At 32.1% G+C, this 288,358-nt stretch overlaps 3 protein-coding genes across 9 annotated transcripts; 1 reads left to right on the top strand and 2 right to left on the bottom strand.

Annotated features, from left to right (window-relative positions):
* Window positions 1-76,397: 76,397 nt before the first annotated feature.
* vg (transcription factor vestigial) lies at window positions 76,398-190,623 on the bottom strand. 7 transcript variants are annotated; one of them, XM_085952006.1, is made up of 8 exons: window positions 190,265-190,623; window positions 182,055-182,666; window positions 139,176-139,371; window positions 137,708-137,905; window positions 108,446-108,641; window positions 105,422-105,550; window positions 105,069-105,154; window positions 76,398-77,756 (listed from the first exon to the last, which is right to left on the bottom strand). In XM_085952006.1, the coding sequence occupies exons 2-8, from the start codon at window positions 182,181-182,183 to the stop codon at window positions 77,707-77,709; spliced, it is 984 nt and encodes a 327-aa protein (XP_085808132.1). In that variant the 5' UTR covers window positions 182,184-182,666; window positions 190,265-190,623; the 3' UTR covers window positions 76,398-77,706. The 7 variants fall into 7 exon arrangements, with proteins under 7 accessions (XP_085808132.1, XP_085808130.1, XP_085808134.1 ...); XM_085952004.1 differs by having other exon boundaries at window positions 76,399-77,756; window positions 182,055-182,472; XM_085952008.1 differs by having other exon boundaries at window positions 76,730-77,756; window positions 182,055-182,472; window positions 190,236-190,623.
* A 60,068-nt stretch (window positions 190,624-250,691) lies between these two features.
* Window positions 250,692-272,689, top strand: LOC147068206 (uncharacterized). The gene is made up of 5 exons (XM_085952599.1): window positions 250,692-250,971; window positions 267,373-268,443; window positions 268,827-268,920; window positions 269,862-270,060; window positions 271,586-272,689. The coding sequence occupies exons 1-5, from the start codon at window positions 250,951-250,953 to the stop codon at window positions 271,740-271,742; spliced, it is 1,542 nt and encodes a 513-aa protein (XP_085808725.1). The 5' UTR covers window positions 250,692-250,950; the 3' UTR covers window positions 271,743-272,689.
* Dera (deoxyribose-phosphate aldolase) lies at window positions 272,687-281,066 on the bottom strand. The gene is made up of 6 exons (XM_085952600.1): window positions 280,783-281,066; window positions 277,205-277,395; window positions 275,653-275,824; window positions 274,562-274,791; window positions 273,841-273,987; window positions 272,687-273,064 (listed from the first exon to the last, which is right to left on the bottom strand). The coding sequence occupies exons 1-6, from the start codon at window positions 280,793-280,795 to the stop codon at window positions 272,858-272,860; spliced, it is 960 nt and encodes a 319-aa protein (XP_085808726.1). The 5' UTR covers window positions 280,796-281,066; the 3' UTR covers window positions 272,687-272,857.
* Between the last annotated feature and the right edge of the window lie 7,292 nt (window positions 281,067-288,358).

Below are 288,358 nucleotides of genomic sequence, written 5' to 3'. Positions count from 1 at the left end.
CAATACTTATATCACGAGATGTCGAGGAGAGTTGAAGCTTTCAAGATATGACTGTATAGAATTCCTTGGACTGGCCGGGTGACAAATATTGACGTTCCCAATCGAATGAGAAAGGTCTGAGAAATTCAGTGTAGTAGGTATCAAAACCAGAAAACTCTTGTAGGTATCTCAGTCACATTATGAGAGAACGGAGGTACCGCATTCCCCAACTTGTTATCCAAGGAAAAATCAATGATAAGCGTAGGAGAAGACGATGCCGCATTTCGCTCCGTGATTGGTAGGAGTGTAGCTCCACTGAATTGTTCCGGGTAGTGGATGATAAAGCAAATTTCGTCCTGATGGTGGCCGACTTCCGTTAGGGGATGATACGATAAGAAGAAGACTTTTGGTAAAAACTTGTATACACGAATATCTACTTCACATAAAGAGATTTATTTTATTCATGGGTGGTTTATAACTTGTCAATGCCAACGTCCGTCTTCGTCGGTATATACTAGTATATACTTATCCCGCTTCAGTGTCACAGCGCAGGGAAAGCTCATGGTCGCGCCATTTTCTTCGGTACATCGCCACATAACGCCTCCTGACATGTACTTAACGATAATTAATATTTTTGAATATTTTTGTAAACATATTTTTGAAACAGTACTTAACAGGTATCTACATTGTATGTAGGTACACATAATATAAAATATAAAAAAGACTATTACAACAACAAAAAAATACTTATAATTATTTTAAGATCCAATAAAACAAAACATGTTATTAAATGGTTCAAGGGTAATAAAAAATAATAAAATATTGCACGTATTTTCAAACGAAATCAAAATAAATAAGTTAGACGGAAAACGTTTTAAAAACACGTGTAATAATCAATTATCGTCAGTGCATTTTATTTCTTTCAAAATGAAAGACAATTTATGAACACGTAAAACAGTGCAGCGGGAAAAAAATGCGTAAAAAGTGCACATAAAGATGTCAACCTAGCCGATTATTCATTCTCATCTTTATTATGTGCACACAGGGAAAATTTACCAATGGTTTTCGTACTAGCTTACTAAATTTGATTAATTATATTCCTACATGTCATCATCATCAGCCATGGTCGATCCACTGCTAAATCAAGGCCTCTCTTCTACCACTCTTTACATATATACTATATTCACCGAACCTAATGAATTCATCGATCAAGCGGATTTTAGGGAGTCCTTTTAGTCGTTTAGTGCCTCTTGGGTTTCCATTTGTCCAGCGGCTTGAACTAGCCGAGTAACATATCCAAACGATTGCTCTTTCATCATCTTAGTCACCTCTATTAAGCCGGGTACTCATTAGCGAGCTGTAACTATAACCGTCCCAGATAGTGTAACTAACTCTAGATGCAAAACAATTATTTATTAGGCTCGCGAACTAATTATTTGGCGTCCATACTGATTACTACTCGTATATCTGCAGCGATCACAGTTACGGCTCGCTAATATTATGAGTACCCGGCATTAGGTACATCGCGTACTCTTCACTCGTCCACTCCGGTCTAACTCTAAAAAAACATTTTCTGCGACCATTTTTAGTTCTAAATGAAAAAGAAGGATCTAAAAGAAGTAATTTTCAGAAAATTGTTGGAGGTTGTTGAGATGAAATTTTGTCAATCTTAAATTTTACCCAAAAAATATCTATTAGAGTTTCCCTTATTTATTTTATCCAGTTATGATAAAAGTTTACCATTATAAGTAAATATCAAATAATATTATAATATTTAATTAGGCCAAAAGATTATCTATCTTTTAATGTGGAAGAAAAGTCTGTAGATCACCCTCTGAGCTGCTTCTTGGATGATTTGTGAATGTTTTCCGAAGAGACTGTGTGACGCGCATGAAAAAAACAACATCCCATAACATGCTCAGGGAGATGACAGATGCGAACGCAGCGGTAGGCGGTCGCTGGCTACAACCAAACGTAAATAAATATATTACCTTATTCTATTTTATTTGTCACAAAGCGCCGGTGAATTACGATTTTACGGTCAAAATAATATACATAGGTGGACATTATTAACATGGCCCTAAATGATTTGTAGGTGTCTACTTCTCAATTCTGTTACAAAATTTTCATTATCTTCTATCTATGGACGTGTAGCTTTTAATGAATTTATTTATTATACTCGTAGGTGCCCAACAGTGGCGGAACTACACCGGTGTCGTTCAAAATCCTTTAAATAAAATTACTTAAAGTCAATGTGTATTATCATATTCATGCTTGTTTAAACATGCATTAAAGGTAATACAGACACTTTTTTTATAATTGTATTGTTACATGTGTAGGTATACATGACAAACAACCCTTATTTCAAAAACCAAGAAAGATACTTCTCTTAGATACATAGGTATTGCAATAAACATGGCCAAAACCAAATTTGGTATAAAACGGACCTTCTAAATCTGTGTGCGAAAGATTTAAAATCGCTACTTTTCAGGACAGCCAAAAAAAGATTAATTTTCAGACCATTTGTATGGGAACTCCAATGTTTCTGTATGGAATTAAGTAATTCAGAGGTATTGATTTGACTTATCCTTTTTCTCATTTGTACATTTATGTATATTATAACTCCTTTGCCATATTTAACTCATTTTTAGATTTTTAAGACTTATCGCCCTATTCCTTTCGCCCAAAAAAATATTTCTTTGTATTTCTCTGGGTATTAGTATTTTGTTAAAAAACTCAATTTCTTATAATTTTTATAATATAAATCTACTTAACAATTTAAAGCAGTTTTCTTTTTCAGGTATGTAAGCTTAAAATAATGGAGATAGGTAATTGAGTTTGAGCAATAACAGATACATATATTCAACCTATAGGCTGTTAAAAAATATTTCATAAATTGTAATTAAACCTATTCTATTTTGAGCTGGCACCCAGGCTGTAGTTATCTTTGGTGCGACTCTGACTCTAATGGGCTCAAAATCTGTCAGTAAATCGGGCCTCCGCGCCCCTAAGCCCGCCACTGTTGGTACTTACCTATATAAACTATACGCAATTCGAAAAAATCTTGCCTTTAAAAGAACAATACTGCACATTAAACTTGTAGTGGTAATTTAATAACAAAAATATCAATTTCTCTATACCTAGTTCAAAATTGTTGTCAACATTGAGAATATGAACTGTGAAGTTATCAATAATTCAACCAGAGAAATTCGTAAGTCCAAACTCTTTGTGTTAAACTCAACGTTCCAGCATAATATTTTTTAGCGAACGTATCAAAAATAGTGTTCCTATAATTTGATTATCTAAATCATTTCGATTATAAATAATAAAATTAGTGAATTGAAATACATAATAGGTGGTGTCGAAATTGCTATGGAATGATAGCGACGTTATTAACCTGCTGGACTCCGCAGGGAGCCGAGGCAGCTGGCGCCCTCTGACAAAAACTTATCGAAGGATCATCGTACAAACTTTTTTTTTATCAGCAGTGTAAGAAATGGAATAAAGTAGAAACATATCTAAGAGACAATATTAAGGTTTCCTTCATTAGATTAAATCTCTGACTATACTTTTCATAACTATATTACTCCATTTACATTTCGACAAAGTAGACTGCAACATATTTCTTTTGACGGATTTTTAACCACATGTTTTTACATAATATGTACAATATCTCATATAGATTTAGAGCACATATTTTCATACTATGAAACTCAGTAAAACGATTGAATATTAATTATCATAATATGATAATATGGTACCTACCTATCATACTATAAAACTATAATTTTATATCTTCAAATTATATTCTACTAGTGTACGTATATGTCTTGCCAATGCATGGATATTTGAGTCGCTTAGAATCATAACTCACATATTGCAATTTTGTCGTTTTTTAGTTAAATATGCCAAGTGATTCTAAATGAATTAATCTGTATACCGAAAAATAGTTGAGTATTAAAAGTCAATTTAAACCATGTGAAAATCTTTGACAAAGTTCATTGTTGGTGTAATATGTCGTATATTTCAAAGAATAGAATTTTGTCACCAACGCCTTCCTTACCAATCGGGGAGCTCTATTTCTCATATTATGCTGTATGTCTGCAACTTTAGGAGTATTAGGTATATATATTTTTTTAAAAAAAAGTTGTTCGACTCTCTCACTCATTAATATTCTAGGGAGCTCAATACTGTTCTTCTAATTACAAAAAATAGTGCTCTGTTGGTTTTCAGCGATTATCTCAAAACTTGATTTTTGGAATATGTGAGTTATGATTCTAAGCGACTCGTTTAGTGTTCTAAACTATAATTATTAGTAGTCATGAAAAGAGTGTAAACTTATGTTATATTCAAATCTGTATAAGTAAAAGATTTATATAGCATTTTAATTAAAAAATTGTATTTAGAAAACTTAAAAAACAGAACAGCCGGGGGAAAATAAAACATTCATTTTTGTCGTATCTATTTATTAATTAAATGCTTATAAAACTTACGTTCATAAACGAAATATATATAAATATTTAATACCTATATAATAATCACTGTATGTTGTCAATCTCAATCTCAGTTTTGTATTTTGAACATATTAGATTGATTAAGACGAGATATAGGTACCTACCTAGCTTGCCAGCAACAGCTAGTTGAGTTCTGTTTAAATGAGGCGTAGGAATGCAGAAATTATTATAAAATTTGATTTTTTTTACGCCGCATTGAAAACCTGTGTTATTAAAAATCTATATAATATAATATAGAGATACGACAAAACATTAAATGTTATATTTTTCCTGAAAGGTCATAGTTCTATTTATCGGTGTTCTGTTTTTTCATGTTCTGTTTGTTCATGTTCTGTTTGTTCATGTTCTGTTTATTTTTGGAACCGTTCAAATACCACTAGGGCAAAGACTTTGTTCTAAGTTTTTCTAGTAGGGATTTTTCTGGAGCTTTCCATATTATACTTATTTATTTATCTAATTATTAGTAAAAATACAAATATGAATTCTCAATAATAATTCTCTTTCAGTGAAACAAGCTTTCCAGTACAGGTAGAGTGCAATTATTTAGTTGTGACATATCGTTCAGAAATTTTTGGCATTGGCTGGAGGGCCGTCTAAGCGAGGTACGAAGGGGCAACAGGACAAACCCTTCCTATAGTCTAAACTCTAAATAGTCTAAATGTCTGATATAATATTATGTGACAGAAAATAGTTCGTTAAATAAACTCATATCATTTTATGTTAGATATATAACATTTAAAATTAATGTTGTATATATATCACTTTAATTATTGTGTTCACTGTCGATTTTTGACGGAAAAACATTGTTAGATAGGTATATAGGTAGTACGATTAATTTATCTACATTGTTTGTATATCAGACCCATTTCAATTGTGCTAAAAACCGCTAAATAATAAATTTATTTTAGGTAAAAATCACATATAAATATTGTGTTAGTTTTAGTAACTAGAAGGTTTATCATACTATGTACCTATATATTTTATCGTCTTTTATTTTGAATTAATAAAGATGAATATATTTATATATTGTGCAAGTGTGGTTTTTAATGATTCTTATTTTATGTATTTTTGTGTGGGAATATTTCTTGTACCTTACTATCCTCTGTTCATCAGCCAAAGACGAAGTTTACTGAACATAGATAGTCTATTGGCAAACACATCCGTTGATTAAAGATTATTCGTAATAGCTGTATCGTAATATTATGCCAATAGTTGAATACGTTTGTAAATCTCTATTTTGTATGTAAACAGAGAATAAAAATATAATGTAGGTAATTTTTTAGATAAACCAGTATATCGTAAAATAATTCACATGTCTATTATTAACACGTATGATTCTGATCACTTCAACCTCTGGGTGTTTGTTACTTAGAGATTATTCCCTGCCACACTCCATGATTCAACTTTTTATCATCGGTAAACTTACTTTCGGACATCAGACTGCGTGACAATAAATTAACATTTAAATTAATTTAAACCAATAAAACAGCACGATCCTGGCAACAGCTTTAATCGTTTTGACAAAATGTGTCATCGGTAATATCTAACAGCAAAAAATATAATTTGTTAATTAATTTGAAGAATATACATACATATGTATGATAGTTTTGGGGTAAATAAGTAAATTTGTGAGTGTTTCATATACACCTCAATTTAAATAAATTATTTTTATTATGAGTAGGTTACTTATTTTTTTTTATAAAATGAGATTGCCGTTTGGATATAAAGGCTGTTCAAAATAATATTTAAGTTATTATAATTTATAGGGAAATATAATCAATATTTTGTCATTAGTTATAACTATTTTTCTAATTTATTGATTTTTTTGTAAATATGTAGGTAGATAATATTAATAGATAAGGAGCAACTTAAATTATAAAAGGTAGATATGCAAGAGTTTTAGAATAAATACAATATTTAATATAAAATTATGATAATACACTTAATTTGCTATAATATTATGACACACAAATAATTCTTTTAGTAGAGCGACGTCATATGGGGGTAGGTTGGCCATGCACTGCCTATGAACAACTCGTTTTTTAGGGGTGGTAAATAAAGGGGGGAAAATTATATCTATAACTTTTGAGAGTATGTTTCGTTGAAAAGAGACGTGTGAGAATGGTTCGGCTACGGCGCTGATAAATCTATACATAAGAAGATATTATGTAGGTATATCAGGAAATTTTTATTGTATTTGTTCGTTTAATATGTAAATAACAAAATATATAGGTAGTTATTTTCAATTTTATAACAAATGCACTTTGTCTATACTCTATGGCGGTGGTAGCAAGCCTAGGGCACGCGCGTATACTCTGCTGTCGCGAAATATGAAATCTAAACAAAATCTCTTGGTTCTGGAAGTTATATCTCGGAAAGAAAGGGGGAAATTCGTTTGAGCTTAAAAAGGTTTTTGGGAAAGAGATCTACAAAAAATCTCGCGTTTTGACGGAACATATAAGTAAAGAAAAAGCTCACGACTTTTTTTAGGAAAGTGATAAAAAAGTTAGGTCTGTGCTTTGAATGTGGACGCATATTTTTTGGGATAAAAGTGCGTCTAATTTACAAAATACCACGTATTATAATAAATATTTTTAATTTTTTTTGGCATCTAATCATAAAAAAGTTCGACATTTAGGGATTTCAATACACTGTTTTAGAAAAAGGTTTAGAAAATGTACAAGTTTACCAAAACTATGGTTGGATTCGCATTGCAGAATAAAGACAGATCACTGTTCGAAAAATGAAAACAGACAAAATGGTTTGGCTATATTTTCATATTATTAAGCATTTCTACAGAATCTGTAATATTATTTAATAAACAAACACCCACACGATGGCTTTGTTTTTTATTTATCAAGTCTGTTTACTATATTTTATTTTCTATATTTCTTACGAATAACTGACAATAATATTATTCATATATACAATATATGGCTATTGCATAAGTATTATGTTTAATTAAATATTTTTAAGCAGGTGCGTTTACTTAGTCCGTTAAGGAAATTCCTTTTGAAAAGGATATGGCGTTATTTAGGTAGGTATCGTTATCATGTGACATAATTTCATAAATAGAAGCGGCTAATACAATTCAAGACATCTATACTGATGGTATGCAGGTAGAAGTTATCGCTTTTAATATTCAATTACCCGCCTATAAACAGGATTAACTGTTTGACAATCTAATTGCAAAATATCGTCTGGAATTTTTTCGCATTCCTCCGATTATGACATGCTGGTTAGCTGATCATATTTATGCACTATAAACACATCATAATAGTATTACCATCTTTTATATAACACTATGCCAGCCATCTGAGATACACATTATTACGAACCACGATCGTCAATCGGTACATATGAACAGTGGCGGCTCTAGCATCTTTTAGTAAGTGGGGTCAGATGGCGTGAAATATCTAATAAGTACTTACCTAATCAATATTAATCAAAGCGTAAAAAACATATATTTTGTAGCTATTACTTCATCTTCATATGCCTCCTGCGTTCGAAAGAATCTTATTGCTACAAGAAAAACAAAATAGTCTTTTCAAGGATACACTCGCCGTCAACCATGTTTTTTGGTAAACTGTTCGGAGTTAAATGCTTTTTTTGTTTTGATTAGTTCATACACAATAACTAAATCTGTTGGTGACTGGTTGGTGAGGTCCTAATCGTTTCACTTCTAGTTTGTCTTCAAATGTCAATGTACTGAACTTGTATTTCAATAAATGAACCACCTCATTCATCATAATACTCGTACCTAATATTATTTATCAAAATTATTTTACTAACGTGAAATTCAACTATCCACAACTAGTAAATTACAATAATTAATATTTAGGTAATACAAATTAATATTGATTTAATTGACTGAAATAGCACATACATACCCTTTGTTATTATCATTCAAGATATTATAAATTATTATAGTATGTATTAACAAATATATTTTAAAACTTAAGGAGATAGATAACATATTTGATCACTTACTGACAAACTAACTAATAAACTAAACCGGTGGGTCATGGGATATGAATTTACAGCCGACCGACAAGATAACTTCATAATATATTATGATAATAATACGCCCAGTTTTACCTACTCACACTTATGCAAGACCAAGTTTTTACTACGGTGTCCCCGGGCCAGCATCGGTACATGTGGGTAAAATGTGCATAGCACGTGCAAAGCGGCCTACAGACGTATGCATTGTTCAGCTTCCTTATGAATTTTGAGAATCATAACTGGCAATCGCATATAGCATCTCATAATATAAACATTGCTTTGATTTTAAAGGGGCCACCGACTTTGGACCCCAGAAGAATCGTTGTATTGTACTATGTAGGTAGAGCCAAAACTCACATAGAGCATTAGAGATGGGCTAAGAAACAAGAATCAAGGATGGACAAACAGTACACATAAAATATTTACTTAATTAATTTATGCAAAATCAATGTATTATGGTAGGAACGTATAACATTAATATTCAATTAAATATTGACTAGAAAATGATGAGGGGACCGGGGTCTGTCCCCTAGGTACCTTAAGGAAGAGCCGCCCCTGCCTATGAATATTGCCTACCAAAGCTTATTTACTCTATGATGTAAATCACAATTTGGTTTGAGACATTGTGTCATTTTTCAGTACGCATGCGCAAATCCAGAACAATTTGCTACTTTTGTTTGAAATTAGCAGTTAGTACATATCATCAATGAATGCCTTGCGTTTCAGAAAAAGCAATATAAAATGCAAACAGGGACCACCTAAATAACGGAATTAAATTACCTTCTGAGTGTGGCTGGAAGAAGGTGTGGGATAGTATCATTATGGGATAAACTTAAGCAAATATATTTTTCAATATTTACGTCTGTATAACAATATTGATTAAAATTTGTCACGTAAACGAAACGCGCATTCGATGTTGGTACTTAATATTTGAGGAAACTCACTGACTGGACTTTGTATTTCTTGAGTTTTATTGTCTGACCCTTATTCAGTCATAAACCAATATTGACTTCATGGGTTTCATTTATAGCGTAATAATCAGTTTTTTAGATGCAACAATATCAAACATCATCAGATGGATTTTTTTAACATTCATATTAGATACCTATGTTACCATGACCGCTGGTTGGCAACATTTGTCTCATCTAAAACCTGTTTTAATCTCCGAGAATTTTTTTAAACTGAATATTTTCAGAAATTGCATTGAAATTTCATTTATATAGGGCGGTCACATAAAGGCTCCATCTAGATTTTTGTGCGAATCTTTATTTTCCACCATGAACATAGTAAAAAGCCAGATCTCGACATACCAATACCAACCTTAATGATTGTTTACGATTCGGATTATCATTTTATACTCTACTACCTACTACCTACTTTTGTCAAAGATCGCACTAATTTGCTTTGTTATTTGGAATACTTATATTTTTTTTTACTTTTTATTGTGTTTTATCTCTCTTTATTTTAAATTATGTTATCTTTTATATTAAGTATATAATTGTAAGGATTTTTTATGCTTCTTTTGTAAATGCCGTCACTGGCGTATAAATAATGTATAATCTACCAATTTATAATATAATAAATGTTTTAGAAATCTTGCGTTCTCCCGCTACCATTACCCTAAATTTCAAATGCACCCGCGACCACAATACTGTTAAGAACTCCTGATCTAGAAAAACATTCTTCGGCATCCCTCTTTTAACCAACATCTAAATGTGTGACAGAAACCAGTAAAGCTATTCTATATACAAGGCGACTGTCGGCGGCTATCGACGGTAGTTTATCATAAATATGTATTGAGAGGTTAATTGTTACAATAAGTTGACCGTCTAAACTGTCAAAAAGTGCTGTTTTGACAGCCCTTCTCTTTGCTGTGTTAAATTTTAGAGCGAGATAGACAGTTTTAATAGTTTAGACTGTTAACTTATTGTAACAATAATTATTATACCACAATACATAAATATGATAAACAACCGTCGATACCCGTCGATACCCGTCGATAGCCGCAGTGTATAGAATAGACCCCATGGAACGGATTTTTTTCTGACGTTAAAAAAATGCAAAAATTTAAAATAAATAGTAGATATGAATACCAGCTTTTATAATATTCAGTGGCGGTTTTAGGTACATGGAAGTCAAAGGTACTGGTATATGTGGAGGACCCCTTGCGAACATTTTTTCTATGCGATAAACCACCATTGCTTGTTATAAATACAGCATCAGTCATGTTTTCAGAGTTTAACTGCGTTTTTGAAATATGAATTTCGCTATCCGATAAAAATACATGTTATTATTGTATATGTAGGTACATACCTATTAAGAAGACTTTAATACATAATTATTATTATTAAATAGTATGTACTTACTAAGTAGGTAAATGGGAGATCCAGAAACTTAGTAGCACAGCGTGGTATGGAAAGGTGCATGCTGGGCATAACGCGAAAGGACAAAAAGCAGAATGATTGGATAAGAAAACATTTTCGATGTAATAGAGTTGCTAAAAACCTCAAATGGAAATTGGCTGGATACATAGCTCGAAGAACGGATAATCGCTGGACAAATCTAGTCATCCAGTGGTACCCAAGAGGTACAAAACGTCCGCAAGGTAGAGACAGAAGTACGCGACAACGCAACTCACAAGACTGAGAGAAGTGTAACCAGCTTGGAGAGGCTTTCATCCAGCAATGTATAGATTCAGACTAATGACAATGATGATGTATTTACTTGTACGATATAATCATCGAAATCACCCTTAACGGCCCACGTGCTCGTCGTAGGTCAAAATTGAGTTTTTATTGTATTTTCAAACCATGATCCTGGACACTCCTTAAACGTTGTAGATAATCTATTTATATAATTTTGAAGCCTTATTATCCTTTATAGTTATTTTAAACATTTGATGACTGCATAAAGTATTTTTGTTACATAAAATAGTATTCTTTTAAACCTCTCGCTCTAATGTTTTAGAATATAGTCATATTTCGGTACATAACTGTGCAGTGGTGTTAAGATTTTTTTCATTTATTAATTTTTAAACGCATTTATAAAACCATTAGTATAATTTATTACGAAATAATTTTTGTAAAATATTCACGATAAAAAATTATATTGATAATCTCTGTGATCCCAAATTTGACAAGAATTAGGCATTTTATTATTCAAAAAATCGGCAAGATTAACACATTTGAAGATGATTCTAAAGATACTTATTATAAGCTATGTTTTTGACCATTCAAGTGTGATCAACATCTTATGAATAATGATTACTTTATAATAATTATTGACCTAATAATAAGGTAGTGTTTTTTTAAAATACGCCATTTCTTTTGTCATTCCCCAGTAGTTAAGCTACAACATACGGCCGTAGCCATAAATTTACAAACTATAATTAAAGTAGAGAGTAAAATGATAGTAACGCGCGTGTTTGAACATGTACCGTTTAAAAAAAAATAAAAAAAAATTCGGTTAGATACATGTTCAAACACGCGCGTTAACATTATTTTACTTCCTACTTTAATTATAGTTTGTCAATTTATGGCTACGGCCGTATGTTGTAGCTTAATCACTGGGGAATGACAAAAGAAATGGCGTATTTCAAAAAAACACTACCTTATTCTTAGGTCAATAATTATTATAAAGCAATCATTATTCATAAGATGTTTATCACACTTGAATTCTCAAAGACATAGCTTATAATAAATATATTTAGAATCATCTTAAAATGTGTTAATCTTGCTGATTTTTTGAATAATAAAATGCCTAATTCTTGTCAAATTTGGGATCACAGAGATTATCAATATAATTTTTTATCGTGAATATTTTACAAAAATTATCTCGTAATAAATTATACTAATGGTTTTATAAATGCGTTTAAAAATTAATAACTATAAAGGATAATAAGGCTTCAAAATTATATAAATAGATTATCTACAACGTTTAAGAAGTGTCCAGGATCATGGTTTGAAAATACAATAAAAACTCAATTTTGACCTTCGACGAGCATGTCCCCCCGTACAAAAAGGGCAGCTCAATTTCATCAGATGGTACAAAACATGCTGTCGTCTAATAAACGCAACAACAAAAAAAATGATAATCGCCTCCGTTTGCGTGAGACATATTATTAAAAATATTGTTTAATAACGTTTAACAAACAGCATTAAAAAATATCCAGCTTGCGACGTCGCGATAAACTATTCCAACATTAACATAACGCGGGTAGTGATATCCTTCGGGATGTGGGCTGACCGTTTAGTCGCGTTAGAATAATTACTATCATATACAAAAAGCGTAAAAAATGCCTCGGGCCGTATTCGGATTCACCGAGTTGTATATGGACACAAGGTGTTGGGCAAACGTGTCCCGTGCAAAACTGTCAACGATATTATGTGGGCGATTATCGCGAGCCTTACTTAATTATAACACGTTGCATTACATTCAATTATGACCCATTTAATTGGTACACTTCAGTGAGGAATAATTTTAACGATAGTGATTAATTGTGTTCAGCAATGATGATTGTTTACATTGTTATTTTCCTACAATGCGTATTATATTTTGCAAATATTTAAGGTATTCTTCGAGCACAATGTTTGCAAGATACTTGAATACTTTGATATTGATACTGCACCTCTGATAGAATATCGTCTAGTATTGATATTTTTATATAGGTATCTTTAAATTTCAAGAATATTCTTCTTTAACCATATTCGTTCCACACAACACCCATCATACGGTGCGTCCAATAAAATATGTCTCTATTGACTAGTCAGTCTTCTTGTTTCTTCCCAGGTCAACATTTTGTAGCTCTACCATATAATATACACTCTGTGTATGGTATTTAGCGGCATTCTAAGCAGTTTTTTTTTTATGCAAATGACGCAACCAATTCATCGAAAAATTCAAAAAGGGACCTTCAAAGACTTAAAATCAGTCACAAAATCATTAAAACTATATTTTGATTATAAATAATTACAAGATAAAAAGAACTTTTTATATACTTTGAATTTTCTGTTGAAACATATAAACTTGACTTGACTAGCTTAAACGATCAAAAAAATTGTACTTGATAGAAATACTGAATAATGAAATGTCATTCCATATTGATTTCCATAGTAACGCACGTATATAATATATTATTATTAATAATTTAGTTGCTAGGACCCCCTAGTAAACTATAATAGTATCGAAATAACTTTTCATACAAAAAAGAATTAACTAAAAATGAATTCAATTCTACTTAAAGATGTCAAAAAGTATTAAAAAAATGCATTGGCATCGTGTTCTGATGTATTCTAAAAGTTTCAAATGTCTAGCTAGTCGGGAAGTTAGTTAACAATCGATTGCAAGATTTGTACCGGACAAACAACCACCGGAAAAATAAGAATACGACCTAAGAAAAACGTTGTAAAATGACGCCCATTTCAAAAAAGCATGAGTAACAAAATTCCTGCATTTATTATTTGAAGAATTTAAAATACATTGTTATTTTTTATCGTATGGGGTCTCTACGCTACTAAATGCACCACTGCCTCTAAGCTTTAAGAACAGGTAATTCAGCCTGAAGTTCTCTTGAAGGATCCATAGCACGTGGATAATTCAAGTCCATCGTCGCGTTTTCACTCGCAGTCTGATAAGAGGGTGTATGGTCTGCTCTCTAATCTCCTCGTATCTTCTAAAGTTATGTACCTACCTACACTGTATCTGCCGCAAACATTTATTCTCGACGATCAGTATACACTTGCTCCGAGTCTTCAAAATGAGCCATGACGTGCTGTCGTAAAGCAGCACCGTCAGATTTCAAGCGACAAATAGACGGCATTTGGTTTTAACCGAGTACGATCGTGAGTCTCAGACATTCTACATCGATTGTAATGTTACCCCAGTCATTCCAATTCGAATAGCGAGCTTTCATTGAAAAGTGCTAGGTGTCTCCCGTGATTGTCACCCTCAGGTATTTAAAACTCTTGACACTCTCAATATTTTACCCGTCACTTCTTAAGGGAAAGTTCCGATGGATTAGTATTAATCAGAAATGATACCAATTGATTCAAAATGATACCGGCATCAATATTTGAAGAATTTTCTAGACTAGATTCTAGTGGGTAGGTAAATAAAACCAGTACCCAGCCTACGATAAAATTACATCAGGATTTGAACCCCAAACACATGACTTCATAATCGGAATAGTTTCCACTCGTCCATCACGAGCGCATCAAAATTCATTTCAATCTTCTCTAAAATAAAAATTAAATATTTTATTGATATAAAATTTACATGCAGTTAATTAGCAATAATATATAAATGTCGGTACCTGTTTTATATCGTATGACAGGTTTGGAGGCCCCTTGAGATAAACTTACACTCAGTGTAAATTAAATCTATTTGAGTTTTTGTAACTTGGATACGAGGTAAGCGCGTCCAGACCTACAATCAGCATGGCGTATCCGGTATCGGATTGAAGGCATTAGTGTTAGTAATGTTATCATTATATCTAAATGGGGTTGAGTGATTGGATAGTTATTTCTATACTTATCTAAAGATAGCTTGATACTGACACCTTAAACGCTATACATAAAAACAATGATTAATTTCACAATAAAACGCATCTAATTAAACCTAGCGCTGTTTGAAACAGTACCAAGTACCAACATGACTCGGGTGTAATGGATCCAGTTTATAAATAATAAAGTATTAGGCGCGCAAACAAGTTGAAGGGTAAGTACGTGACTGTGAATACTGCAACTGTTGTGCTGTGGAGTTGCCGCGCACATGGTGACGTCCGCCACTCGCCGATAAATCAACCCGCAGGAAGTTGCGCCGACACTTCCTTTTCCAAGAGAGAGATGTACCCAAGTCTCAACATCTCGCCAAGTCAGATTCTGACGTCTTGGCGCACGCTGACAAACTGCCTGATCTGCTTCTTTTATTTATATCTCCCGTCATTCATTCGGCAGCGGGATCCCCCTAATAATGATGTCGTAGCCGAGGCTTAGCCGTGAGGTGGGAGACCGTCATTGTTTGACAGGAGGAGTTAAAACATAACTAAGTGCCAAATGAAGTGAACTTAAAATACGCGCCTTTTTCTTCAAGATATGCGACCACAAAAAAATGATAAGGAGGCACTTGTTTTTTTTTTAACTCATAATCTATACAAAGCTAGTCTACCTACTTGCAAAATCATAAATCATAAGCCATTTATGATAATGCGAAAAAATACCATTGGTACATCTCGTAGATAATATGATTTAAATAATATAATACAATTTCTATGGATTAGTTCGAATTAGACTCGAAGATCAAACACAAAGTTGCACAATCTCCCCAGTTACAACGCCATGTCCTGTCCGCGTTAACCCCGCACCGCATTAATGACTATTTTAACATAAGCCATAACTATTATTTCAATCAAATATACCTACACCTATATAATATTTAATGTACATCTACCTACTGATGGCCTGGAACGGGACCCTGATCTAACGTATCGTCGCTGTAGGATTGGTTTCCCGAATAGACCAAATGTTCAGGAGACGAAAAACAAATTTCATAATCCTATATTTAATACATGGAGATATTTAAATTGTTATTTTTACAGCATATGAATGATGTATTCATTACCATTACAAAGTAATTTAAAGAAAGGAATGGTTCTAGTCCAATTAGATACAAAAAAACATTCTGCATTAAAAGGTCGATTTCGACAAAAACGGATATTCGGGAAACCAATCCTATAGCGACGGTATGTCAATTATCAGGATGCAGTGTAGGGCGGGTTCTATAATAATATGTCTAGCGAAGCAGGGTATGTATTGAAGAAAAAACGATCAAGGAACAGCACCGGAACAGTCCAACTGACGATGTGTTTTTGGAACGTATTTTTCGAACACAGCCTCGCTCTAGCTAGGCAATAAACGTTTGTTAAAATTATTAAAGGTAATTTGAACAAACAATGTAAAACTTACTATTGGAATTGTTGCAGCTAACTCTTATTACTTATTTGGCCGCCAAATGAAGGTTCTAGCTTATTTTTACAGGGAGCCCACAATATAGGTACCACACTCTACCACTGAATAAAGTCCAGATTATCTAACTATTACGTACCTACGATAGTATTGCATAAATACAGTCATACAGTAGTAGGTATCCAAAAGGGGCACATGATCATCCTGAAATCAACAGAAACTACAAATAAATCAAGTTTACTAGAAGTCCGTGGCAGCGAATAGCTAGGGGCCAAGAAAAGTGGAAGCAGCTAAGGGAGAACATCATCTAGTGGTGTATCGACCCCGGCTAATGATGACATTATTATTATCATACAAAACTATGTTACCTTTATTAAAATACTTATTATTATGTAGGGATACCTAATGAATAATATTATCTATGTAGGTATGTTTGGAGCTTTGGTTAGATAGCAATGTATTTTGTTACTATCTCCATACGTTATAATTTATCTGACATAAATATAAATGAGACGCAAACGCGTATCTTAATATGACATATTTTATAAACACTTTTTTTCATCTGACAGTAAGTTATTACCGAACGTGTGCTTTGAAAAATAAGAAAATTATAAATACGAATGTACCTACCTACCTATCTACGTACCGATACACGAAGCTCACTATGTCGCGAGAATATTATTATTCGTAATCATACCAGTGTTCGTGTTCTGGAATATGGCTGGATCCAGAAGGCTTTTGGATTTAGAAACTGTTCATCATTTTTTAAACTGAAATCTATAATTTTTTTAAGCTTACAAAATTCACATTTGTTGTCAGAGAAAAGTCGTGGAAAGCTCATTATAAATCGTGATTCGCGGCGCTCCTTTTTAATACTTAGCCATGCCGGTCGACAAAGGGACAAACATACATCCGGGGACATGAGTTTCAATAGCTAAACCACCTACCCTCAGCATTTTCCTGGGTTTCTCTAAATATTTCTTATTTCAGTTTTTTTTAAATCTTCAAAGACAACGCTTTTCATTCAACAACAAAGAAACAAGTAAGCGGCAAGAGCCTGATTTTTAGAAAAAGAGTTAACGTCACTGCAGATATAGTGGACAAAGTGCATCGAGTGTGAGAGGATTATTAAAAATGTAATTGTGTTGATCTGTCATCGCTTTCATGCTGAGGTGAAAACGTAATGAGCGTAATGAAGGCCCTAAATACATATAATAAAAGTGTAAAAAAATATGACTTTCTATGAAAATTTAAAAGATTTGATGAAATTTTAATGGAATTCTAAAATCGAACGATATTCTAAACGACCGGAAGACGAAGATGAAGAATTCGGTGGGTTAAGTTCTAATCAATTGATCACGGGTTTCAAAACATGGACCCAATGGGTTAAGTTTTCAAGTCCATCGTCATTAATTAATAGGAATCTAATTACCTACATTCAGTTAAAAATATTTTTCCTATGGGGGGGGGGGGGATTTATGATGCTTTATGCGAGTAAACTTGACTGGTAAAATCCGCCCCTCTAGCATACAAATATGTAGCATCATCTTTACTAATTTTTTAAATATCGTTAATATCGTATCACTAGATGTTGGCACATATTGACTTCTATAGTATTCTCTTCGTGGGTGCGACGACAATTTCACGGTAGCTGAAGCATTGTGACACTATAGTATGCTTTATTTCTCCTGCAATAATGAAAAAATATTTCAATTATAATCAAAGATTTAGAACACAAGATAGGGTATAAATGCATAGTCTTGAATGGGAATGTTAATAATAACTACAATCTTTCTGGAATTGAAACATTGTGATAAAAGTGGAAGTTTTTTATAGTGTTCACATGAAAAAAGATCTTTGTCATCTCATAGTATTTACAGCCAAGAAAATAACAATAATAATACAGACCTAAGTAGAATGCATTCTCAATTTGTAAATCCTGGGAATCATGACGAGTTTTAAGTTATACCTACCTGTCTATCAATCTAAAAACAATGGAATATAATATAATAGTCTGATAGATGATTGGTAGATTACATAACTACTTTACTAGTGATTGATTTTAATGTACAAATAGGTACCTACTTAACTGAATATCACCCATTTTTATGATGAGTTATATGTACGCGAATGAAGATAATAATTACATAATGCCACATTATTAACAGGAATATTATTGGCAAAATCGTGTCCGGAAAATTGTACGTGTAGGTACAGTTCGTCGTATGACATTTCACCGTAAGCTTTTGTACTTGAAATAGATGGCCGTAGGTATAACATTCAGATCACGTTGTCTGCAGAAGTTGTAGATACATAATATGTTACAAAAACTCTAAACAAAATATTTTGTAGATGTAATTGGTGATTTTTATATGTAATATGGCGTACACTTTAATGGTATTAATTATTGTCAAATATTGTGGGAAAACACTGTGTTATTTAAAATTAAACACAATTAAATATACATAGTGTTCATCCCATACCATATTATGATCACAATCATGATCGGTATAGTTTAGTTAGTATTTTTTTTTACCTTTTTAAAACTTAAAATAAAACCAATAATTATTGTAATATGTAATTTTTTTAGTAAAAATAACAACACAATCTCAATTTTATACGACCATTGACCATTTGTTATAACTGTGATACGGTAAACTATATACGTACAATTTACATGTCACCATATTCTGCGTATCTTAAGTTCAACGTTCAATCTCATAATATCGATAATGGACTTCAACGACAGCGAAAAACGTAGTGTTCTCAAAAAATGCGCTTGGATAGTCCGCATGTATTTTTCTATGTTGCTACATACCAATTCATATTTTTTTGCATCTAACATAAGCCAAATACCTATGGTAAAATTTTACCAAAGTCATAATCAAATAACATGACCTCAATGCTTTGCGACCAATTGTGTTCACGGTACAAGAGCTCACATTGAACTGTGATACGGCAAAGTTCATACGTACAATTGACATATTAAGTATGCCCTGTTAAAATACACTGTTAAAATAAAATCAATACGTAATAAAATTTTCCAAATCACCTGTTTATTGATATACAAAATAATAATTATTGTAAAATACAAACTTATGTAGGCCTTGGCCTCCTTTTATGATCGCGTCTTGAAGTTCAATACCGTTTCCCTTAATTAAATGTTGGGTATCTTTATGGTTGACCAAATCTTCGTTCGCCATCTGGGTTCATCATGCCAATCATTCATAGTCAGCATTATGCACTTGTGAAAATATTAAATTAAATCCCTCTGAATAATTGCTAAATAATTTTATTAAAAAAGTAAAAGTTAGTTTTAGAAATGGGTTTGTGTTCTATTTTAATAGTTTTGCAAAAATGTTCATTTAGGTACTTAAACTATTCGAAACTTCGTCTGCACACACTCAAATAAGTAAGTTACCCTTTAAAAATATTGGAGCTAATTGTAAATGAATATTTCACGGGCGGAGAGAGTCGTTAATGACAGGTGACTGTCGGCGCCTCTTTCCGAAGCGTTAATGACGTCGGAAAATGAAAAATCACTATTTGAAAGGCGTCGCGATCGCTACATTGGAAATGCTTTTACCAAATGAAGGCAAACTTTTAAAAGAAACGTCATGTTATAGTGTATTCGTATCTATACGACGATTTTGGAGTTTATTATAACTATATATACAAGATTGCAAAAAAAAATATTATGTGTAAGTTTTTAATGTTAAAAAACCTCAAAATTAAGTATTTAGATAAGTTTAAAAAAATATCAATAATTATAACAGTTGAAATTATACTAACTAATATACTAACAATATTATAATGTAACCTTTATTTTTAATATTATTATAATAGTTAGGTACTTATTTCATAGTACGGTGTTGATAAAGTTATTCACAAAAAGTACCCAATTTTCACATCTACTTTTAAAATAAAATATATCATTTATATACCAGGTAAAGGCATTTTAATATATTCATTAGACTTTTTATAATATCGCTATATATAACTATAAAATGTGACGCTTAGATTCAATAAACCTAGGAATTTTAAGCGAGTATGTAATTATAAAGTTTAAAACATAAAATTCAACTAATTAGATTATATAGATGCTGCTAATTAACGGTTAGTATCTTCTTACGGCATGCCTATAATAAATATGTTGATGAATTTTATGAACTATTCCAAAATTCGTAGATACCTAGTTAGGTACTTAAAATCAAAAATGTGTAGTAGTTATATATACCTACTTTACTAATACCATTATATTAAGTTACATGGAATTCCAATAGATTTGACATGGCGAGGTTAATTGATATTTATTATAAGAATTTTCGTCATGGTTTAATGGTTAAATTAATTAAGAAACCATTGAAAATTCATTTATTATTAGTGTTGTCAAAAATTGGTAAAAAATAAATAATTCAATTATAATTAGGTAGGTAAGTATGTATTTTTTATTAATTGAATTTGATAAAGTTACCAAAAATGTAAACCGTACAACTTTGCAATAAAAATAAATACATTAGATATTAATTGAAATACCATTTAGGTACGTGGTGGAATTTCATTTTACAATAGGTATTAATTAATAATCTCTTGGTCATTTCCTAATGGACGAGGATCGTGACCGACGCTCTTCCTCTGATTCTACCAGTCTCTCCAGGTTATCCGGTCCGCACTAAATAATATGTTCAAAAACCTGCAGGATGCGTTAGTTGAGAGCCGTTCCTTTATTTAGAGTTTCTAGATGATTGACTGGGCCGTCATGTTCTCTGTTCAAGAAAAAATATGATGAATTCGGCGGCAACACTACATTTCGAAGACATCAATTGGCTTCCACGCCATTGCCGGCAGGTTACATGACTGACACCGTACAGACATATGGTAAATTTCTTGGTGATTGAAATTTCTTGATCCTCCTATATAAATGGTAAGACGTCTGCGTGCGCCTTCTTGTTTCTGTTATTCATTCGACTTTCTCACTAATGGTCGATCACAGATACACAAACTCACTGTTTCTACTTGCTGGTTGCTGCGTGTGTAAGGTTAGTTCAATCGATTAACATAACAAGATGTGAAGACACGATGATGGTGCTGCAACAGAAATGGCTAAGTATCTATTTTTTTGTAAAATTTAATGCATATTCTGACCATACAATCCGTTTAGGATTTGAGTTGCTTACCGAGGAGGTTTCTTAAGGATTTTTTTTTGTCGAGAAATGGTTGTTTGCCATTTTCTCAACTTCATTAATACATGCTCTGCGAACCATTCGAAACCAAATATTTAGAAGCAGATACTCTTCCAATATTATAATATTTATATAAAATATATTATTCTAAAAATGTTGCAAACCACTGACGGAAAACTGAAAATTTTCATTGTTGAATAATTTAATATAATTTAGTGTTGTACTAAAAAAATATATCTTTCTTCGTGAGACATAAATTGATATGTAAATGAATGCTGAAAAATTGCGTATAATAGAAAAGCAATGTCATTGTATTTTTACTGTTTGTTTTTCTTTCTCACATGAAATTAATCTTTTCTCCTCGTTGTCAGGTGTGCCGTGTCATTTCTCTTCGGTTCACCTTCCGCGTGGAAAGCATCATTAACGTTATAACGCTGAGGAGTGACGTCTGTTCCACGTTAATGTGCCGCGCGAAAGAGTTGCCAGTCTGTCAAAATAATTCCATACATCATAAAAGAGTAATGATTCGGAACGACGTAGAATGAATTACCATTAGTCCGGATTCCGTGACATGACGCCTCGGCTGAACTGGGACCACGACGTTTCATATCGTTCGTTTTGTCCAAAGCCATTTCAGAAACACCAAAGTATTCTGTTATAATACTGTGTCTTGATGTTTATGAATTTCATGACAGTGAATGGCTTCAGTGTCACCGGTTCAGTTCAGTTCATTCCGATTTCAATATTAAGAGATTAGTAGCCGGAAGTCATCACATAATCGGTGTTATAGCTTGTATATTCTTAACTCTGCTACATCAAACCAACAGAATATTTCTAGTAGGTAAATCATACATAAAAAAGCATAGTATAATTATTATTCACATAATATATTTATGTACCTACCTGACTAACTAAATGATGCAGGAGCCGGAATAAGAAACTTCTCATCAATATTATCACATTATTTTTACGGCTAATTATAGTTTTTTTAGAACGACACACAATTTTAAAAAGTATCTATTGAAACCAAAGTATTGAAGCATGCTTAAAATATTTATTTTGAAAGTAGATACCTAATACTAGTACCTATCTGTCCTGTCTATAATTGTTTTGAAATGATTAAAATGATATTGGCAAGAACTTGGTGTTTTCCTTGTACAATAAATTAATGTGCATGTTATATTAGTATAGTATTATACAAAAATATATGTACATACCTATTAAGTTAAACTGTGCTTGGATACTTAGATTAGCAGAGTTAGATAATGCATGTTGATTTTTTAAAACTGTAATACAACATAATAATATAGTACATTCACCTAGGTACAAATAATTTCATCTTCAACTATAATTACTATATTATAGTTACCGTATTGAACTATCTACCTACGAACTTACCGTATACCTATACTTAGTTCACAATTCCCTTAACGAGCTTTTAAATTAAAAAATATTGAAATACTCCATTGATAATCTAAGGTAATTTTTAATTAATTTTATTTTGCTACAACTGCGTCCCGTTAAAACTAGTACTGAAACTGTTTCGTAAACCAGTGGCTCTGAACACTACCTTTTTGCTAGTTCTCGATACAAGAAAAATCTTAATTAAAGTTATTTTGGCATTGAACGTATGTAGCTCCATTTCTGCGCATGGAGCATATTATTCCCCTCTCACCCACCATTTGTTTTACTGGTCTATTCTACGTAATATGTATCTAATACAACCTAAATTATTTATACTGATATAACAAAGTTTTGTTTGTTTCGTTGACAGTAAAATTGTGTTCATTTTCTCCTACGGTATATTGTTAATCAAATTATCAACGGATTGTTTTTAAAGTCATAAAATTATTTCAACCTCATCATATGGTTCATTATTACCTAAAACTTTTACCTATTCTTAATATTGGGGTGGAAAGGAAGTAGAAAAATTAATAGAAGAACATTAATATTTAAAATAATTGTTTTTGAATAGTTAAATAATTAATGGAAGCCATGAGATTTTTACATTGGCCCTGAGTATTAGATGTAAGTCAATGGGTTTTAATAAATTGATTTATTTTATTATCCTCTGGTATTATATTGCTTATTGGATATATTTATATAAAAAATATGAAATATGTACCAAATTTTATTAAAAACCTCGAAATAAACATCCGTGTTCTGGCCGATGATCAATGGTGACCGTTTGACAGATTCTTGCACGTCATCGTGTAGTATGATAGATTTTATTTTGTATCGCTCGAGCTATTTTTATGTGGAAACATAATTTATTTTGTAACTAAGAAATCATCTCTGTTTTTCGCCTAAACTACTAAATATTATTAATGTTGTTTTGAAAAACCATTAAAACTACAAATCTCCCAAATTATATTTTGACAGAAAATTATCATGTCTTCCGATTAACATTAAAATACCGATATAAAAATATTATCGAAATATTTTTTCGTGTTTTTTACTACCTACTTTTCAATAATTTTAATTCTCTGGTGATAGAATGAAGGATAATTTTGTTTAAAAATATATTGGTTTTCTTGCAAAGCAGCTTATAAAGCTGGGAATGATATTATATGAAATACTTTTCAAACCTCACCTAAGTTTATATTAAATTCTTACAATAATTAAAAACAGTTATCGCCGCTTTTTGAGAACTTGAAAAAAGCCTAAATATTTCCCATATGTACCTTCTTCTCATTCAAAATAATGTAGGAGTCATGCATTTATTTGGCGTATCTGGAATTAATTACTTCTCTCCAAAACATCGAAGTGGAGATCATCTTGTCAGCCGCATTCAATAGGTCCTCTCTGCTGCATTTAAATGGACCAGCGATGAACTGGCGGCCTGCATCGTTCCACATTCACATAAAACGTCCTCACTGGTAAAATTTTCACAGTTCACATTTTCAGGTTGCATTTCGGGACAATATTAAATAACTTCCAGACATCTAAAAGCAAGGTGAAACCCTTCTGTCAGTTGATTCTATCCAAAGAACTCATAGATTTTTTTATCGTATGGATCGCCCAATAGCAATTTATATCGAATGTAGGTGAGTAATTATAGGTAAAATATCCTCATTAAAAATGCATACAGGTACCTACATGTACACACAACACACATCATATTAATAAAACCATATTCAATTAGATATTTTAAATTGTAAACATAATAGTACCCTAAGTATGTAATGCCTTTCAAAGGGTTTTAAAAATACCAAAATGATAATAAAGTGTTCGTTGTAATGATTTTTGGAAAATATGTACATTATTTATACGTCAGTAATAATTTTTTTTCGACCATGTACGATCCTAATAGGATCATATGGGCCTCCACAGAGTAGAGGATTGTAATAACAGACTTTGTTTTTACAAGAAATGGATGTCAGCCACTTGCTCAACCTATTAGATCCATACCCTGACTCACACATAAATTGAAAAACAATATGTGTACTTGCCAGACCCAGGATTCGAACCTGAGACCCAGGGCGTGATAGTTCAACGCTTAAGCCGCGCTGCCACCGTGGGTGTATAAATAGTAATAATGGTAAGAGTAAAATGTGGGAATAAAGCCTCACTAAACTTTGAACATGGCGTATTGACGGTGTTTTCTTCAGTGTTCCAGAAAGTTTCTAATTGTTATTACACCAATAATGTCTATAATATATTAGTAGTATTGGCATAGTATCTAATTTCAGAAACGATCGCACACTATATCATATTATTTTACTCTAAAAGCCGTTCCGTGTGTGATAAATATACCACATGACATGGGAAAACTCATAATTTAGAATGACCGACTGTGAACAGTGGGAGTTAATTAAACAAAACTACCGTTATTTTAACATATTTCTCTAACACACCGTTAAGATTTGTAAAATGATATCCTATATAAGGTGACCTCTAACACTTGCACTTTTAAACTCGACTGCGCTATTCTAAACAGACAAAAAAATCATATCCTCATAAGCCTCATGATAAAACAGTCCATAGATTTAAATGTATCTTCAATATGGGATATTATCTTTTTTCAATGCGTCTTTCATATAGTTTGCATACTGACTTTGAATTCGTGAGAAGGATTTGGCGATTCCGTGTTCCCAGCCACTGTGTCTAGGAGAGCGGCAGAGAGGAAATGTTTTCGCCTTAGAAAAAAAGGACATTTCGAATTCTTAATGAGGACCGACACATGTTTAGCACATCCCCCATACGGATGAATGAGTTTTACTTCTGATAAATTGGTTTATATTCCGAGGGTGGATGGATATTGTGCCGCTTAAATAATTTAACTGATCCCGGTTTTACGCATTTGAAGATTCGGATTTGTTAACATCTGTTTTACTAATTTTTTGATGCACAACGGCAAATTTTATATTTTCAGAAGATATTTTACTTTATCAAATTATAATATACACTCTGTCTTATCCATTATTATCTGTGTAACAATTAGGACCGCAGACAATTGACGAATATTGGCGTAAGTACTCACTCAAAGCTTTGGTATATGGCACATATAAGAATGATGGATGAATTCCATTATCAAGCGACATATTATTTTCACTCATATTATATAGATAATTATTATAGAAATATACTATCGATGGTGATTTAAATGTTATAAAAAATTAGGTAGGTACCTACTTAATCAAATTAAATAAAAACAAAAATACAGTTTCCTCAAAAAATAAAGTACTAAAATTATTTTTACACTAACCGTATTTTGGTTTTTATTTAATTTCATTTACTTAATAGTTTTTGTATAACATTTTAACTCTGATTTACGTGGCAGCGAAAAACTGAGGAATATGATGGAGGTAAAATATTTTATATACTTACCTACCAAACAATTAGATATTAGGTATGCATATGAGTAATTTTATAGGTAGGTACCTACGCTGTTCACCTTCTACGTACACTGTTCACCGCAGACGACATGAGGTTACATGTGAACTGTACGTATTACATTTGGCCATACAACAGTTCATCGTAAGCTGTCGTATCGGAAACAGATGCCCGGATAGCATTACAGACAGTAATGTTAACCTTCCTACTTTCCTTTAACCTACTTTCTATCCTATTTATGAATAATTTATAATTTTATATGCATACCTATCTATAAGTATAGGTACGATATGATTGTATTTTTTATTTACTACCTATTTTCTTCTGTCTTTCTCTTATACTTCAGTGTTTTTATTACGTATTTTTTAAGTACTTTATTTAGATTGCAATACTATACGGTCATCTAATTCCTATACAACAGCTCACTGCAAACTGTAATACAGCGAACTGCATACGTGCAAATTTCCAATTTTATTACTATTTTTTAATGTTACAGTGAGTAGATAAAATATTGATTGAATAATTAACATGTGTACCATTGCATGTATCAAATTTTCTGGGTAATTACATATTTTGTCAATATTTATTATAATGCTTGTTTGTATTTCAATAGTTAATGGATAAATAATGTATTTTTTTATAGGTATTTCACCAATTTAATATGCGATTGTATATTACATATCTTTATACTGCAAATAATAACTACATAAGTTACTGTCTTCTTTGAATGTAGGGTAGGATTATAGGTAGGTACTACATACCTATTTACTTGCCCATATGTAAATTTCATAATATATGTTTATAAATGGATAAAAACAAACTAGGTGCTGATGTTTGGTTGATAGAGTCGCAGTAATTTATTACTACGCAATGTCTTGACAGATGATTCGCATTAATCAAAACTAACGACATAAAAATGTTTAAAAATACATGCTTACACAAAAAAAGCACACATATTCTATCATCGTAATAAAAAGTCAACGCCATCATCGCTAAATAGTCAACAAATTGGTCGGTTAAAGCCGAAAGATACGATATTTTTTCTAATAAAAATTGAACAACGGGTATGCAAATTTTGATGTTTGTATGCAAAAAGAAAGCTCGCAAAAGCTTCTGCAGTCGCGAGTTGTCCACATGTGCGCCACGCCGGGTGACGGGTCTTGTGTCATTTTTTCCCGGCCTATCTTTTTTCTCTTTCATTACCCGTATCCGACTTAAATACAGACAATTCTTCTCCAAATTTAATCTAAATTATTTATCCATTGAATTTTTACGACGGGTTGGTATTTAGGGTACAGTATCGAAACATCAAATTCTACCCTCCACCGCAAAAAAATTGGTCCCCTTATGCCTTATACCTATCAAAAAATTTTATTAATAACTAAACTAAAAAATATATATTAATTTAACTGGTTTTAAAAAAAGTTTTTGTTGATTCTGCGATATCTATGGTATTATATCGATGTTGTCAGCTGTTTCAGGCTAAATTTCATTTGGTTCAACACAATTTTATTAAGTTTTTACGTTCTTGTCTATTTAGTGAAAGCTAGCAGCAAAAAAATAGCCGATAAACCTACTTACTGGATTTTTTTTAGGTTAGATTAGGTTAGGTTATCATTCTTAAATTCATGAGTTTTCCCGAAATCGGCTATGAAAATTGCCACTGTTCCTGCCTGGCTTCCAATAATCAGACTTGCACCTTGCACCAATTTATATTATAATATCTAATATACAAACTTGTCCACAGAAGACTTAATGTAACGTAATATGTAATACATAATGTAACAAAATATGACTTGATGAATTACAATTGAATATTCGAGTCAGTCATAATACTTGCGAATATGTATTTATATTTTAGTAGCCTCCCCCCCCACCCTTATTATAAATATAATATTACTTTTTCAATTTTAGTACAATTTCAATTGTCATAGTAAATTAGAAATTTATTCGTTGCTTACTTGGCATGTCGATCGTGGCGCCGAATTGTTTTAAAAGCTTTCGATTAACTTATTTACTGTGAGACATCTGGTGATATCGAGTTGATCGATATAAATATTATAATGCCATACGAATATTGATGAAAGTGGAGTGAAATGGTTGGACATTAGTCGCAAATACAGATGTTTTTAATTAACGCACTAACAGAGAAGACCACAAAATGGTTGTTCGACGTTCGTATGTTAAGATTCGTATCCGAAAATTATACGTATGCAATTCACCGTAAGCTGTTGTTTTAGAAACCGATGACCGTATAAAATTGAGATCAAATCACTACGTAATTTTATTGAAATATAGCACAGGACAAATTTTTCTCATCTCAAATTTTATTGGTATAAATTAAACTGCTGCGTGTCATGAAGGATATTATAACAAACTTACGGGTTCCAAAAAGAATCTTCATTGCGAATCCAGGTGTTCTATACAAAATCTAGGAAGACCATAGCTGCTGAAAACTGAAGATAATGAAGGAGTGTTGAGAAGGCCATGGCTCGATTTGGACTATAACGCAATCGGAAATGTACCTGTAAGATTAAGTCCATCTCTATCAAACATGTGTACAGATTCACAACAAACCTCGCTAGCCCTACATTTTGATTTTGAAAACTACTAAATATGAGTTTTCTCCTATCGCCCTCCTGATCGTCTGCATCAATTGCCCTCGATCGTGAAATGTCATTTTGGATCATCCCCTTAAATTCTCTAGAGCTAATAGTATAGCCATATAGTCCCCGAGAATATACGGTACCTAATAGTTTACTTAACGATTTCCAATCTTTGGTTGAATTGTAAGCGAAAAATTAGAGTTATTCTATTTTAGCCACGACTCCAATAAACGATCCAAAGTGATATTTTATGATCGGAAGGACGATGGTGACACGATCAGTGTGGGAATCTGGCAGTGTAATTTTGCTTCTAGCTCGAGATAGTTCAATACGGTATGTTTATGATTTCCAAAAGATATAATAAGAACAATTAGCACTCAACAGTATAATTTTACAGAAAAATATATTAAAATACGGTCAATTTCTTCTTATTCAATTTGCGCCAGTCTTTTGCGATCTTTCTTTTGTTCTCCATTTCTTTCATCTTAGTGTATAATCGGCTTCCATCATATTTCTTTCCCGCATTGAATATTTACCTGTATAATTCTATGTTTAACCCAATGGCAATAAATAATTGATAAGGAATAATTTACATAGATATACGAATATCCCAATCTTTTTACTTACTTTATTATATTTTCGAGCATAATATTATCGAAATTTAAAAATAATCATAACCTATTTTTTAACAATGATGGAAACTTTATATTAAAACAAGATTTCTGTATCAGTTTCTATTTGTCACTTTATGAAGTATTGTACCTTGTACCTACTATCTTGTAGCAAATTTGGAAGAGCATTGAAGACCACTGTTCACATGAATATGGATACATTGCAGATGGTAGGCGGGTTCTTTGATTATTCATGTATGTCGGACATTGCTATTGCAATACAAAGAACCATTGTATAATATCCCCTTATTGATTCAATATTACATCACAATCCTTGTGATTGTTTTTTTTTGTTGAATTGACAGCTACCTTTGCGTCCTACCAAAAATGCTTCCGTATAAAAAGAATGTTTCGTGTTGTAAGTTTTTGAAATCATTTTCATTAGTATAAGAATTTTAAATTATACTAATCTTTCAAATGATACGAAATAATAATTTTAAAAAATTATTTAACAATAGATGCTGTATTACCCTCATAACATGAATCAATAATCACTATTTTGTGAAAATGGAGTAAGATTTAGTAATTGTTTATTTTCAATAATTTAACAATACTGCTTACTATTATAATGGTCACGTTTTAACGATGTAAATAAAACTGCTTGTCTAAATAACTACGTACCTACCTATTGGCAATACTCTTCTAATGTGAGTGGACAAAACCTACTGTCTTATTTTATTATGTCTTATTTTAACTATGTAATAGAAGGTTTCACTACCTACAAGTATTATATTTAAATCCACCGTTACTTTAATACTGTACCTACATTATGTTCAGTAGGTAATACTAGTTAGCTTTCATTTTAGATATCTTCTAATCTGAAATTAATGATGTACTTACATAACTACAAAAAATTAATAATGCAGACTATGTAGTTAATATTTTCATTATTTAGCCGAATTAGCATTCATTTATTGATAATTCATGATCTATTTTCTTAATGTATTATAACTAATTAAAATTAAAATAATTTCTTATACACTGCATTTAACAAACAGTAATAAATACTGCAACGCCCACAACCAAATGACCAAATAATATTACATATTCAAATAATTATTCTCTCTTTCTTACATTATGTATGTTTTAAATTTAAATAATAGTTTTATGTTATCTTAATTTAAAGCAAGTATAGTTTAAATTTACATTACGTTAGGTTGGTGTTGGTATGTTATATTATAATATAAGTAGTAAGTTCAAATGTTATTTTTGTAAGATGTAATTTATCAATAGTCGCTGAATACTTAATCGATTGTCATCTGATAAAACGAAATTGACGGTGAAAAAACAATCGAAAGAAAAAGCCAGCAAGCTGGTGGGGAAATAAACAATGACAGTAATACTCGGCGGAGAATAAACATTGTAAATTATCGGCTTTTGATAACGCTTGAAGATTGTGATGCCGAAATATTTGTCGTCCGCAGACCGGTAGTAACGCTACAACAGATACAAGTCAGGGGATTTTAACTTTAATAGACTACATCACTGGTTCCCAACACACTGGTCGCGACCCTCAGGTGGGTTGCCAACTAGGAACTCTTCAATTCTAATGAAAGGTAACATTTTCATACACTTGTGTTCAGTGGCGCACCCAGGGGGGGGGCCAGGGGGCCTTGCCCCCCCCCAAAATATGAAAATCATCAGAATGATTTTACACATTGAAATCGAAAGCCAATAAACTGTACCTTGGGCTTAGACAAACAACACGGCAAAAAATGATTTGTAATTCTCCAGCACCCTTTTTAGTAAAATTTCTTAGATTTTAATTTCTAACATAAAAATTTCGAAACACTGATGTCAGGTTTTTTTAGAAACCCGTTCCCTAATAAAATTCTCGGTGTCCACTTGAATTCTGGAGTGGTATAGGTGATGGCTGGGGAGGGTTGACAGGGCTCTAGCCTGGGGGCCCGGGCTGTGGGGGGCCGGCGTGTCGGGTTGACCAGATAAGTGAGATAAACACACATCATAAATTATCTTTAATAGTAAAAAAAGGCGCTATTACACTTCATGACTATGAACATTTTAAATTATATAATTGTCCAATATATTTTCAGATTACTATGTATCGATACTCGACAGCTCCATTATTGAAAATCGCCAATAATTCACTGTATAAGTACCCTCAATTTGAATTAAAACACAATTTGAAAAACGTTAATGTAGTGTTTCACACTGCCTTTAATCTAAGCGGTGGATAGGGGGCCCGTCAAATACCCTAGCCCAGTGGTCGGCAAACTAATTAGTCAATAGAGCCAAATATCAACAGTACAACGATTGAGATTTCTTTTGAGAGCCAAATTTCTTAAACTGAAATTATATGCGTAGGTAGTAAGTAGGTACACTGCTAATTTTCTTAATAATCTGTAGTTAAAGTTTTAAGTCCTAATTAAATTATAGGTAGGTACACTGAATAAAACTGAATATCGTACGTACCTAATAATGATCTTATTTATTAATAAAAATTAAATTGTAAGTCAGGTATCCATAAAATTGAATCATGACAATGACTGACAAACTCAATGTGAATAATGGCCTTGCATCTCCTTGTAAAGTTTGGGTAAGTCAGGTTCGTATGTTGTTTATTTAATTTTAAGCACGATTCCAGGTTCTCATCAATAAATCGATTTCTCAATTTACTCTTGACAGCTGTTTTCTTCCTTGCATCAACGACAGAATATTTAGCGCAAAATTACGAGTGTTTAGTTGTAGTATCTCTCTAAATTTGAATGCGCTAATTTTTCCCGACACATAAATAAAGGTCAGTAAGCCATTTAAGTTTTGAATAAACGCGATGTCTCGGTCTATTCAACATTACATTTACCGTTATCCTCTTCCATTTTCTTTGCTTCTTCTTTGTAGCCATGTCAAATATGGCAGAGAGCATCTGTGGCAGAGCCGCACTCAAGGGGCCAAAGAGCCGCAGTTTGCCGACCACTGCCCTAGCCTGAGGGCCCGTTTCAGGATGTGGGGGCCATGGTGTAGGTACACCGAGTGCAATAGACAAAATACCGATAAACGAGATATTAGGCTGTGTTGTATTGAGTAGGTTGTGTATAATTTAAAAGCAATAATACTTTTTTTGTCCATTTTCAATTAATATGTTGAAACCTCAATATTAAAAAACCAAAAATCTGCGATAAACATTCGGCGAAAAGAACGACTACATCCACTACGGTGGTGGTGTAAATTAAAAGAACATTTTTTTCGGTGGAATTCGGCATAAATATTGTAGCTCTCTAGACCAGTGTTCCCCAAACTTTCGACATCTGTGTACCCCTTCTATAATTTTCGTAACACCGAGTACTCGTCAAAGAAAAATGCATATAAGTACTTTAATAACATTCAAAATATATTCCTTTTGTAGTACATAAACAAAATAATAATAAACGAAAAATAAAATTCATTCATAATAAAATATAAATAAAAGTCATATTATAAAAAATAACATTCATTATAAACCATGAGAAGGATGAAATTATTTATGTTGAAACGACAGATCATCATAATTTGGTTCCCTGGTTATTAATTTTAATCTGAGATGCGGTTCCACACAAAAGGGTGTCCCTTCTTTGTTTCTTAATGTCTACAAATACTGAAAAAGCAACTTCACATAGATATGAAGTTGAAAAAGGCAATGTATTTCAGGAATTTCTCTGTTAAAACTGGATACACATGTTGCATTTGCAACCTAAATGATGTTTAAGTACACTCCTTATATTTATTTTGCAAGAATCCGTCTGAAGCTAATAATTCCAACAATTGCTCTTCTTTCGCATGCGATAAACCTTCTAGCATGGATGTTGTATTAATGCTTGTTGCACCAGGCGTAGCCATAATCCGGTGCAGCGCGTACACCCACCAAACTCTTCCCGTACCTATCCCAGGGGGTATGCGTACCACACTTTGGGAAACACTGCTCTAGACCAAACGGGTAGCACAGCCGATATTATTTAAGTAATGTTTAAGCATACTAGGTACACTGTCCAGCATGGTCGCTGTTCACTTCCAATCCGCCAGTCGCTGATGACACGCTCAACGGTTACCGCCACTATGCCTCCAATTTAATAAAAACTAGGAGAAACTGTACAAATATATCGCCGTGTATAGTGAAATTATGTAAAAATATTTATATGAAGAAGAAAAAGAGCCTATGGGACTAATTTCCATTCTCCTCCTTCGCCCCCCCCCAATAATAAATCCTGGGTGCGCCACTGCTTGTGTTCCATGAATAGCGAAAAAAGACGCCTGCTGCATGAATATTTGGTTGATAGATAGTATAATATTTTTTTAATTGTCTAGTCATTATTTTATGCTAAACAAAGGTGGGATTGTGAACTTACGTGATGTTTGGTATAAACTGAAGATTGTAGGTTTCTGTAGGGGAAAATCTATAAATCGTTTCTAACAAAATTCGTTTAACAACATCTATCATATCGCGAAATCTTACCGAACTTTCAAGTTTATTTCTATAATTATCTTATGTGGTCCATTCGCGTCATACCCGCTCTTAAATCTACTGCACCATCAAACTGATTATAGTCACCAAAAACATGATACAGGTAAATATTAAGAACTAGGAGAGATAAAAGGAAATATTTGAGGCCTTCCTCAGGACGTGTGATGAATGCATAGGTATTTATATATTTTTTTCCAACCATGTCCAATCCTAATAGAATCGTATGGGCCTCCACAGAGTGAAGGTTTGTATTAACAGATGTTGTTTTTTACGAGAAATGGATCTCAGCCACTTGCTCAACCTATTAGGTCCATACTCTGGCTCATACACAAATTGAAAAACAATATGTGTACTTGCCAGACCCAGGATTCGAACCTGGGACCCACGGCGTTATAGTCCAACACTTACGCTACGCGGCCACCGTGGGTGTGATTTACTTTTTACTAAACGTATATTATGTATATCGTCGCTGCGCTTCCAAAATCCGCTATGTAAAAAAACACAACTTACACAGCCAACGCTTAAGCTGCGCGGCCATCGTGGGTATAGGTACATTATATTTTACCATAAACTAAAATTCTACCCTATCTTATCGTAGGTCAGGGATGGCAAATAAGATTTGATTGGCGTGCCGAAATAAGCCGATTTTTTTTAATTCGTGGCGCGTGCCATTCTTTTTTAGGTACACATGATATACATATTGAATAAAAAACAACAATTAGGTAAATTGGTAACTATATTGTTTATTGAATATATAAAAAAAATATACACATAAAATGAAAGATAATAAGGAAATATAACAACATTTATAACACACTAATTTTTGTTTCATGTCATTTACTTTCTTATTTTTTATATCAGGCTGATTTATGTCGTTGATTGCAAATTAATACATGCTGCTGAATCATCCTTTGTCAACTTATTTCTGGTCTTTGAACATGTACATGATTCAATATAGAAATAAATACTTTCACATGAGTAGGTGGAAGAAAAAATGGTCAACAACGAGATTGCTAGCTTTTTTAAACATAGGTATATAAAAGTATCTGGCACGCTTTTTCATGTTTTTAATAATATGTTTTCAATTCATCAATTGAGAGAGCCGATGACATTCCAATTCTTCAATACATTTTCGCATGTTTACAACTTCTTTAGCCCAAATAGGATTAGATTGCAAATCAATAATTTCCATTTCACAAATTTTAAATTGCATCCAATTAAGAGGGTAAGAAAAGAAATTTTCCATATTGAAAACACATCGATAATTTATTTTTTGGCGTGCCGTCGAAAACTTTTAGCCTGCCCACTCGGGCACGCGTGTCACGCATTCGCCATCGCTGTCGTAGGTAGATAATTAAAAATCTTGGCAGTATTTTTTCCTTCTTATCTTCTTATATTTTGAGAATGGGTTCACATCCCGAAACAGCTATAAATGAGTCAATATTGATAAAAAAAATATGGTATCAAAACATTTATTAATAAACTACATATAGATCATGGGTGGCCAACCTTTTCAGCAGCTGGGCCAGATTCTAAAAATGAGATTTCCTACCGGGCCGCACTACCGATTTTTTTTTTATACAAAACAAAAAATAAATATATATTATATATTAATAAAATAAAACAAAAATGAGAATCAAACATATTTATTGGATTAAACTTTTTTTAAATAATAAAAATAAACAAAATAGGTAATATAAAAATAATAATAATTAAAGTGATAAGTTTGATTTTGTGTGGCAGAACTAAGTGCATCAAAATCGATATCGGGTGAGGTTGTTCCTACACGCAAACAGTTTTCCAAATGCACATGTGACAATGTACAGTGATTCGTGTTCTCACTCGGGATTTGATATACTTCATCCGACTAAAAAGCTGTTCACACGTGTGAGTGTTTTCAAATAGCAAAGTCATTATTAGAGGATGTTTGTAAAATGCAGGATATTTCTCCTTGTCCAAATATGTTTTGTAAAACTCTTGGAATTCTTATCCAACCTGATGGAATTTCTCCTTCAACTGTTCATTGCAACATATTTTACAATGTTCCATTTGTAAATTTCCCGGTAATAACTTCACGTCTACGGAGAATGGTGTTGCAAATGCAGCAAAAATCACACCGTGCTTTTTAAAATCTTGAGCCAATATCGAATCTCAATTTGCGAAATTAGCACATCTAGCGGCAGCATTTAATATTATTTTTATTTTCTCACTGCTCCACAGGCCACAAGTTGACACCCAGCGGGCCACCCATGATTTAGATGGAAAGAAGTGCGATGATTGCTAATTCACACACAAACATATCAAAGTGATAATTAGATAATAATTAACGTGTTTTTTTATCAAAATGATTAAAAATATCTTTTCATGCCACTGAGGCATTGGTTGCTATTTAATTGGCGTTGGTGATGAAAAAGGTTGGGAACTAGTGGACTATCTATACTTATTATACCTAGTATTCTGTAATTTTGGTTCTTGTTGCTTGAAAATCATTCAAGCTCTTACGAAAACATACGGTCTATTGTGAACTGCATAATAGTAACGAACTTTATTTATATAAAAAAAATGTTATGATGATCCAAATAAATTTACGATTCAGACCACAACAGTTAGTTGACAACAAGTCAATCGTAAACGTATGGTATATTTAAATTGAATATATTACAGGGACGAGGACGTATCTACCAAAATAACATTAAAGTGATTGTTCTGCCATTTAACCATTGACCAACAGTCAGCGTTTACTCTTATATTTACATACTCACATAATAACGTAGTTTTTCCTTACCTTAGGTCGCCTTAGGACAATGTAATAAATTTGTTATAAAAAGAACACCTGCTATTATAAAAATGACATGATAATGTCATCGAATATAGTAACTTTGTACTAAATCAAACATATAGTCACTTGTATAACATCAGGTATATAAAAACACTACAACTTTAGTTTTGATAGTAATATTCAACACAGTTGATACCTACACAATAGTTGTCGATAATTTCTCACTTTCACATTATTTCATCAATCTTTCTTTTAACCATTTAATGAAGCATTTTTTATATAGGTAGGTACTGTGAAGACCCCGTATGGTCCCCATTTGGGGATGTCTTTGTGTATCTTGAGAGGCCCGAATCGGTATCGAAGCCAACAAATAATAACGGCTGATTGCGAAAATAATTGAACAATGTTTAATACCACTAATAAATATCTGACCGGCAACATTGTCCAAAAAAAAATACGAATGGCAACGTCGCATTTGGCACGGCTCAGAAAAGGTAACCGTTTTTGTTTGAGCGGGAGAAGCTTCCTGCTGGGCAAATCGCGAACACGCCGATTGCGTCCTCCGCAAAATTAAATTATAAAAATGTAACGATTATAATATTAACACGTAAATAAACTCGCCGCTTCTATTCACAATTCCGGTGACTTAATTATCCACCTTCCATCCCGAATCCAGACGAAAAAACCATAACAAAACACAAAGTGACAGTTGAAATTCACACACAAAATGGAGGGAAGTGATAAGTGGCCCCAGTCAACGTGGGACTACGCTTCTTGATTTTAATCGTCTGGAATCAAGAAGCAGGTGAAATTTCTTTCACCCGGATACACACCCTGAGATCCAAACACCGGAATAGAAAACGGCGAGGAAGAAACATCCAGAGGCTTGCCTCTGGTGGCGCTCAACAAAGTATAATAAAAAGCAGTAAAAAGAGGATGCTGCCAAAGCCAAGCCAGTGAAGAAAAGAGCAGAAACACCCGGATTGCGAAGTCAGGGCTCCCGATGTACTCCCGACCAACTGCATCCGCCGGCGAACTTGGCCCACGGACGAGTGTATCGGGCAAGACCCTGGCTCCAACGAGGGAAAACGGCATCAAATGCCCTGCATCATCAGCCGCTTGAGCCCTCTTCGTCAACAGCAGCGTGTCTGTGAGCCTTGCAATCAGCCCTGGCCCAGATGCACCAGGATAAAGAGAGCTACAAAGCGGCCTTCTTCAGCTGAGCAAAGCAGCCTCCATCAGCGGAAAGCAGCCAAGCAGCATCCTCAGCCATTAGCATCATAGATTAGTTAGTTTTAAGTGTTTTGTGTTTGGAAGCGATGTAAAATAAGTTATTTCAGTGCTCGAAGTGGAAAATTTTACAACCCGGAGCGGTTGTATGAGGCAGAATGGCGTTCCGGTCCATTTCGGGCCCTAATATATTTTTAACAATAATTTTATAAACTTTAAAGTCTTTTTAGTGATAAATTAAGTTTTATTCATATTATATTTGTATAATATCAGTGCAGTGCGTGTAATTCGATAGCCACGGCAGGGCAAACGAGCAAAAAGGGGTCGATTAATGCGCCGGTATGCATTTTCGTGAGGGATCGACTGATTTTCGGACGGTCGCTGTTGGGAAGGCTGGGTGCGACGTCCTCTCTCAGCATCCGCCCGTACGGTAGACACGGGGAACCGCGAACCACTACGCCCACAAAGCGACGTAGTGCTGCATCCGAAACTCTCCGGTTGCCGACGGTCCGAGGGTGTTGAGAGGGCTGGGCGCGACGCCCTCCTCTCTCAGCAGCTTTACGGTAGGCCTGGAAACCGCGAACCACTATGCTACAGTGCTGCATCCGAGTCTCTCCAGCCGCCGACGTACCGGGAGGGCTTCGATCCTTCAACGTCTAGAGACGCAACCACCCCTTATCAAGCCGCCGCACTGTCCAGTTACACACGCTATCGTAATCAGCCCTTAGTTGGCCCGACCCCCATTCGGGCCTTTCCGGAGAGGTGCGCTTGTGACGACCCCATATGGTCCCCATTTGGGGATGTCTTTGTGTATCTTGAGAGGCCCGAATCGGTATCGAAGCCAACAAATAATAACGGCTGATTGCGAAAATAATTGAACAATGTTTAATACCACTAATAAATATCTGACCGGCAACATTGTCCAAAAAAAAATACGAATGGCAACGTCGCATTTGGCACGGCTCAGAAAAGGTAACCGTTTTTGTTTGAGCGGGAGAAGCTTCCTGCTGGGCAAATCGCGAACACGCCGATTGCGTCCTCCGCAAAATTAAATTATAAAAATGTAACGATTATAATATTAACACGTAAATAAACTCGCCGCTTCTATTCACAATTCCGGTGACTTAATTATCCACCTTCCATCCCGAATCCAGACGAAAAAACCATAACAAAACACAAAGTGACAGTTGAAATTCACACACAAAATGGAGGGAAGTGATAGTACCTACTTATATTTTGTAATATTTCATATATAAATCATTATTAACAAGTCTGGTAACATTACTTTTCTTGTAATAAAATAACTCACAGCAGTTTATTGAATAGGAAAAAATCTGAGGAGGCCACCAAACCTCTCAGCGTTGCGAGCGATGCATTATTTATAGATATCTTGTTGAGACTTTCGCGGTTGTTTGTTAATAAATTGGGATTTTGGACTATCTCCGTTTATTCAACCTAGATCATTCCATCTTCATTAAGGACATAAGTACAAGGAATACACGGATACCGCTCAAAAACCAAATATGTACCTATAACATTATTTTAATCTTAGAAGATAGGGAGGTTTCTGGCATTTAGAGGACAAGTAAACATTTTTTAGCAGTGGCCAAAGTTCAACGTGACTTGCGGTCCATTACAATTATATTTATTTTTATGTCATCATGACCATGTGAGAGATTCGCCTAGCTAGACTCTAGAGTCTAGTGCATCTGGTTGGAACGAGCGGACAGATCATGTTCCGCAGTTTGCTCAGCACCACATTCGCAATTTTGAGGATCATTGGATTATCCTCACTCCTACATAATCATATTGATCCTAGTTAATTCAGTTCGTATACGTTTCAATATTCTCCAAACTACGAAGTCATGCTTGCCGCCAGGTGGCAGCTTCGAGTCCGGCACCCATAGCCCCCACATCCTGAAGCGGGCCCCCAGGCCAGGATTTTTGGCCTATCGTTAAGGTTAAAGACAATCTGACGCTCTCGCTCAGTGGTGTTTTCCAAATGGTGGTCGAGGTAAAATACAATTCAGTATATTGATGTGTGTTTACCTCATTTATCTGGTGGACCCGCCGGGCCGGGCCCTCCCTGAGCCCAGGCCCCTAGGCTAGAGCCCTGTCAGCTCTCCCCTTGTGGGGTCCATGCCGGCACCATTGAGAAAACTGCGCAATCGCATCTCCCACTTTTGATCGCCATTTTTTCCACCGCAGGCGGCTCCAAAATCTTCTAGGATGACCTATAGAAGCTCTTCCTAAATTTAAGGCGTGATTGCACTGGTGTATGTCTATAACTTTATATAGTAGATATATTCGATAATATATTATTTGAACTGTGCAATGTACATCGGCGGCTACTTCTCCACGGACATCTGGTAGTGCGATTCCAGTGCACTTTTGTCCCAAGAGGGTTTTAAACTATAGATGTATTAAATAAGTTTTAACCATCCCGTTAGCCAGTATTTAGGTATTATATCTGTCTTTCAATATGGCATTATTACTAAACTTACCATACGTCCAGGTTTGAAGGTGCGTCCTGAAGTCCCAGCCAACTTGTCATTTAGTTCCGGTGTATAATACCTATATACCTACCTATTATGGATCTCATTCAATTAAAACATAATTAAATGAATAGTTATTTAAATTATTTTTTTCTATTTTACATGTGCCTTTTGAAAGGATGCTCTTTATTATCAGCATAATGTCTGGTGTTAAAAAGGAGATAGAATTTTTTAATCAATAGCTATGTAAATGTCTAATGTACTGTAAAGCCTAATCTTTTTCAAGATTATCTTTTTTTTTGAAAAAGTAAAAACCTACCCATTTACCTATTTTTAATTAAAGGATAATTCTATGTCTATTATTATTTATTTTTTTTAATATTTGTTGCCCTTCTTGTGCATTCACACAGACTGCATACCGGTAAATTCGCCCTTAAATCTAAATAATATGGTTAATGTCGAATATTTAGGATTTATATTTTCACTTTCTCTAAAAATAATACTACTTATACATTTTATATTATTCTAGTATGAAAAAATTAAATGTCTAAGTCTAATTATTATAACCACAGTTTTAACAAAATACAACAAAAATAAGTGTCTAGATAAAAAACAATTACTTGCATTCGGACCTCTCATAGCCTGCAAAATCATAACATCAATTACGTAGGTTACTTTTACAAACTCTTATAATATTTTGATAGATGTCATCTGATATTTAAGGCGGGAAACGTTTTTGTGAATGAAGTAGAGAAATTATACAAATGTAATCTTGTTTGTTATCATCAGTAGCAATATTTTGTATTCAAATAAGAAAACCGTGAAATTTAATGAATCATTAACATCATTTCATAAAGCTCGTTAATTTATACGTGTATGTAAAAATACACAAAAGCAATTAGACCTCTTGGGCGAGCATTGAAACGACGTGAGCCACGAAACCGCCATTAAACTTTGATAATCATCAATTCACATTTCTCGAATACCGGTCCACCAATAAACCGCTCTTTATTGTTTTAGGTTTGACAAAAGCCATAAAAAGTCAGGTAGCGCGGTGATGCTTCAATAAAATATAAAATGAAATTTGATTCCAGAGAATTGATAGGCAGACCACTGCCTCCTTGAAAACAACGCTTTACGTGGTAAATTTACACTATTTACAGGATCAGTGAATCAATGTGTAACATCTCGCCAGTTGATTAATAATGGACCTTAACTCAAGGGACTATTGAAATATATATATTTTGTTGTTGTACTCTTGTCATAACTGAAAAAGCTTACCATCAAAAGCTTAACGCTGATGAAAAGGGAGGCCGCCTACCTAATGCAGACGCGCACACTATTGGGGGTCCACGGGTCCAGATCCCCCTGGCCTACACCAATGTTAGAATGAAGGGAATGAAAAATAGGGTTTTATCTAGGGTTTTATTTAAATAGCTCTTAACGTCAATATAGGTGGCTATCACTGCTTTAAATCGTAATGTAGAATGTGTATATAGACAATATAAAATCAGCCAATCATGTAGTCGGGGGGTGCACCAACCGGGGGTGTTAGGGGTGCAAAACACCCAGCGGCAAAATTCCTAAGAACATGTCGTCATAAAATTAACTGAGTCATAAAGTACATATTGTACACGTTAAGAAAAAACAGTGCGTCTAGTGAGCCTATTTCACTGAGAGAAAGAAAGTCGTCTGCGGCGCAATTTTCTTCTATATCATTAAAGATTATTTTATAAATTTAGGCTGCCATGCTCCATCGATACATATCGATCGTCCCGAGTCGCTTTGCATTATAATTTAGAATGTTATATTATTTAAGAAGCAAAATATAATATAATTTTTGTTATGAATATTTTGCACAATAAAATATTATTTCAATCTTTCCTCGACTTTTCCAAATTTTCACTAATAAGATATTTTTTCAATTTTGGGCTCCGGGCGGCAGACATTCTTGACGCGTCCCTGAAAGTAATAACTTGCGCTTAAAAGAACAAACACAACACTCAATATGCATCTTCTTTCCCTGGACGTAAACCTTAGAGCTGGAAGATACGACCACCAATACCGTTACCCTTGGCTTGACGATTCTTCGAAATTTCCTTTTGAAGCTTGAAACCCTGGGAGCACTGGTAAAGACTTAAGAGAAACCCAGTATATGGGTAGTATTTGGTACGATTAATTTCATTAGATCCTTGTATAAAGAATGCGATTTTACATGAATGTTTTATACAGATATCAATCTATATTTTTCAACAGTGGTTGGTAACATAAAATATAATATTTTATTGAATATGTTATCGAATTAATTCCAGGGTGCAGTTTTTCAACATGGTATAATATCTATAAATACAAATGTGCAAGGGACACACTATTATACGTGGTCGAATGGAATTTTTACTCAGTTTTGATAGCATTTTACGACCAGCTGGGCCGTTAAGCCCACTAAAATCGTCGCGCTTTCTTGAGATAATTTTATCAATCCTAACACGAGTTCAGACATACGTTCAATTCTTTCTGGTCATTAACATCATCGTCCTTTCCGGGAGGCTGCATAGCTTATTAAATTCCCAAGACCGAACCTTGCGCTTATCGAAAATCACACGATTATTTCTTGACCCAGTGTGTCTTAACTCCGTTTCCGGTAAATTATACGTAAACGTTTGCAATAATACATTTTGGCCAAAAACATTTTTACGCATTGCAGATGTCACAAAAACTTCAAGGCCGTATTACACGATCTTAGAGTAGCATTTAACAGAGCTTTAATTTTGTACGTAGATATTTAAAAAAAAATACGTAGGTACCATTTTTTTTAATACATATTCAAAATGTATTGGTACAAATGTATACGTACCAGAAAACTGAAAACTCTAATATCATAAAGCCATAAGTTGTAAAGTGTTATAGGTACCTATTAGGATTTAAGACACACCGGCTCTCCGTTACATATTTTAATTATTGTTTGTTGACTTCTCCGACCCCATTGTGTTATGTTATGAGGACATTATGCTCCCCTAAAAAATTACGTTAGCAGACAAATGAACGAGAATTTCCAATAATCATAGGCATGTACCTATATAAATAAATAGGCTTACTTTTAATTGACTTTTATGTGTAGGCATGATGTAGGTACCTTTAATATGGCATTATTTAAAATTATCCGTACAAACATGAACGTGGATTTGCAATAATGACCCATGTTGCAATGTAGATGGAATATTTTTCTTCAACCACATTCATCTGTATTTATACGAAAAAACGAAATTTTCATGATTCAACCCAAACATGTATGAGTAGGATCGTTTAGAGTTTAGACATAGAGGTTTTTTTTATTTTTCACATAATATTCTGCCACTAGTACCTATGCCTGCCTTTAGAATCAGTGGTTTGTGCTAAGTAAAAATAATAGTGCTAGGTCACAGTGCTTAAGCATCTTTATTCTCCGCTCCTCCCTTTCCCAACCCCCACTTTATTTAAATCACATGTTTTAATATTTCAACGAATATGTACCGAACATTAATTTCATAACAGCAATGACAACCGTTATCGATAGACAAAAACAACGAAGTACCAGGATCCTCAATATCATGACATTTTTTCATAATCACTAAGGAATTGAACTGACTAATCGTTTTTGTTGCATTTTTCCGCCTAGTTTACCAATTCTCGATTGTTTTTAGGTTAAACACAACAGCGCTATAATTGTATTTATTTGCGGGACTCAAAACTATTGTGTGTAATATAATACAGACAGGAAAAGTGCCGGAGCGCCGCTACGGCGCCCTCCATCCCGCTATTCCCGATATAACACTGCGTATAATTCTCATCGGTATAGTAAGTTATATCGAATTGTTTGTGTATTTATAATATAATACCTACTTAAGTTAAATTTGTTCAATCGCAAATCTATAAATTGCACATTATTGGGTATTCAAATGTGTTGTAAGTTGATAATGAACTTTTTGAATTGCAATCAGTCTTCTTCTTTCTTCAGTAGTTTAGGTATATAGTATTATTCGACCGAAATCTTTTCTACTCGGAATAATAATCTATTTTTCCGGGCACTTAAACAAACGCCGCACAATATATTTGAGCTCGATTTACTCAAAATTAATAAATCGTACTTACGGATAAGTTAGAACAGCACCATGACGTATCGTAGACAGTATCACAATATAAATAACTGTTATTAAGTCCAATGGAATTTATATGTATTATAATACTATTATGAGACCTTCACTATATCACGTATAGAGTTAGCATGACTTTTCCTTTATGCTTTGACAAAATATACATACAAAGACTGGTAGGTTTTACTTCAAGAACAATACAGTACCTTTGAAATTGTGGGATCGTGAAATGAAATAGATTTATTACATATAAAATTAAGCAAGAATTTATTTAATAATCCAAAATCAGAAGCCAACAGTTTTATTTATTTAAAAATAACGATCGAATCTTATAACATCATTTGTAAACAATGATATAAATTTTATTACACATAAAGATTTTTAGTATACATCGAAGCAGTCAAGCGACTTGAAAAAACATTGACCATTAAATGTAGTATTTTATTCATACACGAATAGAAAAAAAATCTTTGATTTGCGTTATAAAGAAGCCGCCGTGGCTGCTATCTTGATCTACGGTACCCGAACCTCGATCCACAAGTCTGTAAGTCACACAAGTTTAATCAATTATTGTGTGTCACATTTTTTCCAATCGACCGACGTATATTATGCTGACTTCTAACCAAAACTGAAATTTGATATCGTCGCGGATATTATATGAGTTTAAATTATATGCCTATACGGCTTTGAGGTTAAACACCTAATCGATGCATCGATTTTTCAAATTTTTTTTCAATGCACAAAATTACAAACTACTAGTTTTTAGAAGTCTGCGTGAAAACTAGTTGGTAGATAAAGATAAGTACTAAATTATTCATAGCTGATGTAGGTATCATTAGCAATAATTAATTAATCCCGAAAACGATCAACACTATCTGCGGTGACATTTTGTTGATATAAAAAAATTTGCATAACATATTAACCGATATTTTATAAATGGCTTAAAATTGTAGACAGAAATTATCAGTTGATTAATAATAGAGTCTAGAATAGATTGTGGTAGGTAGGTAATACAAATACCTATCCAAGAAAACTAACTACATACTAACCTAAAAACGCCTTTCTTCAAACTTTACATAAAAAATATTTTTAAAAAAGCTCATTATTAAGTTTATGTCATCATTAGAATTAAACTGAAAATCTATTTAACCTGTTTAACTGTGAATAATATTTAAAAAAAAGTTTGTACCTATATACAGTATAGATATATAGTGCACATTCTAAACATAATGTTATGAAAATTAAGTAAAAAAGACCTCTATATTTCATACGAACTTAAAATAAAGAAATATTTAAGTACCTACCTACCATATAATTTTAGGTACCGACATTAAATTGGAACTTACTTCAGTAATATTTACATTGAGGCGGCACTCGTGGTGCAGTGGGTAAGGCGCTGGCCTTCCGCCCGAGAGTTCTGGATTCGATTCTCGGTGAGGAAACAATAATTGATGTGTTTTTCTCAAAGCCTGGGTGTTTGTGATTGTTTAAAATTACTAACAACCACCTTGTACGAAAAAGCAAGGACATGGTTATTAATTATTCTAAAAAAAATATTTACATTGAAACTACAGAAGGTTCCATCTGGAAGAAAATTCGACATCTTTGATTACCGTGGACATTGAAATGTTTATGTAGGTAATGCATATTTTTTATAATGTATATAAATACTTTTATATAAATATATATATATAAATACGAAATAAGAAAGTACCTAGGTGCCTACATCATGACGTCATATCGATTATGAGAAATAAAGTTTATATTTTGGTATTTAGCAACTGCGATCATACATAGGTGGCCAATTCACTACTCTACGCCTCATTAAAGATGCATTAAAATAGTAAGTAGGTAGGTACGGCGGGCGAAATTCATTAGGTACAAATTTTTAATAAACCCATTCTTACCTGGCCCAATTACTTATTACTCGTACCTAATGATATAAAAATAGTTTGGATTGCTTATAATGAAATAGGCGATCTTATGAACTTTTTTCTAGTACAACACCAAATGGCGATTCTTCAAAGAATTTAGCATAGTCATAGGTAAATTAATATTCTGTACATTAGCGCATTGCAAGTGGGTGGCTAAAAAATCTTGTATGTAACCTCCATCTTTGGCGGCCATTTGATATTATGTTGTTAATATGTACGTTTGTATATATGATTTTAAATACTGATGGTAGGTATATTACATTTCGTATAATTATAAATTATATTCAGTTAAAAGCTTCACCTACACATACATATGCATTATAATGTGAATGATTTCGTTCCGGTACAAGGCAAATATCTTTTGTAGGTACATAATATTGAAAATGGTGTAATTAATAAAACTAATAATAATTATCATAATAATAATATGTACTTACATATAAGATTATATAATTGCTTGATTGAATTCAAAATTAAGCCCAAATGCTTGCGTCCTTTGACAGATACGGGCGATAATGGTGTAAAGACTGTAAAGGTAAAGTCTACTGAGAGTTCGTTGAATGTGTAACGCGAAATAACTGACCTGTGGGTCTATTCTATACTTATCGAACACTAAATTGATAAATAGTATCAAACTTAGGGTAGGTTTGTATCAAAATATTAGCACTTATTGTAACAATTACACGAAGCCGGTTTTTATTGTTGCAATAAGTGCGATATTTTAACAGCAGCAAGATAGGTGCTGTTAAAATATAGCACTTATTGCAACAATAAAAACCGGCTTCGCGTAATTGTTACAATAAGTGCTAATATTTTGATACAAACCTACCCTAAGTGTGATAATATTTTTCACTTTATCACTTTAGCGGTCGATAAGCATAGAATAGACCCACTGATTTAGGTAATCATTTCGTTTCAATAGTTTTTGTTCATATATTCTCATTTTCATATATTATTAAGAGTCAATTTTCTAAAAAAGGATTTCTTCAATTTCTTTGGTTTGGCTTTTTATCAATAATAATTTATTGATAGCGGTCATTTAGGTTAAAAATAATATACTTACGTAGACAAAATTAAAGCATTTTCCACATTGACACATTGAGAAAATCGCTTAATTATGAGTTATAACTTACAGAGGTACATCGTCGGAAGAATTATAATGCTTTGTAATTATTTTATTGGTGGTAGTTACTTTATGCAGAAACAAGCAGAGTGGAAGCGCTTTCCTGGTAGAGTTCGAAAACTTACGCCGTGTCTGTTCGCCGTTGTAAATTCGCCGCCTTACGTCGGAATGCTTGTAATTGGTCGAGACGAAGCGCGGGAACTGATCTCCTCCTTTTATCTTGAGCAGAAAGCCGCTACGTGCTGAGCAAGACCAGGCAGTTGGACCTTGAATAAGGTTCAGAGGGAGAGAGGGAGAGGCCAGAGGTCGGAGGGGTGGTGGGATGAGAACCAAGCCTGCCTACTGAAGCCCGCTTGTGACGTTGCGATAACAATAGTGCGAAACTTCGTGAGGCAGTGATAGCCAACAAAACCAAACCAAAAAGCAAACTGCTTAATTTACAATTAATAAATACTGTTTAGAATGAATACTACACTATAAATTGGTAATTGTAGATTGTGGAATTATAAAGTACCTAACTAAATCTTAAAGGGGCTATAATAACTATAGGCCCTCTAATTCGTGGAGGCCCCTGAGTCAAAAAATAAAATAATTAATTGACAATTATTATTTACACAACACCATTGGCCAACATCGAGTATGTCATCCGCTATAATGCCAATAAAGTTTTTAATATAGATTGTACATTTAGATTAAAACAATGTGATTATTGGACTAAAAAGCGATTATTATTTTAAATAAGTATAGATAATATATTTATCAGTGGCAAAAGGTGGAGGTAGGCTGTTAAGATCCGCCATAAATAGTGCACACTAAACTTTGTCAGTCATACGTATTTGTTTTCATTGAAATAAGACTACAATTTACAGATGGCGTTGGTTAGTTTTTAAATTTCAATTAAACCCTACGAAAACCAAGCTATAATAGATAATATTCAAAATGACTTGTCAATCTATAAAATTTTGAATTTAAATATTTTATACTTTGAATATTTTATGAATAGAATTATATTTTGTATCTATTATAGTTTGGTTTAGGCAGGGCTTAATGAATTAAAAAAAATGAAACAATATGTGTATTATGTATTCTTAACCCGACGAAAACAAATAAGTATGAATGAAAAAGTGTGCAAAATTTTGTATCGCCCAACATATACCAAAACTATCATGGTTTGGTTAGGCAGGGTTTAATTGATTTAAAAAAAAACTTATCAATGCTATTTGTAAATTGTAGTCATTATTCAATAAAAATAAATACAACAAAGTTTAATGTGCAAAATTTATGGCGGATCTTAACAACCTACCTCCGACCTTCGCTACTAATATTTATATATTTAAAAAAAAATAGATACCTCTTCAAGTGTCCATAATTATTTTTTATTAACTGGGTATTAAAGCAATTGCAATAATTGATGTGGAGATGTATGAATATAAAAATCATATATTATTATACTATGGTACTCGTAATATCAAGAATGAATTATCTGACGGAACACAGGGAAAAATCTTGGAAGGCTGAAGTCACAATTTTTTTTTTTTTTAAATGTGATGCAAGTATATATATATATTAGGTAGGTATCGGTATCTACCTATATAGATTCCAAATATTATATATAGATATCATAGGATATTGGAACTTTTTAATGAAATAATACGCAATGCATTTTGACACCTTGTCATGTTATGCGTAGGTATTACATTTTTATAATATTAACAATTTATTAAAATAATGTTTCAATATTCAATCAGTTCATATGTATGTTATGTATAATTTTGGCCTAATTGACAGAATGATTTTTATGGCTCTATCACAGATCATTGGTCGCAAAACTACCCCTGGTTATTATGTTGGATATAAATCGTGTTAATTATCTTTTCGTATACCTACTCATTGAATTATTTATTAACTACTAATTCAACATACGTCAATGTGAGTATCGAGTTTTGATTATGTATTACATAAGGAGGCAGCTATACCTACATTAGTGTAAAGAGTTATTGCAAATTTTCCGGTTTCATATCACTGCCATAAATATCATGATACGTTCTCATTGGCTAAAACCTGACAAAGATATGCATACTTGCTTGTTACATATTGTATATGATACCTAGGTACATACTTTCTTTTCTTGAATTAACATTTATCTACCTGTCATACCTAAACAATCTCTTTTATGATAAATTAACGAGGCTTTTCGGCGAACAGTGTTGTGTAGAAATCTTACACCCATGCAAATAGATAGTGGCATGGAAATATTAAAATATATATAGGTACATATTATTAAAATAAAAAAAAAATAATAATCTTGCAAGAGAAGAAGCTTTCTTTTTATTAATTACCATTTTTCAAAATATAAATGAAATATGATGAAATAATAAAAAACTTACGTCCTTAATATCTAACTATTATATCTATGAGATTATAAAATATAGAGTTTAAATAAAATGATATTTATAATGTTAACTAAATACCTACAATATTAATAAAATGTATTCGTATTATTTTACAAAACAACTGAATTTTTCTGACCTCTCCGATTCTACATTTTTTGCTACTTAAATTGCTTAGTGAAAATGTCATATCCTGGATTTAGTTAATATATTTTGTAAAAAATTGGTACCTAACTACTTAGTTTGAAATATTGTGTTTATTTTTGTATAATTTGATATTGTCATAAGTATGTATCTATGCGATCAAATTTGGCCCTAATTGATATTAAATTGTGGATTGAAAGATAGCGTACTTTAAAATTAATTTTATTACTTACCTTAGCATCTGCCCAAATCAGTTACGGTTTTAGCCGTCACTTATAGATTTGGAGACCTCCTTACCAAAAAATTGTCAGTATAATCAACCAGCATTGGCTGTGAAGAATATAGCAGTAGTTGAGAATTATTTACTTGACTTTTTTTGTACAAAGGTTGGAGAAATGTGCATCTTTTTATCAGATTTGTATAGCTTCTTTTCGATAAAGTAACCGTCTCACATGTTTCAGGAGTACGCAGAGGATAGGTAAAGATGGATAACTCTGATAATTATTATAACTCTGTTTGGCAATATTCTAGAGATCACAATTTTCAGCCATGAGGGTAACGACAAGGAAAAAAGTTTACTTACTCGTATTTAGTTTACATATATTATTAAATTTATAATTTTACTGATTTTGAACATTGTATCAATGATTGCCGTCCTTTGATCAAAAATAGGATGAAAAATTTTGTTATAGGTATTATTTATTTTAGTAAATCATGTAACAAGGGTCAAAGCAAACAATGAGCGGCGGCCAACCATTGACATCATGATGCCGGTCATATGTCGCGAATGAAAAATGCTCGACGTCATCGTGAAACGTCGGCTGATGAATCACAAGATGTCCCGGGCATTGACAGGGGTATAAAACTGAAATAAAATCATTTAAGTTAATTAGTTGCCATTGACGCAATATACCACCAGAGTTCTTTACATGGGTATTTTTACAAAAAGAAACATCAATCTTTTTATGACTTATATATAAGTATATAGGTATGTAATTGTCAGGGCTCAAAAGTTATTTATATGATTATGATAAATCAAATTTGTACATAAAATTGAATATTATAATATACCTATATCATAGATAAATAATATGACTTGATTAGACTTTCTTCAGGAAAATTTAAATTGGTATGTACTGACCTATTATATTATATTATCTACTTTACGTATGCTTCATACTACGTATCAAGTACAATATATTATTATCTTTAATATGGTTGAATACAATTAACACAATATACATATGATCCAATAGAGGATCAGAGGATTAAATGTACACATAGTAGGTATGTATGTAACCAATTTGAGTCAATAGATTTGTAGTTATTCAATTATAAATTCTTCATAACTATTTTTACCATTCTATAAATGTGGTCTGGTTTTCAAATGGTATATTATTATTTATATGCCTAGAATACCATTGAATTATTTTAGATTTATTGGTGTTTAATCAAGTCAGGTTAACCTGGTTAACGTTAAAACTTGTTTCGTTGCTATGAAAAACTAGTTACCTAATTATCTATTCTCTAAGTAGCCAGCACAGAAGTTCTTGTAATATGACTCAATGTTAAGAATACAATGTAGGTATAATACCATTGCTAACTGCCGTAAACTGCTGCTAAATCACTTTCCACTTACCTATATATAACTTGTACCTTTTACCCTTTTAACCTTCAGCCTCTAAATTTTAGTCGGTGCCTAAATGATTTTCACCATAAAAATATGTGGTCACCTTCTTTCAGTAATATCATGAAATTTTAATGCCAAAGTAGGAAAAGATAATTTATTTAAAATGTTACCTATATAGTATTGAGTTTTAAAAAAATGTTAAGAATAAATTATTATTTTCAAAATTATATACAGATTAGGGACCAAAGCATTCACCTCGACAAAATGGATGTGAGATTAACAAAATGTTTTACGAGTAAGGAGTAAGTAATTGTTTTTCACCATTTTCCCATTCCCACTAGGTACTTGTTTTCGATCAAACACATATGGAAAAAAAAACAATATAGGTACCTATGTAGGTACATATTATTATTTTTGCCGAATACGAAATAATTATGATCTCTTACAAATGGCTTCAGAAACGGGCACTCGGATACTAAAACCTAATACAATAAATGTAATATTCCAGAAAACATCAAACGGTTTGTAAGCTATACCTACTGATTTATTTTATTTTATGAACATCAGATATTAATAAATATCAGGTATTATAAAACGTTAAATAATATATAATATTTAATAAGTAGGTATGTACTTGCGTTAAATAAACATAAAAATAAATACAAATAGTATTGGTTCAAATAGCTGTCGGCACCTCTGCACGGCATCGGAATTATTAAGACAAGTCCATTTCCTCTCAATATGACGGCGGACTCTGAAATATATCATGTCGCTGATAAAGAATCAAAATACGGCAGTAGAAGAGAGCTCGACCTCTGTGAGTCGAAACGAGTCCTCACATCGCTTACAGACAATGAAGCCGTCAATCTTTGACCCCTGATGAACTGTGGCGCCGTGGCTTACCTGGGAACATTTTTTTTAAATCACGAAATTATCTTATTGGCACGATTGGTGTAAAAAAATTAAGCATATTATTGCATCAGTTTAGTATTTTATTATAATTATTATTGGGTTTAAGTTGTATTGGCTTGTTCAAGAAACTTTCTCCATCCCGGAAAATTTGCCGTGTCAATTATTTTGGTCGAGATTTTTTAAAGTCCTTTGTAGCGTAGTAGGTAATCTTTTGTAATGTAGTCTTGACTAGAGCTTGTGATTTCTCGGTGTTTTTTATCTCTCGAGATTTTAGAATTCTCGAAACCAAGAATAATATTTGATTACTCGAGAGTTAGAGATTGGCGTTTTGATTTCCCGAGAAATTCCGTTCAAAATCAATTTTCTTATTCTCTACCATATCTTTAGGAACATATGGGGCCTCCCACAGAGTGGAGGTATGTATTGACAGATTTTTGTTTTTACGAGAAATGGAAAACCTAGTAGGTTCACACTCTGACACCAATCACAAATTGAAATACAATATGAGGTGAATTTTCTAGACCCAGGATTCGAACCGGGGACCCACGACATTATAATACGACGTGTAAGCCGCTCGGCCATCATGGGCGTTGAACTTTTTTTAGCTTGGTGTTAACCAAGGAATTTGAAAGAAAATCTAACGTTTATTAGAATGTTTAAAATAATATAAGCATGTCCAATAGTAAATTGCTATAATGTTTAACGAAACATCCATCAATATATTATTATTAACATCAATATGGCAACAATAAAGTATTATGATAAGTATACTTACACATAATCTGGATTGTGTTGAAAAATGAATTTCATTAGTCTTTTTCCGGATATCCTTTTATTTCCACAACAACTAAAAACATAATATAAGACAAACTAAATCATAATATCTGAAATGAATAATTTAAACCCTTCCATGCCAAGGGATAATATATCATCTTAATGTGTTTCTATTTATATTACGAACAGTTATTATAAATTACCTTTTCTTCCTCAGGAATTGTCATATTTTCGGGTGAATTAATTCACCACATATCCATAACGATGTATAGTGTAAAAGGCAAAATGTAAAAGCGTAGATTAATCCATAAACATTAATTACTACTTATAGTTCTGACAGCATTAAGAAAACATAGTTTTAACAAAAAATGTAAATACGTACTAAGCAGTTTCCATTGCGTACGTATGTCAGCTAAAGAGGGATGTAGTGTTTATTATTAACCACTGACAGAAATACGAAACACGCAATTAAAAAAAAATCTAAATTTAATTGGTGAATGCGTAGGTACATATAAAATTAAATTAAATAGTTTTTTTAATTCAAAGATAAATTTGCAAGTTTTTAAAAATGTCATAGCATGAGCGGTATAAATTGTAAGATTAGATATTAATACTTAGGTACCTATATAATATTATGTACCTATCAACGAAATATAATTATTGTATTGTATTTAAAAAAATATATAAACATTGATTTCATTTTAATGTCAAAATTTCATACATATTATAATATACTTACCTACCTATAATATTAATACCTAATCGATACTACACTTTGCAACGATATTATCTCGTATAGTTTGGCATAGTTTATTAACTACTAAGTACTAAATTCGTATTAAAATCATATGGAGTAGATAACTGTATTTCTTGATCAAAAGTAATTTATATAAGAATCTATGTAATGTTCAGTTTATCAATATTATTTCCTAAAATTGTATTTAATGAATATCAATTCCATAGGCCGCGCCATTATTCCCTCCGGAAGAGGTTTGGAGGCCTTGGTGCATACGGGATTCCTCCCAAAATCTGTGAACGTGAATACCAAATACATAATATTAAGAATAGCCGACCGGACTCAGATAGGGTTGCGTCCTTGCCCCGTGTCTCTTTATTGTCGTCTTCAACTTTATAGTACAAAAGTCACTACCACAACACCTGACCGTAGCATAGCTGTCACCCCCATGGTAACGCCGATGACGATGCCCTGTGTAAGAACTAAATAGAGAGCATTCAAGAGATAAACAATATACTGCTTAAGAATATTATTCATCTCGCGTCAGTTTGAAAATCAACGCGAATAAAATGTTGCGTGTAATAGCACCTGTTCTATTCCAGGTGTCTTTCGCCGACGACGACTTTCAGCGACGATCAAAACATCGAGAGTCTTGACAGCTTTACCTAGAAGTGCAGATCAAGGGAGAACATTGCAAAGAAAATTCACTATCCAAATGGGAATACTTGGAGCAACATTAAATTCGATGCGGATTATATAGAACTTATAAATACGCAACAACAACGATTGTATTTTGATTGTGTCGCTTTAGGTAACGAGTTACGTATACTCAGATTAACAGTAATACTATACATTAATAACAGATTGTTGTGGTGGATACTGGATGTGGCATGCTAGGTATTATTTAACCACAGTTACTTGTGAAGTTCCATGAAGAAAAGCAGGCCATGCGTTGCTTAGGAATGGTACTGCTTAAGAGGTGGAAAATTAAAGAAAATGAAACTATAATATAAATGAAAACGTTTGAAAATCGATTCCGTAAACATGAAAACTTTTTCGTCTGCGATATTATCTGAATCTGAGTTTGCGGATGTGTATCATATCTTTTAAGGTTCCCGCTGTATTCGCAACAGTAAACAACTATAAATAAGAAATAATATTATACAATGGAATTTCTAATCAATTTAAATACAATAAGAGATTATAGTTTAATCATTAAACTACGATATTTTCATTATGAATAAGGGATGCATTTAGCATAGGAACGTCACTGGATGGCCTACGGGATGCTGGTATAGGCGACTGGAATTCCATACTCTCTAACTGAGTAACAACCAAGGAAAAAAGTAAAAATTGTAATTAATAGCATGTCTCTTAATTCCATTATTTATATACCTACCTATATCTTTTACACTTCCGCTTGAATAATAAATGAGTCAAAATTATCGAATATTTTCTGAAAATCGACATATTCTGTTGGTTTCCTCAATTATTAAACATGATTTAAAAAAATCTCAATCGGATCCCAAAAATTTGGCAAATAATATATGTGTTAATTATTTACTTCAGAAAAATCTTGTTAACACGGCATGCATAGAAGCCATGCATACCTTGATGTTATGCCAACCAACATTCCATACAAAATTCCAATTGCTTTATTGTATGAAACATAGTGGCGAAATATTTGTGTATAGAATCAAATATTTCAATAAGAATTAATACTAATTACATTCTGACAAATCAATTACAATTCCTTTGTGATACCCAGCTATTATATTATAAAGTATGTAATTTATTTACTGTCAGTGTTTTTTTTCTTTCGTATGGAATGTAGGTATTTATTTAAATGTAACTATATTTTTTATTTTGACCGAAGAGCTTTAACGAAACTTTTGGAATCAGCTGTTATAAATTAAGACGTTGAAGAAAGCCATATACTGTAGAGATGAACGGAGCCGTCGTATGTAGGAATATGAAAGTGAAAATATAATAATAACGCTAACGATTAAATTAGCTACCTACTTAAAGTCATTTTGGATTGAAGATTTTATTTGTAACATACATTATCCTACTGTGCCTTGATATTTAATTTTCAAAGCTGTATTGAAATTTAAAAAAAACACACCTTATATCAGTTTTACAAGCGTACCTACCACAAACTTTTAATGCCTATCTATAGTGAACTATCATTATTTTGAATATTTAGATGAAAAATCACAAACAGTAGTTATGTACATCTCACTACTGCGATATTGTGTACTGTGCTCTGTTTCACCGGTGTCAAGGCAAGGCATGTAATAATAATGTTTATCTGACTGAATAATACCTATATCTATAGCAATTAATAATTCAGCTACACTAAAAACATTCTGGAGACATTATTGTAATACAAAAAGTTCATATGAATTTTTCAATTACTTCTGGTCCAAACTATGACGTTATTAATTACAATGTTTAAATCTATTAATAATAAATACATAATTTAATTTATTTATGCATATAAATATTGTTCATCTGGCCGACCTCGTAAAAGATATAAGAATGGTATCGAAAATAGAATTGCTTATTGTTATTGGGAGTCAAGAATTGAAAGGAAGCTGCTTTGGACCTAATGGAGGTGGACGTTGGAGAAGGTCAAGATATTCATCAAGTTGTAGCGCCATGGAAAGGAAATTACATAGGTATTATGATCTCTTTGTGTGTTAATTTCATGCAGAATGCAAGGCACTCGTATGTATGTAATTTCATTATGTAAAATTAAAAAAATCATATTAAGCATTCCAATATTAAATAAACATCTACTCATACATACAGTATTACCATGGAATAATTAATTTGTACTTGGCGGATTACCCTACAAATTCAGGCGCCTGAAGGCACTTGCTTTGGACTCAAAGGATCTCAAAGTTACCCAGAAATTTTATATGGTTATGCCCGAAGCCTGCAATATTCTTAATCTTCTACTGATTATCATCATTGATATGGATCATTCCTTTAACGTCGTGAAACGTGTAGTGTCAAAATGCAAAGCACCTGACATAAATAATAATAGCCATCCATTATAATATATTTATTTCTAATACTCTAAAGTATGAAGGTACTTAATAGAAATTAAATATAAATTTCAGTTCATATGAACTTTGTACTATATTTGGCATTTCAGGCTACATGCAGGCAGGTAGGTATAATTAAATATGAATATTATGATATGTACCTCCCCTGTCAGTAATTAACAGCAACAATCTGAAATCTTAATATTTGTCAATTGTATATAAATATGCGCTAAGCGGGGGTGGTTGGAATGTGCAATACCCGGGCGGCAAGACTCGGGAGGCGGCAAAATACCAGATTTTGTATATTTAAGTCAAGCTTTCATAAATTAGAAGTTAAATTTAATAGAAATTTGAATAAACCGTATCTTACGTTGGAATATCTAAAAGATCTATAAACTAAATTTTAAGTAGAATTAACGAAAGGTAGCTACCTACTAATATAATAATTAACCTAAAACGTATCTGCAAAATTCTAATTATTTGTTTAGACTAAAGTATACAGCTGTAAACAAACTAGCAGGGGCATTTTTCTCGTAAATTTAATGCATGGATTAGACAAAAGGTGCCTGCGGCATAATTTTCATTTATGGTATTAACTTTTTTACAATTTGTATCTGACCAATTTTATCGTCCCTCCCCCTTCATAAGTTAATATAGGTATTAGGTATATTTTGATGACATAAGTGTATATCGATATAATTCTATTCAAAATACAATATACCTATAACTTCAGTACTTTTAATAGGTACCGAAGTAATGATATAAAAAAGTATGAAATAATTTTATATAAATATTTTGATATAAATATAACAACATGTATTTCAAATAATTTTGAGTTGGCACCTGGACGGCAATCGCCCATATTCTGTGTCTGTATTCCGTAATGTTCGATGTAGGTAGTAGGGGCGCGCTATGCAAGGGTGTTAGGGGTGTTAAACACCCGGGTGGCAGGATTTAAGGTGCGGCAAAATTCCGAGAAAAACATTTATAATGATATTATAAAAAATATATTATGTTATTCAATTATATATAATGAACTTTATGACGACAAAATGTTTCCATTTCCATCATAGGTAGGTATATTATTTAACAGGTAAAATAATAATTATATTTTTTGATGACAATAAAATAATTGTTTCAACTTTTATTTGACTTGAGGGGTGGCAAATTTGTGTTTGGCATACGAGCGGCACCCACCCTTGGCATGTCTCTGATAGGTAGGTAGTAGCATCTTGATGATACTTAAAAGTGAAACCTGAGTTGCAAAATTCTTTCTTTATAGAAAAGTACATAATTTATATCAATTAGACGTTATAATTCCAATGAACTGTTTTACGACATATTTCTAAATATTTTTATTGAACAGCTGTAGGTAAATATTTTATCAAAGTAAAACTTCTTGTATCATTTTACTCTTATCTCAGTAGTAGTTTTTCAAATAGATTATAAATGAAATAGAATACATCTGCTTATAAAAAGGACAATTAATGCTCTTGGAATAGCTTCTTTAAAAAAACGTATTTTATGTGCGCACAAGACATCGCCCCCAATCGATCACCCTGGTTGTTGTAACTTCTAAGGAAGCTTTAATGGATTGGTGACATTTATTACCGTACAACAAAAAAACATGCACCGAATGTATGAAACCAAATTTAAACCGCGGCCAACAGATTCTTGTTTAGTATTTTCTCGTGTGATTCATATGCTTAATCGCATTTTCCCTGTCATTTTTTTATTTCAATGAGATAAAAACTTAACTATATTAACTAGATATATATATAAATATAATAAAATAAGCATAAATATAACTTATACACAACAAAATTAAAGAGTTTTTTTATGCATATTTAAAAATAAAACTATTCGGTACAAGTCTTATTGGAAGCCAGGTAGAAACACCGGCAATTTTCATAGCCGATTTCCGCAAAATTAATCCAGTATCTCAGCTATTTTCAATTTTTTTTGCTGCTGGCTTCCACTTAGCAGACAGCAACTAACTATACTTATTATGTATTGTGCCAACTCTTCATCTTCAATATTACAGCACTAATGCTCTAGAGTCTAGAGTCTAGATTTAGATACCGACACGTTGATTGACTGAAAAAATATTTAATTATGATCAATTAGGTTAAATTTAAGTCCGAACCCATGTAGTACAAGCCATACTATTATATTATTTATTGAAAAAAAACATGTGGATAAATTTTCATCGACTAGGTTAAACCAGGACTTCGCGTTGCCAGTCACAGTTTTAGGTATGCAGAGGCTCAAGGTATTGACAAGTTTGGATGCCCTCTTATGAAATTTTAAGGGTAAAGTCAGTGTGACGCGCTGCAGTAGCGTTATCCAAATGGTGTATTTTTAGCGATTTTATATATTTTTAATATGTACGAGTACATCCATTTGAATTATGGAATTGTCGAGTATCGGCACACCGTAAAAAATTGCATCGTACAACCAAATAGTTTTAATTATTAAAATCATCAAGTAAAATAGCGCCGCAGGCGACTTTTTTTTACTATTAGAGCAAATTTTTGATCTGTGTTTATCTTACTTATCTGGTCGGCTCGCCACGCCGGGCCCTTTCTGAGCCCGGGCCTCCAGGCTAGAGCCCTGTCAACCCCCCCTTGTGGGGGCCATGCTTTCAGCACAACTTTGAAGGGCGTCTAACGTTCGTTACCGAGCGTGGAAACGTGGTGGGTAGTGGAGGGGAAATTTTAATATTAGTTCCACTTATTTAAATAATATTAGTCACGACCGGTTCCATCCGTTTCAAAGTGGCATTGTCAACTGGTACCTTTGAAGAGGACGAAACCGGCCTTGACTAATATTAAACTAAGTAGAACTAGGAGGTACTACATATTGTGTTTTATTTTATTAATTCAATGCATTTCCACCAAGAATTGGCAGTTAATACAATAAAATAAAATATTATGTATCTACAACTGAATGCCCCAATTTATACCTCATGTTATTTATTACCAAGCAATTAGTGGTGCTTTGAATGATAGTCAATTAAATTGTTCCATCTATATATACATATAAGTATATATATGCAGTACCTACATACCAAAACATTAAAAAAAACTAGGTACTTACCTAGTTTAATTAGATTAATTAACTAAAACCTTACAACCTACTTGCATTGAGTATTTCCTTGAGAAAATGTGGTTGATTACAATTTAAAAATAACCTATTTCTATATTTTGAGTAGGTATCTAAATTACGGTGATAAAACTTTAACGCATCATTGTTTCACACGCCCTTTGCAACTGAGCTTTGAGAATACGAGATGTGAATCATGAAGCTACTATCAAATACCGCAAAACCCACTAATTTTAGAAATGCAGACAAACTTGATCGTGAATTATTAAATTCTTTCAATTTAAATTCAAATTCTAGTAACTAGAGTATACGTTTTATAACATTGCACTTTTTTGCACTTTTTACTACACTGATACACCTCTTAACCTGATTACTTCACACAAAATTAAATCAAATTATATTCACATGTATTAATAAGAATATTTATCTAGTAATAAATAAATAAATAGATAATATAAATGTAAAAAAAAATATTTTTAGAATAATATGTTAAGTACATCATTTTCATCCTAGCGCCGGAGTGCAAAGTTATGAAGCATACACCTTACCTTCCCTCAATCGACAGTATTAATAAAGTTATGAATCAACACGTTTGTTAATTTTTAATCACGTAGGTAGGTACTTGTAGATAGGTACCCATTATTTGAATACAAATATATCAATGAGTTGAATTAAAACCTTTGTAGATATAGCCCTATAACTCGATACATACATACCTTATAGACAGGGCCGAATTTAGTATAGGGTAAAAGGGCACGTAGGGGCTCCGAAATCTGAAAATATTCAATAAACATTCTTGAGTAGCTTAAGTAACTGCCTCTCGCGGCAAGCTCGACAACGGGTAGTATTTATTAAAATATAATATTATTAAAATAAATTGCAGCAACATGGTACCCGAAGAAATATTAATATAATACATAAATATATCAGAAGCCACCCTTACCCTTGTTAATATGTCATACAATAACAAAGATTAAAAAATACATAAATTATTTGTGAGTGGATCAAAGACCATACCTATATACTCGTAGTCTATAGACCTATATTATTGAGGAAGGCTCGTGCTGTATTTCAGTTTGTTATTTTTGCAAAGTTTGTTCCAGATACCCACCACTGCCATCTTTTATCTTTACAATCACCACACACATTTACCATCAAACCATACTGTAGTCGTATTCCTCCCACTTTCTGATGGTCCATGGTGATTCATAAATCACAACCATGAATAGAGTTTCGATAATTTTGTCATTCTGTTTATAGATTTTAAAATTAGAATAGAATGAAAACACTGAAAATGCATTTTCGTCGGAATCTAAAAAGTTTGTATTATTAAAATTAAAGATCGAATGTACCGTTTTTAAAAAATATTTTTTTTTCGGTTAGGTGCATGTTCAAACACGCGCGTTAACATTATCTTACCCTCTACTTTATTTATCGTTTGTCAATGTATGTGCTACGGCCGTATATTGTAGCTTAACCACTGGGGAATGCCAATAGAAATGGGGTATTTCAAAAAAACACTACCTTATTCTTAGGTCAATAATTATTATAAAGCAAACATTATTCGTAGAATGTTTATCACATTTGAATGGTCAAAGACATAGCTTATAATCAGTATCTTTAGAATTATCTTAAAATGTGTAAATTTTGCCCATTTTTGAATAATAAAATGCCTAATTCTTGTCAAATTTGGGATCACAGAGATTATCAATATAATTTTTTATTGTAAATATTTCACTATAATAATGTCGACATAAATTTTACTAATGGTTTTATAAATGCTTTTAAAAATTAATAAATATAAAACATCTTAACACCATGGATTTACTGAAATATGACTATATTCTAAAACATTAGAGCGAGAGGTTTAAAAGAATTCTATTTTATGTAATAAAAATACTTTATGCAGGCATCAACTGTTTAAAATAAATATAAAGGATAATAAGGCTTCAAAATTATATAAATAGATTACGTTTAAGGAATATGCAGGGTTATGCTCTGAAAATAGCATAAAATCTCCATTTTGACGTACCGACGCTGAGCATGTGGGCCGTTAATAATATTTTTTTTTATGTTATGTAAGCTTATACGTAGATTATAATAAAATATATTATTAATGACTTGATTCCAATTTCCAATAATATAATCAAAATACACATGTAGGTATAATTTAGCATTAGTATTGTAGATATTTTTGTTTGTTAATCTGGATATCTTTTTTTTAATCACCTTTATCTTTTAACTTATACTGAATTAAAACGTGTTTCATTCATTCCATTAAGCAAATATCCATAGTACTTTATTACTTTTGTTAATCAAATTACCTCCAAGTATCATTTTTTTCACAAGGTTTGAATTATTTAAAGTGTTAATAAATTGTTTTTATTATACCTATTGTCAATATATACCTACTTGGTATATAATATAAACATATATTTGAATAGAGAGTTTTGATATACAAAAAGTGGAGTTTTATTTTTGAATGTATACTACTTACCTCGCTGCCTAATGCATAGTCTCAAAATGTCGCGGCAAGTCGTAATTTAATGAAGACTCGTTGTTAAGGACGCTGAGAGTAAACACCGCAACTACCCTTGGGAACAATAAAATCACGCTTCTGTTTTTGCTTCCTCTCCTGTATCCGCATTCACTCCATTGACTATGCATACTCTATATACAGCCACGTGACAATTTTAGACCTTTCCTTATAAAAACAATTCGGTCGGGTAATAGATATATTACGGTCTCGTTAATTTATTTTAATGTTCATCTTTACGTATTTTTTGTCGTTAAATTTAAGTAGGTGCTAAGTGGTCGTGGTATCGTCGATATCGGTTACCTATAATACTGTTTATAAATAATAGCAATATATTATAATCATCTTCATCATCGGTACAATAACTCAATGTGGGTATTGTCGGTATTAGTCGCTTACTTGAAATATCTTCACTCCATCTGGGTATGCTCCCTTCACCGTCTTAGCTTTATGAATAGCACTACTCTTTCTACATTGTCCAGCCACTGCAGTCTATTCGCCATATAATAGTTCACCATGAGCTGTTTTACCAATAGGAGGTGGCCGTATAGCATTGAGATTAAATAAATAACGCGTTTTTCGTGGAGCATTTCAGAGAGTAAAGTCCAAATTTTCTTAAATTCAATTAAAACAATAATTTGATCTTAGTAGGTATGACTTAATACTTACGAGCATGTATCATAATATTATTTATATACAAACGATATGATTTAACTTCTATTTACTTACCTATCTATCTATTTTCTTCTGTCTTTCCCTTGTATTCCGGTGGTTTTTATTAGGTATTTAAGTGTTTTGTTTATACATGAATTTCATCTCAATACTATGCGGCCATATATTTCCGATACAACAGCTCACGATGAACTGTGATAGGGCCAACTGCATGCGTTAAAAAATCCGGATACGCTTCCAGCCCCTTTCTCTTTCCTCTCCGAAGCCTCTTTGTTGGGTGTTTTTCATTCTTGAGACATGGTCTTCCCAACGGGGTCGCCCCACTTTCACATGTGAGACGACGAGGGAACATCATACAACAGGTAAGTATAATACGTATTTGTATCTTCCTCGCCACATGCTATTTTATTCGCATATTGCTCCGAAGACTATTCTCAATATCTTCCTTTGAAAGGTGTCCAGTTTATTCTCATTTTCTTTGATAAAGCATTACAATCCATAGATCAATATTTTCGTACAACTTTATTTTGATTTTTCTTGCGGAGATTCTTTGAAGTGTCTTAATAAACTGTAGTGGGATTTTGTCGCAAGATATTATAACACTAATCCAAAGCATGGGACTAATTCACTAATAGGTTGAGCGAGTGGCCAACATCCATTTATCGAGAAAAAAAAAATTTGTACTTATATATTTCTTTAACATTATAATTTATTTAATTTCTCTATTTAAATATGCAACAATCATCTTTTTAATAGGTAAATTGTTTCCATAATGCATTCAAAGTATGAGCAATAATTATCACTACCATCGAAGTTTACAAGTCCGTGTCACGGCCTGACTATGGTAAACTTTGATATCTAGTCATGTCATACTTATAATATAGGTCGGTACATAACTACCCCTTTTTCGCTATCCTCATACTCACGTATGAGGATAGCGGCGTCCACTGAGTGAAAAATCTCTGTAACTTTCGACGAATCTCTCTCCTCATTCCTTAGTGCACTCCGCATCTCTGTGAACCAATGGTAGAGAAAATCCTGTGGCATCATTTACCTTTACTGAGATTCTTCCGCGACCTCTGCCTCCTCAGAATTTTACGGTGATTACCAACTTCTCCAGATTATGTACACAGAAAACTCGCATATTCCATACGCGTAACGCTGGAGCTATCCTATAATGTTAATAACAGTGTAGGTATACCTACTGTATATACATATATATAATAGCTACTTTCGTATTCCTCATATAAAATATAGTTACGATACTAATGATATTGTATTCGCTCCCAGTGCCGCTTTATTTTTTTTAAATTTCTTTGTTAACTTATTTTAACAGTTTAAATAATGGTTTATAGGTATTAATATTTTCGGTGCTCATTTTCATTTATATGTTTCTGTCAATTATAGATTAAATTAAATATCTGGACATTATGCAAATAAAATATAGAAATTATATAATAGGCTGATACTTATCTTGAATAAAATATGACATTAAATATGACGTAGATAATGTAGACATTAAAATAAAATTCTCGGCGACAACTGCTCCAACCACCTGTCCACGGAATGTATCCAGCGGTGCTCCTTAAAATTTACATGCAAAAAATGTTCAACAACTCAATATTACATAGATACAAAACCCCGATTAGGTATACGTGAAGATAAAATCTGTCAAACAAACTTAAAATCCAGCTGAAAATACAAACTTAGCTAACAACTTACTATTTTTACTTTCTTTTAAAAAATGAACCGACTGACAATAGCCCAAAGGCGTTCGAACGTTTAACGCGGTCTTTTGTCTCTTGTAAAGATTTAGTTCTAAATTTAAATTGAGATACCGCGGTGTGTTGTATTTGAAATTGTCAAGAGTGATTCAATTCTAAAATAAGTTTGACTGCAATACAAAGGTATGAAGAATTCAAATGTTTTCTTTTTGTGAATTTCATTGTCGGTGTTACAAGATTTATCCAATTCAGTGCCTCTCCAGGGGAATGTCAGTGCTCCTATTTACATAATTGTTTTTCTTTACTTAGGGAAACTATTTAGAATACACGGAACAAGGAAAACAAATATAGAGTAACAAGCCTAACTATACGTCTATTTCTATATACGCATACAGTAAAGGGCATTCATTTACTTTAATCCCAATAGTGTAAATCTGGCATGTCCAACGCGTCGATCGCGATCAACCGATTGATTGCATAATTGATTTCGGTCGATCGCATAAAAGTAATCGAGTTGTGAAAATATAAAAGCGTATACATTCAGTCACAATTAGGGAATCCAATCCCGAGCCATAATTCTAATCCCGGGATTGGTATTTTTTCCATGGCTAATATATTTTTTTTATATTTACAAATAACATTGATAAAATCGGTGAAAAATAAATCTAGTATAATTTATACTACGGGTGGGTCAATAAGTCCTTAGAAAAGCCGACAGGTGGCGCGACTAGTACTGCAAGCGGTTTGTTATCATGCAGCGGCACTACCGATTCAGTATGCTGCGAAGTTTCAATCAGATTGGTCGGGTTGTTGTGTGTTTCTCGTACATTTAAAAAAAAAATTGCTTGTGGAAAATGAAAAAATGGAAAATGTAGAAAATTGAGTTTAGAGTTGTTATTAAACATTTTAATATAAAAGGGTTAACAGCAAAGGAAATAAAAAATGAGTTGGATTTAGTTCACGGCATATCTGCTCCTTCACTTGCAACTATTTATAACTGGTTAAATGAATTTAAACGTGGTCGTACATCAACAAAGGATGAACTACGCTCAGGACGTCCTGTAGAGGTGACTACACCAGAAATGATCAATAAAATCCACGATATGGTGTTAAGTGACCGAAGATTAAAGTTGAGTGAGATAATTGAGGTTACAGGGATCTCAAAAAGTAGCGTCATTTCTATTTTACATGACAAATTGGGCATGAAAAATATTTCTGCAAGATGGGTGCCGCGTTTGCTCACAGTTGACAATAAACGCAGTAGGGTGGTGGCCTCTAAAGCCCTGTTGTCGCTCATGCAACGCAATCCGGATGAATTTTTTCGTCGCTTTGTGACTGTAGATGAAACATGGATACACCACTATACTCCCGAGACGAAAGAACAGTCAAAGCAGTGGATTGCGAAGGCAAACCATGTCCAAAGAAGGCGAAAACCGTAAAATCACCTGGTAAGGTTATGGATACTGTATTTTGGGATGCACGTGAAATTATTTTCGTTGACTATTTGGAAAAAGGAAAAACAATAACAGGGGATTATTATGCATCTTTATTGGACCAGCTAAAAACAAAATTGAAGAAAAACGGCCTCATTTAAACAGGAAAAAAATCCTCTTTCATCAGGACAATGCCCGTGTTCACACATGTTTACGATCAATGGCTAAAATTGAAGAATTGAAGTTCGAATTGGTCGACCACCCACCGTATTCGCCAGATTTAGCCCCCAGTGACTTTTTCCTTTTCCCAAACATAAAAAAATGGCTAAGTGGACAACGTTTTTTTTCAAATGAAGAAGTCATCGATCGGACAAATGCTTATTTTGAGGACCTTCCGAAAACTTATTTTTCTGACGGTTTAAAAAAATTGAGAAACGTCTAACCAAGTGTATTGAGCTCCAAGGAAATTATGTTGAGAAATAAAAAAAAAATCCAAAAATAAAACCTGTTTTAATGCTTTTTTCTAAGGAATTATTGACCCACCCTCGTATTTAAGACATTTTTATTGTTAATATTGTGTACGTTCAATCTTGAAAACATATAAGTTTAATGGAGTAAATAATATTGTAATATAAATAATAATAATGTGAATTTAATATGAAATTGATGTTTCTGATAGTAATTAATGAATGGGTTAGCGAGATTTAAAATAGTTAAGCAAATCGTGGTGTATGGCCTTTCCGCTTCATAAATCTAATTAGTCAGCCAAATATGCAACTGCCGTAAAACGTATGAGATCATGGTGGAATTACTTTGTTAAAAGTGCGAAGCATTGTTTTTTCCAATCTTACTCATTTTTATTAATTTGTGTGAAAAAATAAAATGAATCAGCAACTTACATATGGGTATAAATCAAACTTCATTCAAACTCAGTCTATTTCTAATTTAGTTATTTGTTATTAAAAGTATTTTTTCTATTATATTTTCGTTTATATTTTATTTTCCATAAAAATTGATAAAAAAAAATCAATCCCGAAATCTTCGGGATTATGTTCACCAATCCCGGGATTCATAGGTATCAAAAATAGCTCGGAATCCCGGGATTGGAATCCCTAGTCACAATATAGTTTGATTTCTGATTGAAGGGGAAGCATTACCCATTCCTATTTTAATTTCTTTAACCAGCTTGCGTATAAATCGTTTTAAAATTAACTATGAGGAACCCCGTGTGACCTCGCCATGTCACCTGATTTATATTGCATTATGAGAGAAAGGGATGATTTTAATCCATGCGCTTTAAACTAAGGCGTAGTTTTCTTTCATGGTCATGCAGTAAGCTCTTAGCATACTATGATAATTAATGGTTTGACGATGATTGCAATCAGTGCCTGCAAGAAGAAGACCAAATATTATCATTTTCACGACAAATGGGAAGTTGAGTGGGCACCTACTCGTATTTCTTTGTGATGGTGATAGACCATTGTTGTTGCTTAATTGGTAACGACGTCGTATACCACTACCGGTTTTGATACTAGATAGAAGACCACAGCCTAGGTACTTGAAGTTTGCCATGCCTGGTGTAAATCATTATTTATATCAGAAGTTTGTTTTAAAGTGTAACAAGTATCTTCAATTAGTGTGTTATATTTTATGCAAAATATAAAAAAGCTCACGAAAAAGCTCAGTGGGTCAGACAGAAAACGTTCCCAATTTATCATACACAATGACAATATCACGACAGTAGGGCAGTGATGTATATATTATATCAATTAGAACTGGTTCTTTAGAACTGAAACGCATGGGCCTATAGAATGTAGATAACACTGGTTGGTACTTAGTTGAATAGTTAAGTAGGTACACAAGTGAAAGATACAATAATTGGAAAATCCCAATAAGATAGAAAATTTTTAAAGCATAGGTTTTTTTTCATATTTATATACCTGTATAATAATGACTTTAAACACATCTATTTTTTACAATTGACAATCTATTTTATGTCCCCAAAGACTCACGTAGGCCACATTGTAAGTTTCACACGTTCCCAGGATTGTCCTCTCGTAAGAGATGATTTGCAGTGTGCAGAAAAAACGCAAAAACGATCAATCTAAGAAGAGAAAGCAGTTTTTCTTGAACCACAGAAATTGTTCACTACGTCATATTATTCAAAAATTCAAAGAAGAAAACAAAAACGCTTTTGAGTGCAAATAAATCTTTGCAGTGCAACTATATTAGTGAATGTTTATCAATGTGGATATTGCAAGGAGGCCTATAAACCTGTCATAAATTATTAAGAAATAATACCTGCATGAAATACGGCCCTAAAATCCATCTACACCTGAGGCATCCACGTAACTTAAGTCACCACTATTTGGATGACAGTTGTGCAGCTGGCCATTGATAGGATAGGATAGTATTTAGTGCCAAGAGTAAATAAACAATACCAAATAAAATTGAGAAAACTTGATTGAATATGGCAACATTACCATCCAAATAAGCATACCTCGTTTAATGTCTTTAAAGGTAACGGAGTTCAGAATAGAGAGTCAAGAATCCGCACTGTTCTATTCATCAGAAGCCGCAATAAACGATAAACGTTGTTGATATTACAAATTAATATTAAATGGAGCCGAACCGGTTGACAATATTATGTTGGAGGACATCACTAGTGTAGGGTGCAGTAAAAGCTTGCACCGGGCAGCTGTTTTGCTATAAATTCCGACGCAACACTCTGTCATTGTTTTTTTCGTTTGCTCAGCAATATAAAGCATACATGCTATGTCCGGGGAGCTTCGAGTATAGAAATTCAATTTCATGTAATGATTTCAATTGTTGCATGAACTATCTCTATTTAACTCGCATTTTAGTATACCAGTATGATATTTTTAAACTCTAAGCAAAAATAGAAGATTATCTTGTTTCAAATCTTTGACTATATTTTGTTATAAATATGAATATGGAGCTCTTTAAATGTTGCCAAAGGTGAGAGTGATCTGAATGCTTAAACGAAATAATTTATACCTTCACCAAGGAAAATGCTAATGCATTGCTACTTATCAAAGACAACGGCATTGACTTATTTATAAACTGCAAGGTTTCATTTTAATCGAAATCAGCTCGAATTGTTTTCCGGTGTCATTGGTAACATGTAAATTACTTTTAGTTTTACCTCAAAGGAATGTAGGTAACTTTCATGAAAATTGATTATATTATTATACAATATGTTATGTACATACTTACGTGCTTACAATAAAGGTGAGGCAAAGTAGATAATGACAAAGTATGTCAATATATTTGAGGTAAAAATATAATATTCACTCTCTATATTACGGAAGTCGTAGACTTTATCTTTATACATACTTACAACTATTGAAATCTTCTACAACTTATCTAAATAGGGAATGGCTAATAACCAATTTCTATATAAAGCGTACTTAGATATTATACGCTATGTCTGGAAAGGTAACGGCGATTTACTAACGGTATTGAAAATATACCTAGCTAATTACTTATTAGAAAGGAATCATAAAATTTTACTCGAAACTTGGTGGTAAACAAACTGAAAGGGGGTGGTGCGGAATCGATACAAATAACTATTTCCGGGCCCGAGAATTAAAGAGAGTTGGATAAAATGCAGTTTTTTCAGTAAATCGAAAAAAATATTGAATTGGTTTTTCGCTGTTTTTGTAAATGTACCTATTAATGATGTAAAAATAAATACCAACGCATATCGAATAATAGCCCATACGGTTAAAAATCTGTGATTTGTAAATAATTTAACTTTAAGCCTAGTACCCACGTATGTTATTGCTCGACGGTTTTGCTCGATCGAGCATGCTAATTTGGAAGCATGCTCGTCGTTCCGTCTACACAGTCAAGCAACTCGACACAAGACTCTGTGAGGCCACCGTCGCACCACCACGACTTCGACCACGAGTGAGAGCAATGTCACACTAGCCTTGCCGGTGCGTCCTCACTCCCTCACTCAAACTGCATCAAGCAAAAATTACGGATTTTTACAATTTTTTTCGGATCGTGCAATTTGCTCGATGTCGAACAAAAGACCATCGAGCCAGATGGTACACACGTTGAGACATGTTGGAATGAGCGTAAAACCATCAAGCAAAAACGTGCGTGTGTACTTACTATTAGCTTTTGGGTTTTGCTTTGTAGGATACAGAAAGCTTTGCGTACAGAACTGGGAATGTAGGAAAAAAAATCACCAATGCTATAGATTTTTAATGGGTGAATTATAATTAATTTACTACTGTGTATTTTGCCTGGTTAAATTTAAATTATATATATTACATTTTGCCGTATCACAGTTCACCGGGAGGTATCCTACCAGAAACAAATGAAATAAACTCGTTGTTCGTGAAGTCGTTCATCATTGCACAGAGTAATGTTCCAATTTATTTCAATTCAATAAGAAGATATTGATTAGTATCAAATATCTGATAACAGCCTATCATTATTATCAGATGTTTAATAGATACGACTTAATACTTACCAGCACCTACAAGAATTGTATATAAATCATAATATTACCGTATTTCTAATCTACATACCTACCTATTTACTACTCTCTTTCCCTTGAATTCTTGTGGATTGTATTTGATACGTATTTAGAAATATACATGAATTTAATCGCAATACTATACGGCCAACTGCATACTTATAAATTTCCAGACATGATCCTGCCTATCAAAGTGTGCGGAGTGCACTTTCGTAAGGTAAAATAAAATATTAGCTGGCAATTAGGAAGACAATTTAATGAAAACTCTTTATGCTTTTGTCTTTTTGTCAAGAAATAAATAAAAGGAATTCCTCTGTTAATACGAAATGTTTGAAATATAATATATACGATAATATTAAATGGAAGCCTATATGAAACTTACCTACAGGAAAACTTCCGCACTACACTGCCAGAAATTTTCACCCACGCGAGATTAATAGATACCTACACTACAATATTTAACATTATGTGCCTACATGCATACTGAAAACACAGGTCGTTTTCATAAAGTGGATAGCTCAATAGTGTAGCATTCAATAAACTTCTCATACACATGAGGCATAATGACTGCTTCTAATTAGCAGATAATTAAACAAATGGGGCGACGGGCAATTACACTTCGTTTGCAATTAAACCGCCCGGCGGTGTTTTCAACTACTTGAGAAATCATTAATTAGATTCTATGTATTAAAATTAAATTCACAACTCTAAGTTATATTACTGATTTCAAAGTAATATTAATATGACATTCATACAGCTGTTACGCATTATGGCAAAATTCTCAAGAAATTATTATCATACACTATAATAGTTAACCTATCCTTAATTCTAATCTAACTATTAACTTGTGATACATTACAATGTTAGCCACAAATTTGTTTATCACACAAATATAATACTTATACGAATTATCCTTATGACTAGATTTTTTATTATGAAAAAAATAGTATCTACTTATATGTACTAAGAGGCCATCCATGGACTGAAACCGTATGCGGGTTAGATCCGTGTGCCATATTAAATTTATGATTTTTGTTCATGAAAAAATGAAGATCTTGGCATAAAAACAGCAAATGTCACAAAACACTTTTTTTTCAGGAGAGGGTAAAAACATAATATCTTGGTTGTCAAGAAAATTTTTAATAATTTGACAATGAGGAATTATAGAGAAACCTTATATGCACTATATGAATGTAAAAAATATATTAAATTTATTTCGGTTAAATAGATATTTAAAAAAGAATGAGTGTGACATTTGCTGTTTTTACACAATTTTTGGACATTTGTTGTTTTTATTGCAAAATTGAAAAGATCGAAATGTAAATACTATGACTAAAACTATAATTTTATTAAATTAAATTAAGAAAATATATTTCTGTTATTTTTTAATCATAATACAACTTTTAATAAGGTTTGGACATATTATTTACCTATTAACAAACGACTTCAATGTATGTAAAAAATCAAGAATTAAATATTTAAAAAAATGTTTTAATTATGTGCGGGTTAATAATGATTAGCTTCATATTATTATTATTGATTTAATTTGATAAAACACATTTTTTATTATCTACTTATTCCATTTTAAATAAATAAATCTGGACCGGTTTCGTCCGCCTCTGTTTTTCTGCCAACTGTTTTCAACAGTTGAAAATGTCCCTATAAGGCGGACGAAACCTGTCCAGATTTATTTATTAAAAGTCGAATAAGTACTAAAAAAATGTGTATTATTAAATTAAATCATTAACACAATGGATTTCCACCATGAATTGATAGTTAACACGAAAAAAGAAAACCGATTAGATTCGTCTGACACCTTCACTATCAGAAAATTAAGCGATGCATTTATTGGGTTTTGTAAATATTTAGCTAATTTTAAAATATATTTTTTTAGCTCCTTTCAATGGAATTAATCCACCATTATGTTGTTTTAAATGCAATCGTGACTTGCATTTGATTTTTCTTCACTACATTAAATCTATCCCACAGCCCAGAGAGAAACTGAAATGTTCGCAAAGCACTTCTCCCTTACTAGCTTGGTCTATTTTGTACATTATTACTAGCCTACAATTTTTTACCGAAAAATGCCTAAGTTTTAACCTATATTTCATATTAAAAAAATCATTTTCTCCGGTCTCTTTAGATTTTATAATGAAGAGCCCAGAATTTTCCTTATTGCATCCAACTGAACAATAATGAAAGTCACCGTTATTTGGTAAAAACGTTGCATGGTTTTGTTAATTTTTCTCTTTCGAGACGTTTCAGATGTCTATGCTATAGATCTACCATCATAAATTGGCGTTTCAGCGAGGGCGCTAGTATGACATTGAGAATTTTACCATAACTAACAAAAAAATAGTAATTTATAATTTATTATTGGTAGTAGATTTCTGTACAAATATTATGCAATCCATAATTCGAGAAACATGTTGTAAAATTAAATGGCATTTATAACAAATTTATCCTCAATAAACAATTTTAGTTTCAAATTCGACCGGCTGCCAACTTACGATGGTAGATCTTTAGTAATATCCATGATAAAATATAAAAACAATCATAAGAAAACGTTATAAAAAGCAATAATTAAACGAATCAAGGATAATTTGACAGCTCAGACACTAAATTGTATGGAATGTATACTAACATTACTAACGCCGCCTGGTGATAAAAGTGTAGAACTACTGGACCTTTGCTGTTTTCACACAAAAATGCCTGGACTATTGCGGTTTTTAGAAAAGTGGCATATTTTTGAGAGCAGATTTGAGGGACTTACGATTTTTTTAAAAAACATATCTTTGCACAGTTGTATGTAATCATACACAGGGAATATAGAAATGCAATAAAATGAAAATGGAAAAAAGTGGACATTTGATGTTTTTATGCCAAGATCTTCAAATATTTTCACTAAATTTGTAAGTGTAATTGTATGGTATACACGGATACGATCAGATGCTTATAATATACTTTGTGATAATATATTTCCATGACCAGAAAAGATAAGCTTAGTACAGCACACGGTTCGAAAACGCATACGGTTTCAGTCCATGGATGGCCTATAGTATGCTAATATTAATTTGAGCTCACAGGGGTATAGTTCGTAGACAATTAAATGTAAGTCGAGGAATCAATCAAAACTGGATGACAACACTGAATTGTTGTATCATCAACAACTATCCAGTACCTACAAAAAAACTTTGCATTACACCAAATAAATATTATTAACAACAAAAAATTCAATAAGTATACCTATGCATTTATTCAAACAAAAAATATTTTTTTCAAAATTTCTAGTACCTACGTAGGTAGATAACGCAGCGCTCAAAATGGAAAAATTTACGAACCGGAGCGCTTGACAGTTTTCTGAAGATTTTTACATAGTAAAGTTATCAAAGTTTATGTGTTTTTTTCATAAAAATAAGTGTGCTAGATTTTCTATTATATGGCCTAGCTCAGATGGTCAAATTATTTATTCCAAGAGACGGAGCGATAATTTTGACAATTTCACAAACAGGAACGGCGCTCCAGTGCATTCCGGTCCATTCCGAGCCCTGAGATAACGCGCATGTCCCCTGAAAGAAACCCTGATTTTATGATTCTTATTGTATTTCTTATAAGCTAAGCATTGCCCCACATCCTGAAGCGGACCCCCAGGCCAGCGTCTCCCCCCCCCCCCCCCCCCCCACCTATGGCAGATTTGAATGTAGTGTGATGCTCTTCAGAAGCGTTTTCCAAATGGTGTTCCAGGTAAAGTTCAGGTTATTCAGTATATTTTTATCGATTTTTTTGTATTCTTGAATACACCCATTTAAATTGAAAGGGTACATGTTCAAACACGCGCGTTAACATCATTTTACTACCTACTTCAATCATAGTTTGTCAATTTATGACTACGGCCGTATGTTGTAGCTTAACCACTGGGGAATGCCAAAAGAAATGGCGTATATCAAAAAAATACTACCTTATTCTTAGGTCAATAATTATTATAAAGCAATCATTATTCGTAGAATGTTTATCACACTTGAATGGTCAAAGACATAGCTTATAATGAGTATCTTTAGAATTATCTTCAAATGTGTTAATCTTGCCCAGTATTTGAATAATAAAATGCCTAATTCTTGTCAAATTTGGGATCACAGAGATTATCAATATATTTTTTTATCGTAAATATTTCACTATAATAATGTCGATATAAATTATACTGATGGTTTTATAAATGCGTTTAAAAATTAATAAATGTAAAAAATCTTAACACCACTGCACATGTATGTACTGAAATATGACTATATTCTAAAACATTAGAGCGAGAGGTTTAAAAGAATACTATTTTATGTAATAAAAATACTTTATGCAGTCATCAAATGTTTAAAATAAATATAACGGATAACAAGGCTTCAAAATTATATAAATAAATTATCTACAACGTTTAAGGTATGTCCAGGATCATGCTTTGAAAATAGAAAAAAGCTCCATTTTGACACAAGCTGAGCACGTCCGCCCTTAAAGGAAATAGCGCTGCATGCGACTTTTTTAACATTAGAGCAAATTTGTGATGTGTGTTTATCTCAATTAATTATAAAGTAGACGCGCCACGCAGGGCCCCCAGGCTAGAGCCCGGTAAGTCTCCTTGTGGGGACCATGAAGCTAGGTACCAGTCTTTTACGAAGTCTCCGATTAAATACAATTCAAAAATGTAATTATTGACAATAACTATCTTGTAGAAAATACAGCAATGCAATCTTTTCACTATTGTAATGCGTAAAATAGATTTAGTTACCAAAATGCAAAATTATCAGTGCTTTTATCTCTTTGATTACTTTATAATATAACAAGTATACAGTATATATATATATTTTTTAAATAAAACACACATTTTAATATTTTAAACCACTTTTTATTTCAATACGTATGCCATTTTTATCCTCAACAAATTATCATTTTACACATAGTTCAAAATATTGTTGAATGTAGGACAGTATTGAGGAAAAACACAGATAAGAAAAATTATACATAAGTACATAGTATAAATAGGTAGATAAATTTATTTTTATATTTTAAAAGGTAAATATCACATCCTAAAACAATATAATTACACCTCATTATTAATAACAATAAAAAGCTTGTATCTTCTGGATAGTAATAATAAAGTACCTGCTTATGTACATATTTTTCGTCTTGTATAGTTGATTAGTTTTCTGATTTTTTTTTGAATATTTTCTTTCAGACACCTACCAAAACCAAATATTGTAGAACTGTAACTTCAATAAAACGTCTTTAAAAAAGCACCATCGAATTTTAAGAGGACACTTAAGATTTGCCAATTAGGTATGACAATATAACGTGAAAAGTAACGTTATGATTTGTCTTGTTGAATAAATAAAACCGTAAAAATAAGTATTTATTGTCTGGATAATAACCTGCCTACTATAAGGTTATGTTTTGTTTTTCTTTGATTTAAGTTGCTACTTAATTATTGTAAAATGCTAGTCCATAGGTACGGTACAATGGCCATAATATAATATTATGATATTGAAACAACATGAAAAGTAGGATTTTAAATACTTTTAATAAACGCCTCACCTGTGTTTTTCCTTTAAAAATCTAACGTACAATATTATTATCTAAGTATTTTATACCTTATTATTTAATAATCTACCTAAAAATCGGTATGAATAATTAAGGTAAAATTTTCTGGTACTATTCTTTATACAATAGTTTATTTACACTAAATTTCCCTAATATATACACAAGGTATTTATTAATATATTGTCTTTTTTACATAATTACTATCACGGGTATCAATTTTCTAATGAAATTAGTACATCGAAGTGTCACACTGGAACAATTTAAAGTCTTATGAAAATTCACAGCAAAAGTGTTTTTATTCGTTTTCTTTTTGTGTTTATTGCACGCAGTTCTTTCCGCCATCTTGGTGTTTGTCGTCATGGAAACTCTGGGTATTGACCCAATAAAAACTTTTTGAATGGAGATCGCAATCACAATATAACCAAATATTATATTTGAAATATATTACTTATATAACTTACACTTGTCGTATTGTCACTGTATTCGTTTGCATTTATATTTTTATTTAAATTGTTTTTTTTTATCTGGAAGGACTCACTATTCACTCATTTAAAAGCTTAAATTTTGAATTATCTAACATAAAGCAAACTCAGCTAGGCTCAGAACCAGTAGAGATCTTTTGAAGTTTCTTGTACTTGGGCTTCCAATCCTGAAACAAAAAGAAAGTAAAAATTAGAATATTGCAGGGTTGATATTTTTTATTTTCACCGAACTTTCTCTTATAGTAAGAGCTAAAACATACGATACTAGGTATATTTATAGAGCTAATATTATTTCAATATGCATTCAATCCTTGTTAGGATTGTTGTATTGTACGAATATTAAATTATTTCTTGAGCTATGGTGCATTTCCACCGGCCGAGCGGAAAGGGCCAAACCGGAAATAATAGTATTTCCACTAGTGCACTAGCCATAATAGATCCACTTTTTCAAACACTCTTTATTTTTATATAACTACTTGCACTTCTTAGCAAAATGTATCAATCTTGACTATTTCAAAAACTGGTGAATATAACTTACAGACCCGTTTCTATAATAAAACAATTGTGAATAAAATATTTACATTTTGCATAATCAGTGTTTATTATGATTATTAAGTAATACATAATATTATATGGGGTAGGGATTGCAATCCCGGGACCCCGAACTATTTTCAAAACCTATGAATCCCGGGATTGGTAAACATAATCCCGAATATTTCGGGATTGATTTTTTTATCAATTTGTATGAAAAATAAAATAAAAACGAAAATATAACAGAAAAAATACTTTTAATAACATATACCTAACTACATTACAAATAATCTGAGTTTGAATGTAGTTTGGTTTACCCATGTGTTGCCAATTCATTTTATTTTTTATCAAAAATTAATAAAAATGAGAATAATTAGAAAAAACAATGCTTCGCACTTTTAACAAAGTGATTCCACCATGATCTCATACGTTTTACGACAGTTTCATATTTGGCCGACTAATTAGATTTATGAAGCGGAAAGGTCATAAACCATGATTTACTTGTTTTAAATCTTGCTAACCCATTCATTACGTCTTTACTATCAGAAATAACAATCTCATATTTTAATATAATATGTAAACACTAAACACAATATTGATTCTACGAAATTTTACAAATGAAAATCGTTTAGACTTGAAAATAGTTTAACATGAATTAAAAATTCCACATAATATGTACGTTGCAGGTAACATCTGTGAAGTGAATTTGAGAAATAGAATAAATAAATCAAGAAATATTTAGTTAGACGTTTCACCCATTTACACCTAAACTGTCTTCTTTTTATAGAAAGTAAACCATTGCGCACAACCAAAAAATGCTACTTTGGAGACCCACTTGTCACAAGGGGAATCACCGGATAATAAATAACCATTGCTGCATTGCGCAATCGTAACAATATCAAAAAAATAATAAATCAGTTTATTTAAATGAATTTAGAGGACAAAACATATTAAAAAGAAAAAGTAGAGCTCGTTTAAGGTGATTTAATGGATTTAAGGGATTGGATTCCCTAGTGGGGGAAAGTATTTACCAACGTTAATGATAAACGTACATTACGCATCCTGGTCTTTTCTTAAGACAAAATCTCACGACGTGTGTACTTATATTTTCCCGCTGATTATCGGTAAATGGTCAAAGGACAGCGAATGATTAACGGTTTGAGCATGCATATTTTTTAAATACACCAGTCGTGAAAACACTTAATAATTATTCGCTTGGTCATTTGTAGAACTAGGTCTACGAGTGCACAAGTATTATTGGTATATTATTTGAAGTACACCAGTCGTAGTATTTATTAGTCTTTATAAAATATAAGGCAATAAAATATTATAATGTGTTTGATAAATGATATAGAAATAAATTAACATTGTAGCTTTGAAATAGTAGGAACTATAATATTACTCATAGTCACAGACTTTTAATACCAACATCGTAGGCGGGGATCGTGATATATGCTTGAAGCAGACAAGGGAAGATTAGAATATATGTCACCCCTCTGAACAGAATTCCACAGAACGTTCCAGAACTATCAATAAAATTATTATTTTCTTGTAAATATGCCAAACTGTTGACAATTATTTTTCATTCGTTTTTAGAAAATAAATAACTTAGATTTTTTAATTAATTAAGCTTTAGTCACCATTTTTCGCAGGTGTTTTAAAAATTAATTGGAAATGAATTACTATACATACGTAGTTCAGTTAGTAAGTATAGTTATACAACATACAAAATAGTGTATCTCCATCATAATAAAACAAATAAGTATAACGCTTATACCTATATGTAACTTAAGCAGAGCTACATGCTGTAAAATAATAATTCCATGTTCCCTGATAATTTTAATTGCAGTATTAATTTCTTAGTTGTAGTAGCGAGTAAGCAATAATATTAAATATTTATATTAAAAAATATTGAACTGAACTCATTATAATTTTATCAATCACTCAAATAATTACTACCTCAATTGATCAGTTTAATACAATATATGATAAATGTATAAATTATTTTGAGTAGTAATGTATTTCCCTATTATTCCATTCAATGAGATACAATAATTAATATCAACAATGATATATTATCATCAAACAGATACCTCGTAAAATCTATACTTAGATATTTATGGGTTTTGTTACCCTCGTATTTTTTTGTAGTATTAATTTCATATAATATATGTATAAATTATATTTATTTTATGGATATATTATAGTAAAGAATTTTTCAAGTATTTATCTGGACAAAAAATATTTACATCGACCAAAATAACTTCTCATTGCTAACATAATATAAGAAAATATACCTTGTGTACAATATGTTATGATATATAGATATGGTCACATATTTAACCTAAAAGGCTCTAGAATAATATTAAGAGAAAAATAGCTCGGTATGTCCAAAATAAAGCATAACGAAAATTCATATGTAAACCTCTTACCAACAAATAAAACGAAAGATGTAAAAAGCCTTCAATAATATTATAATCGATATACTTATTTACCATAATAGTAGACGTATTGGTCAAATATTAAATAATTTATTGTCATTTTAACAACTTAAAATGCAGCATGCTGCGATAGTTGAGTTTTGTGTCATTAAATAATAAACATTATAACGTTTCATGTTTCTATTGTAAAACAAACATAAAACATATTCTCATGATAAAAATATCACAATAAATAAAGGTTTAACATTATATTTCGTCTAGTATTTTCTTTGTGCTGAGCACACTCACTGGGGGACGTTGTCGTTTAATATTTTAATATGTTCTATATGACAAAAGACACAGGTTATTGAAATATTATTGCATCCCTGCGGCATTATGCCCTCTCGGTCCGAGGCCGGAGGGTTGTGGACAGGTTATTTATGGCGGAGGGGTGACCACCATCCCGTTATTAATTTAAGAGCGGCGACTCTCCACTCCAGGGTTACCTGAGGGTCCGAGAAAAAGTCGCTAGCAAACATTTCGACTTCATAGAATGTTAAACCTGCTTTAATCTAAAAGTACCTACAAAATCTATAGTTAACTTTTCTTGGTCATAATATAGTATATTACCAATTAGCAATGGAAGTGGAGAACCAGGGAACACATAAATAATTGAAAGTGCGTTTGGTACTGATTGTGGTAGTAACATGGTTTAATTCTGGAGTGTAGAAAAAATTGAGATAATATTGGATTATGTTCAATTGTTACATGTGTTTGTTAGTTAAGCGAAACGCGCATTCAATATTGGTAATATTTGAGGACGTTGTATTTTTTGGGTGTTATTTCTTAACCGCCATTAAGCCATAAACAAAATTCTTGGTCTATGGTGACTGCCATTGTATTTCAATCATATTAATATATTTTATAGAAAAAAAACTTCTCAAGACAATCGATGATCTGATAGTCTTACTAGATTTTGCATAATAAATACATCGAGGAGATACCTACTTCAACTTAATATCATATAACAACCCATTAAAAAAATATAATGTAAAATATGTATGTTGGGAAATTGAACAGACCAATTAAAGTGGAAAACCAAAAGACAGATATTTTTTCTGTAATTCTAACAATTAAAACATGAAACAGACTAATAATAGTACGTAAACCTTACCTGTCTATATGTATAAGTACCTATATGATATAGGTATGGTTTCTTTATTTTACATATTATCGTTTTATTCATCTGATTTCCCTAAGAAAACTACTGAATGTTCAACATAATAAGCTTGACTAATATATAAATATAAATGTCTAGAAAGTTCACCGTTCTCGCTATGGTTATACCTATAAATAATAATTTTGAAAAACTCATCACAAGAGGATACATCGAGGGGATGATGAAAAAGGATGTCGCTTATGGTCCGTCTGAATGATGCAGGGAACGCTAGAGAGATATAATTAGAATATTCAAAAGGACTTACGATCTTCAACAGAACATAAAAACTAATAGATAATAATATTATAAAAAGACTAGCTGCAGCAAAACGGTATTAATATGATATATACATACAGCGTTAATTGTCAATATCCTATTGATCGAAAAGTTAAAATTCCTAACTACCGATTGTATTTTTATTAGATATTTACATGTATGCACACACATACCTTCCAGCATGTTAGGTATTCAGCTAATTTTTAATGGCATGGTGTATGTCAAAAAAAAACCTTTTTGTATTAAGTAAATTATAATAAATCGCACCGGGGTCGACTAGTAACAGAACGTTCACGTTTTCTGAAGCTATCAGTGTCGTCAGGAAAATTCACATAGGTACCTATTGGTGTTTCAATGTGTGTTTGGTTTCAAAAATTTTACGTAAAATCTTATACATTTTTTTAATCGAATTTCCTCAAAAAAATGCTCCTAAACTAGATAGTACTTATATTATTTGCTGTGGTAACATCATAGAGCAGATATGTTTATCTGTCTGACAAGATGATTGATATCAAATGTAAATGTCGCAACAAGTAAAAACGTATATACATTGAAAACGGCTGATAATATTAGGTAATTATTAATTTGATAATAAGTGATCTAAATTTTAATCTCGAATTTGTTGCCTAGTCTTCCACATGTATAGGTATAACTATTTAATATCATGGTTCCAAATTATGATTTCAATAATGTCTCGTAAAAAGGATGGCGGCCATTGTGATGACAATGAATTAGATTTAATATTAATTGAATGTTATATAAGTATATTATTGCAATGATTATCCGACGACGAAATGTTCATACAATTATTTGGGAGGGCCGAGAGGAGAGTGCCTTTGTGAAACTCATCATAGAGGTAACGCAGAGGAATGTTCATGAATGATGAGTGCGTTCGGTCTGAGTTTTAATTAAAGTCCGGCTTACGATTATGTTATTTTCTAAAATTAAAACGTGTTTTGCAAATTAAGTTTTCCGTGGGCATCAGTAGATATTTAATATGTAACCTACCCTGGGTAGTCTGACTAAACAATAGGTGTGTTTAGACATTATCAAAATAACAAAATACCCCCCCCCCCCCAATCATACTTTTATAATTTACAATTAATTGATTATAATTGCCTCGATTTTTTAAATTATGCGACATTCAAGAAAGATGGATAGATTTAGATTATTAGATTTGAATTATATGTAAATAAGAACTTGTACGCAGATAATTCCTACTTTCGCTTATTTCATATACCTATTTGATCAAACGTTACGTGATCTTATTGCAGTAATTATCACGTATTTCTTACATAACTAATTAATCATTAAAATCTTGGTATAGAAACAAGAAATTACATACATGATAATCAGTTTCTAATGACAAACTTGTTTAATAAAGATTTTCATTCATAATATCTTTTACGTTGATTTTTGTATACATACAAATCGTAGTGGCAATTTTTCAGCAAGCGGATAAAGTTGTTCCTTTGTCAAAATATACCAAAATTTGGGTATCAAACATTTTTATACATCCTGGCAACATAACTTGGTAATGATATATTTTAACACTCAATGGTCGTTTATCGCACTGATAACATTTTTCAAGGGAGACTCTCTCTAAGACTGCCATTTTTTTACATTACATCACCATGTAGGTACTTACGATCCTACAAAGTGGGCTTCCACAGAGAAGAAGAGGTTGTATTTTTGATAGATGACAGATTTTGTTTACTCAGATTTCACATATTGAAAAAGAAATATATGAATTTTCCAGAACCGGAATTCCAACCCGGGATACATGCATAATATTACAAGCCAACTCGTTACCATTCGGCCATCGAAAGCGTTATGTAAGATTTAGTATTCTAATAGTATATTCTAAACCTCTTAATAGATTATGATTTGTTTTACACAATGTATTGACTTTTTCTCAGGGATGCCACCTGGTAGATTCGTAATTAGCGCAAAAAAAAAAACTAAGCCAGAATCAGTCATGTCCTTCCCACTTCTGGGGATTAGACTAAATGTATCTAAGCACTAAGGTTACATAATCGTGATTACGAAATAAGTTTGTACATAACTAGGTAGGTACGTGTTTGAAATAGTTTCTGACTGATTTTGATATTCATGCAAAATAAATTAAAACAATCAAATTTTAGTAAAACAAATGCACAATAAAATTAACCTTGTAAATTTTAAAAATTTCAATTGAAATTTACAAGGTTAGTTTTATTTTGATTGATCTACGTTAAAACGTACGTAGTTGCTTCTTGTATGGATTGTTTGAATATTTGATTTCTAGGCACATGGCGATATTTAGCAAAGACAATAAGTCATCACCGAGTTTTAAAATACAATAATATAGTCGTTTTGTACGACAAGACACAATGGTTAAGATTCCTCTGACAGATCTACTACAAGATGGAAGGATTACTGGATCTCAACTAATCTGAATTAAAAAGACCTAACGGAAAATAATATGAAGACATAATCGTGCAAGGATTTTTTACACGTTTAAATTACAAATTGTAAAACTGTTGAAGGTTTTTGAACTTTTCGATTAGTTGAAAGCTTCCCGCGCTTCAAGAAAAACCTCTACTGGCTAACACATAAGTGTAGGTAGATATAATCTGAAGTTCAGATTATTTAGACCCCTGTTAAAATAAACTTTTGAAAGGGTGAACCGTTTCACCGGATAATATAAGTATTATTTCGTGGAAATTTTCTACCATAACGCACTCAAAACTTCCTTGAGATCTAAATTTACTGATATTCAAAAACAAACTTTCCCGACGAAGGAAGCACTTCCGGGTGCGTTCACTTTGATGGGGCACGGGCGTGGTCGTGGGGCAGGGGGGGTTGGGGTGCAAAAAGTGTAGGCTATATAATATCAGGGACTGGAGGGACGATTTACTGGGCGGAATGTCAAATAGGCGGCCGAGAGGAAACATTATACAAGAGGGGTGAGATCTACGGACGCACAATTTTAGTTGTTTGGAACTGGAAGGACGGCCATTGTTTTGAATAGAACAAAGAAATATTACAATACACATAGATGAACATACATATAAATCACTAGTGGATTTAAAAATTGGTCAAGTAGGTGTCTATTCGTTTTGAAAAAGTAATTCGCAAAAAAAAAACATAGCAAAGTACATTATGTAAGTATAAGTACATAAATATCTATGTAATTTTAAATTATTAATTGGTGAAGTAAACAATTCAATGATGGCCAATCTTTTTGGCGCATAATCTATAATCACCTAAATTTGAATAACAATGTACCGCAGGTGAAATTAAAAAAAATGTGAGAAAATATATGACAGAAATTTTTTTCTTCATTTTCTTCAAGGCATAATGGCTACAAAATACCGGCAAATTAACGGCTGTAAATCACGGACCTTCAGTATTTTTCTTTAAGGGGGGACATGCTCGTCGAAGGTCAAAATTGAGTTTTTATTGTATTTTCAAACCATGATCCTGGACACTCCTTAAACGTTGTAGATAATCTATTTATATAATTTTGAAGCCTTATTATCCTTTATAGTTATTGTTAACATTTGATGACTGCATAAAGTATTTTTGTTACATAAAATAGTATTCTTTTAAACCTCTCGCTCTAATGTTTTAGAATATAGTCATATTTCGGTACATAACTGTGCAGTGGTGTTAAGATTTTTTACATTTATTAATTTTTAAACGCATTTATAAAACCATTAGCATAATTTATTGCGAGATAATTTTTGTAAAATATTCACGATAAAAAATTATATTGATAATCTCTGTGATCCCAAATTTGACAAGAATTAGGCATTTTATTATTCAAAAAATCGGCAAGATTAACACATTTGAAGATGATTTTAAAGATATTTATTATAAGCTATGTCCTTGACCATTCAAGTGTGATAAACATCTTATGAATAATGATTGCTTTATAATAATTATTGACCTAAGAATAAGGTAGTGTTTTTTTGAAATACGCCATTTCTTTTGTCATTCCCCAGTGGTTAAGCTACAACATACGGCCGTAGCCATAAATTGACAAACTATAATTGAAGTAGGGAGTAAAATGATATTGACGCGCGTGTTTGAACATGTACCTAACCGAATTTTTTTTTATTTTTTTTTAAACGGTACATGTTCAAACACGCGCGTCAATATCATTTTACTCCCTACTTCAATTATAGTTTGTCAATTTATGGCTACGGCCGTATGTTGTAGCTTAACTACTGGGGAATGACAACAGAAATAGCGTATTTCAAAAAAACACTACCTTATTCTTAGGTCAATAATTATTATAAAGCAATCATTATTCATAAGATGTTTATCACACTTGAATGGTCAAGGACATAGCTTATAATAAATACCTTTAGAATCATCTTCAAATGTGTTAATCTTGCCGATTTTTTGAATAATAAAATGCCTAATTCTTGTCAAATTTGGGATCACAGAGATTATCAATATAATTTTTTATCGTGAATATTTTACAAAAATTATCTCGTAATAAATTATGCTAATGGTTTTATAAATGCGTTTAAAAATTAATAAATGTAAAAAATCTTAACACCACTGCACAGTTATGTACCGAAATATGACTATATTCTAAAACATTAGAGCGAGAGGTTTAAAAGAATACTATTTTATGTAACAAAAATACTTTATGCAGTCATCAAATGTTAACAATAACTATAAAGGATAATAAGGCTTCAAAATTATATAAATAGATTATCTACAACGTTTAAGGAATGTCCAGGATCATGGTTTGAAAATACAATAAAAACTCAATTTTGACCTTCGACGAGCATGTCCCCCCTTAAGAAACTGAGAAACTAAGAACTATTTAGTATCATTATATCACGCCGTCTTCCTTCTTTACAAGATTCAACTCCTACTTAAATTATAAATAATTTAAGGGAATCGTTTTGTAAATTCTCATTTCAAAATATTGACAAAATCTTTGTACTGTATGATTACAATACCGTAGTCCGATTGGATTTAAGTAAAACGAGTTTTAGGTTACTATACAATACCTACACTAAACTTTTTCATTTCACACCTTTTAAACTACGTGTGTCACTGTACTCCGGCTCAATGAAATTTCCTTCAAAATTAATTATTTGTGTACAAATTAATGATAGTATCCAGAAACATATTTTTTATATATTTTATTTTTGTGGGCCGTCAGCGTGACCTCTAAGGAGAAGCTTTAACACATTCACCCTAATGGTAAATTCAGTCTTCAATATAATAATTTAAGACCATATTGAGCATAAATACTAATAACTTTTTAGTGGGTATGTAGGTATGTAAATTTATTAAATCGATGTAGTAAACTGTTCCACGATGGCTGCGCTGCTTAAACGTCGGCCTATAGCGTCGTGTATCACAATTCGTTCGAATTGTTCGAATCCTGGGTCTGGCAAGTATAGGTAAATCGTTTTACAGTGGCACCATGGGTATGGCAAATGCGGCTTGCAGTTGTAGTGGTATTGTTTGTTAGCATTGAAACAGGCATTGTCGCAAGCAATTCAATACACGCGCGAATCGCCTATGGTGCTACTGTAGAATTATTTACATATACACATATTGTTTTTCAATTTATGTATGAAGCAGAATATGGACCTAATAGGTTGAGCAAGTGGCCGACATCCATTTCTCGTAAAAACAAAATCTGTTAATACAAACCTCCACTTTGTGGAGGCCCATGATCTTATTAGGATCGGACATGGTGGAATAATAAATATAATAAGAGTATCTAGACTGTTCAAGAAGGTTGTCATTGACTCTTGAATTCGTTATAATCAAAATAAAAAGTAGGTATGTAGTAACTAGTGATTAATAGCACCGACCTCTACTTTTCTGCCATTCATAATAATACAACTCTATTAATTTAGTTGGAATCTCGATCCTTATCTACAATTTCGGCAATCTACAGAGATAAACAATTGAAACTGTCCGAACGATATCATCTCATGTCGGAAATTAGGCAAAAGCGAATCGATCAAGCGGTTACAATGGGGCCCGTGGCGGTATGGATTGTCACGGAAGAGTTTCGCAAGTGGCGGCAAACGGATCGGCCTATTGATAAAACCATTTACTGTTTTATCAAGAGCTCGCTACTCGGGAAGGTGGATAGAGTGACGGGCAAGGGTTGCTATATTATTGCATACAGCCTGGTTTCGTGGGGGAACGAAATGAAAATCGACCTATGGTAGCGGAGATAGCTCGATACGTGAGCTGTCGATCATCAGCGATGTAGAAAATTAACATAGAATCATATTACATTTTCCAGGAGGGTTTAATACACAGTTCATATAATAATGAAAAATATCAAGGTACATAATAAACACATAGTCATATATATATTTAAGTTATCTCTTACAAAATCGAATGAACTATTGATTATATGCAATTGTAATGGCGTTACGTTAGAACCGAAATATACCCATCCTATTGAATGAAAATGATTTTTCAAATTTGTTACATATTTTGATTATGACTCTTGAAGGGAACTGAAAATTTACCAGTTTTTCACAATATGTATCTACCTACATACGTATGTATGGCAGTGGTTTATATTTTTTATAATATCGTATTAAAATTACATAGATGTATACCCAATCATTTTATAAAGTACCTACCTATATATATATATATATTTAAACTATGGAAATAACAGCACAAAACTCAAAGAGAACAGTGAGCTGAAGAAATATGATATTTTTATAGCGCTTGCCCAAAGTGATGTTAAGCTTTAGCGTACAATTTTGGGTGTGTATATGATAACTTAATTAATATACTCAAATAAGTATGTAGGTAGATTTATGTTAATGATTTTTTTTAAAACAATTTAAATAATAATTAGGTATTATGAATTTTATTTTCATAATAATAGATTCACATTCGTGTGTATAACATTAGTGTTGAACTCACATACTTAACTACCTAGTTACTTAAATAAAACAATACGTGAACCTAGGTACTTTTTAAAATGGCTTTGAATAACCTCATAAAAGTTGAGGTTTTGTTTTAATTTATTTTGAATTTCAAAGAGTAGGTAGGTATTTCAATTGCCTCGAGAATATTTTTTATAGGCTAAGTACATTCATACATAAAAAACACAATCGAAACAATATATTATTTTCACATTGATTAGTTGTTAAGATAAGAAAATTCTCTTTTAATACTTTAATATAATTCTGAAAATTTATGCGCGCCTTAATCATTGTTTATATAACTTCTACTATATGCAGCTAATTTAGTTGATGTTAATAAAGTTTTTCATACCTATATGGTTTAGTATATCATGAAATCAACCTACCGGAGTGTGAAAATAAGTATTTAGATTGTATCAAACACATTTCAGCCTTCCAAAAATCATAAAAAATAATTAACGCCTAACAATAAAACGAACGCCACAATGAATTTATAAGAGTAACACTAAATCAAATGAATTATCATAAACAATAGAGTAGAGGTTTGCTTTTGTTCGTCTATTTTGTAGGCAATTTATATTCAGGTTGTTTTAATGTATATTCCCATACCTGCAGTAGGTAAGTAGCTACCTAGTTATTTTCAGAATTTTAATGGAGAGTTACTACATACCTACTTTATATTTTAATACATATTGCCAGTTACGTACTGACGTAGGTAGGTATAAAAATCTACCATATAAAAGGCACCATTGCAGTGCGTAAACCTACACATAATAATATTATATAAGAAAATATACCTATTAGGAATTTTTTTAATTATGCATTTATTGCTATTAATATAAATTATTCTCTTACAAAATGTAGGTACACAAAGACAGTACCTACCTATATACCTACCCACTTAATACTCTTAATAGTATTTTTATCTACCATAAAATTCTTGTCATTCATAATAAAAGTAAATTCTAATTGCATAAAATCTATATTAAAGTCACAGTTTCTCAATTATCTTACAAGTTACGTCAAAACTCTCAACAAAATTAGAGATATTAATCAAACAACTGGGTAGGTAGATACTATAATATAAAGAGAAATTAGTTATTCAGGTTCACAAATATTTTAGAGCAAAAAATATTTTCCATGCGATTGGCGTTTTATCATAAACTTGATCTTTCATAGATCTTTCGGTCAAAGTAATTGTCTTTGCCTTCGAATATCTTGGTCTCTGGCTATTTCACGCTTTAATGTCAGTGAGTATTTTTTTTAAATCTGGTTAAGAATTGTGAATTCGTAAAATTTGTAAAATATCTTTTTTCTGCACCATAATATGTAATTCCATTTCATTTTTAATCGATTGCTAATAAAAATATAAAAAAAACTGATGACAACATAATATAATAAATGCCTCCACATTTACAAGTTTAATGAAAATATCTTGAATATAATTTTATTTAAATGATATGTGTTAGTATTTAGATAGGTTAATAGAGATTCTGAGTTGTCGTGTCGAAAAACATCTGTGCCATTTATTATTTTCCAATGTAATTCCAATTTCCGAGAAATCGAGTCTACGGTAATACTTGAAAGTTTAAACTATTTTAACAGTGGCAGAACATTTTGAGAAACTCTACACTTTATCAAAGTAGGATCTACTGTGCCGTATTGTACAAACATATACAAGTTAGATACAGGGGGAAATGAAATTGTGTAGGTATAGTAGTTGTGATGACGTGCGTGTGTGTGTATAATCGTAGACGGGAAGGGTGGGAGTGGTCAGCCTTGCGCTGATTGGCCGACCGCGCGATCGATCGCCGGCCGCCTGTTTGAAAATGAAACTCATAAAAAAACATTTAATCGCAGCGTTTACGCGGGAAGAATGGTTCCATTAGCGATTCCGTGAAGTTGGTAACCATGTTTGTGAACGGCGCTGTTTGATATTTATAACAGAACGAGAAAATAAATTTACGCTGGACACGATTTTCCCGGCGCTTTTTTTCGATTCGATGAAAACATTTTTGCAAAGATTTTTATCGGAAGTAGTTATTCACTGTAACCTGTAGCTACGAAGTTTATGGGACAATCAATACTGCCAGTATTCTATCAATGCCACATGATTGGTGGTCTTTGATAATGAAGCAGTAAGTCCTTAAATAAATAAACGACCCTATTGACCAGGTACTTGTAAGTAAATGTACTTCAATATGTCTAAGGAAAGCTTTCATTCTCATTACTTACCTAAAAAATATTCTAAGAACTTTTAATGAATGACATTTTTTTTTTCGTTTTTGTCGATAGGTTTCAATTAAATTTGTCTCTTATAATGATCAGGTCAAAATCGAATAGGTTCCTAGTATAGAAATTCAAGAAGTTTAACTAATTTTGAATTTATTCAATAATTGAATGCATCTCGGGAAAAGGGGTCTACATAATACATCATGTCAAAAAGTGATTTTATTGACTAAAACAAGTCTTGCTCACGATATTGGAAAGTTTTATTATTTTAACTGTCACACTTTTTGAGATATTAGCAACACTAAAATGCTTACCGTAGAAAAGGGGTCTATTTATTTTATTATCCAAAATAAACAAAAAAAATTATCAATGATAAAGAGTATTTTCATGAACATAATAATTATTATCACAGATATACTCCAAAAGACCGCATGATCGAATAAAATGTTTTTTTTCCTCTCCTGATCAATTTGGTTTTTGCATATTAACCCCTTTTCCGGGGACGCCTTAAATTATACGTAAGTGATAGATATTATTAATTCTTGCACACTAAACTACTAAATTCTTTTACCACCTCATAAACATACATCATATTTATTATAAAAAAAGTCTATAAACGAGTAGGGTTCGATCACACAACGTATAACTTGGGGATAAAGCATTCGCCTTTAGCGGTAGTGTGTAGGGACAAGATTATTATTTTCTATTATATACATTTAGAAAATTTGCGGCGTTCGACTGTTAACCTGAAGATCTCTTTACTTAGATTGTACCATTAATATTGCGTGTGCTCCTCTCTCCCATGTAAATTCAGTCAAAGTACACTTGAGGGTATGGCAACATTGCTCTTAAAACATTCTTAGTTATAAAAAATTCTGATCCAAACGTAGGTTCCCGTGATATGTCCGATTAAGACCGGGTGTAGTGCGGGGCGGATGTGGTGTGGTGGGGATATTAACTTCAATGTAGGTATAATATATACTTATGTGTTTGACGCTCTAACAAGTAATTTTTCTTCAATAAAAAAGATTGTTTCAATCTTAAATTTCGTTTAGGTGAAATATATCTAATACTCAATAAAGAATAATAATTAACTCTAAAAAACTTATTATTTCATAATCAGTCGTTTGGCGACGTAGATAACAAGCTACCTCTATCCAGATGACAGCAGTTATAAAAACAACCTTTGAAAATCAAATGATGCAAAGAACAGTAAATTGTAAAGAACGTTCTTTTGAATATAGCTAAACAAAAGAGAGCTTTCCATTTTCCACAAAACATTATAAAATTAATATTTTTCCGAGTTACTTAAATCTGCGGCCCAAAAAACCAAAATAGGTACTTCTCAAGTTATCCCCCTGCAAATGAATAAAACACCTCCGCCACTAAAAGTCAGAGTTTTCCACCCTCTTGCCAAGTAATAATAAGTAATATTAAGTTAGGTGGGGTGGGGCTTAGGTAGGGGATGTCTGAAGATTTCAGGCTACAATGCTTCCTTTTCTTGCTTTTCATGTCAATGCTAAAGCATTGTGCAAAATATTGGGGTTCGGCCTCGCGGCTCGGCTTTGTATTTCATTGTTTCCGAATTTTGATGGAAATTGTTTTATCACTTAACTGCTCTTCTTTGATCCAAGTTGAATTTAGGCAGACATATAAACTAGCCATCTATGGACTTATGCATAATAATTTTCTTTTCTTTTCAGCACATCTACATGTTTTTATTTATGTTACTTATGTGAAATTTAATACAATCCAAGTGGCATGTAAGAGTTGTATTAATTTAATCATATATGTACCTATATTCTTAGAAGCTAATACATTAAATACCAGGAATCGTTATTAGTATTATTAGTTATTTAGCAGTAAAACGGCTGTTTATTAAATAGTAAAATATATCAACAAATCATTTGTGCATTAAGCTAGTGACATTTTCATCCACCATTTATCTATGTTAAACAATCTCACATCTTTCATTTTTAACCACAATTTAAATAAATAATTTTCAATATCGATTACTTGTTACCGATAAATGAATACGTATCTACATAAGTAACACTATCCGTATTAAATATATATTATTATAATATTACTTTCACGTTGACATCTAAAACATTATTATATGAGCCACTTTGAGAATTAACCTCAATTGTGTAAATTTTGCTGCCATATTAATAAAAAAATACGTACCCAGTAAAATTCTATCTTACAAGGAAGGAATACTATATCCGCATTGCTTTAATTACTTAAGCTAACGACTAAGAAAGCAACCATTAAATTATTTAAAATTTATATTAATTATTCGATGTACCTACATACTTTATTGTACCGTTTTATATTTTTACCATTCTTGGCAATTTAAAAATTTAGTAGTATCTATCTAGTTATTAGGAAATCAAAATTTAAAATATAACCACACTAATAACGACGAAACGCGATATAACGTCACGAATTAAGATTTCAGCAACTTTCATTGAAATTTGGTCTATGCTTGTAACTTGACAATCTATGCATCTAGATTCTAGGACTTAGTTCCTGACCACCAGAGTGTTAAAATATCTTTAAATCCAAACTAGGTGACTTTCGGAAACTATCGGAAAACCTAAGAAATATAGGCACGTATTAAAAAAATGTTGGACCAGACACACGTATTTTGTTTGCCGAATGATGGCTCTAACCACTAGGGTACAATCCTGGTATTTTTCCATGCAACGGAGGGTATTTTCAAATTCAGTGGTCAGTGACAACCTTCTTTACATTGAACCAAGGTAATTATTATAAGTAGCCCTTTCCAAAAATATCTTTCCACTTCATGTCATACACTTATTTAAAATAATTGAAATTAATTATTTTTATCCAATCCTGAACATATTAAGACATGCGTATTAAAATGTAAAGCATTTTGATTAGGACCAATGACATTTATATGGACGAATCATGTGGAAATTAAAATGACACTCACTTTGTGTCGGGTCTGCCGGATGGCGAAATTCATATTTTAATATCGGTATCCTTCGCTCAAATGAACATTCCGCTTGCAAGCGGTCTGGCGACACCACTGGGTCTGCCCATACAAAATATCGAACTAATTGCCGTTCGCGTCCGTTACATTTCGACACCGCCGTTATTATTGTGTTACAAAATGCCAATGTGCCTAGTTAAAAATTGTAAAAAAAATTCTACTAAACACTCCAAGAAAGATGGGATAACTTTTCATGTGTAAGTATTATTTATTATTGATAAAATGCCATTTTTAGATATTGACAAACGATATTATTCGATGCAATTCAATGACAGAACAATTTGACAGAACAGCGATGATTTCTCCGTTCCTAGGAGGGCTCAACGCACAAATGGTGATTTATAAATATGGTCCGTATTGTAATGACAGTAAGGTATATATTCGTTCAATTTTTCAAATATGGTAGTACTGTTTGCACCGTACTTCAGCTAATTGATTTGCATGAACGGACTGGTAATATTATTTTCAATTTATTATATGTAATTAAACATATTTTTTGACATCGTTTGTTTAATTAAAAATACTTTTTGTCACGAAATCGATAAATGTATTGGGAAGTATATATTTTTATAATTGAATCGCTACAAATTAAAAAGTGAAATAATGAAGAAGGGAGAATAGTAGTATTATGTCAATGGATTTAGCGGTTTTATTGTCATTATTATCTCATTTATCTCTATTATCATTTTTACTCCCGAATATTTCCATTTACTTTCTTCTGTTTTATATGTCGTTGATTTTGTTCTGTTTTATCTGTTGTTCTGTTTTATCTTCTTCTTTCTTTTTTTTTCTTTTCTGTTTTATCTGTTGTTGAACTTAATTATTGTTGTTCATTACGGTTATTTCTTCTTAGAACGCCATAATGAATCGTAATAGAATTGTTATCATTGTCATACTTCAATAGTATTTTCCACTTTGTATGTTTGCCAATAATATTAATAATTATTAATCTCATATCTTGTGCTCCATTTACTTTTTATGAATATTTCTATTTACTTTCTGTTGTTTTCTCTGTTTGCTTGCTCTCTGAATTATTAAAACATGCACCTATAATATAACGTTAATCGTGTATTTTTTATAACTTGATTCTTGATTTTATTCTCATTTCTTGTTGTGATTCTATAATATTTAAATAAACAGTAATAGAATTGTTATCATTTTCATGCTGAAATAATATTTTCTCCAATAAACTGATACTGGTTTTGTCATTCATTGTTTATGTCATAATAATTAAATTAACAATACCATTGTTATCATTACCATGATTTGATAATATACGGGTATCGTTGTTATAACATTTTCCACGGATCAACTTTCAGTTGAAAATGTCGTAATGATGAAACTGGTATCGCCTGTTTGAAAATAAATGTACGAAGATACATACGTCAAACATACAATAATAATATATTTTTATAACTTGTTTTTATCTCGAATAAATGGCGTTCAATAAAAATTTAATTGTGTTTGACTATTTTTTTTTTTGTTATATTTATCTACCTCCGTTCTCTTGTATTATTATCATAGGTACCTACTTTCTTCTGTATTCATACTTCGAAACTGTGTTATTAATTGATAAAAGGCATGTATTTATTATACACACAACAAAAAGAATAATAATATAAATAACGAGTTACAAAAATATTTAAAGTTATTAATTAAGGGCAGAATTCCCAGTTTGCGTCTGGAATAGAGACGGAATCGTTTCGCTGAATGCCTGGAAGCGTTTCGCTGAATCTCCGGAAGACGTAAGTAACCCGAGAATTCTAACGCGATGACATTAATACGCCGTTACAATAAAGGCTATATTACTCTAAATTCTCGAAGCTTGATATCGTATAATGGAAATGCAACGTCATATGATCACGTGACGTCTACCTATACATCTGTGAATAAGTTTCGTGCACTATTTCTCGTGATCGCCAATATGAAATGAGTTGTCCATTTAATACGTCTTTGATTAGGACGCATATTTTCAAACAACCTTAGAAATATAAATTTGGGAAAATTCTTTGAAGAAGACCTTGAACAAAGTGGGATTCGAACTCACGTATCTCATGAGAAACTTAGGTGCATTTCCTTGCCATTATCTTTAGAAACAAAGAAACATTTTACCCGTAACCTCAAAATAAATTTGGGCTTTTGGCTTCGTTCAAAAATAAATTGCAGTCACTAACTAGTCTGACACTACTAGTCTCAAGTCAAATGATGACATGACAGATAAACACATGAAAATAGCATTGTTGTCCTTATTAATATACGTACATAATAATTAGTAAATATTGTAGTTATTCATTACAGTAGACAGTACCTAATGGGATCCATTTACAAAGCATGACAAAAATTTATTGGAAGATTTTAGAAGACCATTTGGATGATTTTATTAGTTAATTATTGTGTAAATATAATATTTTTGGTTTCAGACTCAAGATATTTTTTTTGGCAGTATATAAAAAAAATATGAAATTCGGTACCAACTTAAAAGGAGGACTTTAGGCAATCTTTTTCTGTTGTTTTAATTTACATGAAGCATATTTATAAATAACTTATAGATAAGCAGCTTAACAGCACAAAGTTCTTAATAATTAACAAGAATTTAGATCATTAAAGAATGTTTCTTATTTTTACATGATATTTTTTCGTCCATCCATATATTTCTATCTAACGTCGACAGTGACGTCTCTTGACGTCAGGCTGGTCATGCATTGTTTAAAGGCGGCAAGCGAAGGAACGAGTAAGATCATTAGGTATACCTTTTGAAGAGATTGGCGGTTTTCCATGAAACGAACGATGCGATCGTTACGTTAGAAAGTACCGACATCTTAGTTATACCTAAGAAGGCCTCTAAACTTGTCAATGCCTATACTTATACTAAAACCACCACTGTTTGAAAAATGTTTCGTAGAAATACTCCAATCTTCAGTAGATGGTGTTATAATAATGTGATAATATGAACTTATACTAAAATACCATTTTTGTGTATTTTTTTGAAGATTTTTATTGAATTTATCTACTTAGAGTTTACGAGTTTTAAAGCACCTAATAATTTTGCATACAATTTGAAACTAAAAATGAAAAAGGATGCCATTTTATGTCTGCCCAAACAGTGCAAGCAATCCAGGGCACTTCACTGAGTGTAGATAATAAAATCGTAGATTATAATAATTAAAAAACAGATTGAATTTGTTTCTTACTATGGAGAAATTAGGTAGATTTCCAAAATAATCTACAATAGTAATAGCATTGTTATAATTCAATTTACATACAGCTACTGTCAGATGAATACCACTATTATGTATGTTCTATCTTAACATGCAATTTGTTTGACATGTTTTATTATATCGCTTGTAATGAGAAATGAATGACAAGCAAACATAGGAATACTGACTGCTTATGCAAAAAAGTGCTGGCCAGCGGACGGAAGAGAAAGTCAAATGTAATTATTTTTCTTCGCGTTCCTCAATTAAGTAAATAGGTACCTACCTTGAATGCTGGTTGCACATTGTATTGTAATTTTTAATATTATTACAAGCAATTAACACGATTATAATAGGTGTGTAACGCAAATAATGATTTCAAATAAAAAGGTGCGCAGTAAGTGCGCATTTGTTTTTATTACAAACTTCCCGTGCTTAAAAAAAACTTTTAAGTAGTTGTCTACCATCTGCGACAAAAGGCCCAATGCACTAACAGGTTTGGAAACCTCCTCTCAAAATACATATACGATACTTGCATAGTGTTATAAATACAGCAGTAGTTGTGACGTCAGATTTTTACACTTCTTTTTTTATTTTTTCACTAAACCATGTACACTGCAAATGAAGTCGTTTATTAACAATGAAAAAATGTGCAAACTTCTGGACGATATGAGGTCAAATATAAGCATTTAATCGCTTTATGATTCCTAAGGCGATTGTTGTCTATTTTATCATAACTATTTACGAAATACCATTGGCCAAAATTGATTAGACCTGTACTCAAATAAGTCTGAAATGTTAGAAATCATAGATTTTTCATGAAATATTGAGCGAATATTTATTTACCAATAGCAAACCTGAAAAAAGTACATATTGTAAATAACTTTTTAATATGATGTTTGTTAGATCACCAAATATGTAAATATCTATTCATCCAAAGCCTCTTCAAGCATCAATCCGGCCCTGATTTGATTTGTCCCTCTACAAGTCTACACTCTACCTACAGGATCAAACATATATCCATTTTACCGTGCCGCTGGTAACCTACATGAATGCTAATTGATAATTACTTAGAGTGTAAATTTTGGATTTTGTAATAAAATCTCTACAAAGGTAATTTAAAACACTTCAATAAAAGAGATTATCCTTAAATCTTGGATACATTACACCTGGCATTAACTTTGGTTTTTATTTTAGTGCGCTCAACGCCCTGAATACTAAACAGAAACCTTCTTCCTTTGAGACAATCCGCCCCTTTTTGCTAACTAGCAATGACTGAACCACAGTAGTATTCATTTTAACCACTAAAATAAATTAAAATCACATCATGTATATATTTATTGTAAATATATAATAATATGAACTAGATATATTTATTCGACCATGTCCGATACTAATAGGATCATATGGGCCTCCACAGAGTAGTGGTTTGTATTAACAGATTTTTGTTTTTTACGAGAAATGGATGTCAGCCACATGCTCAACCTATTAGGTCCATACCCTGACTCACACACAAATTGAAAAACAATATGTGTACTTGCCAGACCCAGGATTCGAACCTAAGACCCACGGCGTGGTAGTCCGACGCTTAAGCCGCGCGGCCACCGTGATACCACAAATATTTTTTAATGGACATAAAACCGGTGAAATAATTATTTTATATTAAGTGAAATATTAATTTTATCTATTTAGCTACTTAAACGTGATATTTCATAACATAAAAGGTAATAATATTTACTATTTGTTGGTAGGTATAATATATGACAACTTATTGAGAAAAATTTCCCTTTCCTATTTTATAACTTTATGACAATTTCCGACTCTGCAGTTTTGTATACAGCTATGATGCATTCGTTCATTAAAATATTGGAAATTTTAAACCTCTTAATATGAAATTAGTATGTATTTTTAAATATAGTATTTTGCGTTCGTCCATCGATTTGCGGAAATGTCGCCGTTCACCAATACCTACGCAATATTATTTGTAGTTAGGTACTTCATACTATATTTCAATAAAAGATTTAATTTATGTAATTGCATTTAAATAATATACAAATGTTTTATTTTCGTGTGTTTTGCCACCCCTTGAATTCTGCTGACCGAATGATGCACGCCCTAATAACCCCATTTGGCGTGAGCTTGGGTGGGTTGCATTCCATACAATAATAAAATTAACAATACATAAGACTCAAATATATTTGCGTAATTAAAAGTTGGAAATTATAATAGTCAAAGATGTTGCATAATATAGAAGAAAGAGCCTTCTTTGGTTTCCTTAAAAAGATAGCTGGGCAAATGTTAGTTTGTCTTATTCCCAGTTGCTTTGCAATTATTAACATAGGTACCGACTGTATTATTTTGACATTTTAAATGTTTTATGAAAGTTTCGTGAAAGTGAAACTATAGGCACTTTTTTTTTAATACATTTTTTATTTACCTTCAACTTTATTTCACCCTAAAAATTCAAATATACCTACCTACCTAAATATGTATTGTAAGACGAAACCTGGTTCCATTGTAACCAATTCAATTTTCATCAAACATCTCTTTATGAAGCCTTTAGAATATTGTAATATTATTCTCAGATAAACGTTATAATTACTTTTGTTTTAAATGTTATCTTATTTATTGGACTTAAAAAACTGTAAATATCATAAATAAGATCGCTATGTTTTAATTTATAAGTACATTACCTATTTCCATAATTATATAGGTACCAAATTCATAATTAAATTTATAAAAAAAATAAAGAGTTTATAATTAATAGTGTTTTTTTTAAATATGTATACTAGAATTAATACTATTTATCATCGTTAAAAAGCATTTCACCGGTTTCTTTTTAATTCACGGTTAACGGCAGCTTTATTCGAGAAATAAATATTAATACTATCGACCTAGGGTACTTGATGGAATTTGAATTTAAATTCTAATGGATTTAAGTTTAGTACTTTTTCGAATAGTATATCTAGAATAGTACAAAACTTAAATCCATTAGAATCTAGAAATAAATTGTCATGCAATTCAAAAAGTGTTGGTATATCCGTAATTTTCTGATAATGAATATATTTTTAACAAAAATAATTCAATGTAGGTACCTAGTAGATATTAGATCATTGAAGCTTAATTTGGGCTTGCAGAGCTTTTAAAAGTCATGGGCACATTATGTCTACATGCAGCCCTTTTAGAATTTTTTCGGGTAGGTAACTCAATCATTAGGAGTAGACCATGGGTCGTTCTTCGATTTCATACATTTAAGCGCCATCTCTATTAAACGTTTTTGCAACATCTTTGGTAATAGTAGATATGTATGCACCTATATCCATACGTACCCACCTAATTGATAAGGATGCAGGGATACCGATTATCATATTTTGATGAAGGTTATAGAATATTAAATAAATTGCTCAATAATATCGTTGTTGATTCACGCAGTAGGTTTAGTGGTAATTGAACTAATAGAATTCGTTATGCACTGTCTATTAACTTTATTAAGTGTCTTCTACGCATAAAATTAAAGTATGTATTGGTACTTTTGATTTAGCAAAAGTGTCTTCTGGTGTTCAGGCAAGGGCCACTTTACCTGTAGTTTTTAGATACTACGCAGTGACGTCGTGTGCTTATCACGATATTATATTGGTAAAGAAAATGATACAAAATATATTTCGTGTTATTTGAAAACATCGAGTAGGTAGATTTGCTAGCTAGGGAAATGAGCATATACAATAAAATGTGATACATTTCCATTGTGAGTTTGTGAAAAAATACACATTGAAATTTTAAATATGAATAAGAAATGTTTGATTAATGAAGTTTGATTTTTTCGCTGCGCTCATGAAGACGCCCTTACAAACGAAAATCGTATATTACCTTTCAGTTTGGCCAACCCTACATCATACGATATAAAATCCGATTGGCTGAAAACCACTTCATACCTATTAATCAATTGATAACACATTGACTGCATGCCGTTTAATCATTGACGTCCCGTGGGGGTAGGCATGCTATGGGTTGTTTAGGTGTGGCAAATTAAGGAATGAATACTATCATAACAACTTTTGAAAAAAGTACCGACATAGTGGGCCTCCAAAATTATCAGAGCCTCAGATCTTCACGTACCACGTACCTAAAACCTCTGCTGTTTGAGAGTAGGTTTCGTAAAAATGATCTAAATGTCTAAATTCTCAGTAGATGGTAATTGTGTACGTCCTTTCGTTGCATTTGTCAGTTTGAAATAATACAATAGGTAGGTATACAGCTACGAATTTTGCTTACAATTTGATCAAACCTATATAAAATTAGCTAAATTTCTATGACATTATATGGTAAATGAATTACTTCGCAAAAATTCTATATTCAGAAAAAAATATGCTATTATAGATTTATTTTGTTTAAAAATACAATTACATATAAATAAAATTCATAGTAACAGAACAATCTCTTATCATTTAGTTAGACGAATTTTATTGTTAAGGCAAATCGTCGTTTTTTTGTTAAGAAGGTTGGTTGGTATTGGTATATTTTATCATAATATTGTTGTTTTTTTAGAATATATCTACGCTAACGTCACTAACTAAAGCTAAGCTATAATATGTTATCTACTGCTTGGCCTCGTATTACATGGTCTTTACAGGACGTACCTTGGTATCAAAGTAGGACAAACGCCAACTCCCACTAAATTCATGTTTTAATTGATTATGGTAGTGCAAGTAGCATCACCAAAATCACCATCACCATCATCAAAAAATCTACCAAAAGTATCAAAAACGGTAGTTTTCATAGAGATTTTTGAGTTTAAAGTTGGTATGTTATATGAAAAACAGACACTTTTCACACATGTTTGTGAGTCTCCTGTAAAATTTTGTAAATGGCTTATGTCCCACTTTGATACCAAGGTACTCAATTGATATAATAAAATGACCATGTGTACCTACATATTAATCTAGGTACCTTTTATTTGTGTTATCAATATTTCATTTTTTATTGTTAACGCTGTGGTTAGCAAACATTTCCGAAAAGTTCACATTCCTGTCATCATTAGACTTAGTCCATAAAGCAAAGTGATGAGAGATAGTGGCCCATAATTTGGAGAGCTTTTAATAAAGCGCCACTGTATCCAAATTCTGCATCGGAGAGAGTAAAAAATTACGCGAGCAGCACGCTCGAAAATGTGGCGCGGTCGGTAGCCGAAGCCAGCCACTGTTTGATAAAAACGAGGGGCTTTGAAAGCTGCCGACAGAACTTCACTCGAACTGGGGCGAAAGTCGAGCTTTGCCAAATGCCGGTGGCAAGCGAAAGAGACGTCTAAAAAGTGACCTAATATAATTATTTTTAAACGAATCCATAATGATGCTACGTCCTTGGAAAACCGACACTTGAAAAAATCGCATAGGTATTATAAAGAGTGTTGTTAGTACGGAATTCCGCAGAAAAACCAGAATGCAGCTAAATTATTTGCCAGTATTTAAATCAAACTTTTAAGATTGTTGTTTTATAATTGTATAATAAAATAAAACTGTCAATAAGGTCATATTATTATGTAATTATATAATTGTAGTTAAGTAAAAAAAGTACCGCATTCCAAATTTTATAAAATACTTACCTACTTATAAATAAAATTGTAGTATAATTAATTTTTCATAAATTTTAGTAGAATTCATAATAAATATGTTAATATTTCTGAAACATGATTATATTAAAAGTTAATATAATAGGATACTGAAGCTCAAGGTGACCAGAATTATTGATATGTAGATATATACATACATACCTACCTGCCGATGGAAATGTTTTCCGAAACCTTTTTTATTGGTAAGATATTAATAACTTACTGTTCGATTTTCATAACAAATAGTGAGTTTACATAGAATTCAGTAGGTAGTTAGACAATTAGAAACCTACATAAGATTGACGTGAAAAAAATATTCTTCGTACCTATTAGTCAAGTATTTTGTATGAATTTTTGACTAATGTAGGTATTACGGTAATAAAATCATCATTATTTTATCATTACTTGAATGACTTAGATAATGATTACATTATACGTAATAGGTATCACAGTGATCTGAGTGATCCCAATCAGTGAATCCCGGTATATCTGAATTAGTTAATACACAATTTTTGATAAAAATACATGTATTTGTCAACTGTAAAAAGTAGAATTAAATAAAAACCGTAAAATTATAAATATATAAATATTGAAGTGCTACTTAGTAGTACATACTCATAAAATATAGGAGTTTACCAATTTCTCCATAATTGATAATGCGTACCTACTCATATGTACCTATATAAAAATTTATTTGTACGAGTTTTATTATTGTATAGGTATAATAGGTAATGGGCGTTACAACCACGCTGTACTATAACTACCATAGAGCAAATTCCGATGATAAATTCGCGGAAGAAAAAACTGTCGCTGTGTCAGGATTGATTTTTAAAACAGTCGGAATGTTAGAGATTCAGCTCATGTGAATTGGCTCTATTGTTAATAATACCACAATTTATTCATGTGAAGTAAAAAATACCACACTCTTGGGGAAAGTTTTTATTAAGATTCGACAAAACTGTATTTGCCAGTCATTTTAAATCGATCCCTTGATGGATTCATTTCTTAAAAGCCACTTTTTAATCTAGGTATTATAAGTACCGATATATTCAAGACAACAATTATATCTCATAAATCGCCGTAAGATTATATTAAGTGCGTATCGTTAATAATTGTCGTATGGAATAGTTATGTACTCAAAAAAGGAAATTTTTAATGCAAAATCATAATTATGTTACCCACATACCATTAAAATTTACAACTAAAATAATTTTAAACGCATTCCATACATAATATAATAAATAATAATAACTTATTACACATATTATTAACATTTATAAAACGACTTATATAAGTAGGTACCTATATCTGTAAATTATGTATTTATTGAAAAAATACTGACACATATTCCAATAACATCAAGTACAGTCCAGAAATGAAAATAAACTTCGGTATAACTACAGCATGTAGAATATATTAGTAGTTTATAATTTATATCTACTTTCATACATTCTGAGATAATCCTAGAAGACTTTCAGTGCAGATTTGAATGTTTTTATTAGGAGTAGTTATGCATAGTGAGTCTTAGGTATGTTTTCTTAATCCCCAGTACGTAAAAGATGATAATAAATTAGGATTAACGATGAATCTAACCTATATGTACATCAGACTATGTTGTTTGTTCTTTTCTACTATAGAAATAAATTTACTGCTCTGACGGGTTATAAAAATATAAACCTATCCTCACCCGATTACAACATTAATTTGTCATATATAAAGTTATACCTATATAATATAAGACGGGTGTGGCTTTTAACAATGTATGTATTTATTATCAGTGGTTGATTTCCTTGAAGCACAGGAAACTATCACTTTCACAAAGTAAGTTTCAAAACTTAAATAAATATAAAGTTTTCACAATCTAACACATGTGTAAAAAAATCCTTGAAGTACAATATTATTAGGTACATATTTAACTGTATTTTAACATATACATAAGCTAAATATTTCAAATTTCGTACATGAAACACGGCCTCAACCAGCGCTCGGGATCTTCGCGGACTTTATTCCGCTATTGTTTATTATAATTATTGTTAATGAAATAATTATCATTTGTAACTTACCAGCCATTGTGGGGTAACTAGAGTAAGCAGATGTATCCAAGGCATGTGCGTGACCATGGTGTGCACTTCCTGCTTGTTCATGTAATCTGTATTAAAAAGTAACAGTTTTATTGTTAAAACGTAAAAAAATCTATCAATAATCATTTGATATGTTTAGTAAAACGATCATTTCGATATTCTTATAATAAAAAATTTTCCCAGTAAAAATCAGTATTGTACCAAACACAAAAGACAAGAAAATTAGTTATTTTTAAAAATGTATAACCTGTCTAACTATTACATAATTTATAAAAAAATATAAATATAGAGAAATTAATTTATTTGAACTGCTGGAAGTCGGTCGCTTAGCTCACCTAGAGGTATGAGATGCTGACCAGTCGACAGGTGGTTTGTACTGCGCGTGGTGAGGAAGTCTGGTGGGCAGAAGGAGTCCTCCGTATTGCGCCATCGTATTGTGGTGATGATGATATTCGTGGACAGCCCTGAACAAATAATATGTTTTTGTACAGTAAAATACCGAAGTATAATTTAGTATATGTATACAATATGGACAATCACGGTGTAATATCTGTACCTTAGAGGGAGACGGATGCAACTCCATTTTTGGGGAAAATGATTTTTTTTAAGAATCGTCATGCTAAAGGCTTTATTTTTAATAGAGGCAGAAAGATGGAAGTCCTAGTCCAAGATATGCATAGCATAAAGATGCAAATGCCATACCTACCTCAGAAGCAGAAGGATGCAAATCCAATAATCCACTAAGATAAAATTCTGCAATTGCCGTCTGCAATATGTACTAGACGAGAACCAGCCAGTAGAACGAGCTTTAGAGGAGGATACAGCACTATAGATCATATCCAAGTCATCAGAGAAATCAGAGCGGTAACAGGAATACAAACTGCCGCTATCCATGGGTTTTATAGACTATGAGAAAGCGTTCGATTCCATAAAGAAATTTTCAATATTCGATGCACTCAGAAATCAATCCCCGGGCGCTATATAAATATTTTCAATAATATATACAGTAGCGCAACCATCGAGCATTTCCTATCAGCAAAGGAGTCCGACAAGGTATCTCACCTAAACTATTTACAGCTACACTTGAAGACTTATTTAGGCAACTTGACTGGAATGACACGGGTCCCCATAAATGGAGAATACGTGAGTCATCTGCGCTTTGCCGATGACAATAAATAGTAGTTTGCAAGACTCAGAAGACCTCCAAAGCAGAATGCAGGAACTCGCTGGAGTAAGCAACAAAGTAGGCTTGAAAATAAATGTATCAAAGAATAAAGTCATGTTCAACTGCTTTGCGGGCCAAGAAGAGATCCTCATCAATGGCATTCAGCTCGAGCAGGTGAAAAACTACATCTATCTGGCACAACGAGTGTCTATAGATGAATGTATATTTGATGAAATTGTTTGCAGAGTAAAGCTAGGCTGGAGTGCTTTTAGCCGCCTGAATAATTTATTCAAAAATGACCTCCCACTGTGCCTAAAGTGCAAAGTGTTCAACCAGTGTGTACTTCCCGTAACCACATGCGTGTGAAACATTGACCCTAAGTAAAAGAGAGTTCCAGAAACTTAGAGTAGCACAACGTGGTATGGAAAGGTGCATGCTGGGCATAACGCAAAAGGACAAAAAGAGGAATGAGTGGATAAGGGAACAGACAAGGATTAATGATGTGATAGAGTTTGCTAAAAACCTCAAATGGAAATGGGCTGGACACATAGCTCGAAGAAAGGACAATCGTTGGACAAATTTAGTCATCCAGTGGTATCCAAGAGGCACAAAACATCCACAAGGTAGACCTAGAGGCCGCTGGATCGATGAAATGATAAAGTTCTGCGGAAGTACTTGGCAACGCAACGCACAGGAACGAAAGAAGTGGAATCAGCTTGGATATTAGCGAGGCCTTCATCCAGCAATGAATAGGTGAAGGCTGGTGATGATGATGATGATGACATAATAAAATATAAAAAAAAAATGTGTTTTGCTTTCTTATATTTATACCTATAATTTTTTTTTTACTTATAAATTGTTTTATTTTGGCTAGGTAAATAAGATACAAATCCACATTAGCAAAATATCTTTAGAGGCAGAAGGATGCAAATCAACACTACGTTTTTTATTTTATTTTTTTAAGATATAAAATTGTATTATATTTATTCATTTCTTACATATTCCATAAGTACTTTAATTAAATTATAATAAAAAAAATAATGAACATTCTATTTATATTTTCTTAGAAGTTATGAGTATTCGTTTAAAATAAAAATTGTTTTTTGGCTCTCCTGAACAATTGGGCATTTGGCACTTGCATCCGTCTGCCTCTGAGGTACAGATATTATTATGTAGTTGCTAGGGCTGTCAAAAATATTGATACCTTAAACTTTATACTTTACATACTTTTTGGCCAATATTTTGATAATATTTTGTAATCGATATATTGTATTATTTTTTCGTAAACATCCATTAAGGATAAGCATAATTTGACCAATACTTGCAAGTATCGACTTCGATACTCTCTTTTAATAGGATACCAAATACCAGAGACCTATCGATATTTTTCCGTTGAATGTGACGGCCTGACATGAATTTCTAACAGAAACAGTGTTTACGATGGTTGGTTGTAAATTAACCATTTGTCAACCCAATGAATCCATGTCCTGGATCTGAACATACAATCATAATATTGAAACAGTATATTAATTTAACCGCAGTTCTGCAAACAGCAGAGCTATCAACAAAGGTAGTGTTCCCCAAACTATATTGTCCCTGGTAATACGCAAAAATACTCTTTGAAATTTTTAAAAGAAATATATGATTTTATTTTATGGATATAATTCGCGAAACTTTGTTAATCATAATAATTATAGTATAGGTAAAAATATCTACTATATATCCACCAGTATAAGTTGTCCGCTGAGTGAGGGCGCCACAATATGCTACCTTATAAGTAGGTACCTATATGTCCTTTACACGAGAAAAATCCTTTGTATCTGAATTAGAAAGTATTTTTCTAGGTTGGCAGGTCAAAAGAGCTAGAAACTGACTCTGAAGGGAAAATTTTCAATGTCAGTCAGCTTTCAATTTACTGCTCAGAACATTATAAAATGACTAAAAACCATCATCAGAAGTGTGGCATGCCAATTTTTTTTTGTATTTAAAGGATAGATCTTTTTTCGACTATTGACATCAAAATCACATCGACAAATTCGACGTGTTACAGTCGACACGAGTTTGTATGCGCGACCGGGCTAAGAATAAAATTTCCCTGTATATAGTTTCATTAACTTACGAAAATAGATCTACATATTATTATATATACATAGTACTTGAAGGTGAAAATAAATTCGGAAAAGCGAATATTTACCTATGGTGGTGCGCCGCTACGCTGTACTGCTGGTAATGTGAGGCCCAGGGGTCGTGCGCCGCATGTGCTGCATGGGCTGCATGAGCCGCATGCGCGTGGTAAGGGTCCGAGTAGATGTCAGGGGCTGTAGGCGCGGGCTGGTACTGACTATTCCAGAAAGACGCAGGGAAATTTCTTGATGACATCGGAGATGCTTCTGTAGATGAAAAAATAGAACAAATTATTATACAGGTTATGTAGCTATTTACTTTAAAGGTGACCCAAAAGAAACCAGGAAAAATTGTGATAGATAGACCAAATTCAATGATTTTCATTAAAGATGTGTAGGTGTTTTAAATCATGAACATATTGTATAGATGTAAAATATTCACAGAAATTTGTCTATGGAATTTAATAATATTTATGTCGCCTTTTGTTATGGTGTTTGTTACATTTTGTCGTTATCCAAACCGTTCAATATTCGACAATAAAATGCATCCAGTTCCAGAAATTAAAAATAATATTCAGTGCTTCATATTCAAATTTTGAGACGATTTATTAGAAATTTCTTGGATCGCTGTCAGGTCACCAATCTGCATTTACCTGCGTAAAATATTATTAAATTTATAAAAAAAATAGATTGAGTAGGTATGTTGGTGCATCCAATAATAATCTTAAAATACCTATGCATCTAGGTATTATGGGATCTTAAATTTATATTTAATTGATGACTTACGTTTAAATATACATCCTAAGTAAAACCATTTTATGTCACTAAAAATCAGCAAAGAAAATTATTTAAACTTGTTTGATGTTTATATTATTATATTTTTTAAAGTAATGAATTAATCTAGGGTAATAAAACTATAAATATCTAGCTTCCTGGTGATACAATGTTTTTATTTGTACCTTCCTCATTCATATATAAATCGATATCTTTATTGAATGATTTATCTATACCTCTACTTTTACCCGAATTCCATAAAAATATACCCGATCTTAATCTTAGGTATTTAAGTATTTAAAATACCTTTCCCCAAAAAATAAAGAATTCAAGCCCGACTGCGACATTAAAACTACAATCACCACATCAAATCGCAATAAAACTGTTAAAATAACCAGCTAAAATGAACAAAAAATGAACCCACAGTAGCGTTTAGGTACATTCAGGAGTCGGCCACGTGAAGCCAACGTGTGCCACTGAATTGTGAATTCCAACGCGACTGACAGACGCAAGACTCAAGAATTGTGCACCTGTCGACGGAAGATACTCGAGGAAATGTTGACGAGAGCCTGTTATCCGGCGAAATTATTAACCAAATTCCACCGAATTGACTATTCACAAATTCCACATCGAATTCCTGGGAATATCTAAATTAGAAGAAAAACGATTTTTACGAATGTCCCTAATGCGGTTGATATGGCAATTCGATTGTTTGAATTAAAATAAAAGAGTGGTGTGGTGCAGGTGGAAATTCCGGCGCGCCGCGTGTTCTCTGCGTTTATCTAATGTCCGCCTCTATTACTAATGGAGGGCAATTAATTTAATTTAAATGCCCATCGAGTGTACAAAATATATCCGTTTGCTTTCGCTGAAATGCCATCGAAGATTTTTTGATTCCACGAGACATCAGATGGTGCTTGTAGATAATACAAAAGGACATGAATATTATCTTAGAAAGATGTTTTCAATGAAACATTATATTATAATTATTCATCACATCATTTGATCCTAATAATAATTATTGAAGCCAACATAATTGAATACATTTGATAAAACTGCGTAGGTGGGCTCATTGTGAGACCCATTCCGCCATTTTATAATTAATAACCTTTACTTCACTATTGTAATAGATAATTCAAACCATGCTGTAATTTAGATATAAAAATATCCGTATTCAAAGACATTTTTTTTAATATGTCAATATTTATAGTAAACGGTATTGTAAAGATATAGAAAAAAAACAGCATCCCAACTTTAACTTAATTGACAAAAAAGCTATTCGTTTTAAATAGAGTATGTAGGTACCTACTATAAAAAGTATAGTGCAATATCATAATATGAAATACACTAATAACGTTTAATAATAAGTTAACCTACTTTTTCAATTATAACAATTCCAGAATGTTTTTAGAAGAGTTGAATTGGTATCTTTGCAAACATTAATTAGTTATTATAATCTCCGAATTAAACGCAATAATTTGTAAACAAAAAAATGGTGACGTGTTGTTGACGAGCTTCCTTACTTACTTAGGTAGGTACTTATTATTCATCTAAATACTTATGATGCATTATATAAAAAACCTCTTTTAAGCTTGTTACACTAGTGCAATGAGAAAGGTTATGAGAAATATATTTATTTTCATAGCAGAGATGTGTAGGTGTCTGTGCTTAAATGAATTTGTCGTATTTCTGCTTCACTAGTATATATTATAAAAGCTCTATCTGTAAGCAAGAAGATTTTTATTCAGCATTTTTAAATAGAAGATAGAAGTAAACTGTAAGCATTTAGCAATTTTGATATATTATCTTTGACTAAATAAACAGTAGGCCGTTGTTATAGAGATGGCCGTGACACTCGCATCAGTTTCTGGCGGTGAGATTTTATATTCACCGAATTACACAACCGGCAACAGGTAACACGAGCAATAAATCGCGGCGTCGCCAAACCGATTGATAAATGGCCAGTACGTTTGTTTCACACGGTGTGTAATTTGCATTGTGGCGGTTTTCAGCCGCGCCGAACGGTCTGGCATCCCTCTCGCCCGCGACGCCGAAAAGCGAGACAAAAAACCAGCCGGACCGGATCGCGAAATCGGCGATATTCCGAAGCCGCTTATCTCGGGGAAAGAGTGCCGTCGTAATCAAATTTTATCAATAAAGGATCTATAGTGGATGTCCACACATATCTGCAAGTTGTCACAAAATTAATGGCGGTATAATTTTATTTTCAAAATCCCTTAGTGCATGTGTACTCACAAATTCTCTGAAAGTTATTTTGTGATAACTAACGACTCCACGATGGCCGAGTGGCTTACGCGTCGGCTTATAATTTCGTGGATGGGTTCCAGGTTCAATTCTTGAGTCTGGCAAATATTCATATTACTATTTTTCAATTTGTGTTTGGAGTCAGAATATCGACCAAATAAGCATGTGGCTAACATCTGTAACTCTTAAAAAACAAAAATCTGTGAATACAACCTTCTACACTGTGGAGGACCATGTGATCTTATTAAGATCACAGGTGGTTAAAAAAACACATAAGTAACTTAAGTCAGTTGCTATAGTACCCACATCTTGTCACTTTGAGAACATAATATCATTGTCGTTTTCCCTCCACGGATTGTTGTTATGGACGCAAAAATATGATACTTACATTATTTAAAATAACCTAAAGTATTTTATTATTTTACGAGTGATAGCTAATTCATTTTGACAAGTGACGTGCTATAAATATTTGACTATAACAGTGATGAAGATTCCATACTAGGCGATTATTTAAAGCCTACCTTCTTAATAAAAACATTTCTTAATTGCCTCAATACGTATTTAAATAATATCTTCATTATTTTACATTCAAGAAAAATATAATTTTCCTATGACATCTGTTTCTAGGTATGTATTATAAATTGGTTGTCGACACTAGGTGTAGGTACCTACTTAACTATTGACAATAATATATTATCTAACAAGTGTTTAAGTTTATTCCATATTTCTCCACGCACGTCATCCGCAGCCTCTCATATCACACCCTATCCGGTGGGGTAAGTCAGTTCCCATTAATTTTGTGTTAAGTTTCTGGTCTAAAATTTCTAGTGGTAATGTTTACTTACCAGCCATTGCTACGTTACGCACGGCCTACGCACTCTAGTGGGCGAGGGCTCTTATGGTCCATGTATTCGCATGAAGTCATGCTATGACTATGAGGGTAAACGCATATTTTCTATTAATGTTAAAATGTTTGATTAAATCAATTTGTCATACTTACACATAACAATATCAACTACTTATGTATTAATGCTAAGATTAACTTTCAAATTATTTATTCTTTGAAGAAAGAAGAACCAGTTACAATGAAATGATGTTCACAATAATTATTAAGGTTATCTGATACAACACAATAGCTATCAAAGACACCTTTATTTCTTTTTTTGGAAAACTAATATAATTTTCTTCTCCTCGTTCATCTTTTCTTAGAAAGCCTTTTGAATACACCGCCCGATTCTTTGGCCCAAAAGGAGAGGTCCACACCCAGAGTACACTACGTTAAAATGCGTGTTGTGACTTATGGCCCGAACCATCAGACAGGAGTTTTATTATTTTTATTGTCGTCTATCTTAAGACACAAAAATTATGCCTTCGTAAAAATAACGATTAGGTACCTACCGACACCGCTGTATGTAAGAAAAATCGCATACCTACTCCAACAATATTTCTTCACACGAACTGATAGTTTTATATGATTTTTAAAAAGCTGGAAAATATCGTAGATAATGCAATTATTAAATAAAACCTACCACTTATATTTATATATATATATATTATAATATCTCCTATGATTAAGATTTAGTAGTAATTTGTCTTCTATAAATTACAAATAAATGCGAATTGTTGGGGCGTTATTGCATTTTCTTTGCTTGAAAGAAGGCGCACGTCGTCGGTCCTTTGAGACTTTACAGTTTACGCGGTGAATAGAGACAGAATTCCACTGTCAAGATGTCCTACACTCCTACCTACAACAAGACTTAAGTACCCATACGAACATCTATTGTATCCATTATATTTATCAAATACCTAACTACAATAGTTATATATAACTACATATATATAAACGCAACGTACCTACTGTTAGATATACATTAAGGCCATGCATTAGTTGAGGCACGGTCTAAAAAGATCGTTGCTAGGCGATGCGTGGATTGCGGGTGAAAATGACGCCTGTCAAACGAAATATTATTTGTCATATAAATCCAACATACGTCCATTTTATGTTCTGTTTATTGTTCTATTAGTAACAATAATAATATATTCATTGACATCTTTTCTTTTTAAAGTAAATGGGTAACGTTTTTAGTCATCTTTACACGATTTTAGAATTAATTGACCCGTCGCCATCACGCAGCAAAGTGACGTGTTCCTGGGTCAACATTCTCTCACTGAATGGCAGCGAGTCCAAAATTTCGTCGCGCGTACAGTTGAAAATTATTTGGCGTTTCACTGATGCGTCACCTTAAGTGAACACGGGTCTGTTTCAAAGTAAATAAAATATATTAATTCAGTTTGCGTAATATCTAAATGTCCTTCTGAAGATGGGTTCATAGCCCAAAATAACTGTCAACATAAAACTCAATTATCAAAATATACCCAACAACAAAAAATGAAAACATTAAATTTAAACAATGAATTTCTATTATAAAATATGGTTTGATAATGAAACGTAATTTTAGATGTCTGAAAACATCCAATTGCTGACATACCGCCGATAAAAAAAACATGTTCTATTTATTGAGTTAGCATTTACTTGGTAGAATTCCATTTTACCAGAAATGGAAATATAATTAATATTAAATTCTACAGGTTTACTATTTATTATACAACCATATTTTGGGGTCAAAATTATTGTTTACTATAATAATTTTAGCATTTTTTGAATTGATTGCAGATTGATTACCAGCCTGTCTCACCATACTTGCCTGCTTCAGCATACTTCCATATAACCTGCCGCCCCTAGGAAAGAATGGACCGCAAAATGTTGCAATTTCTCCAATATTACGAGTCGATTACAACCACCATTCAATAATTTACTGTAATCTGTTAAATTTTATGAAAATTCAAGACATATGTAGTGTGTCTAATACGTGAGTTGACAAAATAATAATTTGAAAAAGTAGGTACTATTAACTACGGATATCTGATGTCCCAAATAACTATGGCTTTATTCTCAATTTTAACACGACGGTGTTTTCTTTTATAGTCCTAATCCTCATAAATTTTATAATGGTAATTTTATATTCATAGGTCAAAGCTTTTCAATCATATATCAACATTACTTTACGATATTAATAAATATGTTTATGGCAATATTATTATGTTAAATTGGCATTCATACGGGCAGCACTTGTATATGACTACCGGTGGCAAGGGTTAATGTTTTCTTGATTTCTATAAATTTACACATCATTATCGGCTTTGTACCCTCATTACTTTTAATGTATGTAGGATGTAGCAATTGCTGGTTAGTTATTAATGACATTAAAGTTTCTATAAATCTTCAAGCCAACATGTTTACTGTAAGGACTTCAAGTTTAAATGAAGGCTTTTAAATAAAAATATTAATGTTGCTGCACAACATTCATAATACCTATAATATGAAAGAGTAACTATTCTATAATATCATATTTATTTGTAAATACTAACACCTGCTAAATTAACCCCACTTCGGGGATGAACGATGTGCCTATGTGGACATCGCGACATACTTGATACGCGCAGTTCCCACACTAATGAAACAATAATTTTTTCGTTTGTTCTTCCAGTCGGGGTCCTTTATCGTTTATTTTTTACAATGTCGCGGTGCCATAAAAGACCCATCGCCCAATGGTTTTGTCGAGATCTGGCGACAAGCCTAAACCTAACCTCCGCTATTCCGATTAAATCAGAATAAAAATTGTGTCTGTCATTTCTGCGACGCCACAACTAGACGATTAAGAATATTTAAATAGTCAGCGTTATCAAAAACATAAATATACTACAGAGCAACAATATTATCAAATGATATTTATGTTTATTAACTGAAACCACGTGGTTTATAAATCTTACAAATAAAACTAACTTTGGTAGGTAGCTACCTTCTCGTACATCACAGGTAGACAGATTTATATTTATATATTACCTATATAATAGGATTTTCTAATAATTAACTAATACCTAAGAAGAAAACTTTCATAATATACCTTCTCGATTTATTATTCTCACTCCCAAGCGGAGCATATCTATAGGCATCCGCTGAGTACATGTTTTATCACAAACTCTTTTTACACGACATGCTCAAGAACCCAATGACTTGATTGAATGGGTTGGTTGGTCCCAGGTTCGTTTCCCGGCGATGTCACAATACATCTACATGATTTTCTGAAAGCTAAGGTGTCTCTACTTTTATCTCACTGTAACTACTACTATACTATCGTTTTACTACCACTAGGTATACCACTATCATTGCACCTCATAACGTGTTGTATATAATAAAATACCAGACCCGTTTATGTAAGATAGTGTATCAAAGTACGGAGCACTAAATTTGCAAAATGATTAATACATATAAAAATCGAAAAAATATTTTGAAAAGTAGGGACAATATGCAATGCATAATTTTAGAAGAAAATTTGAACAAGAAAACGTAGAAGACGCCATGCATTGCCACTAACACGTGTCTCAATCCATCAACATTTAAATTCTTCATTTTATTATACCTGATCACGAGACAATGATGTACAATATGTTAAAGAAAACACTTAAAATATTTTGAAAACATTCATGAAAAAAATTAAATCCTAGGTATATTTTATTGCGTAATTTTGGCACAGTATAAAATTCAATTAGTTTTAGAAGCAATTTTTCTGAAAATTTTAATTAACACATAAATCTCAGCATAATTTAGAATCAAACATTACAGGCATTTCGAGGAAACGATAACTGTCCGCTCTTAATTAATATTTAATTACACGATGATCAAAAAAAAGCTGTCGGAATGCGAGGAAGCTGGAGACCGAATTTATAATTTCCATTACAAATTTCTTTTCTTGAAAACTCTGAGATATTTATGTGAAGAATGCATTGACAATAATTCCCGAGATTTTGTTGAGTTGAAATCAATCTAATTAGTAGGCACGCTAGAATCTTGCGACTGACATCGAGCCTTCAACGAGTTATTTCACTATTGAATTTTCCCATATTCATACTTAACCCCTCCTGTATCGAAAGCTTTTTTCGTCTTTATGAACTTCTTGGGTAAATATTATAGTACCCGGAAATTTGTACCTATGCAGATTGCTCATCGTGAGATGCTCTATCGAAAATAGATGACCGTATAAATATTAAAATCAATTCGTTACCTAAATAAACCACTTAAAAATAATATGTTACAAAAACCACAGGAATACAAGGGAAAGGCAGAAAAAATAGGTCGGTAAGTAAATTAGAAATGCAATAATATTTTTTATAAAATTTCGGTAGGTTCTTGTATCAAGTCGTACCTACCCATCAATTATCTGATTATAATGGCAGCGTTATTTTCAGACATTTCATACCAATCAATATCAAATTAATGTTCTTATTGAATCTAATAAAACTGAAACAATACTGTCAGCAATGCTCCTCGAACAATGGGTTTTTTTTATCTCAATGCTCTTCCTACGGGAATTTCTTTCCGGTAAGGGCGCAGACACACGGCATTGCAATGGACGTGCGTCGACGCAGGTCTTATTAAATTTCAATTACATCCGATTAGAATCACCAATTGAATAAAACAAATCGAATAAACATTGATGTACATACTACTCGAACATTGTATTTATTTCATAAAATAGTATTTGAATATTTGGGATCCTTTCAATTTTAAATGCAATAGGTACAATACGTTACAAAATATCTATTTATTAAATATATATAGTATGCACTTTGCTTAATTTAAAGATTTTTTTTAAATATCAGTGAAATTTAAGGCCCTATCAATTACCAATATAGTTATATGGACACGACTCGCAGAATATAACAAATTTCTTATTGTACCTATTTACTAGTATTTATTTCGTATCATTTCTCCAAAAAAACGAATAAAATCAGGTAACTATTATTTTAAAAGCAAATTGTAAAGTTAAACCAAACTGAATGACACACATGACCAAAATGACAATTCTCAATTGAACCAACAAGTCATAAGTCATCAAGCCCGCAAGTCTGCTCGTACAATTTGGGTGAATTTAATTATTGTTACCGATACTCTCTCCAACTGTTTTTACATGAAGCCTATTGCATCAATTATTTTTGCTCAGCGTAGTTCCAACTACGCTTGTATGTTTTCTATCAAAACTGTCAAACTTCACGCTTATGTGGTGTGTTTATAGTTATTGATTATTTTCGAACGCAATGTTATAACGCCCACCTGTTCAAATCAATACCATTTAATTGAATATGTAACAAAAATTATTTTATACAAACAGTTTACCATATTGCACTCGAAAACACTACCATCGAAATTTAACCTAACAAAATAATAACTAAGTAGAAATCTAACTACAGTTAAACTGATGTTTGAAGTAAAATTACACCACAATAAGATAACGGTGAATTAACTGGGTATTTCTTTATTAGGATCTAACAATGGTGAATATGATTAGTATTAGTTGGATGTTTCTGTGCGGAAAGAGTTAAGATTCACGGCTGAGGCGTCTCGCCGGCTTCGTGAGTTATTGTTGGTAGCGCATCTCCCAAAGTAAAGGTCGATCGTTTTACCCGATAAAAACAAAGTCGAGCCATGTTATTTGCCCCCTAAAAATAAAAAAGAACACAGATACCGCATTGGGCAATATTAAAGGTATTTCCACGGAGCCTGAGAAACGGCCGGCGATGTTTGATATGGTCAAATTTATGTGGGTAACACAGCTACCAGCGCTCTGGTCCCGGGACGGGGTCGAACCTCTCCACGGATTGATTTGTAACGTTATTTTTATGCAAGGAACGACAAAATTGTGTCAATAAAACATCTTCTTGGAATGCCTTCTCCGAGAATCAATACTTTACCTTGTACATACCTAATATCTACTCTGACTGAAGGCAATTAAAAGTTTTGTAGATAAATCGTAAACACAATGAATCACCATGTTCGCTCCTAAACGAAATATGTAGGTTTGTACATGGTTTGTACAGAGTGTGAGTTCAATTAATCTTTTATTTGATCCTATGAAGAAGGATTGCTATGGAATAAACACGCACTGAAAAAAATAACAACGGATTTTTGAAATCATACTCTAGCATTGCCCCACCATGTGGATTTTAATAACAATAAAAAAATAATAAGATACGTACATAGATCATCTTTGATCACAAAAATAATAAGTAAGTATGAAAACCAACTCAACGATGAAATTCGCAAGTGACTTTTTTGCCAAGCTGAGATAATTAGCTATTAGGCATGTCTTACTCTTTTTTATTTTTTAAACTTAAATGTAGGTAGCTACCCACACAATCAGTATAGTGTCACATGATTAAAAAATTTCTCAAAATTACGTCATTGATAAATATTTTCACCTATTCAATTCAAAAATTTAACTAGTAGGTATAATAGCATTGACAATTACTAATTCATATTATTATGACAGTTTAAGCGGAATGCTAAAAAGCTTTATATGTGTATAATTATTCATATTGATCTACCAGGCATACATAATAAGTAGTAAGTATTAATACAATATGGGTACCTATATCTACCTACTTATAACTAAGATCAAATAGATACCAGAAGTATTATGTTAGAATTCAAAATATTTAAAAATTAAATATGTAGGTAACTAAGGTACCTACATATTTTTTTCCATATTTCAGCTATCATGATTTTTAAATAGTAATTTATTGTCAATCAATTGTGCCATTATTTACCTACATAATTACCTTCAATTCCCTACAGGTGAAAGAGAACCGGTAATTTTTAAAACCTTGTACTGTTTATTTAATGTCATCATCGGGGAACTCAGAAATAATGAGAACTGAAATACATAACGGGTAAGGCGATAGCAGGTAACCGACTCGAGTAAGGAAGAACCGGGTTAAACTTACACACGTGTCAATAATACGTTTTACGTCGAATACTGAAAACTGCTCTCGGTGTATGCATTTACGCTCATTTAATGTTGGTGTATTACACACACCATTGCACGTGCATAATGCGTGCTTCATTTTCGTAGGATACTCACACATTCAAAACCCTGCTTCACCATGCGGCGTATTGAATATGGCCTATCGGTATCCTATTTATTATCTGTTCTGTGGTCATCATCGACAACTTTACCGATGTCATGCTGCCTACATAAACAACAATTTTTTCTGGTTTGTATTATAAATACAATTGCTATCTTATTATATAATATTAAAGCATTTAAAAAATCGGCATACTTATCTACTTATTACTTGTATGAATTTGATATACCTTCTGCATAATGTCTGTCACAGTATTAGGGTGATTTTGGCGAAATAAGTTAAAAGCACCATTTAAAACACAACATTAAGCATAATATTAAATAAAATTGTTAAGATAGAGGTAGATAATAATAATAATATGAATTTGGTTTTATGTTGTTCGTGGCAATGGCAGTAGATGCAATCGCGATTCCCGCACAATGACAGGAACTCAGCAGTTTGAAATATTTTCTCAAGTTGGGTTAAGTATGTCGACAGGACTAATTCATTTAGTATACAATTAATGTTCCCAGTTAGGGTTACCTTAATGAGATCGATATTTAAAACCTTTTTGTGTCAACTTTTCTACTTGGTTTCGATGCGAGTAAAATGCTTTTCGTGTAGAATTGTATTCATTTATTTATTATAAAAGAGTATTGAGGCATTACAACTTTTGAACAATGCGCCGTAATACATAAATAAATACACTATAAAATTATAATCAGTATGAATTTATAAATAGTCAAGAAATGAATAAAAAATACTTTGGTAATAATTACTCATAAATAATTAGCATTAAAGTGTTTTAGTCAGCATTTCATAAAAATCCTAAGTAACGGAGTCATTTTTTACATAACATGGACACATTTTGACAAGCATTTTTTTTCGACCATGTCCGATCCTAATACTAGGATCATATGAGCCTCCAAAGAATAAATTAAGCGGCGACTTGTAACGTCATTGGTATAACAAATGATTAACATGACATGTTTCTAAATTCAGTATGATGAAATCAACACCTGTGTAGATATCTCATTAAATAGAAACCTGAAAAAATCTGTCTTAAAAGTCTATAATTACGGCAACCATATTTTCTTTTCGGATGCCGCCAAAGAGTGCGGCACTTCGTACCCTTCTGGCACAGCCTCAAGGGTTCAATCGCCGTGGCCGGCTTTCCCTCACCGCGGTGCTACAAGAGCGACCTACGTGCTGCAGGTCTGACATGGCGGGAGGCGCAAGAGTTGGAGATGGACCGAGGGAAGTGGCGCCAACTTGTGCTTGCCATATGCCCTAATGTTGGGACGTGACAGTGTGGAAGAAGAAAGAAGAAGAATAACGGAAATAATTTTTTTACATTTTCTTGATTTTTCCGAGCTGTTGAAAATTTTCATTAAGTAGATATAAATTTCATTTAGAATTAATGTCGAGAACTTTTTTTTAACATTTTATCCCCAAAAAAAGTCTTCGATACGACATGCTATTTTTTTAGATGTCGAATTTTTTTTCGAATTTGTTAAAAATAAGATGCGGTTTTCAAAATAAATAAATGACTACATACACCTTTTAAATATTTAAATAAACGATGTAATATGGTTACCGTGTCTATAATGTTTAAATAAATAGTTATCTTCACAGGTGATTCGAAACATTATGCAAAACATCATGAACATTCTACTTGAACTTAAAGATGCGTAAAATTAATTACGGCGATAAAATCGATTAAGTCCTCAGAAGATGTCACTGAAAGGTATTGCGCGCGCGCATTCTCATCGCGCCGCGCATTCCGTCTCCCTCCCTCATCCGAGCGCCATCTTTATTATTTACATACGTGAAATTTTCGCATTCTTATCAAGTTTTAAACGCGTGTAAGGAACGTAGTCATATTATAAATGTGACGGGCGACTTGCATATTATGATGCATCTTAAGTACAAACACGGCGATATTTCATTTCAGCGCGTACGCAGCTAAATTTCGCGAGACCATTTTCAATGAAGACTTTTTTGTGTTTGTACATAAAAGATTAACTACGAGGATAAATTTTAATAATTACCGCGTTTGACAGATATCGTCAGTGTAGGAAATTTCACGAAAATTTAAATGACATCGAAAATATGTATCTACCAGGGTACACACAAAACAGGTCGCCTTCTGCGTGAAGCAGTAAAAAGGCCTAATTCTCGATTGTTGAGATAAACTTAAACACGTATTAAGGAATATGTTATTTTCAAGAATTATGTCTGTATCACGCATTCAAAATTGTCATGTAAAAACGCACGTTCTAAATTTGTATTTTTATTTCTTGTGTTGTACAGCCTGACTATCATTAAATAATTAACCGAAACTGGCTTCAGGCTTAGTTCTTGGCTTTTCGCATTAATTTTATCTTGATTATCTATTATGTGGTCATATAAATAAAAACGGAATTATGAAACATATAATTAATTGCAATTTCTTCTTCTTTGACGATATTTATTCCTCAGTTGGAGAATATGGACACCATGGCAGCTGTTCTGAGAATTCTAGTCGCTCATGCCAGCATTCTGTAACTCTGCTTTATATCTATAACCTAACCTATAGATAGCAGTTGGCTTAAGAACAGGCAGGATATTTTGAAATTCTCCTGAGGCATCCGTAGCATGTGACCTCTTAATATGATGAGACTAAACTCCTCGTTAGGTACTTCTAAAGTTATACCTACCTAATTAGATACCAATTCATACATTTCTGTTCTATGGCACCTAAATACAATTAAAATACTAGTGATACATAATACTCAATATTATGAGGTAAGCATGCAGTTTTCTGGGAACGAAAATCCAAAAATCCACTTACATTCACAAGTATCTACATAATATATAAAACGTACAATGATAAAAAAAAAATGTATTAAAATGATGCTATACTGTGTCATTTTTGCTTTATATTATAAATATTCTTTGCATGTTTGATATTAGAAACCTCTTTTCCAATATATTATAATATATAGAATATATTATATTATATTCCATAGTAAGAATCGGAAATACGGATCCCGTCAGTCAGTCTGGCGTCAGTGCGACCTCGAAGGCTATTAGATGTGACCACACTAGTGTTGCCTACTTTCATCATTAAAAAAATGGTAGACGAGGTGTGAAAAAATCCATGTGATAAAAAGAACGATAGATTTCATTTAAATCTTTCATTTCAGAATTGCTGACCTCCGTTCTACAGAATATTTACTCCTGTTGGTCCTGTTACAAATTTTAATAAAGCCTAGTTTTTTAAAAGTTTTAATACCATAGTTATTACCGTATACGACTTCATAAGCTTCCTTTAATGCTTGCGAATAAGCAAGCCATCGTTTTGAAAGTTGAAATAAAACAAAACAAAAACTTTTGCGCATTTTGTATTCGGTGTAAACACAGTCAGCCCCTGCAATCTGGGGGCAAAAGTCAATCTCACAAGGGAGATGTTTCTCTTTTCGCTCTTCATGTTTAGCTGTAGATACATTCATTTTTACAAGTCTCGCCTCACCGGACCGGGCCGGCTGTATTTTTGCTTTCGAAGCTTTAGTGAGCTTTTGATGTAGGTACGTATATAATCGTCTACATAGGTATATTTGTATGTACCGTCTCGGGTTAAGTTGTGTTAAATATAATGTTAGATATAATATAAAATCAATGAATTTGTCATAACGTTGTACAGCTGAAAATACAATAAATTCCCATGCTCGTTACTAAGCAGAACATATTTGATCCTCCACAGAGTGAATTTTATAGGAACATATTTTTTCAAGGAATGGTTATAAACCATTCGCCCAACCATATAGATATCTATAGGTACTGGATCAGATAGCTACATATTAAAAAAAAATAACATGTCCTTTTAACCCAGTAATGAGATCGAACTCTAGATCCACGGCTACTACGACAGCCACCCGAACAACTACGCCCACGATAACTGAGCGATAACATGTAGGATTATAAAATCATGGATCTTGGGTTCGAATCTCAGGTCTGGTAAAATTTTATGTTGTTTTTTTTAAGGTATGTTTGGTCCCAGAGTATCCATTTCTCGTACCAATAAAAAATGATAATACAATATCCACTACTAGCCCATAATATGGTCCACTAAGGATCGAGCATAGTAGTAGGTACCTACTTTAAAATAAAACAATAATTATAGAGATGTGGATAGTTGTGCCGCATATTGTAGTGTAGGTAACACCAGAATACTTTTAAGACAATGAGTTCACATTAATACTGATAATTTACGATATCCCTGAAAAAAACAATTCTATAAATCTACAGGGAGTTTTTATATACCTACATATTATTGAAAGCCTACATACGTTTATTTTGTTTTTTTAAGGATGTTATTTTTATTAGTACTTGGATGAAAATATTATAGCGACTGTGAATAAATCTTTAATGTTGACTTCATGGATAATTTATATCAAACCTCATATGCCTACGGCTTGTAAAACGGTGGCAGAGTAATATATGAACGTATTTATAACACGATGACAATAATGTTCTCTTTTTCACATCATAAAGCCGACGGTACAATCCATTCTAAAATCTCCCCGCGTGTATTTACAGCATTTTCCCATAAACCATTTTTAATGAGACACTACGAAAGCATTGCTAGTCTGGGTAGACAAAATTATAGCTGCAGCTAATCTCTCCAGAAGCACTTTTCATTTAAAAGAAACTAATGTACTTATGGATCTACGTCTAAAGAGACGTACGAGGTACTATATAGCGGCGAATAAAAGAGATCCTTTCGTGGATCATAGATTCGTTGAATTTTGACGGTATTATGTACTATCGATCAATTATTGTTTTTCCTCAAACGATATAAATCTTTTGAATGAAGAAACTTAAAAAATAAGTGTATATATAAATACTGAACTTTCCTCTCAATAAGATATTTATGTCACGATCTGTATGGCATATTACACCATCTTGTTGGGACCACATATCTTCAAAATCAAAATTATCTAATTCATGCAAGAAAAAATCAGTAACCATTTTTCTGTATGGATCCACCAGCACTTTCAAGTATATTTATACGCCTCTGCTAATGTATTTACCACTGCATACACTATACAGTGCCATAAAACTCCAACATATAGGTAATGGTTCTATAACGTCAAATTAAGCCCGCTGTTTTTTTTACATCCGCATACATACCATAAAGGTAGGTAAGTATCAATATCGCCTCATAAGCATTTTGACTTCTCCATCAGCAACTTCAAATGTTTACCGATGACGTCCGACACTTTACAATATTAACCCAGTCGCACATGAAATATTGTGTCTACTTGGATATATAGGTAGTCATAAATCAAAAATGGGCGCAAAATTTAAACTTTATTTCGTGCGCATAGGCTAGGCCATGTTGGGACAGTGAGATCATGCGGCCAGCCAAAATGAACGACAAAGTGTGACATTTTGGTATTAGGTATACCTGCGCCGCATATGTGACTAGCTGTTTTTTCAAGCTATATACGTTTTGTGAAAATCAACAAAATCACATCAACATATTTGACATGTTGCAGTCGACATTAGATGTGTGCCCCAGCTTTAAACATATCGACGGGGAAATTTATTTCCTCAGCCGCTTCGCCCTACACTGTACGCAAAAACAAAAAACTGTTAATATTAGCAGCCGCAATGCATATGTGAGTGTTCCCTAGAAAATCTGCGGCTTGGCTCCTTTGTGCATTTAATTGCATGCTAGTTAGCACGCACTAACTCACGACTCGAATTAACATGTATACTAATTTATGAATGTTGCGGTATCAAAATTAAAGCAATTAATTCTTTCAACATAATGTAGCGAAACTAAAAAAGATCTAAGTAAATACTTATGATATGGAAGATAATATGTTAGCTCTAGATATTCACTAATTTAATTATATTAATTATGAATAGGTAACACTATTCATTCTTACAGAGTTCGCACGGTTGTCAGTATGGTAATGATGTTCTTACATGCTTCGATTAAAATAGATTCCTGTATTGGCGGCTGTTTTTCCAATGTTTATATGTGTTCACATCACCCAAGTAAAAGTATCATTATCGAAATACCGGATTAAATACTTTACACATATTCGATACCAATGAAGTAGGTAATATATATATAATTGTCAGCTTCGTTGTAGAGATTATCCATCTTTGAAGCTGTGGATTCAAAATTGGCATGTGGTAAACACTGCATATTGTTTGTTCAATGCCTGTGAATTAAATGAATAACTTACAACTATTCTTCAAAAAAGTATGTTGATTACTTCACTCTGTGAAGAGTTATAGCGCCTGTACACGTGTATGGATTTACTGGCATCAATAGTGTTTCGATTCAACTATCGCGATAATAACTGTTTACACGTAAAAGTACTGACTGACTCACCAATCTCATTCCTCAACCGTAAGCGACACGCGTTATTGTCTTTATATTTATGGTGCTATTTGACTAGTTTTGAAAAAAAATTAAACGTCAAAATTCTTTGGGTGGTATTTTTTCCGACAGTTTCCGACTTTTCCGATCTATGCATGCAATCTTGCAATTTGCACGATAATACGTGTTTACTCGTGCATTTTCTTGTTATTTCCGCTATAATACGTACTGTCAGCAGTAAATTCATATACATGTAAACTGAGTATTATACACCACTTAGAATGAAATAAACTCCATATACCTACTCCACTAAGTTATTGTTAAGTATGTTATTGATAATTAATATTCTGACTATTCATTATTATTATTATGTATTATTTTTAATACTACAACAGGTCGTGAGGGCCAATAACTATAGTAGTGTAATAAGCATTATTATAAAAACAATGACAAACACCCAGACTGTGAGAAAATCACATAACTATAATGTGACCATACTGAAACGAGTACGAGTGCCGCCTACAGGTAGGAATTATTTGTTGCTACACATCATCTTAAATTAAATTTAAATTCACAAACGTTTAAAAATGTATACAATACTATACCTATATAATATATATACATGGGAGTAATAGAGTAAAGCAAATAACCAACAGAGTGTGTTTAACAATCTACCTAATTAAAGCAAGAGTGCTTAAAATGAAATGAAGTTGTCAAAGCACATACAAAAGCTTCTAATTTTATGTTCACGAAACGTATGTTGGCAGAAAGATGTGACGCCTCCCTGTATGATTTATTCTAGCTATGTGTTAGCTGTATCGAATTACTTTTAAGGGTTGTCTTAGTTAACATTCGTGTTAAATGAAGCCATAACAAAAATGAAATATGGAGACATTAAATAAAACGAGCGAGTTGAAACAATATAGGTAGAGATAATAATTAATGTAAAAACTGTGTAATGTAAATCAAGCAAACACACTTTTTTCGTGTGGAGTTATTATTACCCACAAAATAAAATACAATATCAATGCTAACATTCATAATAATTTATTGGTTTTATTAAAAAAAAAATTGAATATTTTTCCATCTTGAGCCTTCTACAATTTTTCTATAAAATTAGCTAATAGCTTGACGTAAATGTTTAATTTGTATAAGAAAAAAAAACACTATCAGAGTTTGTACGAAAATGTTGCACCTATGTTAAGGCTTTACCTTTATACAACATGGTTTACTTCAAGATATTTGTTTATATTCAATATACCTAGGTCTCTGCAAAATATATTATTACATGAATAATTATTTACAACAATAATAAATCAACAATAAAGCATTTTTAAAGTTAGATTAGAACTACACAGCGCTCGAAATGGAAAAGTTTACGAACCGGAGCGCTCGACAAATTTTCTGAAGATATTTACATAGTAATCAAATTGTATGTGTATTTTATAAAGATAAGTGTGTCAGATTTTCTATTCTATGGCCTATCTAGCTCAGACGGACAACATATTTTTTCCACGAGACGGAGCGATAATTTTACAAATGTCACGAGTCGGAACGGCGCTCCGGTGCGTTCCGTTCCATTTCGAGCACTGGAACTACATAAATGAAACTATTAGCTAATCGTATAAATACCGGCCTTATTTTGGTAGAGGTTATGGTATTACTTAGTTATAAGTCGTTCACTCAATCCATTGGTAACTTTCTTCAGCAAGCAGACATTGATAAAACAAATAAATTTGTACACAAAAAAACACATACAATAAATTAGCAACTCACTTCAAAATGAAAGAACTAAAAACGTTGACCTGATTTGGCAATAACATATTTTACTTAGTGTCACCGGTTAAGTTAAAACAAGCTAAGTAAAGTGTATTCATTATGTCCAAGAGTTTATTCAAAAACAAAGCAATTAGATTTTGGCTGATTGCCAGAACAAACAAAACTTTGAGTATTGAAAATAACAAAGCTTATTATATTCGCCAAAAATACACACATGATAATAATTATCAAGGCCGATATAAAATTAAAACGACAATATTGTTCTAAGACACAGATATATTACAGACAATAAATACCTTCTTTACTTCAGGTTGATACTAAAAATTTTGGATAATTGTATCTTAATAAAAAAAGTCAAATCTATACCTATAGATCAACTGTAATACCGATGAAGTGGTACGTAGCTAGTTCAATTGAACGACTAGAGTATTTATTACTTAAATTGGAGAGGCACTACGTAACGAGACGATTTTTGACATGTTTAAGAAGCAACTGGTAAGGTAAGGAACGCCCTAGAAATTCAACAGCCAGTAGTTGACAACTGAACGAACGAAATGTAGCTATATATATTTTTAATGTAATTTACCTGCGGGAACGTATGTCGGTGTCTACCTAAAAGTTGGATTCTAATACTTTTAATTGTCCTTTTTATTAGTAAGTACCTATTTACCTAGGTATATTTAACTTCATACTTCATAAATGTGGAATGCAAGCCAGATGCCGTAAAAATAGAACCATCAACCTAAAATAATTAAGTATTTGTCATATTATGTACCATATGAACTTTAAAAATTATTTTTTACAATATTGTTATTAATTTTTTGATTCATTTAATCCTCAAAAAGATATGAAGAGAACTGCGAATTTAAGAAATATTTGCATTTATGTATTAATAAAATAAAAACGCTATTTATTCGATTTATTTTTGTTTATAAACGATGTTTGTACGTACATTACATACGTTATTGTATATTTACTTAGTCTTTCAAGGAAAAAATACTGTACATATTCAGTATTTATAAGATATGGCTAGAATATTTAAAATATAATTATTGGTTTTGTAGCTGTGCTCGGTGTATGAGTAGATTTCGGGCGAGCGTCGAGTCACTGTAGGCGTCGGCGTCGGTTGCAAGCGAAGCATGACCGGCTAACGCTCCGATTTATAGCAGTTAACAGTTAGATAACTCCGTTGCATTATTGTGTGAACGCGCTACGATCCCTTGGCGTCGTCTCTTTGTGTCGAAGGTACATTTGAGCTATTTTCGGTTGATTCAGTCGGCCAGCCTGAATTGAATACTCCGCATATTGCTTGTATCGTTAAGTGATACCCCAGTATTAAATAGACGGTTTGGCGCATTGCGGATTATTTATTGACGAATGATTTCCTAATGGCGAATAGGACTAACAATATAGGAATACAAATACTAGTTCGGTAAATGACAGAATAATAAAACAATACATTAATGCTTTAAAAAATATTAAAAAATATCGAGATTGTATTGAAAGACTAATTATGGTCGGCTTAGTAGAAAAAAATAACGAGAGGGGTGGACTTTTCAGTTTGTCTGGGGGAAGCACTTTGCCTAAGGCTGTCACTGTGCGATACTGTAAATAAATATAACACTAATATTATGTAGGTAGGCACATACCTAATTCGTGTAAATTAAAAGATGTATGAAAAATATATTTATTCAATTATAACTTAACTATATACTTTATAAACAAAATTTTATTACAATAACAACCAAATGATGATTTTAATCATTCGTCTAAATACTAAATATTATATTCTTTGATAGTTATTATCGTGTCTACATTTTAAAATCATAGATCATTAAAATACAAGAAAAAGTCGTGAAAGTATAACAACAAAATATTAAATTATCGAAGTGTTTCGTTTATCTAAGCCATGATATGTAGCTGTAGGTATTATTTATGTATTAAGCTTTAGGTAAATCTATTTATTAAGCTTTTAAAAATTTAAAATTAATACCTATACCAGTTTTTCCCATGTAAATAAATATTAGTTTTAATGTGTCTATATTATATTAGATTAGCTAGCAACTTAATATTGATTCAACTTTCAAAGTTGTTTGATTTTTAAAAAGTTTCATCATTCTGCATTTAGATAACTTCATAATTTACATATAACAGTTTTCTTAGAAATTCATAATTAATTTCTTAACTTAGATATAAATCAATAGACTTAATATAGCAGACAAAGAAATTACATTAATCCTAGTGTGATGATAATTCGTTACAATATACAGTCACATTGCATGCGTTAGCGTTAGAACATTATCTCGCTTCTGTTTGAAAATAGCAATTAAGACGTATTAGAAGAACATGAGAAATATATGTTAATTCACACTGGCAATAATCACATCTCATGCATCGGTATAACAATAAATTAGCAATTAAAATGTTTGCCCAACCTAACAAAGCGGTGGCCACGGATTTGCCGAACAGATATTGCACCTAAGCTGCATCATGCTTTATGCTTGAGATACTCATTATGTGCATTCCTCGAGCACATTTGCAAGAGGTGCCAAATTAGTGGTTTATAAGTAAATTAGCTCTAGTGGATATTCACAGCTTTGCACGGTTAACCCTTTCATAAAAAAAACGTATGTGAAAAGGTTTCTTGTCCTATAAATTGTGTATTCTAGTACCAAAATATAGTAAATTAATTTACGTACCTACCGACATATATAATTTTATATTGTTATATTCGATTATAACCAGTAGTTTAGTGGGCTGGATCGCGCCGGGGCCGTGCTCCGGCACTTCCCAGACAGTTCTTAGCAATATTATATTGCTGATATTTTTAACTTGAAATGAGCATAAAAATTCAAGAAAAGTGATTTATTCATTCATTCCGACCATGTCCGATCTTAATAGGATCATATGGGCCTCCACAGAGTAGAGGTTTGTATTAACAGATTTTGTTTTTACGAGAAATGGATGTTAGCCACTTGCTCAACCTATTAGGTCCATACCCTGACTCACACACAAATTGAAAAACAATATGTGTACTTGCGGATTCGAACCAGGATTCGAACCTGGGACCCACGGCGTTATAGTCCAACGCTTAAGCCGCGCAAGTGATTAGTCAGTTCAATTCCTATTTAGTATGAAAATGTATGTAATCTTTAGCGTCCTGTTGCTTCATTTTTTTATCTATCAATAATCGTTGCCGTTGCTGTTACAATTTTTTCGGTAAATAACAGTCGAAATATTTAAATATGTGCTTTGGAAAAAGTGAAATTGGAGATAAGAGTTTAAAAACAGCGACTCAGCAGTATTTTATTTAAAACTACACCATTGTTCATAGGTAACATGGATTTCTTTTTAATTTTACATATTTAATAAAAAGTAGTGTTTAAAAAAGGTATAGGTTGATTATGGTAGGTTATGACGTATTTATATGTCGAAATAGAATTTAGAGAAAAAATTGAAATGAAACTTTCTGACATATTTAAGTTCTACGGAAATAGGTACCTACGTGGCAATACAATATACAGGATTCTGAAGCCAGCTTTCATCCAGACGTTTCATCGAGCAGTGAATTGACCCAAGCTGATGATGTGTAATATTATATGTCTTGGTTATAATATTATGTTATTAATCATTTCGTTGGGAGACCCCAAATTAACCAATGGCCATTTTCCTGATATTAGAAAATTGTGGGTAAGTTTATTTATATATCTCATTTGTTATCGGACCTGTAATACGATGCAATTTGGTCCGATTTTGTTTTACTAAGACTAGTTGAGTTATTTTTGTTATTTTATATCTTTTGTAACGAATGAATCGTTATTTCAAATGTCGTAAACGTATTGGAATAAAATTATAACTTATATGCAATGTTCATAATATGAAATATAAATAACGTACAATAAATATTAATACCTACTTATCAAAATTCACCGTCGTTTTTCTTGACGTAACGATAGCGACTTGAAATAACTCCACCTTTTATAATATATTTCTCATTAGGTATACCTACTACAATGACATTATTATGGACGAAGCATCTGGAAAAAAAATGACACTCACTTTATTTTTAGGGTCTGCCGAATGGCATAATCTGGTCTAACGCCATTACAATAAAGGTGATATTGCTATAAATTCCCGAAACTTTTCGTCGGGTCTGCCGAATGGTTCGGTTCGAACAGGTTTGCTCAAACGAACATTGATACTAGAAACATTGTTCTAACGCCGTTACAATAAAGGTGATATTGCTATAAATTCCCGATGCGTGATATCGCATAATGGATATTGCGTGACGTCTACCTATGCACGTGTGAATGTCACTATGGGCGAATTTACATGCTAGCTACTGTACTGAGTGCGTCGTCCATTAATAATGTCATTGACCTACTATAATAAGATATATCAAGATGTCATATTTTTTACAATCAATGTAATGTATAATTTACGTGTACCAGTTGATTAAATAAAAATACATTATTGTATAAATTAATATTTCGATTTATTTATGAAAAATTCTTTGTGGGTTTTTAGTAATTAGGTTGTTATTTTTACGTAATTTTTGTGTAACCTCCACATTAAAATATGAATTTAAAAATACGGCAAACGAATTAAAACATACTTAATAAATAAAAGCATCTAAAGTAGGTATTTTCCATGAATGGCTTAGGTAATAAAAAGACTTATTCATGTTAATCAAATTAATAAATTAGAATGAGGCTTTCGATCAGTTGTATTCATTGTGTGAAGGCACAATATCTATTCTTTTCTGGGATATAGGAAAATTCTCCATGACAAATCTCGTGAAAAGCTCATGAATGATGAATATTTTTTGTGGCTTTATACTTTAATATTTTAGACTCGAAATATAATGCAACGTTGTTTTGTCCAGTAAATGATGCATTCAGACGTGCAACAGTGAATGGCACATATTAAACACTTTAAACAGTCAAGATTCAAGATTCTTCAAATATGCCTAATGGCCGCCTTCATCCTGACTGGTTGTTCTCATTTATCTGAGTGTGGAGAAACAGCGCGTCGGAGATGAATGAAAATACTATGATAAATAATTATGCACGCCGGACGGTGACGTGAATTATTCCAAGGTATGTCATACCACCATTATGGCATGCCACATACCATTTCCACACGCTACGTTGACTGTGAGTAGGATAATACAATACTCCAGGATTGTATTAATATGTAAATAAATATAATATGCTCACAATATACCATATTATCCATATTTACGTGGATATACCTACCTATAGATTTTCTCGTAATTAAGCAATTTTATTCTAGTTCCGGGTGATGTCCTAGTAAAAACCTACTGTTAATTTTTTTCTTACATGATTCGAAAACGCATCAGAAATATACGTATTAGAAAAAATCTTGAAAAAAATATGGTGCCAGGCAGTACTCGAACCCACATTCCGGCCAAAATGCTTTACCAATTTAGCCATATGCACCCTGCCCAAGTATGTCGAAACTAACAACGGAATAGTCATGCGACTGCAAAGTTTCTCACATTTCAAGTATCAATAATACCTAGTTACCTACTTACCTTGATTCCTACTCGACGTTTGGATCTCTACAAACTTTAGTCTTTTTTTCTTGAAGCATACCTAATATAAGTATAATACTTATACACATATGTACCTATATAAAACCAATGTATCTGTAGATGTACTTGGATATATCATACGTAAAATAAGTCACCTTATTATACCTATAACTCGTTTCCCATACAAGACCAAGCATATTATTATGTTCTTGAATATCCCTAGTATAAAGCTATTTTTACATCATTTATAATTTTATACGTAGATAATATTATATTGGTTGTTCACCAATCGCTCAACCCAATGCGTATTTATAGTCTGGGATCAAAGATACATTGAATGAAAACAATATAAAACGATAATTTGACCCAAACACAAGCTTCAAATCCGTCATTTACCGATCAGAAGTTGGATGTAGAAACTAACCTGCCGCTGTGGACAGTATGATACTTCTTAGTCCAGATCAAGAGACACATGTGCGTGAACATTTGAACACGCTATAAAAACTATTGTATAAAAACTTAATACGAATATTTATAACTGGACACTTAAATCTTAAATGTTCAAATGTTCGAATCGCACACATTGTTGACGTACCTACCTACATAATATTGTTATGTTCTTGGTCTGAAATTAATATTTGCATTGGTAATACATTTATTCATTTATTATTAAGAACAATAAATTATTTACTGGCCATAAACTAAATTTTCATTCAAACCCATACATTTCTAACTGATTACTCTTAACAATACGGATTATAATACATATACATATATACCTAAGTAAACATACTTTTTTAATCAATGATTATTAAATACATCGACATGAAAACAAGCAAGTTTGCCAATGTTAACCAAAATCGTGAAATGTTATTTTATACGATTGCAATTATTGCTATTTTATTATTGTTCCGGAATGTTTTTTCTAAGCAAAAATACATAGTTATTCATGTCATAATAGTCATTTAATTTGCATACTTACCACCTTGCATATTATTTAAATAAAATATAACTTAAATAACATAATAAAAATCGATGTGAACGTATCTACCTACTATTTTTCTTCCAAATTTATTGGTTTATTTTCATTTTTATTTATATAAATAATATAACCGTGGCTAAATATGTTTAGGCTAAAATTTAAATTTCTCCATAATTGTAATTTAAATTCAAAATTATTTATTTACATGTACTTGATGAACTTTACAAATTACAAATTCAAGATGTTCACAACATTACATGAGAAGAAAACAAAGACTTAAAGTATTATATAAAAAGTATAAAAATTATAAGTATATGGAAGTACGCCGAACGGGCTATGTAGACTCAATTTTAAGAATTAATAAAACAATATGCACAAAAACACATCCTCACGTAAGTGGAATATATCAATATCCGAAGCGATTTGGTTGAACATAGTTATTGCCCGCCCGGTTCGCATTACCAATGCCAGGTTAGTTATGCACCTTGGGAGAACAAACAACCAATGTTCCTGACATCTGATATAGTTATAAGAGACGCACAGGTTAACACTACCAAGAATAGCAGATTTCACATTTACACCCCATATACCTAAGTCGTAAATAGTAATAGTACCTATGTACTGTTATATAATAGTATATATTATAGGCTGATACTAAAACATTCAAACTAGTGTATGTAAATTTTCTATAGCTTCATGTTCTACTAGATTCTAGAATAAGAGTTAAATATTATTATGAATAATAAATTTCAAGATCGCCCTTAATCATATTTTTCTGTTGTGTTCTGGACATATCCTTTTTTAAGAAATAATTTATTTACTTACATAATATTAAAAATTAATTAACGTAACTTCTTGCAATAATTTTATCATTATTACGCTAAATATCTAAAATTGGTTCGTCTAAATATGCAGACGTTTACAGTATCGCGTTTATTTGTTGAAAACCGATAATGTAAGCTATCATAATAACTTTTGAAGGAAAGTTTATTTTCCTTAATGGATTTATAATAATTTCATCTTAAAATGACGTAGACTAAATAATATGCCAGTCAAAATGGGATGGCAAGTTTTATGGCGGAATTATCACAACTTGATGTATAGAACTTACTGTAAAACGTAATGTTGTAATGAAATTTCATATATACAAAATACTTTGAATATTTTAAGTTATCTATTTCGGATTATACGCCATTATTATACTTTATTCAAATATGGTGACGTAATCTAAAATATCTGTCAATTCGTCAACTAGAATTTAATTAATTTATATTTTTCAATCGATCTTTAATTTTAATAATCATTAAAATTTTATAAAACGGCATTTTTATAAGTAAATGCCAACTCAATAAAGTATTTCAAATATGTACTTTTATAATAAATATAATTTTAATTGAACATCTTTAGTTTGGAAACACCTTAGAAACATAACTAATGGACCAATTCTATTATGTATGTATCTGAAATATTTCCAAATTACGAATGTTTAATAAAAAATAATACATTCCCAAATCTTTTTAGGTACAGTTTTATAAAAATCATTCATAATGCAATTTTTCAGTATGCCTTTATAAAACACTGCCTTATCAATTTTTGTGCAAAGCGCAAAAACAGTTTAATAAAAAAATATATGAAAGCCAGTCGCCATGGACCGAGGTTTTGAGGTCGGATTTGGTTTATAATTGTATAACTGTCCGACCATAAAACTCAAACACAAAGCGCGCCGAGTGACCTCAAATATTACTAATATTGAATGCGTTTTATCGTTTTATGTTTACGTGACAAAAATAAAGCGACTTATGATACAGACGTAGCTATTGAAAATAACATATTCCTTAACATGTATTTAAGTTGATCCCGTATTCGAGATTTGAATCTTATTACAGCCTCATACATAAATCAACCTTCTTCCCATTATTTTTTGTGTATTCCTAGTATTTTTCCTTATTACTTTGCGTTATCAATTATATCGAAATATAATACAAAATAAGAAAATATAATCTTAAGTTAATTGATAGAATGTGATTAAAACAGCTTAAAATATCAAAAGAATAACTACGAGATTATAATATGATAAGTTGTAGTTATTGATTTCAAATTAGGCAAAAATTCATACTACTAACACATAGTAAATGTGAAAGAATTTATCGAAAATGCCACAAACTTATGCATAAAATTAAAGAGAAGATATGGTTTTCTATTCCGTGCTTAAAATTATTGCTTTTAAGTTAAAATAAATGTTGCAAACGTGCACTGGCAAAAATAGATATCATATAGAAAGCTTTGCTAAGATTCCCAGTAGGTACTTTTTAGTTTTCTGAACTACTCTCTATTTTGTAGGCAAAAGAAAAGAAGACAAAAAATGTTTTACAGATTTTCGGAAGGAATTATGGATTCCAGGTGGATTAAAATACCTTATTATTGATAAAATATTAATATAATATTATGTTATATATATGCATCTATCGCAATGTGTATAGCACTAGTTTTTATTTACTTGGAAATTATGTCGTCTTAATAAATTTTCCGAGAAGTGTTGGGGAAATTCGTTAATGCAGTGGCAGTGGGTGGAACTCTCAAGTAAGTGACTTTCGCAAAAGGGTTCGAAGGGATCTTAAATGTAATTAAATTCCTTAGCGCCACACGTTTAATGAAATTACTTTTGGACCAGTTAACAGACGAGTACTTTCGTCGTATTTATGAGTTCGTGCATTTTTTAACGTATTCTAATGTACCTAATATAAAAAATAGTTTTCCAAATAACAGGTATTGTAGAATTCTATTAATTTATATCTAGCCTTGTGGTTTTTGCATAATGTCAAATATATTTATGATACAGATAGGACATGGGATGACTTATTAGCGAAACCACCAGAAGTGCATAACAGGTAGGCTACGTTGAGAGAGCAACAGGCGTGGACTATATTTCATTGTAGAGCCATTGGATAGAAATATAGAATTGTAGGAATCAGAGGAATAGTGTAATTTTATCGCAGTAAAATGAAATCTATTACGTAGTGTTATTGCAACATGTTCCAGGGAAAATTAATACAAAAATTACTTGTTGGTAATAACCAACCACTGTAGTAAAATTGCGATATAATGGATTATACGGATGAGGGGATGTCCATTTATGCTAAAAGGCCGTTATATGTAATATAATAAAGTAGATTTTCATATTAATTCTTCGTTTTTAATGTTCGATGTCGAGGCGCTCGCTTACGGTAATTATCATTTTAAAAAATCTATCAAATTATGTTTGAACTTTTTAAAATGCAGTTTTTTTGATAATTAACTCTCTAATATTACGAAAATGGGGGTAATAAAGCTGAATTTCGTTATCTGATGAAGAGATACATTTTGTGAGTAATATAATATACTCGTTATATCGAAAATTTTACTGTAAGTAGGTAGATACTATGATTTTATTTATCACTTATCCTGTCATATGTAAATAAAGTCTTTAAACCATAATTTATTATATGAACGTCAGTTTAATTCAAATTATAACTTTTCAGCGAGAGGTGTCGAAGGATAATTCAACCATAATATAGGTATCTGCTTACATGATTTTATCATCAACTATTGCGATAGAAAATATCGAATAGAAATATATGGCATCAGAATCTCACCTTTACTGGCACCGGGGGTAGGTTTGTCGGCACAGCTGAGAGCTCTCGTAAAGTGTTCGTCCACCACACTTGCCACGTCACCAGAGTAGTGCGTGAAGACCACGCAGTTGGCTGAGACGTATTGTGCTCGAGAGCCTCCTCCTGCTGCTCCATGACAGCTTCCTTCATCGTCGTCATCATCGGCACCACCTCCTGCAGCTAGTCAAAATAAAAGTGATGTGAATGAATTGCTTTAACGAAAATCGTTTTTAGGGGATGAGATTTATTAAATGCAGCACTTTTATAATTTATATTTAAGTGCAGACACAAAAAAATATTACTAATAGATTTTTGCTGTCATTATTTTAATTTCCGTATGATCGTCTTCCCCTTACCGGGGAACTTACCCTACACAATTGTTTTCGCCCCCTTCACTAAAACTTACTATGTACCTATGGCGCTGAGAAACAATAGCTACAAATCAATATTTTTTTTAATATGACACCCAATTAACAGATTAGAACCTACTTTATATTGTGAAAATAAATTAGAAAGTTAATTAGTTTAATTAAGTATTGATGCTATTTTTTGCTAGATTTTTTACTCATTACATCAGTATCGACTAAATATGATATAAAGTTCTGGAAATTTTGATGAATTCAGAATTAAATATATATTGAGGCCGAATATCGATAGCATCATTAAAGAAAAAATAAAGTTTGTTCGGAAGAATATTGTATGGAGACCCCATTCTCGGAGCACTGGATCTCCCCCAAATTTTAAGATGTACCTATTACCCACCGGCACAATCATATTATTATGTGCACTGAATTTCAAGTTTCTGTGTATCTATCAACACATACAAGAAAAGAATGAAGAAACTTAGACTGTTTAATGCACGGGTATAATATATAGAGCCCAAGTTAAGTAATAATAAGAACAGCGCTCGAAATGGAAAAGTTTACGAACCGGAGCGCTTGACAAATTTTCTGAAGATATTTACATAGTCATCAAATCGTATGTGTATTTTATGAAAATATGTGTGTCAGATTTTCTATTCTATGGCCTATCTAGCTAAGACGGTCAACATATTTTTTTCCACGAGACGGAGCGATAATTTTACAAATTTCACGAACCGGAACGGCGCTCCGGTGCGTTCCGTTCCATTTCGAGCCCTGAATAAGAAGGTAAGTAATCTTTATTTCAGTGCTTTTTCCACCTTTTTAATTTAGTAACACACTTCAAAACTAATTCGTGATACAACAAAATTGTTGAATTAAAAAAAAATCTTGAAATAATTTAAATCACATTTGCTCTTTAGTTTTCAATAAAATTTCGCGGCACACTGTTTGGGAAATACTACTTTAGTTTTCTATTTTTAATTAAATAATATCAAAGATAACCACGCCTGGCATTAAAATTCACGGCTTAATTCAATTTTCTAACTACATAGACGCCAAAAATGATATATTTCACATCACAAGCATACCTTCTGCACTCGTTCTGCCATGAAGGCTGAGATCTTCTTCTTTCGCTCTTAATCTTTGCGCGTGGGAAATTCTCGGAGGGCTTCCTGCAGGCGACGCACCACCACCAGAACTAATAGACCCTCCTGACCCACCAGCACCACCTACGCTTCCATACACTTCTTGGGACAACGGCTGGGTAGCTGCTTGCACATTAAACTGTAATAAAACAAATTCAGTTCATTCACAGATAAAAATTCATGGGGCCCTACTGATGTTTCTAATGCCGTGTCTACACTGGCAATAAGTTGCTAGCAACGTCATTAAATTTAAATTTCGATAAAAATATTTTTTGGGCAAACAAATTTGAGAAATTTAATGTGGTTGCCAGCGACTTGTTGCCAGTGTGGACACGGCATTACGGTGCCATCAAATTAGCCAAAATATTTGGTTTTATTTTGAATGAAGTGCCTACCTTTCTATCCACAAACGTTAAATGTACCTAATAAACGTAATCTAAATTAGGTATAGGTACCTAATTTAGATTACGATTTAAATTTTAAAAGTCCGTTTATTTGAAATTTGAAGATGATAATATGAAAAAAAGTGTAAATTAGATTAATTCTTTTTTTTGTGATTTTACCGAAGCTTTGACTGCGACTCGCTGTCATATCGCCTCTTCTCTTCTAGAAGGGGATCCGTCGATCAGGTCCTCACTCCTATTCTGTTAAATAACTTTACAATTTTGCCTAGCTCTTCCGTTTTATACCCACCGCCAGGACACCCTTCAAAGTGAAGATTGCGATCTTAAACATACATTTTTCTTTTTTTCAAAATCTTATTTTTTATCAATGGTGAAAATATTTGAACCACTGGATAATTTACTTGGTAATAATAATTCTATTTTTCAGTAAAACATAATAATAGATTAGTAAGTTATAAAAATAAATCAATAATAGGTACGGTATTAGTAAGGTAGTTTTTTACAACGTTTTTATTAGGTCGTATTCTTATTTGTCCGGTGGTTGTTTATCCGGTACAAATCTTGCAATCGATTTTTAACTAACTTCCCGACTAGCTAGACATTTGAAACTTTTAGAATATATCAGACCACGATGCCAATGCATTTTTTTAATACTTTTAGCCATCTTTAAGTAGAATTGAATTCATTTTCAGTTAATTCTGTTTTGTACGAAAAGTTATTTCAGAAGAAATCCGTAATCCAATCCACTATTATTGGTTGCTAGGGAGGGGTCTGGGGTTCTAGCAACTAAATTATTAATATATACGTGCGTTACTATGGAAATCAATATGAGTGTCAAAATGACATTTCAGTATTATTTCTATAAAATACATTTTTTTTGATCGTTTAAGCTAGTCAAGTCAAGTTTATATGATTTAACAGAAAATTTTAAAACGTTGTATATAAAAAGTTCTTTTTATCTTGTAATTATTTATAAGTAATTTAGTAACGACCAGTGGGTCTATTCTATACTTATCGACCGCTAAAGTGATAAATTTAATATTACCAGACTTAGGGTAGGTTTGTATAAAAGTATTAGCACGTATTGTAACAATTACAATAGGTTGGTTGTAATTGTTGAAATACATGCTATATTTTAACAGCACCTTTCTTGCTGCTGTTAAAATATAGTGCTTATTGCAACAATTACAACCAACTTATTGTAATTGTTACAATAAGTGCTAATACTTTCATACAAACCTACCCTTATTTTGATAATATTTATCACTTTAGCGGTCGATAAGTATAGAATAGACCACGAACAGGTTTAATTTTTGCAGTGTGAAACAAACGAAACAGGGGCTGAACACTATTGAAATATGTGAATTAATTAACATAGCTTTTGATTTAATTTACTGAATAATTATTAAACATTTCAAATTTGTATTAGCATATTTTTCCAAAAAAAAAAAAAAACTAAGCGGACGTTTTAGTTCATGTAGCCTTCCACAGGTGGAGACTGCGGTGGCAGTTGGCATCGCTCAATTGGAAAAGAAACGAAAAAAAGAATAATGGTGGTCAACTGAAAACATCGCTCCGCTACGGAGTGAAGCAAGGCACAATTATTCTCGAAAAGCCGACAACTTGATTGTTTTCAATTAGGAATGTACGAGCTCGCCGTCCATTGTTTAATTCTCCATTTAATCCGGGTCGGAAAAAGTCGGCCGGCCGGTCGCGATTTTAATTTCCAGGAAGTTGGCACCGCCGAATGGCCGACGGACGAGCGCTGCCGTGAAAATGACGGCCATTACTGTTTTTCCGCTATTGAGATAAACTGTTACGGCCTTTTAGGTAACGAGAAATAGTTTTTTATACCTTTCGATCAAACTTTTTTTTAAATTTCTCAGTAGATATATAAATATTACAGACACACCAAATGAAAAACTCTTTTTATTTCACACAATAAATTAAGTAGGTACCATACCATAGTATCTTCATATAATCGCTCCATTCTTAACCATAAGAGAAGAGTATATTATAATACCAAAAAAAAATACTTTTCTGATAAACATAACTAGGTACTTATTTATAGGTTAAACCTTTCAACTGAGAAAGATTCTTTGCAGTCAAAAGGAACACATAACTTTTAGGGGGAGGTTGCAGGTCCGACCGTCTGTACTCTATAAATTTGTAAGGCGTGCATTGCACGATGCTGGCGGAATTTGAAGAACGGCTTAAATATCACTGTTTTTTTAACAAGTCGCCGTCGTTCACAAATCTTTCCTCAGATCTGAACGTTTTTTTACACAATGTCGATAAAACTATAATAGAAAAGATTTCAGTAAACGTAAAAATTATATTCCTTATCTATTTAAGAAAGGTTACAGGTATCTATATATATATATATATATATATAGGTATATTATCAAGAAGATAATTTGCGTAGCCTCCTTCTATATTAATATTTATTTTTGTTCACCTATGGGAAACTGATTTTTTGTTCTTCGTGGCAATTAAACAAACATGTATTTTTATAATATTTCTGGGACATTGTACGAGTGTGTTCCTTAAGGCGGCTCTGTCATTAATAGGTACATACTTTAGCCACTTGTCTTTGTAATGATAATATTATAGAATAAAGAGCATTTTTAACTTTATCTAATATCTGAATCTAATGATCTGTTTATAATAAATTAGTACTTATGCTGTTTTTGTTACATTGAAAGCAAATACAAATTTTACTCGTAGCTTGTTTTATAATAAACTAGACCCAATCTAGGGGTGCTACCTTGGTTTTGTTTGCAGACTTTTCGTTTATTTTTAGATACATTTATTTTTGTACTCCTCTTGGTACCCGAAACTTTTATTTAAGCCACCAAACACAGAAATAGTTTCAGTGATTTTCGAATAATTTCAATTACAATACGGAATAATTATAATATATATATTTAAATTATATAAAATATTCTGCAGTAGGAACTTCCATTATCCATAGAACTCGAATAAAGTGTCTATATTGATCTTTTAACTACGCGTGTCCGTTTCATTGGAGAAGTTTTATATGAGAACCAACGCGAATGAAAGAGATATAGCGAGTGCATCAGGTTGTTGTGGTTGTAAAGTGCATATTATTTGAAATCGGTCGGCGCGGACGCTGGTAAAAGCATTCCGAGCGGATTCCGCGCATCTTCGTGCACCGAAGTCTTTTTGCGCATGCGCGGGAACCGTTTGGCGCTAATGTCGGCCATAGAAGATTTTCATAATAATAATTGGAGATCGTGCAGCCGTCAAAGAAAATATGCGCCAAAAAACGCTAACGGTAATGAATGATTGAAAACGGTTTTTAGAATAAACGATCTGAATTAATTGCGCGATGTTTTGTTAGTGTCGCGTTCGTATATAATATCTCTTACAATTATCCAATGACGTCACATCAGGAAAATTTTATTTTACCCTCATGCATACTCAAAGCCGGCCTCATCAATTCATTATAATATATTCGGTATATTTTATTATTTATACGTGGCTATCTTACTTATATAAGTAAATGCAAAGAATATCTTTTAAAATTCTAACATAATTTAATTAAACACCCACTAACCATCGGAGTGAGCAGGTAGTATATCCCACCAGTGCCGTAGGCAAAAAAAATCGTCTCCCCGAAACCAACTTTCAAAAGTTGAAATATTTTTATTATTTCATTAATTTATTTCTAAGTAATGCATCACCTGAAGTGTACCTATCAAAGTTAGAAGTCGATTGAATTGTCTTAGGACATCAGACATTATCGGGGATTCGGCAATCTTCGGCATTTCCGGGTGAACCGAAAGCGTTTGAAAAGATAATAAGAAATGTGCAAATGCATATTCAAAATTACCTACATCAATATAAAAACATTAAAAGAGACATAGTATTATAGGTAGGTATATGAAGGGTATGATTCTATCTAGAGAGCTGTCATTATCACGTCATGTAGCAGATTCACTACATAATACATTATTCAAAGTAGGTAGGCACCAAATTATAAAATTTGTCATTTCTGGCAGATCGTGTATCGGCCTTTTGTAATATTCATATAAATAATCATTTTTACACGTTATAGCATGACTACAAAGGATCTTTGACCACTTTTCAGCTATAACCATGGCTTCTCCCACTAATTTTTTGGCATCCAATAAATATTTTATAGTCTCCTTTCCTTAATATCTCTTCACTCATATATAGAATCCGGGTTTCTGCATAGGTATCACTTGTAAATGGAATTTTTTGTGTTTGTAGCTAATTTTACATATTGCTTTTACATAATGATGATGGTGATGATAATATGGGGGAAGGATTCAATACCACAGTGTGGTAAGAATAGTAAATTTGGAATACGTTTTTCTGTCAGCCACTTTTTTAATTTTTTTCTCTCGTTATTCTATGTATAACTATTTAGTATTTATTATTCTAAACTATAAGTAAAGCTGCAGGTAGATAATATTAATATGCGCCTACAATAATTAGTTTATTAACGCGTAGGTATGTCACGAGCTTTTTTGTTTCTTGAATCTACCCTGTAGAATAATAAATTGACGAGAATAGTTTTATATTCATTTGAAAATACTTTTCATAAATGACGGCAGCACAGTGTCATAAATTTATCAACTTGATTATTACGATCGTGAAAATATTCACTATGTGGTTAATAAAAACATACACCTACAAAATTATTTGGATGAAATGTGGCAACACTGGCGTTTTGATTAATTACAATCTATTAATAATGAAAGTAGGAAGTATTGCCATAGTGAATTTTTGAGCTTTGATGTTTGTTGCCGTACGTTGAATATTTCATTATTTTAATTAGGGGCGTATCCCGATACATATTGTACTCTGTCATTGTGGAAATGGCTCTTATATGCAAATCCAAGCAACGCCTTTGTAATAGACCTACCTATGTATTTTAAATAGATGCATTAATTTAAAAATTCTTATGTTGTATATTTTTATTTTGAAAAATTATGCCGATTAAAAAGTTACATGCATATAAACAAAAATTCACATACAAAGAAAAGCGTATATCATTATAATACGACATAAACATAGTTCAACTTGGATTCAAAAACCTATATTATCTGCATATTCTTTGACAATATTATTCAACCGGAAAATTTGACAAAAAAATCATCCGGGTAGGTATCATGTTTATCTATATTGTGGTAGCATTCGTATTGATTGATATATTTACGCTGGTATTATGTAGCCTATTTGTGTATCTTTATGTGGCTATAGTTAAGTAATAGCATATTATGGATATATAATAATAAGTAATGTCGATATTTTTTGATCGGGTGGGTACGTAGGTACCTTCGTACCTAGATATTAGAGAGTCAGTAATTAGATTGTTTAAAGTATATCATGTGTTGGATTGAGTTTAACAGTAAATACAAACAGCTCTTACATGGCTAAATAGGACTTGGGACCTGACAAATTCATTAATCCACAAGATAAAAGGTCGTATTCTGGATTTTCTTTCAAAATAATTCAGATCATAGTCGCGAAACCAGCGCAATTCCGTTGCGTCAACTAAGTTGCCTGCTTTAAATACACAATATAATATTAGTACGGTCTTATTTTTTTGTAATAAATTTAAAGTTATTATAATATGTTATTATAAGTTATTAAAGTTAGTAAGTATATGTTTTCATTATTTTCGTGCTGGGACAAATATTTATAGGAATGCTTATTTTTAGAATATCATCATTGATTTTTTAATTGTAATTTCACGCAATTAGGTAGAAATAAGCCAAAAGTAATGCAATAATTAATTTATTATGGTTATACAGAGAACAAAAAAAACAAAATAGTAATGGTGGAGGAGATATAATAAGGAAATATAAGGAGATATAACAAAATAAACAATTATTATTAATATCTTTGATATTTCATCCTAAGCGTTTGGTATTTTGTGTATGATGGGTTATAAAATAGACTCTGAAGATTAGAAAAATAATAATAAACTATCTAACTTTGCTAGCTAAACATAATATATTACCGCATATGCAAGAAGTATTTAGAAATCAAATAATACTCCGCGAGACGTCTGTCCAATCGTATGTCAGATTCATCAGACGTGATTTGATTTTGATTCGTGAAGTTGATTTTGCGGCAGACATTTTTACGGGCGGTATAGCAATATCAAGTACAAAATTACTAAATTATGACTAAACTTTTTTATTACTCTTGGAAAATAAATCAATTCAATTAATATTTATTTCAGCAAAAAAATGGAAACAAAACCGACAATGCAAATCTATTTAGTCGTCGAAAAATCAAAATAAACTAATCACATAATATCATGTATGTTTGCATTGCCGGATTTGAATATTTTTGAATAAGCCTGTAAATCTGTCTGCGTGCGCAATTATTGTCCGCCCAACAAATATTTAACTAGTATCGTACCTACCCTAAAACATTTCCCCGCGCCCGAAAAGTATATTTTCAACATTAAACAACTAAACAGTATATAAATAGGCCTTTTCTATTTCGGCTTTATTATCAAACTGGCGCTATTTCATTGTTATCTTCCATCTGAAAATTAATGATTTTAATGGAAACCTTACGTATGTATTATAATGAACTTTTACCGGCGGCTTATAATATGACGGCTAACGACTGTCAAGAATGCAAGCACTTTTTCTTTGGTTGTACCTATACCGCGTTATTTATTGTTTTTTTTCCCACGCCGCAAAGTAAAGTAAAGTATTCAAAACAGAAAGAATTCCAAAAGGCAGGATACTGTGGAATTTATTTTTGTGATTGATGTGTCCACTGAGATTTTTCAAATTTGTAATGAAGTTACACTTTTATTAAATATAATTTATCAAAATACAATCTGACCTTATTACCTACAATTTTCCTTGGAATTCGGTGCGTTTCTTGTGATTTAAATTTTCAATTTTCTAAATAAAATTAATTTGTTTTGAGCGCAATTTGCGTTATGTTGGCAAGTCGGCAGTAGAGATGATAAAGTTCGAAAACTAATCTAGTTAGACAAGTTATTTCAGAAATTTTACTCGCCGAATCCCTGAGATAAAATGGAAGTTTATATTATAAATTCAATTAAAGTAATGGGTAAATAAATCTCAAACATCCTAAAGCCCACGCTGTTTATACTGAAAAATAAACTTAATTCATTTATATTTACGTCAACGTTTTGTTATAGTTTGTTCTTAATTGTGTCAATAAGTGACGTTCTTTGCCACCATTCATTGACATAGCAGTAGGTACACTACATCACATTTTAGTAATACAGTTTAACATATCCGACTGTCCGCAAATATTGAATGCGCGCCATGTTTACGTGACAAACTTTATAGCATATTATGAGAATGACGTAACTATTTAAATTATATATTCTCACGTGTTTTAATTTATCCGATAGTTTTCCAAAATCGAAATATTTACCATGCACCACACCTGTAGAATAAGCCAGTTTCCATTAAATTTGTGTTTTCTGTGTAGGAATAAAGAAAATAAAGTCGTGTCGCTAGTTATTTTTTTTTAAATCATAACATAACCAATCCCCAACCCAAATACGCAGATGTCCTTGAGCAGGATTATCTCTCCAGTACCTACCGTTCTATTTTTCATGTGATGGGTAATGCATAGTTAATCAATGTTTTAAAAAATATCAATAGATAATAATAAACATTAACGGCCCACATGCTCGTTAACATGATCTTACTCCCTACTTCGTTTATCGTTTGTCAATTTATGGCTACGGCCGTATGTTGTAGCTTAGCCACTGGGAAATGCCAATAGAAATGGCGTATTTCAAAAAAATACTACCTTATTCTTAGGTCAATAATTATTATAAAGCAAACATCATTCGTATGATGTTTATCACATTTGAATGGTCAAAGACATAGCTCATAATCGGTATCTTTAGAATTATCTTCAAATGTGTTAATCGTGCCCATTTTTGAATAATAAAATGCCTAATTCTTGTCAAATTTGGGATCAAAAAGACTATAAAATATATTTTTTTATCGTAAATATGTCACTATATAATGTTTACATTAATTTTACTAATGGTTTTGTAAATGCGTTTAAAAATTCATAAATCTAAAAAATCTTAACACCACTTCACATGGACGTAAGTACTGAAATATGACTATATTCTAAAACATTAGAGCAAGAGGTTTAAAAGAATACTATTTATATGCAGCCATCAAATGTTTAAAATAAATATAAAGGATAATAAGGCTTCAAAATTATATGAATAGATTATCTACAACGTTTAAGGAATGTCCAGGGTTATGCTCTGAAAATTCCATAAAAGCTCCATTTTGACCTACGTTGAGCATGTGGGCCCTTATTACATACATTCGTTGAAAAGGGTATAAGAATAAAATAGCAGTCAATACATATTATACCTATAGGATATTTTTTTAAATTATTAATAACCGTGTCCTTGATTTTGCGTACAAGGTGGTTGTTTGAACAATAACAAACACCCAGGCTTTGAGAAAATCACATAAATATATTGTATCCTCAATGGGAATCGTACCCAGAGCTCCCGGATGAAAGGCCAGCGCCTTACGCTCACGAGAGCCGCTAGCGGTCAAAATAAACACCTTTTTGAAAAATGGTAAAATTAATTAAAACTTGGTCTCAAATCATTATAATGCTTTTCGTTTATGTTCATTCATAATAATAAAATTATGTAAAATATTTACACAACACTATCAAATGTTTATTCATACATATTGAATACCGCAATAAATTATGTTGGTATTCAACTGACTTTATTCATATTAATGATCGATTTCCATAAAGCATTTTCAGCCGAAACTGTAATTTTATAATATAATGTGTAGATACTCGCGATAATAACTGTTTACACGTAAAAGTGCTGACTCCCTCGCCAATCTCATTCAAGAGTAAGCAAGACGCGATGTTGTCATTTTATGGTACTATTTGACAGGTCGTTAAAATCGATTAACCTAAAAATTAGCCTCTGCGCGGTGTAGTCCTTTAGTATCGTTTTGCTGCGCAGGCACAGATATCATACAGTCTAATTGTCGCGTGAAAATTCAGAAGCTTCTAAACTTTTTTTAATCCATGCATGCAATCTTGCAATTTTCACGAAAATACGTTGTGAACACATGCATTTTTTTGTTATGGCCGCGGTAATACGTACTGACAGCAGTAAATCTGTGCACGTATAAATGGGTTATAGGTATATACACATTTAATAGTAGGTACTTTACTTTCTACATATATAAATATTTAATAGCCAGTCTTATTATGTCAGGTAGCTAGCTAGATACTTAGTATCCACTGTAATGAAAATGTATGGAAATTTACTATAATATTATGGTTTAATAAAACGTTTTGGCTTATTACTAAATCGTTTTAATAAAATATTTAATAATATAAATAATTATGTTGAATATTACGTAATAGTATAATATCCGGTAGCAAATACTTGATCCTAAATGATTATTTAACGTTTATATTTATTTTATGTGAAGAAATAATTTAATGATTATATCTACCACAATCGTGCAACAAATACCTAATACAAATTTATCTATTTTCCAATATTAAAATTGAACAGATTATCCATCTAGTATCATCAATGGTGCTGAGTTCTTACTACAATGTTTACTCATTTTATACATGAAAAATACTAAGCCGTTTCTTAACGCGTTGCAAACACCTTATGTACCGTTTGCAATGCGAGAAAGGGTCTCGTCCTCATAAAATAATATGTAGGCTTACGTTTTTTTATCCACCAACGACTTGATTTTGAGTTTATGTTACGTGTATTTATTTATTTAAAACATAAGGATTTTTAAATGTCATCGATTTTGTATAATTTATCGTGCATGATCACTTAAGTTTCGTAGTTTAAGCTTTATTGTACTTATAAGTGTGTAAGTACCTACGTATTATTTAAGCAAAGGAATTGTTTATCTGCTTCGGCAAACTTTTTTTTTATTTGGTACAATCTTTATATATCTACGTATCTACACCAAGAAAATATTATTTGTAAATGGGTGATTGATTATTATTATTTCACGATAAACGCTTAGCTACCTATGTGTGATCATACCGACCCTTGATTAATTAATCAAGATACCTAAGTGCTTCTGAGTGTCGACAGAGTATAAAAATACAACGCTATATTTACTTTTTGGAATATATCCACGTCAAAAAATATGCAAAGAATGTGAACTTTACGAATTCAAAGTATGCTTCGGCCGTTTGATGTCATAATTAATCGCTGAAATCATTCGCATTTTTAAGTCTGATTTTTTTTTTAAATGCGTTAGGTGGTTTTGGTAAAATATTGCGCCTGGAGATAACGTAAAATCAATAGGTCAATGATCTTGTCCAATAAATACACCAAGGCTATTTGCTACGATTTTGTGTTGTTTTGATTCAAATGAGTGATTTACTTTTTACTTCACAGTGATTCCTTCATTTACCCGCTGATATCGACTTTCACAAGGAATAAACACAAAAATCTTCACGAAATCAATCAAAATATGTCAATATTTCTGATTTTTTTCTCGCTTCCTTACCTATAGGCTTCCTTACTAGAAGCAGCAGTGGCGAAGGGTGACTTTTGGAAAGAGGTAGGCTGTGAAGATCTGATAAAAAGAGCACACTTGTCAGGTATACTTACGAGAATAGTACGATATTTACTACTAATGTATAGGTAGTAGGTACACACTAGTAAATGACAACGACACACTAATACAATGAAATTTCAAAAACTCTTTGACAACATAAAAATGAGCGATGTGTTTAAATTACGTTTTTTTCAAATCATGTACACCCATCAAAGATCATTAGATAAAATTTATTTTTATTTATAAAAACAATCTATACCTACTTACTTATTTATTATTCGATTAAACGCCGTTGAAATTATTTTTGTAATTATCTAATTATTAATGATTTTGGACAAAGTGCGCAGTCGTGACAACATTATTATGCGCGAATGTTTTAGGCTCTGCGATAGGAGCTTACCTTATTTCGTACAAATCAGCAGACGTGCTGAGGTTACGAGACGTAAAGTCCATACGAAAAAATTTCAGAATTATTTCACACATAATCGGAGATTTATTTACGTCGAGATGTCGCGGCATTTATTATTTATTTACGGCACGCTGTGGTATATTTTTTAATACCTTTGCAGTTGTTTTGTAAACTGTGTAATACTGTAATACATTCCTATATACGACATCTCTCGTTGGCAAAATAAATTATTTTTATATAACATAAAATAATGAAGTGATTAAGTATATAAATATGTCAATATGCAATTAAAAAATATTTTTCTTACGAAGGTAGGCTTTAAATAATCGCCTAGTATAGAGTCTTCGCCACTGAGAAGCAGTCAATGCACTGAGCTCAGTGAACTCGCACAGTAAATTTTATTCTAATCAACTGCGGTAAATGATGTACCTATTACATTCATACCAAGCGATTATTTAAATACTATGAAAAAAATACATTTTAAAGACAAGAGAATACCAACAAAACCATCTGTCTCAAAGTATTGAATTTATGATTCACATAAACATGGATATAGATAGGTACTATACCCAAGTCAATCAAATCTTTTACTGACACATGCAAACAAAGTCTTGGGATAATCCACTTTTATGTAATTTGATACAATCCATCCTTGATATCTCAGCAATACCTCCGTCATTATATAAGACGACTTATGCTTCCAAAGATTGCGCACACCTTTGCACATATTGTGTGTGTGTAATAACTTTTATTTTACGCACAGTAGACCAAGCTTAGGCGGCCTATTGGATAAGAAGGCCAACTAATAAAGCCGAAGATATTTTCAGTGCAAGTTCAATTATTATCGGTTGAGCATCACTTTTTTCGGAGAAATATATATTTGAATACTTACATGTTGTCTTTTTTTATTGAAATATCTAAGTATTACAAAAAAGTAAAATATAATATTTTATGTTTAGTAAATTGTATCAGTAAAATAATGAAGATGATACAAAATTCAAATTCAGGTCCCGTAAGTATGGCTGTTCTAGGACTTTTTTATGAGTTACAGCCCACCTTCTTTCAATAGACACCCTTCGTCACTGGACCCCAGACATCTCGCTTGTAGTAGATTCGTATCTACAATAATCGTAATATACTTAACTACGAGGGTGGGTCAATAAGTCCTTAGAAAAGCCGACAGGTGGCGCGACTAGTACTGTAAGCGGTTTGTTTTCATGCAGCGGCACTACCGATTCAGTATGCTGCGAAGTTTCAATCAGATTGGTCGGGTTGTTGTGTGTTTCTCGTACATTTAAAAAAAAAATTTGCTTGTGGAAAATGGAAAAATGGAAAATGGAGAAAATTGAGGTTAGAGCTGTTATTAAACATTTTAATATAAAAGGGTTAACAGCAAAGGAAATAAAAAATGAGTTGGATTTAGTTCACGGCATATCTGCTCCTTCACTTGCAACTATTTATAACTGGTTAAATGAATTTAAACGTGGTCGTACATCAACAAAGGATGAACCACGCTCAGGACGTCCTGTAGAGGTGACTACACCAGAAATGATCAATAAAATCCACGATATGGAATTAAGTGACCGAAGATTAAAGTTGAGTGAGATAATTGAGGTTACAGGGATCTCAAAAGGTAGCGTCATTTCTATTTTACATGACAAATTGGGCATGAAAAATATTTATGCAAGATGGGTGCCGCGTTTGCTCACAGTCGACAATAAACGCAATAGGGTGGTGGCCTCTAAAGCCCTGTTGTCGCTCATGCAACGCGATCCGGATGAATTTTTTCGTCGCTTTGTGACTGTAGATGAAACATGGATACACCACTATACTCCCGAGACGAAAGAACAGTCAAAGCAGTGGATTGCGAAGGCAAACCATGTCCAAAGAAGGCGAAAACCGTAAAATCAGCTGGTAAGGTTATGGCTACTGTATTTTGGGATGCACGTGAAATTATTTTCGTTGACTATTTGGAAAAAGGAAAAAAAATAACGGGATTATTATGCATCTTTATTGGACCAGCTAAAAAACAAAATTGAAGAAAAACGGCCTCATTTAAACAGGAAAAAAATCCTCTTTCATCAGGACAATGCCCGTGTTCACACATGTTTACGATCAATGGCTAAAATTGAAGAATTGAAGTTCGAATTGGTCGACCACCCACCGTATTCGCCAGATTTAGCCCCCAGTGACTTTTTCCTTTTCCCAAACTTAAAAAAATGGCTAAGTGGACAACGTTTTTTTTTCAAATGAAGAAGTCATCGATCGGACAAATGCTTATTTTGAGGACCTTCCGAAAACTTATTTTTCTGACGGTTTAAAAAATATTGAGAAACGTCTAACCAAGTGTATTGAGCTCCAAGGAGATTATGTTGAGAAATAAAAACAAAATACAAAAATAAAAACTGTTTTAATGCTTTTTTCTAAGGAATTATTGACCCACCCTCGTATTATGTCAAACAATTGTTTACAGTGTTAATTTACCGGTAGCTTATAGTTGTATGTAGGTATATTATAAACTGCTACACCACGAGTGGGCTGGAAATAGTCACCGTATGCCAAACCCGTATGTTTGGATTTTGGAATAAAAAATTATCATTATATAGATGAGACGCGAAAGATTGAAAAAACCACGGCTCCGTTTAAACGAGAAAACCGCGTTGGAACTGATTGGAGTAGAGTAATGGAGAAGAAGAATCGATGTGGCTAGGAATCAATTTGGTCCGTAACGCCGTTGAAGAAGTAGAAATATGTATATAATATACGCTATATTATAAACAGACAGGCGTGGAATCTGACGATGGACCGAGGGAAGTGAGTGGTGCTACCTTATTTTTTTCTATACTTATATGCTGGGTCGTGATAAGATGAAACATCATAAAAAACAAACGTAGATATGTACTAGGGAATCCAATCCCGAGCCAAAATTCTGATCCCGGGATTTCGGGATTACAATTTGACAATCCCGGGATCCCGGGACTGGTCCCGGGATTGGCATTTTTTCCAGTGTTAATATAAAAATTTTATATTTACAAATAACATTAATAAAATCGGTCAAAAAAAATCTAGTATAATTTATACTATTTAAGACATTTATTGTTAATATTGTATACGTTCAATCTTGGAAATACACAAGTTTAATGGAGTAAATAATATTGTAATATAAATAATAATGTGAATTTAATATGAGATTGCTGTTTCTGATAGTAAAGACATAATGAATGGATTAGCGAGATTTAAAATAGTAAAGCAAATAATCATGGCGTACTTATGGCCTTTCCGCATCATAAATCTAATTAGTCAGCCAAATATGAAACTGCCGTAAAACGTATGATATCATGGTAGAATTACTTTGTTAAAAGTGCGAAGCATTGTTTTTTTTTCAATCTTTCTCGTTTTTAATAATCCATGTGAAAAAATAAAATGAATCGGCAACCTACACATGTGTATAAATCAAACTTCATTCAAACTCAGATTATTTCCAATGTAGTTATTTTTTATTAAAAGTATTTTTTCTGTTTTATTTTCGCTTTTATTTTGTTTTCCATAAAAATTGATAGAAAAAATGTTTATCAATCCCGGGATTCATAGGTATCGAAAATAGCTCGGGATCCCGGGATTGGAATCCCTAGTATGTACGTAACTAGCTAATGATTATTGGCTTTAAGAGAAAGTACTTTTTTCTAGTTATGGTCATGTAATATTATTAGAATACTTATATTTTCAAGTTTGTTTTTAGTTTGATGTGGCGTGTCTTATTATTATGATTTTTAACACCAACAATGACTATAATCTTACTATAATTAAATTTGTCAATGGTTTGATTTACTATTTTAAAAAAATGAAAGCAATACCGATCGCGTTTGAAACATTGAATGACATACGCTTGCACTCAGAAACACACAAGTAAAGTGAAGTTGAAGTAAGTAGATGGGCCCCACATAAAAGCGGTTTGACTCGTTATACCTACAAGGCCGACCGAAGAACTTGACTATCCCTTGCGAATTAATTTTAATTTAATTATTATGAAATAAGAGGTCGAATAATATATTTTTATACACGGTAGAATCCATTATTGTCGATCGATGTAACCACTTACATTCAAGCGCCGCTAACTATTACTTAGGTACTTGTTCCAATAATTCTCGGTCAACAATAAAACTAAAAAAAAAATAGCTAGGAAATATTAAGGTATTTATATTGTGGCATTTTACATTAAATTTCAATATTACAAGATACAAACTAACAATATCAATTTGATAAAGTTTCAAATAGGTCACTAAAAAGGTTGGTTTAGAGAGAATGTCCCATAAATACCTCACACCTGTAGTACTTTATCACCACTCAATTAAACGTATAAAGGAAGGCTTAAAAACCATCAAAATTCTATAAACAAAGCAGAAATTCAGCGACCATATACGATTTCATTTTAATACTGATAATAGTGATAATCCTTGATTTTCAAGAGATTCCGAGGTTTTCTAAATTAATTTGGGTCAACTTGAAAAAGTAAAAAATAATTTATTACTTGGGTAGCTATTAAATCTAGAAGACGCTACACAATATTATCATATTTTTTAAGCAAACACTTATGATAAAAGGTAGATAATATTTACACGTTATCCCGTTTTATTTCTGTAATAAGAATAAATGTTGTGTATTTCCGTGATCATATTTAATTTAACGTGGGTTTTACTATCTTTTGACAAAAACTCCAAAGAAGCATGATTTTGACTCGCATTATTTGTGTATATTATAAACTAGCTTTATTTTAATGTTAATACACACTCAAGTTGTTAAGCAAATAATATTATTTCATCACATCAAATATATTCCGATTTACAATGATAAAGATAAACTTACCTACAATAATAGACTTAAAATATTGCACCTGATACTTGAGACTATAGCCTCAAATTCTGTCACTTCAAAATATTATTCTATTCAAAAATATTTTTATCCAATATTGTTGAACTTTGATGTGTCTTATTTCTATTTATACATACTTCATATAAAACTAAGGGAACTAAGGTTGTATATATATTATGTACATCCACCTGTACGGTTAGCTTTATCAAATACATGTTTATTTGTATTAAAAATATTATGAAGCGATACTTAAAATATAAATATGTATGAATATTAAGTAGGTATAATATGTACATCATTAGATTATACCCAATTATACTTATCCATAATTTGACAAAAATTAAACTGACAATAAATCATACAACTTTGCACCACCCTGTTTTGACGATAATACAATAATCATGTTCAACGTTCATATGAATTAATCTTGACGTATCCAATATGTATAGGATCAGACTTTTAATCGAATTCTAATATGGTGAGATGTATATACCGACTATGAATATTAATTATTCTCTTAAGAATCTTAAACGTGAGAATAATAATTTGTGAATGATTTGCGGAGTCGGCATATTCAAGAAATGCTGTTGCGAATAAAAATACTTGATATGACATTGATAGAAACTAGAAGGTGCCTAGATAATATAGAAATATATAGTTACCTACATATTACATGCTTATTTAATGCAAAAATCGTACATATTCAAGAGTATCAATCTCGATCAATGTGCATTGATTTAGTCATCAATACGTTGCTAGACTTCTGATTAGACCTCTACTATTTATTTTATAGTTAGGTATATAATTTACCGCCATGCAAGGTATTTATTCACCTTTATTATAAACTAACGGAAGCATTATATTATTATAGATCTTATCAATCATTAAGCTGACCTGAGTGGAATGTAACTAAAAGTGATGTTGTAATTTGAACAAATACATTAGCAAATATAAACATATTATTAATTCCTCATTATTGTTCTGATGTGCATGAAAACTTTTGTTTATTAAAAGTAGTTATAGTAATGGTTTACGTTATGAAATCAATGTTTTACTTCAACTTTAATTTTAATTTAAAGAAATCCGAAATCAGTCTTCGGATAAAATAAATATTATATGAAAAGTATGACCATTTTAAATACTAGTGTCATTTAAATATACCTACATATTATTAAAATATGTAGGCAACTACACATATTATATATTCATTATGTAAATAATTACCAAATCGATATAATATTTAAAGGAGTCGGTCTAAATATACGAGTGTGTATAATATTATAGGATTTTAGACTATTTTAGCTTGGTTTTAAGACTTCATAATGAATAACAATGTATTTTATTTTTGATTAAATTAATAATTATAAATGATATTAGGTACCTACCTAATATCGTTTACCATAATAATTATGCGACTTGTTTATCTTGCTAAAATAAATTAGGGATTGAACCATAATCATTGACTCATTTTTGTTCATTTTTGACGGATTTCTTGAAGCTAAATACAGCTATGTATATTGTAATACCTATCATTGAATAATCCATATAGACATTATAAACCCACATAAACCCTTGTGATATTGCATGAACTGTTTTTAAGAATTGGGATCTGTTCTCCCAATGGTGAACTTACAAAAATTGCATTCTACATTCTTGAAATGCACGGCTATTTTTAAAATGCACATTCGGCTTTTAAATCTGATCCTAGAGTCATTGTTTTAAGTGCAGGTCGTTCACTTTACAATAAAAATGCAGTGTTTTCTTAAAAAGCATTTCCTGAAATTGAATGTTATGTTTTGTTATTTTATACCTACCAATCGAGCTCATAATAATACTGCTACGTATAAATAATGCTTTCATATATCTAGAAATAAATACCTACATTACGTGTCTTTGATTCGTCAAAATTTAATAATAACATTGCAATATTTGATGTTACAGTTTTACACACTTGTAGGGTTTGCCATTTATGACTTACGGTTTTTTTAATATTAAATTCACGTAGAATAGGTAGATACTTACAGTATTTTCAGAATAAAAGAATAGTACCCATAACTAACTTTTTAGAATGGTGTCAGATTCTTGTAGCAGTGCGAACGACTCATTTGTGTGTTGGTATCGTTACTTTCAAATGATACTAACACTGTTCCAAAGTGATTTCGTCGTGGCTGTAATATCAGAAGAATCTGTCCTCCCTCTACCTATTAGGAATAGGTATTACAATTGTCTGATTGCGCAGTCTTCGTAAGAAAGGATCATAACGTTTACTTTATTACAATGGTGGTACAATTTATAATTATCAAAAAACGAAGTATTGCATGAATAAATTGGTCAATCACAGGAGCGGATCTAGGGGTAGAAATAAAACAAAGATTTATTTTATAAAATATATTTATCACTTGATTTCCCCCATTTGTGCAATATGGATCCGCATGAGTATGAACTGAGCTATTTTTGGCTTCACCAATAGATATTAAAGATAATTTTATACACCTTAAATTAATCTAACCAGTCAACCATTGCATATTATAATATAGTAATAAGTCAATTGCTATCTGTCGATACGTAAAAATGTTAAGTTTGACATTTTTTCATCCTAAAATACCTAATTGATTTGAAAAAATTGAACCTAAAATAGAAACGAGTACAAATAATCTGGGGGAGTTCCTATCTAATCGTTTTTATTAGTTACTGAAACATCGAACATTTACATGTTTAACTTTGTAGAATTACGAGAACGCATTTAAAAAACACGGGTAATACCTATTATTAAATTTTCAGGCGTAGGTATGTTACATGTAGTTATTTATACAGGGACTCGCCAAAAGTAGCTGTCGCCTGGGTACCACTCCAAAATGTCCCCCCCCCCTCGAAAAATTTTAGAAATATAATAGTAAAGTTGTCAAAGAAACAATGAAATAATTGAAATAATATTTTTAAGTATACTGTCTTATATAACGTGCTGAATTATAATGTAAAAGTACAGCGTCTTAAATCGATAGACATGTATCGATAGAGCACGGTAGCATAATTTATAAATTGATATTTAATGAAAAGTAAGATATTTGCGCCATTTCATCATATAGTTTATTTTATTTAATTGAATACCTAAGATATAGTTTTAATAATATTGTAAAAATACTGACTTTGCCGCCCCTGAATCCTGCCGCCCGGGTGTTTCGCACCCCGAACACCCTCGCTTGTGCGCACCTATGTATTTATAACATAAAACAATCACTTAATTTATATTGTCAGTGCGCTTTTTAACTTATACATTTAACTTATAAGTAGATATAATACGCTTTATAACTTTGCACTTTTTACTACACTGATACGCCTGTTTGCTTGATTACCTCGCATAAAATTAGATCAAATGATATTATTCACTTGTATTAATATATTATGTAGTAATAAATAAATAATATATTATGTAAAAAACATGTTTTTAGAATATATTACCTCATTTTCATCCTAGAGCAGCAGTATAAAGTTATGAAGTGGCAACTCTAATTAGTGTACCAATAGTAGGTACCAATATTTGTCATATAATTACCTACCAATAGTAATATCATATTAATATTATTATAATTATTATCAACGTGCTTAAGTCCTGTATGTATGACTGGCTAAGTGTGCACTATTTTGTATTTTGATACCGTGCCTACGATAAATTCTAAAATTTACAATAATGTCCCTAATGATGAAAAAGCCGACTTTTCTTTAACTCGAAACCCTTCCAACGCCGATTAGTCTTTCTATTTCTAATAATATAAATTCTTTCGAAAGACAATCTCACATTAGAGGAGCTGGATATTTATGTATGTGTTGTCTATTTGAAAATAGATTATTAAAAGTTCTCAAAAAATTATCTACTTAGGCATATATTTAATTAGCGATTCTGATTCTACTAAATAATAATTATTGTGTAAATCTAGCACTTAAAAAATGGAAGCAACAACAACTAGGTATATTGAATAATTACAACTAATTATTAAATAAAAACTTATTTTCGGACCACTATTTTTTAGTGCAATATTCTTGTATTTTTTTATATACGAGGGTGGGTCAATAATTCCTTAGAAAAAAGCATTAAAACACTTTTTATTTTTGTATTTTTTTTTTCTCAACATAATCTCCTTGGAGCTCAATACACTTGGTTAGACGTTTCTCAATTTTTTTTTAAACCGTCAGAAGAATAAGTTTTCGGAAGGTCCTCAAAATAAGCATTTGTCCGATCGATGACTTCTTCATTTGAAAAAAAAACGTTGTCCACTTAGCCATTTTTTTAAGTTTGGGAAAAGGAAAAAGTCACTGGGGGCTAAATCTGGCGAATACGGTGGGTGGTCGACCAATTCGAACTTCAATTCTTCAATTTTAGCCATTGATCGTAAACATGTGTGAACACGGGCATTGTCCTGATGAAAGAGGATTTTTTTCCTGTTTAAATGAGGCCGTTTTTCTTCAATTTTGTTTTTAAGCTGGTCCAGTAAAGATGCATAATAATCCCCTGTTATTGTTTTTCCTTTTTCCAAATAGTCAATGAAAATAATTTTACGTGCATCCCAAAATTCAGTAGCCATAACCTTACCAGCTGATTTTACGGTTTTCGCCTTCTTTGGACATGGTTTGCCTTCGCAATCCACTGCTTTGACTGTTCTTTCGTCTCAGGAGTATAGTGGTGTATCCATGTTTCATCTACAGTCACAAAGCGACGAAAAAATTCATCCGGATTGCGTTGCATGAGCGACAACAGGGCTTTAGAGGCCACCACCCTATTGCGTTTATTGTCGACTGTGAGCAAACGCGGCACCCATCTTGCAGAAATATTTTTCATGCCCAATTTGTCATGTAAAATAGAAATGACGCTACCTTTTGAGATCCCTGTAACCTCAATTATCTCACTCAACTTTAATCTTCGGTCACTTAACACCATTTCGTGGATTTTATTGATCATTTCTGGTGTAGTCACCTCTACAGGACGTCCTGAGCGTGGTTCATCCTTTGTTGATGTACGACCACGTTTAAATTCATTTAACCAGCTATAAATAGTTGCAAGTGAAGGAGCAGATATGCCGTGAACTAAATCCAACTCATTTTTTATTTCCTTTGCTGTTAACCCTTTTATATTAAAATGTTTAATAACAGCTCTAAACTCAATTTTCTCCATTTTCCATTTTTCCATTTTCCACAAGCAATTTTTTTTTTAAATGTACGAGAAACACACAACAACCCGACCAATCTGATTGAAACTTCGCAGCATACTGAATCGGTAGTGCCGCTGCATGAAAACAAACCGCTTACAGTACTAGTCGCGCCACCTGTCGGCTTTTCTAAGGACTTATTGACCCACCCTCGTATGTAGTTGTTTTCTTCTATTTATATAATAATTCTTTTACTAGGATATGAACTCTCAACTGAGGATTATTTATATATACATTAAATAGACTGTTATAGATTAATAATTATATTATATAAAAAATCGGTGTGTGTGTACTTATGTACGCGCGTTAGAAGTTATACTTCTTTGGCGTAACAAAATAAAATAATCGCACATCGCGTTAGTCAAAATTCACATCAACCAAAAATATTCAAACAGTTAGAAAATAGTTTTCAAATAAACTAATTAATATGTAATACCAAACAAAAGTAACGTAGGTAACTATTACAATTCAAAATATTAAGCTTAGTTTTGACAGCTAATCACATATAAAGGAGTAGGAACAATTCACAACGCGACAAAATATTTTTCACCAAGCAAAATAATCCATACTCCTTATTCTATGGTCACTATGGTCGGCTATGATCACATCATTGCGCGAGACGTCATGTTTCAGATCTGTCAAATAATAAAGTATGATATAAGATAGAATTGATGTTTTAATAGCCCCATATCAATAAAAACTAGAATAAAGGAATGCTTATTGGCGTGCCGCTGATTTATTTCTAGACACTTAAACTTATATCACTAAATAAATTATTTAATTATTTTTCGTTGTTTTTATTTTATTTTGGCCAACAATACTAAATTCATTTCCTAGGCAACGGAACGATACTTCGCACATATAATAATAAATTCGCTGCCTAGGCAACGGAATAAACTATAATATTATACTGTATAATCGCCATTATCATACTGTGGCGTAAAGGCAGTGCGTTCGGCTGATAACCGAACAATCGTGGTTCGAATGCGATTGAGTGCGATTTTTTTCGTGTGAAAAAATAAATTATGTATTACATGTCACACGCCAAAAATATACTCTGATCTGATTTTCCAAACGCGCATAAAGAAGTATAACTTCAATAAAAAGAAATTGTAGATGTCCATTGTTTCAGTGAAAGGGTTAACAAAAGTATCGCGAACATCTTTTCGGCTTACTTCAAAGACGTCGCTGTGTCTTTTTTGTTTTGTTATCCGCCTTCTGGCGGTTATATCAAAACGGTGGTCGTAATAGTTAATCAGATATCGTGGCCTCTACGCCGTAGATGCAGGCAATATTGACGGTCTCTACGCCGTTGATCATCATTGTAGGCACCAGCACATTACGACCTAAAATGTTATTAAAATTATGTATTTTATCAACTGTTAAGTTAGTGCGTTCATATTATGCATGATGACCAAATTTATCTTCAATTATGTTAGTATTCTGACTCTAAAAATAATCATTATTAACTCCATATTAGCTTATTTGGAGATTAAGATTATAAAGTTGCAGACATAAAAATAGTCATACTTTTTTTCCCACTGTGGTTGAGTAGGTAATATTTAAGAACATTCAGTCGGGCTTTATATGTCTTGCATTTTTTGACCCGACCGTAATTATGTATTAAACCGAAATCAACTTCAAAACCTTTGTCAATGGCGACTGGCTTTCACGTTTCCATCTTTTTAATCCAGTTTCTTACCGTCCATGGTGACTTCGTAGCTAAGCTGCACGTGTTTGGTTTCATAGGACTTGGGCCGGAATTCACATGCAGGCACGACCATCAAGACGCTGAATACATCATCCGGGACTGCCCGATTATGGGATCCGAGCGGAGCTGTTTGCCAGGTTCCGTGCACCCACGGGCCCGATTGGCCACGCCGACTTGATATCAACCAAGGCCAAATTTGAGACATTTGAAAGGTTTACTTTGTTATATGGAGGACGGAATAATTCTGATCCCTTCTTAGATTCATTATTTTCAATTCCTGGCTCTTCTGTTCCGACAGTGTTTCAGAACAAAGGTACAGAGAACACTTCATGTCACTAAAGATAATTAACGCATTCGCTGCTGAGTAGATAATGATTTTTTAATTAGCACCTTTAAAATGCACGTTAATTACATCGATCGGCTGCCTGGTCATTACGCGCATGTGCGTCTTCAGCGTCCAAAGTATTAATAACGGTCGAGAGCAGAGCATGTCAAGGTTCTTTTTTTTTATTTTCTAAACTCTTCTTTAAGCACCGAGGTGCATGGTTACTACATCAGTCCCGTGCAGCTTCGTTTCGAAACATTAAAGTGTGGCACTAAATTCTTTTCATTTTGACACGATTATAGCGTCGTGGAAGGCGGCCTTGCACACATCACCATATACATGACGGGTGGTGATGGGGTAAGTCAAATCATTGTACTGAGACATTATCTCGGAGTAAAATACTGCTGATGCTTCACATCCAAACGTAGGGCCTCATGATACGCTCGATTAAGATCGATTGCGATGCGGGCAAGTCGGTTTGCAGGGGTTATGTATGTGGTAAAAGTCACATATTAAAAAAACAACTCAACTTATCGTTTATATTAATTTCATAAAATAATATTATAGTACCTAATGGGTAGATATACCTACCTAGATGTTTAAAAATCTATATTATAATGGTCTATATATTGTGTTTATTTTGTAGTTGTAATTATTAGTTGCTTCAGTTTTATAATTACTGAATATATAAATAGGTAGATAAAATAATTATCTAATATAAAATTCACGGCATTTTTTATTTAAGCTTTTGGTTTGCTACTTACATAACCAGCTCATTGTAAGTATGATTTATTAGGCGAACCAAAGCGCCATAAAAAGTGCTGTCTGTTTATAGTCGCAATGAAACCACCAAATTACACTTCTGTTTTATTATCGTTTTAATATGTGACACGCGTTACTTCTTCTCTAAACTTGCCGAGTGTTTGAAACGATAAATTATTTATTAAACAGGTATTTACCTAGATATAAGGTAGGTGACTGCCTACATAAAGATACATTCTCATGAATTCATACCTACATACTTAAAATACCTATTACGCTACTGCCTACTTACCGTTTGATTTTTTTCCCAATATTGTGTCAAATACATTATCATCACGCTATGTGCTGTCACATGCTTTCATAGTAATCTGCCGCTACGGGAAAAAAGTGTGTAATGTCGTTTTTTATTCGTACTTAAAATGTTATCAGGCTGATGTTCCCATCCCATAGTACATTTTGAATCTTTAAACGAACATCGTCAGTTAGAAAATCTCCCGAAATCGCCAGAACAATAACGAGGTCACCTCACTCGTACCACGCTTCATCGGCAACCACATGACTCAATGAACATTTTTTATTATGTTCTGCATGCCTACACATTTTCGACTTGACGCGCATTCTTTGTTTATATTTTTTTTTTCTCTATGGATTTTCTATTAAATTATTATCTATGTCTGGTGTTTACGTCTATTATCTATGGTCTGCTGGTTAAGTTATGTTCAAAATATAATCTATATATATATATCGCAAATCATTTTAACGTACGCACACGTAAAAACTGTTAAAATGAATTTTAATTACCATGAATAATGGATAGCTATTCAAAATACTAATAAATTAGAGTTAGCACTTTCCATAATTGAATTTATAGAGATAGTGATCATTCAAAATATTCGGCGATGACAAAACCATAGACTAAATTTGTCGCCGTACCAGCATGTGACAACACGTGACGTTATCATATAGTAATCGCAGCATAAGAATACATAATATGTAAAATGTATATAGCTACTGTTAGAAGGAATACCTATGTCATGTGGGTGTTTAAATATATTGGTGCAGTAAGTAGTAAGTACCAACAGTCAAAAATTACCAGTAGGTAGGTACGCTGCAAGTAAACTACAATAATATATTTTTCTATTGGTTTATATATTTTCTCAGATGTGTTTTCAAAATTATGTATGTTCTGTAAAAAGAATGTTACATTCTTAGATCTTGGGAATTATTCGTTAAATAAAAAAAATAGTTCAGGATATTTATTTATGTTGCAAAAAATAGCTACGTTGTTATAGATTAATTGTACCAACTGACATTGTCTCTAGAAAAAATATCATAAAAACGGACTTGATATTGTAGTAACCTGACAAGCTTGTGATTTTATTGTCTCAAGTTATTTAAACTTTATGGGCGTGAATAATTAATTTTATTTGAAACTTCCTCTGCTCGACAAGTTATTTACATTACGGTCTACTGCACTTTTAAAACCTTACTTCTTATTTTTACTAAGTCTTATATAGGTATTGTATTTTTTTAAATTAGTTAACTAGTTATCGTATTTAAAACAACGCCTTAAATCAAGGGATGTATAAAATAATATATACATCTACGTACCTTCATTGTATTGTATAAATGATAGCCCTTGCACTACTTTACCTTGTTAATTTCATAAATGGTTATAAAGGTTTTATTGAGGCAATAAATTTCCCTGCATAGGTAGTAAAAATTATGATTTATAAGGCAAGGGTATTGTTTAATATTTACTATTTTTAAAGCAAAAAAAAAAAACATAATAGTAACACAATTTAATTACGCTTTGTAATTTATTATGACTGTGACAAGCTTAACGAAATGCGTTTTGCAATCAAAATGGATACATACTAGCGATCTAAAAATGATTTATGAAAGTTTTACTAGGTACTAATGTTTTTATGACTTTTCACTAAGCAGTATTAAACGTTACACTAATTCCTTTAAGCTTGTGATTTGATTAAGTGGTTCTTTGAGAAGTTGACTTCATTATAGCGATGTAGATGGACATATTATTATTTTTATAATTTAATCATGTGGTATATGAAAATGTAGGGGCTGCGCTGGATCGGTCACGTATATAGAATGCCGGAGGACATACCATCAAGGTTGGTAAGAGAAGACCTGGAAGACCGAAATTGATATGGCTGGACTGCGCCTGAGATGAGATGAGATTTAAAAATGCTCGGTCAAAGCAACTGGAGTAAACACCAAGAAGAGCCAAAACCCGCCAAGGATTGTAGTGTCATAGACGATGATGATTATCTATGACAGTTTTCTCAATATAAAATTATTATAAATTCTTACTGTGGTTTAGAGAATAATGTATAAACACCTATATGATATCTTCATTGTACATACTTAATATAATATATCGAGGGGACTAAGTCAACAAGGCGAAACTAAATTATGGTGAAAATGAGTTAGTAATCTTTTTATAGGGATAATATTGTTTATAATTTTATCCCAAAAAAACGTCAAGATATATTATGTAACTAAATTACAATTTTTTATTATAAATATCATATAATATTATAAATAAAACTTTGTTACCCAGTGTCATTAAACAAATAAACAAAGCATATCCTAACCTTCAGAAGGTTGGATGGCCCATTATACAGTTTTAATAATGAAGGTTATTTTTATACAGTGAAAATACTATGTTTAGCAGTGACGTCCTGTGGGGGTAGGCTGATTGAGCGTCGCTTGGGGGCGGCAGTTACTCGAAGGACAATAAATCGAGGAGAATCATTTGTTATATATATAATATATTATATATATTATATACTTATATAGACAGCTAAAATTATTTTGTTTACATGTTGTACCTACAATAAATACCATAGTAGAAATGGTGTAGAAATAATAAATCTGTTTATTGCTGAATGGTACAAATCAAATGTGTCAGAATATCAACCACATAGAACCTCAGACTCTGGTAATTTGGGTATATTTATTCGATTTTTATATCTAAATTAAATTTTGAATGTTTTACTATGTTTTAACCATTTAATCTAATAGGTTGAGCATGTGGCTGACATCTATCTCTCGTAAAAACAAAATCTGTTAATACAAACCTCTACTCTGTGGAGGCCCATATGATCTTATTAGGATCGGACATGGTTGAATAATAAAATAATAATATTTTGTTAGTAATGTATACAACACATTTATTAGATATTGGAGTCACAAAAAGATGATAATAATACTGTATAAAAAATGGGGCGGCATTTTGGCGCTGCTTAGGAGCTGCATTTTGTCTAGGGACGTCACTGATGTTTGGTAATACATAATAAACATCATATATATATATATATATATATATATATATATATATATATATCTATATATATATATATATATATATATATATATATCATGAGTATACAGAGTACAGAGAAATACTATCTAACTTAAAATAACTTTATTTTTTCAATACTATTTTCTACTCCTCCCCTGACCTGGTTTCGAGATTTACAAAACAAATTAAATGAATAATCAACCAAAAGGGCTAGTTGATAATTGATAGAACAATCATTTTGATTCATCATCGTTCCAAATTATCCCCAAATATTCTCACGTAAATCATACGCGAAGGGAAAACTATTCATAAACTGAATAAACGATGTCGATATTCGATGAGAGCAATCGATAAGCCGTCGATAATAAATCAGTCACATTGCGAACGAAGCTCTCCTGTCAGTCGCATCGACTATCGACTACAGAGCCGACGTCATTTGATTGTTACATTTTGTCAACCGGCCGTGAGATAGGCATCTATCCGCCTACATGACACATAGATAAATGTTAAGAATTTTTCATTCCTTAGTATTTCCACCGAACACCGGGTTTTGCTTTTCAAAAGTAAATTGCCTATTTTCCACTATACCTTACGTTCAGCAATTTTTCAACATGCTCACATGTTTAGGAAGACAATGAAATATTTTCCTCACGACTTTTCTTATGTATGTTTCTTATCGCAATAGTTAGATGCTGACTTTTAAAATTTGTAGTAGGTACTCGTACCTAAGACGAACGAGATTTATTAATTACACCTAACTACATTTCAAAAAATAATATTTTTGCCAACGTGTTTAGATAATATCCCATTCATTATATCCACAGTGGATTAGCAGTTAAAACGCTTGTCTATAGTTATATGTAGTTATATTATGTGTCATGAGAGAAAACTCACATTTCAATTTCAATCAATATTATTTATTACCTATGTAGAGATTTGTATTTGGATCTATACCGCGATAAACCCTCGTAAAAAGTGTTCCATGATCCCACCTATGGCAGTTCATTTTCGCAGACTAGGAATAAATACCTACGTTCATTGCGGAAACTACATCATTGAACATATCATCTTGATAGATCTGTAGATAAATATAATAAAGTTAATTAATATAAGAACACGCATAATTCGAAAACATTTGAAGCTTATACCGAAAAAAAATCAATTTAGAAAAAAAAATACGACACCCATACGATACTTGAACCTGTAAGCGCTGGATTGGCGCCAGTGTGCTGAATGAAATGCATTTCATGTAAGAACTGTTATTTAAAATAGTCGTAATTAAGTAAGATGCCCGTAGCTGAATTTTGAAAATACTTTTATTAATTATTTAATATTGTATATTTTAATTCTGTTAATGGTAACTGGACACCATCAAACTTAGCACCTATAAGTTAGTAGTAAGTGTACATAGGTACATACACGTTTTTATCGCGTATTGGACGGATTTTTACTGCCCCGGGCGCTAAAATACCTTCTTACGCCCCAACATATATAATAAGTGCAGGTAACACTAGTACCTAGATAAATATGTTCAAGTTTCATAAGTACCTACCAAAACAGCAAAAGTAACCTAAGTCATTATTTATTCCAAATCAAGTTTTTTTTTTAAATTTATCTATTTCTTATTCATCAGTGCATTTTTTATAATAAGTATATTGATTTTTAAGTTTTTTTTTACATTTTGTTTACGCGAAAATATATTTTGGATCTGCCTTCCTGTTTCATTTTAGACGTTTGATTGGGTTATAAAAAAACACTAATAATAATAATTTCAAAGTTCGAAAATATTAAAATAGTTGAAATTCTTTCGAGTTCACGCTATAATCCAGGGGTGCTGATTCTAAGCTCTTCGAGAGATAAATGAGTGTTATGTCTTGCCCCGATGCATGAACCCGCCGCTTTAGCTCACCGCTGACAAATATACCAAAACATCGAATGCATTTTGTTCCCCCAACGCCTGTTAGCAGCGTGTGGGGAATAAATAGCACTCAAGACCCCTTTAATTAATAGTAAATTTTATGCTTAGCATCTCTGAGAGTTATGTATGTAATACACTACTTAAATTTGGGTCATACTTTATATATTTGGGTAATAGTAATAGATTTTTTGGGTAAGACCCCATACTTAAACATAGTTTACGTAAGCAGAAAAATTAGATTAAAAAATCAATAAATCCGATTAGCACTTATAATTATCTTATTTTTAATATTGTTCGCTTAATTTCCCACAATCTTCATATAAATTTAAACCTAGAATCTAGGTAGGTATGTACTTCTAAAATAGTAAATAGGATTACACACCTACTTAGTACCTACTTACATATTCAGAGCAATAAAAGAAAATGTGATATAACGCATATACGTCGACTAGGTAGTCTCATTCATCGTCCATAATTCTGTAGGTACCAACCGGGAATAAATAGGTAAGTCTTGTTTCCAGATTATAGTCATAACTTCTAACTTAAATAATTTATTAATTATTTAACAAAATAGGAAAAATACGGCTAAATTATAAAACTATATTGTTATAATTTGTTTGTATAATTTAATAAATAAATTAATGTATAATTAAATATAAATAATAACAAAGCTTAAATCGTGTCCCTAAAAAGTTGCCCGTCTTGTACCTAGTTACCTACTATTTCACGGTTGGTATACATTACTATTCTTCCGTACATACAGTATTATTTTTCGTCAACAAAATCTTGCCGGACACACTTTTACCTCACAATTAGCCGCACATTATAATGAAAAAAAATAATATCTAACCAAGTAAACATATACTCACTGCAATTATTATCTATCAAATATGTTATTATTGTTAATACTCACAAATACTCAATCGAATTAGTATGGCCTATAGCTGGAATATACATGCTACCTCGCTTTAAAATGTCTCTCACTCAATGACCAATATACCTAACTTAGTGTAGTACCACGTGATATATATTATTATTAATATTACATTTGATATAACATATAACATTTTACAAGCGTCAGTATCATTTTAATTTTAACGGTTTATATTTATGATTTGTAGTGTTCTGATAATGACATCTATTATTAAGTAAAATGAAGTTATTAAAGGACTATTTCGCGAATTCACAGTTGAACTACAAAACTTATGGATGTTACATACATCAAATATACGTAGATACAATATTACATATTCATATTACGTTATAATACAGGAACAATGTGTCCAATTTAGCTACCTAATTGACTTGTTACGGCGGTCACTATAATAATTATATTTTCAATTTCCTAATTTCATCTCAGTTGACCATCACTGTTTACAAATAAATGTCGTCTCAGATAACGATTAGGTACTTACTTTTTTAAATTCGTACGAATAATCACTGGGATGAAAAATCTATTTGGCTTGAATGCTTTTCTACGATTTTTCATCTGGCCTTCGCACTGAACCGAAATGACTCCAATAAGTCATTTTTTTCACATTATTTTCATGTCTTTTTCGTCTTTGGAATAGGTAATATTTTTGACTGACATTCATTAGCCATAAACGATTTAAAGCGAAAATTTATTCGATACTTAAACATCTAACGACTTACTTAATAGTGTTTAGCGCTAATGCGGTTGTTAAACCGCCCTATATTGTTCCATGCACTTACCCATTCTGTTAGAATTAGAAGAAAAATACTATGTTACACTGACAAATGAATAAAAGTAACCCTTCGCAAAGCTAAGCTGTCAATCAGCTTTCAGTAGCCCCTTGACTTGAAAAGAAAACACTCAAAAGACTACGTTCTAACTACACTTACAAAAATAACGAAATTTTGTAATCGTACGTATCTTTGACAAAACTAATATATACCTATTTACATATGTGCTCAGTGAAAATTCGTAAAATAGGTAGGTATGTACGAATAAAGTAAGAAGCTAGTAGGTTTCAGTGGATAAAATTTGATGGGTAGGTAGGCTTACTAGGCAAATATTTAATGTGCATATCGCCTCGATAAAATATATTAAATATAAATCCCACAATCAAAGACGTCCCGTGGCGGTAGGCATGTCATGCATTGCATAGGGGTGGCACATTTAAAATTGCGCGAATGAAGGAACGAATACAAATATTACATATTTTGAGGGCAGTGGCGCTTTTCCATACAACAGTCGTTGAGGTCGCTTCATTAGAAAGTAATATCTTAGTTTAAAAAATAGTCGACGCATGATAAATCTTGACAACATAACTAGTATTATATTGTAAGACTCACTGTAATGCCTCCACGCAGTGGCGACTCGATGACTGGTCGTATGATGGGGCCATTACTTATTAAATATACAAACCCAAATACTTTCTCATATTATAGGTACATTATGTACCAAGCTACTTATAACAATAAAATTTTATTAATGAGGAATTGAGAAATTTTTCAATATAAATAATATGACTATCTCAGTCGTTACCTAATCACATCTAAAAAGCATGCTTAAAAATAATAACTAAATTAATAATAATTATTATTATAGACCTAGGGATTATTTGATTCGCTCCCCAATATGCGTATACTAAAGCTAATGCATTCACATCCCTTGTAGAAAGAGATTTTTACCGCGGCAACGGGTTGGGACTGAGTGACCCCGGTCAACGAAAAATAAGCGCCATAAGTTTCTTAATTTGTACATAGTTGTCACCGTGAAATAGGGTGTATGTAATTTAATTAATTATTATTTTAATACCACGTTATCATCATTATGTTATTACATTATTTTCAAGCATTGCTTTATTTATTTGTATAATAATAATAAAAATCTCTATAAAATTTCAACGGGTCAATAAATTAAATTGTTCATTTAATCATGTTATTAAGTAGGCACAATGATAAAAATATCAGACGTGTATTTTTGACATGATAACGATGTGGAGATGGTCCATACGAACCCTTGCGGTAGAGTCTCCCCTGCCTCCATGTACCTACATAAAACACCCATGTGAACAAATTTTTAGCAAATTAAAAATTATCGTCGTTCCTACATTGGACAAGAAAGTTTATCCGGCTTAGTAATTATCTCCACAGAGAACACTTTACCGAAACACTGATCTATGAGCGTATCATTAATAAATTTACTTCTCGCACAGCGCGAAAAGTAAAATTTTATCATGAACATATTAATTCTATACTAATATTTAGTTGAAAAAATTCAAACGAATAAATAAATAATTATAATAATTATGAATCGCTTTTTGTTAAAAAGTTTTTAAATGAAAACTACTGATCAGACCAGTCATGTGTGACAAGTGACTGTGTTGTGTATGAGAGCCGTAGAAATGTCTTAGGTCTTTTGGTTAATTGTTAGCGTTTTGGTGGGATTGTGGGGGCACAAAATCTACCCCTTAACATGGGCGCCAAAAAACCTTGTTACGGCCCTGCCTACAGAGCTTACTATTCATAATTGAATTGGAAAATTCAAGTCAAATAATAATTTTTGTGATGTTAAGAATCCATCCCGTCAAAAACGTAAAGATACTGCTGTAAATGTCGATGTTGTGAACCAACATGGGAATGAGAATCCAGAACAATCAATTAAGTACACGTCGTTCTCAAGAACTTGGACTTTCTTATGGCACCACATGGAATATTCTTCATAAAGATTTGCATTTGAAAGCATATAAAATACATTTAACACAAGAACTTAAACCAAATGACCATTTGGTGCATCGAAATTTTGTTTATTGAGCTTTAATTAGATAAACTTGCAACAGATCCATTATTTCAAGAAAAAATCAACGTTAGCGTTGAGAAACTCATTTTTGGCATTTGGAGTAATGAAAACCCACATGCTATTCTTAAAATACCTTTGCATTCACAAAAATGAACATTTTGGTGTAGTTGGAAGTGTAATTGGACCTTTTTTTTTAAAAAACGAAAATGGCAATGTAGTTTGTGTCAATGGAGAACGACGCTACAGAAACATGATTACTGTTTTTTTCTTGCATGAATTAGATGATTTTGATCTGGACGATATGTGGTTTCAACAAGATTCAAATTTCAAATTAAAATTCACATTTATTTATTTTTTACATACCATCATAACTACTGTGAACATTACAAATTATAAATTTACAACGTTCACAACGTGACATTTAAAAACAAAGAAATAGTATTAAACAGTGTAAGGAAGAAATAAATATATTATGCATTATTACAAAAACAGTATGAAAAGTACAAAAAGTAAAAAGATAAAAATTATAAAGCATGGAAGCACGCCGAATGAGCTGTGGACCCTATTTTAAGAATTTATAAAATAACGCCCTCCTATATACTCATTCTCACGTAGATGGAATATATCAATACCCGAAGCGATTTGGTTAAACAGACTCATTGCCCTCTCAATTGGCATCACCAATGGCAGGTTAGTTCTTGGGAGAATAAACAACTGATGCTCTCGACTTCTAAGACAGTTATCAGGGATGGTGCAACATATCATAAAGCTCGAGAAAAAATCAACTTATTGAGATAAATATTTGTTCAGTATAATATATTGTATTATCTCTTATTAATTGATTACCCTATTAGGTAAATTATAACACATTGACCATTTTCTGAATTTGTTCCCATTGTTATAAATTATCGTACGTACTTATCTCCTACCAACACCCAGTCTTTGCCACTGACAGATTCTATAATAATGCATTTATTATAGTTTGGTTTAGGCAGGGCTTAATGAATTTATGAAAAATGAACCAACAATATGTGTAATATGTATTCTTAATCCAATAAAAACAAATACGTATGAATGAAAAAGTGTGCACTATTTTGTTGGATCGCCCATAGCATACCTAAACTAGTATGGTTTGGTTTAATCAGGATTTATAGATTTTTTTAAACTAACTTACACTATCTGTAAATTGTAGTCTCAGTTCAATAAAAACAAATACGTATGACTAACAAAGTTTAATGTGCACTATTTATCGCGGATCCTAACAGTCTACCTCCACCCTTCGCAACTGCATAATAATATTATACTTACTCACCCGCCTGAGACTCACCCTCGGATAGTTATTGAAACGATTCTTTTTCGAAATTTAAGCGAGGTAACGTAGAGTAGGCGGAATAGTTGAGTAATTTCGATTCTTATTTAGGAAGGAATTTTCTTTTATTCTTGTAGAAAGCTCTCACTGTGGAATGTCACACACAGTAGGTACTGTAATAAAATATATGGTTAATGGGAAACCGTTTCGGTTTTATGGTGGTTTTATTTTGGGACATTGGTAAATAAAATCGTTTACTAATTCTCTTGTTTAAACTAATGCTCACTTAATTATTATTCTTCTCGAAATGTAAATTTCACTCCGATTCACCTAAAAGCGGAGTATTTAGGCCTCCACAGAGTGTGGGTTATAAAAATAGATATTTTTAAACGAATAATGGTTTATAGCCATTCTTCGTCAAAGTCATTCGGTCCTTGTTCTAAATCAAACACATATTGAAAACAACAACTTGTAATAATTATTGTCTACCAGACGCGTAATTTTAAACTGCACTGAACCAACGCTTTTCCATTTACTCAACAGTGGGACTCAATGCACGTTTTTCTTTGTAGTGAAAATCTTAATAAATATGTATGTAGGTACATGCATAAGTATATATTATTTTTTCATAATGAATGATTTATTGTTAATAGAGAAATTATGATTACTTACTGCGTGGGCAAGTTTATCCCGCAGCTTATTGCAATAAATCCATATACAATCCGATGTTTTCTTCCATATATACTCAGAAACCTACATACCTACTTATATTTTTGGTACCAGGCAATACTCTGATTTTCATTTTATCTAAGCATATGAATGGGTAGACAAATAAATGGTACTTCTATTTTGTCATCTTTCATCCGCCACAAGAGAGTGAATTAAAGCGTCTAATTACAAAAAGCGACAAGTCCACAATTCAATATTTTGGGGAAAACACGTTTTTATGTTTCAAGCTCCAATTATTTTGTGAAATTATTTTTTCCGTTGTATTTTATGTCGAAATTAAAACCAAATGGCAATTCGTTTCAACCGATAAACTCTTAAATGTAATAAATATTGGCAAAATAAAATTGGACGTAGCGCTACTTGTACCTCACTTTTTAATTTATTCCGCATAAGGCACATATTTCCGTCGTACTGTCATGAGATTACCAGATGCTCCAGCATGGGAGACGCCGTTTTCAATATTGAACGTTCCCTTATTGGTTGACTTAAACACGCGCGAAATCAACCAAGCTTTAAATATTATGAAACACGGACTTGGAGCTTTTCGTAATACATCGAGACTTAAAATATTTTTTTTCGTAGGGTTATGTCGCGGTTTGAAATTTATAGATCAATACATATTGTGTAAAATTATACAAAGAATACGTGCGTATTTTTTTCTCGCTTTTGACCAAATGTGGACTTATCGCTTTTTGGAATTAGACGCCTCAATTTGTAACACACTTCCTCTTAACTGAGTGTCTAATATCTCCACTAGGCTATTTACTATTCTTCAGTTCTTTTAGCATCTATATTTTATAGGATATATTATTGGAGTAAGTCCATTATTACCACTAAATTAAAACTCCATTGATATAATTTACTGATATATCTATAGTCTAAGAATTTACTGCACATAAAATATTATAAGTTGGTTGGTATATTCCTTTTTTGTGATAGATATTTCATTTAAAAAAAGAATGGATGCCCAACCGCGAATTGAACTTGCGCTAAAAATATACAGCCTCATTAGTTGAATTTCTTATCCAATATACCTACCTACGGCTAGGACAAAGTCCACTGCACGTCATATAAAATAACGATATACGCAAAACGTAGTCGTTAGAAGTATGACTCGTTTCATAATATGGTGAGCTAGACAAAACAAAAATGTCAAGGACAAATCGTGTCAAACTACATAATATAAAATAAACTTTGGATTATCCCAAGCTTTTGCTAACGTATGCTAGTAGAAGATTCTATAAACTCGGATTATATCTATAAATGAATCTTTAATTCAATTATGTTAGTTTACTTATAGGAATAGGTAATAATAATTATGACTCTTTGGTGAGATTTTGAAATGTCTTTAGTTCACAATTCGTCATATTTTGTTAGTGGAATAAAATTCATCTTAAGAAGGTATGCTTTAATTTAAATAATCACCTAATGTGGATTCTTTATATAACCACAGTTGGTAGGTACATAAGTATAATAATTATATCATTGGCGTAATTTTTATATGAGTGTATATGAATTATTACAGTGCTAACTTTTATAAACAAAAATATTCACCGTATTGTAAACGTGTAAAGTATAATATGTATATACCTACCTACTACAGTTTGATCACGCGCTGTCATTAATTGTAAGGGGTGACACGCTTTCGGTTATTTCAGCCCCGTGTTGTACTATTATTGAAAGGGTTGACACTGGTTTTAGGTTCTAAACCTTTATTAATTTTATTTCACATATGTGCGTTATGAAGACTGATCAATACCTACTTACTAATGAAATAACATTTAATAGATAGGTATAGTATAAGCGCGTAGTCATGTAGAGCTAAATAACCGGATCGTTGATTAATTGTAATATTTCAGACAACCGCCCCCATCTTAAAATTTTGTGACTTAAGAATTTTACAACGAAGTCAGTCAGAAGTTAGCCATGTGGTTAGTCAATACTACCTATAATTTTTCTTATAATTACTATTTAATCGCTGTTTTCACATTTTCGCGCCCAGTTTATTGGATATGGATAAATGTATTTAAGTTGATTCTCCATTTATTTCCAAGTTAAAAATAGTAACGATACAATTTTACATAATCACATCATTTAACATTATTGTTTGTAATAGAATATTGATTACAACTAAATATTATGTTTTATCCAGTCACTTCTAGATGCGGGTAGAAATAAATTTTCTTTGGGTATATAAATATATAAGTACTTAGTTATTTGCATCGACATATGAATATAATATAAGTATTTATTTATATTGATGCTAAATTTATATATACACATGCTACATGGTTATAAAAATCAATTAGGTGATTTTAGAAACTACCCACGAAAGAAATGAAAAATCTTTTCTCGTAAAATAGTTTGTTTTTAGGTGAAGTTAGTACCTACCTAAATATATGGTTTCTAATTTGGTCTATCTATATATATATGCCTGGGTTGAAGACAATAACCAAACAAACTTATAACTTTTAAATAGCTATCAAAATATATGACTAATGAGGTAATATTAAAAAAAACCGTATCCCAGCACTTTTTAATTTTACACTACACCACTATTTAAGGTAAAGTATAAGTAGTATCTACTAATTAAAATAAAACACAATATTATTATTTAGTACCTACACAGAACAGATTTCTGAGTTCCCTGAGTACCTACCTACATACTACATTGTACTATTACAATACTACAAAAAACAGTGCTAGATTTCTGGTAGGCACTAGAGACATCTAGATTTTAGACTCTGGAAGTTTAGAGTCTAGGCAGAATACAAAAGATGCAATTTCATACAATTTTTATTTAAATTGATCACGATCGACGCATCTAAAAACATTAAAAATAAAAAATAATATTTTTCTAATTCCAAAATCAAACAAGTATAATTCTATAAAATGTGTTATAAAAATGCGTCCGTTGATTTTCTTGATCACATAGTAAGTATTGTATCGATTATTGAAATGTAGTAATTTAATTTTCTAATGTAGATAATTATATGAAAGATTTTTTGAAAATGTATGGTTTTAATCCATTTTTAATTACCAATTTTTTTCCTAACGCTTTCGCTGCTGAATAGATAATGAGATTTTAATTGCCCCCTTTAAAATGCACGTTAATTACATCGATCGGCCGCCTGGTCATTACGCACCGTGTGCGTCTTCCGCGTCCAAAGTATTAATATTAAAATGTGTTTTAATTTTTCTATTTACAGAAAATTGAGTTTTTGTTTGGTCACAATAATATGTAATCTATTCCATTAGGAAAAAATCGTATTTCTTTCATATTTAGTGAATACCTATATAGGTTATTTACAAACATTAAAAATTATACACTTGATATTAAATTAAAAAAAAATAATCCATAATTGGTATTTCTAGTAGGTATATAAAGGTAGGTACATAACCTACTTACTTGTAGTCTTAAATAACGGATTTCCCAATTAAATATCTACACCTATACACATGTTTAATTAAACCTTAGGCACCTATATGTTAGTATTAACATAATTTTGCAATTGCAATATGTATTTATATTTTTTTGTAAATAAATGATCCTCTCGTCGAATAATCTAATTGTTTGAATTTATCTCTAGTCAATTTTTAGAACCGTTAAATGTTCCTGAAGCTTGGCGATTTGGTATAGGCACGAACTTATCAAGTAAATTTTTTATAATACTAATTAGGATGATATTGATAAATTTGTGGCACCCCTATGAAGCCCACGTAAGGTGAACAAGAATAATGGCAGGGATCAATGTGTCACGAAGAGCCGCTCCACCCAAAAGACCGAATTGTTTTTACATATGACGCTCTAGAAAAGGTAACTCGAACATAACTACTTGAAACATGTGCCCCGTCAATTTTTCAAAACCGTATTTAGGTACGTAGGTACTTACCAAAATTTATTTCGATAACAAGCAGCCATGGAAACTTTTCGAGTTGACTCGATTTAATTTAGTTATTTATTTCAACTTTGATTTTTTTTTATTTTCGAAAGCAAATTCATTATTTTTAAACTAAAAATAAACATTCAATTGAACATGAAATTTTACTTTATTCAATTCATTAAAAAAAAAAAAAAATCCTACATTAAATTTTCAAATCTCGTGTAGATAGATACCTAAGTACCTACCCAGGTAGGTATATTCAATAGATGTATTGAATAATACAATTATGAATTTTAGTTTTACAGAACATATTTGTTACCTATTCGTGGCAGTGTAACTTTCTTAATCACGTGATCATCGCTTTTGGCAGTTATGTTTTTTTTTTAAATTTCGTAAATTACCGTTACGACGTATGACTTAAGAATCATAAGTTGAATGGTTGTAGATTACCTACTTACTCACACACCAGTCATTAAAAATAAACAGCTTTAAAAAAAACAATAATTTGAAGAACGAGGCAGTGAATATAATTAGTATTTTGTAGGTAGGTAGGTACTACCACAGAATAGATCCCTCCCTGGGTAAGTAGGTACAACAGGAGTGACGTTAGTAAACGATGAGAAGGTAAAAAATAATTATTTAAATAATTTAATAAACTGTGCACTAGCGCACATACAAAGTGATGGTTAACAAATTCGTGCAAGTAAACACTCAATGGTCAGTTATTGACGTTATTGTGAAATATGTTAATTCGTATAGAGATTACTGAATCTCATTTTCCCTTCCAGCCTATTGAAGAGAAACATTTTGGGTGATTGATGTGTCTTCCGAAGGAGTCGCTCAACTTCGCATATGGTTCCAAAAGCCCTTCTCATTACTAGTATTTTAAATGTATTCACCTCTCTCTCATCTAATTTCGATAAAGTCCATACTTTGGAGTGCTCTGTAGTATTTGTAAAACATTATTTTAGTTTTCCTTTGCGACGAGCCTTTTGAGAGTGGTTAAGCGATTCAATACCCCCTGGAAAAAATCCACTGAAGATTAACCCCCAGTCAATAATCCCCGGAAAATAATCTCATATTTAAGACACCCCGATAAAAATAAAAACTCTAAATAAAATTTCCTTGACACATCATACAATTTATACAAAAAATACTTGACATATTACCTTAAATGAACAATTTTAAATTACAGAAATTATAATATATAGAGAGAGGGAAAATAATTAATTACCTAAGTACTTTTAAAATATTGAAATATAAAACAGGTACTTAATGCAGTTTAAATTTATTATTTTAAGTGAGAACAGATATATACAAAGATTATTGTCGCGGTCATTGATCTACAAAGTTAGCTATGACTTGATACCTACATGGAAATGCCTATTAATTCAATTTGTATTATGTAATATCGCCATAACATCATACTAAACACATTTAAAATATTGAAATCTATCGAGAACCGTGTTGTCAAATTTACTTTGTAAAATATTTTTTTGTATCCATTGCTTGCTGTGTCAAGGTAAATTTTATTTTAAAAACTTTTTATTATTATATGGGACGTTAATGTCCGGGGGGTTTTTGTCCGCCGAGTAGGTACTTGACTTGTTACCGTTTTGATTATGTACCTGCTTTAATTACGAGTGTGATTATTTACGATTTATGTCGCGTGTAAACGAGTCCATCTGGCACCTACAGAATTGATTTTGATATAGTTATCAGTGTTATCACTGTCTATATATATTTTTTCAATTAATAATTAATTTATTAGACATTAAACTTAATGGATCCAGCTTTATTTGATGCAATCTACTATCAACGCGTAACTACGTATCTAATAACAGACGACCCCACTCCAGCTACATCTATATTTTATTTCATCCGGAAAAAAATAATAAAATTTTATCAGTTTTCATACATCTGTTTACATAACTTTTGCATTCGTTAGTTGGGAACTATTCAAATATTTTAATGAACAGATTATGATAGGCGAATTTCAAAATATGTAGGTAAAAAGATAATGACTTAATTTCAAAGTAATTTAATTAGATTATACGTACCTACTAAGATAACCTAACCAACATACCTAGTTATTACTGCAAACTTGTATGAAATGCATAGAAAAGATTACAAGAGTGTGAAAAATTTCATTATATTTTGTCATACTCGTAGCATTAAAAAGAATAGAAACACTAGGAATTCCAAAATTTTTACACCTCACGTGATATTATAATGTAAGTATCTGAAAAATATTTGGTTCATCATGAGATAGGTATGTAGATTTATTTAACACTTTTAATGTTTGGCGGAATTCTTTTTATTTTTGCCTATTTTTTAACAATAGCAAGTTACGTAGGCCTATAAGGTACCTATTAGGTATAACCTATCGGTAAGTACGTGAATGATTACAATAAATATCTGGACATAATATATATAAGAATATAATATATTCTTGGGTGTTAGATTTTTATATAACTATATTATAGTTATATAAAAATATAACACCCCTCTATAATTAGATCGTAGTATGCAAGTGCCTAAATGTTGCTAATGCTTTAATTTTTTGATTAAGTATTACCTTATTTCCATTGTAAATAGCAATTTAGGTAGGTAGCACAAACGATACCTACATCGATTTTTATTGTACCTAAATATAAAAAAAATAACTAAGCACTACTAATATGAATTCGCAATTTTGTGCTGCGGCCTGACTATAGGTATAATAAGGCCATCGTAAAATGGTAAGGTTTCATTTTAAATGTAATGTGATATTACCTATATAATAACTCAATAGTAATTATGAGTCGTTTATATACCTAATTAATTGTTATTAAATATAAAAAATATATAACTAAAACGCTATATAAAATTTGATTAACAAGAATAATAACAGTTATAAGATATTATAAGGTAATAGAATTTTGCATTGCAAGTAGAGATTCAGTTGCTGAAATAGCCCAAATCAAATATATTTTACACAAACTGCACTGGATTTACCATGGGCTAAAACATAGAGGCCCAAAAAACATTTACTTTAAACGTAGGTAGGTACTTTATAAATAATACCTAGTTAGGTACGCTTGTTTGGTTGCAAGTTCTCTTATTATTATTGTATTAAAATCTATGATGTTTCACTATTATATTGAACTTAAAATTATTGAAATAAATCAATTTTATCCAATGGTGTTTTCAAAAACGTTTTATTTCATGACAATATAGACAATGAATAGATCGTTCACAGGCGCGCACACAGAAAAATAGTTCCGGACCCGAACAATATAATATAATATACCTCCATAATAATCTTTTAAGGTAACAAACACACACACACACAGTATTCTGTATAGATAATAGTCAACGCAAGATCATCGTAAGATATAGGTACATATTTAGTTATATTAATACTATCGACCGAAGGTACTTGATGGAATTTGAATTTAAATTCTAATGGATTCAAGCTCTGTACTATTCTGTAATATTTAAGTAAACTTAAATGAAATAGTACAGAGCTTGAATCCATTAGAATTTATATATTTAGTTGTTCAATAATAGTATTATGTATTAAATTTTGATGTTATTGTTTATTAATCGATAACTTACCCTATCATACTGGTGAGCGGTGAAAGGTGACGCGAATGCCGTGGCCGCCGCCCTGGCAGCCGCTGGTCCAGCCGCCCTTCCGTACAAGTAGGGGTAGTAGGCGCCGTAGACAACCTCGGGGCAGCCCATGGCGAGGTCTGGCCGCGGCTCGTGCCGGGACCGCCCACCCGCCCAGCCGCCGAGGCTTCCCGCCGCCACTGTGCCCGCAATTGCGAGCTACTCGCTGCTCGGTTTGAGAACCCACTCGCCTCGCCTCCAGGGCCACCACTTATCCAACGATTCAGCTTGAAACCGATCCTCAATTTTTCACTTAGTCTTGTTTAGCACTTACAATGTAGTCCAATGATGGTTCACTTAGGTTTAAAATTTGTTAGCGACAGTTTACCAACTTGCAAGTCGGCACATTTAGGTAGTCACACTTTGATAAAAAAATATAAGTAGTTAAATATTACAATACGTAGGTACATATAAGTGACAGGAAAAAGGGTACTGTTTTCATACAGATTCACATCCGCAAAAGGCTGAGTTTATTCATAAGGGTTTATTTATATTTCACTGATTCATATGAGATTTAGATAAGTAAGTACTTTTTTTTTCTTGTTGTGTGCCTACCTAATGAATAAAAAAATATTAATACCTCAGTACGTTAATAATAACTAGGTACATACGTATTCAGCACCAAAATACAAATTAAGATAATCCTTAATATCTATAGTCGATCTAAAATATCAATGAGAAAGTATTGAGAGCTCAAAAACGTTCGTTGTTGCACAGTGGTATGTATCCAGTGGCGCACCCAGGGGGGGAGCCAAGGGGCCCTGGCACCCCCCAAAAATGAAAATTATCAGAATGATTTTAAATCCCATAGAAAGCCAATTAACTATACCTTGGGCTTAGACAAATAAAAACACGGCAAAAAAATGATTTGTAATAATTCTCCAGCACCCTTTTTAGAAAAATTTCTTAGATTTTAATTTCTGATACAAAAATTTCGAAACACTAATGTCAGGTTTTTTTAGAAACACAATCCCTAATGGAACTGTCAAAAAATTCTCGGTGTCCACCCGAATTCCAGAGTGGTGTAGGTCATGGCTGGGGAAGGCTAACAGAGCTCTAGCCTGAGGGCCCGGGTAGTGGGGGGCCCGGCGTGTCGGGTTGACCAGATAAGTGAGATAAACACACATCATAAATTAGCTTTATTAGTAAAAAAAGTCGCCTGCGGCGCTATTATACTTCATAGCCTTGAAAATTTTCAATTACTTATATAATTGTGCAATATATTTTTTGGTTATTATGTGTCGATACTCGACAACTCCATTATTAAAGTAGATGTATTAAAAATCGCCAATAATTCACTGTATAAGTACCCTTAATTTGAACTAAAACACAATTTGAAGAACGTTACTGTAGTTTTTCACACTATCTTTAATCTTAGCGGTAGGTAGGGGGCCCGCCAAATATCGTAGCCTGAGAGCCCATTTCAGGATGTGGGGACCATGGTGTAGGTACACCGAGTGCAATAGATAAAAGACCGATAAACGAGAAATTAGGCTGTGAAGAATAAAAAGATCGTATGGACTAATTCACATTCTCCTCCTTGGCCCCCCCAATATTAAATCCTGGGTGCGCCACTGTATGTATCTACCTACCAATCATATAAAATCTAAGTAATTACTATTGTATTTTTTGTATCATGTGTCTATCAATATCTACGTGAATGGTACCGTATGTATGTAGATATTTCCCGTCGTACTTAGGTACATAAATACTAATTCCATAAAATGTTGGTACACCTAAGGTAAACTTACACAATATTAGATTTTTTTAATGAAATGTTTTTTTGTAGTTTCCTACTTACCTAATAATACTTATATTATTAGATTCTACTTATTAAATAACCAGATATTTCTATCTACCAATGGCATGCAGTCAGCAGTGTCTCGAATAAATATGTTTTTGGAGATTATGCATGCTCTTCAAACGCATAATATGCCTATATTCAAATTTTGAAATAAGTACATTATTAGATATTTTATTACTACTGAATACTTGATGACATCAAAATATCAAAACAAATAAATGTAGTGGTGCTGTCATTCGATCTGAATGATATTATAAGTTGACAAAGCTAGATAAAAATAATATAATACATAAGTATATACCAATTACTTGCAAAGCATGAAACATATTCTGTCAAATAGCAAGTCTGACACCACAAGTTGTTTGATCTATTTGGGAGCAGTAAGTACCAAGCAGTTAGTTTATCATCGAATTTATTTATTGGTTTTATGTAAGTATGTATAGTAGTTAAACTGTCATATGAATATTTTGCAATAAATAAGGTATGCACCGCACTCACAGCATCTATGGACCGCACGCCACTGATATCTACCTATATCCTACATGTACTAATGCTCATGCCTTGCTCTGTAACTATATGTACCTACCTACGGTTTTCATTTGTTACACTATGACTATTTATTGTCTCATACCAGCCTAGTTGCAATTTTGAAAATTACCCCTACGTAACAGTTATCAATGGACTTTGATGTTTTGAACATAAAAAAAACGATAGAATGGCAATGCCTGGAAGTGGTGATATTTTCTACCTAATGTGGTATTTACGAGTCTCTATCACAGAACCGATTAATACGATAGAAATGCTAATGACTCAATAACAGTCAGCCTATAAAACGCAAGATATACGAAGCTACCTGATTGTCCTTAAATACTTAGGTATACTACTTATTATCAATAATAATAATAATACTTATTATCAACATTGCTACTATAACATAGGTACCAACTTAATGTAAGTAGGTATATTGTATATAACATCCCTAGTACTCAACTATAAGTAGGTAGGTAGATATATTATGATGATGACTATACCTAAGTATTCGTAACAAAAATGATTTTCTACTATTTTGTTTGCTTTCATAATAGGTATATACCTAGATAGCAGTGGTGAAGAATGGAGGTAGGCTGTGGAGATCCGACATAATAATAAAAAAATTTGCAGATGGTATTGGTTGGATTTGAAAATTCAATCAAACCCTGCCTTAACCGAATCATAATAGAAATAAGATAAAAAATAATCTTCTATCTATAAAACATTTAACATTATGCCATTAAACCATACATAATTTTAAATATATTGTAGATGGAAGAATATTTTTTATCGATTATGTTTTGGTTTAGGCATGGCTTAATTAAATTCTAAAAATTAACTAACACCATCTGCAATAAAATTTGTAAAATAAATAAATTTCGAAAATAAATGTGTCCGACCCAAGGCCTGAACAAAAACGATGCATAAGTGCGAGTGAGAAAGTATTCGGCACCCTTTTAATCTCTGCGACACGCGCTAGAGTAAGATAAAAGGTCTACATATGTTTAAGTTAGTTTCCAAAACTATCGCCGACAAATCGTGGTGAATCGCTTCACGTAGCGCCGTAGCTCGTGTTGCTAAATTGCTATTTTTTGTGTTAAACATAAAGTCAGTGGTAAATATTTTTAGTTAATTAAGTAGGAAAGATGGTTCTGTGTATTGTATTAAAATATGGTAGCCGTACTGATAAGCAAGAAGATGGTATTACGTTTCATAGGTAAGTTGATACATGTTCGTGATAATTTATTTGTATATTATTATATATTTTAATATCAGTGACTTAGTGTTTCTTTAAAATAATGGATATTTTTACCTAATGGTTGCATTTTGACCGCTTAAAAATACTATATAACGTAAAAAATAGAAAATTATATTTTAATTCTAAGCGTCTAGTGCGAGCACTTTGGGCGAGCACTTTGGGCCAGCACTACCGAAATGGTCTATGGTCTCGAACATTTGTAGACGAATGCGTTCGTTCGCCCACAAACCAGACGCATGGCACGCAGCTTCATTTAGCAATGCAACGGGTGGCGTCTAGGTGTATCTATAGTCTATGGTCCGACCATGTTTAGGTACCGTGCACAATTAACTCTCTCTTATCTCCACAGCCTACCCAACCTCTACCCTTGGCCACTGCTAGATATTATACGTTCCTTTGAAGTTTTTTTTTAAATGACAACTTTTATTTCTCACTATTTATAGGTAAGTACCTATACAAACTTCTGCCATTCTATACTTTTGATGTTCTATGGTAAAATCAAACACGAAATCAAAATTGATTGGGAGTTATAATCAACGGAATAAAAAATAACTAAGATTAAAATTTTTGTAGATGTCTTTCTAGATAAAAATGTGTTAGGTTAGGTAGCACGCACCACCGTATGACTTGGACATTGTCGAAAAAACATTCAAACTGATGACTAAATTTGTTAAATATAAACGTGTTTCTCGCAGTCGGGCCCTTGTCTAATGTTTGGTTTAAAATGAATAATGCGAAGTGTAAACATAAATCGGGCTGTCAGGGAAATTTAGTGGCCGACGTCGCTATCTCGGCCGACTATCGCGCACACATATCTTCCTTTGGGCCCTAGCGCGCCGATGTCACATCTTGCCCGGCAATATCCCTCAACCGGTCTGCGATACAACGAATCATTTTTAGTAGTAATTAGATGCACCTCAACAGGTATATTTGAACTAATTTGAGAGACAAAAAATCAAGATACTCGACGAGTGACTGGTCGTGTTTATTTGAGTGGACACCAACTTTACTTATCTACCGTTTTAACCACGAACAATTAATTCAAATAAAAACTATTTTACCTAATTTTACAATACACCTAACCATTTTTTATTACCCAATTTAATTTCTATAGAAATAAATAACATACATCATGGGATATGGGATGTCATATCGAGAATAATTGATAGTATCCACTTATTGGTAGGTATCTACGTTATTTCAAAAGGCGAAAAAGTTGTGGCCAAGATTATCATAACATGATGAATTAGTTACATTGGCATTAGGTTTATTTTAAAAACCGTGTCGCAGAAAACATACCGAAAAGAAAAGCATTAGATAACAGACTTATGTTGAATAATATGTACCTAATTATGCGGAATAGATAACATAGTAATCAAAAGCTAATTTTTATCTATCGTCAATGTTTTCGGAGGAATGCTGATATATAAATGCTTAGGTAAGTACATACAAAAAAGACACAACTGTCTAAATTAAATAATAATAAAAACAATTTCATGAATAGTAGGTGTCTAAGAAAAAGCTATTCAAAATCTATTCCTACTTACTTAGTTCCTCTTGTCTCAAATGTCGGTACAATGTGGGTATATGAGGTTTCTATGACGTATAGTATCCTGAGGACTTAATGAATTCAATGTCCCTTCACATTATCCTTTTATGAGTCACAATTCACAATATTATAAGGGGTTATTTATTGGTTTTGGTTGGTTCAACATTTAGACGAGAATATTTTGACATCTGGTCGCGTGCGCTCACCGACGATACGCAGGAGCTTATAAAAACTCTTCGTAAAAAAATACGAACACTAAACTCGAATTCAATTTAATATGTAGTATTTTTATTCCAACAGTAGCGACGGCAAACGGTAGTGCATAATAAACTACTAGGAAATGTAGGTACGTAACTAACACAGTTAACTTGCGAAATTTTATTTGATAGTTTTCCTTTGTTTAGTTATGTTTAATACATACTTAAATGTATTAGGTATTACCTTAGACTTGCTACAGTAGGTACCACACTTTTATGACTTTACTTGTAAATATAGATGTGGGTACATTAAATATACAGGTAAGTACTTGCTCTTAAAGATTTTTAGCGCAACTGATTTTCTAATAACACCGAGGTATTTGGTATGAAACACATTTTAAGGTTTATTCTTTGGTTATTAGAATTAATGTATTATTTAAGATAAATCAAAAAATAAGAAAGTAACCACTAGAAACGTAGATCCTCGAACAAATTTGAATAGATTTTTAATTAGGTATACTTAATTAATTTACACTATTTAACAGCTAAATATAAACTGGATTGATAGGTATTATGTCTACCTTCGACACGTAGAACACGGCTTTGATTTCAGGCGTACTTAGATAGCTATTAGGAAATAAACAATGACTGCGTAGTCATTTCCTTGCGTTAGTTTTAGACATTATTAATAATTATATAACCATAAGTAGGTATAAAACATCGTGATCAATTTTAATTAGGTAATGTCGAAGTTTTAATTTTTGGTAATTATGTAAGTATTTATTAAGCGCCCTATTGAATGTCGTAGACCCTGCGTAGGCCGTAGACCCAAAATTGCAATGATACATAATAATAAATCAAATTGTTTTAAAGTGCATATAATAGAAGTTGGTAAGCACCATCTAGATACGTATTAGGTAAACTATACCAACACACAAAGTAATTGTAATAGGTAAGTATATACCTATATATAGTTTAATCATTTCTAATAAGTATAGAATTTTTTGCACTTTTTACTACACCGATACGTCATTTTGTCTGATTACCTCGCCTAGATAGATAATATACTTACCTACCTATGTAAAAAAAAATAGATTATATTAAGTACCTACATTATTTTCATCCTAAAGCCGGAGTGGAAAATTATGAAACGTACACTCTACCTACCTACCTACAGCCCTGCAGGATAAGGAACATGTATCAACGCAATCGTAATGTTACCTACTTAGGTAATATGTATAAGCAGATAGGTAATTGTACATATTTGAACAATATAATGTCATACTTATATGTAAATAAGTATAGGTACCAAAGTGTCTAAGTACCTACCTACGTTGCCAACTTAAAAAATGTTATTAAAATACTGCCTAGCCACACCATAATAGTTTAGATTATGCTATGGGCGATCCGAGAAAATAGTGCACACTTTTTCAGTAATGGATACTTTCGTTGAATTAAGTAAGTATACATAATATTACCTATTTACAGATGATTATGGTTGGCCTTTTGAAATTCATTAAGCCATGCTAATACCAAACCATAATCGATAAAAACTATTCTTCTATGTATAAATTAAATTATCTAAAATTAAATTATGTAATGTCCAATGGCTTAATTTTAGACATTTTATAGATACCTAAACGAAAATTTTTTCAATATTATCTACAATGGTTTGGAATAGGCGGGATTTAATTGAATGTTAAAATCTAATAGGTACCTATCTACCTAAACACTAGGTATCTAGGTAAATATTGTAGTATTTGTTAATTGAAAACAAATAGGTACGTTTGACTGACAATGTTTAGTACCTACCCACCTTCAAACTATTTATGTCGGATCTTATCAGCCTGCCTCCACCCTTCACCACTGGTACCCACTCATATAGGTAATATAATAGCGAGGTACATACCTTACAATTTAACCAGCTTTTGTCGTAATATCATTTAGGTAGGTACATAATATCTACTGTTTTATTTCACCCTTTCAAAAATCTAAATAAAATACTTAGGTAGTAGGTAAGTAGCCTACCTACCTACTAGAAGATTCATAGAAAAAATTTTGGCTCGAGAGGGATTCGAATACCTACAGGTATTTCACTTTCGGATAAATATGCTTAACCAACCTAAACCACCGACCCAAGTAGGTACCTACACGAAATAATTTCTAATAAATACGCTATCTGAAATTCATACATTTCCGTGAAGGAATGACTACCATTTTTTTAATTTAAATTATTTTGTTATCCTAAGTATCTAAAAACGTCGTTTATCATTAACACAAAATTGTTGAAACATGCTTTGTGATTAGGTACCCACAACAATAGATAGGTATGTTTAAATTACTATCTGTTCTTATTCTCACAGCGGTTAGTCATGGTGATAAAGCATTCTTTCTGCCGTCGGAAAATTGTGTAAAATGAAACCAAAATGAAAACAAAATAATTTTGTTTTCTGTAAGTAGGTACCTATCCAGTACAAGAGGTAGATAGGTACCTAATGCAATTCAGTTTAATAAGTACCTATCTAAGAAAGCGATATTCGTAATAGGTACCTACCTAAATGTGGCTAGTTAGGTAGGTAGGTACCAGATACTTTTGATTACAATAATGACACTTGAGGAAATAATTAATATTAAAAATAATTTATGTACCTTCATATAAGTATACCTACTTAATTAGTTGTGAGTATTTTTTACTTAGATATCTACCTAAAACAATATTTTTTTAAAGATTTTTTAGAACAATTCCATTGAGTAAATATTGCACCTTGGTGATAACATTAAATACATACAGGTAGTTTTAATATGTATCTTTACCTAAATTTTTAGTTCACACTTTTTGTCACAACGTTTATCACTGAAATTAAATCATAAAACCCCGCAGCACGTCCATCAATAGTTCAGTCTCTCTAAACGTCTTCGTTATTTGTAGGTACGAAAGTTCGCATCCGTGGGGCACCCCAACTCCGTGCCGAGGATCTAAATTAAAACAATTGTCATCCAATTCCAAGTTCATAATACCGGGGCACTGTTTCACATTGTCGATGGGTATGTCATTTGGAAGGGGGGTGAAACGGGGGGATCCGATCCTGTATTCGAAACACGCGTCGAACGGAATTCGCGCGATCGACGCACGCGCGGTATGTACCACCAACTCTCGACACCGACACTCGACTGACATTCCATTTCGTTTGAAACCGGACGCTCTTGCCCCCACCTATCCAAAACAGACGACGCCCTCTATCCCCCCTGACGAAAACTCGAAACACGCCTACCGTTTGAATAATAAACGAACGCCACTGTACCACGCGCAAAAGGCTCCAATGGCACTCGACTCACACGAACTAGTCGACCAATCAGCGAGCCGTAATTCGGTGAGCTTTCGCCACGCCCTTTTGAAAGCTTTCCAGATAAGTTATCGAGTTTTCCTTCTGAAAAGTCGGTGAGATGGTACTGGATACTTCATCGTCCAGTTAAGCGTACTTATTAAGGTTTCGCTGGCCGGCAGAGCAGTTTATTGCGCGGGGAGTTATTTATTCGATACTCGTCTGTTATTTATTTACAACTTTATAAGTTTTGTGCGGCGGATATATTTTCAGAAGGTAGTCGGCTAGCTCTGCTGGCTTCGCCGGCTCGCGTGCTTTTTTTTATCAAAGCGCTCGGAAATAATAATTGGTTGACGTATTTGCGTTTTTTGACCGGTAAAGTAGGCACAATTATTAAATGCAATAAATTATCTTCAGTCCTTATGTTAAATCTTCCGCTGAAATTGGTGCAGCTTATAAAAAAAAGTTTTAATAGGCTGATAAGTAGGAGGTAGGTACCTACCGACACCGACTCAATGTGTGAGGCGATTATTACCTACTTAGGTACCTCCAATTAAGTTTGTAAATGTACGTACCTACTATAAATATCTATAGATAGGTACATACCAAAATAAAATCTACATTTATGTAAACATCTAGATTCTAAATACTTAGGTAGGTAGGTAGGTAAATAAATTTAAAAAATATATATATCAACACATCATAACTATTGCTGCATTTTAACACTCAATGGCACAGCAAAATGCTCGAAAATGGACATATTTTTTTAACTATCAGCGTATCGGGTGTTCAGTTACATTTAGCCGCCATATCGTATCTATACATTTTGATGCATACTTATGTGGGTATTAGGTATACCTACATATGAGTATAGGTAGGTAGGTACCTAGGTAAGTTTTCCATTCCATAAAACGTACCTTTGTTCAAAAATTGTATTATAATTATAGGTAGATAGGTTACCTACCGTGTATGTATTTTCTTTTCTTCCTTTATTTTCTGCCTCTTGGGTATAATTTAGGTACCTACTTATAGGTAGATGATTTACTAGATGAGTAGGTACCTATGTTGTTACCACACATTTTCTCAAATTTTAGAATCAAACTTACGATCATTTTTCTCAGGCCTTAAATCTATATCGTCTCTGTTCTGGCAGAACACACTAACTGGAGAATACTAGTTTTGAGTAATTTGACTTTGAAGTTGTTAAAATGTTTGAAATGGTCTATCATGTGAGTTTATTATTGTTATTAAGTAATCGTAAAAAGGATGACTATAAAATAAAGACTTTTTATTTATTAATAAGGTTTCCAGACGGTAAAGTTTGAACTAACTAACTAACTCAATATGTCATTTTTTGGTAACAGGACTGTCATTGACTGGCACAGTGACGATATGAACTTACTTATCTATGCCTATTAGTTTCTTGAAATTGTTTCTTAAAACCGGCCAAGCTGACAAAAAATGTAGACAATATTTTATTATAGGTAGGTACCTACTATCTACCTATATCGTGTCAGAAAATAATTTCAATGGCAGTCACAAACTGAAGTAACAATTGGGTATTAAAATTTAATTCCGCATTTAGGTAATTCGGCATTTTATGCTGTAGTGTACAGTTTGACTACTACTGCAGTAACGGATAGCTCACCAAATACCTAAGTATCTTTTTCTATACTTACCTACTAATTTCGTAATTTTGCGCTCCTTCTGTAGCACTGGTAACGGAATACCACATAAACACACGAGGCGTTCGCTAGAGCTAGCACATTGGGGACACCAAACTAACAAAATATTAGACTATAGATTATAGTAGGTACCTACTTAGGTAGGATAGGTAAATGAATATTTTTTTCTAAATCGATAAAATAAATAATTGTGCAACCCACTACAGCCAGATAGGTGCCAATCCATTTTACAAAAATTATAAACAAGAAATTATTTAAATTCATGAAAAGAAAATAGATAGGTAAGTAGGTATACCTACCTAATCTAACCACGATGACAGAAACCCTCAATAAATATGTAGGCTCTTAGGTATTCAGAAGTATTTAAAACAGGCATGTAGGTATTGAGTTTAAGCAGGGGTTGGATACATGACGTAACATTGTAGACCAGAAACCTATGGCTTTTTGAATGAATGATATCGTTTTCGTATCGATATCGTATGCTTTTGTTAATCATTAATTATTTTTATTTTAATCTTAATAAGTATGAAACAAATATTCAAATTCCTTTGTCCACAAAATAACTAACAACACGGTCATTAAACCATTAAAGAGTTAGCTAAGTTTAAAATGAAAACAAAAAGTTATTTAGTACCCACTTAGGTAGGTAACTACGTCAAATTTATTAGGTACTAATAAGTATGCAATGACACTATTTTTAAGTCAATCTAATTGAAGTTTTCTGAAATTTAGCTAAATTAGGTTAGGTTTGGTTAGTTGTAACCACCGAATTTTTTTCATTGGCTCTACAATCCAGTTTGGATCTTGGCCGCCACATAGTCATGAAGAGGGTTCAGATTTTTTACGAGAAACGGATATTATCCACCTGATCAACCTAGAGTTTCAAACACACATTGAACAACAGCATGTGATTTTTTTCAGGTCCGATAATCGAACCCGAGTCTCTCGTCTTACCACTCGGCCATCGCAGGCGATTAATACCTATAGTCTCCTTTAGATATACCTATAAGTAGTACTCAATTTTTAAAAACTACAATAGGTAACTACTTCAGAAGCCGTCTTAATATATAGGTAGGTACCTAGGTACCTAAGTGTAATCATTCAAACAATGAGGAGAAAAGTGTATCTTCTGCTATCATATTATTAAGTAATAATCTATAGGTAGGTACTTAGGTACTAAAGTAGAATGTCTATCTACTTCTCTACGTCCCTATGTTACGCGTTTCGCATACAAAACCTCGCCAGTCTTCCATTAAAGTCTTAATTTCGCTCGGAATTCCTCTCTATTGCGAGCATTAGCATCTTCCTCCCCTCTCTCACCAATTACTATCTCTTTCTCTCTCTTTCTCCGGCACATTTTCTCCACCTCACCACACAACCACCCTCCAACCAAAACGTCACAAGGCGACATAATAAATCATCTTTATTTCAATTACAATAAAATTACTCGCTCATCTGTCTGTGCATATTTTAAGGAAGCGAAAATATCTAACTACGATACTAGTCCAGGCGAAAAATATAATATAATGTTCACATACATATTATACCTACAATGTTTTGAAAACTATTGTCACTACACACCTATTCAAAAACATATCCAGAATCATTTCTTCGGAACTCAATGTGTGTCTATAGGACTTACAGGTACCTACATGTGAACATTGCTATCAAATCACATGCAGCTTGGAAATAGTCTAGGTACCTATATCGTAAAAATTTTCGTACTTAAATAATAACAACATTTCACAAGACTACACGTCGTTACTTTCGGTGAAACCGTACAACTTTTCCCCAAAATATTTCCACACTCGCTTGTTAGTCAGTATTCATGATGGAATACTTTATTCTTTAACACGTGTTTAAGTTTATCCCATAATTCTTCACACTCAAGATTCAACGTTTCTTACAGTCTCGACCCAGAAGTCACTTCCCATGATTCCCATGTTTCTTGGTTACGTCTGTAGCATACTAACTAATAGGTATGCATTTAAGTTTACCACGTAAATGAAACGCACGTCAATAACGGTAATATTTGAAGACACTCGGTGCACTTTGTATTTCTTGAATTTTATGACCTGACTGTAGAGTGATAAACCGATTCCGGCTTGCCTTGCCTTGGTCTATGGCGACTGGTTTTCACATTCTTATTAATCTGTTCCATGGGCGTAAATATTGAAAATTATATAAGTAGGTACCTACCTACCTTTCTATTATTTAACACGTGTTTAAGTTTATATTTTATGCCATATTTCTAAATTTAAACCTTCTTATAGAAGGCAACTCACTTCCCATTATTGTTGTGTTCTCTGGTTGGTAGGTACCCACTTTGATAATTCTACATACGTAGGTATAGGTAGGATATGGTACATTCCAATAACATACAATATTTCAAATTGGTCCTTACTCTTTTTACCTACAGACGTTGTAAGTTTCTATTAAAAAAATGAGGGCTGTATTAGGTGATATAATTTTCGTATCTTACCTTACTATTTTACTAGGAGTCTCATTTTGGTTTGTAGGTACCTGCGACATTCGCGACATTGTCTACGTATGTACATAATATGTGTGATGGCTGACACGTGCTTTTCTTGGATACTATCGCTGGAAAATATAAGTAGGTATCATACTCGTACCATAATGATTCACACAACCAGTAACACACTTACAAAAAAAAGATTGATTCGTCTGTGCGCGGGTCAGTTCGAGAATCGAGCGATTCAATTCTTTTCCTCTAGTCTTGTCTCTTGTGCATGTCGCGACAATCCCAAATGTCAAGGCTAAACTTCAGAAAGCTGAGCGCTGAGTTATCTTCGGCATTTTAAAAATGGCGCCGCATAGATTCTGAAATGGATTCCTCAAATCGCTCAAACGGCGGACCGTGTCGCGATGTGTGTTTTCTATTGAATAGTCAACATCACTACAGAATTCTTTCATCAATACCTACATCGCTGTGCGATTTAAACCTCTCAATAAAAAATATGAAGCATCCAAAAAATACATTTTATGACCAAGACATGACACCAAATGATGACACTTAAGTACCCACCCACATACTTACTAATTGCTGTAATTTTAACATTAATGCTATTTAGTAGGTATTTTAAGCAATTCGACGTACGGTTGGTCAGAATTATTCACAACAGAACTAAGCTGTAAATATTATTAATGTATTAGGTATGTATATTGTATGTACTTCGTCTACTAGTCATGCCATTCCCTAACGTAGGTTGGTCAACATCAGAGCTATCTTTGCTTTATCCGAAACAGTTTGGCGAGCTACACTCGTACCAATTGCGGAGGTTCTTAATAAGCCAATAGTTGCGGCGTCGTCCTCTGCTATGCTTAGCTACCTAATAGGTAGTACCTATACATTAAAAGATACTGAGCCTACTTACGACATTATGCGTAATAATGTAATGTGGATTGGCGGCGATTTTCTTTGACGTAGATGCCACAATCGACTCATGAGAAAATTTTAAATTAGGCCTCGGAACAGTTAAAACAGATTATAAAATTTTCCAAAATCGTAAAAAATTGCATATTTCTCAAAATTTGAGTAGGTATAAAATATTACCCAAACCATTAAAAAATCCCTGCAACTACCAACAGAGAAGTCTATAACATAACTACTAAAATAGATACGTACCTACAAACAAAATAACCACTAATGTCATTATAACGTGTCACTGCTGTTATCTTCAATAATAGGAATTATTTTTAGTGAAGAGTACGTTGGTAGTTCAAATTTATTGTTTTTAGTATTTTTTTATCATGAGGGTCTCAAAATCACACAGTGTCTTGCACCTCTAAGGCCCGTTTCAGACGGGACACCGGTGTCGCGCTCGTATATAATAAGGAGGCCTTTGTATTCGAATAAAGGAGCCTTTGCATTATGTTTATGAACGCCCCAGAGCTAATGAGCAAAGTCTTTAAGCCTGCCAGGGGTTGACAGGGCTATAGCCTAGGGGGCCGGCATTGTGAGTCGACCAGTTAACTGAGATAAACACACATCACAAATTTGCTCTGATAGTAAAAAAGTCGCCTGTGGTGCTATTTTACTTAAATAATGTTATTATTTTTAAATATGTTATGGCGATGCGATGCGATGCAATTTTTAATTATTTTGTGTCGATACTCGACAACTCCATAATTCAAGTGGATTCAACCTACCCGTAATTTTACTGTGAACACCATTGGAAAACTCTGATGTAGGGCGTCACACTGCCTTTAACCTTAGCGATAGGTAAGGGGGTCCGACAAAAATCATAGCCTGGGGTGGGGAGCGCTTCATTATGTGGGGACCATGCTTGTAGGTCCAAAAATTGTGTGCGAAATCTAAAAAAAATGCCTTCCTCCGCCATCCCTTCAGCATCCCATCCCATCAGCAAAAATCCAAAATAAAAATGAACTTTAAAAAATCATAATATTATACTTATGTAGTAGGTACCTACTTACATAACTATTATAAGTAAGTACCTACTTTATTTACTAAAATATTACTAATTATCATAGTTTATTTTATATAAATACCTACCTGAAACCTTTTATTATAAATGTGTGCGGAATACTAGATATAAGTAATATATTTCAGCGCATATGCATATAACACATACTGCATGCACGGTATTTTAGTGCGATATAACATCGTTTATTGGAAAATAGGTATGTAAGTATGTCTATAGATTGAGTGAACCTTCAATGTGTGTTTTAATGAATATTGTCCATGAATATGTCCTTGCTTTTTCGTACAAGGTGGTTGTTAGTAATTTTGAACAATCACAAACACTCAGGCTTTGAGAAAATCACATAAATATTGTGTCCTCACCGGGAATCGAACCCAGAACTCTCGGGTGGAAGGCCTCCGCCTTACGCACTGCAGAGCCGCCACTCTCTGGTATGCGATTATCGTAGCTGAAATGAATGTGTAAATTACCTATTCGAATGGCAGTGATTTTACTTGTAGGTAATGTAATCGCATGCGATCATCACACTGAACTCCTTGACTAATAAGCGAAATCACCACTTAGCTGCCCAATATCAGTTTTCTATCTAAATTCTAAACCTTTTCACCGAGAACATTTTTACATGAAATTCTTTATACACATGTGATTTTAGTATATGATTTTAGTAGAGTTTAGATTCCGGTTGCCGCCAAAGAGTGCGGCACTTCGCACCCTTGTGGCACAGCCTCAAGGGTTCCGTCGTCGTGGCAGGTCCTCCCTCACCCTGCAGCGGTGCTACAAGAGCGATCTACGTGCTGCAGGTCTGACAAGGCGGGAGGTGCAGGAGTTGGCGATGGACCAAGGGAAGTGGCGCCAACTTGTGCTTGCGCTATGCCCCAATGTTGGGACGTGACAGGGTGGAAGAAGAAGAAGAAGATTTTAGTAGGTACGAGTATCTTACTTATATATGTACCTACCTATAGGTACCATTTAAATAAACTACCTGATGTTGTCTATTGAATATTTGGTACTGAAATTGCATGGACATTATGTCAAACTCGATGACGTAACCTGAATTTCAACAGTTAAATAGATTTCTATCTAAGGACATTTTGTAACCCCCCTTTTCGTCTTATTCACGATTTTCCACTGTACAGCGCTTCCACACCATCGCTCAGTCAAAGTATCGCTTGGAGTAGGTAAGTAGATACTTTATTTACCAATGGCGTGCAATAGATGTAGGTTTGAAACGAATTTGGTAAGAAAAATTATAGAAAAGTAGGTAGTGAAATTTGACAATCCCGTGATAGTTAAAACCGTCATAGGTACCTACCTACCTACAGCTAATAAACTATACGACACTCTTAAAAATATAAACATAGTAAGTAGGTATATGAATTTATAATTAGTACCTACTGGTCTTGGCTATTTTTAACTCGCCCCTCCACCCAACATCACATTATTTACTTATCACCCTCTCTCTAAACATTATTAAATCTCCGATCCCCGATCCCCAATATTGTGTTTTCAGATCCTTATATTTTTTGTTTCCTTTGTGACATCACATTTTCTTTAACCCCCTCACCGCTTCGTCATAAATAATCAAATAATATCAGACCCCCCCCCCCTAGAGCGTAACGTCATATTATATGGACGATACTTGCAAATAACATCAAAAGGGTTAAATAACAGAACCACTCAAACAGATACCTTCGTAATAAATATAGCTAGATACTACCACTAATAATATTTATTATTAGGTATGTGTGAAAAATGAACCACGAGTTGGAAGAGCTGATTGAACAGCAAACAATTATAAGGTACTGTAAGTCCCAAAGACTACGATGGGCGGGACATGTGTAGAGAATGCCTGAAGTTAGAGCGCCAAGGATCATGACGAAGTGGCTACCCCAACGGAAGAGACCCAGAGGCCGTCCAAGAAGGAGATGGGCTGACGCCGTAGAAGTGGACTGGCTTCATATAGGAAGACCCGGTAACTGGAGAAGTGTGGCGAGAGACCGGAGTGAGTGGAGAGCGGTTGTGGAGGAGGCCAAATCCCACCCCGGGATGTACCGCCGTGGAAGAAGAAGAAGATGTGTCATTCTGTCATCCCAACAATAATTATGTTTAATAAAAGGACGTAATTTAAGTTTTTTTTCATTTTTTTATTGCGGGGGGCTCAAAATCAGTCGGTGCCTACCTAGATTCAATAAGTACCTACCTACATATTCTTGATAATATATTCTTATTTAATATTAAATGTAATATACAAATTTAAAAAGTTTGCAATCAATTTCGCATAATTGCCTCATATTAAAATAATATACATTTTATATTAATTTATAAGACAGTTAAATAAATTAATTATGTTTCACTACGTGCATAAATAGAAATTGGTACCTAGATATCTACTTATACTTACTTAGTTTATTTTAAAAAGGAATCAAAGAGATATGGTTATAGTGGGTCAGATAACTCTTAAACACTTAAGGGGGGACATGCTCGTCGAAGGTCAAAATTGAGTTTTTATTGTATTTTCAAACCATGATCCTGGACACTCCTTAAACGTTGTAGATAATCTATTTATATAATTTTGAAGCCTTATTATCCTTTATAGTTATTTTAAACATTTGATGACTGCATGAAGTATTTTTGTTACATAAAATAGTATTCTTTTAAACCTCTCGCTCTAATGTTTTAGAATATAGTCATATTTCGGTACAGAACTGTGCAGTGGTGTTAAAAATTTTTACATTTATTATTTTTAAACGCATTTATAAAACCATTAGTATAATTTATTACGAGATAATTTTTGTAAAATATTCACGATAAAAAATTATTTTGATAATCTCTGTGATCCCAAATTTGACAAGAATTAGGCATTTTATTATTAAAAAAATCGGCAAGATTAACAGATTTGAAGATGATTCTAAAGAGATTTATTATAAGCTATGTCTTTGACCATTCAAGTGTGATAAAAATCTTATGAATAATGATTGCTTTATAATAATTATTGACCTAAGAATAAGGTAGTGTTTTTTTGAAATACGCCATTTCTTTTGTCATTCCCTAGTAGTTAAGCTACAACATACGGCCGTAGCCATAAAATGACAAACTATAATTAAAGTAGGGAGTAAAATTATGTTAACGCGCGTGTTTGAACATGTACCTAACCGAATTTTTTTTAATTTTTTTTAAACGGTACATGTTCAAACACGCGCGTTAATATCATTTTACTCTCTACTTTAATTATAGTTTGTTAATTTATGGCTACGGCCGTATGTTGTAGCTTAATCACTGGGGAATGACAAAAGAAATGGCGTATTTCAAAAAAACACTACCTTATTCTTAGGTCAATAATTATTATAAAGCAATCATTATTCATAAGATGTTTATTACACTTAAATGGTCAAAGAGATAGCTTATAATAAATATCTTTAGAATCATCTTGAAATGTGTTATTCTTGCCGATTTTTTGAATAATAAAATGCCTAATTCTTGTCAAATTTGGGATCACAGAGATTATCAATAAAAATTTTTATCGTGAATATTTTACAAAAATTATCTCGTAATAAATTATGCTAATGGTTTTATAAATGCGTTCAAAAATTAATAAATGTCAAAAATTTTAACACCACTGCACAGTTATGTACCGAAATATGACTATATTCTAAAACATTAGAGCGAGAGGTTTAAAAGAATACTATTTTATGTAACAAAAATACTTCATGCAGTCATCAAATGTTTAAAATAACTATAAAGGATAATAAGGCTTTAAAATTATATAAATAGATCATCTACAACGTTTAAGGAGTGTCCAGGATCATGGTTTGAAAATACAATAAAAACTAAATTTTGACCTTCGACGAGCATGTCCCCCCTTAAGTAAAATATATAAAAGTACATATTATGTAGGTTACTACATAATATCCCACAAGGAAAGGGAAGCCACTGCTCGATAAAGAACAATGCGGCGCCAAACTCACCCTTTCTATTTCATCCCTGTCTCATTTTCTCTCATCTGTCAAGTCGATATTTCAGTGCCAGCACGTAAAATAATAAAAATATATTTTGAATACCAACATCACAATAATAAATGTAATTTAGTATGTAGGATGTGTATTTTTTCATATAAGATACGTAATAATAATAATAAGGTACTAACCATCCTTAATATTGATGTAGATACGTATTTAGGCTAAAAACATCATAACTATACAATTTTATCATACGTATAAAACCAATCTAGGTTACAATTCTATTGTCCGGTGGCTCGACTCTGCAGAACCTTGAATCCACAGAGTGATCGAGTGGATCTGTTTTGTTCTCTTGCCTCTTTCAAATTAAGTTGCTCCAAAATCTACAACTAATTATTGTATATGGACGACTGCTTTTTTATTGTATTTTTTTAAATTTAAATTTAAAGTTATTTTTCTCGTGGTTATCTACTACTAATGTGTTTTTCTTTTTTAACAATTTTCAATAACTCTCCAATTATATTCATTACAGCCACTATCTTCAAATTTTAAGGTAGGTACGTCAAAAGATTCTTTAAAAATAGTGACATTGCTATGGTATTTTTCAGTAAAATTATCTTATTAAAAGTATCTCAATGCTTTCTTTGTCCGAAACGAAAGGGGCAATGTATCTCAAAAAATATTTTTTTAGTAAAATATACCAAATAAACCACCATAGAAGATATATGCTTAAATGAGAAAAAGGATGAGTTCAATCAATGCATCTAAATTACTAAATTCTTCACAAACACATAGGATTTCCCAAAGTGGTCCACAAATCAATCTTTTTGCTCTCCTGAAAAATAATTATTTTTAATTTATCGACTTTTTTTCATTTCACACATATAATGAATTACATATAAATAGCGAAGTAAGTATTATAATCATAGCCCCCACATTCTAAAAATATCCAAGCCACTGGTTTATCCTTCCTTGTCTATACAGCCTCTCCCCAAAGAAATGTATTGTACGTGCCTACTCATACATTTATAGAATGTATGTATATGAAACTTGGTTCAATATAGGTTATATAATATAATGGATATATAAAGAAACGTCACCAAAAAAAGGTTTCAATATAGAGCTGAAGGGGGGGTGGCAGAACCGAAGTCTACGTCACAAGATGAAATGCAGGGAACCGTTTTCTACAGGTCCGAAATCCATTGAAAAGTTTCCCAAAAGAATATGAAGGAATAATAGAAACAATTCTGTACCAGAAAACCAGTTAGTGCATGTGTGTTAAAAAATAACACTTTCTAGAAAATGCAGTTTAAGATTTTTCATCTGCTTGATGTCTATGATTTTTCGGCGTTTACTGTTTTTTAATTTTAAAAACTAACCGAAACCATTTTCAATTTGTTAAATTTGAATTCTTATTATTATAAATCCAAATACGACGTAAGTATGATGATTTATGTCGGATCTACCTCTACCACTCATTACTACTCCACTGTCAGTGGGATACATTCGAATGTGTCTCTCTTTTCCTTGAAGACATATAAATAATACTAATAATAGGTCCCACTAGCGTCCCAGTTCGTTTCTGTTGGGAAACTGTCGCCCTTGCAAGGCACCGCTTACTCTTTCCGCAGCGATGAATTTCAAAATGAGTGTCATCAAGCCTCTTGTCGGAGGAAATTGAGCGACGAGCCCCGCCATTTGTGTCGTCAGTCCTTCCCCTCGCCACCCTCCCGCGCCCTCGCTTTGTGCGCCTGCCAACAGCCTCTAGATCTATACACCCGTACAGTTTTCCCCTGTAAAATATTAAAACAAATATCAAGATAATTCTAATGCTTTATTAATTATTTGCTTGAAATTGTCGTGACACACTACACCACAGAAAAGAAAGCCAGTCGTCATAAACTATTGCTCTCCGTGTCCTGAAACTTGTAAGTATGCAGTTCGCCGTATCACACTTCATCGTGAAATGTTGTATCGGAAATATATGGCCGTATATTAAAGACCATCCAACCTCTTTGGGTCGTATAGTACCTATCTACTGACATACAATTCATGTTTAAATAAAACATGGTTCTTGTCGATTTACACTTTACAGGAAGCTAGCAGCAAACAAATTTTGAAAATAGGCGATATCCTACCTACTGGATTATTTGTTAGGTTAGGTTAAGTTAGGTTTTCATTCTTGAATTTATGAATTTTGCGAAAATCAGCTAGGAAAATTGGAGACTGTATAGTATACAGTCATCTCTTTCCGATAGAAAACTCACAGCGAACTGTGAAATATTTTACGTACAATTTACATGTAACCATTACTTTCAAGTCTAAAAAATTGAAGCGAAGAGATGCTAAAGATCAATACATTTATACATATCTACTTATGAATTGAACTGACTTACTCACTTACGAGTGAAAAATAACAGCGACATAATTTTATTTATTCACGTGACTCAAAAGTCAACGTGGTAGGTACCTACCTAACATAATATTGCAACCTTCAATACACCAATATTAAATGAGCGTTAATGTACAAACCGAGAGAAGTTGTCCGTATTCGACGTATGACGTATTTTTGACACGTGTTTAAGTTTATCCCGTATTCTTCCGCACTTGAGATCGGTTGCCTGTTTCTCCACACCCGTTAGGTATTTCAGTTCCCATTATTTCTGAGTTCCTTGGAGAAGACTTTTAGGACCAGTAATAACAACGAAACCAAATTCATGTCAAAACAGCGCTTCGTCTCTCCAAAACAAGACTGAAGACACGATTATTAACTATTCTAGCAAAATGTAGCAGTATATCTCGCAGTATTTTAAAAAAATACTTTCTCACAATTCCAGAAGATCTATTAGTAGGTACCTAATAAAAATATCTACTGATCGGTTTCTAATTATTTAAATTACCTACTAATATAATTCTCATGTTATACCTAAGTATATGAATATATATTTTTTTATGTCTGTTATAAAATATGATTCAAAAACTAATAAACAATATACCACGTAAATAATAGTTTTTTTTATAATAATAGAGAAGTTCCGGAGTGCCGCACCAGCCCCTACACCACTACAAGAGTTAGATACTGGGATAGTAGGATACTCAATTTTTATATATATGAAAGAAAATAAATACGACGAACTGTTTTAGTATTGTTTATAAGCTAGAGTCACCCTTCAAGGACCCTTTGTTAGGAAAATCAATGGCACGTCAACCGACGCTCGAAGAAAATTCTGTGTCGACGGTTAGACGGATTATCTCTCAAGATTAAAGTTTTTTTGTATTCTGTGTGGTGCGTTGGAGGGTTGGGGTTAATTGGGAAATTCGCTCATTGTTCTTTCCGATTCACTTTCACAATACACATTATTTTGGTACATGACTTGTTGAGGACAAGTCAAACTCAAACTTAAACTCATACTTTCGTTGGTTCAATTTTTTTCTTCACTAATTACCTATATCAACGGTGAATAGAGGGGGTCAACAAAATATTTTAGCGACCGTCACAATAAAAATAAATGGGCCCTGCCCTTTACGTAATACAAAACTTGAGTTTTTATTATCGTTTATTGTACAAATAAAAATGCAAAATAATTAATTAAAACAAAGAAATTCAAACTATATCACTAGGTACGAATCGAATCCGGAAAATTATTGCCAATTCAGTTTGAGAACGTACCAACCTATATAATTCACAAAAATATATTATTACGTATAAAAGGGTGATTAAATTATTTATCAACGATATGATATAGGTACATCAGTAATGTCTAACTAAACCTTTTGTGATAAGTGCTACTCTGATCATCAAAAAACCTCTTCACTTAAACCTCATAAAAATAGTAAATGAATAAAAGCTACCCGTAAGAAATCAATGATATAAATATTATTATAAATAATAATAAATAAAAACTGAGATTTATTTATTATTCATTCACTGCTCATCATATTTTTTTCGCTCACTGCTGAGCTTGATGATACTCCATATAGATGACTTAGTAATGCGGATGATAAATACATACTTTAACAAAAATACGAGAGTTCAATTATTCATTACATCAATCACCTATAAATGATTTTACTTTACTATGAACTTTTAATAATCGTATAGATAAGTATATATTTACATTTAGTTCCAGTGGCGTAGCTATAAATACTGGCCCTCCATGTAAAAACCATGTAAAAAACCCCCTCAGTGTTTCTAATTAAAAATCCGTCCGAAATGAACGTTGAGAGTATATTTTGAACTGTTCCTTTCAACGACAAAAAAAATCTCCGATCCAACAGACTCTTCTGTTCATTTCCTGTCCAAAATCAATGTCAAGAACATTTTTAGCTTCCAATTCAAAAAACTTTCTTGGGTTTACCTGCTATAAAATAGAACAACTTACTACGAGTATCAAATTGAAATTTTCACCAAAATCGCTTAGTGTTATACGAGGGTGGGTCAATAATTCCTTAGAAAAAAGCATTAAAACAGTTTTTATTTTTGTATTTTTTTTTTTATTTCTCAACATAATCTCCTTGGAGCTCAATACACTTGGTTAGACGTTTCTCAATTTTTTTTTAAACCGTCAGAAGAATAAGTTTTCGGAAGGTCCTCAAAATAAGCATTTGTCCGATCGATGACTTCTTCATTTGAAAAAAAACGTTGTCCATTTAGCCATTTTTTTAAGTTTGGGAAGAGGAAAAAGTCACTGGGGGCTAAATCTGGCGAATACGGTGGGTGGTCGACCAACTCGAACTTCAATTCTTCAATTTTAGCCATTGATCGTAAACATGTGTGAACACGGGCATTGTCCTGATGAAAGAGGATTTTTTTCCTGTTTAAATGAGGCCGTTTTTCTTCAATTTTGTTTTTTAGCTGGTCCAATAAAGATGCATAATAATCCCCTGTTATTGTTTTTCCTTTTTCCAAATAGTCAACGAAAATAATTCCACGTGCATCCCAAAATACAGTAGCCCTAACCTTACCAGCTGATTTTACGGTTTTCGCCTTCTTTGGACATGGTTCGCCTTTCGCAATCCACTGCTTTGACTGTTCTTTCGTCTCGGGAGTATAGTGGTGTATCCATGTTTCATCTACAGTCACAAAGCGACGAAAAAATTCATCTGGATTGCGTTGCATGAGCGACAACAGGGCTTTAGAGGCCACCACCCTATTGCGTTTATTTTCGACTGTGAGCAAACGCGGCACCCATCTTGCAGAAATTTTTTTCATGCCCAATTTGTCATGTAAAATAGAAATGACGCTACCTTTTGAGATCCCTGTAACCTCAATTATCTCACTCAACTTTAATCTTCGGTCACTTAACACCATATCGTGGATTTTATTGATCATTTCTGGTGTAGTCACCTCTACAGGACGTCCTGAGCGTGGTTCATCCTTTGTTGATGTACGACCACGTTTAAATTCATTTAACCAGTTATAAATAGTTGCAAGTGAAGGAGCAGATATGCCGTGAACTAAATCCAACTCATTTTTTATTTCCTTTGCTGTTAACCCTTTTATATTAAAATGTTTAATAACAGCTCTAAACTCAATTTTCTCCATTTTCCACAGGCAAATTTTTTTTTAAATGTACGAGAAACACACAACAACCCGACCAATCTGATTGAAACTTCGCAGCATACTTAATCGGTAGTGCCGCTGCATGAATACAAACCGCTTACAGTACTAGTCGCGCCACCTGTCGGCTTTTCTAAGGACTTATTGACCCACCCTCGTATTATGTATAGGTAGAGGGCGTTTCAATCAATACGAGTTTTCGTTCTTGAAAATGTGTATGAGTTTTTAATTGAAGTAGGGACGAAGGCGACCTTATTGGATTTTGCACAGTGGCGGTCGAATCTGTTGGGGTGGACCTTGATAGATAAATTACATAAAATGTTAGGTACTGACGACCAATCTAATTTACTGTTCATCCTACAACCGGACGTTTTGACCAATTTCAAATATTAAAATAGTATATTATATTGGGGAAAATCATTTAATCACGATGTTTGCTGTTATGGTATGCAATAGTGCTATTTCATGAAGCAGTTGTGGTGGTTGTTTCCCCAGAAAAATATATCTTAAAAAGACGACTAGGTATACATTAGGCTTGTAAAAGATCCTAGGTAGTTTATTCTCTAGTCAAACTTCTCAGGGGCACTCAGGGCATATGCCCTAGCAGTGGCGCACCCAGGATTTAATATTGGGGGGGGGAGGCAAGGAGGAGAAAGTAAATTAGTCCTATAAGCTCTTTTTCTTCTTCATATATTTATTTTTACATATTTTCACAATACACGGCTGCATATTTGTACAGTTTCTCCTAGTTTTTACTAAATTGGAGGCATTGTGGCGGTAACCGTTGAGCGTGTCATCAACGACTGGTGGATTAGAAGTGACGAACAGCGACCATGCTGGACATGTGCGCCTAGTATGCTAAAACATTACTCAAATAATTTCGGCTGTGCTACCCGCTTGGTCTAGAGAGCTACAATATTTATGCCGAATTCCACTGAAAAAATGTTCTTTTGATTTACACCACCACCGACTGTAGTGTAGTCGTTCTTTTCGCCGAATGTTTATCGTCGATTTTTGGTTTTTTAATATTGAGGTTCAAAAATATTAATTGAAAATGGTCAAAAAAAAGTATTATTGCATTGACATTATACACAAACCTACTCAACACAACACAGCCTAATTTCTCGTTTATCGGTCTTTGTCTATTGCTCCCGGTGTATCTACACCATGGCCCCACATCCTGAAACGGGCCCTCAGGCTACGATATTTGGCTGGCCCCCTACCTACCGCCAAGATTAAAGGCAGTGTGAAACACTACATTAACATTTTTCAAATTGTGTTTTAATTGAAAGTAAGGGTACTTATACAGTGAATTATTAGCAATCTGTCGAGTATCAACACAATAATCAGAAAATATATTGCATAATTATATAATTTAAAATATTCATGGCTATGAACAATAATAGACTTTTTTTACTATCTATTAAAGCTAATTTATGATATGTGTTTATCTCACTTATCTGCTCAACCCGACACGCCGGGCCCCCCACAGCCCGGCCCCCCAGGCTAGAGCCCTGTCAGCCTTCCCCAGCAATGACTTACACCACTCCGGAATTCAGGTGGACACCGAGAGTTTTTTGACAGTTCCATTAGGGATTGGGTTTCTAAAAAAACCTAAATCCGTTACTTTATAGAAACAGAAAGTACTATGCCCAGTAAACACTCACATTGCAGATTGCAGCATACAATAATTATTATTTTATTCAATAACAAATTGCGGGCAAGTCGCAAATTTGTAATTCTTCGCAAGGCAAAGTGAGGCGACATTTGTCTCGATTTAAATTTAAGCAAAGTAGACCAACCGCTGACAGGAAATATCGTCAGGCCATCCGTCACCGGCATCACCAGCTTCCTCCGATCATAAGAGTTACAAATTTAATTGTAGGCAATTAGGTCCTTATCAATTATTGGTTTTTTCATTATTTTAACATTTTATCTGTCAAATTACTCACTACTCCACAAATAATATTAAAAGTTAGATTTAGTTGTTAGTTAGTATATTTTCACCCTTGATAGCTTAATAAATTTAATGATAATAAATATGTACCTACCATTTTCGGCATTTTATAAGAAACCGAAACGTTGTTATAATATGAATGTGTGAAGTGAGTGATACTAAGCAATTTCATAGATATATAAAAATAATTCCACATCGACGTTTTTTTTTCAGTTAAATAAAAATACAACTATTTATTATAGTAAGAAGTACTATATAATAATCTTTAATGAGTGAGACAGATAACGTAACAAAAATAAGTAGGTAGGTACATAATATTTATTACATTATAATTTATTGTGCTTCGTAATCTTGTCGCTAGATTTCACTAAAATAATAAAATATATTTGTAGATTAATTCACCATGGTCCAATATTCTACTAACAATGTACCTCACACCAATATACTAAATGAATATTTTTTTTTATAAAAAGAAAAAACATAAATTACCTATGTGTTTCACTGTTTACAAAAAAAAACTTATTCAAAATAATATGACGTTGGAATTAACTTTACTAATAATGACGTGAAAAGTAATCAGTATATATCGCTAGATGTCTATCGTCGACAATTAAATAATTGTTAATTTGATTGGACATTTTTTACATCCAAATCCCTAGGAAACAGAATGTTCTGAACAAAATATGTATATCAATAATTAATATTGATTTTAACGTTTATTTAAAAATCTGATTATTAATAATTAAATGGCTACATTCGAATGTTTCGGAAGGTATAAAATATAAGGTGTGTTTCCTGTCTATAATGTTTAATAAATGTAAATAAAAAATACAACAGGTGTCAATAGATGTTAAATCACGATACCTAACATCAAAAGAAAACACTCGATTGTCAAGAAGTTACGGCGGCTATCATTAATTTTCCCCAGTAGTAAGTATGTATAATATTATATAACCATTTTTTGTTTTTATTATAAAATTACACGTTTATAAAGGAGTATGGTAGGAATGGGTAGGGACGTCATATTGAAAGAAAGTAAGTATCGGTATCGTAATAAAAGTGTCGATACTTTACTAGTATAGATACCTACACACCTCTTCAACTACCTGCCCATCTAACTTAGTGTGAAATTAATATTGATTCGGGATATCTATTCTCTCTCATAAAAAATCTCGAACATTACACTTACTTATTTCAATGTAGGTTGAGTTCATTTTACGAACAGCTCTAGACGCATTAGCAGAATAGATCAACAATGCTGTAAAGATATCAATGCAGATATGTAAATGATGTCTCTTATTTCAATTTGGTCGACGATAGATACTTATGTTTATTTTTTTATTTGTTTACAATATAATACAATTTGGGATGTTTACGAGACTCCGTTTATTTATTTTTTCAAGATATTACGTATGTCTATTTATTCGAATACATATTTAGGTTCCTACCTGTACCTACTACCTACCTATATAATATAATAATTATTATCGTCGTTATTAGTCGACTGTGTTTAGGAAAAAGGGCGTAACCCTCGATTTTTCGAAAAGTAGTTTTATTAGATATTAACAATGTATACAACTAAATACACGTTCTATAAAAAGGAAGTAAGCCGCAAATGCCGAATTATTCAATTAGCAAGCCGATTAATTCAGGTTTTAATTGAGATTAATTAAGTACTTAAATTTTAATTTAAGGAAAAAAAGCATTTACTCTCAATTTTATTGATTTTTCTGTAATACATAATTTCTTTAATTATTATTAGATCGAAAATATATTACACCAAATCATCAATCATCATGCACCCCATGTCTGTGCTTATTTTTTTTCAAATATTAAACTAAAATCATTCGAAAAACGTTTTTTGTCTCTCCTGTAAAATTTGTTCTGTGAGGGTTACGCCCTTTTTCCTAAACACGGTCGTAGTAATACTATGGGTAAGAAAAAATATATTGTGCAGCAGTGGTGGTTTTATGTTCGTGGATGCCCGATACGCTGGCAGGTTTGGAGGCCCTCTTTTTGTTTTTTGCATTTGCAACAAACCGCGACAGAGTGTAAATGTAAAAGTTGCATAGGTTATAGGACTTGGGTTGTCAATAATTATTTAAGAGAATCTTTCATTATTTTGTAACACTCCGATTGTGAATTACACGGGTACCTTCCGACGAAGCACCCGCCTCATCTGCTTTTTGGAAAACCCCCAACACACTATATAACTATTGAGTGATATCGCGTGATAGTATAGAATCCATCGAGTAACCCGGTAGACAAAGAAGGCACCTAGTAAAAGGCCGTCATTAGACTAAAACCGTATGTGGTTTTGGACCCCGTTCCATACTAAACTTACTTATGATTTCTGTCCATGGAAATATATTTTCACTAAATAATTACTAGATATGTAAATACCTTATACTTATTCGCACACAATATTATACGGTTTCAGTTAAACAGTGGCCTCTAATACATGGACATTTTAAAGGGTATAAGTATAATGCAGGAAAATTCAATTTAAAAAAAGTCTATTTTGATTACGATTAAAGCAACTTTATCAATATTCGTCACTCTATTCAATACTATAAATTAATATAATATAAATCATAAAACGTACATACTTAGTTATATAATATAAACTATTGAATTTAAATAATCACCCTCATCGCTAATCTTTAGCAATCCATATCATTAGGTAGGTACCTTTAACAGTTTATGAATATTATTTACATTGCCAAGTTTTTTTAACGTCACTTACCCTATTGAATGAAATAAATAATATTATGTAGTAAATTACTATCTACCTACGTAGGTATTTACAGATTTCTTGAAACCGAACAAAATTAATTATAAAAAGAGACCAGTTTCTCAATGAACTCTGTTTGTTTAAGACAAACCATTTGCATAATCTTGGAAAACCAAAGTTTTTCCATTAATTTCTTAATAAAATTCAGAAAAAAACGCGATAAAGTTTTTGTTCGTTACCACTTTACCTACTCCAAATGCCTTGGACCATATAAATTGAATCTATCGAATGACAAAATTAAATAAATAGAGGTAGGTAGGTAAACTAATGAAATATGGCGAAATCGAAATACCACAATATTTCGTCATCTATCTATACAAATAATATATTTTTAATATTTGTGCAGGTATGTATATACAATAAAATACAATATTATATTTTGTAGGCCTATGTGGGTGTGCTTACCTAAATAATATAAAATCTAATATAGTTCAGGACCAGTTTTGTTTACTTTGAGACAGAGAGACATTTTCAATTATTGTAGGTAGGTAATTTTTAAGTCTGTCTAAGTCAGGATTTTCCAGCAGCGTCACGGTGAACGTAAGTTCGACCTCGGTCATATTTGCAGCACAATAAATGTATAGACTATTTATTTGGAATTGAATGAAAAAAAATCATTTTATTAATCCTATGACTAAGGATCGTGACCCAAATTGGCGGTCGAGCAGCCTTCCCATGACTCGCAGAGCAGAGGGTTTCCTTCTGATACAAGCTCTGCAAGAGGAAACCTCTTTCTTGTTTTCTACGGCCTTCAACTTGGCGAAATATCACGAGTTCTTCCAGACTGTAATCCTCCACGCGGACTATAATATTATCATGAAATATGATGGAAATAAATTGGTGACGAATTCGTTTTTTTTTCTTTAGACTCCCACTGACCCACGAGTCTCTTCGCATTCGCGTCCAGCATCACTTCAAATGTGTGTTGTCTGTGTCTCTTGTTTTATAAATTTGGAAGACAAAAGATATTAATTACTAGACGCATTTTAGTCGCTTTGTTAATGTTTTTGGTCTTCTAAACTGTTTGATGTTGTGACATTGCATTTGTTTGTCAATTATAGCCTCCTTTTGGTGTCAGCCTGTCAATGTCGTCCGCCTTTATCAGATATTTTGGACTGGAGATAACCATACTCACTGAGCATCTCAATATCTTTCAGCAGCAGACTGAGTTGCTACATAGTATTATTACGATCTACAATAATCAGTTTTGTGTAACTATAGTAATATTAAAAGAAATGTTTGCTTTAGTATTCCCACGCGGCATATCTAAGAATGTTGAGCGCGGGCGTCACAAATCGAATTCGATGATAAATAATTATCACATCATGTATATTAATTTGTTGGAAATTAACCCCCTAATTTTTGCGTGCGTGCCTATCCCTACTAAATGTTGTAAATTCGGATTTAAAAAAGCAATGACGGTTTTTTACGAAGCAGATGAATCGGTCGCTTTGTCAAGAAATACATAAATATTAAAATGATACTTTTTTGTCTAACCTGAGTGTAAAAAAACAAATAAAGCATAAAAAAATAGCAAACATAAATTGCAAGTATTTTAACACCTGTTAGTGCTTATAAGGCCCTCCAGATTAGTCAGTGCCTCAGGCGTCCATGGACTTAAAACTTCCACTGATAAAAAGTAACATTTTTCTATACTTACCAAAAAAGTGACCTGTGGCGCAATTTTACTAGTTTCTTATTAGCGTTAGAAGACTGAGTTTGCTCAAAAAATCATTTATAAAAAGGATTTAAACTCGTTTTCAAAAGAATATCACAAAAATTTAGAGGAACGTTTACATAGATTGGTCGATGGCCGATGCCTAGATAGTATTCATCTATATCAGGGGGGGGCAAACTTTTTGGATGGAGGGCCAAATTCAAGAATTCAAAATGAGCGGCGGGCCGCAAGTTAAATACCATTTTTAGATATACACTATTTATTATCACGAAAAATAAACATTACAAAAAAAATAATGAGAAGAATGAAACCATCGTACATTTTTTTAAATTCAGGTGCTAATTTTGTAGTTGATATTCTCAAAACTGCTTGTAAATGTCCATCGGAGATATTTGATGGTAAAGAATTTTTATTGAGGTTCATGATCGAAAATGTTTGTTCACATAGGTTGATCCAAAATAACGAACATTTTTCTTGCATATTCTTTAAGTTGGTCGAATTTGTCTGAATTAAGGGCATTGTAAACTTTGGAGATTTCTTCACGACGATGCAATTCTCTTTAATCAGTGTCACACTGCAGATCAATAATCTCAAGTTGTAGCTCTGTCGGTACCAGTGGCGGCCGGTAATAATAAAATTAGGGAGTGCAAATAAAGGCATGCATTTTCCTTTTCGTGGTATTGAAAAAAATTGGCAATAGCCTTCGTGGTAGAGGTAGGCGTATGTTAAGCGACGCTTACATTCACGGACAGCATTTATTTGTTGCCAAAGTTACAAAGTTCAAGTCTCTGGTATGATAAGTATGATGTAGTGAAGTACACGCTTTTTTCGATTTTCATTGTAACTAATTACACTTCATATGTGCTGACATAGTTACCATGTTTGTCACTCCTAACTTCCATAAATCGTAACTGATGTAAGTATTTTAGATATGTCTCATTGAGAAAAAGCCGCAAACTCCTCATTTGTCATCCCACATTATTCTCATATACGTGCTGTATTATTTTTACAAATTCTATGGATCATTAATTTTCCAACGGGATTGATTTGGACTTGCTACTATCTGTTAAAAATTTGCTACTACTTTTGTACACCTCAACTCCAGAATTGCACTCCAAATGAGACTGATTTGAAAGACATTCAACGTCAAAAATAATAGTATAAGTAGATACTTAGATAAAAAGTTGTAGTACCCACATGTTTTTATGCAAAGGTTGTTAACAGTATATTATATGTATTATGTTACTTACTTACTTTGCTGTAGATTTATATTCCAATTATTTAGAGTTTAATTTTGAAATGTAAAATAAATATAAAATTGGTATTTGTATGTTGAGATTGCTGTTTGATGATCACAATATTACTCTAATCGATATTTTGATTGATTCAATATTAGTATGGCATCATACAACGAAGCATTTATCACATAACGTATGAAATAATAATATAGTATTTTTAAATACTGAGCGGGAAAGTTATACCTACTTTATAGGCGCGTACGTACAATATTTTAAGCGCGCCAGTCAACGCGTGATCTATCGGCTATGATTGGAAGCTCTCGGGGGGAGAACACTGCTCAAAGCAAGCTAAAAATTGTACGTTCATTGCGCTAACATATCGGCAGCATGCAAAAAAACCGTGTACGGGCAGGCAGGACAGATCCTCTTTAACACATTCAACAAATATTATGAAAGACGTACGTGTATTCATCCAGCTTCGCGCCCGGTCAAAAATACTACAGAAATATACGTGCATACGTGTAGAGGACGGGCGACAAATTAAAGATATTTTACAATAATTAACTACTTATTACAATATATAGGTATTTGAATACGTACATATTATTACATATAATAATTTGGGAGATCAGTGCACCCTTTGCTCCTATACAAGAGCCGTCCCTGGTCGGTACACTATCAATATCTATTGAACATGGATCGCGTACTTTTGCTAAACAAAGCTTAATCTATTGTCAATATTGTTAGTTATTACAACAGTTATTAATGATGGCGGGCCGCAAAAAAATACACGGCGGGCCACATGCGGCCCGCGGGCCGCAGTTTGCCCCCCCCTGATCTATATGCATTATCTTTCCGATTGGTGGGTACCTAAGAATAACAACTATAGATATACCTACACGAATACAGACTTTATGAAACTTGTCATAAATTTTTATAGCTTACGAATTTTATTATTAGTTTTCAAATCATTATTTTATAACGCAAAGCAATTGAAAAACTAATTTAATCATGCACTTTCTGTTTTATAAAAAATAACCCAGAAATACTTTATCATGATAAAGTATTATTGATTGCAATTGCATTAAATTTACGTTATGATTTATAGATTGGTACGCAACTATTTTCCTAAATTAAAATGTGTCATTCAAACATTGGTAATAAACAGTCGGCATAAGAGCGTATATACGTACCTACTCATCAAAATAATCATTTATGCCAATAAACATATTATATTGGATGTACCTAATAGTTAGAAAGATAAAAAAAAAATATGCGTAGGTACCTTTTCGTGTCCCTCACTGTCGAGTATGGCGAATCTTTCTGAATGTTCTAGTTATATAATATAATACATTTATATAATAACTGAAGCCATTTAGGGCATCATGTTGGCAAACTCTTTCCGCGTCGACTTTCGTTGCTTCCGCTGACGATGATGTCGATGAGCCTTTATAAACTATTTCTTACCTTTCTGTGTAAGTATGTGACCATAAAATTGTAAATTGTTGTGTAAATACATATGTTTAACAACCAGTTTTTATTTGCATTGTACGAGTATGTTCATTTTTTTCATACTGGAGATATTCACCCTTTTGTCCTTACGATACGCCGATAACATCACATCTCAAAGACATCAATCTTTCTTTCGTCATAAAAATTGAGCGGATTACACTTTTCATTGCGGAATGAAATATTTTTTCAAAGTTTATTCTAGTCTATATTATCTACCTTAATAAGTCAAACATCTCCATTCATTGAAATGCGTCGTTCTTCAGCAAATCACTGCTTCGATCTATTTCTCAAGACCCAGGGCTCAGCTTTCTATCTTGACGCATAAGGACTCGTAAGGAGTAGGTACAGCCAGTTCATGTTGGTATCAGGATTTTTTGATGAGTGTAGTGTCACCTGCAACACCTATTTGTCAATTCTTAAGTGGCTCGCTCATTATGTTATAATCATAATCAACATCCGAAAGACACATTACTTAGGTATTATTTTAAAAACATCTTGGACCGAGTGAGATTCGAATACACATAACTCACTTGTCGGGCAACTAATCTAACCAATCAAGCTACTGACTCAAATGTTTTAAAATCCCAGTCGGTTCATGATTTTAAAATTAATAATATGCATCTGAGGCTTTTCGAAGTTCTTAAACAGTAATATCATTAGATTCTGAATTTTTGTGTAGGTAAGTAGATATGTTCAATCTTGAATAAAATAATAATAAAAAAGTACTATAATGATGGGTTTACCATTTGCCTATTTATAATACTAGAGTGAACGAAATCAAATGCTATGATTCCGAATGTTTGTTATCTATACTTACGTATTACATTCACTTCATCAAGTTGTTACTTCTTAAATAATGTCATTTTATATTACATTTTCATTGTGGGCTGCGATCTAGTTTCACTTTCACGTCAATTTTGCTTTCGATGTTAGATAAGCCGGCGTTGTTCAGTCATTGACTGCAACCAAGATCAAGTTTAACCTGCGTGATATGATATCTTTTACACTTCTAACCATTCAGGAAATAAAATAATAGGTACTAGCTCGTGGAAAACTTTCATTGAATCAACGAAGCGCATGCTATCGGATGCTTTTATTACAAACACACCCGTTCATTTAGCCGTGGAGTGTAAACATCCAGTTAAATGCAGCCATGATAATTTATTGCAACGCGATGTGTTTACCACTATTGTTACATTAAGCATTTAATATTATGAATTCTCCGAATTAGTATTCATAAATACCGTCACGGAATAATAATATGCTAAAACGTTTAAATCATAGAGAAATGCTAAGTGTCTTTTCCGCTACAACTATCAACGTGATTATATCGAATGAGTAAACAACATTAATGATTTATTATTACAAAGAAAATAAAAATCGATAGAAACTAGATAACTACTTCATCTTCTCAAGTGCAAAACACACAAATGGAGTTTATGACAAATTAACCGCTGACAATATTTATTAAGTATCTTATTTTTGTATTAGGTACAGGATTTTTCTAAACATTTGTTTTTTTATTTTTTTATAATATTATAGTTGCTGAATTCAAAAATGGATAAAAATGAACACCCACTGTATAAGCTTTTCTGAAGCTTACATCAGTTGAAATACGGACTTATGATGGAGAGGGTCCAGAAGAAATTTTTGAGACTCCTTTACTTTCAGCTGTATGGATATTATCCGTGGCTCTATCCGACTGACTTTCTCTTAGGTATGCTTTACATTCTGTAGCTAAAATTTAGAAGGGATCTTAATGATTTAGCTAAATATATTTTTTTTCGACTAATACGCGGCGTAAATGGAAATTCTGCTATTCTTGGTGGTGTTGGCTTGTGTGTCTCCGATTATTATCTTAGGAATTGAGGGCATCTGTTGTTTGTTCTCCCAAGGTGCAGAACTAACCTGCCATTAGTGATGCCAATTGGGAGGGCAATAACCATGTTTAATGAAATCGCTTCGGAAATTGACATATTCCACATACGTGAGAGTGAATTTAGATGGACTTGTTTTATAAGTTTTTAAGATAGGGTCCATCAATATCCATCACTCTGTGTGCTTCCATCTACTTTTATTTATATTATTTTATTTATTTTCTTATTTTATTACTTATTGTATTATTAACTCACATTGATCTGTATTTAGGTACATTTCGAAAATTGTTAACACTTATTTTATGTCATGTCGTAAACGCTTTAAATCTATAATTTGTTATGTTCATTAAATGTACAATAAATATATTTTAATTTGAATTTGAATTCAATCCGTATAATCACACAATATTTTGTTGTAAACAACAGAATATCTAGCACCTACCTAAAATGGTAAATATTTAATAATTTTTATTTGTAATGTCATATTGATTATTTAGTTTATACAAAATCGCATTGATGTTGCTGATGTATTAGTTTATTTAATAAGCTTGTGAATTTATCAGCATGTATAACTAGGATAATAATAAAATACTTGAATGGAAAATTTATATAAAACAGTATACATATACCTACTTAAGATTACATTAGAGAATTAAATTTTTTTATAACCAGTCCTCAAATATAGAAATAATATCAAAATACTGTTTAATTAAGAGCACGGTTTGTGTACGAAATTGGGAAAATCTGATTGTTTTTTTAACGTAGAGGGCCTCAAAAATCAGTCAGTGCTTCGGGACTCCTCGCCATTATCAGATCATAAAATTTGTCATTGGACCAATCACGCTATCTACTAGTATCAAGCAGCCAAGACATTTCGGAAGGAAGAAGACACATCAAGCCAGACATACACGCTAATGAAAAATTCTACGTAATACAGTAAAAAAAATATTTGATGTACCTACCTAAGTATATTTTATTACAATAATATATGGTTAATTTGCACCTATTTACGTTAAAAGTTATTGAAATTTAATGAAAATAGTTACCTTGTATATATCCCTTCAATGGTATTACTTTCAATTCTTTGTAGGAAAACATTGTATTATTTAAATAATTTAAAATTAAATAAAATTAAATAAAAATAGGTACCTGCATATTAGGTTGGTTAGGACCTACCTAAATTATAAGGAGTAAGTAGCAAGGTAAAGTACAATAATAATATATTGTGTTGTTTAATAACACTTATGATAGCCAACTGCAAGATACGCGTTTTCGAATTCTTCGGTCACGTAGTAATAAGGGATCCGAGCAGCCTGGAGAGAAGAGTGATATATGGTGGTGTCGAAGGCTGAAAGTTGCGAGGGATTGTGCCTTCTAGGTGGAGCGACATCATCAAGAAAGCGACTGAAGCAACGAGGTCAGCGAAGGATTGCTTTAGCTATTTAATTTTTCGTGATTACTTTCCTCAGTAATGAGGTGGTAAAAGATACAAAGAATGATGATTGAAATACCTGTACTCTCGATAAAAAAAAAAATGATATTATTTTAATTATGAATAATAAGACATTATCCAACTATTTTTTTTATTTTTATATTTTGCCTTTTTAAGTTTGTATAAGATTAAAAGATCGAGTATATATTTCGGAAGTTATCCAATCTATGAATCTTATAAATTTATTTACAAACCGTCTCTAATTTGATTCTCAGTTTCCGTGAGTGACATAAGTAGGTGGCGCTTAAAACAGTAATTTGTACTTTTTCAGATACTTTTTGGCGTTTCCATTAAGATAATACGATGATAAAAATCAATAAAATCAAAACCTTACATTTTAAATGAAAAAAATTGTAATTAAATATCTGCTAAAACCAGTTGTAATACAAAGCAAGTACAGTAGAAAGTTAAATATCAAAATTAAGATAACAATCTGACAACACTATCGATTTTTATGTAGGTAGGTTCCTACCTATGCTTATTAGTCTCCTGACCACTTTCAAACTTCATAAAATGCAGTCAAAAATTTATGACAATCCCATTATTGTTACAGCAAAAAGTCAATTATATAGATACCTACCTAAAAACTACCCATCTTGGTAATTTTTGATTTGCGAATAAAATTATAAAACATAATTATATCTATTATGAAAGTACTTACTAAGATCATTTTTTCAATAATATTTTATTTATTAATTGATAAGTATATTATTTCAGGGTACCTACTCAAAAATAATGGAAAGTCTGTTATGGGATAATATTAAAACATATTATGTTAAAACATACATAGGTATTACGTTATTTACAGTATATAGGTACGTCTGTGCCGTAATATTCACTAATATGTGTCACGCAAACAACACCTGCAATCAATAGTTCTAATATAATAATATGACATTCAGGGGATCTGTAGTCATAAATCCAGTGACGTCCCTAAGCAAAGTGCCGCCCTCAAGCAGACTTAAAATGCCGTCCTTTTTCATTTTTAGTTTCAAATTGTCTGATAATTCCTTAAGTACCTACTTACTTACATAAAAATATGTTTTTTTATTTTCGTTTACCTTAAACCAGTAATGCACAAACCGTGGCCCAAGATAACAAGTACTCCATCACCAAATTTTTCATCGAATACTATAAAATTCTAATTTACTATACTTACACTAAGTTCTGTGCAAATACATAATATGTAGGTACCGTATGTACGTAATGCAGAATGATTGAAGTAATAATTTAAAATAATAAAATGTGTATCTCGTCTCGTCTTGTCATTATTTTTTAACACTTTTACCCACTGCGGCCCGTGAAAAATTAGAAAATGGATATATTGGCCCTTCTTTCAAATAGGTTGTGCACCACTGCCTTAAATAAATAAAAATCTTTATTATTAATACTATCGACCGAGTGTCCTTTATGGAATTTTACGGGTTGACAGTAAAGTTGTCGGTACAATAAACCGGCATTACAATATGTACCTATTACATATTTTTTTTCATCTTATTTTCGTGACCGTGGTATGAAAAAGTTTGGGAAGCATTGCATGCGGCCATGTAACAAGAATAAAGAAGAATCATTTGTCAGGTGTCCATATTTTGATAAAATGTCTAATGATTACGTAATGAAAACTGAGTTTTCAGAAAAATCAACCGAATTCCATGTCATTATAGATAGAGCCTTGTAAATTTAGTACTATTTATTTCAAAACCATTTTGGTCGTTGAATTTAAAAAAGAAAAAATAATTTCCACTAAATACTACTCATATACTATCAACTCTTAGTTTGATTCTGGTAGGAAGTGATAGCTTGGAAAATCTAAAATGAAATAGTGCTTGAGTCTAATCATGATTAGAAAATTGCCTACTTTCAGCATGGAAAAGTTAGAAATCAAAAGTTTTTAAACCTAATTTGGTTTCTCAAAGGAAAATTTTCGATTGGCAGCACAGAAAAGGTAAAAAATATCAATTGACTGCTCAAACCACATTTAAAGAAACTCCCAGCAATACAATCACTTATCTCCCCCACTGATGTATTATTAATATGTTGGTAACAATAGGTACCTGTTTTTTACATAATATCATTTTATTATGATTCACAGTATATTATGCCAATACATGGACTTTCTTTTGATAAATGAAATGTTAAAAAATCATAAACACAATATAAAGATGCATTTTCACAATATTAATCAATAGCATGTTTTCAAAACCGGTTCATTTTGTGGTTGGATTCTTGTATTGCGATGATAATATTTATGTTTAGTTGACAGCAATGTGTCAAGTTTTATTTTCGACGAAAAAAGTTCTTTCTTAATAACAATGTGTATGAGCGCTGACAAATTAGAGATAGTGGTTGACTTTTCTTTTGCCTCTTTAGTTCGTTTTTCTTATCACTTCGAACTGACGAAAACGACTTATCAATAAAAATATGCAACAGCAAGTTGTCTCATGCCGAGTTGATTAAAACATTTCAACACCATTGTCGTAAAAAGTTTGTCGAAAATTGTCGTTCGTTTTGGTAAGACGTTTTATATATAAAAAAAAACATAAATACGTTATAAATTGGTTACTTAAATACGAGAAAGTCCATTTAATAAGCTTATCACCGGATGCAATACTAAATATTGTATCCATAAAGAGACAATAATTGATATTCCATCACCCATTAGTGCCCATAAATACTAATAATATAATATAATCGTTTTGCAATAAAATTGATTTCAATGCATTAAAGCTTATATAACGTAACGTAAGTAAAAGTCGGTACCTATGTGGTAGGTATAAGTATAATATTAACATGGCTTTTGGACAGTGACGTCCCTAGGCAAAATGCCGCCCCTAGGCAGCACCAAAATGCCATCCCATTTTTTTATACTTACAGTATTTTTATTATCCTTTCATGACTCCAATATCTAAGAAATGTGTTGTATGGATACATTAGTGACAAAATATACCTACACTTAGGTACCACTAAAACATACATAATTAAATTTAGATATAAAAAGCGAATTCACCAGAGTCTGAGGTTCTATTTGGTTGATATTTCTGACACATTTGGTTTGTACCGTTTATCAATACACAGATTTATTATTTTCACACCATTTTACTATAGACACTATCATTGTACAACATGACGTAAAGAAAATAATTTTAGCTATTTCTATATATACCAAATGATTCTCCTCGATTTGCCGCCCTTCGAGTAACTGCCGCCCCCAAGCGACGCTCAATCTGCCTACCCCCGCGGGACGTCACTGCTTTTGGACTCTAATACTAATCCTGATCTAATGCTGATCCAATACCTATCCCATATCTGATTAATATAACCCACCGGATACTACATAAATATATAAAATAATGTTACATAAATATTTTTCTGACTTGAGTGTAATTTTAAATATTACTATCAAACTAAGTAGGTACATTAAATTTTATCTTTAAGATTGCAATATTTTAGTAATTAATTTTCTACCTCTAGCTACCTACATGTAACATATTTTTTTTATTTTGTTGAGATCATTTTAAAACATTTATTTTGTGAAGTAAACTTTTGTATCCACTATTTGTTGTGTCAATGAAATTTTAATTTTATTTTTTTGCGGTGAGTTTTTATACAGGGGATTATTTTCTGGGGGGGGGAGGGGTAATTGTCTTAAAATCATTAGCACTATTCCTGTTTATTGATCCCAGACAACAGGTTCATAAGCTTGTGCAAAACACCATTCTCACGAAATTCGCGATATTGACGAAAACTAATATACCTATAGGTAATATTATATTATTACAAAACTATAAATATAAACAAATATTGATACTCGTACTTTATTTCACTGTAAACAACGTTTGATAATACAGACTAGAGTGTTTCCTAATTAAATTTTACAGACAAGCAAATGAATTACACCAGTGAATATTTATTTTAATCCAATCATAAATAATGTAGTAAGTAGTAATACTAGCAAAAATAATTCGGAAATTAATGTATAAGCCAGTTTTTCGTTTGCACTTTGTCGTAGTATATTTTCCGGAAACACTGCAAGCCATCGGCACCTACGCCAGATATAATGATACACTATTCTATCAACCCATCAAATCATTGGGCGTCTAATGTCTTTGCGTACCTACCTTCAAACAATGATTACAGATATTACATGATGTATTATACAATATTCTATACATTATGGGTAAATAACATATTATAAATGTAATGTAATGTAATGCACAATTGGGGAATAAATATAAATACTTACAATAAAGTAACATGACTGGCCACGGCTACTTGTCGGAAAAGATTTACATTTCCGATCGAGATGCCAAAAAGCGCGACGAAAGTGTTTGTCATCTCCTGTTGTTAAAACACCTTAAATAATATGGGATTTTTTTATTGAAAAACTATTCCGAGACTTAAGAATGAAACATCTATAACAACAAAATCCAAAAAAAATGTATCCGCAAATCTCATTTCCGCTAAACGAATCCGAAAAAAAACTACACAAACCTATATTTAATTCTATTAAGTAATCCGTTCAATTTAGTGTATACTACGAGTACCTACGTAATTGTCGCACTTGTTCTATGGCAATTTTGAAAATTCGATAAGCTGCTAAATAGATCTGTATGCGTGACTGTCTTTTGAAAAATAATTTTATAACCGAATCACCGAATCGATAACAAAAAATAACAACATTACTGTTGATTGTTTTATTAGAATTATTGACGGCTGCTGCTTACAATGAAAAAACACCATAACAGACCTAAAAATCAATTCATGGCATATTATATGAACAATATATACTGGATAGGTATCTATAGTACTACTAAGACATCCAGTGACAGAATACACACCATGCAAATTATTATAATCTTCTGATAAATTATGTACATTTAGTGTTTTAATTAATCAATGTAGTGGTGGTGGTGTTATTTTCCAGATTTCCATAAAATTATTATATTTATTTAAACGTAGTTTAATTAGTTTGCTTGATTATTTTTCTCGAATTACCTATTCATAGTTTCGATATAAGTATTTAACTGATAAAATAAATGCGTTGCAACTGAGTACCCCAGACAGCGAATAAGCACATTAACGGCCCACGTGCTCGTCGTAGGTCAAAATTGAGTTTTTATTGTATTTTCAAACCATGATCCTGGACACTCCTTAAACGTTGTAGATAATCTATTTATATAATTTTGAAGCCTTATTATCTTTTATAGTTATTTTAAACATTTGATGACTGCATAAAGTATTTTTGTTACATAAAATAGTTTTCTTTTAAACCTCTCGCTCTAATGTTTTAGAATATAGTCATATTTCGGTACATAACTGTACAGTGGTGTTAAGATTTTTTACATTTATTAATTTTTAAACGCATTTATAAAACCATTAGTATAATTTATTACTAGATAATTTTTGTAAAATATTCACGATAAAAAATTATATTGATAATCTCTGTGATCCCAAATTTGACAAGAATTAGGCATTTTATTATTCAAAAAATCGGCAAGATTAACACATTTGAAGATGATTCTAAAGATACTTATTATAAGCTATGTCTTTGACCATTCAAGTGCGATAAACATCTTATGAATAATGATTGCTTTATAATAATTATTGACCTAAGAATAAGGTAGTGTTTTTTTGAAATACGCCATTTCTTTTGTCATTCCCCAGTGGTTAAGCTACAACATACGGCCGTAGCTATAAATTGACAAACTATAATTGAATTAGGGAGTAAAATGATATTGACGCGCGTGTTTAAACATGTACCGTTTAAAAAAAAAATCGGTTAGGTACATGTTCAAACACGCGCGTTAACATAATTTTACTCCCTATTTTAATTATAGTTTGTCAATTTATGGCTACGGCCGTATGTTGTAGCTTAACCACTAGGGAATGACAAAAGAAATGGCGTATTTCAAAAAAACACTACCTTATTCTTAGGTCAATAATTATTATAAATCAATCATTATTCATAAAATGTTTATCACACTTGAATGGTCAAAAACATAGCTTATAATAAGTATCTTTAGAATCATCTTCAAATGTGTTAATCTTGCCGATTTTTTGAATAATAAAATGCCTAATTCTTGTCAAATTTGGGATCACAGAGATTATCAATATAATTTTTTATCGTGAATATTTTACAAAAATTATCTAGTAATAAATTATACTAATGGTTTTATAAATGCGTTTAAAAATTAATAAATGTAAAAAATCTTAACACCACTGCATAGTTATGTACCGAAATATGACCATATTCTAAAACATTAGAGCGAGAGGTTTAAAAGAATACTATTTTATATAACAAAAATACTTTATGCAGTCATAAAATGTTTAAAATAACTATAAAGGATAATAAGGCTTCAAAATTATATAAATAGATTATCTACAACGTTTAAGGAGTGTCCAGGATCATGGTTTGAAATTACAATAAAAACTCAATTTTGGTCTTCGACGAGCATGTCCCCCCTTACGTTTTTTTGTACTCGTGAGGTATCCAAGGAACTGGAGGCGATATTTTATATATGAGGGAAAACAAGGATATCAAAGTGATATAAAGATTAGTTTATATAAATACTTTAGTATGTACGATGGCCGAGCGGCTTACTCGTCGGCTTATAGTGTCGTGGGTCCCAATCTCGAATCCCGGATCTGGCAAATATACTTACTAGCATATTGTTTTTCAATTTGTGTTTAGAATTAGAGTATGGACCTTATAGGTCGAGCAAGTGGCTAACATCCATTTCTCGTAAAAACAAAAATCTGTTAATACAAACCTCCACCCTGTGGAGGCCCATATAATTCTATTAGGATCGGACATGGTCAAAAGAAGAAAGAAATATGTACTTATATCGTTTTATTTTATTTTCTGACAGTTGTTTTACCCTTTTATCGTTATTATTATCTATAAGTTAATTCCACATGGGATCTAGGACGATTTGGCGTCGCGAAATTGCCGCGGGCGATTGGCCTCCGCTAATTGGCTGCCGGTACAATTGGACGCCGGTACAATTGACCTCCGGGAGGATTGGACGCCGCACGGTTGAATTAAATGCCCAAAGGAATATACGTACGTAACGATTTGGTGGAGTAAGTAGGCAAATCAGTTTAATATGGCATTGCTTCTATCTACTCAGTAGTTGTAACTTATACATTTCACGCTTGACACATTTTAATACGGATTGTAATATGTGTATATTATACGTCAATAAGTAAACATTTGAAGATTATGAAATTACAAACAATATAAGTAGGTAAACTACTTAAAAGGTACCTACATATTATATTATATATGTTAACAAAGCGAATTTGTAATTTTATTGGAAGTTTTAGTCATTTTTATTCAAGTGTAGTACATATATGATGTTTATAAAAATAAAGGAACTCTTTCCTCGTCTTTTACAGATGTGCACAATTAAATCTATATGTTTTTATTTATATTAACGCATCTGTAGGTGTCCCTATAAAAGCATAATTAAGTATATATTATGTTAAGCTCAACTTTACAGAAAGCGAGAAAAAATACCAAATAAAAACACAACTGAAAAATAAGTACTTAACAAAAAATATATGTAGGTAATCGTATATGGTTAATTATTTAAGTTTAGTAAATGTATATGATTAAAAATATAACCATAAAACACTAAATCTATTGTTATTTTTTGTGTATATATAACGTGTGTTTTTTATTTCTTATTTTTTTTTGCCTGTTTATAGTTTATTAGTTAAATTGAGCCAGTTTGAATGAAAACAATATTCTTTCAGCCTTTTCTTAGTTTAAAATAATTAAATAAAAATATATTTAAATATTTACGAAAATAATCTGCTGTAAATATTTCAGTAGGTCGATGGATAAATATTTAAAGTAACCTTGTTATAATAATTCGTAATATTTACTATTTGCTAGGTCATTTGTTTATAATAATACTTACATATTATGAATTTCTTTAACGGTATTAACTCACTGTGAAGCCTTGACAGAAAGACAGTATATTAAATAATAATAAAATAAAACACAATATTAATTGTTTTTGATCATTTTTTATATAATATATAGAGTATATAAAATTGTAAAATGTAATCACTGTATGTTGGCCATTTGGCGTAAATACCTCAATTTATCTGTTTGATTTTGATAATCATGCACACTATTGCCACTCGATTACTAAGTGTCTCATACTTTTTCTTTATAACTTCAAGGCGACCTGTATGAGCACTAGCTAATAACAATCGGGGTACCAGACGAAATCAAAAATCACGAAAAAAAAAATGGTTTTTTGTCTCACCTGCAAAAATTGCGCAATCGCAACACTTATTTTGAATTGCGCAATTTTTACAAGGGAAACAAAAAAAACATTTTTTTGTAGAAAAACTGGGGGTTTTTCTCTCCTGCGAAAAATTGCGCAACCTTAACGCTTATTTTGAATTGCGCATATTTTACAAGAGAAACAAAAAATCATACATTTTGTAAAATTTGCGTAATTCAAGATAAGTGTTACGATTGCGCATTTTTTTACAGGAGACAAAAAGCATTTTTCTATCTCTCTTAATTATTTTTCGGGATTTCAGCAATCTGGGATTTCGGCTATTTTGGATTTCGGCCTTCGGGGTTTCGACCCAAACCCATCCTAAGCTTGCCGGCAACACCAAGTTAAGGTACAACACGGAACTATACCGCTTATACCAAAATTCAAAACTCTCCACCTTTATAAAACTCCAGAGGCTAAACTGGGCAGGCCATGTCCAGCGCATGTCTGAGTCACGGATACCGAAGAGGATCCTCGAAGAAAACCCAGGGGGGAAAAGGCCAGTGGGAAAGCCACGCACACGATGGGGTGACAATATTACAAAAGATGCCAACCAGCTGCTAAAAATTATTAACTGGAAAAGACGTGCGGAGGACCGTTCCGGCTGAAGGATGGCGGTGGAGGAGGCCAGGGCTCGACTTGAGCTCTAGCGCCATTGAAGAATAAGAAGAAGAAGGATGGTTTTTAGTAGCCTTTCAGGACGCCGGAATCGGGTTGGCTTGAAAAATAGGCAAATCTAGAACAGGACAGGTGTTATTCTCCTATATTGCTCCTCAATTGAATAATTGTTGAATAAAACATGGTCATTCCAGGTCATCTTATGCCTTGGTCAGGTGACAGCTTCTGGTATTGACTTTTGTTGCCAAAGAAGATATATAATTATTAAGTTTACACTGTTACTTATTGCTATTTTGTTTTACTATTTTTTTATATTATACGTATTCATATTGCGACAGTGAAAACAATAAGTAAAAAATTTTCTTCAGAAATAAATATTTATAATAATGTAATAAAATGTTAGCCATACTATCTATCTTTCAACAAAATATTTATTGATGAAATACATATTTTAAATTAAAGAAGAAATTTTTAACGTATGAACATTTAGGCTTAAATTAATATTTACTACACTCTACTACAGTTATTTTAAAAGTAATGTAAAAAAATATACCACACTATGAAAAAATATTCATTTACCTATGCACCGTGCTTATTTTTGTAAGTCAACTTTTCATGAAATTTATCTAATGTGGGCTAGCGCGTTTTTTATAAAATACGTTTAGTAATAAAATGGAATAACCAATTTTAAGCCGAAGATACCTACTATCCATTTCAAACAATATTGTATTAATAATAATATACACCTAGGTACTTACAAATTCGCTTTGTCAACATAATATAGGTAATATAATATATTATGTAGGTACCGAATACATGTAGGTACTGAATACGGTTTAGTTTGCTTATTATTATTGACTTATTTTATTTGTTACTTATACCCTTTGATTAATATAAAATGTACCTTAATAAAGATCGATTGACCAACACATTTCTAACAATAATATTATATAAAAATTAGGTATGTGGGTACCTGTCAAGTAGTAAACCTACGCAAATTTTTTATAATGTCATAATCTTCAAAATATTTATTTACGTATAATATATACATATAAAGTTCAATTATAATAACATGAAAACGAGAAAACGCCGAAAGATATTATTTTCACTAACCAATTCATTATTAAAATTAGTTTTTTTTTTTAAATATGAATAGGTAGATAGGTACACACAATAAATTATTAAATTATGCACAACTTTAAGTTTTGACGAGGGAAGAATTATTTTCTTTTTATAATCATAAGGCATAATAATTATTCTCAATCCGTATTAAAAATGTGTCCAGCACGAAATTTTGTGAAAATTCATTAGGTGCCTGTCATTTAATTATTTTTTTTTAACTATCTTCGACGGACAAATGCAACAAAATCAGAATCTTTATCAAATGTACTCTCCCACTACAATGTATTTTATATGAGGAAAGTATTTCTCTTATTTTAGAATACTATTAAATAGACAAATAGTATCATATTGTTAAGTGTATAATTTTTTATTGCTATGTGTTTATGACAGATTTCAAAATGTCCATTTAAACACCTATATTTTGCTGGCAGCCTTCGAAACAAAAGTCCCAGAACGTTATCAATCACAACTTTTTCAATTATTTCCGCCGGCCACTTCAATTATTTTGTCTGTAATAATCCAGTAAGAAAAACCCGATCAAGACAACTAGAGTGACATAAATAACATATACCTATGCAATATAGTTGCCCTATACCTGCATCGAATACTCATATAGTTTTTAAACACTGTTTCTAGTTCATATACGTTTTTGTTTGTTTATAGATAGGTACCTACTATAGTAAAAAGTATAAATGGGACAATCAATAAAATATTGCCGACATTTTTATACTAGAAACCAAATATTTTGAGAAAAAAAACAATATTCCTATATTTGTTTTATAAAAACTATTTGGTTGAGGAATGCTGAATACATTTTTTTAAAATTTCGCAGTGCTTGGCGATGCTACACAATTTCATGAAGTTTAACAAAAGCAAAACTCTTAAATCTATACCGCCATTTATAGAAATTATCTGTAATGTTTTTTCCCATTTCTGAGACATTGCCAAACATGAGAAACGTGAAATTATAATTTAATCGACGACGACATAACTTAATAGGCGGCAAACAGCTGATCTGTTGGTTATGTTTAAATGTGTAAAGTTAGTCTTCGAGTGAGCGAACTATTGAGCATGATCCAGTTCCGTGTCCCCACTCGACAGACATAAAATTGTGATCCTGTTCACGTTGATTTCTTAAACTCAATTTCCTATATTCAGTCTTCAATACCAAGGATTCACTCACTTTTGAATAAGTAGTTACATGTATATTTACATGTTCAATACTTTCACTCGGGCGCTCGAACACTGTGGTAAATTAACTTTTTTGTGTACCTATGTACCTAATCAACATGTTATCATAATACTTATTACCTTTATTTATGTTGATTTTATTGTACTTAAATATACTTTTTTTGTATTTATAATTTAATGATAATTTTTCAGTATTCATTTATATTATATTATATTTTAAACATCAGTTATATATTATAACTATTGTTCCGTGTACTCTGTTTTACAGTTTTATTCTATAAGTTTATGTATACTCGTATATACGTCATATAAATTTTCTTTCTAATGTGCATGCGCCATCAAGAAATAATAAATCATCGCATTGCAAGTAATATAATTGATTAATTTTCTTTTTTACATTAAAAAATAAATATAATAATCATGTATTCAATTTATATATGAGAGCCGGTGCATTTAAAAATGACAACCACATGATGATTGACGACCTCCGAGGAGAAAATATATGGACTTAACGAAAAATAAGTTTTAAAACAAAAAATAGACATATTACATTTTCTTGACAATTAAGGTAAGTATTGAAACAAAGTAAGTAAGGTAAGTATTGAAACTGTAGGTAGGTGTATAAATAGTCTACAACTACATACATACTGCAATAATATAATCGATTTTAAGTTATGTATATTGCCATTTCATTTACAATTATAACCGTCATAGAGTATTAAAGACAAAAGTTTCATAAATATATATATATATATAGGTATAATAAGCTAATTTCAAGTATCCACCGGGGCTGGAGAACCCCGAATGTTTTAAAAAGTTCGTTCCAGTCGAAAAATCGAATGTATTTAAGTTACGGTTATTTATAAAAACATTATACTTATCTATGCATACATATTATCATGATTATAGAAGTATAATTAATAGATATTTTATCATAAAATTCAAAACAAAAAAAAATGTCAATACTGTTTTTTTATATTATGATGGAGCACACAAGCATGGGGAATAATATATAAAATATTTAATAAATTAAATAAGTATGTTCAATAACGGATGGTACCTACATTCTTAATTATTATGAATTAGGTATTAAATGAATAAAAAATGATTTCAAAAATATATTAACAAATGGAAGTGATGTGACGTGAGTGGAAGGACACCGAGGAATCAAAATTAATACTGTTAATACAAAATTACAGAAGATGGTCGCATCGGACACGTCATAATTGTTAGCCAATTTCAACATGATTAGTATTGCACCGGTTGCTTAATTGATAAAATACAATGCCCGCAATGCGATGGTCGCAGGTTCAAGTTCGACTCGGCATTAAAACATTAAAACTATTTTTCCAATGGGTACCGATATTTCTGCATTATCTCCAAATTATGTAAGTATATAAAATATTTCTTTTGAATGTCTTAATACAATATTCAAATATTTTTGTAATATCTGCCTCCAACATAAATCAATATAGACCAAAAATAATGAACATTACAAAATGCAAAATAAAAACACAATGAAACCTCCGAAACCCTGACATTTTTAAGAGGTTCCGGTTCAGAGTTCTCATGATACAGAATCAAGGTTCCCGTCCTGGTTCTGGTTACAAAATATTTAATGGGTTCCCAACATAGACTATAGGTTCCAGGGTTTTAGGGTTCGATTCCGGTTGTTCATACTAACACTTTTGATTTCTATATACCATTAAAGTATAAATTACCTACCTCAAAATTATTTGGTTAAAATAATATACCGAAAGTAATAAAACTATGCTGATTAGAATTCATTTAATTTGATTGACAGTAATAATAGATACCTACTAATTCATTGAGAGATTTAATTTTATTGTGAAAGTATAATTTTACTTGGAATATAAGTATTATTAAATAAGAAATATTAATATAATAAATTTGGGTGCTGTCGTATCTACCTAGGTAACTACAAATAACTTTTTTCGTAACAAATTATTGTCGAGTGAAAATATTTGAATAATATCACCAAGTGATAGGAAATATCGTAATGAAAGTATTGCGACCGTATCGAGTTCGAATTTGTGTATTTATTTATATTTTTTAATTTCATAGTTTGCATCATTCGATTTGTCTTGAATCTATCGCAACCTACAGATATTATTTTTACATGTTTACTATGGAGTGTTAAATATTAACTAGCAAAAAATATTGGTTAACTTTTTTTTGATATGGTTATATTTACTAAAAATTACAAAACGTTTTGTTATGCCGGTTGAAATACTTTTTGGGCATTCTTCAATATATTTTTTTGTATAAAAAATATATTGATGTTATTGATGCCGATAAAAAGATAATCGAAGCATTAATAATTTATCTGCAATCCAATTTACCGATAAAATTAACACTTTCGTTTCGATATATCTTTTGTAGATTTTTCTTTTAGATGGGTTTTGCGCACAGTTTTAAAATCTTTAAAGCGAAAATGGGTAAAACCAAAGAGATTGGACTCAAATCTCTTTGGGTAAAACGGAATTCCCTGAAAACGACCAATCATGAAGGATATCATTACTTATATTATTATATATTCAACGGAATGATCTCTTTTTGGCTATGCTACTAAATTACTATTAATTACTAAGCTACTAAACTAAACTAGAGTAAATTTCTGTATTTAAGTGCATACGTTAGTACCTAACTGTCTTAACTAATGAGTAGGTATCGGTATCCATACGAAAATAATCGACATTTCATAAATAAATGATTTGCAACATTTGTATTATGTTTTAGTTTGAAAAAAAAGATTGTTTCTATTAACGAGATTGGAACTTGCTTTATTTAGATTGTATTATACTTGTATTTACGAAGTGATTTTGATTATCCGAACAGCGCAAACGCAAAACCCTGTACAAGATACAACAGCGTACCACGAGTGGTTTGAACCGGTAGGCGAAATTACAATTGGCATACCAAAAGTTGCCTCGTTTTTAATATCGGTCTATACCCCGGGGCTTGGTTAAGTGATAGAATCCACTCTTCGGGGATTACGCTGGAACTGGCTTCTGGTAGTTACCTGCAATTTATCTAATAGGTACTATTTTATATGTTATGTTTCTGTACACATTTAATTAGCTATAAAAACTGTAAAATGTGGATCGTGTAAAGAAAAAATTGATTGATGAGCGAGAGGGAGAGATGATGAGATATCGTCACTTACCGCTCATGCAAGGTCACTGGTAAGGAGAGTCGGACTCAGTCTTTCGCCAAATACGTCTAACTAGCGTGAAGACTTGCCTAGTAAGCTACTCGAATATTGTAAACTGTACGTTGTCTTGTTTTGTACAACAAAAACTGTTGTATCTAACCAGTTTTTATTTAATGGGTTAACCACCCCAAAGCCAAATATATAATATATTTGAAATACATAATATAAGTTCTTTCAAATCCAAATTTATTTTAATCACTAAGACAAAAAGGTATTTTAATACACTTACCAATACAATGGTAGCTGAAATTCCATAACTTCCCTAATGCCGGGGAAATATGGAAAAAACTAACATTCGTTCAAGAATCGTCGTTTCGTAGACACTAAAGTATTTATAGATTCAGTAGGTACCTACATACATGATGTATTTATAATACCAACGAAAGAGAATCCTACTCTTGAAACTATCTGGAAATTTTCGACAGCTCATCACTATACATATTTATAATAATTGATAGGATTATTGACTATTGCCAGATATAATAATTATATAGGTAGATATATATTAGTACTCGGCATGGAAAGGTGCATGTTGGGCAGAACGCGTAAAGATTACAAAATAATAAAAAAATAAAGAAGCAGACAAGAGTACGCGATGTGATAGAGGTCGCTTAGCAGATGAAATGGCAATGGGCTTGTCATGGTACCCACAAAGGGGGCTGACAGGACTCTAGCCTGGGTGCCTGGGCTTTGAGGGGAGGTGACGGATCGACCTGATAAGTGAGATAAACACACACATCACACATATGCTCTAATGGGAAAAAATTCGCCTGCGGCGCTATTTAAAATATCTAGTTGTGTGATGCAATTATTGTATGTTGATATTCGACAACTCCATAATTCAAGTGGATTTATTCAACAATACAAAAAAATCACTAAAAATACAACTTAATACCATTAATTTAACCTGAAACAACATTTCGAAAACGTTTCCCGGCCCGTCAAAGATCCTGGCCTGGGGGCCCGTTTCAAGATGTGGGGGGCATGGGGCTAGTCATGTCGCTCGACAAATGGACAACTGCTGGACAAATACCGTCATACAGTGGTACCCAAGGGACACTAGACGCTCACAGGGACGCCCTGAAACCCGCTGGATAGACAAACCCATGAAGTTCAGAGAATGTATGTGGTAGCAAAGAACTAGGAATCGTGAATATTGGAAGGAGCTAGAGGAGCACTTCATTCAGCACTGGATCCACCCCTGCTGATGATGATATTAGTACTAACATTAAATTATTCAATCGGAGTGATATAAACGATATTGAGCGGCAAACTGGTGCACTATAGGTATATACTATGCTAATGTTGAGATTTAGTTATTTTCTAAGTCGTGGTGCGGAACTAATTTGTTGGCTCACCCCGCGATAAAAGCAATTTCCAGGACGCACGTCTGTTCCAAATATATGCATTGGTTATTTTTCTTCATTTTAAAAAATAGTGTGATAAATCAACAAACAAAAATTCTATTTGACATAACCGGTCACAGACAAAGGCATACCTATCTACCTTATCGACAACGAAATTTATAATAAAAAAAATATATGGTAATATTACATGTTATAAAAATCCACTATCACTCACAAATACTAAAACATTTTTATTTTCGTGATAGGCAGGTATTAGATATCGATAAAAAATGTGTGGTCAATTATTTCTATCCGAAAATAAAATTTACTATTACATTGTCATTACCTACCTATAAGGTACTGCCAGGCCAGGATTTGCAGTATGACTAAAGGGGCAATCACCCATGGTCTGAAAAATAATATAATTAACATGGTGATAATCTTTATCTAAAATATTTTTTAAGATTAAAATTACAAATTAAAAATTATTTTCGTAACATCTTTGACCAACAGTCAACACCAACTATGTCACGTTTATCTAACGTGAATAGTGCCTACAATATTATATTGTTTATTCTTCTTCTTTTTAACACATTCTTGACCAGATGAGATTTATTATCGTGTCTGCTACATCACTGAATATAGTGCTGAGTTCAAACGAGTGATTTTTTAATTCAAGATTTTATTTCCTTGCCAGGCATTGCCTAAGTTAACAGTAAATTTTGATTAAACGATAACTGATTTACGAATAAAAAGCACAAAGTGTATGGTTAATTTTTTTAATTAGGTACGTTTCAACAGGTTATTTTCTTGAGTCCCGACCCCCGCCATATCACAAGGCCTCTTGAAAATACGGCGCTGGACACCGCAATATATTAACAACTTCCTAATGATTTGACAAGTGACGTAAAACTAAATCTGTGTTGACTGAATCAAATAAATACGCCTGTATATTGTATTTCGATTTACAATGCAGACTGTAGATAGGTGTTAATAAATAACATAAAAATAATAATAGTGTCATATTGCTAAAGTCATACATATTTATTCAACAAACAATAAATACACATAACATAACAATACTATACAACAGAATAACAATACTATTATATTATTTCATATACATAGCTAATAGTAAAAAACGTTTGAGTATCTACCTATTTTATATTGGAAAATAGTTTTATAATAAATACACTACTTACAGAATCAACCAAATATAATATGAACGTATTCGTAATTTTAACAAAATAGTACGTAGATACACAATATAAACACTGTTGACTGTAATGAAAACCACAAAATATAAATGTTTTTTATTACCTTCATAATTTGTAGAAGAAGGTGCTCATCCATGAATCATAATAACTAGAAGTGTGTGACCACCTAATTTACTAATACAATAGGTAAAAGTGATTTATTATACCCGTATATACTAGGAATTAGTAGTTATGATCGAGAATTCTTGAGAAATAATCAGAAAAGATGAATCTCGAATCTCGATAAATAATTTTTCTGAAATTTCGGGAATTCTCATTTCTCAAGAAATCATCAATGAAAATCTCGAGAATTTGAAAAATTGTTACTAGGAAAAAATAACAAAGAGAAATTGAAACGGAAAAGAAATTGAAATTATAAAAATCCTTAGAAGAAAAAAACTAATAGACTTTAAAACGGTAACTACTGAAAATATTAAAATATTGGGCAATTTTTCTACCGTTGGGCAAGAAAAGCAAAAAAAAAAACTGGAACTGAACCCATGAAAGTTGCCAGTGAAAAATAAAAATTGCGTGAAAACTGAACACCTATAAAAAGTCTCGAATTTGATCTCAAACGAATTCAGCCGGCAGAAAATTTGAGCAAGATGAGTAAAAAAAAAATAAAGATATTTATCGATAATTCTCTAAATTCTTGAGAAATCAATAAATGAATCTCCTGATAATTCTCGAATCTCAACAAACAAAAAAAGTCAACAAATCACAAGCTGTATTACTTGCGTAATAAAGAGTGTGATTGACTAATTGAATAATTACTTACCACGATTTATTGATTAAATCGGAACATTTTCCGGAGCAGCTCGATTATGAATTGTTAACAATCTTCCTTATCACGAGTTCATCATAATCATAAAGCTATTTGTATACAAATTGCTAGATAAATAATGTAATTAAATCTGAGATTCCTCCACGGTCGAATACAGCGCAGCCGTGAAAAACTATGGCCAAGTTTACTCGGATTATAATAGATGAGTAGCATTCTTCACGCTATACGAGTTTATTACTAGCATTGTAAATCGATTACCGCTGTGCACGTATTGTGTTATTATATCATCAAAATAGCAATACATAATATTAATATTATATGAAATATTTTCACAGAAAATGGTATGTATAGATAATAATGTAAGTATTGAATTTTTACGGAAGAGCATAATATATCATATTTATTTTAATTTGGTCGGGTGCGACTCATTGCGTAGTTCGAAAAGACCACAACTTGTCGCTGTCACTGAATTCCGCTCTTAATTAACGCGCCTCGTCTAACGTACCTCCATATTTTCTCGCGTATATTCTCCATGCCCAGATACTCTACGCTTTTATTCTAGTAGTGACCACATAGCCTGCAACAATAATCACTGGTGAGATGATCATAATATGAGTTGCTACAACACTGTTGTCGTGTGTGTGTTGCATAACTAATTATTAGAACAGTTAGTGTCCGTGTGTGTTGGGCACGCTGCTCTGTACCTTTTGTCAAGCCAGTCGCATGGTAGTATTGAAAGGAAACCTTGATTATAATATCACAAAAGTACGGAAAATGATACATGGTAATCACCGGCGAAAGTATGTTGATTTTAGTGACCAATTATCGATGAGTAGGTACCTATACCTTGTACAATAAATTAGTTACTGACATTTCTACTAGTTTTACAATCACGTGTTTCCGTTAAATATATATATATATATATATATATCTATATATCATTAAATGTAGAAGGTTTGATTGTCAGCTGATGTATTTTTCAAGGGATGGAAATAGCGAGAATCATATTGTGGATATTATAAATACCCAATATAATAAAATATTATTTTGAATATCATGTGAATTGATTAAGCCACCACCCATCTCACTGCAATACATTAAACCTCTGCATCATGATGAATGCTAATTATGTAAAAGGTACCTAATACCAACATTCTAATTAATTATAAAACGACTAACTTTTCGACCCCCTTACTTCAATACTATGCCTGTTTACGTTTTCTTGTCATTGTTGTCAGAACACCGGTAATAACAAAATTGTGTAGATCTCTATGGGTTTTTATTTTCAAAATAATTACCTAGATATGTAAATAAATTGGGGGAAAAAAATCATCAACAAATTATTTTTAAGTTGTATTCGTATAGGTATGATTAGTAATAAAATGAAGATATTATCACTAACTCTATTTTTCTAATAAAATACAATCAAATCGTGGAGTTGTATACCCGGAAATATAATATTCTCACGTTATGTATTTTTTATGTATGATCAATACTATCATCAATTAATTTGATTCCTTAATAATGTGTTACATAACGTTTTAAACTAAGGGTAATACAAAAAAAAACCTGGCAACAAGTAGTGGTGTTATGCAAATACGGAAACTTAATGATCGGGTATTTTTTTTAACCTGCAATTTGAATCAAATTGGTCCAAATTAAATATAGTTTTTATCTCTAATTAAAAGTGATCACGAAAAATAGTTGTGAGAAAACTGTAATTGGTTATGTTAATGTTTCATTATCTAAATAATGCTCGGTATTTTTATTATGTAGGTTTTTTAAATATTTATATACAGAATTATTTACTTGTATAACTTATGGGATTGTATCGTAACTTTGGATATCAAAAAAGTGTCATTATTTAGCTACTTTGATATGACGTATTCATGCTTTTCATTCGACACAATACTTTCTTTCAAACTCTCTTCACATCTTTTGCCTTATTACTGAGAATGATGATCACTGAATGTTGCCAACAATCTCTTTCTATTTGTTACAGTTACTATTAATTATTCAGTCGCTTCCTTGACGGTGTTGCTCTATCTGGAAGACGTAAGCCCTCGCAACCTCCTCCCTTCAACCTCACTAGAGATCAATCATCTCTCCAGACTGCTCGGACCCGTCTTACCACGTGGCCGAATAATTGAAGAACGTGTCTCTTGCAGTTGGCCTAGAGACGTTTTTTAGTACCAAGCTCTTCCAGTATAGATACATTTGTACGCCTGGCCGTCCATGAAATGCGGAGCATCCTCTGTCAGCACCGCATCTCGAACACGTCAATTCTTTTCATATCGGATTCTCTTTCGACCTAAAGATCTAAAAGAGCTCTCGCTGACAAGGATCATTTGCTAATCATACATTCAAAGTTTAATACCTTTCTTCCACTATCAACACTAGTATCGGTTGGTATCATACATTCTTTTTATACGATACCGATATTTTTTCTTTCGATATGAACGATATTAATCAGTTTATCAAATTATTTACATTTTAAATATAAAAGTGTGATATGAGGAACATTCAGGCAGATATAAATTTAATAAAATCAGGCTTGAAATATTTTTTAATAACTCAACATGACACAACGACAGTAGGTATCGTTCCTATTATGGAATTAAAAAAAAAATCGGTAAGCATCGCGTATTTCAGTGGTTCCCAACGGGTATGTCCCGACATCTAAGTAGATTGTAGATAAGGGATCGCAACTGATTATTTTGACATTTAAGAAAAATACAAATAATTAAGCATCATTTTCGTATTGACAGAAATCGTGTACATGGGGTCCTCTTTATCCGAGTCTCCTCAGTTACGAATTTGCAGGAGAATGTAAAAAAAAAACTATAAAAACACATAAAAAACATAAGCGCAATAATAGCGCACAGTCGTCAACTGTCACTTTCTATCTTTCAGTCCCACAATACATCTATGCCCACACTCCTGCGTCTTGCTCACATGTTTTTTTCTTTTCTAAACGTGGCCCAATTAAACCCATCTATTAAGTAATTTTGGTCCCCGTTCGCTTTTTAAGGGTATTTTTGGTACCAATTACCCTCGGATAACGAGGGCCCCCTGTATTTTTTTTTTATAAAATCACAAACAAATATCATATTATTTTAACATAAATTTGAGAGTGTTTTCAATTATTGATGTGTTAACAAAATATATTTAAATTGAGGAATTATTAATAGAAAATCATCTTAAACTATACATTTCTATCCAAAATATATCCACTTATCTTGTAATGTTATAAATGCACATCACTTACGAAACCGGAAGATATCTTGCAACGTGAAAATATTATTGTGAAGATTTACTTATGCTAGAATAAGAATTGTATGCATATATACGTATTTGATATGAAGATGACAAATAATGGAAAAATATTTTTATATGTTCATCATTTTGTATGGAATAACTTTGTGCCATTTCAATAAAAAGATATACGATATAGGTACCTATCCATTTAATTTAATAAATCGTACAATTGACAAATCGTTCGTTCGCAAATGCCTCAGATTCAAACAATTGAAGTAGGTACATCTTAAGACCGAGCCTTCGGTTCGTGGCTGAAAAGCAAGTAAAGCCGTTAAAATTTCGTGACGAATTTTGTATGCAACATTCAAATAAGTGTGTCCAAGATTTTTTTAAATACAAACTTTGGCTTTAATGATAATAATTACATGGAACAACGCTCTTTTGGCGCAATTTTTTAGTTGACGCTATAAAAGATTGTCATTTCCATTTCAAATTGATTAACAACATTTTGAAACGAAAAGCTATTGACTAAATCTATAGTATTGACCAAATATCTACTTTGTACGCATTTTGCAAAATTTTATTGATAACGTTTACGACTGTTACAGTTATAATTGCTTAGGCAAATAAATTTTAACCAGAAAAAATGTAAATTAGCCGTTTGCGATAAAATTCAGTCATGCTGTTTTAAATTAATGAAATATGTACCCAAATTTACTATTAGTGAAAAATGATTTTAAAAAAATCGTATCACAACGCTTTCGTTTCTTTATTTCTGCCATGGTGATAACATATTTGATTCCTTCACAAAAAAATTACCGCCGTGGACAATTATTTGATTCACCACAAATGAAAAATAGTGTTATAGTTTAACACTTTCATTATTTAATTTACTACTTATATGTGTGCATGCACAGTAGCGCTTTTAGTAACGAACCGACTAATTTTGAGGTCCCTACGAGAAAAAAATAACAATCGAATATAAATTTTCTAAATAAATCCATGCATTCGAACGAATAATTATTTTCATTTTGTATAAATTACTGATACAAACGTTTTAGTCGCATTTAATTTTTTTTTTCGCGTAAAGCCGTAAACAAACTCACACTTTACAAATATATACAGCAGTATTATATGTAGTAGGTGGATAGCAGGTAGATACGGATAGGATGAATCGATTGCGTCATTTGCATCATAGATAATTACGTGCAGCATGCAATGTTCAGTAAATAGAAAAAAGGAAATTTTCTCTGGTGTGTCATTGGGTCTATTCTATACTTATCGAACACTAAAGTGATAAATAGTATCAAACCTACCCTGAGTTTGATAATATTTATCACTTTATCACTTTAGCGGTCGATAAGTATAGAATAGACCCACTATTTAACTAGCTGTAAACTCCACTTAACATAATAATATACAGGAAATACTTTAATATAATACACTTACTATGTTGTGAAACAAATAAAATTAGTCAATATACAATAATTATTGTTTTATATTGCCATAATGAGTGTTAATATGAAGAATTCATTCATTCATACTGAGGAGTCAGTGATATTTATTTGAAATCACAGTTTACCATTAACGTCGCTTGATCAACAAATGCATAGCGTGAATTAATTTAATTTTAATAATCACGGTGACTATTATTTCAATTGTTTTTCTCAAGCTTAAGACTTTTTTTATAAGATTATAATGGACAGTTTTACTTTTTTAATTTATATTATTATACCCAGCATTCTCCGCAAACTGAGCACTTGTTCACACGCACACATGTTGTTAATGGAATGCACAGTATAAATAAATTTTAACACACTACTAGCCAAATCGAGTTAAAACCCTAAATAAAAAAAATTGAATTAAAAATAAATTACGTAAGTAATAAAAAGATTTTTTTCGGACATACGCAACATAAAAATATTAGAGGAAACATTGTTTACCAATAAAACAATGTTCTATCTTCGCTCACAAAATAATAAATCATATCAAAGTGGAAATCGAGAACGTTGAATGAATATTTAGCATTAATAAAATGTATTGGCGTTCATTTGCAAAAAATTGAATGAATAAATTTGAATACAAACTATTTTCCTTGTATCGTATATTGTACCTATAAATGAATAAGTTGAGAATTATTAACGCCACTAATTCCGATCAATGTACCCAGTACCCATGACTGTAAGCCATAAGCTAGATAGACAATCTATTCATGAATTTAAATAAAAAACCGAGTTTTTCTGAAATTATTGAAACGTAGTTTTAATTCAAAAAATTCAATGAACATTTTATAATAAATAGCCAACGAGCTAATATAATAATACTAGTATTATAATATAAATTTACCTATCCAGTAAAACGTCAGCGTCAAGATCTTTCGTCACCAGTTAGTTAAATCCAAAGATAATAAAACATATATCGTGTTTTGTAATCATATTGTGAATTATGATACATTCACTTGACGTATTTAATTAATTATGTATTTTTTTTTTAAATAAAATCTGCTTAGGAATACTTTGTGTTTGGCAGAAGATGAATGTAACTGATAATCGTGTTATTGAAACAATATGACAAGCATGCAACTTCAATTATCATCAACACCTTGGATTTAAATAGAATCCATAAGATAACCTATCGACTTATATTGTCTAAGATAATATAATAATAATAAATAACTTAATGTTGGTAGGTACCTACTTCTAGCTTCCGTATTTTTTGTGGTATCCGACAATCATTACCACTGTCACACACCTTTATAATATTTAATTAATATAATTACGTATTTAAACGTTTTATAAAAATATACGTTTAAAGAAAATTATCAATATGATTGTTCACTATTCAGAAATTAAAAGTAGCTTAATAAAAATATTAAATACGTAAGGATTTTTTTAAATATTTAGGTGTTTACCTAGCGTAGCGGACTGAAAGTTCTGTAGAGAACCATCACAGAATAGACTCATAATTTAATATGTCATTGCATAAGATAGACATGCGAGAGCCAGTCGTTATATTATCCCAAGATTCTGACAACAATTTTTGTTTATCACTTAATAACCGGCAAACCATTAAACTATTACTATACTAACTAAATAAACTAATACTAAATAAACTAATAAACTATACATTAAACCCGAATGTCCTTAAAATATTACCAATATTGAATACGAGTTGCGTTTAAGTGACAAACATTAATAATGCATATTATGACACAAATAACATATTCTTTAACACATGTTTCAGTTTATCCCATTTTTCTCCACATTTGAATTGTATTCTTATTTTAATCCGTGGGTGCGGTTTTGGTCTTACATCGGACAAAAACTTTTTTCGTTTCGTTTTAATGTATGTTTGACAAATGTTTGACTATCCAGAGTGACGATACAAAGGGTTCGGTGAATGGCTAATTAGGTACCTACTCATAAAAATCTATTAATATAACTCCCTCTATGTGAAAAAGTAATAATGTCCTTATTTTTACTTTAGGTATTTCCTGAATACCTACTATAGGTTAATACGATATCAAACCAAAAAAACAACAATTTAAACCTTTCAAAACATTAAAGCTTAAAACACGCATAGAGTATGTGTTTTGTTAAATGAAAATAGCTCAGAACAGCTATCATCTTTATTGGATTCGATAACCGATTCATTCCTGTGTGGATACATCCCGTAGCCCATTTATCAACCTGGATATTTTAGGGGACCTTTCGTGCATTTCAGATAGAAGCCACTGGTTGACGGTAATCAGTGCGTCAATAATTATTGATTCATCGATAGGGCCGTATGTATGAGATTCCCAAATTCTTTATAAGCTATTTAACCGATTTTCCATCGAATAGCTTATATCACTCTTTGTGACGTAAGCGATCTGACGTCACGCGCCATTAAAAATGGCTGCCTCAGCTGTCACTTTCAAATGTCATTTTAATTTTGCATTCATTGCAACAGACATTTGGTTGAGGCCCTTATTCGTTTTGTAGATTCTGTAAAACATTTGCGAACTTTAAAAACAGTTCCTAGTCGTGCTGTTTACAAAATACGTATAATTTTGATCCCTAGTCTATAATCTAGATAGTAGGTAAGTAGATAAAATAAGATAGTAGGTAATAGTAGGTAGTAGATAAAATGCCTCGTACCTATTTCGCTTGCAATATTTCTCATGGAGACATAAGATGGACTTACGTAAGATTACGATAAAATATCTCCGCTTAACCACCGCAAAAATATGTATCTACTGCTGTATCTGGCATTAAAATATACAATTGTAAGCATTCTGCGTTCTTCAAAATATTACGGTACCACCTACTTACCTAGTCAATTATTGTAAGATAACTGTAATAAACAAGGAACATCTCTCAAATACACTGGAAACATCAATAGTATCATACGGTGATTGGTATAAATGATAATATTATACAGAGATCATTACATATTATTGTCTTAAATCATTTGCATTTTCTGTCAATTATTCTTATTCTCTTTTGACATCTCAATAATTGAAGTGAAGTTAGTCATAATAATATTCAGTATTGCCACCAAATAGAAAAGTTTACTGGCAATACAACCTTTCGTACAGTAGAATAATTATAAAATACATGTGATAAAATAGCTGATAAATTATTTATAGTTCATAATAATTATGCATGTATAATTATTTAATTTATATGGTACCGTTCGTACACTTTCAGACACATTTACAATTTCAAAATTTTGAATGATTTATCGGGGAATGAAATTTTATAATACGAACACCATGACACATGATATGTCACATTCGTGACGTCACTTAACAGCTAATTACGTTTGTACTCATGCATAGAAACGTGCAGTATATAGCCTATAAGGTTTTTGGGAATCTCATGCATACGACAGATGCTTTTAGCAAATTGATAAAATCTATCGGGTTGCGTATAACCTGCCTGATGTATTAATTTATTTTTATGCTGCATACATCAGTTGAAATTTCTCCACTAAGTATATATAAATTGATCCCGGGATTACAAACCATACTCTAGCTATTTGGGTTATTTTTAAAGATACTATTCAACTATCTGACTGAACTCTATCCCACTAAAATAAAAATAAAATAAAACAAAATCTGAAAAATACAACTTTGAATTAAATAGGTATTGCTTGGGCAATACAAATTCTATTTCGTCTTGAAATATTTAGAGTTGGTCTGAAACAATGAAGACAATAAGTTAGGAACTCTGAGGTCCAAAGTACTGACTGATGTTAACCGTGGGGGCCTCAACCCCACGGTCGAAATATAAAATAAAAACCATAAATTTGTACTATAAATGTAACCGTTGGATTCGCGCCAGTGTGCTTTGATAAGCATTTAATTTAAGAACTACAACTTATTTAAAATCGTCAAATTGGAAAAGCATACTGGCATGAATCAATTTTTTTTCAAAATATATATATATATACATAAATATGGGTACCTATATGCATGATATATTTTCAAATTATGTATGTTCCATATATAGAATGCTACATTCTCAAAATAAGTACCAGTGGATATATGCATGAGATGTTTTCAAATTATGTATGTTCAATAATATAGAATGTTACACTCTCAAATCTCGTGAATTATTCGTTGGAATAAAATAAATAGTTTACCTATTAAATTATTAGAAAGTCTATGTTATAAAAACTAAAAACATTGGAGTAAGCCCTGTCGTTGGTTAGTAATTAAGGCATTTAATTGATATTGTACGACAACATCTTTTTGGCTACGTGTGAAAACTGTGAACTAACATGCTCCGCCCATTTTTACCCGGAATTCCATTATAAACTAACAAGCTCCTCCCATTTAGTAGACAGCAGCGCCTAAAAGCGTAGCCAAGAAGATGTTGTCGTACAATACCTACCTTGATTTAGTATACAAAAATCTATAGCCAACATTGTAACGTAATTGATAACAATTTAATTGTACAAGTAAATAATTTAACCTGTTTCGAGGCCCCTTTAAAATCTTATGACGAATCAATTGCGTTACATATTGTATCAAAGAAAATCGCCACTGAATGAAGAAATAGATATTCTTTTAAGTATATTTTTTTAAATTCCAGCAAGAGCATTAATTCTACTACAATGTTTCTTATAGTGTTTAAAGCCGGTGAGTTTCCTATACATCATTCATATCTTAACGTAATACGGCGTATAAGACGAGATAAGTAGTTTATCGTGATGTTATTACGCTTGTACTGCGCATAATCTTAAGAGGAAGCGCGTCCAAATGAACATCTTATATTATTTTTATCCTTGGTCATCTTTATAAATTACCACGTGTAAGAATATACCACGACAAAAAATGTAATCATTGTATTAAAATATTACCACGGAGATAATAATTATGTAAATAACGAAGGCATTGAGTGAAACGAATGATAGATATCTAATAAAATAACACCATTTGAAGGTTACTTTAACAAAATATCTTCTAAAATAATACACATTAGATAGGCACATAATAATAAAAGTTTCCTACTTCGTTAATGAAATAAGTTATAATATGCAAGTCAATCTTTACTTAAATGAATATTTTTCTTCTTATTTTTCATTATATAGCACTACACATTAACTTCCCTTCTTATCTGTAGCCAGGAACGCGCCAACAGTTGATAATTGCCGCCCAGGTGTCGGTCCAAAATTTCTGCCTCCCAAAAATAATAATTATAATAATAAAAGTAATGAAAATACGACAGAAATGAAAGAAAAGTTGAAACAATTATTACATTGTCATTAAAATGTTAACATTTTTTTTTAAATATATTTTACCTATCAAATAAATAATATAACATTTTAAATTATAATGTAAATGTAAGTGTCTTAAATCGATAGACACGTATCGATGGAGCACGGTAGCATAAATTATTAATGGATATATAATGACATCCGCGATAAATGCATCACAGGCGGCATTCTTCAATCAGTTGATTTAATTTAACAGGGGGCTGACAGAGCTCTAACCTAGGGGCCCGGCGTGGCCAATTAAGTCAGATATACATACACCACAAATTTATTTTAATAGTAAAAAGAAGTCTTAAGTAAGGCGCTATTATAATCTATAAAGAATATGGATATATGATGCAATTTGATGTCATATGAAGATTGATATAGTTAAATGTTAAATGATAATTCATGTGTGGAATGTTACTTGGCCACCACAAAAAAGTTCGCGATTGGTGCTTCATGGTATGATGCTGAGTGTTGGCAACTCAATAAAACAACTGTATTTATTTAAAAATACAAAAATCGCTTAAAATACACGAGCTTTTTTGAGCTTGAGAATTTGAGCTCAAAGAACCCTGGGGTTCCGCGGAATACCATTTAAGGTACCCTAATGTAAAAAAATCACTGTCCTTCGCCTTAGCGATAGGTAGGGGGCCCACCAAACATCCTCAAAACTGTCATTGCAAAATCCGTTTCGAACGATCGAGTATTTTTATTTAGCCAAGGTCAATATTCAAATAAATGCCTTCTATTAACTTTATTTCAATAGTTCAATAATTATTATTTGTGCACCTACCTACAAACATTTAACTAATAACAAGAAAAATATAGATATAACAATATTCTATAAACCTTATTAGATATATAATAGTTTCTTTAATAAAAAAATCCAGATTTTAGGTTTCTGTCTTAACTAATCGATTGAATCTAGAAGACATTTTCTATGAATTTTCATAAATATTGCAAATATCATATTTATTTATTAGCACAAAAACATACAACATATTACAAAAAATAATAAATATAAAAAATTGTATAATGACAAGAATGTAAAATTATTATTGATTTAAATTAATAAAACGCAAATAATAAAGATAAAGTAGATAAACTATAGTAGAAAAAAAGAAAAAGAAAGATAAACTTAGCCAAAGTGGCATTTACTTGTGATGCCAAATATGTTGGACAAACAGGACGATCTTTTAATATTAGAATTAAAGTGCATTTAACCTGTGCCAAAAATGGTAACGAATCTTCATCTTTTGGAAATCATTTATGTTTAAATAATCATTCCTTTAATATAATTAAAAATTTAAAATCCTACATTTGAATGAAAAATCTAAAAATTGGATAAACAGGAAAACCTAGAGATCAATAGATATACATTTTTACCTAATTATATTCGGCTAAATGATCAATTGAATTTTGTGTCATCTCCGTTGTTATATCATGTTTAATATTTATTGATTGAACATAACTTTATAGAGTGGACTTATTTATTTTATTGTTATTAAAATTTTTGACTCATATTTTTCGTTTGTGTTGATGTATTCATCAATTGATAATATTGTTTATTTTATTGTTATTGTAAATTTTATATTTAAACGAATTGTTAGCTAAAATTTTATTTATTAAATATTGACTAATCGTAAATATTTGTGTTATATTATTGTAATGCTTTTTGTTTCATTCTTTAATGTGTGTTATTTTAATAATTATTTTAGAATATTTGTTTAGTGTGCTAATGATGTACCTAGTAAGAAATAATATCCAATCTCATTAATATTAATTTAATTGTTAGTGACAAAGCACTATTGGACGGATAATGCGATGTATTAGTAGATTATTTGTGTCGCCTTTATGATTTTGTTGTGGTAAATACCTGTTTTATTATTCAGTTGAAAATGTGTCTTTGAGGCGGACAAAACCGGTCCAAAAGTGATAAATAAAAAAATGGAATAAGTACAAAAAAATTGCGTTTTATTAATTTAAATCAATAATACAATGCAGTTCCACCATGTATATAGCAAATTACTTATTTTTTGTTTGCCTATTGGGAATTAAAGCGTTTGCTGTTGGATTACTTTTTTAATAATTTTTGGACATCTGCCATAAGAACTAAGATAAATATTTTTAAACCATACTTCCATTTACGCATTGAACTATTTTTCAAACCTTTAAATATTTGTTAATGTCTATATGTAATATATATGATATTAAACCAATCGCCTCTAATACAAGAGCCACTGTTTTTCTATACTATTATAAACTATTTTATAATTTAATAACATGTTCAGTTATTGATTACAATACTATACAGAATATTTCTCCGGTATGGACACCCAGTGCGGTACGGGTAATCAGATACGCACACAAAGGGGGTTTTCAGTTCCTCTCCCCGTCCCCAGGAACGGAAAAAAACAAAATATTTATGTGCATGGAGTATTATTTCTTCTTGGACTGAGGATTGTGACTTGGGCTGTCGACCAGTCTTCTCAATGGGTTGGTCTCACTCCTCTCGGCATTCTGCGACACGCAATTCCTGTTTCAATGGAAAACCCGTGGCACTGGTGCATGCATTTGAGGCATACACTGTGTAAAGTAGAATAAAGCGAAGACAACACAAACGGACACTAACCACCCTAATACGTAAGGCTACGTGTAATGAATAGCCACTTGTGGATGCGGCATGTCGCCATAACTCGTAATCGAAAATGCAGGCCGGGTGTCCATCGCTAGACTCAATTTTTGAAAATTGTCTAGGTATGGAGATAAAGCTGGGGAAATGCGGGCATTCGCGATTGATGCGACGAGAAGCTATAAGTTGCAGGCGAGGAAAATGTGGAAGTCAGCGCCCTCTGCTAGATGGGGGGATCTATAACATTTTTCAGTGCACGCATTTAGGATAGATAATTCACCGCTTGAGGCTAACACGTCTTAAGAGGTGAAAAATGAAGGAGATACGTATAGGTAATACAACTTACAAGGCTTCGCCACAGTGCAATTTGTACTATTTTTATTATAATCAAAATTATTCTAAGCATTCACAATAATAATATGTGAAAAAACACGCCTACGACGTCACATAAGTAGTTACATGCTGTAAAGTTCAATGGATACCAACGTCATAAACTTCAGGTTTTTGTTAAGAGTGATGAGTATTATAAACATAGTATGATTGTGAATATTTACGAAATTAAATTGAATGAGTTAAATCTAAAAACTGGCAGGGGTGGCATTTCGACAGTGGCGAAGACTCCATACTAGGCGATTTGAAGCCTACTTTCTTAAGAAAAATATTTTTAATTGCATACTGACTTATTTATATAATCACTTGATTATATTATATTCTATAAAATAATTTATTTTGCCAACGAGAGATGCCGTATGTGTATTAATGTATTACACAGATAATTACAAAACAATCTGCAAAGGTTTTAAAAAATATACTACAGCCGCCATCTGTCTTGACGTAAATAAAAGGTAAATAAAGGGTCGGATTATGTTTCAAATAATTCTCAATTTTTTTTATGTCGTTAGTGAGTTTTTTTAAGATTCATTAAATTAGTGTGTACCTATTCATTAGTAGTAATATCGTATTATCTTCTTATTTTTCGTAAGTACCTATACCTGAAAAGTGTATTCTTTTTATCAGATCTCCACAGCCTACCTATTTCCAAAAATCACCCTTCGCCACTGCATTTAGAATCTGTTAAGAATGGAAGTTTGCCTATAAATAGTATAGACGTACGTCACTGGGTTGTTTCCGATTTTGCTTCAGTTATTGGCTTTAGTTACCAAAACTATAGCGTGAATTATATTCCTTATAAATGGACGTCGCGACCAAAGATAGCCATTATCATACCAGACACCGTGGAGTGCGCGCGGGCCTATCATAAGGCCATCGAGTTTAGCTACTTAGAACAGAGAAAAATAAACGAAGTTTGTGTAATGTCATATTTATTTAACGGTCCATAAGATAAATTGAATTGATACGCTTCTCGGACTTTGATTTTTTTACCCCTTTCCTCACGCCGACTTATTTTTACGGAAGTGAGAGGAAAAGTGCTCAATATTTTCTCGTTTTTTCGCGGCGTCCAACTCGGTGGGAATTATGGCCCTGTTGGGAAATTTGGTGAGTTGCGCATGCGCGCTTAATTGATATTATTTCAATACTTGAATTAGGTATTTGGTAGATATTTTTTTGTGCATAATATCCATTCACGTATGCCAGTGTCAATATATTTTTCCTTTCAAATAAAAATACATTTGTGATGTGAAAATTTGAAGTGAAAAATCATTATTATGGAATAACAGAGTAGGTCGTAATTTTCCCGCCAAAACTCTAAAATACAATTATAATAACAATTTATTGTTACTGGCTGCGTGCAAAAGGAAAGGGAAATAAGGATGAATAATTACTTTTAAGAGCGCCAACTTTGAATTTGTATTTTTCTATGTAAATTTTACTAATCCAAAGGCATCATTAAATTCGCCCCTTTTCTTCTTTATACGTAGGTATATTATTATTTTATTAATAATTATCATATTCAAATAATTTGTCAATATCCCGACTTATCTCTATTTTCCTCTCACAAACTTTTCTATTATATTTCCGCCAAAATGTAGTGTAATCTAATATTCTAATCAATATTGTTACAATCTTTTAAGGTTCAGTGTTTTTTCTCATATTTTATACATTATAACAGTTCTGGTTTTCCTTTTAGAAGTATGTTATGTTTTTCACTTCTTTAGGTTAAATAATATTCGTGTTTTATGAATTTTCTGTTCATAGTAAGTAGGTAATATTATAAACTATAACCTACTGTAACATACCAAGAAATTATGCCAAAAAACAAAATCGTTGATGATTATAAACTTTTTTCTAGATTATTTTCTAATTTTGAAAAATAATATAATATGTATGTTGACGATCAGTGGTACCTATGCTAAGAAAAAATATAGAATTTTGAATCAAAATACTTGGTGGTGGTTTTAGGGGTATGGAGGCCGTGTGGTCAAGTCTGGAGGCATTCTTGCAAAATTTTGACGTTTTGATAAACCGCTTTTGGGTATTCAAAATAAAGCCATGTTACCAGGGTAGCTTTTCAATTGCTTGATTTTCTTATGCTTTGATTTATTGTCAAAGCAATTTGTCTTTTAAAGATAATGCTACTTTCTGACGATGCGAGTGATGCGACCATCTCATGAGATTCATGGGAAAATGTTACAAAAATTCATCTAGTATGAAACCAAAATTATTTTTTTTATTATACATATGCGTAATATTGTGAGATTAGGTATATTATTAGATTGAAAATGCGAAAAAATATTAACAATTACGGATAGGTACTTAGCCAAAGATATGTAGCCAAAAATACATATTACCTTTTCAGTATACCTATCGTCTCGTGAAAAAAAATAATAACACGGGCTTTACATTTCTGATTACATTAATTTACTAGCGGAATTAATTATTTTTCTTGTGATATTTTATTATTTCGTTTTCACAATCCAAGGATTAGGGGCGAGAGGGCGTATCACTGAAACTACGAGTATTATAAGACAAACTAGATATGGCATTTAATTAAACAGTAGGTATAGTGGTTAATTTTTTTGTACTCCCGGGGCCCATTAAAAATGATCTCGTGATAAAGGTATCGAGAATAAAATTGTATTAGTATGTGTTAGACATGTTTGTACTGTTCTAACTTTTACTTACACTTTTTCAAAGATACTAAAAAAATCTACATAGGTATCGTAAACTTTCACATACTTATCCAACCATTCATTTGACTCATAAAATAAATTTTTACACCTTTGCTATAATTTTTCCAATAATTATTATATCAGAAACATGCTTATATCATAGATGTTATGCAAAAGTAATTTATTGCGCAATAAGACAATTATTGGTTGAATAGACATTGTACGCAGTGAAATACATTATTTGAGTTGATTAACATTTCATCCACTGATTATTGAGGAAATCGCAAGACATCGATTTCACTTCCGGCGTTTCCTGTCTTTATTTAAAAAAAAAACCGTCGATAAAAAATCAACTTCCTTTGGATATAAAAGATTCATTTTATTCAAAGGTCTCTTAGTTAGTGTGACAAATAATTTTCTTTATTACTAGATACATATAGACATTGATATTTATAATGATATATTTAATTAAAAGTACTGACTACAATTATTTATGATAAAATATAACGCGGTGAGACATAATTTATAACGTCATGCTGAGCAATATATGTGTGCTACGTACCTAATTATACACAATCTTCCTGCACATCAACACATGAGAAAATTTTAATACACGACAGATAATTTAGATACAAGGACTAAGGATGTGGTAGGTGAAGCCAATACTGTTTATCTAATTAATTTTATTATATCTATATGTATTTTTCATGATGGTAAAGTTATAGATATATATTTGCCTAACCTAGGTTTATAAGTAATTACTATGTAATATGTGAATAAAATATAATTATCTACTAATTCCACATAATTTAATAGTGATTAGGACCTGTTTTCAGCCTTATTAAAACATTGTGAACTGAGAATGTTCCGACAGATTAGTCGAGAATATTCTATTTAAACCGACGAAACCAATTCTGATCATTATTAAATAATGTAGAATAAGTAGGTACGAGAGTTCCATCTCAATTAATACGACGTCTTTCCACCCACCAATAATTATTGACGGTTGGCACGATTAAAGTGAGTCGGTAGGTATATTGTATAATTTAGTTTCAATAGTTTCGTTTGTAGATGTGTAGGTATAGGGATCAGATGATAATTAACGTGGAATATGTTTATTTGTAGACTTATCAGATTTTTTGTCCACATAATAATATACAGTTTCAAACGAAATTTAAAAAAATCTACCATTGTTACACTTAAAAGAGTGAAATAATATTCACGGGTACGAGAGTGTTAGGAGAATCTACAAACGTTTCAATATATTTGAATATAATTCTTTGTCCCGCCAAAACTATTGTTAGGTTAGGTTATAAATATTTTTTTCCAATTTATGTATAACATACTATACCTACTCAGATATTGCTACGATCTATTTCTTACAATCTTACATATTTTTACGAAGGGAAAATTTGCAAAATAAATTAAATAATAGTCAATGTGAAAAACATCTAATGAATGGTAAATATAGCAAGAGTGGCGGCATGTATTATTTTTCTTTGTGAAAAATAGGCAGCTTATGATTTTGGTATTTTCTGACAAAGCGACTGCATCATTTAGCGTCATGAAAAACCGCCCTGACCACTGATGTTTGGTAAATCGTAGTGTTATCATTCAAATTTAAACCAATTAATAACACTTTATGGCAATTTGACAGAACTACGAAAATATAATACAACTGAATTTTATTTCTAACTTTAAGTAAGTATATTAATATTACTTACTGCAAAAATATAAGTAACCATTACGGCACAGTTAAACTAAGTACCCACGTAAATTAGAAACTATCAATTTCGTCGAGGCTATCAGTCAAGGTATCTACGTATAGCAAAAATCGATGTTTTTAGCTAGTTCGAAAAACTCTATATTTTAACAGTAAATAGGTATAATTATAATAATTAGTAATGATCAGACATTATAATGAAAAAATATTTTGCGTCTACTTGCCTTGTAAAAAAACTATGAGAACTTTATTAAATACATGCCACTACTTAGGTACATCATTAGAAATTAGCAACATCTACAAAAATAGTATCAAAAAAAAGTATATCAACTGTATTAAATTATTCATTAAAAAATCCTAGTTACAATATGTATGAAAATCATTAGCGCCGCACTGCGACGAATTAAAAAGATCATAAATTTTACAAACACGTTATCGTTTTTGGAATTTTTTTGGAAACTCAAACGAAGAATTTAGTACTTAAAAGATTGATCATGTCACTCATTTCTCGTAAAAATAAAAGAATATGAATACTGCGGTTGCCCATATGACCTCTCAGGATCAGACTAGTGATGTAGTATACTAGTAGTATGTACTGTAGTGCAGCGCTCGAAATGGAAAATTTTACGAACCGGAGCGCTCAATAATTTTCCGAAAATATTATGTACCTAAGTACTCGTATACTTACCTGATTATTTTATAAAAAAAACAACTGTGTTAGATTTTTTGTTGTATGGATTTCCTAGCTCAGACGGTCAAATTCATTTTTTCCACGAGACGGGGCGGTAATTTTGGGGATTTTATGAACCGGAACGGTGCTCCGGTGCGCTCCGGTCGATTTCGAGACCAGGGGCCCGATTTCCTAACTATCGTCTCGTGTGGCACCAGACGACATGACGTAATTGTGACGTCAGCCAATACACGCTCGAGCGGGCGGCATGTCAATTACGTAAATTATGTCAATTACGTCATGTCGTCTGGTGCCACACGAGACGATAGTTAGGAAATCGGGCTGCTGCTGTAGTGTCTATATATGAGTGCATTATTCGTTTCGTTTACTCGTACCTCCGTTCATCAGGCAGTCTGCTCCACTGATATGAGACGACCTTGTACTTTTCTGCATTTTTTTAAACAATGTATACGGGATGTCATCAAAAATACCCACCATTGTACTATGTGGCGGTAGGTGTCGTCCACACAGGTAACAATAATTATGATAGTTACCTGCACTACAGGCATCAATGCAAACGTTCCTGTTACCACTTACTAGGTAGGTACTTCCTCTCTTTGATGTTGTCAATTATTAAACAACAAAAATAATTGATTCAAAACAAATTTGCACTCAATTTGTATTTTTTATCGCTTGTAGGTACCTACAATAATATTTCCCATGCACGCTTCAGTGCGCTTTTAAAATTAACGACAATGTAGTTTGTACCAGACACAGAAGTGAAGTAGCCACCTAATTGCACCGCACTTCGTTTGTTCGTAGATAATAAAAACATAGTATTATTAACTTTCTCGTTGAAAACAAGAATAATTATGATTGTTATGTAATATGATTATATCATAGCATCCATCAATGGGGAAGAAAGTACGTAATGCACAGGTTACATAGTATGAAACAATGGTAAGTAAATAGTATTATAATGGTTCAGTATACAAAAAGAATTCACTACCACTACAAAACATAATACTATTTATAATATTAATACTATCGACCGAAGGTACTTGATGGAATTTGAATTTAAATTCTAATAGATTTAAGTTTTGTACTATTCCATTTGAGTGGTTTTTTGTGATTCTCGCCTTTCGGCCTCTTCATGCGCTGTGTATACTCACCAAAAGGCAAACACAGTCAATGTGTGTTTAAAACGACTCAAATGGAATACCTAGTACAAAATTTAAATCCATTAGAATTATACTATTTGAAACTAAAAAAAATATACCACATGTCACCTGTCAATATTCTTGTCGATGCGCTCAATAAAACTATTTAGCTAAAAATAATAACATACCCAATCAAAGCAATATAGGATAACGATATTCATAAAAAATACGTCGATTTTCTTGTATGCTAATATCTATAGATTGGAAGGATTTCCGTAAGTTTCGTGAGAGCGAAATTCCCCCACGTGACTAAACGATTGAATGCACCGCGCGTGGGAGGGATGCAACGCGGGTATTGTACGAGTATTTATGCGATCGCGCAACAAATATGCTCTTTCACATGAAAATTAATGTGCGCCAGAGAAATATAGCTTATGCGTACAGACTGTGTAGCAGACACACAGATAAATACATACTTTAATGATTAGAAGCTATAATTATTACGTTCACATTAACTAGGTATAGAAGAAGTTAATGCCCAAAGTCCTCTCCAATTTAGGACGTCTAAGGAAAAAGTCTGAAAATACGAATACTTACCTCGATATAATATAATTATTATACATATTCAATCAGTTATTAAACCTTATATAAATATATTGAAAAGATACATAAATCAATGAAAATGATCGAATAAGCCTAAATAGATTGTTAGATAAAACACTTTTATTATAAAAATAGATAGAAATGTAAAAAAGTGTTAAACCTCCACAAAGTTAAAATCAGCCGTGTTTTGACATAATATGGATCGTAGAGCTGAGCCGTATAAAAAGAGTGAGATGAAATATCTTTAAATTAAATATATATATTATATACCTATTCGAATGTAATAAATCGAGAAGGACCTTCCAAACTGTATCCGAGGAAAATACAACCATGAAATGAATATATTGTACAGAGGACCCCGGTCGTCTCACACGCGTACGTTTCGTAAAGCAAACCGTCTCTCAATGGTAAAAGACGTACATTCATCCAATAAGTTCCTATTCAATAAATCAGATGGGAAAATGAGGTTCAGGAGATCAAAATTGAGGTGGTTGGATTTATAGAGACACAATATCCCTGACAAAAATGCAGTGTGGGAAGTTAGGAAGTCTTGCCACAGACAAAAGAGAGTTAAGACGTTTCCCAGAGTCTCACACTGAGTTGCGCCGATGATTATAGTGAAAGTGATGATAACGGTAGATATATCTTACACTCATCGTTAGCAATAAAATGTGGGCTCGAATCCCGCAACAGTGTTTTTTATTTTTCAATCTTTCCGATCCTGGATCCAAATCAAAGTCCTAATGGATTGGTGAATAACTACAACCACCCATTGTAAAAAATGGCATAATTAGGGGAGGAGCAAGTAATATTGAACAAAAAATGAACATGTTTTACGTTGTTTTTATGTACATATAAATTAAGGTTCAACGGTGCTTGGTTTTTAGCTGATTTAAAAAAATATCTTATGTATTTTTAAAAATGAATGTCTATTATAATTAGGGCCCGGATTTGTATGCAACAAAAAACATGATTATATGCATGCACGTATGCACTTAAAATCAATAAAATATGCACTAAAACCTAAGAAATATGCAGTTAAAAATTGTCATTTTTTGTGGGAAAAAATTATAAATACCCACTTTACCCAATATTACTGACAAAAAATCGAATAACTAGTTAATAATTTTTCAACATAATACGATATCAGAACAAAAAACACAAACAAAGAATATAAAGGTAATCAATTACAATTTTCAAAATAGTTTTTTCACAAGTACCTACAAATAATTGAATAATAAATGCAATCTGTTTTTTGCCCGAAAAAAAATTACATTATTTTTTTCAATATTATGCTCTGGCATTAAAATTTTCCGCATAGGTATCTGTCAGTATTTTTTTTATATGCGGAAAACTACCTCTCAACGTCCACTTGGGCAAACTTTAAATAATAGTGCCCGAGTTGACTTTTGTTCACTGATAAATCCACAGCTCGGAGATGGCATTAAAATGCAAGTGCATCTAAACTATATTCCTTCCTAACTTAGTTATATTTCGATAAAATAATTTAAAAAAAACTAAAATTATAAATTCAAAAGCTCTAAAATATGCATTTATTTATGAAATATGCACTTATGTCTCAAATATGCTCTAACGTCTCAAATATGCATTTATATGCACAATAAACTTTTATTTTTGGATTCTGTGTCTTTCAAAACAGATTTCTGTGCAACTCTCATAGCTGTGCAACACCCTAACAAAACATGCACTAACATATAAATCCGGGCCCTAATTATAATACATTATACTCAAATGCGATGGATGACGAAGCCAGCTGGTGATCTTCTACAAATAAATATGAAAAAAGGCTGTGTATGTATTCGCATTCTCAGTATACGACAGCATAATTTAAGGAATGGTTATAAAATATATTATAGATAAACCATAAACATTATACAAATAATCGCTTTGAATAAGAAACAATATGTGCACAGCAAAATTAAATGTCTGTATCATTGATAATATTAAAAAATATCTAGTAGGTATTATACAGATTCCAAACCAATTGGTCGCGAGTAGAGTTGGGTATTTCTCGAGATTCGGGATTTCCCAAAATGGTGAAATTTTGAATTCTCGAGATTCGGGATTTCCAGAAAAGGATTCTCGAAAAATCGGGAAATTTAAAAAAAACCTATAAAAATACTAAAATCAATGTAAAAACAGACAAATTCCAAAAAAATATTTATTATATTTATGTGAGAAGACAAACAAAATAGAAGTAGGAAAACAAAAGTAATTCAAAACATTACTTATTAAAATAGAATTTCAAAAAACACAGAATGTCAATCGCTGTGTCTGACAATCGCGCACGCTTTTAAAACACAAAATTCTCTGATGTTGCAAAAATTGCACTCATTTTCAGTCGACGTTGGCTTAATTGTGTTAAATGCCTCGATCAGTCTTTGAACGTTTTGTGTTTTCTGTCCACTTTTTTCATATAGAAAATGGTTTTTCAATTAATATTTGATAATAAAGAAATCCCGAATCACGAGAAAAGATTCTCGAGATCCGGGATTTCCCGAAATGTTAGAATTCTCGAGATTCGGGATGGAAAATCTCGAAAATTTCTCGAGAATTCCCGAAGCCCAACTCTAGTCGCGAGTTGATTTCTAGTGGACACCAACTACTAAACAGCTGTAAACTAAAAAAATATTGAATTAATCTATTAATTTATTTCTGTACAATGTGTAATGCCACTCAGTTTATTTTCATATAACACAATCCCTAAAGCTCTAGAAAATATCATTGATTGCATTTTATATTAAGTAATTATTGTTAAATGCATTTGCATGTTAATATGGCTAGGGATCGCTGATTACTTGGATATTACAACGACATGAAAAATAGTAGGGATCTAATATCCTACTCCAATGCTTCTCATTTTTTTATGATACGGCTCCATTAAACTATAAAAACAGTTCATACCTATATATTATACATACTTACACACTATGCAGACGAAACAATGCCCATCAAGTATCATGTTACGAAGACGCCATGACTTTTCGTTTATACTATAATCTCATGTAGACGAATCACAATATAAACTGCGTCTCTAAAATTATCATGAATACGAAACTTTACTTTTCGTGATAGGTCGAGCTAATCAAGTAAGCCCTGGCGATCATAACAAATGTGGATGTTAGTATAAAAACAAAAATGCATAATTACTTTTCTTCGAAGCTTGAAATTGAGCAGCTTTATATTATTATTCTACGACATCGCTACGTCTAAAATTATGTTACTACATATTATATACAAACTTCTAAATGTTAAATAACGTTTCGTGTAAAAACTGTTCTATAATGGATAGTAAAAAATACTTCTGGAGATGTTGCAAGTTGCAATGATAATCAAAACGATTTTGCGTTTCTTTATCGGGCAAAAAATGTCTTTATTCAGAGCTCGCTAAAAATTTATCCGAAAAACTTTCAGTGTTGCAAATCTCACTTTTTATTGATTTTACTGACAATACGCAAAAAACAGCCTATTGAGTTTATCAGTGAATTCATTGACGTTCCAGCAGTTTAAATATTACCGCTTAAAATAAATTGGGTGGGTATGTACATGATATAACAATATTGTCGTATAATAGGTAGGTACTCGTAGAATGCTATTATTTATCTGGAATTCAACGCCAAAGTAATATTATAAATTTTCAATTTGTAAATTTATTGTATTTAATATTTAAGATGCTACTCAATTTTAGATTTAATCGTCAAATTAATACCTGTTAGAGAGTAGAATATCTAGTAGTAGAGAGTAGAGTAGAATGCCCTTATACGTTTTTTGAATTAAATTATCATAATATGATAAAATTATAATGATATTTAACGAAACTACATTTTGATGGTAAAATAACTATAACCTAATATCGAGGGTTAAGAAACAATACCTCAAAAGAGACATGTTCAAACTAAGTTTTTTGCTTTATTGAATAATGGTATCTGCTTCTACCGGCGAAAGCTGAAAATGCTAAAAAAAATATTTAGGTAGCTCCTAAAAATCTTTGAAATGATATCACGTATCTACTGTGTGAACTATTCAAGTACCTACCTAATAATAATAACTCGTAAATGCATTTTTTCTTTGCTATCAGCCATCTGTCAGATGCATGTAAGTACCTAATCCTCATGACCTCATACTACATATTACATACATTCACTATTTAGGTGACAAAATATTGAGTTGTAATAATTATTATAGTGTGCAGGCGAGTTTTTTCACTCTCCTGTAAAGTTGTTATTTTGTCAGTTACGAAGTCTCGTTTCTTAACCCTCGATGTGTAATAATAATGTGAATTTCCTCAACGCACATTTTATAACATTTTTTTTAATTGTTAAGGTTCGAATCCTGGGTCTGACAAGTACACGTATTGTTTTTCAATTTGTGTATGAGTCAGAGTATGGACCTAAAAGGTTGCGCAAGTGGCTGACATCCATTTTTCGTAAAAACAAAATCTGTCAATACAAACCTCCACTCTGTGGAGGCCCATATTATGATCCTAATAGGATCGGACATGGTCGAAAGAAGAAAGAAAGAATATTTTTGAATTTTGAGATCAGATCCATAGTTTCACATAGGGATGCAAAAAGTCTACGACTGAATAATTAGAGTGTAGGAGGTACACAATAGCGACAGATTCACAGATTTCTCCAGAAACTGCGTGCCGCGCTGGCTACATAGTTTGGCACAAACATGGTTTAGAGCAGTGTTTCCCAACTGCCGGTCCGCAAATTGTTGTCCTCCATGTTTAATGCGTAATATGCTAAAAATTTCAAGCAAATCACCATTCAAAAAAGTAAGCCCTTCAGAAGACATTAATCGATGCGCAGTTAGTAATCGAAAATAAGGAAAACTATTCGAGTTGTCTTTTTATGTCAATACTCAATTTGGTACCCAGACACAAAATATAAACATTTTTAGCTACAGCCATTAAATTATCGTCCACATTTTCGGATAGGTAGATAAAGGTGCGAAGGTTAGACTATAGATACGTGCAAAGACTTATTAGACCATATCGGCAAAAAAACAGATAAACAGAATGGATGTCAATGCAGCTCTTCGTCTTTCCAAAATAACACCGAAGCCATGGTTATGAACTTATTCTAGCAAAGATGGGGCAGTTTTGCACTATTTTTTTAAAATGTACTCAAATTTCCAGAAGTACCAACTAACAATTTATTTACTGAATTTGGTTTCTGATTATATCAATTAACAACAGATTTTTTTGTATTCGCAATCAGATTGATATACTATGTCCATTATGTATATCTATCATGGTAAACGATTTAACAACTAATAAACGAAATGCCATAATGATAATTTCCAGTTTTTACCGGTCCGCATACGTAAAAAGGTTGAGAAACATTTTTTCAGTTAAACACATCATTTTCAGTTAAAAATATGTGCTCAGAAACATCTTCGGGAATCGTTAAGATCCTCACTAAATTACAAACCCGATTATGTAATTCAACAGATTAGGTTAGTGTTTACTGTTTATACTTACTTATTTTGGTGGGTATCTTGCTAATTTATTTAACAAATAAAGTTGTTTATTACCGATGCATTTTACCGTTGCTATTTTCACAGTAATCGAGATATTACTTACCCGATAGTTTCCTTTTTATTATGTTTTTCATTTCAGTATTCAGTTACATTCTTAAAAATCGATGCAATAAAAACATAATAAATGTGCAGTTATCACAATATTTCACTGAAAATATCGACATTAAATTTGCTTTCTCTTACGTCAAGTTTATAATGACACAAAATTCAGTGGTGTCACGGTACGAGTAGATGTTTGAAATGAAAAGTAAATTAAGTTTAACGGTTTTCGATCGAATTCTGGCGACAGCGTAGAAAGGAAAAGTTTTATTCCACGGTCAGTAACCGCAACATCAGGGCCGAACAAACGATCCTAAAAAACAAAACAAAAAATGTGATCCGATTGTTAAACGTAAATATAATATGTTCACACGAATATACGGACACGAAAAGTTATATAAAACGTCTTATGAAATGCAAATTCATACGATAATCGGCGATACATACACTTAAAATATTAGTATATATTATATAAGTATTTAAGTATAAAACTATTTGCAGGATTCGTACCAATCTACGTATGATGCATAGTCCTGAGTCCTGACCAAGATATAATATAAAGCAATGTCCGAATACAAACAATGGTTTGTAAACGTTTCCCGTTCCCTGTTTTTGCCGCTACAGCAAATATACGTGGCAGTCATTTGTTTGTATGTTTTGAAACTCAACGCACGTCCGCAACTGCAATCATTAAAATTGAATGTAGTTCGGACAATGCACAGTGTACAAATTGATGCGTTTTAATCAAAATAACATTCCACAAGGCCACGCGTCGTTACTTCTGATGAAATAATAAAAACTCTCCTAAATATGACTAACTTTTCACAATATGTACTCTATTCACGGTGGAATACAAAAAAAATCAGGGTTATTCGTATAAAAACATTTCAAAGATTTGTGAACAGTGCTTTCACACAATGCTTATTTGTTTAGAAACAAAATTATTCGTCCTTGGTTTCTTTATGAAACTTTCATAAAAAATGTATTCAATTCAATACATTAAATGAATTTTATTTTAGATTACACACGAGCGGTAATGTTTATTTTATACAGAGTATTTTGTACCTTGATAATTTGTTAATTTTTTTATGTACCTACCCATGAATGTTTTTTTAATAAGTGAATAGATTACATACTAGGGTTTTCAATCCAGCCTTTTTTTCTTGATTTCGAAATCGTAAGATTAAAATGTTGGAATTTTTCAAAAATAAAGTACCTAAAGTAAATAAAGTAAGAATTAAAGAGATATAATTTTATAATTAAATACAATATTATGCAAATTCAGAATTGAGTTCTTCTTATGGCAAAATAACGTCGAAGTTAGTATATTTTAAGGTTTCCGGGAGAGTTGTTCCAATTACTCTGGTTTTTATCATAATGTAAAATGTTCCATAAATTATCACTACCTAAGATAATAATTGATTGTTTTAAGATTAAGGTGCACTTGGGTAAGTGTGACATAGTTTTAGAGTAGCTGATTTTTAAATCAGTACCTATTAAGGGTGAGCGTAATGTCTCTAGTGACAGAACACGAAAACTGCAATTTAATACATTTTACTCAATAATACGATTGGACTGTTCGGGCTCAATCGAGCCTCGAGCTATATGGAAACTCGTGTCCTATATGAATTCAGGATGTGCTAAGAATCAAACAATTCTTTGGAAAATTTGACCGCATTAAAAAAAACATTAATACCATAGTATAATAATAATAATAACATAATCGATGTTTATTGGAATTCCGATTGCCAAAGTTCTAATTTGGTATTCGTGGAGACCATGTTGGACGGCCCGATGGGACCAACGGCTGTGTTGGACCGACTTGAGCAACTCTTCTCATTCGGTAGGTACCTACACATTTCAGGACATTCGAGATATGGTTTATATCATGTACTTCACCACCATATGAACATACCTACATATTGGTCAGGTAACAAATCCACCCTCATATAGCAAAAATTAACAGATGCAGTGGTCAATAAATTTTAAACAAATGTCCTGCTGTTTAAAAGCGGAATTTAACATTTTGCAGGGGCGACTCGCGTAAATATTGCATAAAAATAAGCCGTAGCATAGAAGTGTTATATAATAATTTAAATAGTAAATAAGTAGGTAGGTAAAAATATCATTGTCATCTAGAACCTACAATAAAGTCATTATTTTCACGGATTTGCGGATTATTTGTTTACGTTGCGCGAATACAGAACAATAAGACTCGTGTGAAAACATTAAAATGTTTTGGAAAATGTGAGAGTGAAACTAATTTTCCTTTTAATAAAATTGTTACGGAATAGCGATAATTCATTTATATCGATCATTTTCATTGATAAGAGTAATCAATTAATTATCTATTAGGTATGTATTCAAATCTTATGTAGTATTATTCAAGTGAAACATCACGCGACCATCACTAACCTAAATAAGTAATATTATATTGATAGAAAATTGCAATCACAAATTTAATATCATCGTAAATAATTTGAAAATACTGTCACGGTGATAACTAAAATATATAATTACTAAAAAAACTAGTGATGAAGAGGTCCATGCGCTGACTGATTTTGAGGTTCCTTACCATAAAAAATTTCATAGAAAAAAATATAAATTCAAAGATGTATTGTGATTCTTTTGTATACATTTTACACACATGGTTTAGTAAAGTTGTATTTATCAAAAATTTTGAATAAAAGAGAGATAGAGCTATTCTTATTGTCTATAAAAGGAAACATTGAAGCAAAGCATTTTTATCGGAATTGCATGTACCTACGCGCGTTGCTATGCAAATCAATATTATGAAATATTGTTAAAAAATGACATTTCAGTTTTCAATGAAAATTATTGGCAGGCCCGAATTGAGATTTTCAGACATTAACAGTTTTTTATAAAACACTATAAGTACTTATAAAATAATAAAATTTATTTTTTAACACATATAAAGTGGGTAATAGCGTAATATTTAGGTACCTAATGTTTTATTTTACATGAAGATAAAAATGTAAATAAGTTTATAAAATCCCAATACAACATATTCGCACTAACAGAATGTTTATATTATCTGTTTACGCAAATAAATAAATAAAAAAATGAGATATACTAGTGGTGCCTACTATGCATAACGTTATTCTTCTGATATAGGTATACCTACACATCCATAAATATTGGTTTCAGTGACCCAGGGTTTGACTTTCGACATATTCTTCAGATCATACATATACATATGCATCATAGATAGGTACAAAACTTCAAAGTGCCGAAATATGAAATTCAGTTAAATGAAAGTAATGTTATTTATGAAAAAGTTTGTTCATAAATTTAATTTATAATATCAATAATATTTCCATCTAACCTTTGGATTGTGATATTATTGTCATATTGTTATTTCTGATATACAAATCATTATTAATTGTGTTTTAAAGATGCACCTTATTTATTAGATATAGCACTCGAAATGGAAAAGTTTACGAACCGGAACGCTCGACAATTTTCTGAAAATACATAGCTTTCAAATTTTATGTGTATTTTATAAAAATAGGTGTGTTAGATTTTTGTTATATCCAGCTCAGACGGTCAAATTATTTTTACCACGAGACGGAGTGATAACTTTACCGATTTCACGAACCGGAACGGCGCTCCGGTCCAGATTAGATACCTATAAAAACCTGAAAACCTGATGAAACAATATGATTATATTAGAAGTAGGTACTTAACTCAGATTAAAACAGAGCTTATAATTAAGTAGTAATTTATATTTTTTTGAAATAGTACACTCAAATACTTGAGTACATTGGTATCAAAGTGGGACAAACGCCACCTCGCACTAAATTCATGTTTTGATTGATTATAGTAGTGCAAGTGATGCCCTTTTCAAAAAATCCACTAAAAGTATCAAAAATGGTAGTTTTCATAGAGATTTTTGAGTTTAAAGTTGGTATATTATATGAAAAACGGACACTTTTTACACATGTTTGTGAGTCTCCTGTAAAATTTTGTAAATGGCTTATGTTCCACTTTGATACTAAGCTACTCACTTACTATTGATTTGGATACTTACTTTCCTTTATGAAAGTATGATATTGCTTTGATCTTTAATGTGTAGGTAGACTAATTCCTCGTGAACGGCATCTTTTCTGTAAAAATAAAAATTTGAAAAGTTGTACTTATTTCCAGCCATGGTTTCCCCACAAAGAATAATTTTCTTTTAAACACACTAAATTAATAAGAAACAATAGTTTAATGGATCTATTCAACATGAAAGAGTAAGTATTAAAAAAACATTCAGGGTTGCAAAATGTTAACATGACATTAAAAAAATGAGCTTTTTACGTCTGAGTGTGGCCCTGTTTGGGAAAATTACGAGATTGATTTGTAGCTAACTTAATCATACATTTAGGCTTTATCTCTATACCTTTACCACTATACTGCCCTGCTAAATGAAAAGATGGTGCTTTTGGTTTTAGTGAAATGACAACCCAAGTTTTAAACTACACACCTTTTCTCATATTGGATTGTTTTGACATAATCTCTAAATAAACACTATATATTAAAAGATTATATCAAAACAATCCAATAAATGTACATAATATAAGAGAAAAGGTTGTTCTAAACTTGTATTCTCATTTCACTGAAAACAAAAACGCTGTCTTTTTACTTAGCAGGGCAGTATGACAGCACTTATCCACAAAAAATACTATTACTAGTAATAGTAGACATTAATAATAAATATTGTAGGTATGTTTAATATATAGTTATAGTTCTATGGAAATATACCGATAAAAATATTATTTAGGTTTACATACATAATCGTAATATTCAATGATAATATATATCAAGACCCACCACTGTAAAACAACTTTTGTTATAGTATAGATAATAATAATGTCATACCCTTAGTAACTAGGCGGGTATACATTATTATATTACACCATTACAAGAGGTATGGTGTTGTATTGCTAGTTCATAAATAAAATGGATGATAAAACTGAAAATCTGAGTCATTTGAATAATTTAGGCAGTTAATGACAATTGAATTCTTTAAGATGCTGATAAAATGTTATTTCTTTTCAGGTTTTCCTATGTACTGCATCATTAATAGCAGCCCAAACATTTTACGATCAACAGAAGTCAAATTCTTCCAAGGATGATTTCAAATATGATCAGATATCTAAAATACTCCAAGCGCCCATGTTCAGGAGTGATCCGTCTGTAGCCACGGCTGCTGAGATATCCAGCTATCTACCGCAAACCTACGATAGCAGCGAACCAAAAGAAATAGCTGAAGAATCAAAGGCCACAGCCGGAAGTTTTCTTTTACCCATTCCATCATTGGTATTGCAGCCTCCCAGAGCTGAATCTACAAATTTATATGCAAACGCCAAAAGTTATTTGCAACCGATTCAACAATATTCCCCATACCAACCGCAGCCGCAACCGCAGGGGCAACCGCTCATTCTGATCAGGCCTAACAATTTCCAAGGGCCCTATATCCCGATATCGATGACAGATTTTACACCAAAGTATGCTAACCAGGACAATAAACAATTCATGCCCATAAATCCATTATCTAAACAATTAGATCTGCCTCTTCCTGAGGGTGATCCCGCAATTCCACTCTTCGCTTATCCTTCAATTCCTTCAACAGAATTGGAAACTCCCCGAGTTGAACCGAACACCCAGCAGTTTGAGCCCAATCCTCATGCGCTGGCACCTCAATACGTCAGACCTCAAAATCCAAATATTTACAATATTCTTCCACAAATTAATCCACAAGCCCCTTACCCTACATTACCTCAATCTTTAGAAACACCTAAAAGCGAATCAATCAAGCCAATAAATAATGTTCCTACAAAATACTATCCTAAGAAATACAATCCTGATGCAGATGACCACAAGCCAAAGAAGGGACTGAATAAAATTCCAGTGATAGAACTTGCCGGAGATGAATTAGTCGACGTAACTAAAATTAAGAAGTCTGGGAAACCCCAAAAGTACACATACGACCCAAAGCAAGCCGAAAGATTAGAAGAGGGAAGTCTTGACGGTTACCTGAAGAGCCAGGCGCGGGAAAAACAAAGGCAAAAGTTTGAGGACTCTCAACTGAAACATCAATCCAGAAAAGAAAATGAATCTAGACAACAGGTAATGGTTTATAATAATTATAACAATAATTTAAAAAAAAAAACACTCTATAAAATAGGTACCTACCTAAGATATATTAGGTATTATGATATACCTACAGAGTTTACTTTTCAATAATATATTATTTTAAATAAACGCAACTGTTAAGAGGAACAATTAGCATATCTTATCTACACATTATTATGTATGAAATATATCATTTTATGAAACTACACAAATTAAATATTGCTCATTAAAATTTTTGAAAAAATACATTTAGAACAATTTAATTTTTAATCAGTTTTTCATCTTATAATCAATAGAACAAAATCAAGACAGACATCTTTTTTAATACTTCATATAACTTACAGCTGGATAAATGGTGTTCATTTCTTTGTTTTTAGCAACAATTCATTGACAAAACCATCGCCCGAGCATCCGTGTCTAATAATGAACCAGTGGCATCGGAAACTGGTTTCAACACTTTTCATCATGGAGGTAAATATAATTCCACTCTTTTTTTGGCACTAAAGGGGCAAAATACAAAGATGTCGACTATAATTAATAGAACTAACAATAAATGCAATGGCAATTGAGTGTTGCCATTTTTTGAATGCTAATTTATCATTTTTTTAATTGACATACAATGATGTCTATCCAACAGCCTCTAGGTCTACCTTTTACGCATTTTCTATGTTTTGGGTAGTACCACTGTATGACTGGATCTATCCAGCAATAATAATTGTCCCTTATACAAACTATGAAGTACATAATCATTGAATAATATCATTATTCACAGCCAAAATGTTGAAGAAAATCTATGTAGATATTTTATAACTATTATGAAAGGAAACCTGATTATAAGGCTACCAAAGATAATGATGAGTTAGCTGAAAATCATTTGACATTAAATTTCAGGTTCATTTGTGAGCCTCATTGTTTCGATTTTTAGATGAACTTTTTCTTGTCTTTCGACCATGTCCGATCCTAATAGGATCATATGGGCCTCCACAGAGTGGAGGTTTGTATTGACAGATTTTTGTTTTTACGAGAAATGGATGTCAGCCACTTGCTCAACCTATTAGATCCATACTCTGACTCATACACAAATTGAAAAAACAATATGTGTATTTGTCAGACCCAGGATTCGAACCTGAGACCCACGACGCAATAGGCCAACGCTTAAGCCCCGCGGCCATCGTGGGTGAATAATCACATAAGATTGCAAATGACATTAGGTTACGATAGCAAGAATAGCAATGGCAACCGCCATTTGTATTTTATTTACAATGTAGTGAGAATATTATCTTTTCTGTAATATAAATTGAGTTTCACAAAGTCCCTCTTTAATAGTCCAAACTCTTTGTTCAAAGCAGTTATAGCAGCTGCAAAAAATATATACTTCATGAACTATTCATAATATATTTAATGTATTATAGGAAATAGCTTCGCTGCACCAGCTCAACACGCAGGTGTTGGCTTGGGAGGAGCAGAAGCTGCCTTAGGGGGAGTATCACACGAAGAAGGTGCAGCAGATCATCACCACCACCATGGAAACGGTGGGGAGAGAACTGAGTTCCAAATGCACGGTCAACAGGGACCTCACAGCTACAAATTCGGATTCGATACAGGCAAAGGGTAAACACGATTATCTCTATTCAGAATAACATAATTCATCTCACACGGTTTCAGTAACAAATATCAATAAATACCCCAGTATATTTTTTTATTCGGCTATAATAGAATTTCATGAATGTCTCGATGGCAGGAATTAAAATTTACAAAATATGATGTAATACTTAAGATTCCAACAATAAGCAGATATATAATTGGTACGAGGTACCTACCTATATCCATTACTATTTATTTATCTAATGGCCAAGCGGCTACCGAGTTGGCTTATAAATTTGTATGTCCCTGGTTTGAATCCCGGGTCTGGCAAATTCACATGTTAATTTTCAATGTGTGTTTGGACCTTATAGGTTGAGCATTAGTGGTTAACATCCATTAACCACAATTATTATAAAACTTACAACCAAACATTTGAAGTGTTAGTTATTTCTAATGAATATACATGATTTGATGACACCTCAAGGCACGTATTTTTAAGACATTTTAGTGGGATTATTGATTAGATCAATTGTTTAATTGGATAAACGCCCGGCATGTGATAATAGTGACTTCCAAGTCATACTCGGTACAAATATTTTTCCAACTAAATTGCGTTTAGCGTTGGACTATCACGCCGTGGGTCTCAGGTTCGAATCCTGGGTCTGGCAAGTACACATATTGTTTTTCAATTTGTGTGTGAGTCAGGGTATAGACCTAATAGGTTGAGCAAGTGGCATTTCTCGTAAAAAACAAAATCTGTTAATACAAACCTCTACTCTGTGGAGGCCCATATGATCCTATTAGGATCGGACATAGTCGGAAAAAAAAAAAAAAAAATTTATATGAAAAAATTATAAATTGATATAATATAATGGTTTACAACTGTGTGACAGTACTGTTGTAGTTGAAACTAATTCAAATGTTTCAAAGAAATGAAAAAAAGGTTAAAATACTTATATTATTATATAAAGACGAACTATTGATTTAATCGGTATAATATATTATTATCTATATTTCGCCAAATGTTTTAACAAATACCTAATCTAAGTTCGTAAAACAAATTATTATTTATCCAAGAAGTATTGGATACACACTAAACTTAAGAATGGTAGTCATATGACAGAATTGGAAAATACCTCAGTTATGTAGTTATTAGAAATTATCCACAAAGGACGGTAACTTAGTTTAATGAATTAAGTACTCGCCCCATAAGCGAAAGATTTTTCAAGATATTTTTGTAATACCAACATATAATTCTGTATAGTTCTGAGGCTGTTCAAAGTTATTTATTTCCAATTTAGGTTAGGTTTATGACGATAAACACTAATGAAAAAAAAATTTAATACCAAATTCTGAATTAAATTTGGAACTATAATATTATTACTCTTAAAATTATACTTACTTTCAATTTAAAAAGTGGAATATTTCTTTTATTGATGTAAGAATTCAGTTACGTCGCATGACACTTATGCAGGTACTAAAAAATTTCAATGGGACATTCGGACATTAATCATAATTATTATTATACGTTATATTATATATATTTTTACAGGAAAAACCGCCAATTTCGTTATGAAGAAAGAAATAATGAAGGTATTGTGAAGGGACATTACGGATTTATTGACAAACATGGTAAACTTCAAGTAGTCAACTATGACGCACATCCACACCACGGATTCCATGCAGAAGGCTCATTTGGAAGAGTCTGAACTAACACTCCTAATAAATAACGATGGATAATACAAAGAGCTTCAAATGATGATGTAGGTATATCGAGTGAGAGATGAATGCTGCCAAATACGATTAGATTTAATTCTATCCGAAGGAAATATTTTTTACCTTTTGGTGTTATACAAATCCTGTGGGTGTATTGTGTAAATAAATAATTTATTAAGATGCATTAACATAACATACATAACATTTAATATTCTCAATGAGGAATATGAGGAAGAGATTCATTGTTTCTGTTTAGTGTTTACAGACAACACCATATTTTAATGTTTAGCGTTTAAGTTACATTATTTATTAAAGTTTTTTAAAAAGATATTTTGTTAATGCAATAATTGTTTTAAAGATAGGTGGATAAGATAATTAATAAGTGAATTCCACAAGTTAATGCTTAATTTTGAATACGTTTGTTCTTCTTAATAAGAAAATTTTGAAGAAACCTAATCTAAAAAGACATCAACGTACTAACCAAATTTCAGTTAGGTATTAAAAAAAATTAATTCAGGAAAACAACATTTTGGCTGTATTTTTTGGAAATACAGTTTAAAAATCATTGTTATTTTCATAAAATGTCACATAGTAAAGTATTTAATACAACACATGTTTCAAATCGTAAATCAAAATTATTTTGAAGTATATTATTATTATGCTGACTATGTGAAATGATTATTGTTTATTTGATAGATTTTAAATTTACCTACTGATACATTGTTACTATATTGTTGACTGTTCAAAATATTATGAATATAACTATTACATACTTCAACATGCCTAGAAAGGATGTCAAGAGTTTTATCATAGGTATCTGAATAATTTAGCTGATAACTTTTGACATCAGCATAACTCCATTTCTGTAGGTACCCATTTATGTTGACATTGTTATTATCTAATAAAAAACAACACTTTGATATTATATTTTATTTTTATTAAAAATTTATGAAGAGTTTTTATTTAAAAATAGATAATGATATGAATTGGGTAACACATGCATAGATTTATAATTATTACTGTACGCCTTCTTCTCCACGAGGCTAATATATTAACATAATAATTACACTAACGATAATTCAGATACTTTACTCTCATATAATTTTATTTAAATGAAACAGAAGTCATTAGGGTCTCCTATGCGATCATTGATATATTCGTAGAACCATTTTTCAATATCTCCAAGCAAACTAGACGCGCCAATCCGGAAAAGCTTCGGTGTGAGCCAATCACTTCCGAGTTCTTCCTTCACCAGAATCAACCAGTTGATTGCATCTCTCCAAGTTTTTATGCCACCGGCAGGTTTTAAGCCAATCTGATATCAAAAATGGACATGTAATGTTATAAACAATATAAACCATCAGTGTAGCATTAGAATTTTATCATAGACCTTTAAACATAAGATTTTAGCGAGATGACCTCTTTCAATTCCATGGTACGTATGTACATATTATTATTCTACATTCTTGAACTGTGAACATTTATATTTTAATGAATGAAATCAGTCAACATAAGTTTAGTGATAATAGCATTAATATAAGTGATATCCTTCAAAGTTATCACTTATAATCCATTGTCTAGCAGTACCTAGTAGTCTTTTTCAGAAAAATATTGCATAAAATCCGTAAACTCACTGTAGAAAATGGGGCTTACAAAATAAAGATTAACTGTGAGCTGGATAACTTAATTGAACAGTACACAATTGGTAGATTTTGTAAATGACAAAGACTGCAATGAGTGAACTATATCAAAAGAATGGCTGACAATAGAACACCAAAGATTTTGACCCGGTAGGACGTAGGGACCTAATGTCAGACTAAGAAGTGTATTGACTTGTAAAAGAGGACTGAAACAAGATGGAAATGCCGGAAAATGGAGAAAATTGGCAAGGGACAGGAGTTAATAAACTACATTTGTAGAAGAGACAAAATCCCACCCTGCACGTAGAGTAAACTATCTTTTGAAATCATTGCCTATAATTCACAGTGAAAACCATTTGCATCAAGACATATTTTAACATGAAAATGGAGAAAATAAACTACTATAATTATGATATAATATAACAAAATAATAAATAAATTAAAATGTAACCTTGATTCCAGTATTCATATAATGTTGTCGGATAGCTCGGCACATAACAACTCCTACAGCCAGTGTAGCATTCACAGTTTCTTTTCCAGTTGACGTTTTAATGAAATCGCATCCAGCCATCATAGATATCATTGCAGCTTTATAGACCTTATATTTTAGTTGAAAAAATATTAAACTCTATTATTATGGCTTAATTTAATGATTCTTAATTTATTACAAAGTTATAATTAACTTAATTTTCAGCACATAATGATATGATGAATGTTTGGCAACAAGCCTTCAAAAAATCAAACCTTGATTCTTCAAAAAAATATTGTTACTGTATACACTCTCACAACCAAAGTTAATTTTGTGAGTGCTAAAAACTTCACATTAAAAATGTGACATTTTGCCGCAAAAAATTAATGTTTTTTGAAGAAATTTACACTTTCATTAGCAAGCATGTATATAATATATGTTTTAACTTATTTTTGTTATTGTTTAATCTTTTTCAAACAGGATATAAAATTTCTCCTTGGGATAGTAGGGAAACAGTAATAAAAGCAGTGCAACAGAAACATCCAGGCTTTATATAAAATCACATAAATGTGCTGAAACCTCACCGAAGATCGAGCCCAGAACCCCCGGGTGAGAAACCATCGCCTTATACATTGCACTACAGGGGCGAAAGCGATATGAAAAAACTGATTCAAGGTTAATAATAATTGCCTAAAACACTCACATTTGCCATAGTTCCAAGTTCACCTATCGCCAGAATAACCTTTATATGAGTGCTTCCACAAGCATGTCGCATGTTTTGAAGTTCTTTATACAATAAATCCCATTGGCCAGTCAGTACAAGACTACGATCAATGACAACATCTATTTCAGTTGCGCCACTTTCGATGGCAAAAGTGATTTCTTGAATACGTGTCGATAGAGAATATTGACCCGTTGGGAAGCCAGTTGCCACTATAGAATAAAAAGAATATAAAAAAAATATAATCAAAAAAAAAATACTAAACGATCATAAATTTTGAATAATATTCTAAGTCAGTCTCATTATGTGTGCTTTATACCTATAATGTAATAGATACATTGACTTATTTATTACATACTGATAGACTGATAAAAAAGGAAACCCAATCTTTAAAAAATGGTTGAATACGCAATAGAATTCTATTCAATATTAGTAAGCTAAGTACAAGCACTTAAATATTTTTTTATAATTGGCTCGACAATCCGACGTAGAACTTGACCGCATCACAAAAATGTTCAAGAACATATTTTTTTTGTTTTACGACAAATGGATGTTGGCCACTTACTAAACCTATTAAGTCCATACTCTGGTGCCAAACACACATTAAATAAAACAACACGTGATTGATGGTAGACCTGAGATTCGAGCCCGAGACCCACGACATTAAAAGCCGGCACGTTATACGAATAAAAAAAAGAAGGAATGACCATATGCACAAATCATAGCAATCAGAAAGGCCGGCAAATATGGCCGACATTGCATGATACACAAACATAAAATATACAAAATTACAAACACATACGAAGTTTATCGCACACGTACAGACCACATGATATTTGTTTACGAAAAATTGTCGCTTTCCAAAATGGCGAATTTGGTTGCCCGTTTTTATACTCCAATAAATCAGTATGTTCCTTTCTTTTCATTTTTTATTCGTTGGCAGGCGCTAAGTATATTTATATATTATATATCAGTGCATAATAATTTATTACGTAGACAGTAAAGTTGTCAATGTATGAAATGGTAATTTAAAAGAAAAATTAGTTTTTTCGTCTTAAAACGACTAAATTTACCGGCAGCAATTTCTATAGGATTATTCAATGACATCGCCGCAATGACAGAAGCAGCATCTGCGACTCTCGAGGGATACACACACACAGCCGCTGTTGTAATGGGCACAAACCCCTCATCATCAACATTGAATCCCAACGCAGCAAAATATTCTAACGGAAGTGGGTTGACTGCCTGAAATAAATTTTCATATAAATTAAAATTAATTAGACTAACTTGTAATGGCTTTATAATTAAATATCCATTTTTTTTTGTAAGTAGATGATTCTAAAAAAAATTCATTATAAATTAAAGTATTTTAAATAACTGTAAGTGATACATCTGATTGGATCAATAAATACAATTTCCACCGGATTTTTTTTTAACCATGTCCGATCCTAATAAGATCATAAGGGCAACAGAATATTGTTTTTATGAAGAATGGATGTTAGCCACTTGCTAAAAATAATTGGTACATACTCTTACTCTTACTCGAACTCTAACACAAATTAAAAAACCATGTGTATTTGCCAGACCCAGAACTCGAACCTGGGACCCACGACACTATAAGTATAAGTCGATGCTTAAACAGTAGTTAAGAATTATTCCTAAAAACAATAAATCTACATAATTAAATAAACAGTTTTTATGTTGGTCACAATGAGATGTAAAATGTAACTAATACACTTCAAGTATTAAAATAAAAGTTTCTTTAGGTAATATTTTATTTTCTGTAATGCTGTACTGGGCAGTTGTTGATGAACTTCAAACAGACAGCGATCTACTATCCATTATCATTCTTCAACTTGAACAAACATATTATTTTGACTGAGGACACTGAGCCGTTAGGTACAAATTGACCAATACCTGTCTTATACTATCACAAAAATGATCAATTTTCCATTTGTCGTAAACATTATAAGTTATGGTCTTTTTTTGGGCACTGATTGCAGTTATCGTCAAACTATTCTCCCATTGTACAAAGAACCTACTGCGTAATTGTAAGGGAAAACTACAACTCAATTTATATTGTATAGATTCACATGTTCTCTTTCTCTCACTTCTGCATCAGGCCGTGACTGATGCCATTCGGATCAAGTAATATGACAAGGTCTCATCGGTTTCCTCGTGATTAATTTGAAAACGACTTTCACATAAGCAGGTTAAACAAATAAAAATAGTTTCTTCAAAATCTCAATGAAATCAAATTATATTAAAACTGATTTGCTGAAGCGTGTATATATTTTACATTTTCACAACTCAATTCCTATAAGCCTATTGACAAAAATCCATCCCAAAATAAAACCAAAAAGTGGAGAAATCTGATTCACAATTTGTTGGTATTTCAATAGTCAACCATGAGGGTGACGACAGAGACATTATATTACTAGAAATTTAAAAGTACATCTATGCTACGTTATAAAATACTTGTGCTTTCTATAAAATATAGGTTGATGGATTATAATCACATCCAAAATAAATTGATTTCATTTAGTCTCATACAAACATGACAATCGCAATATTATTGTTAACTACGGAAACCTTATACAATAATGAGATGTAATTATTAGGTACCTTTTGACACAGCCTGCTCACATTAGACCGAGTGTCGTCTCCAGCTAATGTTGTCAGGTCAATCACGGAGATAGCTTTCAATAGCCATGCAGCTTGATTAGACTTATTTTCTATGGAATTAGTAAGTATTTGACGTACTCTTTCATTGACACTGTTTAAATTGGTATGATAGACATTCTTCATAACTATTCCTGAAAGTAAAAGTATGAACAGTCGTAATTATATGGGTTCAAGGAAAATAACCACTGTGGACAAATTAACAGAGATAACAAATAAAGTTACATTTTATTTCTACATTTTTTTACCATTCCTTTGTTTAGTATAGTGATTGATACGTTATTCAGGAATGGATAAAAAGAAAATCCACTGGTGTTACTTATTTGATTGACTATTAAATAAATCGAAATATTTAAAACTTTAACACAATCTAAAAAATTAAACACACAGTGACATCTGTTTGAATAATTATGAAATACTAAGCCACAAATTATCGGTGTTACAGCAATTTTAGTACAGTGCGAAATCTTTACGGTGATAGGCGGCGGGCGGCTTGGAGAACTACATCCCCTGCTCTCGCGTTTCAGTACTTTCAATACTTCGAAATCGAAAACCATAGACAAGATACAACACGAGCGCCGCCGCCAGGTCTCGCAAAGATTTTGCAGTCTAAGAGTACTCTACATTAAACGTGTCGTTAAAATTTTGTGGCCTGTCAGATACTGCTATGGTAATATCGTGAGGCATAGAAGATGTTAAAAGAGATAATATGTACTCCAATCTGTACATCAAACCGTTATATTGTGAAGAAATAAAGTATAATATGTTGCACACATTTTTTGTTTTGTAATATTATGATTATTAATTTTTTTCAATACCAGTGATTAGGTAGTTTATTATTAATAGTTTTTCAAATAAGATTGTGAATCTACCAAGGTCATATGGTAGGGGGGGGCAGTTTAACACAATTTAATGGAGTCTATTTTCAAGTCTGTTAGAAAAGGTACAAAGCTTGTTTCCAAATGTAAGTCAAGAGCAACTAAATGAACTGGCGATGATACACATAAATTACCGGACTATGTACCTACTTTTGATTATTCTAGAATAATCATCATCGAGTGGCTCAAATATTATGGTAGCGTTTTTCGTTCTCATTATTTATATCATTTTTACGTTTTGTTTGTTACTATGTAAATAAGTTACTTATACTTAGGTCATTTTGCCTCGAACGTTATACTAGCTAGTATTAATAACCGCAGAACAGATTAATAAATACAATTCCCATAGGCTATACCCCAATACACTACATTTTGACACAGTTTTGAATATGTGTGTCCTACGAAACTGAACCCCATATTATAGATGTACAATAGTGTGTGTTGCAACCTTCAAATACACCAATATTGAATGAGTGTCTGTGCATAAACCGAAAGCAGTTGTCAGAACGAAGGACAAGCGTATTCTTAGCACGTGTTTAAGTTTATCCCATATTCTTCCACACTCGAGATCGGTTGCTTGTTACTCAGCACCTGTTAGGTATTTCAGTTCCCATTATTTCTGAGTTCCCTTTTGATGACATATAAGACGAAACCTTCAAATCAATTTATGAAATTGAATGAGTATTACATAAACAAGGCAAAAATATGTAGCAAACTAATTTGAATGATTTTTTAATATATTTCAATACATTTACGTTTTCCCGCTATTTACGTTTTTTTGTCAGCCTTCAAAAACTTAAAATTGGGGTTCACTATTTAACAATGTCTTTCCATTAATAATTAGTTGACAAAAAAATTTACACCATTAAAGTGGTGCAGCGCTCGAAATGGAAAATTTTATGAACTGAAGCGCTAAATAATATTCCGAAAATAATAACACATTTATCTAATTATACGTATATTTTATAAAAATAAGTGTTAGATTTTTTGGTGCTTTTTACTGGTTCTCCGTCATCGTAATCTGTCAGTCGCCATTTTGAATTTTAGCTATCTTTTTGTCATCGAATTATAGTACGCGGTCCAAGCCATTATAGTATTTCGGCAAAAATTATAGTAGGTGTAGAGAAAATGAAAGTTTTTTGTTTGTGACAAACAAAACGGAGAATTCGAGAAATTCCGATGTCCTACTTAATTATAACACCTCTTACGACCGAAAAATGCTAACACCGGCCGCCGTCATTAACTGTCACGTTAGTTTTTTAGAGTAGGTATACAACGCAAAACCATGTCCATTGACTAAAATCGCACACTGAGATCTTATTTATGCTATTTTTATAGTACTTATTCCACTTTAATTAATATATTAGGACCGGTTTCGTCCGCCTCAGTGGGACATTTTCAACGTTGAAAATGTCCCACTGAGGCGGACGAAACCGGTCCTAATATATTAATTAAAGTGGAATAAGTACTATAAAAAATAGCATAAATAAGATCTCAGTGTGCGATTTTAGTCAATGGACATGGTTTTGCGTTGTATACCTACTCTAAAAAACTAACGTGACAGTTAATGACGGCGGCCGGTGTTAGCATTTTTCGGTCGTAAGAGGTGTTATAATTAAGTAGGACATCGGAATTTCTCGAATTCTCCGTTTTGTTTGTCACAAACAAAAAAATTTACACCATTAAAGTGGTGCAGCGCTCGAAATGGAAAATTTTATGAACTGAAGCGCTAAATAATATTCCGAAAATAATAACACATTTATCTAATTATACGTATATTTTATAAAAATAAGTGTTAGATTTTTTGGTGCTTTTTACTGGTTCTCCGTCATCGTAATCTGTCAGTCGCCATTTTGAATTTTAGCTATCTTTTTGTCATCGAATTATAGTACGCGGTCCAAGCCATTATAGTATTTCGGCAAAAATTATAGTAGGTGTAGAGAAAATGAAAGTTTTTTGTTTGTGGCAAACAAAACGGAGAATTCGAGAAATTCCGATGTCCTACTTAATTATAACACCTCTTACGACCGAAAAATGCTAACACCGGCCGCCGTCATTAACTGTCACGTTAGTTTTTTAGAGTAGGTATACAACGCAAAACCATGTCCATTGACTAAAATCGCACACTGAGATCTTATTTATGCTATTTTTTATAGTACTTATTCCACTTTAATTAATATATTAGGACCGGTTTCGTCCGCCTCAGTGGGACATTTTCAACGTTGAAAATGTCCCACTGAGGCGGACGAAACCGGTCCTAATATATTAATTAAAGTGGAATAAGTACTATAAAAAAATAGCATTTTTTTAATTGTGGTATTTTTGACGTACTATACTTTTTTAATAGTACGCGGACGAAAATGTAACTTTTCGAATAGTACGCGAATCAAAATGTACTATAATTATAGTTCGGTTGGCAACACTGCGCTCACTGACAGATGATAGCGGCCGGTGGCGGAGAACCAGTAAAAAGACCCGATTTTTTTGTTATATGGTAGGTATATTTAGCTAAGATGGTCAAATTAATTTTTCCACCAGACGGAGCGATAATTTTGGAGATTTCATCTACCAGAACGGCTCTCCGGTACACTCCGGTCCATTTCGAGCCCTGAAGTGGTGAACAATAAGTAATTTTGCACAAACCTGGTTCAACCATATTTCTTTGATTCTTCGAGGATTTGCGGCGTTTTCTTACTTAGCTTTGAATCGAGTATTTACCAAGTAAATGGAAATAATCCAGATGAGAACTTTCTACTTATGTACGAATCTGAATCCAACAGTATTATTATTAAGACCCCCTATTATAAAAAAAGGTAATGAAAATATCGACAAATAGATGCTTCGACCTGGATGAAATAAAAATAAATGAATATGTAGTAGGTATGTATATTACTGATAACACCACATGACAGAAAAATGACCGCACTGACAGCAGCAATAACGTACCTAATAAATCAGATAAACAAACAAAACCATAGATTGCTAAAATCTTAAAACCTATCTATGCTTTAAAAGATAGCTAGAGGCGTGCCAACAACAAAAAATATCAATACTATCAATACGTCAATAGTTAGTTACCTACTGAGAGCATGACGGACCTCACATACAGTTACCTCGCGGAAACACCTCCAACTTCCTCTTGGGAAGTCTATTTTCAAACGAAAGGCCGTATTTTATATTTTCCGGCCCATCCAACAGGTACTGCAATTTTTTTTATATGTATTATATTTCTTAACTCCAAGTTATGGCGGTTAACTGAAACTCTCGGTATTTTTTAATAATGCATTGGAATATTGGATCATGGCTCGCAATCACAATCAAAAACCCAAAATATTGTTAAACTCAAATTACATTGGCAGATTATCAGGCCGACCCTTTAGGCCCACCGTGCATGAACGATTTACTATCGTACGGTCAACAATCGAGGAGTTGTAACCATCGTATTGCAATGCAACCCCGCGCATGGACGATCGAGCGAACGGCCGAATTGAAAACCTGTGTTCAGACACAAAATTTTACACCGATTCGAACCGGCCGGGGTCCCATTGGCAATGTTTTTAAATGAGAGCCCGCGCATGACAAGTCATGGCCGGCCGAGAGTGCACTCATACATGCACGCACAAGTGACGCGGTCGTATAGGGCGCACGCATACATCGAACCGTTATGAGATCCACATTTGACTTGACAGTTCATCGATGCCTACCTATTGGCTTTGCATGCGCGTACCAGTCCCATTTTTTTAGTTTCTTTCTTCATAAATTAATAATATATACACCCACATTTTAAAACAGTTTGATAATCTATACAAAACCTCTATATATTATATAATATAAGCTCTACAAAATCCATTTTGACGTTTCTTATATTGCGTCCGCCATTTTTCAGTGCGGACACATATCTTCAGTGCGCGCGCATTGCCTCCGATCTATATCACGCCATGCGCGCTCAAACATACTGGCCGATAATAATTTGGATCATGCGCGAGCAAACCAACGATTGTCCGAATGCTACCGGCCAGTTATGTAATCGTCCATGCGCGGTAGGCCTTAGCCCGACCGTCTGCCACGATCGTCCCCGTGAAAAATCACTTAAGCCGCGTTGACATGATCCGAGAACACTTGGACCGAGCGCCATCCGAACGCACTCATACGATACAGCGTCATACCAATTTACTCTTATATGAGCTAACTCGGAAGAGTTGGACGCGGTCCGAGTAGCTCGGATAGGAGTAATCAGTATGAAGCTGTCTCGTACGAGTGCGCTCAGTCCGAGTGTACTCGGATCGTGTCAACGCGGCTTTAGGGTCGTTCCCTGGAATCGTGACCGAATGGAAACAGTTTCTTAATTTTGGGCACGATCGTGGCGAATATTACCGAGAACGTAGGTTACGCCGTTCAGTCAATGAACACCTCCGGTGAATGAACAAAACTCAATTATTTTAAAATCATAAGAAACGGGTGAAATTTGTCTAAAGTAGTGATTTTTTTACGTTGGCAACACATATATAAATGAAAACGAGTTCACGCTGCTGCTTCTTTCTTATTTGTCAGGATAGCAGAAAGACATTTAGTCAACTTTTGTTCCCAGCGATAGGAGTGTAGGTATGTGGTGCGACATTTTAAGTCTGAATTTTTATCACTGGTTTCCCTGCAAATATTATTCAACACTTTTTTGTGGTAATCGAAGACTATAAAGGTAATATTATATCCTTTTATTAATATGTTTTTTGTGCTGCAATTTTAAATACAAATGTTCATTAAATGGTCTTTCTAATGACAGTTAATCTAATAAATGAACGCCGTATTCATTTATTAGGTTATTAATTATTTATTTATTTTTAATTACACACTTAATGAATAGGTATTATCACGTTAAAGTTAAACGAAGAAGCAAAACCATTAGAATAAGAATAACATTTTGATCATGGCGACAAAAAATATGGAAACATACAAGATAAAATATTCTACGAACAAGACAAGCTGCCGACAAAGCAAACAAATATAAAGTCGATTTTTAATGAAGGAGTGCAAGAAAAAAGAAGAAGACAATTATATATATTTTACCTTTGTGAAGTAGATCTAGCAGATATCTATAAAAAGAACGCTTTTGACCCAGTGGTTTCTAGTTGTGGAATTTTGAAATACCCTGTGTGATCTCAATGTTGCAGAATAAAGAATTAAAATTATAAACACCTAGATATGTTATATTATTATATAAGTAACTTACTATTAAATCAGGAAAAATCTTAAAAAGAGCGGGAAATTGGCACTCAAAATTCAAAACCCAGTAAACTGAGACCTGAGAAACTATGTTTAAGGCCATTGGACCCGTTTTTTCCTGTCTTCTCAGAATCGTGGAAATGGCAAGGACGTTTAACACGAATTGACACATAATAAACACTTTATTTATTTAAAATCTAATAAATAATATTCAAATAACACTTTTTGTGTCATTAAAATTTTCTGATTCGCTTTACTTTTTAAAATAAATGACAAATAGTCGGTCCTGTTTTCGAAATTGGCCAAAACGACTGTCACGCCACAGTGAATTTTTGAACTTAATAATAGTTTTGCAGGTATATATTGTATGAAAGAAATGGGTAAAACAATACATTTCATTGATTAACTCACGTACTTTTTTTAATTTCAGAAAAATAAAGATTTTAAAGCCATTTTAGTTTGAGTATACATCAGCCAATTTTGAATGATTTTTTCTCACAAAATAATATATACTGCACAATAAAAATATTTTTTTATTATAATATAACATTTCTGTAATACTATAAATAATAATTAACAATGAAAAAATAAATAAAACCCTATAAATTCGGTACCATTAGTGACGCTATATTACCAAAACACGTCGTACGTTTTCATGTATTTATCCTATTTTCAGACAATTTAGGTATATAATTATTTTGCAAAATTAACAAAAAGAGACCATTTGATCGATTAATTCATATAGTTTTTCTAATTTCTCATTTCTAACCTTAGTAGGCTTCTAAATTTCAACGGGTGAGGACGTCTTTTTTTCCAAAATTTTATCCGTCACGAACAGTATTTTAACTCATAGAAAAATGACCTTTACTCGCATTGCAGTAACAATCAAATTGGCAAGACCACATGACGTAGACCAGGTGTTATAATTTGTGTTGACAAATCAAACATCATAAAATACCAGTGAATGTCAAACTGAGAAAAATGTAGTTATATTATATTATTTATTATCTTGTAATACAAATGGTTGCAGCATGTGAGATATTGTAAGATAATTGAATCTTATATCCACGATGGCTACAAAGAAGTCCTAAAGGTATTCGTTCGGTGCAACATTTATAAAAAAAAATATTTTGGACTTGAGCAGTTTAGATAAAATATAGGTGGACTTTAATTATTTTGATAAATACCTACTTGGTTGGGCTTTAAACGATTTGAAAAACTTTGCATGTACTTAATACAGTTTTTAAGTACCTGGGTCGCCATGTTTTGTTATTTTCAAAGGGACGTATCCAGGAGTATGTTTATTGGCATTATCAATAGAAACAAAATAATATTATTTTTCAAGGTCTATTTATTATCGATCTTAAGTGGTTTATGTCACAAATAGTAAATTTGTAGAAAATTAAAAGTAAAATACGTTTTCGAATGCTGTCATAGTAATGGCCACTGAAACATGTGTCATAATTTTCCTAATCGTCAAAATAATAATAAAATAAGTGTTTTGGGGCACAAAATCACGTATATGTTTTATGATGTATGTATTTTTCAGATGGTTTGTGGTAAAATCTTTTTTTTTCATACTGCCACAATTCAACTATTCATAATTAATTGTTTGTTAAATTTTTCATTGTGCACTTTGACTTAATAGGTAGGTGATAAAGTTTTTACCTTACTTTATTGTATTAATTTATTGTTAAGTGAGAATTAGCTGCTTTCGTTGTCAGTGTATATTTGAGGAGTGCGCATCCTGACGATGTCGAAAGGCGAAACCAGGATCGCATAAAACGACTCAAATGAAATAGTACAAAACTTTTAGAATTTAATATATTTAATGCCGAGTTGAATTGAATGGAATCACCTTAGGCATTTATTAGTAATTATTTAAATCAAGTAAAACATATATTGAGGTAAGAACCTATTTCATTGAATAATAAAAACAATATTACTCTTCACATCACAAGTGACAAGATTTATATGAATTGTGCATTGCCTGAACTCGTTGATCCTAGACTAATACGGTCGATGGATATAAGAAACCCTCAATATAATAATTATCAAGTTAACAATTAATATCTATCAATATAATAATATCAATTATCAATTAATAGCTATCAATAGAAAAGAAAATAAAATTATAAAAAAAAACAATTTATAATAGTTATTCTAATACATTGCATACCGTTAAACCAATACACTAATTAAGGGGGGACATGCTCGTCGAAGGTCAAAATTGAGTTTTTATTGTATTTTCAAACCATGATCCTGGACACTCCTTAAACGTTGTAGATAATCTATTTATACAATTTTGAAGCCTTATTATCCTTTATAGTTATTTTAAACATTTAATGACTGCATGAAGTATTTTTGTTACATAAAATAGTATTCTTTTAAACCTCTCGCTCTAATGTTTTAGAATATGGTCATATTTCGGTACATAACTGTGCAATGTTGTTAAGATTTTTTACATTTATTAATTTTTAAACGCATTTATAAAACCATTAACATAATTTATTACGAGATAATTTTTGTAAAATATTCACGATAAAAAATTATATTGATAATCTCTGTGATCCCAAATTTGACAAGAATTAACATTTTATTATTCAAAAAATCGGCAATATTAACACATTTGAAGATGATTCTAAAGATACTTATTATAAGCTATGTCTTTGACCATTCAAGTGTGATAAACATCTTATGAATAATGATTGCTTTATAATAATTATTGACCTAAGAATAAGGTAGTGTTTTTTTGAAATACGCCATTCCTTTTGTCATTCCCTAGTTGTTAAGCTACAACATACGGCCGTAGCCATAAATTGACAAACTCTAATTAAAGTAGGGAGTAAAATTATGTTAACGCGCGTGTTTGAACATGTACCTAACTGAATTTTTTTTAATTTTTTTTTAAACGGTACATGTTCAAACACGAGCGTCAATATCATTTGACTCCCTACTTCAATTATAGTTTGTCAATTTATGGCTACGGCCGTATGTTGTAGCTTAACCACTAGGCAATGACAAAAGAAATGGCGTATTTCAAAAAAACACTACCTTATTCTTAGGTCAATAATTATTATAAAGCAATCATTATTCATAAGATGTTTATCACACTTGAATGGTCAAAGACATAGCTTATAATAAATATCTTTAAAATTATCTTCAAATGTGTTAATCTTGCCGATTTTTTGAATAATAAAATGCCTAATTCTTGTCAAATTTGGGATCACAGAGATTATCAATATATTTTTTTATCGTGAATATTTTACAAAAATTATCTCGTAATAAATTATGCTAATGGTTTTATAAATGCATTTAAAAATTAATAAATGTAAAAAATCTTAACAACATTGCACAGTTATGTACCGAAATATGACCATATTCTAAAACATTAGAGCGAGAGGTTTAAAAGAATACTATTTTATGTAACAAAAATACTTCATGCAGTCATTAAATGTTTAAAATAACTATAAAGGATAATAAGGCTTCAAAATTGTATAAATAGATTATCCACAACGTTTAAGGAGTGTCCAGGATCATGGTTTGAAAATACAATAAAAACTCAATTTTGACCTTCGACGAGCATGTCCCCCCTTAAGGAACCAATTATTAATTTTCTATACACTAATGTTCCGAAATCCTCCGCGGCGACCAAAACGTACTGCCGTCAAATACATGCTATTATAATAATTGTTTCTTAAATCATAATTGTTGTGTACTAAATTTTAAAAAAAAAAACGTTTCTCGACAAATATTCATTGAATTGCTTTATTTTATGAGTAATTTTTTTATAATTCAATAAAAACGCAATAATAACAGAAATCTTTCATACCATCTTGTGAATGTTTTAAGCTTATAATTTGTAATGTTAGCTTATGAAAATGAATAAAATTATATTTGTTTACACTTTCGTGTTTTTTAGTATTAGATTTTTTTTTGAAAAATATTTGCACTGAATTTGAACCTAAATATGATAGGTTCAAGAAAAGGTGTCACTTCACAAATTCAGCATATCAATAATATGAGGTTCTTATTTAGAGGTCTACTATTTTTATTCTTATAATTTATTCTACCGACTACAAAAATGTTTATAAAATTTGTTAGGAAAAAAATATTATTAATTCAACACTTTTAAAACCTCTGATTTCGTATCTACTACGCGAGAAGCCGAGCGAAGTGATTTTTGTTTTTTTACGCTTCGAGCATTGTTATTTTTCATGGCGCTTACGTCAAATTTGATTCTTGCGAATAAACCCATACGCCTTAAGAAATAAATCTAAAACAACTTTTTGGGAAACAGTAAAAACTGTGTATTTTTATTGGAATATGAGTTCGTAATTCAATAAATCAAAATAAAGAACAAATTATTCTCTATATCAAATGACAACGACTATATTATTATGTATATAAAAGGTTTTCATTTTTTCCATTTTATGATTTAGAATATTTAGATGTTTGAAATAATTTGACGTGTTATGGAAGGATTTACACAGAAGTCAATATTCGATAATACTGGCGATAATAATAATAATTTATATTACCTACCTACTATAACATTTAGTAGGTCTTGACCTTCTTCAAAAACTTCCCCAATACTAAACGATTAAGTACCTACCGACACTCACCAGTTTCTTTGGCCGAGTATTCTCAAATCTCATTTGGCGCAGTCCAGTCATCTCAGTTTCGGCCGTTCATGACGTATTCTCTTGGTCTCTCTTGGTAACTCTTGAAATTCTATACAATTGGCTGATCCAGCACAGTCTCTGCATTTTCATGTGCTATGTGATACTATATATATAAAAATTTAGATGTTCATTTAATAATTAAATGAATAACTAAATTTTACCCAACATGGAATTTATTATTTTTGTACGATAGATCGGCGATAAAAGTATTAAACATAATATAATGTTACTACTGACTATCGATACAAGTCAATACAAGTACATATTGTTATATTTTTATGTTGCCCATCTCTAATCTCATAGATAAAACAATT

Source organism: Rhyacophila brunnea, unplaced genomic scaffold (genome assembly GCF_057557595.1).
Source record: "Rhyacophila brunnea isolate RB1 unplaced genomic scaffold, BYU_Rbru_1.0 scaffold_3, whole genome shotgun sequence".
NCBI classification, from domain to species: Eukaryota; Metazoa; Arthropoda; class Insecta; order Trichoptera; family Rhyacophilidae; genus Rhyacophila; species Rhyacophila brunnea.
Note: the sequence above shows the minus strand (reverse complement) of the source record. Positions and strands in the feature narration are given on the sequence as shown.

What these genes read in the sequence shown, in the direction of transcription:
- LOC147068206 (XM_085952599.1), top strand. Translation starts at nt 250,951, where the DNA reads ATGGCCCTGTTGGGAAATTTG. An exon ending in TGGCCCTGTTGGGAAATTTG is followed by an intron (nt 250,972 to 267,372) that starts GTGAGTTGCGCA and finishes ATTTCTTTTCAG; the next exon opens with GTTTTCCTATGTACTGCATC. An exon ending in AAAATGAATCTAGACAACAG is followed by an intron (nt 268,444 to 268,826) that starts GTAATGGTTTAT and finishes CTTTGTTTTTAG; the next exon opens with CAACAATTCATTGACAAAAC.
- Dera (XM_085952600.1), bottom strand. An exon ending in AACTTGGAACTATGGCAAAT is followed by an intron (nt 273,988 to 274,561) that starts GTGAGTGTTTTA and finishes CTAAAATATAAG; the next exon opens with GTCTATAAAGCTGCAATGAT. An exon ending in ATATGAATACTGGAATCAAG is followed by an intron (nt 273,065 to 273,840) that starts GTTACATTTTAA and finishes TTTTGATATCAG; the next exon opens with ATTGGCTTAAAACCTGCCGG.
- vg (XM_085952006.1), bottom strand. Translation starts at nt 182,183, where the DNA reads ATGGGCTGCCCCGAGGTTGTCTACGGCGCCTACTACCCCTACTTGTAC. An exon ending in CCGCTCACCAGTATGATAGG is followed by an intron (nt 139,372 to 182,054) that starts GTAAGTTATCGA and finishes GTTTTATTACAG; the next exon opens with TTTAATGTGCAAGCAGCTAC. An exon ending in GTAGCGGCGCACCACCATAG is followed by an intron (nt 105,551 to 108,445) that starts GTAAATATTCGC and finishes TTATTTGTTCAG; the next exon opens with GGCTGTCCACGAATATCATC.